Source organism: Saccoglossus kowalevskii, chromosome 11, assembly GCF_978046115.1.
Source record: "Saccoglossus kowalevskii chromosome 11, keSacKowa6.1, whole genome shotgun sequence".
In the NCBI taxonomy this organism is placed as follows: Eukaryota; Metazoa; Hemichordata; class Enteropneusta; family Harrimaniidae; genus Saccoglossus; species Saccoglossus kowalevskii.
Window position 1 is genome coordinate 25,990,720 of NC_140651.1, and position 288,358 is coordinate 26,279,077.

Below are 288,358 nucleotides of genomic sequence, written 5' to 3' on the forward strand. Positions count from 1 at the left end.
ATACTCACACAAGTGCAACTTTTGTTATGGAATACTGAATTATTTAACTGTCTTCATGTATTCATTATTCTCAACACATAATATTGATCGTATTACAGACATAATTGATCATATTATTTATATTACTACTCTAATACTCGTATGCAATACTATTTTATTTATAAATATGAGAAAGAGCAACATATTTCTATGATTTAACAGTCATTATATAGAATTAAGCTTTCCACTGATTGGCGGCACTGCTATGTATCTGGCATATTATACCGCCCAGGGAAACATTCCGACTCTCAATTTTAGCAAATCTTAATTTGTCTGATTCGAGATTATTAATCACGCTCATGAATATGTATTTAAAATGATTGTGAAGACTAAGATCTAAATGCTGCGCAACAAATTTATCCCAAACTTTACACACAAACAAACCGTGTCGTTATGGTGACGCGGTGCTATATTTTATGTAGCTTAGAATAATTTCATAATTTATTTGGCGATAGTTGTATCAGGTTCTAGAAACTGAATAGTCACCAGGATAAACGCGGCAGATCACGTGACACGCATATAACATTCTACAATCTTTGATTTCCATCTTCAAGTTTTCTTCATTTTTGCGCTTCTTTGGTCTTTTTCGACACGATAAGTGTAAGCCCTATCAACAAGATTACTCCAACCACTATGACTCCGGTATACGCACCGACCGCTTTGGCTTTGAATATTCCAGTTTTGTGGGTAGAATCTACAACGATGATTAAAGAATATATGCAAATTATTATACATCTTATCACCTGACCCTAATTATAATTACAAATAAGATTAACGTAAATTACGATACGTCATATCAGGCAAAGTCTATTCACCGGATGTGACGTAAAGCACGTAATGCAAAACCACCTAAAGTCCCACATCGTACATTACGGACTAACATATTGAAACATGAATAAATTAAACATGAATCGATAATGATTGTTGTAAACACAATAACGCATAGTCACATATATTAATTACATTTATTGACCACTTCTTTGTTGGAACATATGAATAGAGAACAAACTGATCATGATTGTATCTCATTACTTCGCGAAAACTGCATTACAACAACATATTGTACGATACTTATTAAACACAGATTTCAAGTTTTGTCCATGATTATTTCATGAAAAAAGACATTTGGTAAATTATAAAGATTTTGGAACGATAATGTATGACACTAATGATAACATGAGCATCTACCTTCATCAACATCATCGTCGAGTAATATCAAAGGTCCCTTAGACACGGAGATAGTTTTGACCATGCTGTCATCAGATCGACGACGCCGTAATTCAGGGGTTTCACAGTCGACATCGCATGCTGAATGGGTATCACTTCTGTTACATAGAATTATGTCACAGTGTATATAAACCTAAAACAGAAAGATAACGGATGTTTGACATTTATGATAACGCAAAAATTGTCGTTAAATCTACATCCCATAAAGCTAATAATATACCAATCGACGAACGTACGTTTAGCCTGATTGGAATGGTTTCCGCGGTAACCCATTTTATTCTTTTAGAATAAGTATGTACAGTGATGCATTCTAACTATGCTGTATTTTTTTGTTGAACGTATATACTGTAACACTATGTTAGTTGAACGACGTGTATCATCCATTCACCTCAACATACCCAGAACAAAATATTACTACTACGTAGACATACATACTGGCCAGTCATGTTACGTCCTTGTCTCTTTGCATGAAATTGACCTACGCAGTTGCTAATTAACTGAATCATTCACCTCATTTCCTAGGTCATAGTCTTTAAATCGAAACGATTGCATGGCAAATTTCTCCCCCAGTGGATTGTCGGATTGAATCTGCCTGAAGCTTGCATCAACTGGACATCTACAAATAAACGTACACAATTTTTTAGAAGAGTATCAGAGACAAATTATTGTTTGGCCACACACTCTATCTAGGTGATCACATTCACTCTATACCGATAGTGTCACAGTATTCAAATACTCACCCATTGTCAAATAGCGTGTACACTTCGTCATTTTTACCGGTAGGATGAAGAGATGAACTACCCCGACAAGTCTCAGTCTTCATCTTCCACTCGGCCATGGCCTGGCCGTTTCCACTCACGTCTATACCAAAGAATACATCTTCTCTGAGTCTGACGGTGACGGGGGTCTCCGTATCATACACGCCAGAAAAGTCGTTGTCATGGTAGAATGTTAGACTTGAGTGAAATTCACCCATCTCGGCGTCGCTGTCGATAAGCGTATTGCCATTGACTACCTCATATTTATGAACCAGATTATTGCTAATGCGCCGTGGATATTGACACTGAAACGGAATCAGTATATCAGGATATCTTTTGATTGGGGAATCGGATGGAACAGGTGGTGTCCGCAGCACATTAGAATACACGAAATACTCGTCTGTCTCCTGGCGATAAAACAAAGGTTAATGTTACACAGAGCAAGTTGTTGATGTTATCTGTCACACGATTACACTTATGACCCAGTTCAGCTAGTTCTGGTTTCAGGCAGTTTTTTTAACAGTTAACCGTTTATATTATCAAATGTATATGGGAACTTGGCATTGAGTACTGGTATTTCAAATTACATTGTCTACTGTAGTTTCAATTGCTTGTAATTTGCACATGAATTTATACGCGCTGTTACATGCGATGATTCAAGCTATTTAAAAATTCTGTGTTTCGATGCTAAGTCAACTGAAGAACAGTGATACATTTTCATACGCTCTGTTTTTGTTACAAAGATTTAGTCGTGAGATTAATCGTTGTTAAGATCATGAACGTTTAGCATATAATTAGCATATTATAAATTGCCATTGTTATCGCGAAATCCTGCAAAAATATATATTAATCGATCTGCCAAACACATTTGTAAATTTGAAAATAAAAAAATCGGATATTTAACTGTAAAAACACCGATTAAACTGAGATTAATTAATCTCACTCACAGTCTCTAATGCGAGGACACGATGTCATGGTAGTGTGGACATCCGATATTTTAGTTTTTATGGTTGTAGAGAAATATTTTAGAAACAATTGATCTTTGTGAATTGCATGATCATGATCGATCAAATTGATAACAATACATTTGGTGATGACACGAACGGCCATTGACGATTCCAGCTGCAGGGTTGTGCACAAGGAGATTTTACACTCGCTATCTTTTGGGTAATATCATTAGTAATATCTAAATCGTACTTTTGGACAAGTGTCCACTCTTATTAAGCATTTCTGACACATTTTAACCTATCGATATAGTATCTCATTCACATTCTCTCTAGGAGCAAGAAATATTTATTTTCAGTGTTTACAAATAAACATTCGTCTTTAGTTAATATTAATTAGCACAAACTACACTGCAATGTATGATCGTTTGTAGACTAACCTCAACACGTGTTCCGCACGATTTCAGAGGAATCATAAACTCAATATGGGTCTCAGAGTCTTTAGGTCGACAAGACGAGTCTTGCAAGGATAACAATGACGCATCTATATATTCGATGTATTCTTTAAGAACAATAACTTGGATATCTTCAGCGGAACATGTGACACTAAAACCTGAAAAAAATGATCCAGTAAAACAGTATGGTTAGAAATGGAAGACGACATTACGTTGTATGCACTGTAGTGACTGTTAGCTGGATGTCTTGTTTGTTTTTTCTGTGATACATGTGCAACCATTTAAACGTCATTTGATCACCAAAAGTATGCGAAACGAGTGCAGATAATGATCGAGCGTTAAATCAACATATAACTGTAACCAGGTTATTTCATGACCATGGTCATGGTCACAAACAGTTTTTTACATAATGTATCTACACTCTCCAAATTTATGATGAGTATTTAGCAGTCGGCAAAGATATTTTATTTAATAATTGGTTCCTAATTAGTGACATCAATGATTCAACGACCAAACACACAATCGACAAAACCTACAAATGTGCATCGTACTCGAATCATTATATCTTCAAGGCTTATGTAATGATTACCCCAACTGAGGAGGAGGGGAGGAGAGATTATATATTGAAAAGTAATTATTGTCTCACTTAACATTGATATATGATAAAGAAATAAATCATTCACCTGAACAGAATGGTAAATCATCCGACCACACTGAATTCTCGCACTTTATTTCACTGGAGCCTTTCAATAAGTACCCGTCGTTGCAGGCAAACCCGATAACATTACCATTCTCATAGTTCATACCTACCATTGGTGTAAGCTTATAACCGTGTTTTGGACTGCCGGGGTCGCTGCATGATCTAGCCTCTAAAGTAAATGTACAAAGATCGGATATTACATATTTGTAATGCATATCAGCTAAGCAACAATGCCATGTAATAATAATAAGAACTGCTCGCACATCGAATCAAATCATAATTTTGCGATATACGTTCTTTTAATCTTTCGAAAATAACTTGCTGCTTTGTAGTCCATACTTCGTGTGTAGTGGCCTGCTTCCAAGACAATGAACTCACTCCGGTTGATTGATACTAATTGAACAGTAACGATGGTAACTTACGTGAATCAAAACCGCTGCCACTATCAATATCAATATTGTTGTCCACTAGAGTATAATTAAACAAAAGGCTGATTAGCTCTCTGTGTATTCGTGCAGTATTACTTTACAAGATACAGTTGAACATTTTCTTATATGGTCATTGATGACGATGACGTCACAAATTGGTTGAGATAAAAAATGCGCGGAATCTAAATGCTTTACATTCACATATATGACGCCATCATTTATACATTTAGTAAATAAACGTGTATCCCGCTTGGGATAAAGTAAATCACAAAATGGCATATCTGTCACTATACAAGTTGAAAGATTTTATATTTTACTCAAATTTCAGCTTTCTACTATATTTAGTCATTGTCAATTGCCAACTCCACGAAACCCACAAGATGAGCCTTCGCCAGCCTACACGCTAATTCAGGGCAAATAATTTGAAATGCCATTTTTTAAGCCTTCTACAATCAATTAAATCAGGGAAATTTTCTAGAAAATGACTCCCAAAATCAAAGGGTTTTATACATATATAAATCGTGCAATGACACGTCTGATTGCTACCTATTTGGTATAGACATTAACTCACAATGGTTCATATCGTGAGCGTGGGCACATTTGGAGCAGAGTGTGCATTTTCATAATTATTTAAATTAATATCATTTGTCTGAATTTATGAAGATATATTGACTATGTTCTTCATTATTTGACCATGAATGGATTAATTCTTTGTTCGGTCACTTATAACTCATAAAAACCCGTTACAAACGAATGTAATACAGATTAAAATCTCATTTTTGCAGACTTCCGCACGCCGCTTTTTTGCAGACTTCCGTCCACCGCATTTTTGCAGACTTCCGCCCACCGCAGCAGAAAATGCTGACAAATATACATCCGACTTTTTACGGTGAACATGTTAATGAAAGACTTCAAGTGATATCTTACCACTTCACGTGTGCTCTGCTTAGCATATCTATGCTAGAATATAATTAAATTTAAATGTTAGAATATACGCTGTATGCTTTATCCTTTTATGGTTTTGAATGGATGGATTAAGGCATGTAATTAAATAATCACTTCAATATATATAGCTATGACATTGATTAAAACATATGGAAATAGTCCACACCAACGAATGTCAATTTATTTTTTTTTAAAATACCATCGCCATTATTGTACCTCAATCACGCGCATATCTTTTGTTATGCTTGCTTGAAGTTATTAAATCATGTCACGAATTGCCTAACAACATCACGAGTCCTTGCCGCAAGTCAAAATATTGCGTCATTATTACCGAGTGTGGCGGTGGTCCGTTCCTTTGATATAGTCTTTGTTTGCCAATTGCGATGTCGTACGATTGCGACAAAGAGAATAATACTTCTTAATGATGCTATTCGATTCGTTATTAATTTGTTTACGGTAGATTTATTACAATGCAAGATATTTCTTCACTGGTTATATTTCTGCTGCATATTACAGTATATAATACATTTTCATCACGGTAAAAGCGGCTTTGAAATCCATCCCACATTTTAGCTCACGGCATTGCTACCTCCCTGAGCAAATAATGCAATAACAATTAATGTTAATAGTGTGATAATATTATATATTCATTTCTACCTTAATTTTGGGATTTGTTGTTTTCGTAAACTTGTATTCTAGTATACATTTTGAGGTGTCAGAATTTACCCACCTTGTAGTGTGCGTTCTAGATTTTGTATTCAAAATTCGTGCGTTGAAACGCACAACATAGGCCTAGACGAGCGTGGCGTATGACAAAATCAACAGAAAATCTTTTACATTTCAACGAACTAGTGGTAATAGACACATATACACATACTCGCACACATAAAATAGCAAACACAATTTACAGACTACAGACCCGGTAAGTGCACATTTCTAATTCTTCCAGCATTTTTTGTTCAATATACTACTACCATAAAAGGTGACGAAGGGGAGTTTTATGGCAAATTACTCAATATATTAACATTTTGGCATTGTTAACTCATTGCAGTGCCTGTACCAGCTTCTCCCTGTTTTGATCCAGATATAAATATAATATTATATATTACTTAAAAACTTACTCACTGAAATATTATAATATAGAATGCTTTCCATTCTCTGTCGTATGAAACACGATAGAAAATGTTCCCACGACAGCACATACTTCCACAGTAATGTTAGTGCTGTAGTGGCTCATTCGGTATGCAGCTAAGTATTTCTGATCTATTTTGTTACCGAGATATTATACTTAAATAACAGCATATATTAGAATTATTTGACCAAAACATTGATTACAGTACAGTACTAAAATTTAAATTAGCAGCATAATAAAAAAATAAAACATGCTCACGGTAAAACTATTTCTTTTTTTACCTACTAGATATCTAATTAGAACTATTAACTCGGTACGTCGTGAAGCATCGAATACGAATACTGTTTTTCGTAACCACTCTGTGTAACATCATAGAAATTACACGAAAGACGAAACTCTGCTACAATAATTGTTTCCGCAATACGAGCTATAACTATTTCATATAAATATATTTAATATTGCCAATAATACAGAGTTTTTCATCTATGACGGAGTACTAATATCCGGCAGGTTATAGTATTCACACCACCAATACGAGTGTGCTTCCTGTTTTTACTGCGGAAGAATACAAACGATAGGCCTAATAGTTTTGTGTTTAGTATTTCCGAGGTTCGCGATCAGCTGAACAACAAACATCACCTTACATTACAACTGCCTTATTTCAATGCAAACGACTCAGATGAAGTTATTTAATGTCATGTCTATACAAATTTACATGCCTAAGTTTTATATGCTATACAAAGAAAGTTTTTTTTAGATCAAATTTATTCCACATTTCTGTTTCTGTGCACTATAGGCTATTATCAACGTTTACTGAAAAGACTTATTGCGGGAAAACAGTTACTCGTTATTTTTTTATTTGCCTCGTTTGCTAACTGAAAAGGCATGATTGGAGTGTAACAAAGTATTTTTTTAACGGTGAATTCAAGAAATATCAATACAGATTTTACAGCACAAAAGTTATTGTACAGATAATAATGATACTTAAATATACAATTTCTAAATGTTGTTCTAACTATTCCGCCACCAAATGGGGCGCTGGCAAATGCATAATGGAATGGCTATGAAGACATCTTATGCAGAAAATTGTACTGAAATTTGTATTGTCTGACTTCAGCAAATTACTCACCAGTTTGGCGATCGACAGCATATCAGAATCTATTATGTATCTAACCATGTACTATTACATTGCCATAAAATCCCAATTAGTAAACTAATAATAGACACACGTATAACACGATTTAACAGGGTCATGTTTCTCTGTCGTTGATGGGTGTGTGATAGTATGAATCTCAGCATAATTGTAATATTTAAATTTAAATCATACTGAAATGTAGTGCTGCAACAAGGTTTCATAATATACAAAAAAACAGTTTTGTATGTACTCCACGATACTTAATAACAAATTACTATTGCCGACTACATACAGCTTATTAATATATTAGAAAAACCTACACACGTCATCACCGTCAGCTGATATTCTGTGTCATTTGTAGAATAAACGTAGCGACGATTCTACATGGTGATATTAGCAATGCTTATGTAGTAACTGAAGTACACGTAAGCGATTTTATTGTGACTTGTTATTTTATTGTACGAGCTGTCTCGAATTTCAGCTACTATGTTGATTTCCATACACCTGTGTGTTTCTGAATGAGTACCTCAAACGAAATTATTGCTCACATGTTTGTTTATTGTTTAAGTATTAAAATATTTTAAAGTGAAAGTGCAAGTAAATTCAGATAAACGAATTCTATAAATGTAGAAGAATGCAATTCACAGGTTTTTTTTTTATATCACGTTTCATTCTCTAGATATTCAACTTTACATTAGTATTATATAGTCCACCATCCACTATTACTCACAGCAAAGGAATTATGGGTGAAGTATAGCATCATACCGACTGATAAAATGTTTTTTTCTATAACTTAAAAACTAGAATTCAAATTGCTTGGAAGTTTGGTACGTATCTGTACCAACTACACATAATGGTTGTCATGGTTTCACTGCAGTGGCTACAATAATCATTTAACACAAATTATTGAATTTATAAGATCAGGAGATTATACTATACTACGGGTCACATTTCTTGCCTGCATCGATCAGAAACATGCCATGACTAACTAAACAAGATGAACCCTCATACAGACAATACCGTCCATTTGCGTTACATTTGCGGAACATGAAAACATTAAATCAAACAATATTCAAAATGTTTTTCAAACTGAAAAAAGTTAAAGGATTATTAAAGACGACTTTTCAAATAAGAAGTATATTGTTTCTGTGTGATCTGAATTATTTTTGTTTTATCACGACTCACGTTAACAGCTTGACTACGATGTTGATCATTCATTTTCCGTTTTTACACGGCTCTCCGCGATCGACTGAGAACAACAACATTGTTTGCAAAAGGTCATAAGTTGAGCAAAGACACTTACCGCATCACATTTAGAAGGTCAGTTTATGACTCGAGAGCCCATCATTTTATTAATTGCATAGTTCAAAATTTTTCAAATTGCATGTTCGAACCACAATTGACTTATGGATTGAGTTATATTGTTTGGGGACATTTTCAGAATCATTAATGAAATAATTTTCAGTATTTGTTACGTTATAATCAATCCTGATATAAAACTGTACATTTCGTGATTGAAAAATGAGAATCACAGTTTTTCTCATCAATTATAGAGTATTGTATAAACTTACAACCAATAGGGTACGCGTCTGTGTCGTTCATAGTACATCTTCATTGCGCACAAAATAGTTAATCATATTTTGATCGTGAATGGAACAGGAAAACAAGTTTATACGCGACAATTACCATGACAACGCGTCTGTGTTTACTGATAATATTATTATTATGGATGACCTTCGTATGTGTTATATTAATCGCATGCATGAGACAAAATAGAAAACAGATTGAGTGCGTAATGATATATTATATAATAAATGTTTCACTGGGTCGTGTATACAGTCTCGATACTTGTTGGAATGTATTCAGTAAATAAAACTAACTGAATGCGTCATATAACATGTGAAACGATATCAAACAAATTACACCCATTTGGATAGAAAACGGTCAATTCCTTGAATAGTTTGTTTTGTATTACCTGGTATGCAGACTGGCATCACGTGACTCCAATTGGCATCATTACAGACAATTGATGTATGCCCTTCTATGGTATATTCTTCGTCACACGTGAATTCTATAGTCGCACCATTTTCATACACGCCGTCACTGAAGTCTGTGGCCGTCGAGTGGCCGTTTATTAATTCCCCTGGACTCACGCACGAAGCCGGGCCCCTCGGGATTACGTCTAAGAATGCTGGAATCAAAACAATTAAAATATGCTTGATTTGCATTGTGTTATGTGTCATTTATAAATGAATCTTCTAATTAAGACCATCGGTAATATGTCTGATGAATAAATAATATCCTATGCTGATATTTTGTACTAATATCAATTGGTAGATCATTTTATGGCTGAGTATTAATATCGGTTAATATTGTATCTGAAAATATTACAGCAGTGGACCCAATAGAGAGAATCGCTTATAATTGGCTTCATCGAATTTCCGCTCAACCCATGCGAGTAAAGAAGTATAGGAGTTTAAAAAAGAGAATTTTAGTCTCTGTTACTGTTGAGTTTTCTTATATGGTTATAAGGCTAATACAAGCTCTACATCTGTACATAACATGCGTATAATGCACACTAACTTTGAGTATACTTAAATAGTATTATCTGTATATGCCAATGTAAAAAAAAACATAACATATGATAATTAACTTCACCCCATGTCACCGACCATAAGATGTCATAAGATGAATTTTGCTAATTTGCCACAATTATTCGGAGATTTCTGGAAATATTGCTCGTGTTCATCCCAGTGTTTATTCGCCGTATGATGAAAATGCGTCTCAGGGAATTATGATATTTTTTGAAAACAAAACGCTATTGTTAATATTTCAAAGCTGCTAGCGTCGATGATGTAGTTGGTTAACACTGGTAGTACACGAAACACTGATTGCCACCTCTATCCGACTGCCCCCGTGAAAAACCGACCTTCAACTACTCCGGATACACAGCAATCTCGGGATTGCGATGCTGGAATATTGTCATTCAGGAAGCAGTTACGACCCGTATTCCATTCTCTCTTATCGTACGTCCAGGACAAACACCATGTTTTGCTATGACAAACTTCACAGCATTCTTCGGCACTTGACACTTGTTTTTGCTGACTTGGTCGCAGACTACTTAGAGAAACCATTCGTTTGGAATTATCAAACATGTTGCAACCGAGTGATTGACCTAGGGCGAATTAATAAATGTATTGTGGGCATTTCGTTAATCTGTATATTGTACGGAAATTTGACGGTGTGTGACGTGGTTATTGTTCAATTCTAAATAGTTTAAGTTAGTTTCTTAGTATAAGAAATAATACAATTTATTAATGTACAGTATGAAAATTAGTGTACACAATTATATCGATGGTATATTCCAGTGACACATAATTGCTATACTGGAAATTGGAATCGAACAAAGAGAAACAATGTGCTTGAAGGTTCAGTATAAATCAGCCCGATTGTAAAGCCAATTTGGCAGATTAGCGGCAGCCAACGACCTTTAGAAACACATGCATAACAGTAATCATTCAATTAGAACGTATATTTTTTTCTTTGACACTGAGATTACGGAGATCAAAAACATACAATGGAAAAAAGTGTCTCACCTATAACGTGTTGTACTAGTAGAAAACATGCCAGTAAACGGACGGAGCATGATATCTCGTACATGTTTGAACTTTGCTGTGTATAGTGATGAATCGATGTATACGAGTAAAATACTTATGTGGCTTGGCGTGGAACGTCCTGGTGGAAAATGGGAGTGGTGCGTATTTCTGACTGAATTTAATCCATTATGAACACAATATTTTGTGTTGTATAACACAAACTCGATGGGAATGTGATTCTTGTGTATGTTTGAATGGCTCAGGAAACAAATAAATATACCAGTAATAAAAACATGTATTGTAATAGTACACATAATATTTATTCTGCATGTCTCCGCTAAGAATGGTTGACATTCCTGCTTGATACGTTGAAAATCGTACAAGGTACACTTACTACGTCTGTCGGTTATTACGTATGTCATCGTAGACAAAGCGATCCGTGTCATTCTTCCGCATTTACGTAAATTACGTCAAGTCAGATTTTCAACATTCCAGACTGTGTGATGTATCAAATATAAATTCGTAAATAGAATACCCACATGCGTGTACTTGGGGAAAAATATATACATTTATTGGAATAGGACTTATTCAATAATGCTTGATGAATATTCGCATGTAAAAAATATTATTCTTAGAATAAATTTTATTGCATAAATATTATATAAGTTTTAAGTAGAACGTTTTTATTTTATACATGGAGTAGTATTAGTAAGGTCAATCTGCCCAGGGTATTGTACGTGTCTCAGAGATACTCAGCTCGGAGATACGTATGTAGTTAGTTCTTATTGTTGTCTAATAATGACGTTGTGTAGCCAGTTTCACTGTTCCTATAGATATTCGAAGAACATCGAGAAAATTATACAAACTCAGTCAATGATAAGGTATTTATCTTTCAGAACAAAATGTAATCGAAGCAAGTCACTCCCACGCTCGATTAACAAAGTAAGTTTAAATCAATTGTGATTTAACAAAGAACTGTTGTTATAATATAGTTACATATTTCTGAATATCCAGTATCATTTCGTCAACAAATCGAAGTATATATTACGAAAAGCGACACAGGTTAATGAACATGTCGCGGTTTAAACTGTTGATCACCACACTCGGATAGTATTGAACAAGTTTTTTTCTTATGATTTTTATAAATTTATTGGTTACATTCTTCATATCAATAACGCTGCTTTTGTTACTGTACTTTGACCAAATTGACTAATTGAACACACACTCGATGCACAATCTCATTCTTGATTTACATCTCAATTGATGGTTTATCGGCATTCTTCGTTTACATATAAAATATTCATTCAAGCGATTGTAATATAGCGGAAAAAAAGCTCATTAATTTTTATGTAAGACATTCGCTATAATTTAATACACATGGCATTTGATTATACGTGCATATTTTTAGGAAGCTGTTATGAATAGAATATATAAGACGTTTAGTCGTCTCTTCATTTTTTCAATATTTAAAATTATTAAATATGTATAAGATAAAGCCCTGATAGGAGTTATCTTCTGGGATATATAATTCAACCCAACATAAAATGTCGAAGTCGCAGGCCGAGACATTTTGTCGTTATATTCTGTCGCCCACAACATTAATAAATATACATTTTTAGAAGAAGTATCATACTTTAAAATCAACTATCAAGTCCTGTCAAGATGCGTGCATGAACAAGTGTGCGTGGGCGTTGACCTTTTGGAATTTGTTGACATTGTTTTCAAGTAATTTGCATATTCCAAATGTGGCCACTGGGCACTGTGTGCAAGTCTAGAGCTGCACAACGATTAACCAATGAATATTTATGATCTGACTCAAAACATCTGATAGCCCGAAAGCCAATCACCGTTATAATCAATCATTTTTGTGTGATTTCGAACTCAACATGGTAGTTTCTTTTAGTAAAGTAAAACTTGTTCGGGGTTTCTTTTTTGAAGCCATGTGATCTGTATTTTATAAGAACAAAACGATTTGTCATGGGTTTAGTCTTGGTCTTAAGGCAGCTACGCAAACAAGTCATTCTATGTACATCAAATTCGGCAATGCAGCAATCTGATTGGATAAAAACACAAGATAGAATCAAATTCATTGCTTCAGAATTGTTTGTGCATGACCAGAGCCGTTGACAGGTGATCAGATATTCTATATTCCGAGAAAGTTATTAGAAGTCTTAAAAATTGAAGAGCTCAAATAGTATGCCACTGACTTAAATTAGGTTAGAACGCTATGATGGGCCATAAATAGTCCGAAAATTAGTACTTAGTATATTACACAGGCGCCCGGGACGTTTCTTGGATAATAAAATGGACTTAAATTAAGATCGGCATAGTTAGTCAGTCGCCGGTACATTCCCTGACCATTCATATAATAACACAAAACTTTTTTACCATGATATCGAAATTGTCCGAAAATAACACAATTTTCGAAATTATATTTCATCCTGCTTCATACATGATATCGATAGAAACTATCGATCGACTTATATTACTTTTATTTGAAATAAAACAGGTGACATCCTATAAAAATCGAAACAGAGCAAAATTACACCACCATCTAATATAATTTCAAAAATCGTGATATTTTCAGGAAATTTCGATGTCATGGTGTCAACGCTTTTCTACCATGTGTTATTATATAAGTGGTAGGCGAATGTACCGGCGACTGACTAACTATGCCGACCCTAATTTAGGTCATTTGTATTATCCAAGAAACGTTCCGAGCGCCTGTGATTGCTACCTGAATCAAATGATTGTCATGAATGCAACTTACTAACAGCGTGGAGTTTCGGGAATTGTAATCATGTCCGTACTTGGGAAGCTTATACGAACAATGCTATCAGTGACAGTGCTTGGTTTATCTCACTTCACTACATAGTATACTATAGACTTTTGAATATGAATTAAAAACATGAATTATATATGAATATAAATTCAAATATACACATTGCACGCATTCAATTGTGTACATTTTAATGCGTACTATATATTTCGAGGTTTTTACAAAATACCGAAACTTACACCCTCGTAAATCGTACGCACCGACGTTATTATTGTATGCCTTTTGTGAACTAAGACGTTAACAACTGAAACAGAGAAGTCTGAAGTTGTGTTTGCACACTGTTGATTGTACGCCCCCGCACCGGCAGTCTGCTGCTTCAATCTCAGTCTGAGTTTCAATGTAAAGGGATACGATGGTCACGATTACCGACAATCCGACCTTTATCGTGATCATTTAGAACTTCTGTAACAAATCACTGATTTATACACGTGGAAATTTCAGCAGTGGTTATCATCGAGTTTCGTCAAAGGTGACAGTGTCACGACCGCTGATCTTTAAAGTTGAACGCATCTTCTGGTCGTTTTAAATGTCATAACACCTTCTGAAGATGTGATTGTATGTACAAGTGCAATTGCTGGACAATTTGCATAGTTTTTGTGAAAGCATAAGATAGGGATTACGATTTTTATGGTTCGGTTGAGTACAAAACTAACGCTCAGAATGTATAAAAACAGAAAACTTGGAGAAAAAATCACAGTGAATGAAACAGTTTAACAGTCTCTGGCCCCTGAATCTGCTAAATTGAAAACGTAATTTTTGAAATTCTTTATCACAAAAAATAAATAAATAAAAAAAAAAAAAATGGTTATAATCATTTAATTTGCGAGTGGATGAGTGATTGATGTGTGGCGTACGTGGAGTAGCATTGTAACGATAAACATGCACTATGCTGGTACGGGTACACTTAGTCCCCTTCAAATCGCCGCTGCGTAGCGAGGGTTCAGATCGAACATGGCTAGAAGTCCTGCGGGTGTAAACTATTCCGAATAAGAGACTTTTAATGCGACTATATGAATGAAACATACACCTGAGAACATATATCCATGGTACAGGGCCTAGACGCTAAATAATGGGATACAGTATTGCGAACAATCGGCTGCAATGACGTCATAATATTCACTTGTATTGATTATGCTGTAATGTAAGTAGCAAACATGCTAAGTATGGTAATTAAAAAGAAGCGCTGCTGGTGGTATGGACGTGAATATGAATTCTATTATAAATTAATGCTGATAATATCTTAGATATGGCTGCCTTATACTGCCTTTTATCTCGTAAACATATATTTTTATAAAACAAACATTTTAATGTTTCGAAGTGGAGGCTTTTTGAAAATAAATAAAGACAGATAAATAGATAAAATATTTCTATAACCTTGGTGAATATGCTACCTGTCTTTTCTGACAAGTGTGCAACAAAAATGGTACAACGCATTATTTTTAATTGAAATATTTGCCTGTCAACCTGTTAAAATATATCATACCTTAATTTGTGGATGGTCTGTTTCCTAATATATAACCGCTTTAAGCGCAGTGGATTGAACATTAGGCATAACGAAAAAACAAACATGTCTTGTGTGTGTGACTTAAACCGCGTCTCGCGTACGGCACTAAATCGTCTAGCTGCGTGTCACAGATAGTGTACTACGGCTTCCCCAAACCACGTCACACAGTGTATCCATCCAATTGAGTCAACGGATATTAACAGTGCAGCAAAATAAACCGTGTAATTATTGCAAACTTATAGTATCTGATATTAGACAGAAACTAAAGCATGTAAACATGACTGATTACACGGTAACGTAGATACTAAGTTAAAGAGAAGAAAGCGTGCCCTACGTGCGTGACTCAAACCGACGCTCGCGTACGGCACTAAATCGCATAGCTACACGTCACGGCGCCTCTTCTCTTCGGTTTTTGGCATTTGCTAACATGTAGCTTATTACGTGCTGAGATCGCTTAACCATTCCACGCTGATTCACGTCACACAGTGTAGCAAGACATTGGGCCTTGCCCTTAGATCTGGATGTACTGATAGTGAAACTAACGAAAATATATATTATTTTAGCTATCTGGATCTTTCTTCTGTGTTTATTTCATAACTTTCTTCAACTATACCGATAGCTATTAGATTTAATCGTCAACAGAAGACAACAAGGAATAGACATGTTTTGGTGGCACATAACTACTGCGACCCGCCGTCATTACTGTACACAATATTGAAAACTGGAAAGCAATCCCGAGAAACCAATTCATACAGCACTTTGGTGGATACGTTAGATTAACTGTTGTTTGCATCAAGCCGCCCACAGCAAACGACAGTGTATATCGTCTGTATAAGGGTAATACTAAAAGATAAGATCCAGTATCGATATGCATCGCTGCAGTGCTCCTGTTCAAATAATGTGTTCTTCGTAGTAAAAGCCCTGCAACTATCTTTAATAGACACGTCTTACGTTACAATATGTTGTAAACGCATCCAACCATCCACGCACATTCTCACCCTGTACGTTTCCTAAAGGTCAGATTCGATTTTTCACAACGAACTTTTATTAAGCGTTACCCATACTATATAACTGGTCGCATATGAATCATTCAACATGTCCAAACGTGACGTGGACTGTTCGTCGAACTTTTCATGGAAAATTTAACAAATAATAATAAAAAGTTAATCAACTCGTGAAAACGTTAACCAAACGTATTCAATGATATATCATTGAATTATTATTATTATTATTATTATTATTAGAGAACGCTCACGCGCGTAATCGCTCCATATTTGGAATTCGCATTTCCTATGGTAGATATGGTAGAATGAAGGGAATGGAAGTACCCAGTGCAATACCGTAAAATTGCGATACTCTATAACTTATATATACATATATATGGCCTTTATTTACAAATTCAAGGCCATCGGCCCATAAAAGTATTTACACGTGCAATAAAAAATAATAATACGTTACATATTATTTAAATCAAATTACATATCTCATTCCTAAGTTTCAATGGATGAAAGATGTATGCAGCCAGTGGTTGTAAAATGTCAGAATTTTGAGAAGTAACAAGATCTATAAATTTATCAAAAGACGGGGTATTATAACATGTATTGGATAAGTATGAGGTTCACAATTCATGGTAATATGGGCAAACAAGGAGAAAGTGAAACTCATTTCCAATTTCATCTATGTCACAAGAAGGGCAAATACGTTCGTATCTCTCAATTACAGCACGATCTCTTTCAATGCGAAGGCGGTGAGAAGAACATCGAAACCGTGCAAGAGCTAATAAACAGATTTTAAGTATTTTTCCGGCTGCAATGTAAACTTCAAATTACCGATATGTAACCAGTTTGTCTAGGGAATAAACATCAGTAAGCCACTCAAAATGTAGGAATTTCTTAAAACGACATGAAAATACGCTTACAAATTCCTGATTATTGCCAACTTTATGCAAATACCAAACATGTTCTAATATACACAAAAACAATAGTTTCCTTATGTTTGTCACCAAGGTAGGTTTTGCCCCCGATTTGTCTATGGTATATAACATGTTGTAGCATTTAAGTGGGTATCTGTTACTTGGCATATTGATGATTTTAGCCTAATATTTGATACATCGTTTTGAGGTGTAAAAGAAAATAGGGTATCTTCCACACTCGCCCAGTAGATGTATAATAACATATAGTATGCATTAATGTAATCAGCCTCAGATAGACATTATAGTATTAACATATTATTTCGCGTTTTTTATTCCAGCGCACGTATCGGTTCAATGGCAACTCTCACTTGATATCATTCCAAGGCCAAAATTGTCGACATCAATTTGAATCAAACTTAATACTCAGCTGAAGGGCAGTTGCGATACATGTTCGGGTTAGTCTTAGTTAGAAATAGTATGATAAAATGAAAACTTGCTCATCTGGCAGAAAACGTTGATTAAAACGAATAGTTGACCCAAAATTAACGAAGCAAATAACAAGTGATGATCAGTGCATTCAGACGAAACCAGCACACACGTATACATTTCATGGAGGAAATGTCAGCGTACTATATGATAAACTGGTTTTGAGATTTCTGTTTTGATTTTACGAGTAAAAAGTTTTAAGTGAAAAGGGTAACTGTTCCCATATTGATGCTCCGAGAATTCCGAAAGAAATGAACATTATATACACCTTTGCTAAAAGTCACGCCCTCTGGCGGTAAACGCATCTATGACATAAACGGCGGACAGAATGACTGTTCATATCGTTAAAACTGTTTCAGTCTGTAGTCGTCTGTCTACTAATATTGTTCTTTGGAGATTTCCCATTTTGTAAATGACAACACAACCAATCATAGTCGTCGATTTGAACGACAATGCCTGCAACAATTTACGTCATTTTGACGTCACACAAGAGCTTTGTAGCCGGAGAGCGACGTTTAGGAAATGTTTATTACATATTACATTTCACATATCACAAAATACGTGCCGAAAAACACGTATCAAGAATTCATTTTCTCGCCTATATATTGAATAAATTAATTCGTATAAATTACTTGTTTACAGTAACCGTAAAGAGGTAAATATATACGTCATTATTAGTAATCTATTTACAAATGCCTGTTTGATTGGCATCTTATTGTCGTGCTTGCTCTGTTTATCACAATGAAACTTGCAAGCAGATGACGTTTGAAGACGATAACCCGACCTTTGACACACTCAGATGCTTTTGTGATGATAATATACGGAACACTGCGATCGATATCAGATTGGTACTACGAGTGAGCGTGGGTTGACATCGTACTTCTTGACTCGCTGCTGCCTGGGATACATCATTTGCAGTTTATATCCAGTATTCCAAGGTAAGCGTTTAGATCGTGTTCTATTCGACATTATGCGATCACAGAAAAAAAGAATATTTTCAGTGGATGGTATTTACATCTGTTTTTTCGTTTTCTCTAAACCAATCCGCGGATACGAATCCTTCATTTCTTTTTGGAGACAACTGATTCTCACTACTTCAGTCTTGCAAAGGCTTATTTGTCGTCACATGCAAATACGGCAGGGGCAAACACTCCACACGGCGTCGTCGAACGTTTGTTTAGTCGCATAGCTATCGTAACGCAACATGGATTTAGGAAATTTCAATGTCTTGTGAGATAGTTACAATATCGAACCTTTTCAATCTGAAAGGATAATAATAGTCTTTTTTATATAAGGCCATACATTGATACAACTACTAGTAATTAATTAATTATTACGTATCAATTAAACAATCAGTTGACGACAAAAATACAATAGTTGAAATTAGATAATAATCCCTTTGCTTTCACTTCTCATTCAATCAAAGCAATGGATTGAAAATGCATTTAGAATATATCTCTCTATATACATGATGTGGCTTTAGGCTAAAACCACTTATTCGCTATTTTGCCTGAATGACAATGTTCACCAAGTCATTTCTGAGGGGAAATTGTGAAGAAAATTTATAACGCGGCGTTCGTAACACAATTACATATATTCCGCAGCGATACACCGCACCGTAATTGCAAATCAATATTTTTCCACGGCGGTGTTATTTGCAAATATATCTGACTATATGCGTGTATTGTCATTATATGGGCTACTAATGCAACTGTCCAATTTCCGCATGAAAAAACAGAGGCTATCAGTAATTTACAATTCTTTACAAATACCCCGTTAGAGGCATAAACAGTGTTATAGTAATTACACCGGCAATACAATTGCTAATCGGGTACATACAGCCACCCTTTGACGTGTATTCCGATGTAACATGTTTCCAGGAGAAGAGACAATTCATGCTCACTAAAACATGATTTTAGACAGTATTCAATTAGGGCATCCAATTAGGTAAACATATTATCACCATTTGTGTATATGAATTTACATGCCAGTGTTAACATTACTATCCCCCAAAGTGCTCCCTGCTACTTATTTTACAATGCAGGTTCCCTGGTGTGGAAGGAAACGGCTAAGGCGAGTCATCTCGCAGGGGAATGTCATTCATTTGAATGATGACATTTGACAAATCCTAACCTTTATCAATCTTTCCTGAGGTGACTTTTCCACTGGAAATATAGTATATAGTTTTATTCAATCCCAAAATTCAATCTTCGCAGTTGAATAAGATTGACCAGTTCAAAATATCTCACAAACCTAGTAAATACCAGATTTCTTAGACTCAGTATACAATGGAGTCGTAACTATATCCCTCGATGGGTAGATTGAAAGCCATATTCTGTTATGTATTAGTATGGTTATTCTACATTATTAATATCGATTTTGTTCACCAAATTATTTTCAGCAGAATGCCGCGGAGAAAACACAATTGACTGTGGCTGGTTTTGAATATGTTAGGGCTGTCTATATGCGATGAATGCACTGCGAATGTGTCAAAACAAACAACATACAACAGATACCATTTTCAGACTCGATGGAATTCCTTTTCGAAAATTCGTCTAACGAAAAGGATTAATAACGTTGTGTAACTAACTCATGCATATGCATAATATGCATATTGTTAGAATGCTATCAAAGCCACCGGGTATTGTGCGGTATAGTCAGACTTTGAATCTAACGAATTACGGTTGCGGACAATAGCAACGAATTCACTTTTATTTACTACATTCCCCTGTGTTATTCTATTTTTTTCATGACATGCAGTAAGCTTACGGCAAATATGATATTTTTTCTCATTAATTTTTCTGAGTTTAAAAACGATAAACTCTCAAGAAACGTAGAGGTTTGGGGTTACTGCTAATTACTTCCCGTCAACGATTGACAGTTTCTTTTCAATATACAGGTGAATGGAAAAGGTATCCAAACAATTTCCATATTTAATTGTCACAGTTTTGAGTGTATGTTAATGGCAATATATTGCATATTTTTTCGATATAAAGTATTGCAAATGCACGTCAGTTTTCTTTGAATTTATTAATGCCCCGAATTAGTAAATTAAAAACAAATTAGGTATATCTGATCCCTAATCCGTATTCATATTCTGGAAATCAATTGACATTTCGAAGAGCACAAACACAATCGGTTATTAGGCAATGTTTGCAACACACTATACAACTGTCCAAGTTAAATTCAGTGAGGATGCTATAATTATATGTTCATGAACCTGTATACCAAACTAATTAGGTATTCTACTATACATCAGGCAATTGATCGTAAATAAGGAAATTAATTATTGGCACATGTCAAAAAGACTTTGAACATGGAAGACGTTAAGCCAGGCATACTATTCGGAACATAAGCTTGTGATTTTTCTGGCTAGGATCGAAACGTTGTTTATATATATGAAACCCATGCTGAATCAACATCTGGCATACTGTTATCTTCAGTTATTTGATGCTTTGACATACCAGTAGATCACATCTTATTCAATCACAGACGTTAGATTGTGTATACTTTACTGTACTGTGTGTTTGTGTTTGTCGATACTGGGTTTTCTCTGTGTGTATCCCGAGCAAGGGCCGTAAACATGAATTTGAATCTTACAGATGACAAAATAAATGTATGTAATTTCTACAGTCCTGCTGTGTTTAGATTTAAATTTGTAAAAACACAATAAATCCTGAAATATATATATATATCATTATATTACTGTTACAATACGTTTTTAAAATACATGAGGTCGTCTACTGGTAAATACATCACGAAGTCACGTACAATGATACTTCATTGAATATTAGTTTTCAAAGCCATAAATAACAATTGTATGGACATTTCATTTAATGAGGATGTCACTTAACATAATTAACGTCCAGGAAATCGCTCTTGTGAATACATTTTAATTCAGTGGCTATGAGTCCCAGTCAGATGTTAAATTAAATTAACTGAGCTATATGAATACATAACTTCGTACCATAAACATGTCCTGAGCGGTGGGCAATTTAACAATTGATAAATTGGAAATACCATATCCAAACGCATTTCACGACTGACAAATATCCACAAGAACAAAACAACTGACAAGTACACTACATAATGTAGTCAAATCACTAAGACCATGATATATTGACCACATGGTTAAGTTAGCAATTAGTATTACATTAGTCCCAGAGCCTTGATTTATTTGTGCTTATTATGTTGATTCTTTCCAGTGCCTTCATCAGATTGGCAATTCAAGGCTTACTATTGTTTGCGTTTACAAGTGAAATATTCGAAATCAGATCGTTAATCTCTGTCTGAATATTTATCGAATACATCCGCTCATCAACTCGTTGCAGCCTAATATAGGCAGGTGTATGATTGTATTCTGATATACATCATTTTAGGCCTCGTTCTGATTTTAGTCTTTATACTTAATCTCGGTAGATAAATTTGACTGAAATTTAACGTTCGTATATATAAAAAAAATAGATTCATGTATTATCCCTTGCTAGTTCATTCGTTTCATAAGCTGTCAATTCCATAAATTCATATGAACAATATAACAAAAGTTACAAATGTATTGTTATATTGTTAAGATTATATATGATTATATTGTTAGGAAATAAATTAATGTATATGATTCAGTTCAACTTAAAATGATCGGCAAATTTGATATAAACTGTGTTCAGACAAGCACCTTGTCCGTGCCGAAACAACGCGTCAACGATTCGAAAATTACAATTTCCGAGAATCACGCCCTCACATTTTTGCCTGGACTGTGGTCGTATGTTTACGACGTGGCTGGTGGAAATCATGTCTACCAATTCCATACAAATGTAGCTGCTACAGTATTATTACTATCCATACATTTTGTAATTAATTTCAAGATTTTGACGCTGATACACAGTGGAAACAGCATGGAGTTATAAACACAGTGAGCCATTGAATACATGAGATATGTGGGTTGTCGAGTTACAAGCTGCATAAATTGAGGCATTGGAGTACAGGTTTATCTAAAACGAATGAGAATCAACCGGAAGCGGGAATCATTTATAGCTAACTCTAATTTGAACAATACAATGTTAAGTCGCCAAATCCTAAGCTATATTTTCGTATTGCTGGATGGAATACTAGTGAAAAGAGCAATATAACCGTGAATGTATCTCTTGAGAGCCGTATAAAATGAATTATAACATGCGCTAAAATTAGTTTTTTTAACAGCCATGACTTAATTAATTTAATTAATTAAGCATAGTTATTCTACTCTCATAACCATGGCAGAAACCACAAAACCGTAATTCGTTACCTTTTATTAAAGCTTTTATTCACTACAAAACAGGGATCACACAAAGTACTTCAATTTGTGAAATATACAATCTCTAAGAAGACATATTGTTATATATTTATACAAAGATGATTGACACCAACAATTGTTGACATAGTCGGTCAAATATAATATGCCATCGACTTTTTCTCTTACATTTAACGGATTTTTGTGTTTGTCAGGACCAGCAATACACACACGAGTGGTTTTATTATGAACGTAATTGTGTTATACGCAAGGTATGCCATCCACGCAATTGTAAGAACTTAACTACTTAGATAATTTTGTTATAGAAGATCACATTTCTGAGAAGATTTTCATTTTGGACATAGCTGCTACTATGCCATGATGAAAAAGACTAAAAGAATCTCACACAACAAGGACCTGAAATGATATTTATCACACAGGTTGGTTATGTTATGTCTAGTTGCATTGAATATGAAACAAACAAATCCCAAAAGAGTTTGAGAAATCTTATCCCAGGTCTTTGGTACGTGGGATTCTTTTTCATATATCGCCACAAAAACTTGTTTATAGTATATGCAAACCGGCTCAAATTCGTGAATATATTATTTTGCTGCGCTACACGTACTCCTTATCAGCCGCTGAGTGTACGTGCGTCAATCATATGGAAACCATATAACAATATATATATATTTTATATATTTTAACAATACATATAAACTGGTATGAACAAAAGCAAAATCACTGTAGCAAAATTAAAGCTGAAGACGCCACACGCATACACACGCACATCTTCTGCTGGCAAGTCAATTATTTAAAAAAAATGTATATACGATGTATAACTTCTGCAGTTTGTCGACATTGTCCTAAGGCATTCCCAGCGGTGAGGGTTTCGCTATTTCTGAATTACTGTTGCGTTTACTGCACCTGCTCACTTTGAAATTCTGGCTCGTATGTCATGCATCGTGCCATAGGCCGATCAAACCATTATCAGCCAATCGGAGGACGTTTTTCAAAACCACTATATGTACGCGCATGAAAGATTGGAATATTTGTATTCTTACATTTCCGGTGGCCAGGGATGTGAAGAATAATGTTTCCGTCTGAAATTCAATTGAATTATTCCACTAATGGAAAGTGTTTTCGCAGACAGAATAACCACACATCTGATGCACAGAAACACGCTATTTCTTTTTATTTTAGTCTACTTTCTGACGCCGGATTCGTAGAAATAATTCAACACATATTTTGAAGAATTAAAGTTGTCGATTCTAGTAAAACTCACATAATTATTTTCTTATATTAGTAGTACATGTTGTTATTTCGGTGTAAATGTACCAGTCAATGACATCGAAAGACATATAGGCTTAAAAATATCTCGGATTAACGCAAGCTACAAAATCCGGTTCATGGAGCAGTCATTCCATCTATGGAGTTGATAACCGACTCTCGTTGAAGCAATTAGACAGGCTCAAAACAGGAAAAGTAGTTAGACCATCTGACATTTCATTCACACACTGACCGTTATTAAGGCTTTAATAACTTGTTACAAGGACAGAATTGTAGCTAACGATGGGGAATTTGTTCCCCGGCATAAATAAATTAGTAAATACCTTTGCGTAAGTATGTGATCCTCTTATCGCATAATGAACTTTCCTCCTATCTCATCTCTCTTATCCTCTTATCGCAAAAAGAACTTTCTACGAAGTAATGACACGTGGTCTAATTGCCGACCGAAGTCTTGGTTTTGTGATACGATTAAATTGTGCATAAACTAATATGATTCGAGTAAATGTCAAAGCGTGGTTTCTTAGAAGTTCGATAGACATGATTGACATAATGTTTGTTTTTATAATGTATACTAAAAATGTGTTTAGGTGACTATTTGGAGTTTATTTTTTCTTTCATATATATATATATATATATATTGAATGCTCGACAGCTATATTAGATCGGAAGAATGCAGTCACTTTACGTTACGCACATTACAAAAAATCAGTGTAGCAAAGCACCAATCAAATTATTGGATCGCGTCCTACAGAGTTGAAAGAAAAGAAAAGTAATAGAGGTACAAGTCGCATATTTTAAAGCGAATGGATGAAATAATTGTGACAAATGTGTTCATTGCTCTAATTAATCACGTAGTAATGCTCGCTCTTTAGATTTTCGCCGGTTAGTGCTTACGTCATCGCAATTCGTCTAGCTTCGTTGCCAAATGACAATAATAGGGTTCTCGCAGGTATTACAGCATGTATGATATCCCGGTAAGCCACCGCTCGTGACGATCGTTCTTATCGTGTGTTTATTTTTACCCTGCTCCATACTTTTGTGTCACAGTCTGTAGGCTTAAATATTTCCCCGATAGTTGCCCAGTTTGATGCCATCATTAGCGATAAGTTTTAGAAAAAAATATCTCGACAGGAGAGTATCCGGGGTAAAAAATACCAAAGCTTCCATATTCCATAGAAACAGAAGAATCGATTGAGAAAAACAATATTGCGTGCAACCCACAAAACGTATATAAACGGTACCTGACAAGTATTCTAAAAGAATCATTCAACAAATAGCACTATATGTGTGGTGTTTATGTATATAACACATGTAGCCAATGCACTGAACGACAAACTAAGATTTCTGGCCAATCTATTCCGGGTACTGTCAGTCAGCTGTCGGGTATATAAAAGTCTATTTTCAATCTATTATTTACTTTTTATAAGTTTTCTAATAACCGTGACATGTCTATGCATTAAGGCGTTTGTAAGACTATAGGTTCACACACTCTACATTCCTAAACGGACTATTGATGTAAGCAAAATTGTGATCTTTTGGGAAAAGGTTGGTTATAAATGCGGTTATCTCGTCATTAGTTGAACGATATTTCCTCAGATCTCAAATTTATGACGAAGCGTCGCCATAAACCACACAGTATGTTGTGTTTCACTGCAATCACGCAGCCGACGGGAAAATCGGTCGTGAGCTTTCATATCCCAGTCTCTTGATTAATTGCTAAGCTAAAGCAAAGGCAGTTGAAAAAAAAATGGTTTAAAATGATTATTTCGTGTTTACTTATTAATATATGCAAAATAAATACGAAACAATACAAATACATGTTTTTATCTGGCTCAAATATTTAATAATTTGTTGAGTATTGTAGAGGAATTTAGTTAAATCGCAGTATATGTTAAAATAGTAAGAATATTTTGTTATTTGTTGCATGGAAATACCAATGTTACACACAGATTTTACAACGATGAGTCAGCATTGTTTGTCTTACGAGTGTATTATGCCATGCGTAAATTACAATGATGTGTGACTGATCCGCGCACATTATTACATAATTTTTTTCAGATCTATCTAAATTAGTATTTCTTGGTGAATCTTGGTTTTTTCCTTAAAAAATATTTATAGCAACCTCTGTTTTCTTCCTTTTTTCTATTGGGAGATAACAACAAAATTCATTTTCATTGCATTAAAAGCCATCAACTATATAGAGACAGATCAAATGTTACGCCAGATTACCAGCACTCAACGCGACTTAAATGATTATAAGAGTAATCGCGCGTATCTATTTTCTCAAACATCATTTTCGATGTAGCTTAAAGGTTACATAACAGACAACATCATAATGCATTTCTTCTGTTCAGGCACTCTATGATTTAAATTATTGGATACAATGATGACGAGTGTTGAGTATCGCACACTATATACTGTGATGCGAGACTACGTTGAAAGTCGTACATTGTTTATATATTTCCAATGGCCGTTATTAACACACAGAGCGAACATCAACCTAAAATGCGACTAAATATAACTGGTAATTCACTTTTAGTTCACATGAGTCATTTATGCACTGGACGATCGACAAAGGTAGTTTTGTTTCATTTTCAATAAAAAACGACATTGAATTGCATTTCACTCTATAATTCCGTTATTGTGCCTGACATTCGCATTCTACACGAGCGTTTTTTTAAAATTACTCCCACTGGGAGCATAATGAGTAATGTAGTAATAATTATTTGCTAATAACAAGGCATTAATTACGTGAAAAAAAATTATACTCTCATATGAATCATGTAATGCATACAAATGAAGGCAAATAGGCATATTACCCTTGGCATTAACGAGTGTGCTCTAAGCACGATAATTGAATTCATTGCAATAAGAAAAACAAACTATCAGAGACAGTATGAATGTAAATGTTGTATTCACCGGTGGCTATAATAACATGGTAAAGTAATATTGGAAAATGCCGATTCAAGTTGACCTTTGACACGTATATATTATTTATTTTCACATTTATAGAGATGAACGCATATAGTTCACAGAATCTCCGTCATTTTATGCTAAACATAACCACTAAACCGGCCACCTGTAATGTGGTAGTCTAACCTTGAACTCAAATTTGAATTTGAACGAATCCAGAAGAATGGTTTAAATTCACACTTATACATTCGTGATAACAGGTATATCGATAGACACATATTCACCGTGTATTTATTTATATTATTATACATCTGTCATCGTAGCGTCATAAGTTACAGCGTGCCGTAATGTTGCGGTATTTTACAGGGCATTTTCATCCTATCATTTTAGGAAATGCAAATTCCAAATATGGAACGATTACGCGCGTAAGCGTCCTCTAATAATGAAAACAGACATGGCCGCCATCGGAGTTTGGTCGTATGAAGGGGGTATTAGTGTAGATGCAATTATTTTTGCATGCCACCGAAACCTGTGAAGTTCCATGGTGTATGATAAATAAGAGGCACGAGTACTATAACACTATCACATTTAAAGTTTCCGATCACGCTTTAATCAAATAATTTCATCTAAATAAATTAGAAAGTATTTGTCAGTTCTTGCCTGCAGGTATTATTTTTCTCCCGAGAAATGTTTATAAATAATCGATTCGTGAACGAGTAATTCAATATCCACTCTATCTTCAGTTATAATTGCTAGTATGAACATCTAACTATCGCAGCAATGTATTTAATGCATTTATTTTGTATGTGCACATTTAATCACTCGCTCAATCTAATGCATATGGTTCCAATACTTTTGTAAATTTGTCAGTTTCTACATCGCAATGGGCAATTAATGTCTAAATACGTTTTTAAGATATTTGTTAAACCTAATGTATTTATCTCAACATTTCCTCTATTCCTTTGTGTCACGAACGAGAAGAACGTTAACTGTATCTCACCTGATTTTACTGCGTATTGAGTGTCGGCCAATCAGTAGTCAGGCTTGTATAAGCCAATCAGGTGACATGTTACAGTACGTGCACAACATGATATCTTCACATTGTCCAATCAATTCGCCTCATTAAGTTCTATGCATACAATTACTGAAGGTGATAAGCTTTGTTGGGGTGATTTTGAGATAAGATTTTTCGGCAAATTATGTAATATCAAAAAATAAAAATTGTCATTTTCGGTTTTCAAGTAACTTATAGAGGGTATTACGCAAATAACAAAACACATTGCATGGCATATATGAGTGATCTCGGTATATGGAACTACCAAGTTCAGTAGTAAATACGGGTCGATTTCACTTATTTTTCTTGAAATAACACAGTTATTATATATGTTTTATTCGATATGTTTATGCCATTGGGTGCCGGTGATTTTGGTTCATATTTATCGTTTACTTTTTCGCGAATTAAACTTGAAGCGTATCGCGAATGACATAAAACACGCGCGTCTCTGTGAATATATTCTTAGAACACCACATGACTGACAACAGTCAATGTGATTCTAATGAATAGCAATGCAATTACTTTACCATTCGCTGTTTAGATATACAAGCGATTAATTGTCGGCTGGATGAATGTGTATACAACGTTTTAGGCCTGACCTTGCAAATTTGGCATTTTTCCGCCTTAGACGTGTACTGTTAGATCAGAAGCCGCGCAAATACGACCGTACAAAGTATAATAGTCTGGTCTGAGATGTATAGGCACTATGAAATGGTAAATGTTTAACTCCCTAGCACACTTCTATCGATAACAATCACACCCGGTAGGGACACGTTCTTCTACCCCGGGGTCGATAGAAGTGATTTCTCATTTGGTGCACATGTTATCAGATGACGTACGTAACAATTATCAGACTAGTAGTCAGACACAAATACAATATTAAAGAAAATTTCAATGATGGCGATATCTGTAACATTTTTGTTTCGCGTATACGTGGAAGGCATTAACATTTATCAGAAAGTTACGTTTTCTAGAAAGTGTATGGTATATATTAGGTGGGTAGATATCATTTTCCTGGGGCAAACGTCGCAGCTAAAATAAAGTATAATGTGTGGGTTTTCTGTCTATATTTTTGTCTTCGGCATATGCTCCATTTAAAACAAAAATCATGGTCAATTCCGACACATTATGTAAATTTTATGCAAATTCAATCTAGGAGACTATCGTCAGTATTACTGTACTGCTTATTTACGATTCATCATTTATTGTTGTAAGGTAACTAATGGCGTTCTCATTCAAATGAGGCGGCCAAAGCACGCCTCCATGCCATGATACATAACTCCTTGTTTATTAGAAATGAACACGATGCTAAGTTTTAATTAATTATTCAAAGCATATAAGCCCTCATCTGGCGACATAGATTTTGTCCTGAGTGCAACAGAGTGCTTGCCCACGCAATACACAAAATAATGTGACCTAAAAAGTTAAATAAAGTGATTCATTGTTGAATGTGATTTGAGTGTATTACTCAAATTCGTCTAGAAATATATTTTTCGAGGAAATCACGTGTTGAATCTTACATTATGTTCTATTTGAGTGAGTCCCTTGACGATTGCTGCTCTTAAGAAATTGTTTTAGGTTTATTACTTTTCAAAGCTGCTTGGTAAAACTTTCTTTACAAAATTCTGACGCTATTATGGAATAAAAACATGCGAAAATATAAAAAAAAAGGACAGATCATTCACATTTAATTTGCTCAACAAACAGAATTTACATGTAACATTCGCCCTAATAGAATTAGTTCATGAAGTGAATATACGAGATAGCTGGAAACGTTAATGTCTAAATTAAGCTTTTGACAAATGCTCATGGGAATAACTATAGGTTCAGGGCTAATTTTTCTGATTCACGAAGCGTGAAAACCACGTTGTACATTAAACAATTGTCGCCCATGCTATTACGTCCTAATAGGGACATGCATCCGCAATTACACAATAATGGAAATATTTAAAAGACATGTCATATGATTTTAATAGGTCAGATAGCTATGTGAAGATAAAATGCGAACACGTTATCTATAAAGTTGGAATTGCTTCTATTTCTATTCGGTTACTAATAATTTATGCTTCTGTAAGTCTGTCCGTCCGTGCGTCCTTGCGTACGAGCGTTCGAAGCTTTTTCTTGGTGAAATATGGCTAACTAGCGGCCATTTTAATCCTGATAATTGCTAATTCTGATACTAAACCGTGTCCGGGACCACTTTCCGGAGATGACAGGGCGATTCATTCAAACGTTGTATCCTGATTATGCATATTGGGTTTCTGTGTACGTGTAATCCATTTTTAGATTCGAACAAAAAATAGGTGACTAGCGGCCATTCCGTGAATATGTGTTTGTGCGAGACAACCTTATCCTGGCCGCGTGTATTATTCGCACTGGTTATAAAATAAAAGATATTCTACAGTTGAGACAGACATCACGATATTCGAATTTATGAACAACGCAGAGCGCTTTGCTTTGCTATTCGCATAATTAGGTCAGTTAACACTCAGATACGAGATTTAGATTCCTAGATGCAAATGAGTCAATGAATGTGTTTACGAAACCAAAACAATGAAAATTCACATGTACTTAGTATTATATTATTATTTAAAAAAATAACCAATGTACACCTCCATTCTGTAATGCGATTCTTCGAGACTTGAGAGCATATCGAAAACCTCGCGTTTTAAGCCCAGGCTGGGCATGTAATTACATAAAGTAAAGTGGTAAAATACAAGATAAGTAGTTGAGTTATTGTTACTATTGCTGTCTCGTAACGTCGCCTTATCTGCCGTAAATACTGCCGTGGGTTGGCTTGTTCTACAAATCAATAACTAGTAATGTTTTTACAACGAATAAAGAGGACTTAATGATGAGATGCACCTTCTCGAAAGTATGTTAAATTCTACCATCAGTCGAATTAACTAAACAGAAGTATTTTTCCAATTATCGTAATGATTCTTATTATTTCTGAGTAGCCATATATTATGTTAATATAGCTGTAGCTAACATAGTATTATTATATACATATCACTCAAGCAAAATGCATGTAATCATGCAATTTTAAATTAGATATAGGGATATATTCACAATAAATGTACAGTTTTAAAAAATCAAAGTTATCTTAATCAAAGGACGCTTAAAATCCGAGCTTGCATCGCTCATTCTTGTGCTTCAAAGGATATGTTCGGGTAGCAACACGATTTTGTATTCAGTTGTCTAGAAAATGAAAGTTTGGTAAAAGGATGCTTATGAAATGACATATATTGTAAAAGTAGTAGATTTGTTACAGACTAGATATATCAATACCTGGCACCCAAGGGAATGATGTGAGCTTTAGTCACCGCACCGTACATAATTAAATTACTATGATATATCATATTGCAGTGTAGTTAGTGGTATTACAAGCTTAGCTATATCAAGTATCATATGAGGTTATTACGCGGATACTGCAAAGTATGCACGAATACAGAACGGCGACCGATGCGCAACGGAGGTCGATGCTACCGCGTACTGTCTGAGTGCATACTTTGCAGTATCCTAGTAAAAACTTTATTATTATTATACATCTTTTCTTCCCAGCGATACATATCATGGAAATGCCCAAATCCAAAACGTTTAGAACAGATTTAGCGAACTTCTATGTGTGGAGTTCAATCAAACTCTGGGGGCAGCCATATTTTGTTTTGTTTTAATATTAGAGGACGCTTACGCGCGTAATCATTCCATACTTGGAATTCGCGTTTTGTTTACATTGTTCCTTTCTTCTCCCATGCTTACATATGTTCTGTATAACCACTTAGAAACATTGTTATTTGTTCACTGAACATTCTTTGTTTATTTGTTTGTCAGAATAACTGTTATTTAGTATGGAAAAGAACGCAGTCATTTGTTTTGTATGCGGCTTCGTCTTCCTGGTTCTCCTGCAGATGACGTCACATGGAAATGCTGCATTAGCGGCGGATATTATGGACTTAGGAGATGAACTCGACAGCTATGACAAACGTGGTGTAAGTAGACGTTACGCATAATCGGTTTCAGTACGCATATTATCATAATTTTAAAATGTACCGTTATTTAGTGTAATGTATATAATGTTTTAATAATATTGAATATAATAATATTAATATCTCTGCAAACAAAGATAAAAAAATGCGCTAAATTAAGAATATTGTTTAATGCCACCCCCTACTTACCCGACGATTACTTAATTCAAGTTCTCATTTTTATTAGTGTGTACCAGCCTACTTCAGGTGTGACCCAAAAGCAGGCGCTAAGCAGTGCTGCAATTCAGGCATGGACTGCAGAGAATTAATCGGTGGACCGTGTAAAGTTTCAAAGCGAGGTACAAGTCGTTGTATTTGCCGGAATAGTCCACGATGGTAGGCCTGCACGGAAGAGTTGTTTATTGTATGTTTGTACATACAACTATTCGAAGAAGACACTAGTCTACAGTGTTCATATTGAATCATTAATACCGATTTATATTAACTAGTAAACGTGTAAAACCTCTGTATTTTCTGTTTTAGTATATTTGCAAATGTTTATACTTTTTCTTCAAATGTATAACGTTTTTATAACACTACAGATATGTAAATGACAAGCATTGCTTGAACCAAAGGCTATTTCCACTGCACAACATCCCAACTACACTGAAATAGATTATTTGAATGTATCGAAACATTTGTTTTGTTTTAAGCTATCGTTTTAGAATTACAATAAATATAGTTTTCTTCTTACAAGGAAATTGTAACTGAATAATAGTATTTCTTATTTTGGAAAGATAAGTTCATAAGATACACTGCACAATGTAGTGGGTGAGATGTTGAATTGTTCGAGTTACGGACATCGAGTTACGAAAACATCGAGTTACAAAATGACCACGCCCATATTTCAGAAACGGCGCCCAAATTGTAACTCGATGTTGGATTAATAGTTAGCAGAACTTCGAGTTACGGGCAACATATATTTTTGTTTTTGTTGAACGTCCACATTTAGTACTCGAACTTTATTTAACAGTTAACCGAACTTCGAGTTACAAAGCAATTTTTGTTTCAATAACAGCTAAACAAAATTTGATTTCGCGTGACCATTAATCGACACTCACTGTTCGCCCGATTGAGTTGTATTTGTATCACCTCTGTACTGCGAAAGGTAGTCAGTCACCTCGGCAACGTACTTGCATGTAACACAATTAGCTCAGTGTTTTTGAAATATGGCGTGTTCACTTAGTGTAGTGTAGTGCAGTGCAGTGCAGTGCAGTGCAGTGCAGTGCAGTGCAGTGCAGTACAGTGCAGTGTAGCGTATTTTGCTCGTGTTATGTCCTATTCCAGAGCCATATATTGACGTAAAAGTTGTTTTAGCAACTATATGTATAGCGCATTAAAGTTGGAGAATTGGGGAGGGGAGTGAGTGATTACGTGCTTTGGTCACAATATTGGATTTCTTCCGAACATGAAGTAGTTCTTCACTGATGTCTCTGTTATAACATTTCATCGACATTGCCATTTTGCATCTCTCAACTCATTCAGACAGTAAAACAATTATTAAATAATGATTTCGCCGCCATATTTAATTTTCGACAAAAGTACCTAAAAAATTGGGGCATTTGTTTCTTCTGAGTGCTTTATCTGATCAACTTAATATTTTGTATGTATGGCCGAAGGTTCTTACGAGGAAAACAAAATAAATTTGGTGGCCATCAGAGGCTTTTAATTGAAACATAACATAGGCCATTCTAGGATTTATTTTTGTTACTCGCCAACTAAGCCACTAGATGGCGCTATGAAACTAGCATCACATTCTTGATATTGCAAAAGTGCGCCATCTCTCGGTGTGTGATCAACTGATAGCCATTAATACATTCACTGTCGAAAGAGGAAAAACAAGATTGGAAAGACGGTCATGGTAGTTAACCCATATGTCACAATATATCTATTACCCTTATCTGTTACGGGATCAATAGGCCCGACCAAATCAACCGCAATCCGTTTGAAAGGTACGTCTATAAGAGGCGTTATCCTCAAGGGTACTTTACCAACCTTCCCTTTAGGAAACGTACGCTGACATACATCACAAGACTGACAATATCTTTGGATGTCGCCATGCATTGCAGGCCAATAGAATTGTGTTAAGATCTTGTCAACTGTTTTCTGGGTCCCAAGATGACCAGATAATAAACAATCATGCCCCAATCTCATTACTTCGTTGCGAAATTTTGTAGGCACTACAAGTTGTTTAACACGACTTCCCTGACCTAACTTAGGTGATTAATACAACCTGTAGATGAGACCTTTGCTCACCACAAATTTGGACTTGTTGCCTCTCCCTGAAATTTCGGACAGTTTAGGAAGTTTAGCACCCATCATATATGAATCCTGTGATTGGCCACCAGTTCCCTCTGCTCTCACGGTTATTTCTGTTTTTATTCTTTCTAATTCAAATTGCTTTTCCCTCTCTTTTTCTTCAAACTTTCTTTTTTCAGACCGTTCCTCTGCCTCTCTTTGTGTCTTTGCCTTTGCCTCTTCCCTCTCTGCTTTTCGTGCCTCCCTAGCATGTTGTTGATTCTCTTTAAATTCAATGATTAATCTACTTCTCTCTTCCTGAATAAATTTTGTTAGGGCAGGCCCCTCATAACCCAATACTTCCCCAGTTTGCTTTAACATTCCCACATCAATATCCATGTTATAAATTTAATCTAGTCGATTAATTGTAGCAAGGAATTGTTGATATGTCGCACTCAATCCAACAACAATTGATAGATTTGTTTCGATATAATTAATGGTTTTATAAATGTACTCAATGAATTCATAAATTTAACCAATTGATTTATAAACTTATGAATCCCTCCGCTGCCACCAAAATGTCACAGGGTGCTAGTTGGGTTGAGCTAAGGTTTCAAATTGTCCCAAACAAATGACACCCATAACACCCCTGTGAACTGGGTCCTTTAATAATTCGAAACTTAAGACAGTTGTATAATTTATATGCGACATAAACAACAAGTACACGCTACATGAGTAAGGTTTAAACAACGTACTTTATTCCACACACCTAAAAGATAGGCAGGAAATGCCTGACCCGTTACAAGGGGTAGTGGGGTACACGTTGTTTTGTTACACAAAAATATAACACTAGAAATATAATTCAGTAATAATATTGTAATATTTCCACACGGGAAAAGGGTAGACAAGAAATGCCAAACCCTCTATAAAGGGGTAGTGGATTACGTTATACTATTACGGGGAAATACCTAAATCGATAATGTAAATAATTGTCTAACATAGAATCTTGCATGCATGCATAAAACTAAGAGACAAACGTACATAACAAACAACGGACGCAAATAATCTACTGGCGATCGGACACAGCCCTACCTACATACAGTTTCTTCAAAGTAGATGAAAACGGGTCTTTGCGTGATAACGGTGCATTTTCCAGCGAGTCTCTGCTAACGGTGGCGACGACGGTAATTACAAAACGCAGTCAGAAGCACTGTAGTCGTAGAATACACGCTGCACACTCAGTCGAGCACGATACCAATCAATTACAGAGTTTATCTGTCCAATATTCGTAACTTGTAGAAGGAGAGTGGTCCGGGTGGATTCCCTTGCACCGCAGTACACCTCCGTAGCCAGTAACATAAATTAGAAGGCACATCCAGTTCAGAACCAAAATCGGGAATGTCATTCACTGGCGAGTTTCCCCACTCGTTAACTGCAGTAGGCCGGAATTGGCCAATAGAATTATCTTTATGATGCACATTCCGTAGATCACAATACATTAATTTGTATGACAATACACAGTAGTAGTTTAGGCGACACTATAGGTACGACCATGAGGGCGCTGTTCATGGGATGACGTCATTACGATGACGTCATATTGGGATAGGATGACGTCATCCCGTGATTTGACGTCATATTTGGATGGGATGACGTCATCCTATCCCAATATGACGTCATCGTAATGACGTCATCCCATGAACAGCGCCCTCATGGTCGTACCTATAGTGTCGCCAGGATGACGTCACAATGGGAATATGTGAATAAATTATGACCTATAGTGTCGCCGGATGTCGTCACAATGGGAATATGTGAATAAATTATGAGGGCGCTGTTTATGACGTCATATTTGGATGGGGCGTTGACGTCATATTGGGGTGAAGACGTCATAAAATGTGACGTCATCTTATGAGGGCGCTGTTCATGACGTCATATTTGGATGGGACGGTGACGTCATATTGGGGTGATGACGTCGTAAAATGTGGCGTCATCATCATGAATTTTTCAGAACGAACGACAGAGGGCGCTCACACACAAATAAATACACGTCATTTTAGAAACTAACGTTTATTACACAAAAGAAGAATATTAGCATTAAAAACATGACATTTTAAAATAGTTGAAATACATAGGGTATACATTTTTGACAAAAAACTAGTAAGATCAGTTACATGAAATATATTTTTTGTTTTTTTGTTTTTTGTGTTTTGTTGTTTTTTTGAAGTAATTAATCATAAATTTAAATGGTATACATTCTCAAACGCTGTTAAGTATTCACACTGATTAATATAAGAATGATATTATTAGATGACAAAAAACTAGTAAGATCAGTTACATTAAATATATATTTTGTTTTTTTGTTTTGTTGTTTTGAAGTAATTAATCGTAAATTGAAATAGAATACATTTTTCAAACACTGTTAAGTATTCACACTGAGTAATATAAGTATGATATTATTAGAAGTAATATAAGAATGAGTTTGAAATACATACAGTATACATTTTCAAACACAGTAAAGTATTCACACTGAGTAAATAAAAAATGGTTATACATGACATTTAAACAAATATTGCAAAACTAGGTTGAAATAAATGGAATAGGGTTAGGGTCAACAGAAAACTCCCAAGTTTCTACATTTCACTAAAAAATTGACATTTTTTTTTTTTTTAAAAGAAAGTTGAAATACATTTTCAAAACGCAGTAAAGTATTCACACTGAGTAAATAAAAATGGTTATACATGACATTTAAAAATAATAGCAAAACTAGGTTGAAATAAATGGAATAGGGTTAGGGTCAACAGAAAACTCCCAAGTTTCTACATTTCACTAAAAAATTGACATTTTTTTTTTAAAAAGAAAGTTGAAATACATTTTCAAAACGCAGTAAAGTATTCACACTGAGTAAATAAAAATGGTTATACATGACATTTAAAAATAATTGCAAAACTAGATTGAAATAAAATGGAATAGGGTTAGGGGTCAACAGAAAACTCCTCAAGTTTCCTACATTTCACTGTACTATAGAGAATAACTGCTAAAGTATGAATGACATGTTTTATTCTATATATGCTGCTGTATGATGTCAAAGAGTTGGGAATCCATTTCGCGTGTTGATAACATGATTTTACAAGACGGTATGCATAATTCAGGGCTCGATTTATAAAGTTGGAATAACACACGATTATACTGTCTCGAATATTTTCCGACCAGTTCTGGGTGAATGCGTTGAAAGGCATCGTAACAAGTGGCAATTTTACGGATATCAATATCGCGCAAAGCTTTGACGATGTATTGGTGAATTTGGCTAACCTGGCTGTCTTTATCACAGAATCCATAAGATAAACAAGCATGTCGTGTTTGTGAAGGATGGTCTATTTGACAACCTAGACAATTGGAGCGAACGATGTGTCTGACTTGTGAACAGATAAATTCAGCTACAATTTTTTTAAAATCAGTTTATCCAATAGTTTTCTGTTTCCTGTGAAAAAAAAATATCTCTATCAACAGTTTCAAACGTATTGTGATAGGTATATTTGATGGTTAAAATCACCCGAGACAGCATTAAATTTCGACTAGCTCGCCATCTGACCTTGTCATTAACCTTTTATCAGTAGATGTCATGGCAACCACTGTCAAAACTGACTGACCTCGTCATTTAACCCCTATCAGTAGATGCCATGGCAGCCACCGTTAGGCTGAAAATATAAATCATGACAGTATAGTGGGAAATCTGATTGCAATGTTACTAACGAATTGACTGACTACTTGTGTTTTTCATTCTGAACGTATCGATATAACAGCAATGGATGTGAGGTGTTCACGACAGCTTACAGAAATCATTGATTAATGTGTTATTTGTTTGTAAAATAAAAAAAAAAAAAAAAAAAAAAAAAAAAAAAACGTACCTGATAACACTGTTGATTTGGGGTAAAATTTCAATGAAATTGTTGTACTGTTCCATTGTTAATGCTACCCCACGCTTCGTAGGGTACCATTGTAATATTCCCGAATATGTACATAACGTTTCCCACGGAATGAATTAATCGTTACGTAAAGGCATTTGCTCGAACAAATCAGCTGGGTAAAGATGTTCTCACCTCGTGGGGCAATGGTGGAGGATTTAGCAGCCATTGCACTGACGTCAGGTGCTACCTTTTTAGAACATTCACCAGTTGATGAACGCATTGACTCAGATGTAGTAGTAGCTAGCGAATTAACGGTCGAATGCGATGAGCCGTCGGAAGCCAAATTAATAGCCCTGCGTTTCTTAGGACGACTCTTCATGTTGCCCTGTTCATAGATTGGAGATGAAGTCACAACGTCTTTCTTAGGACGACTCGTCATGTTGCCCTGTTCATAGATTGGAGATGAAGTCACAACGTCTTGTGCTAAAGACCCAGCGAACTCGTCTAAATACGTGTTTAGCGGATTCATCTTGAACCAAGGCTACTATCTGAAGAAATGACGTGATCCACTGACTACACGTGTTTCAAATTCTAATGTTAGCTCGCTGATTGGACAATGCATTATATTTTTAGATGTTGAGAATGAATCATCTTTTTTATTTTCCCACAGATACAACATTCCTTGAGACATTAATCTCGGTGATAATGTAGGTAGACATTCACTACTGGTAAGGGGGGCTGGTAACCTAATTTGTATTTCCCACACATTCCTCGGAAGCACTTGCTCTTGTGTTGAACGATGAATGCGTACAACTGGTGTCCTGATACAATTGTATCAAGCCAAAACAGACCTCAAAGACACCGTAAAATATCACAGCCGACTGCCAAAACAGACATCAAAGACACCGTAAAATATCACAGCCGACTATGATGTTGAAATATGAATGTCAAAAGAGTTGGTTAAACTTCCGTGTTATACGAAGACATTTACGCTCTACGACACCTAACTTCCAACACGATGTCCAAGCGGGCTCTAGAATTGGATCAAGCGGATTCCACTTTTAAAAGGTAATCGATTCATTTTTTATTTTTGTTTTCACGTTTTCAAACACTAGTCAATGTTTTGTTTTGAAAAACTATCAGTTTAAATCACTGGGAAAAAATATGCCACATAGACAGTGAGAAATGTCAAAACACATCTCAAATATGTAAGTCTAAGTAGTGAGAATGTATAATAATGGAGATTTGTTTACAGAAAAGGAATACTACAATGTTTTCAGTTGATGTCATATCTCTCATTCACAAAAAAAATCATTTTTTGAATCGAGTCATTGCTTGAACTCAATTACCGAGCGTACCCCTCAGCTTTAAACAATTATTATGTGTGGAGTTACATTTTTCTAAATTACTTAGGGTGTCTTTTCACTAGACATGACCTTAGTTTGTTATGTAGGTCGCTACACTAACTCAAGACCACGCCGATATTCCAACGCTCACTAGGCTATATCTTTTGTTTTTTTGTATGTGTGAGTACGTTTTTTTTTGAACTGGACTTAAGTTGGCGCTGTTTTCTGTTATGTAGGTCGCTACACTAACTCAAGACCACGCCTATATTCCAACGCTCACTAGGCTATATCTTTTGTTTTTTGTATGTGTGAGTACGTTTTTTTGAACTGGACTTAAGTTGGTGTTGTTTTCTGTTATGTAGGTCGCTACACTAACTCAAAACCACGCCGATATTCCCAATGCTCACTAGGTTATATCTTTTGTTTTTTGTATGTGTGAGTATGTTTTTGAACTGGACTTAAGTTGGTGCTGTTTTCATTTTTCAGACATATGGTAGAATATGACAATTCAGATGATGGGTAACTTATTTATTTATTTATTTATTTATTTATTTATTTATTTATTTATTTATTTATTTATTTATTTATTTATTTATTTATTTATTTATTTATTTATTTATTTATTTTTATTTTATTTATTTATTTATGAGCATTTTGAAAATTTTATGTGAGGGAAAAATAAAACATGTTTTTAACTTCATCTACAGGGAGAATTTTACACAATCTCAAACTTCGTCAGACCTAGAACATGAATGTATTATTATAAGCAGGTGTGTATTTGAATACTATACATAGAATTCGTTCGATATGCATGTGAAGATATAGTAAACAATATGAATATGAATATGAATAATAAAATAATATAACATTTATTTTTTCAGTGAAGACGACACAGTTGAGCAATCACCTACGAAAGATAATGTTTCGTAAGTTTTATTTATTTATTTATTTATTTATTTATTTATTTATTTATTTATTTATTTATTTATTCACAAAATACGATGTTGTATTTTTCAATAGTTCATGGTCTCCAGCCAGTAGTATAGCTACACCGGATTTCAATCAGAAGTTGAAATTTCTAATTAAATCTGGTTGCAGCTCACATGTAAGCTCTACAAGTACTGGGTTTGCAACACCCAAGTCCTGTAAGAAAAGCCTGTACTCTATATATGGAGAAATGAACACACCGAGTCCAATAGGATCTGTTACCAGACCATCTACCTCGAGTTATCAACGTGGAGGTGGTAAAAACCATGTAAGGTATGGAACGGATTGGGTTGTAAAAGTTTCGCATCCAAATGCTAATACGTTCGATGAAGTTCATAACGTATTACACGCTACCTTTCATCAACTGCTCGAACTGATCACCTCTGACCTTGACGGACGTGACCAAATTCGCATTTCCATAAACGTACCCAACTTGAACAACGAAATTTGGCTACCATTTATACCGGTTGAGGACATGAATGTCGACAAGGTGATGTCCAAAGTGGAGAGGATTCTACAATCTTACCAAGATATATCCCTCGAGGAAAACATCACCATCAGGACGGTATCTGTTGAAATGCCCCTTGGTGCCGGCAAAACACATGGGAGGAAGCGACAGTTTGATACGAAGATCGCAGACAGGTTGAAAAATTGCAAATCTGTCATTGAAATCGTTTCCGATGACCAGATGTGTTGCGCTAGAGCGATCGTGGTCGCCATGGCACACGCAACAAAAGACGAAAATCCACCATCGATGTGGAGTACCATGAAGAGGAAAAAAACGGCAAACTACTCTATGCAATCCGTTCAAGCTAGAGAACTTTTACGGAAAGCCAGAGTCGAACAGGAACCATGTGGTATCGAAGAGATTAAAAAATTCCAGAACGTGTTACCGAATTTCAGAATACACGTATTGTCGCACGATCATTTTGACTCCATCATCTTTGTGGGCGATGCCGCAGAAGGTTCAAAAGACATATATTTGTTTCTAAAAGATAAACACTACAACGTCATCACAAAAATGACAGGTTTTCTAGGAAAGAAGTACTATTGCACTAGGTGTGACAAGTCTTATTCTCACCGTTATGATCACATGTGTCCGACGGGGTGTTTGAGTTGTGGAAATCAAAGGGACTGTGTGGTTACACGATGGCAAAAATGCGGAAATTGTCACAGATTTTTCAAGAACGAAGAATGTTTCGAACGGCATCAAAAGTCGGTTAATGGGGTAAAAACTCTCTGCCAGTCAGTTCAACGTTGCGAAAAATGTCACAAACTCCTCAAATATCGTGATGGGTCTCACAAATGTAACGAAGTTTACTGCAAAACCTGCAAGTCTTTTCAGACGTACGACCACCTGTGTTACATTCAACCACTCACCGATAGAAAAAAGAACTAAGAATCTGACGAATCGATGGAAGAATTTGAGGAGGAGGATGACTCAGACAGCCATGGTAACTACGTCTTTTACGATTTTGAATGCACGACCGACGAACATTGCACTCATACTCCAGATCTGTGCGTAGCGAGAATTCCACCGAATACGGAGAAAGTGTTCAATGGTTCACGTACCTTGGAAGATTTCTGCGAGTGGGCATTAGAAAAAGAGCATAATGGAATGATTTTCATCGCACATAATTCAAAGGGATATGATGGAATTATGATTCTGAAATACTGTCATGATCACAATATACTACCCGAAGTCATCATGAATGGTTCAAAAGTCATGCAACTATACATCCGTCGTGCAGATATCAAATTCATTGATAGCTTGAATTTCCTGCCCATGGCTCTATCTAAACTTCCTAAGACCTTTGGCATAGACGAGTTACACAAAGGCTTTTTTCCCCACCTGTTTCCGAGAACCGCTGGAGACAGTTACAGAGGACCGATACCCGAGGATCGTTATTTTGACCCAGATGGTATGAAGGAGGAGGTTAGAAAGAAATTCTACACATGGTACAATGGAGAAGTAGAAAAGAACTCTGTTTATGATTTACGTAAAGAACTGCTCAAGTACTGTCGGAGTGACGTACGCATACTCAAAGAGTGTTGTTTGGCATTTAGATCAATGATGATGGATCTCACCGAAGTTGACCCTTTCAGCTGTTGCATCACGATCGCCTCCGTGTGCAACGTCATATTTCGTAAGAATTTCCTGACTCCTGATACAATCGGTGTTGTGCCTGAGAAAGGTTATCTCAGCGCCCAGAATCAATCCGCAGATGCTATAAGGTGGATGGAATACGAGGCACACGTCAATAATACGCGTATTCAACATGTTCGTAATTCCAGAAGAGAGATGAAAATCGGACCTTATCACAGAGACGGATATGATGCTTCTACCGAAACCTAGTATGAGTACTACGGTTGTTACTTCCACGGGTGCCCAAAGTGTTTTCCCAGAAGAAATGAAACAAATCGCAAGAATGAACTCAGTATGACATCCCTCTATGAAAGGCTACTGGCGAGGGAAGAGTGGTTGAAATCGAAAGGATACTCGCTAGTCACCATGTGGGAATGTGATTTCAAAAACCTGATGAAGAACAATCACAAAGTCGAGAGGTTTTTCGGAAACTTAGATATCTCAAATCCTATCAGAGGCAGAGAGGCTTTTCTCGGCGGTCGTACTAATGCTCTACGTCTGTATTACGAGATCAAGGAAGGCGAAAAGATAGAATATGTTGACTTTTGCAGCCTCTACCCATACATCAATAGGACCTCGCGATATCCAGTTGGCCACCCAACAGTCGTAACTAAAGACTTTATCGTCAAACCCACGGACTATTTCGGTATTATCAAGTGCGATGTTTTACCTCTGAGGAAATTGTATATACCAGTTCTACCTTTCAGGGTGAACAACAAACTGATGTTCCCACTCTGTTCCAAATGCGCGGAAACCATGAATCAAGACAAATGTCACCACAGTGTCAATGAACGTCAACTGACGGGTGTTTGGTGCACTCCGGAATTGAAAAAGGCTGAAGAAGTAGGGTATCACATCACCAAGGTATATGAAGTTTGGCATTACGATGAGTCGGCAACCTACAACCCCGAGACTGGAGAAGGAGGGTTGTTCACAGAGTACATCAACATGTTTCTGAAAATTAAACAAGAGTCTTCTGATTATCCCGAGTGGTGTCACACCGTTGAAGACCGAACCATGTACATCCAAAGATACCACGAAAGAGAAGGTATCGTCTTGGATAGAAGCAAGATAATCCCAAATCCAGGCCTCATAGCTCTTGCCAAGCTAAACCTCAACTCATTCTGGGGAAAGCTGGGACAGAGATCAAACTTTGGACAGAGCACATATGTAGAAACGTCCGCCAAACTGTTGGAAATGTTGATGGATAGTACAAAGAATGTCACAGATCTTTCTTTTGTCTCTGACGAAATGGTTCTTGTCCAGCACTGCGATAAAGAAGACTACATTACCGAAGCACCCAATACGAACGTTGTACTGGCTGCCATGACGACAAGCTATGCTCGACTTAAACTCTACAGTGTTCTGGAGAAATTAGGTAGTAGAGTCTTGTACTTTGACACAGATTCTATCATTTACATCCAGCGAGCTGGAGAATGGGATCCACCAACAGGTGATTATCTCGGAGATTTGACGAGAGAAATAACTCCAGTGGATAATTACATCACACATTTCGTATCGGGAGGACCGAAGAATTACGCATACCGATTACACAAACCGGACAAAAGTGGGAACCAAACAGTGTGTAAAGTGAGAGGGTTCACCCTCAATTACAGAAATCAACTGGAAATTAATTTTGACTACATGAATCGACTCGTTCGGAGAACAAGCGGCCCTCTACATGTCAAAGACCCCCGAAAAATAATGCGGAAGGGAGATAGAATATTCAATAGAGAAGAAGTTAAAACATACAGTTTAGTGTATGACAAACGGGTGATACAAGACGATTACTGTACCCTCCCATACGGTTTCTAAAAACAAAACAAAAAATATATAAATAAAAGCGAGATCATCGTTTACTCCATTCATCCATTTGAACTTTGAACAATCACATTGACATGGATTCTACCAAATCGGACATGGTTCTATCACTCATCTATTCTGGCTTATGCACACTACCTTATTTTGTTTTGAACTGGATGTTGAAAAAGTACATTGAAGAACGTAAAAAGAGACGCGATAACGAGCGAGGTTCTATTATATCGTCATGGATGCAAGATTGAAACACCCATTTACCTCTCTTGTGTGCGGTCCTACACAGTCTGGGAAGACGTTTTTAGTCAAACAGATATTAGAACAATGTGACAGCGTCATATCTTCACCACCAGACGTTATCTATTGGTGCTACGGCGAGTTTCAGCCAGCCTATTTGGAAATGATGAAGACAGTGCCTCAAATTCGCTTTATCGAAGGGATACCTCCAGATATTGGTAGAATAATTGAGCCGTCTAAAAGAAACTTGTTGGTGATAGATGATCTGATGACAGAAATGGGTAACGATAAACAAATAGCCCAGTTCTTCACGAAGGGATCTCACCATCGAAATTTATCCGTGATACTGATTTTGCAAAATCTCTTTCATCAGGGCAGACAATCGAGAACCATCAGTCTCAACACGCACTACATTTTCCTGTTTAAAAATCCAAGGGACGCATCACAAGTCAACGTTCTGGCTAGGCAAATGTACCCCGGAAACATTAAGTTTCTTCAGGAGGCATTCACCGATGCCACCCAAGAACCTCACGATTACCTCCTCGTGGATCTGATGCCAGACACCCCTGAGGAAATACGCATTCGAACGAACATACTTTCATCTCAAGTACCGATAGTGTACGTGAGAAAGGTATAAAAAAAAGACAGTCTTTCATCGTCAGTCATTTCACCATGTCATCCCACATGCGAAAGAACGCTGATTTTCTCTCTGTATTGCACAAGGCCAACTCGAAACAACAAAAGGGGATAATTGATGGAGCCTCTAGTGACTTGATACAGTGTCTGTGCGAATGCTCGCTCAATGTGTTGAAAGGGAACGTCCAGCTATCACCTAGTCAGAAACGAAAATTGGCGTTGTACGTGAAACATCTCCGAGCACTGTCCAATAAGAAAACTTCAGTCTAGAAAAAGAAAAAAATTGTGGTTCAGAAAAGGGGTTTCCTAACCGCCTTAATCGCTCCCTTAATTTCGAGCATACTCCCACCTTTACTCGGTCTTAAATAGATGGAATCTGTGAAGGCGATGGCTTTAGTCCCTGCTGAGCTATTATCTACCATTCAAAGCCAGAATGCTCAAATGACGAGACCTGTGGTGAAATCATTGACTTCGCTGGATAGAGACATGAATGACATAACGCAAATGGAAGAATTGCCTGAAGATGAAAAAGTCAAACTGTACCAACAAGTTCTGCGCAAGTACTTGTTGTTGCGGGAGAAGAAAAACGAACCGATTCCAATCTCCGTTACGCAGCAATTACCCAGTGCTGTCCCTGTAGCCGATCGGGAATATCAACCCGACAAAGACGGTGTACCAGATCAAATTACATCCAAAGTCTTACAAAGTGTTCCCAAGAGCATGCAGAGAAAAGCGAAGCTTCTACTACAGAAAGTTAAACTGAACCAACGGGTCGACTGGGGTGAAAATGGTGAATTAATCATTGATGGACAATCCGTGCCAGGCACGCACATCATCGATTTAGTCAATGATTTCTTGCGTAAAAGGAAGAATTTCACCCCCTCAGGTTGGAGAGAATTTGCCGAAGTTATGAAAATGTCAAATGTACCTCAAGACCTAGTTGGCAATACTGATCGGTGGTCTTACATGCATACCAACACACTCAAGGGGAGAGTTCCGAAGAGACGTGGACCCCATGTGGTTTCCACTCCCATTCATCCTCGACACACGTGGGTGACGTATTAAATAGAACCTCTTCGCAACCGCTAGATCTCACTTTGGTTCAGTTGGTCGTGATGGATCCACGCTGTCCTGCTTTGCTTTCGTTTATCGAACGTATCCACTGCCTCTGCGCGTGTGAAATAACCACACCCGTAAACAATGATGAAGAAGATGGACACCGTCCTAGACGAACTGTTTGAATTCCCTTTACGCTGCCGTAAAAAAAACAAAGAGAGGTAAAAAGATAACCAAGTCGGACGTGAAGAAGTGGTTGAGTAAACAGGATACATACACTCTGCACAAACCCTCCAGACGGTCCTTTAAAAGAAGGAGGGTAGTGGTTTTCCAAGTGGACGAGCAGTGGGAGGCCGATCTATGCGATCTCTCCTCGATATCCAGATACAACAGAGGATACAAGTTCTTATTGACGTGTATCGAAGTTTTTTCGAAATATGCTTTCGTCGTACCTCTGAAAGACAAGAGAGGGAGGAGTTTGGTCGAGGCATTTCGGAAAATACTTAAGAAGGGGCGTCGCCCCGACGTTTTGCACACGGACAGAGGAACTGAATTCACCAACAGACTTTTTCAGAACTACCTCAAGAGCGAAGACATTAAGTTCTTCACTACAGGCAATGAGACTAAAGCCAGCGTTGTGGAGAGATATAACAGAACCATCAAGGGAAAAATTTTCAGATATTTCACGAAGAACAACACGTTGACTTATCTGCCTGTATTAGACGACATGGTACGTTCTTACAACAATACTCATCACAGAAGTATAAATACCAATCCCTCACTTGTTACCTATGCAAACCAGAAAAAGGTCAGAGACATATTGTATGGTGATTTAAGCACAGAGAAAAAGGGGTGGAAGAAGATTTATAAACTCGGTGACAGAGTCAGAATCAGTAAAACTAAACACGTTTTCAAGAAAGGATACCTGCCCAATTGGACCGAAGAGGTATTCACGATTGTTGGACGCCTCAATACGCAACCACCTGTTTACAAAATTTCAGATTACAACGGTGAAATGTTGGAAGGTACTTTCTACGAAGAAGAACTTCAGAAAATAGTAAAGGACGATGATGCATTGTACATTGTGGAGAAAGTACTGCGCAAGAGAAAACGTAAAGGCCATGTGGAATATTTTGTTAAGTGGCGTGGGTATGACGATTCGTTTAATTCTTGGATCAGAGACTTGGAACGTTTATAAATACCTTTCACACGATGACCTGATTCATTTCAAAGATCATCATGTCGGGGCAGGATTTCCTTTTGACGCTCCCTAGTAATGCCTCGCTTGATGTGTTCCCGAACAACACGTTGACAAAATACACTGTCAAACTACCGAGAACGGTTTCGTTAGATGGCAATTGGGAAGTAGCGTTGGCCGACATCCACTACCCAAATTCATGGTACAATATTGTACATGGTGAAAATAGGATCTTTTACGATGCCTCACCCAGTCTGAGAGATCACGGAGAAGTGAAATTGAATCCGGGCTACTACAACTCGATCGAAATGATTTTAGACGCGATTCGAGAAAAAGGTCTGCCAGATGAAATACTGATGACATATAATTCGAGGTCTAGGAGAGTGACCATTGCGGTCGAAGAAGGAGCTCGTGTAATCTTGATGGGCGGATTGGCCGAACTGTTAGGATTTCCCTCAAATACAACAGTTACAAACGAAAGACGCACTAGGTCCTACCTTCCTGACTTTAGAAGTTTGTATTCCCTCTACGTGTATTGCAATATAGTCGAACACCAAATGGTCGGTGACGTTTCCGTACCTCTCTTGAGAATAGTCAACATTGAAGGAACCCACGGTGATAGCGTCAATCACACTTACAACAAACCATACTTTCTCCCAATTCAAACGTCAACATTCGAGACTGTGGAGATTGATATAAGGTCTGATACGGGGGAGAAGGTGCCATTTCAACGTGGGCGTGTGATCGTGACGCTGAGTTTTCGCAAAGCTCGTCCTTCGCTAGTGTGAAGAAAAGAAAATGAACAGACATCGACCTTACACTCCCCACGTGGGGGTTTATAGAAATTACTACATGAATCAGATTGGACGGGGATCTGTATTTTCTGGCGCAAGACTGCAACGCGGATATGGAATCGGAAGTATGTTTTCTGGATTGGCGAGATCGGCCGCACCTCTGTTAACACAGGGTCTGAAAGCAGTGGCAAAACCAGCGCTCGATGCCGGTTTGGGTATTCTAGGTGACGTTGTACAAGGGAAAAACTTTAAAAAAGCGGCTTCGAGTAGAGCAAAGACTGCAGGTCGTCAAATTACTTCTTCGGTATTGAGCAATTTATTTGGAAGACCCTCTCAAACAGGACGAGGACGCAGCATCAAAAGGAAGAAGACAACAACGAGACGTGTCATTTCTTCCAAGGCTAAGAAGAGGAGAAGATCTCAGGATATATTCGACTGAACATCATGGCTTTTGTACACGAACACTCCTGCGAATGTGCAAAGACGGAACTCGATCTCTTTACTATTCCTCCGACACAGACAAGTATTGAAAAAGGAAGTTATGAAGAGGTAAACCCACTCACGAATATAGCCGATGGTCCGATCGAATTCGTAATACCTTCGGCCGGAAGTGACTACATCGATATTGGTTCTACGCTTTTGCACATCAAGGCTAAAATCACGAATGCCAACGGAAGTAATTTGGCTGCGGACGCCACTGTAGGGCCTGCAAACTTGTGGTTGCATTCCCTCTTCAATCAAATCGATGTGTACCTGAATGGAAAGCAGATTTCGGACGCATCTCCTACTTATTCTTACAGAGCCATGATCGAAACGCTATTGAATTATGGAGGGGACTCCAAATCAACGCAGATTGGTGCTGCAATATTTGAGAAGGACACTGCTGGAAAAATGAATGTCGCAAACCCGAGAGCTGATGATGGTGATGCTAACATGGGACTCAAACGTCGATACGCATATCCATCGCTCAGTAAGACGGTCGACATGATCGGACGAATACACGGAAAACATATTTTTTCAACCAAAGTATTTACTCAATGGGGTGGAAGTTAGACTGAAATTACATCGAAGTAAAAATCAGTTCTGCTTGATCAGTTCAACCGAAAATCCAGCATTCAAAGTAGTCATCACCGATGCTACCCTCCTAGTGAGAAAAGTCAAGTTGAGCCCCAGCGTACAACTGGGACACGTTGAAGCGTTGAAACAGGGTACTGCAAAATACCCCATCGATCGATGCGTTATGAAAATCGCTTCCATCCCGGCTGGTACAATGTCATAAACAAAGATTTGATCTTCCTCGGTCAGCTGCCCAAAAGGATCATCCTGTGTCTGGTTTCTAATACGTCTTTCAATGGATCCTACGAAACCAATCCATTCAACTTCCAGAATTACGGTATCACATCACTGGTTCTCAATGTTAGAGGTGAGCAAGTTCCGGCAAAGCCATTGAAGACGGACTTCACGGCAGGTGGAGGTAGAAGTTGCATCATGGCTTATTACAGTCTATTTACCGGTACAAATAAAATGGATCAAGACCAAGGCAACGGCATCACTCGAGACGAATATCCCGAAGGGTACACAATCTTCGCATTTGACCTCACTCCCGACGAATCGGCCAGTGATTATCACCTCAATTTGATACAAGAAGGAAAGATTGGTCTTGAGATTCAGTTCAGACAAGCATTGACTGAGACTGTGTCTGTTTTGATTTATGCTGAATATGACAACGTTATCGAGATTGACAGAGACAGAAACGTATTGACCGATTTCTAGCTGCGATGGACACGAATCAACTGAATCGTATTCTGTCGACTAATCCATACACTAGAAATGTGTTCTTCGGCGTTTATGCTAGAGATCAACTGCCTAAGGCAAAAGTGTTGGAGTATCCTGCAGCGTTCGTATCAAACACCAATGACAGTAGCGGAGGTGGGACACATTGGGTGGCTTTTTATCTAAAGGATCCCTACCGCGGAGAATATTTTGACTCGTACGGATGTCAACCTTATTACGTGGAATTTAAGAGATTTCTCGATAAAAACGTTTGTACATGGATCTACAATCATCAAATACTACAAGCTCCGTTCTTTACAGTGTGTGGTCAATACGTTCTGTATTACTTGCTGCGCAGATGTCAAGGGGAACCTATGAAGTCCGTAGCCGACTCTTTTACGCATGATAGACATTTGAATGACATTTATGTGAACAGATATATCGAAAACGTAACCGGACTCAACCTCCCTATTTATGACAAATATTTTTTCCCACACAGTTTTACTAGATGACTTATACTTTTGAAATTCCACATGTATATATAACTTGTACCCTCTTTATGTAACTATCGATTTCATATTATTTCTCTTTTTTTCTTTTCATCACAGATGAGCGATTCTGATTCTGATTAGAAAAAGTGTGTATTGACTCTTCGATGTTACTCGTTTTTCTCGTTTTTTATTATAATCGAATACTTAACCGCATTTGAAAATGTATGTATTTCAATGTATGTATGTATCTATGTATTTTCAACCTTTTTTAAAAAAATGGCGTTTTTAAATCATATTATTACTCCTAAGAATATCATTCTTATATTACTCCTAATAATATCATTCTTATATTACTCAGTGTGAATACTTAACAGCGTTTGAGAATGTATACCATTTCAATTTATGATTAATTACTTCAAAAAAACAACAAAACACAAAAAACAAAAAAACAAAAAATATATTTCATGTAACTGATCTTACTAGTTTTTTGTCAAAAATGTATACCCTATGTATTTCAACTATTTTAAAATGTCATGTTTTTAATGCTAATATTCTTCTTTTGTGTAATAAACGTTAGTTTCTAAAATGACGTGTATTTATTTGTGTGTGAGCGCCCTCTGTCGTTCGTTCTGAAAAATTCATGATGATGACGCCACATTTTACGACGTCATCACCCCCAATATGACGTCACCGTCCCATCCAAATATGACGTCATGAACAGCGCCCTCATAAGATGACGTCATATTTTATGACGTCTTCACCCCAATATGACGTCACCGCCCCATCCAAATATGACGTCATAAACAGCGCCCTCATAATTTATTCACATATTCCCATTGTGACGTCATCCGGCGACACTATAGGTCATAATTTATTCACATATTCCCATTGTGACGTCATCCTGGCGACACTATAGGTACGACCATGAGGGCGCTGTTCATGGGATGACGTCATTATGATGACGTCATATTGGGATAGGATGACGTCATCCCATCCAAATATGACGTCAAATCACGGGATGACGTCATCCTATCCCAATATGACGTCATCGTAATGACGTCATCCCATGAACAGCGCCATCATGGTCGTACCTATAGTGTCGCCTAAACTACTCACAGTGTATTGTTCTAACGTTACTTGCAAACGCGTGATTAGTAGACACGTAAAAAATGGTATACTGCCAGCAACGGCGAAACGACGTCATCCAGAATAGATCACAAACTCCCATGATGCAATATTATTCAATGGCTTACTGTGGTACCTACAAGATCGGACATCCACATTTGATCACATGAACGTTCAGATCGGGTTCTATCAAAGTCCGCTTCCCTAGTGCTGACTAAAAGAAACATCTTGCCACTCTATATTTAACAAGTATCTATCGCCAAAAACAACATTGCCTATCTATCGCCGTAAGACAAACACAAAACGCCACCATCACGACATACAACATAAACATGATTTAATGTTTGACATTCGTGACACCATAGACGTTATAGCATTATATTACAGTACGTCTTCTTTCGCTCACTTAATCCATTTCTCACATCAACATAACTCGTATTCGTTGCCGTTGTTGAAGCTCTTTCTTAACAAGACAAATCAGTCAATACACTGTTAATTTAATTATTTCGATTTATTCCGCCCTCAACGCTACAGCGCACTACCAATAAACTACATAGTACGATGAAAAACGCTGAAACGAGAACATACTCGTCAGTATACAACCTAAATAACAAATTACGTGTTTTTACTACTTATATACTATATATCTTAAGCAGGTGGTATTTCGTTGATTTTACTGCAGGATTCAGAGAGCTAAAATAAAAAAAAAATGCATTTTTAAAATTCAATGGATATATATATATATAGGAAGGTAGTCGATTATTCCAGGTGAGAGTGCTCGATACTAAACGATGAGTTTGTAGAGCAGATTTAAAGTCTTAACTCCTGATGAGTGAGGTACTCCATGTACCTTACGAAACAGTACTGTAGAGTCAACTTTACTCATGTAGTCGTATCTGAATTTCTCTGTCCACGTATGTATATATATATCTTACATTGTGTTATTCACAACGAATACGAATAGAATTATACAACATATTGCCAACATTGAAAAATTTGTAATTAATAATATTATTTATATGTGTACTATCATCGTTATTTAACCTGATAATATAATAAATACGTTACCTGTCGTCACCAGTGGAGCACTGGTTCCCTGTATTGTTTCATCTGGTTGAAAGAAAATATGACAGTAAAAGAAATGTTGCAATGAGTAACACATATGCATATTATGTACATGGCTATACGTGACATGACGTGGGAAACTGAACGCTGCAGTCGCGTGATTGGCTATGTAAAGTAACAAGAAGTCAATATTCCGTTATACAAGGCAGTGGCGAATTGAACATCGCAATTGACGTTTTATTGCTGGCAAAATTCGTGTCCGAAGCCTTCGAAATATTTGGTAATATATGTACAACAGGTGTGGTATTATAATATCCGTCCTGCGAACGCCTAGCGCCACCAAGCCTGATAGCACCCTTTATACTCATATTACCATATTACCTCAAACCCTGAAAAATAGCGGTGTGCATGGGAAGAAACGGTGTGCATTGCCGTGTGATAACTGTCATAAAGGTGCAGAACAGGTCATACTTGTTTACAACTCTGGAAGGACAAGTGGAATCTACCAGGTGTGCTTGTTTTACATAGCAAAGGATCTTTACGATCTACTGAGTTGCCTAAGCGAGACAGCAGCTGGCAAGACTACATTCTGATTGGCTCATGTGTGTTATATTATTGGTAACACTGGAATTCAGGGTGCCCACATAGCTGAGGTGAAAGATAATGCTAATGAGTAGGCCTTTGTTTTAGCCAGTACAGTATAGTGCTGTTAGAAGCACACTTCGTTTTTGACTTTGAAGGAGCAACAAGTCAGGTTACCGTATAAATTATTGAAACTGCTGTATTTATAACCAGAACTGATATAATTATACGACCAAATGAATTCCTGTATGTTATTATAATATGTTACATTTATTAGTGTAGGGGGCTCAACTTGTGTGCATAAGTGTTATGATATTGATATTCTACTGATTGAATTGATTTATTTGTTAATTGGATACGCACTAAACTTTCTAAATTTCTCCCCATACTACGGATCTCTCCTCTGAGTCCGACAACGATTTGCTATTTGGTATTTAGGGTGGCTGATTTCTAGCACCCGACAATGTGGAAACCCAGGTGGTGTTCCTGAATTTATGCCTATGAATAGGCTAGACTGAGGACAGTCGGGGTCCATCATTTCAACTGAGTACTCTGAGTTTTGCTGCTGCGATATTATGAGACAAGTGATACAGGCTTCAATCATCCTTCTGTGAGACTTGTATGGACTGCTCTGATCTGATCAATGTACACTTCCCTAAGAAATCCCCTATTTTAGTGAATTTATTCATTGTATTTTTCTTGTAATTATTTTGAGAGCCATTAAAACCAGGAGCTTTAATTTGATATGTTGGTGTATGTGTATTTCATTTCCAGTACTAGCAGTGAAAAAAAAACGTGTCCAGTCCAGTGTTCTGTGGGTGCCCTTCTCAATTTTGGGTTTTGATACTGGGAAAACCTGCTTCAAAATCTTTCACATGCTGCTGTCTAAGGTAACACATACTCAAATGATTATTCAACATTCAAAAACAATAATTGTGATTCTTGTCAAATATCAATTCACATGCTGGGTATAAAACAGCGCGCATTCATTTCAGTCCATGGCAAGATCATTGTGATGTTTGTCTAGGCATTCGATCGAATTTAAATACCGTCCACATTTACAGAACCGTGGATACAAAGGAGAATATCACAAATAAAACAAAATGAAATACCTGCAACTGTTTGCGCATAAGCACTTGCAGAATACTCCGTCTGTGCGTTAGCATTTGTAGGAGATTCGGTCTGGTCAACAGCAGTTGTAGGAGGATCAGTCTGTGCGACAGTAGTTGCAGGAGGCTCGGTCTGTGCGATAGTAGTTGCAGGAGGCTCGGTCTGTGCGACAGTAGTTGCAGGAGGCTCGGTCTGTGCGTCAGCAGTTGTAGGAGGCTCGGTCTGTGCGATAGTTGCAGGAGGCTCGGTCTGTGCGACAGTAGTTGCAAGAGGCTCGGTCTGTGCGACAGTAGTTGCAGGAGGCTCGGTCTGTGCGTCAGCAGTTGTAGGAGGCTCGGTCTGTGCGACAGTAATTGCAGGAGGCTCGGTCTGTGCGACAGTAGTTGCAGGAGGCTCGGTCTGTGCGTCAGCAGTTGTAGGAGGCTCGGTCTGTGCGATAGTAGTTGCAGGAGGCTCGGTCTGTGCGACAGTAGTTGCAGGAGGCTCGGTCTGTGCGTCAGTAGTTGCAGGAGGCTCGGTCTGTGCTATAGATGCAGGAGACTCGGTCTGTGCGACATCAGTTGCAGGAGGCTCGGTCTGTGCGACATCAGTTGCAGGAGGATCGGTCTGTGAGTCTTCAATCGTACCAGGCGAATTTGTTTGTGTGTCCTCAGATATAACTGGGGAATCCGGGGTCGATGTTTCGATATGCACGTCTGTTTGAACAGAAATTATGGTTATCTGTATTTCAATAGATTTTATATTAATACTGATCATTATTCACAAGCAAGCATCAGACTAACTATAACATCGAATAAAGAAAATCACGCCCGATATATAATTTGTGATTCTCTAAACTTTATTTTGCAAACTATAAACGCAACGTTATATTTTTGTGTTTAAGAGTTAATATTACTATCATTCATATTATTGTGTATTTTAAAATGTATCAAGACAGCAGTTCGTATGGTTTAATAAAGTGTTTCAAGTCAAAGACATAATGTGCCACACACACGCATTTATTTTACTGTCACTTTTTATACACAATTACTTAGCATCATCCTGATAAGGGTGTATAATATAAATAATTTGTATAATCAATTTCGGCTTATTGGTTATGGTTATCATGGTAAATGTTCGTTCAAACATTCAGTAGTATTGTTGTCATCTATTTGATGTATACATCAATCATTCGATGAATCAGTCAAGTCTTTCAGTAGAGTTCTTTATGGTAAAAGCCTAATCACAAATGCAAATACCCAGAATTTATTTTACCATATATTGTACTCGAGGGCAAATAAGAATATTAACTTAAAAATACGTTCGGGGGTCACCGGCCTAATTTTGAAAAAAATGCTGATTCAATTTTAGTAGAGGCTATTCTGCTAGCATTATAACGCTTTTACCGTAGATTCATTTGGCAGAAATATTATGCCATATGTAAAAATGTAAGCTGGTGACATATATTGTAAATGATAGGAAATTAAAAAAAATATGTATAATAATAAATGCTATTTCATGATGCCAGGATACAATAGCTCCATGATTTTACATAATAAGCCAGTCAACATTGCTATGCGATTTATGAATAAGTCAAAAATTATGAGAAGGTATATCAACACCAGGTAATACACAATGCAGAACAGAGACACTGTTATATAGAATATATATATATATCTATATTCTGTCTGTGACACGAGGAATTGTATGAATAAATTTAGAATATATTTACACCGACTGGAAAGGCCTGATACTGATCTTGAATTGTAAGAAGGTGAAGGGGCGTCAGTCTGTAATTGGCAGACGTGAGGACTTCTGAAGTAGTTCCAAGATTTACACAGCACATCTGCGTCGCATAATTCGCAACATTGAACTAGGCCGTTGACCTCGTGAGCAGCATATACCTGCCCAACTCGCCTAGTTTTTCTCTCGTACTTAATTTTACGTCCTGTACAGAATTACAACAAAAAGTCAAAATGATATTTAGTGTAAAGTCAACTAATGTAATTTACTTTGTTTACCAAATTATTCTATAGTTATTATTATAATATACTAGAGAGAATTCTATAGCTAAAATTATAAATTAAAAAAAAGGTTTTATTTTACCAGCGGCACTGTAATCAATTAGAATAATCTGAAAGAGACAAAAGTAAATATTTAGTAGAAAAACTTTGTGACAACTGTGACAGAAAAGTAATAACAAATGTGTTATTGAAATGGATTCATTATTTTCCGGAGGGATTTCTTATTAATTCGAAATAGTATTATTTTTACTATTATTTCGGCGAAGTGAGTAAAGTTTGGAATGGCCAGGAAGTCTGTGAACATAATATCACTATAAATCCAAGCCAGGACAGTCATCTCTTAATAAATATGTTACTATTTGTGTTCTGTAATGCTGTGGCGATTAGCTGGTTATTGAAATAAGACTGCTGTGTTTTACGTGCATTTGGAATACAGTTTTTACGTCTCCTGGACTTGACGTTACATTCACAACAATAAATTCTACAAGTTTAGCAACTGGGTAGTATGTATTTTTTTCATTTCTGAGTGTACAGCCTACCATCACATTCAAACACGCAATCTCCCTGGTGCACGTTAAGTATCCTCGGGAGCGGACATCCGGGCATTTTCACCGCCTGGCAACCCGCGGCGGTGAAAACAAAGGCCAAAAACTCGCTGAAAACGGTACTTTGGGATGATTGTTGAGACTCCTCTGAACAGTGTAACAAGATTAGCCCTACGTGTGTAACATATATAAATTTGGTTGTTCGGGATTACTTCAAAGTTGAGTTTGTGTTGTTTTCTCGAATTTTCACCGGCTCGACCGGCGTTCCACAGCAGCGCGCACAGAGCCCATAGAAATGCATGTACAGTGGTGCGCGTCGTAGCAACGTGGAACGTCTGTGACGTAGCTCCGCCCCCGAGGATTGAGCAAGTATGTTAATGAATTAGGTAGCTTAGTATGGAAAGTTTTTTTTTATTAATTGTTATAACATGTAAGTAATATAAGTATTATTGCAGCTAAATATAATATATTTAATAATATAATTGTATATATTGCGGATACATAGGTGAAGTTTAATTAAATATAAGTTACTTGCACTCTCAAATCGCCAGAGAAGGCGAATCTATAGCCTGGCGTAAATGATACTTTCCAATATCTCTTTTGTGATAACGTAACCTAAACAATAAATAAAATATTCATATATTACTGTGATACAATCAATATATGTAATAAATATCAACATTGTAATGTTATAGTAGAAAAGTTCTAAACCCAAATCAGATTATTTTTCCATGCTCATTTTATATGACCTATTCCATTACGTGTTATTATTTAAAGGCAACACGTCGTCTTGATATTGTTCTCTCAAACAAAGTATCAAATGTATTACAATGATTATGCGATGGTTTGATACAGTGGATGAGTTCGTGTGATCTCGCATATTGCGTGAATCGCGCGGTCTGAACGTCTGTCGCAAATTGAATGCAATTTCTTTTGTTATAGCTCATGAAATGAAGATTTTTAATGTTGGAATACAGTCACTTTATCAAAACTGAACACCATCACTTGCGTATATCACATTAGTAAGCCTGGTAATCCCACTCAAAAACATTCGTGTTTGTCGAATCTCACGCGATGTCTGACACTACTACGACGCTACGACCTATGTCTGTCCTGTTCTACGTTCGATTTCATAACGCGACATCTCGCAGTGAACGGAAATATGTAAACATATTGTGAATGGGGTACAGGCGTTTGGTATGCCATATGCTTGAGTTACTAGCCGAATAACATAACTGACTCTAAACTTTTTGTTAGTGTAGATATTTGGTCAAAACTTGGAATTTTCTAAATTTTCATGCGTTTGCGATTTCAACGGAAACCGCACATTGCACCAGTGCCATTCTAAAATTAATTACATAACTATACCTAAAATACAAAAATAACATGATTTACATTTTATGGAGAAAGATAAAACAATCACATCATTATTATTGTTGTTTTTGTCCACTATTGCCGAATTATTAATTACAACATTTATAATTACTGCTATAATTACTTTTGTAAATATTGTCGTGTGAGTGGTCTGAATACATAGTAAACATTTGTCAATCACAACATTTTACCCTTGTAAGATACTTTCTTCCAGTGTGCATTTTTACTAAGATCATATTATTTGTTTTCTCGGCAAAGTGACGTGGTGTGACATCCTCACCTCGATACTATTATTGAGACTAGATGGAATATCTTTCATTAATAATTGTCACCATATGGCGTTTTAAAATGGCACATTATTGAACATTAGTGAAATACCTTGAATCTCGGATTAATAATAATAATAATAATAATAATAATAATAAAGTGTAACTGTTGTTATAATACATGCAATAATAGAAATACTGAAACGTTCATAGCTATAGTGATGTGATAGTAACTAGTTTTGCATAGTTGCTAGTTGAAAACATGATACCCACTCCAGCACTTCGTCACCATACGGTACATTTAAACCTTTTGTAATTTATTCTATAATAGTGAACGAAACACTCAATTTTACTTATAATAAATGTTTTAGTATAATTTACATACAAATATTTACCAAATAAAACCACATAAACTCTTTGTTGCGACAACAAAAATCGGAGACGTAAATTATGGATGTTTCGACGACACACATCAAGTATCAATTAATGGTGGGCACATGTTACTGTGCTACTGAAATCTGTACGTACTTCCAAAACAACTTCTACGTTTATATCATCAATGCGTTATTTCGTACATTGAAATAAAATATATTTTAAAATCATATCAACATAACAACTTACCTGATAATATCGATAATAGGAGCAGCTATGCTCAACGGTGACGTTGCTTCAACTAATCCATACTAAACAGAAATGGTAGTTAACTGCTATAGCTTGGGTGACGTAGTATTGTGCCAACCAATAGGCTTTGACCGTCGTATTGGCAACATTCATCACCTGCCAATCAAACAGGTAATTGCACATCACTCTGTGATTGTTGCTGTTTGTGATGGCACCATAAAAAAATGTCACATAATAAATGAATCAATCAAAGGAAAAGTAAACAGGAAATCTATACAATTGTTTGAACGTGATTTAGCATGTTTCGGATATAAATGAACAAAAGCGGTGGAATAAATAACAACTACATTCATGATATAATCTAAAATTGCGTTTGCAATATTTTATCAAACTTAACACGGAACATATTTTGGTGTATATTGCATAATTATTGAAATGTTTGACATTGGAGAACAAATTTACAAAAATATAGCCAACATAGAAATATCATATTTATAACTGTGTGTTTCCAAAAATTGTGGAAAATGAAGTCGTGAACATATATGAAATTCAGTTAAACTGACAAACGTCAGATATCACACTATCAATAACTATTTACTTTTGTGGCAATATTTACACGCATGATTCTTTGAATGACGCTTCACGTTTACGTCAAGTTGTATTTCCAGTTAAAATAGAAATATTTGGGTTATAGTTCATTTATTGAAGTGTGTGATAATTCCTATATGAATTGTGTTATATGTGTTAATGATATGCTTTCCATAAATATTATAGATTTTTTATATATTTACTGATAAATACTAGTCTGTATGACCGAGACAATTACAGTACAGTTCTACACTCTACGACCTCTTCTAAGCTCAAACATCCATTAGCTATGGTATACTTTACATATTCAGGAAGTGACGTTGTCTTTCCTCTGCCAAACTATTAACTTAAGTGAAAAGGACACCTTGCTATGGTAATAATATCATATTATATTATGTGGACATATATTAGGCACAGTTTATTTGTTCTTAGTGTGTCACTATTTTCCCTATCACAGACGGATTTATTTTCTCACAGGAGACAAGAATAATCTCACAGAAAACATAATAAATCTAATAACTCAAGACTTTATTATATAGAATAATAACCCATAGGCCAACGGTATCTGCTTGGTTTGGAATATTCCCATACACACAACGTTCAAAACGTTCAACGTGAATAAATAAAAGAATGAACAACTTTACACCACAATGAGGATATTCATAATTTTGATAATAATATATGGGTATATAAGAAACTGATTGACAGCAGATTGACATAGGATGTCATACAGAGTACAATGTACGTATGTCATGAATAGAATATAATGCCTCAATCTCTATTGTGGATTGACATCATAATTATGGTAATCAGGCGAGTAAAGAAAATAATCACTTGACGCCATAGTGCAGACAAAAGGCGTCACACGCTGGTCACTCATAACCTCACAAAACTATGTGATGAGCCCATGTTTTCGTTTCATATTTTATATAGTTGATGTGATTGCTGACTACCACTTTCTTTGCTCACCAATGTCTTTATCTCAACCTTTGCTAGGAAAAGAGTTTCAATCAATCGATTTTTTCACTTTTTTTTAAGTAAACTCACAAAGAATCACCAGGCCGTAGTTTGATTGAATTAAATGCTAAAATCTCCCAATTCTTGATTTATGACATGATAAAGCCAGTGATGGAATTTTAGGTGAACACAATATTTAGCGTAGACAATGAGAAAAAGGCACGACCGAAACGCCCGAGCTTAACCGTCCGTCCACTATTTAAGCAAACCAGTCTGTTGTATACAATTTTCCAGAGATTCCAACAAATAATTCAAACATGGATCATACGGTATACTTAGAGTGCTTTATGTGGTGACGTAAGCGTAAATCTTGGAATGTTGACGTTGAAGGTATTGGTTGATCTGAAAAGCACTATACTATGAATAAAAAACGAACTATGAATAAAATACATTTGATTCAAATGATTGTTTGTTTCTGATTTATTGTTTTGCTATGCGCATTACTACATTTGTAATGGTGTATTGAATTGGAAAGACCATAAACACGTCTTGAATAATTTATTCAAGTGTAGCAGATATTTTACTGATAAGCTTGACCAATGTCAAAGACAAGTGTAGTGGGGCAGATATGATGTATATCAGCGATATATCATTTGTATTGGACAGAGTATTCGCATGGACAGGTTAAAATAACTATTTTTACCTTTGTTTCTTTTAAGAAACTCCGTGAATCATCATTAACATGCAGTTATGTCTTAAAAATTGCTATACCCACATAGATAGATGTAATCGCCTTCATAACCTACTTATAGTTGTAATATTTTACAAATGGTAAGTGTTACCAGGTAGGGCGTTTCTAATACACTGCACTGTGATATACAAAACTTCGAAAACTGCATTCGATTTCATGTTATACTTTCAAAATTTGCGTTGTACATACAAACAAATCAGACCAATCGAGCGTGTACGGTGTAGTAAAACCCTTTTGAAATAGTATTAGAAGTATATACATACAATCAGTGTGTGCGAGCTCCTTGGGCTCTGTATGAGAGAATCTCTCGAGCAAAGACATTCCCATCATACAACTCAATTTATACTGACAAAAAGCAACCCGAAATAACTGTTTCTTTGTTCTCGTTTGATAGTAGTAGCTATGAATGTGACAAACTGATGTGCGGTTCACTGTTGTGTTGGAGTTATATATATACAGTTATTTATTTCACATTCTAATTTTTGATACATGTTTTAGCTTTCCATCTTGAAGCTTGGCTTTTGTACGCAACATTAACTGGACATGCCAAGGTGTCTTTTCCCGTAATTGCTGGTGTAAATAGTGGTATAATTTTTGTCTGGATTGTTCCATAATGTTATTCCTACATCGAATTTCAAGTGCATTCAACGTCATGGGAAAACTTGGAATCGCGATTCTACGATGTTGGAGTGGTGTTGTTATTATGATATCTTAAGTATCTCGTGCCTTGTTTTTAAAAGGTATTAAAGCTTGCGTTGAGTGATGACAATGTATTGTGACATTCTTGGGTTAGTGAATGATTTATTTGGACATGGGACACGCTTCCACGCATCAGAGCATTCAACCTGTCTCATTTTGCAACAATCAATATTAGCTTCAAACACTAATGGTGGACTGATTTTAATGCAAGAGCCCATGTGCAGCGACTAAATCTATATAATTACGTCAAAATAGCTGAATAATATTATTTCTACATCAAATTTCAAATTCATTAGCTGAGAGACCCAAGAATTCTACTAATTTGTCAAATATTGAATGGGAATAACACTGAATTCGTCGTGGTCGAATCCGTGGTAGAATCACATTTTTTTATTTCTGTGGTAGATCACGCCGGTTTCCTTTATCGTTCATGTTATTATTGTTTAAACAACAAACTTCAGGCAGTTATTAATCAGTCATTCAGCGAGTACAGTGCGTACTGACAACAGTTGCAAACGTTCCGATGTCTACAAAATACGACGTTTACCCATGGCAACAATTGGTTACATGCAATATACTGGACACGATGGGTGCCATATTACATTGTGGGAAAAAAAGAATAGAAACAAATAAAAAAAAAACCTACGGCTAAAGGTATCCATCTGACCTTCCATGAAAGTATTAACCGCATCCGACACAGCCTTACTTTGACAATAGGAAAAAACGGTGTATTGTATGTGGTATGGTGTGCATAGCAAAGTGAAGATTGTTTTTGTTTTGGCTCGCTTTGCAGGGTAATTTCAAGTATTGGTGTTCTAACCACTGTAATCTATTGTCATATACGTCTATTAATCTAAAAGCACAGTAATAGAGGTTATAGTAAAATCATGGATTTATTTTGTGTGTGACTTGTAAAACTATAAGATAAACGCCAAAAACACAGTTTATAACTAGCCATGGTTACATAATAGCAATAGGCTATGTGATAAAATTATGTGTGAAAGTATGGGGGTTAGAAAATGTCAAATATTTGTTCCATATTATTTTTTTTTCTTATGTGTGCATGTTCGACACATCGTGTTGAATTGCCATGTCATTGTCTCTGCCACGTAGTCCCAAAACATGATTTCTGAAGCGCAATGCATTAAATTCAGTTGCACTTACAATTTGTACATAAAGATAGTTACGGAGACAGTTATTATTACATTTACAGTTATTTCTACAAAGACAGTTTACTTTCACAGTTCTGGTTCTGGAAATAAATAATAGTAGATTTTGTCTTCTATTTTGGTTACAACAATAGCTGCTTCTTATTGCTGATGTATCGCCGTTGTATGTGAAGACATTGTATTCAATCTCAAAGAACGCATTGTGGGTAAACGTGATGACACGTTCGGATACACCTCCAGCCAATGTGAGCCGTAGCAATGTTTTGCTATGATGTTTGCTATATAAGTACAATGATTCATTAAATTACTAGTAACAAAATTATGAGCGGGGATCTAAATATATGTAATTTTATAATGCAAAATATGTAATGATCATCAATATATACAATACAGCCTGTAACTTGCGTTTTAAAACTATAAACCCAGCTTTATTATATAATTAGCTATTTTACTAGTCGACAAACATTGTGAATCACTACGTAAAATACCGTTGCAAGCGATATTTAAAAAAAAGCTATGTCTATATCGCAACACTAAAATAACTAACGTAGTTAATATCACGTTGATTATAATAGTGATTTAATGAGTCTTGTCACTTTATTCATTATCTTTGTTCTGCAACGTACAAACCATCACATGTCATGTTTCGATGGTCTTTGTCCACCACTCGATGCTGGCGTTGCATTTGCTTAAAACACTAACACGATAATTTCGAGAATCACCGACAGAGTTAAATTATTTCTATGGTTACAATCTCAAGTAAAATACGATCTTACTATACCAGGTTAAAACAACTCTCGCAAGTCTAATGAAACTTCATTACACCGATCTTAATACTGAATATATGAGTGTGTCGTTGACGACATTCTCTCGCTGTAAAACCTCCTTAATCTGTTTTCATGTTAAACATTGCCAACTGGTTTGCAAACATCTCTCGTGCTTTTTCGTATAATTTAATGTCATAGTACAGTACATTTTCCACTTCTTGGTCATGCACTAGACTGTCATACTTTGCAATATCACTCTTGTCTGTATTCATGTTGGCATGAATACTTTTATTTTGGTGTACACACATGTCATTGAAAGGTAGATGGTAAACTTCTTGTATTAATTTCATTGTAATTTCTATGTCCTCTATGAAACCAATAACTGTGAACCAGTTTTCTAAATTATCGAGGAAATACTGCAATAAATGATGTTTTTCTGTCGCGTTCAAATGATAATCCATATAATGATGCATAATAATATCACAGTGTTTTTTTGCATCATAAGGAACACTATCGATGTCAAATTCTGTATTTTGTTTTGCATATAAGTATTTCTTATAATCATCACTGACATATCGTGGCTTGTCACATATATCCTCATTAGTAAATAACTGTGTGAATAGCAGACTTCCCTTCATTTTAGCCCACTCGATGAACGTTAACATTGTATCATTCACGTTTGTTTTTCCTCCCAAAATCTTGTCGTTTTTCATTTTTGCAAACCTATAGTTAGATACTATGCGGTCGTGTGGTTCACGTAAAACCGTTAAGTATGAGCATGGTGTAACTATGTGGTCACATGCACCAAAAGCATGGCCTCCTGCATACATTTTATTGTGGACATTATATTTTTTTCTTTTCGGCATATTATTATTCTTATCTGCCATTATCACGATGTCGCGATCACTACTCTCATTGTTGATTTTTGTAAGGCAGCTCTTCATTGTCGTTCCACCTGCCTTATGATGATGAACGAATACAATTGAAACATTTCTTGGTACCGTTTGGGCTTTTGAATAGGGAATTACGTTCCTTTGTCGGAGCCAAGGGTATCGCACAAGAAGGTAATCATAGACGTGACGATCTTTCAGGTTTACTGAATAACTTGTGTTCACTTGCACTTCATTTTCCCCTTTATCCTTCTCTAAAGTCAATGGTGAAAAACTTGACGCGAATACGCGAATCGTCTGACCATTATTCAAAATGGAGTCGCGGTAAAATGTACAAACCACAATCACGAATAATAATGGTAACAGCGATAGCATGTTTCTCGGTTTGCAGTGGGACCAATACAAACGGGGTGTTGACGCAAATAGCATTTTCCTTTACGTTCTTGTAACTATAATACAAATTAAATAAAAAGTCAGTAATGAACGACGTAATTGTTTTTGTTTGGCTTAATCTCTCGATGAATACTGTATAAGGTCTGATGTGAGCCACAGTTATGGCCTGTGTTTATTATAGTTCCCTGTCGCTGGCGGATTTATCTTTTCACTAGAGACATGAATGCAATAAGATATCTACTTCTACCATACACTCACCAAATAATCAAACTATCTTTCATTTCACATTCTCTGATGTTTGTATTGTATTACCCCTATTTTTAAAATTAAATTATATAGTCAAATGATATCAAACTACGATATAAAGAATATGTTTTCTGCTTTTATGAGATGTGTGGTCCATTCAAGATGTGTAAGAAATGATTGCTCTCGTAACAAACTGGTGGTGGTAGGGGGGCGGCATTGTGACATCGAATAATAAACATAGGTTAACGTTATCCGCTGATAATGAAATATTCTCAGTCATAAAACATTAATATAAAACTATTGTGATTTCAGACTTTTTCATAAAAGTAAATTTGAATAAAGGATATACATGTTTATGTGTAGAGTGACTGCATCGTAACCTCGTGTACTGGATTGTGTCTGAAATTTGAACAAAAGACATTGATACCTAATAGGAGTATACACGTTTACGTGTGGAGTGACTACATCGTCACCTTGTGTACTTGGTTGTGTTTCAAAGTAATGGTCTAGTTCTCGGCTAATATATGTATATTTGTATACGTGGGCTAATATATAGTGTGATTTATTTATAAATCGAAGGATGATACAGACCTATTTAGAACAAGCCTCAAACCCCGTCTTTCGTTCTACGTTACTCACTGAGCAAATAAGTGACATCGGGTGATAACCTCATGGTGTAAACCATCTGCACTTAGTTCCAAACACCCAAATACAAATAATTACTGAAAAATCTAAGGACACTCGATAGGTTTGTTTCTCTTCTTGAACATTCTATTGAAATGCGTTTTTACTAATGTAGGAATGTTTGAAGCGGGAGGGTCGTCACCTGCGCACGCGTGGGAATTGAGTCCCAAGCGACGATAACAACACACGCTAAAAACGCAAAGGCACGTGCGTAGACGCTTATTTGCAAACAATGTCACGCTATGGCCATCTGACGCATGCCTACGTGACGACTTCCCAGCTTTAAGCTTCTCGGTTGTTTGTAAACTACCTGATTACATGCACATCTGTCAATCGTTATAACAACAAAGCAAAGAAAACAAATATACGAAATAATGCATTGACCTCTATCCTTCAGCAAATTTATGCTGTCGGTATTATTTAGTTTGAAACTGACATTAAATATATTGTTTGTATAATAATTCTAGAGGTTAAACAAATGTCCTTTACTGATAAATAATCTTACAATGTTTGTTCACGTTCGACATGTCAGTAGACACGTGTGATTACCGCCATAGTGGTGTAACAGTCAAGCCATATTTGAGGGTTATTGTTGCGTATACGGCAATTACAAATGTTTACTGGCATCAAAATAAAGGCAAATACTGCTTAATTGTGTATTTCTCACATGCCTATTTCTAGAATCTGGAAAAGGAAATGATGAACTGCTCAATGAGAAACTATTGCTGATATCCTCCATCTGTGAATGCGTTTACGGTTGGCCAAATTGCCGCCAAATGATTTTGGTCTTTTTATTTTAAATGTTTGTTATCACAATGAAAAATACTGGATATATTTCCTGATGTATACGTCATCCTAATTAATGCAAAGTATAAATAAAAGCATAAATGTGTATTTTAGTATGATCTGAAACTATTATATGGCCTCCTAAACTATTAAAGTATATTCATGTTCCATTTGTCATAAGCTTGTGTTTGGCAAAAAAATCAAAAGCAGTTCATATTGCATATTTACTTCGACTTCGTGGTTATGTTCATATCAGCTAGGAATAATGTAATATGAAATCACTAAAATTTCACTTGTCTAATATGGTATTCGTGATCTATATTGAAAATTAAAAGAATAATTTATACCGCTAATATACCAATAAAGCGTGTTGTTAAAGGTTTGTATTTTTACCGATTTGATGTTTCATTTGTTACTGTTGTTTGTCGTCAAACGTCATTCTTGTAATACAGTGGACAGGATTTGACAGAAATGAATCAGTGTAATGCACTACAGTTACTCTGTGAAAATAGCTTACCTTTTTACAGAATAGTGTTCGTCGTTTAAAAAAAATCATCCAGTATGTGTGCAGCGGCGATCAAACATGTGTGGCGTGGTCGTTTTTTTATCAATGGTGTTGAGATTGGACTTATAAAGGTCAAAACTGTTACAATGGCAGATGTTGCCATCGGTTATAGGGAGGCTTATCAATTATACGATTGAATATGCTTAATTCATTCGACCATTGTTCAGTGTTGCGACAGCTTTTATCTTCAACATAGTTGCATTTCACTTACATTCATAAACACGACAACACACGTATCTTCTAGAGAGTAATCAACGAGCTTCTGAGCGAACTACCTAAAATGATCATTGTAATGTTTAACTTAGTTGTTCGTTTAATGAGTACATACTACAATTATCAATTTAATATATTTTATGTTTACTATATATTTTTTATCATTTTGTTATTGTTTTTATTATTGTTACGTACATTTTTTTTCTATTACTTTAACTACCGCCACATACATCTGAACCGAAGGATATATAACGAGATTTCAACAAGATCCCCTCTGACTGGTTTAGTCATAGAACCCTTCTACAGCGCGCAGAATGACGTCACTGGTCAGACAAAAAACGCCACAAACTTTTAAATTGGCGACGTTAGCGAGGAAAACGTTAGGTAAGTTTATCGTTGTTAAGTGCAGCAAACATCAATTTATTTGATGGGCCTTTTGAAGTATGCGAATTAAAATAAAGGAAAGAGGGTGAATTAAAAGCTGTTCATAAGCTACCCTCCACCTGAACAAAAATTGTCTTCCCATCCTGCTGACCAAATTCATCTTTCCCCTGCCCTCATTAAAAAACACGTTTTTGCCTACTCCCCTCCCGCCAACTTGTCCTTTTGCTGACCTAATTCAGCTTTCCCCTCCCCTCATTAAAAAAACAAACACTTTTTTGCCTACTCCCCTCCCGCCGACTTGCTCTCATACTGACCAATTCATTTTTCCCTCCCCCTCATTAAAAAGCACTTTTTCCTCTGCTCTTCTCTTGTTGTGTTGATTTCCCCTGGGGAGGATGCTGGATCCTTTTCCCCACTGCCCTAAAATCATTCAATGAACACTTTCAGCACACTGTTTGAAAGATAATCCCAATTTAGTATAAACAGTATGCAAATTATCTCCAATAGTTATATGTCATGCAGATTACATCAATGTATATGCCTACCAAATTTGAATCTACATTGCTGTGCCGATTGGTGGCGTAATTCATCGAGTCATTTTATGGGCATCTTGAATATATTAACCACTCAGCAGCAATGCGTTTTTTGTTATTATACCCTGTCCTAAAGGCTGTTTTACCTACCCTGTGATATTTTTTTTTATGTAAGTACCCTCCCTACCCACTAAAAAAAGTTTCCCTGTCCTTGCATTTTTTTAAGAAATCTGCCCTTCCCACTGATATTTCCCGCCCCCTACACAAAATATAAAAAAATCTCCTTATCTCAACAAAAATCCCTTGGAACAGCTTTTCCGATGAGCAGCTCTATTGGCTGCACCTGTTATGCGTGGTTAACTCCGGGAATGACGATTTCTACCGATCAGTTCCACCAAACAAGGGTTACTTTTTGCGGTTGCTTGCACTAGTGACGGGTGATGTTTTGTTGACGGTCGGCAAACATCGTCTACGGCATTGAAGTTTCTGACCAGCTGTGTTGAGGCTAATTTCCCATGGTAGGTTTGTAGTATAGCGCCCTCTTTGATTGCTTGCGATTTTCCGTTCGTTTGACCGCCCTTGATTTTGAGAAGGAATAGGTCGCTTGTTATGCAGAACACGTTGTATAACCGAAGGCAATGGTCATATACGCCACTGGTATATGTACTTTTATTCTAAATCGATGCTTTTTATTGTGAATATTATTTGCTCATGCTTGAATATTTATTTTTATATTTTTCAATTATTTGTGCATAGCATAAAACAGTGCAGTGCAGTCACATGTATTTTTGGAAATGTATACAATGCTAAACCATTACATAATACTATGTTATTATTGAAACGCTATTATATATTTAAATGTCAAATTTGTGGGACATGTGTTTTTACTGACTCCACTACGTGACCGTTTTCAGCGCAATGGCGACTACTTGGACTTAGTTTTCACATCACATTTTATATGACATTATCCTGTATGGTAGAATGCTACTCACGAGTTTTTCTACATGTGCGCATATTTTAACATAAAGCAGTAGCAATATTTTGTATCCAAATCTGTCGACAATTATTATCTGTTGTTTTTAGATAAACGGTAATATATCATAGATTATGTATAAAATTTCATTTTAGCAGCTGTTTCCAAAAATGACAATGAAAATACATTTCGTCATTAAAAACATACTGATAGTCAATTTTTTAATCCTTGGACATAAAACTACCTTGTAAGAAATTTTATATTTTTTGCACCATATATCATCGTGCGCAATTTTGAGATTTTGAGATATATCCTTGTCATCGGAAACAAAGTTAAAATAACATAAACTAAACAAAACTTGCCATTTTCACTGTATTTTATTGACCGATCTTCTCTGAATACGGTGACCAATATTTCATTTTCTTAATGCTTGTAATATGATATATAAAAAATGTATGCCTAAGAAATTTACAATATTTTTACTTATGTGTAACATCCTTCTTTACTCAAGCCTCTCCTATATATAATAATACTACGTAATTAAAGCTGCAAGCGACGTCAGCGGGACCCAAGGTATCAGACATATTCTATAATTAATGTGGTCACTGGACTGCCATTAGGGTAGTTTGAATGATCTGTACCATAAGGACGAAACGCCGTATATGTATCTACCTGGTTTGGTTATTTAGATATGGTGTTAAGAATATATAATGAGTCATGTGCTCATGCATATTAATGAGGTTACATGACCATGTATGTTCATCTGTTATTTTGATCAAATCGCTTCTTTAATGTTGTCATAACAATACAGGTGTCATCTTCCTAACTGCAACAGTGAATGAGATATAACAGTTATGCATATTAATGGGGATAGAAGTCCCCACCCCATGGGTGCCCAGCTACAAGACCTAGCCGTGTGGGTGGAAGAATGTATCTCAAGAGTAGAATGCACGTACAAAATTTGAGCCCAATCGGACCAATACAACACATGTAATTTCACAATTTCCGTTTTCACAATATCCAAGATGGCGGCCGAACCACGTGACTGATGAAAATTATATAATGATGAAAATTTTCTCATATAAAGCTATGGCCAGACATTAAATATGAAAAACGTTCAGCCTATTAGTTGAAGTGCCTTTGAGAAACAAATGCCCAAACTTGTAGTCAATTTTGCCGAATATCAAAGATGGCGGCCAAACCGCGTGACTGATCTGCAATCAGTAGAGCCTAATTTGGTGTTTGTATTTATCAAGTTATGTATATTGATTATAAATTTGAAAAAAAATAAAAAAATGATTATCTTCAGAGTTATGATGATTTAAATATGATAAACCATAAACCTGCAAAGGACTTCCGTTTGCGTCACCTTGCCATAAAAAATGACCTCATGAGGTACAAACAGGAAGGTAACAAAGCATGATGACGAAATATTATCTGATTAAATATAAATAACTTAGGGAGCCATAGTTGGATGGACTGGCGAATTGACTTCTACGTAGTCTAGGTTATTTATGTTAATGTTATTTACAAGCGTATCAACATACAAACAATATGGAAGTGCGATTGATCGAGACAGGCATTTTTTTTGTCTAACTGTCTAATAAATGCTGTTTCCAATACTGCACTGTGCGTCAGTGGCGGATCCAGCAAAATGTATTGGGGGGGGGGGGGGTCCAAGCTACGCTTAAGATATACGGAGCGTAAATCGCAGAGCAGCTATGCGTAATCCAGATGATACGAATCGTCATGCGTTTGGGGGGCATCCCCCCTGCCCCCCCTGGATCCGCCACTGCTGTGTGTGCAAATTATTTCAAAGTCTGGATGCTGGAGTATGCAATCTTGAGTTTGTAGGGTGGTGGTGGAAACATTTTAGTCCATGTATTCACGGGGCTGCACTGGCAAATCATGGGACAATTGTCACAGGAACACCAAGCAGATTGTTCACAGACTTCCATGTAATTTGAAATAAAACTATCATCCGAACAAGGGGCATCGTCGACGATATACTCTCATCACTCATACTGGACTGAATCTTCACAGTATACCGTACTTCCCTGATCATAAGACTGGAGGCATGAACACGTAAGGGAAAGTAAGGGATGAGCTTATACTAGAGGACCATTTCAGAAAAAATGATTTTGTTTTGGAGTTAAACACATGACTGTAACCATCTTGCCAACAACGATTATCCAAAAAGATTATCCAAAAAAATATTCGTTCACCACGCCGGGCTCGGGAAAATAATACTTATTTTTGAAAAAAACTGCGTCATTGATTTCCACGACACTTACAATGAAAAAACAAACATGTTCATAAAACACACACATTTAATTACAATACAATTTAAATACCGTCTGAATTTACGGTGAAATAATGGGAAAACAGTTGAAGGCATTTATCATTATCTTTGTTTTGGTATATTTTCGATCGTACGCAAACTCTCGACGCAAAGCAATTTTTCACCATGAGGTTTTTCAGCACGATTTGACCTGAAACAACTTCCTTCGACCTAACAGGTCATGTCTTTCATTAACCAATCAAAATGACGTGTCGTAATGATGAATTTTACGATTATGAACGGACGATGATTTTTTAACGCAATGCGAAAGTGAATTGCCGCAATGTTAAAATGCGATCTGTAGCAATGATTGCAACGATGATTTTTCCCTAAAAACTGGCGTTTCGCAATTTCCGAAATGTAAACGACGGTTAATACTTAACGATCACATTTTTGGTTTTTCGAAAACTTCTACTTAAAGAAATATGGATTACTCCAGTATTGCAACATTGGGGTTCATCCTGAGTAAATGACAGAATAGAAACGATGCGAACCATGCTGTGTACGTTCGCCATGCACTCTGAAATTAATGGAGTTTTCTCATAAAAGCACGAACCAAACTACCATGCCAATCACGATTATTATGAAATGAAACACACTTTTTACACGCATATTTTAAAGAATATCGTCGACGCCCAGTAAAAACACTCTGGGCTTATAATCGTGAATGCCCTCAACTCGATAAATATCTAGTAAAAATAGAGGGATGGGCTTCATACTCGGGAAGTACTGTACTTTAACGCAATTGGGCTTCCACTCTCAGAATACAGTGATTCAAACGCATAATGCTCTAGCCCAAGTTCTAAAAAGCATATTGTGCATATAAAAGTTGAGTTTATACTAGTAGTACACAATGCTTGGCAGCATGAAATAAAGTTTCCCGCGGTTCGCCAGTATAGCGGGAAACTATTGTCTTCACATGATGATAACAGCCAATCGTTGGCTTTATGTTAATCACGTGATTTGTACGTATAAAAAGCAGAAGTCTGCGGTGAGCAATTATTCTATGCTGGACTAGCCACAGTTCAGTCGTGCATAAATATATTTTTTATCATGGCGTCCCAACAAACCGTGAATATTGCCGCGCTAATCCAGGACCAGGTTGCCAAGTCAGTTGGCGAAAGCAGTGCCAAGCTTTTGAAAGATATGGAAGCAATGATGTCCACCCGTTTGGATGACTTAACTACAAATATCACAGCAACCCAGCAAGTTTTCACTCAGGAGCAGCGGGCATCTTGGAAGGAGTTGAAATGTTCTCAATTTCCTACGTTTCAAAAGAAATCTTGCGAGGAACAATTCAAATTCAATGATAAAGTAGTTGACGAGTTAGCCGAAGCAGGGAAGGAGCTTGATAGCATTTCCAGTGACAACGTCCATCTGGTCGCTGCTAAGAAATGGATTGCTGAAGGTATGTCTCTACTTGCTCAAAGACAAAAGTTTGTCCGTTTGGCAGATCGTGAGGAATTGGGGTGGAAAGTTGTTGATGAGTACAAAGCGCATGATTTAGCTGAAGATTCCGATGACGAAAAGCGAATTTGGAAAGCGGTTTCGAGGGCCAGCCGTAAGCAAAAGGAGCAAGTGTCGAAAAAAAGGAAGAAAAGTTGGTACAGTCAACGGTTCAATCCAAACAACGCATGCGCATCAAACCAAGACGGACAGGCCTCTCAACACCATGGTATCCCATCCCGTACAAATACACCTAGTAATGGCAGTGCGCTGAAGCCGGGATCGTGTTTTGCATGCGGAAAATTGGGCCATTGGAGGAATGAGTGTACATAGATTCAGTCGCAAGGGAGTGGTCAGAGAATGACAGCAGGACACGCAAATAAGATAAGTGACATTCCATACTGTAATTATGCAGTGCAATCTGGTTCAGTGTTTTGTGGTGATGTTGGCCGTTTTTCAGGTCGGGGTTTTAGTGCACCGAGTTCGAATTTAGCTTCGTTTATTGATGGCGAGTACGTCACCGTATCCGATACGTCAGAATATGTATCGGATAATTTGGTCTCTCCGGTTGGTAGGCTCAAGGGGGCAATAACATTTTGGAGGCTAACAGGTGCTAATTCCTATGTTTTGGATGTTATTAGTAATGGGTACAGGTTCCCTTTATTACGACTCCGCCAACAGCGAATTTGCCCAACAATAAATCAGCAGTTAATAATTCTGAGTTTGTAGTGAATGAGATTCACAAGTTGCTCAGTAAGGGTTGTATAAGGGACGTTTCACTCCCTCCACATGTTATCAATCCTATAACAGTAGCATGTAATCGAGACGGTAAGCGCAGGCTGGTTTTGGACTGCAGGCACATACATTTGCATTTGTTCAAGTATAAATTCTGTTGTGAGGATATTTCAATAGCAAGGAGGTTATTTGTCTGTAACGATTATTTATTCACATTTGACTTGAAATCTGCGTACCATCATATCGAGATTTATCAGGGTCATCATGGGTATCTTGGATTTTCTTGGAAGTTTGGTAGTGTGAGTAAATATTTTGTATTTTCCGTGCTGGCTTTTGGTATTTCCACGGCGCCGTATCTATTCACTAAAATTGGTAAGGTTACGGTCGCCTGGTGGCGCTCCCAAGGCATCAAAGTTGTCATGTTTCTTGATGATGGCATAGGTGGCGCCCCTGGCCTCGGGAAGGCCTGTATTGTGAGTAAGCAGGTGCGTTTGGATCTGGTTAAATATGGATTTTTGTTAGCAACTGATAAGTGTAAATGGTCGCCTAGCTTAACAGTAGCTTGGTTAGGTCATCAATTAGATATGAAGGAGGGTACGATTTATGTATCCGCTGACAGAGTAACGAGGCTGAAATGTGTATTGTGTGAGATTATTAATGCATGTTTATCGGGGAAATGTACATGCAACGCAAAAGCACTGGCAGCAGTTATTGGCCATATTGTCTCTATGCATGCCGGTGTGGGCTCGACTGTGCGATTACGCACACGATTTGGGTTTGCTGGTTTAGCAAAACGTGCGAGTTGGAATTCTGTGGTTGAAATTGACAATTTGGCATTAAGGGAGCTGTGGTTTTGGTTGAACAATATAGAAATAGTTAATGGCACGTCGCTAGTTGACGTTAGACGACGTACTAGTATTATGTATACTGATGCATCTGCAAGTGGTTATGGTAGATATATTGTTGGCCTGGATGGACATGAAACCATTGGTAGATGGTCTGATGCTGAAAGCATCAAGAGCTCCACGTGGAGAGAACTCGAGGCAGTTCATCGCATGTTACTGGGTAACAGTGCAGGCCTTGTCGGGCTTAATGTGCGCTTAATGTAATGTGGTTAGAATACTGCAAGGCGGCAGTAAGATACCCGAGCTGCAAGAGGTAGCATTGAGTATTGCTGGCGTTTGCGAACAAATGGGGTCGCATGTAGTTCCGGAATGGGTGCCAAGGGGGCAGAATGTTAAAGCAGATAGGTTTAGTAAAACTATTGATAGTGATGATTGCAGTATCAATGTAAGTATATATAATGAACTGGATTCCATGTGGGGTCCTCATTCTATTGATAGATTTGCTTCCAACTTCAGTAAGAAATGTGTAAGGTTTAATTCTAAGTGGTGGTGTCCAGGCACTGAAGCTATTGATGCATTTTCGCAAACATGGAAAGGTGAAAATAACTGGCTGGTTCCCCCTCCAAAGCTTGTAACACAAGTAATAAAGAAAATGGAAAATGATACTGCTATTGGTACATTGCTGATACCGTGTTGGCACTCTGCTGCATTTTGGCCAATTATTTGTCCCAGTGGGGGCGATTTTCGCGTATTTTGTACGTGCCAGTAAGGTACTTCCACGTTTTAATGTGGTACATGGTTCGAAGCGCCATATGGGTATTTTTAGTGGCGGGACGCTACATTTTGATTTGGTAGCTCTACGTATACACTTTGAGTAATCAATGTAAACCATGATGCAATGGTATGAGTTGAGACTCATTTGACTGTGTTTTTTTGCAGGTTTAAATGTATCCACATCTGTAACACGGGAAATTGGTTCAAGCTCGTCAACAATGCATTCGGAGCTGACCCGGTTATCTTCAGTTACCCAGTTATCTTTTGATGTCCCGCAGTGACAATACAACGAAGAAGTATTTTTTCTACTTTCAAAAGTGGCGGACTTTTATCGAGGATAAGGATGAGTTGGCATTGCCAGCGAACGCTGTTCATGTTTCTTTATTCATCACATACCTTTTAGAAAGTAATGCCTCTGCCGGGGTTATTTTGAGTTGTATTTATGCAATTAAGTGGGCCCATGTTACAGGTGGGCATGCTGATCCTACGATTCATCCTTTTGTAGTCAGCCTTATTGAAACAACTACGCGTAACCAACGTATGGATAGGGTGAGAAAGGATCCGGTGTCTGCGGACTTATTACGTAAGCATTGTATTAAGTGGGTAGGGTGTTCAGATATGCTAATATTACGTGATTTAACTATGATTTTATTATGCTTTTCTGCCTTTCTCAGGTTTGACGAAGTAAGTTCGTTGCGTTGTTGCGATGTCACAGTTTTTGACAGCCACATTGCTATAAATATTACTCGCAGTAAAACTGACCAGTATCGTGAGGGCAATTCTGTAGTTGTTGCAACAATTGATTCGGTAGCATGCCCAGTGTCGATGTTACGGAGATACGTAAAAGCAGCATCGATTGATTTGAGTAATTCATTGTTTTTGTTTAGGTTAGGTCAGGAGTTAAATGTGCATTTGTTAAACACAATAAAAAGCTTAGTTACACCAGGGCTAGAGAAACTATAGCGTGTCGTCTTAAAGGGGTTGGAGGGGCGAATTTGTTCTTCGGGTTGCACTCCTTGCGATCGGGAGGTGCTACAGCTGCCGCCAATGCGGGGGTTGGTGATAGGTGCTGGAAGCGCCATGGCCGTTGGAGGTCCGAGTCAGCTAAGGATGGGTATGTGATGGACTCGCTAACCAGCCGTTTGGCAGTGTCGAAGAATTTAGGATTGCAAATCTGTTACAAGCTCCCCTTTTCCCGTTCTTTTATTATTCTATGTGGCTAAATCCCGCAACCTTACCTTATTGATACCGTGTATTGCGTATTATTGAGTGGATGTGCAGTCTAGTGAAGACCTGCTGTGTACAATGGCGTATACGAATGCGATCAGATAGTAAAACGTCATAGCTTTGAAAAGTACTCGGATGTTTAATATGTTCGTTCGTTATTTATTTCCCTCCATGAATGGCCTCTATGGTGTTTAATTGCAAGCATTTCAAATGCCCTATCCAAGCTACAGTTATAATTAAAACAAAATTAAACCACTGCGATATTATTTCGAATACAGTTTGGAATATACACAACTATAAATTAAGGCCGCATTTAGGTTCGCTTTAACTTTCTGAAACAGTTTCATATAGAGATAGGATGCAGCAAACGAGAAGATAATCACGGAATTGTGGCATAAGTAAAAAAACTACTTCCTGTTTAGAAGGAAACCAAAATGGCGGCCAAACCATGTGAACAATCATGAAAATTTTTTCAAACTCAAATGAGCATCATATATAGATGATAAAATACCATGTTTGAGAGCATTTTGCCAAGTGGTTCGAAAGAAGAAGATTAAAAGTGTTTTTACTGTTTTTTGGAGAAAAAAACATTGCGGGAAAAGTCACGTGATCGCTAAAATGTGTATTGCTGATATCTATTACAAATGAGTTGTTCTATATGCCATAACAAATTTGATCGTCTCGACCCTCAGAATGTTCCGGTTTAATTTCAATCCAATATGGCTGCCGAACCAATTAACCAATCACATTCTTAAAGTCAGGTGCACCAGTTCACATTAGAGACTATCAGTATGGTGAGTTTCAGACCATTCTGTTCAACGTTTTTTTTTCCAGACGGCTTGACGAAATAAGTTACGGAAGCAAGAAAGAAGAAAAAAGAAAGAAAAAAACGGATGATAATAATAGTGGTAGTAGAAATTATCCAATATAACCAGACGTTTCGGACAAAGTGTTTTTACTCGGTGATAGATATGAAACAGAGTGAGAAACCTTTGTAAAATAGTGCATCAAATGGTAATTATCAGAAATGAAGTAAACTATTTATTCATTCCATTAGGTTTCATAATTCTAAGTCTGAACATAACTTGTTTTTTTAATCTTCTAACTTGACTGTGTTGCTGAAAACACCTGAAATAGCCTAAGAGTACATGTCCCCTAAAACTAAAGTGTAACGACACCGTTTACAAACAGTGACTTATTATGCCTATGATAGACATTCAAAAGACTAAACACTCTTTTCTTCTAGTGAGCTTGGACTGTACAATCAAAAACGTGAATCCTTGCAATATGTTTTTCATGGCATCCGTATTAGTTGACGATGAACTTTCACCCTTTCAATAGCATGGCATGCCGTGATCATTCAATCGGACGATGCTTTCTTCGACTTTCGTCGCCCCCCCTCCAATCAAGCTTAAACCTTTTGTGTCAGCAAAATTTTCCCCTCAAGATGCAGGAAATGACATTTCAGAAGGTCTAGATTTCAGATCTCGCCCCTCATGCAAAATACCATGCCGCCTCCTCTGTTTTCCACGTGCATGTGGTTACGTTTATATCGTGAGTAAATCGATTGAAGTTCACGTTTTGTTGAAATCGGAACTGGTACGATCATGTAATCACCTGAAAACTACATGCCGAAACGACGGTAAACGTAATAGTATTAAAACTATATATATATATATATATATATATATATATATATATATATATATATATATATATATATATATATATATATATATATATATATATATATATATATATATATATATTAATTTCGCAATGCATAACAAGTTAGAAAGGATACATTTTAAAATCTTACATTTAAATTAGTTTTGTAAAATGTTGTGTGCAAACACTGGAAAGTTTCACGGTAGTAATTATTATAGATATGCATTAGGCTGTAACAGCACATTATTCGTGATGGCACAACTACAGAAAGCCGATCATCAACTTTTAAGACACTAAAGCAAACAGCTATTGAAGAATATCTTAGGGCTGGCGTTCGGATGGATTTCTATTGGCATGGCATGTCAAAGTGCTCTTAACGTTAAACAAACTTTCGAATTCTCACATTTCTCTCAGTTATTGACTATATTTAATAACAGGCACCGTATATCGAGGTTATCTTCTGTGTTATAATAATCCCGCCCCTGCACTCGTCCACAGACCTCGTGAATTTTCAACAATTTCACTTTTTAAAGCTACTGTGGTCAACATCTGTAGTGCTGCTCTTTACTTTGGTGGATTGTGGGACAATTCAGAAAGGATGGGAACCCTTTCTGAATAAAACACACTACATATTGGTTGGACGCCCGGTAAACAGCGCATGCTTCAAACAACTAACACATTTAATACATTGTATTAGTTTTCGGAGAGGAAACTAAAAGATTCGGTAAAGAATCTCGAAAGAACAATGCTGTCAGGGAGTTGGATGACCAATTACCACAACATTATTGAACGATAGTCGCCTTTACACGACACTGCCCATTATCAAATGACAAGATCTTACTGGCGGGAAAAAAAAGTTCTTTTTTTCGGAGATACTGATAACCATCATTAGAACATCGGATAAAACACAATGTTTCGAGATAAAATATGATTATATATGCGTGATTTATTTCTTACATTCCTCTAAAGTTCCCGTCATCGTATTTTTTTAACCGGTGCCGGTGTACATTTACGTCATGCTTGGAGCGCTTTATAGTGTCCGGCACAAATCTTAGAGCAGTGACGTAAGTTGATACCATTGCTTGATTTGAAATGCACTTTATGAATAAAATACATTTACTACAAGGAATTGTTTGTCTCTGACTATCGGTTTTAGATGTAAATTACTGCATCGTCTCACTGTTCTGTCCTCTATTTCACTGATAAGCATGGACAAATCGGACACAGGGTGTGAATGGATAGTTTTGTCAGATGTACTGTGTAGTGAGGCGGGCGTGGGATAGAACATTCTCACCCAGCGGACGGGGTCCGGAGTTATATAAACAATAACAACGGAGACAAAAGGTGTCACCCAATATGCAGAGACGCTAACAGTGGCATGTATAGTGGAAAATGTTCTCACGGTCCTTCGCATTATCATTTAAATATCTTCTTCGCCCTCGTTTATTGACACTCCGTAAAACGTCATTAACATGTCATTGTGAATAGAACTGGTACATTCATATACACCGATGTAATCACCGACGTAACAAGACCTTGTTGCAAACAGTATTATGATGGAATAGATCTAAAAGGCGTTCTAGATATACTAGACTGAGGGGGAGGAATATTACTGGAAAAGTTCCCGCCAAAAAATGCACTCATTTGCTCTCATATACAATTTCCCATTTGTAGTGCGCATTAAAAAAAGAGTTATTTTAATCTGATTTGTGTGAAACAAGTAGACCTACCTATAGTCGCTTGTTTATTTGTTGCTGTTTTTGTTCAATAAAATACTATATGGAAGTGTGTAAATGGCGAAAGTCTGGTCACCGCGAAATAACTTGAACTCGACTTTTGCCATTTACATATTCCACGTGATATTTTATTTTATTGAAAAAAATACCGAAAAATAAACAAGAGACTGAGTGCAAGTGCAGACACAAACTAAAATTCTTGTTATTATACGAGAAGCATATACCTAACCATTTTGTGTGCAATCACCCGAGATCTATTGGCGCTGTACGGAGGAATGTCATTACTATTTTGACTTCTTCTTTAGGGGCGGGGCATTGAAAGCAATAATGTAGAATGTAATTTCGGCCAGCATTTCCGGCCCGGACTTTTCGGTCACGCATTGTAAAAAGCACGTACCTGTCGACCATGTAAACGTTGTAGAACTTATCAATCGCATTCATACGACAAACACGAAATACTTTGTTTTCATCTATTATATACTATTATTAATATATCTGTCGTCGTAACGCCATAACTTACAGCGTGCCATAATTTTGCGGCATTTTACGGGGTATTTTTATCCTACCATATAAGGAAATGCGAATTCCAAATATGAAATGATTATGTGCGGAAGCGTCCTCTAATAATAAAAACAAACATAGCTGCCACCAGGGTTTGACCAGACTCCACACAAATAAGTTCGCCGATTCTGTTCTAAAATTTTATGATTTCGGCATTCCCATTATGTATTCTTGGAAGGAAAGATGTATAATAATAAAGTTATTACGAGCATACCTCAAAGTATGCACTCAGGCAGTACGTCGTCGCATCGATCTAGGCTGCGCGTTGGTCGATACTGCTGTACTGACTTCGTGCATAATTTGAGGTATCCTCGTAATAACCTCATAGTACTGTATGTACTGTTTATATTGCTGGAATATGTTGTTTTTCATTTACGCAATAATTTGTAATTCGAATTATCAAGCAACCTGACAAGATTATATAACTTGTAATCGCTTTTTATATGTGTTGTAAATGTTACCGTACTCACGCAAGCTAGGATATTACTGTTTTCATGTGCGGTTTATTATATATCGGGTCAGCAGCCAGTGGGTAGATTAAAGTAGATAATTGAAAACCACAGACCGTACTAATATGTACATAAGATACCAGTAACTGCTGGAACGAGTTATCAGTACACGAAGATAAATATACAGTTCTTGTTGTAACGCACGAGTAATTATTAAAGGGGACAATTTTATAGTATTTATACTATTTTAGTCTGATTTTAGTCAACAAATTGAGGCAAAATGTATGTATTAGTGTGTTATAAAACCGTCGAAATCCGTTTGATATTTTGACATAGTTTTAAATGATTTGTAATTAGGAGCTTTGAACTTGGGTAATGTGTGGGTAATGAAAATACGCATCCTGAAAGCACTCTTCACTGATCAGTATATGGTTATAGCTCATTAATATTTTAACTTTTGTATAACATTGAAAACAAATGTACAGCATTTAGTGTTTGGCAGCTACGTGTAGACAAGTCCCGGAACTGCCGTGTTCGACTAATCCGTCGCCGCAGCGGAAGAAATCTTACATGGAATTAGTCAAAACACCTAAATCAAGTTTTCATGAGAATCGTTCGAGCAACATTAATCAATTCACATTAATAAACTATTCAGGACGACTCGGAATTGCCAATTGTGTCTTTGTCCTCATCTGATTACAGAAGCCCCGAGTATCACAAATGAAAGTGCCTGGCACTTTCACAATTGGCACCCTGCTGCTTTGTTATTCCAAATTCCAATTCAGGCTCAGGATATTTCCCGGATTACTGTCTGACGTACAATTGGCTTTAAGTTTGCCTTTCTATACTATTCAGGGGCAAGAGAACCCACCGGGAATGGCTAATTATGTATATAATTAATCTCACAAATCTACAAGCGTAGTGGAACACAACAAACTATGTATAATACTATTGTAAACATTATTATAAAAACACGACCTACCTACATCAAAACCCTGGACAACTACGATAATTATTAAAATTATACAGTTTTTAATTTTTTACCATACGATTTGTCGTTATTCAAAAATACGAATCGTATTAATCTACCATGCCCTAGACGCTCGTTGACAAATTTATACATGTAGCATTTTCCCACAATGCTTTAGTTGAATGAAAACTTTAACACCAAAATAGGTGCGTGGACCCCGGGACTCCGAAACTGGTGTATATATAAACCCCATGTAATCACAAGTACATTCAGGCACCAAAGTCAGACAGGCAAACCGAGCAAAACTGCGACATACAAATATGCGGCTTATCATCGTCTTCGTATTCATGGCTGTGTGCTCGGCGACGTATGTGCCGAGGAAGACAAGTTTTGAACCGGTAAGTAACACCTGGTCACTTGTCACATGTATGGCGAAGAGCAATTCCCAACACCGTGACCAAACTCTTTCCATTCCATTTCGTGGTTTATTTCATTCAACATGCGACTGTCCGCTAACATGTTTAAACTGTGGGGCTAGATAAAACAAGTATCAGGGGTAAATTCTTCTCTTCGGGGTTCTCCACACGTGTCAGGGGGGAAACTCGTCTCGTCTCTATATCTCGTCCCCTTCAGGTGCGGGATCGGGGAAGCCTCTTAAGCTTTACAGTCAAATAAGACACACACAACGAAATACGTTTCAACTCTCGTCTTAGTCGATCAGTCGAGCACTCTATAAGATACAGCGCCCTGGGGAAAAAATCTCCAAGACTATCGCAAGGCTGACCCAAGACTAGCCCAAGACTATGTCAAGATTCGCCCCACGACTTTCCAGGACTGCGTCTGTTCTACTGTACTCTCCAAGACCAACTCAAACTCTCTTTTATTCATTTTCAAAACTCTAACCAATTACAAAACAGTAAAAAGACTCTAGGGCGTAACCTTCAACCATAAAGCCAATCACACTAAGTACTGAATACGTCATATCTTATTATTAATCGTTCACTACATTAATAACTACGGATACTAACTGTCAGAAATCGTAGTCAGAATAGCGACGGTTATCTCGTAATTAGTTCCAAATCACTGAGCCATGTTCCGTCCAAAACTTCAAATAGGCCTAAACGATGACAGACATAACACAGCAATTCGCTAATAATCAGCTAATTAAGTCGGTCAACAAATACGCAAAAACAAATTCATGACACAAGCATAAATTTCATCATTCTGATATCATCTGGTCGGCCATTACTTCGCGTGTTATTTTCATGGCAACATATATTCGATGTACGTAAAAAATAGCAAATACATAAGTTTGTTGGATAAATGGCGATAAATACTTTAAACATATTAGCCTCACCACATATCTCACAGTCGGACACATTGCTACCGTTTTTACAAGTACAATCTACTGTAAAACATGTCTTTTTAGCTAGCATGTTATTTTAGCTAATTTAGCTAATCTGTAATTTCGCTAATTCAAGATGTCGCTAATATAAAATAAAGTACATTTTCACAATGAGATTGTTGGCACTTTAGCTAAATTTAGATTCAGTTAATCCATGCATGGATTCAAATTCGCTAAAATGTCATGTCGCTATTTAAACATGTTTTACAGTATTTCATTAGCAGAAATCCTAGAATGCATACCAGTATTGCAGAGTTATATGGATAACATTACGTATTTCATATTTCGTGAAATTTGCAAAAACTTAGACGCATGCAACTTTCAGTACAAAAATGGTAGTAAACTAGTGTAGTAATATCTGCTATATATAATTCAAGCAAAAGCACTTAAAATAGTTATAAAGCTTCAACGTCTCCTGTCGCTCTGCCTACACGTGCGTCCGTTCTCATTAATCTGGGCTTGGAACGCAACTGTTCGTGAAAATTATAAGTTATGAACGTGACACTATAAGCTGTCAATCGAGAAATACATTTCACGACCGATGATAATAATTAGTATGATAATAGACAACACCATTTGATTGGACCATTGCGATTTACCTGGAGACGAGTGTAAAATGATTGAACGTTGGAGGATTCTGAAACGTGTCACACTGACGTGAATAAATGTAGATTTATACGACACTAGTGTTATATTCTGTAACTAACTCGTGCACATTGTTTGGGATCAATTCTACTGAGTTCCGGGATAAGCTACAGAATACGGCCCGGTTGACGCTCTTACTCGCTGGACAATAATGTGCCCATGCTATCTCCCATCGCATCATTCGGAGAATACATCACGGGTAATGCGATGTACACGCGCATAATACGACTAAGTAAGTTCAGCAAATTCGTTCATGGCTATTACTATCGCAGTTCTGACTGGATGGTCTGTCATTCAATTACAATGTTGTTTCAGTTCCAGTAATATTGGGCGGGGTTGCATAGGGGAAAGTTCAACACAGTCTTTCCATAGATGGACTTCGTAGTTGAAATGAATTCGTACCACGCATCATGTAAACATATTTTGTTGTTTTTGGCCGTTAAATGCATTCAAAGTCAAGTTTCTTTGTTAAAATTCATTCTGTAATCAATAACATCAGCCAACTTGAACAGTACTATTTGACTAGTTTTTGTTTTTTTACTTTCACTCCCAAAATGCAAACACATGGTCAGTTCAATGTCGGCTGGGTTAAGTCTAATAGACCCACTTTGTTGACCTTTTATTTGGCATTAAAGTCAAGGGCACCCCGAGACAAACACGAATTAATGCATGCGGTGTCGATTTGCGTTTGCCAACCACAGCGTAAATATCAACACATAGTAGAATAAACACAATATGAACGATGTTCGTTAAACATAGTCCCACGAACTTGGTTTAAAGCTACTCAGTGAACACGTCACCAAGCCTGATGGTGGTAGCCAAGATTTCATTTCATCTAAAATTATATTTCCTTAAAGAATTAAACATTTGCACTATTATCATCGATTTCTACTTGAATTGCTAGAATTTGCATCCGATAGACCGTACCGCTAAGTGTCGCCCTCTAAAGTGTAGAAGCATTTCTGTGACGTAATGGCTCGATAGGCGACATTGACTAGTACGTGAGATAACGCCTATATCCACAGGACATCCGAACTGAAAATATACTTTTATATATTGTATTATGTGTATCATAATGACATTTAACAAGAATTGCCGCTGTTTGTATTTTTACAGACTCGTAATCGCTTGCCCAGTGAATATTTTGCAAGAAAGAACATGTTCCTAGAGGCACTGGAATTGAAGCATGGTTTAAAGTCAACAGGTATGTGCTCAGTACAAGTATTCAGTAAACTCGTTACGAAAAAGATCTGTTCTCGTCATAGACCAAAAATGTTCTTGTCTAATTGATGTTTTCAATCACAAGCAATCAAAATCAATATAAAAAAATTTTTTAATCATGTTATAGTGAAAAGAGGAAAATCGGCTGAGTACAGTAGCATGTGTGCGCAATTCTTTCCTCAAAGCACGTATATATGCGCTGACGGAACTTATTGCATCTCCGAATTCAACTTGTGTGACGGTCATAAACTATGCGGAGACGGAAGTGACGAAATAGACTGTGGTAGTAGTGGTGGAGATAATGGCGGTAACAACGGTAAGGAAGTTATCCTCGTTTTAGTATTTGTTTGTAATGATTCTTACGAAACAATAGACCATTTTATGTTCATTACGAGATCCCGCAATATGCTTGAAAGCGAACGTAAAACATGGACGAACAAACGCAAACAAATATTTTGTGTGGCATTTTCACGGCCAATAATGTGATATAAACATTTGATGTTAGTCAATTTCCGGCATTCCGACATGATTTTTGCGGCAAACGTTTGTTCTGTGCTTTTCACGCGATATGCGAGATCTCGTAGTGAACGCTAACCTATTATTCCCCCAGTCAAAATCCAGTGAGATTTTAATTTTTGAGAAAGCAACAATTGTTTACTCATTTAGTATTCATCATTTGTGCGTTGATGATTACGAAGATAAATATGTATTTAATAATCCTCATATTTCATATCTCTAGGCAATACCGTAGGGGCTGCTTCGTACGACAACAACTGTGCTAGTTGGTTTCCAGACAGCACGTATAGATGTAGTGACGGAAGTTTTTGCATTCCGGAGCGTAATGTGTGCGACGGACACACACTCTGTGGTGACGGTAGCGATGAGATTGGATGCAATGGCGAAAGCAATAACGGTGGTAACAATGGAGGCAATAACGGTGGAAACAGTGGTGGAAACAGTGGTGGCAATAACGGTGGAAACGGTGGTGGTAGCAGTAATTCAGGTAAAAGAACGACGTTGAAAATATGCTAAGAGATGAACGCTTCGAGTTGAGAAAAAACAAATAATTATTAAAGAAAAAAAATGAAATTAGCTAATCAATTGTTCCAATTGAAGAGGAAATAAAAAGCAAATTAACTTTATTTTCCCAAGTTGAACATCACTTCAATGTCTCAAAATAAACAGCTTAAAATAACGCAACAAAACATCGACACCATCACACTGATATGTACAAGGCAGTAAGTTGTTCAGCTCGTATTTCGCCAGAGTTTTGTATACGCCAGCTATAAAATCATATCTCCACACTTCACTTGTAGAACCGGAAGCTTATGAAGACAAAAACGGTTGCGGCAAATGGTATCCGAATAGCCCATATACATGTGCAGATAAAAGTTTGTGTCTAAAAGAAAATCAACTTTGCGATGGTCTCATCTACTGTCTGGATTACAGTGACGAAGTTGGATGTGGTAAGTCTTCGTTCACGTTACAGGTGTTGCAAAAATAGTTATTTGTATTACTGAGTATATTCTGTACAGTGATAGCAATATAACCATGTGCACTCATGTGCTCGAGAACCCGTATGTGATATTACGCTATTATGTTTTACCCGCTATGGGAAGAGCGTTTCTTCTACTACAATCTACACCCCAAGAATAAAACAGTATTGAAACTTTGAATCCAATTACAAATAATATGGCGGTTGTTATGCATGCATAACTGGATGGGAAATTCCAGATCTTTAGTTCGGTATACGTAGTCGCACTACATGTAGCATTTTATATTCAGTAAGCATGAATGATATCTGACATACTAACTAAAACTTAATTATTCACAGGATACGGTGAAACTGACAGCAATGGTTGTACGGTACCAAAGCAAATGGGTAACAGTGGAACCAGAGATTTCGAAGACCAACTGCTCGAAGCGCACAACTATTTCCGTTGCTTGCACGGAGTGGAGCCGCTCACCTGGGACAGCTCACTGGCACAGACGGGTCAACTCGTGGCACAGGACAACGCAGACAGAGGAATGCTTAAACACAGCAGTTACGGATATGGTGAAAATCTCGCTATGTCTGGACTGGAAAATATGAGTTACGCAACAGGTGGGAACGTCGGCTTATTTATGACGTGAACTTACAAGATTTAGTAGATCCATGTTTAGTAACAATTTTATGCTTACTATTATTTGCTCTCAAACACATTATACACATTATATTTTTTGGATAGTACAGTCACGAGTAGCTCTCTGTAGTGACGTGGTAGAGTGACGACATACATCGTGGTAGTAATTTTAGTGAGAATAACTTAGTAAACAAAGTAAAAATCGACATCCGGTTACATATTTACTGAAAATAATGTAACTCCAATGTCAATGAAGTTTTTGGTAATGCGTGCGTGGAATCCGCCGTTTGCCCAAATTTCTATATGAATTATATATTTCTTTATTTTGTTCAGGTTATGGATTCGTCAAGATGTGGTACGACGAAATAGAATTTTACAATTACGGTAATCCCGGATTCTCTTCCGCTACCGGTAAGTTATTCAAGTTAACACTCTGGGACTAAAAGTCAAATCTACAATAGTAAAGTAGCGTCGCAATTGATATCATTGCATTTTTATTTTGCCGTGATAATTAAAATTGGAAAACAAAGATTATGATGACAATGTTTGGGGCAAACAAACACGTTGATATTTTCTGAATTCAAAAGTATTTCAAAATTATTTTCATGGACCGAATGTAGGCAGTTGTTCATATTTAGTGTCCCATGCCTTCCTGGTTAAACTATAAACAGCTAAAGCAAAAAAAATCGAGCTTGACAAGTGTCCAAACTCATCCTCATTCTCACTCGTTCTTTCCCGTAGGTCACTTCACCCAGGTTGTGTGGGCAGATAGCAAGACGCTTGGCTGTGGCGCTGTCGACGATGGCGACAGAGTTTGGCTCGCCTGTGAATATAGCCCACCTGGCAATTACAACAACCAGTTCTCTTCAAACGTGCCTCAACCATTATAAAGATTACGCTTAGAACACATAGAACAGAACTAAATCTCCCGCCGACATATTGCGTAATTATTTTGCGTTTTCTATTCTTCGAATCATGCACATGAAAAATGTTCATTTTATAAAACACATTTTTTCATGAAATTCTTACAATTGCTGGAAATTGCTGGAAAGATTTATTTCGTGTTTTGTATTTTTTTTATAAAAGAAAATAGTTTAAATAAACTGTTGAAATCTCATATGTTTCGTCTTATGCATATTATATCATAATCATCAATCATATTGTAATCATATATCTTATCTAATCAAATCAATATAATCAAATTCTGAGATGTTCAAAAATTGTGCGATGAGTGCATTTTTCTCTTTTGGGTTGCTTTTCTTTAATTTTCGCAATATTATACTGAACAGTTTGTTTGCCAAAACTGAAATGAATAGTACAATTTTCTTCACTGGAATAAGAAGTGTGTATTTCTTCAGTTGAATCGCGATCAGTGTTAGTTGAATGTTGCTGGCATGCAAACTTTATCTGACCCAACCCTTACCTCTTCGTTATAAACCTAACAAACGGGAAATGTTAACACAGACAAAGTGGTAGCTAAACCATACATTTCCATACATAATTATTCATTTTTTGTGGCGACAGCAGAACGGCAAAGCAATTCAATGGTGTTTTATGTAGAATTCCATATTTATTTCGTCCTGTGACGCATTCGCGAAAAAACATCGACAAATGCATTAAATGCTTTCTTTTAAATACATTTTTTTGTACAATTTTTGTTGTCGAGAGTTTTTTGCTGTTGGATGGACTTGACGTACACGCTTTTGTTTTCAGTACAGTACAGTACAATGACAGCTTTATGCGTTTTAGTGCACTTATATTTATGCAAAATTAAAGAGCGCCACCACGTGGCCTCTAATTGATACAGCCTATAGACACCATTGAGGGCAGTGCACATATGGAAGGTAGTCCATGACACGAGTAACACCGGGTTTTTGTATGATACAATTGGCAGAAAAAAAAATCGTATTTACAGTAAAACTGTGCCAAAATGCTTTCCGATGCCAACATGGCTATAAATTGACTGACTCTATTAGTGCGGGTTGTTGCTTCGACGATGATGGCCTACAGACGACCGACAGGGCCCAACCTACAGCGTCAATTGCCCCCCCCCCCTGAGTAACACATCAGACTCTTATCTAATGGAACACACAATTTTGTAAACGAGAAGTGGATGGTATATGAAAACGTGACCGTTGCAGTTTCAATCTGAATGGTGCCCATTTTATAATGGTCAATTTTGATGAAGTAAGGGTATCTTAAGGTAGAAGCCTATTCATAATTGCAAATATCCAGAATTCATTTAGTTTGCAGCAAGTTGTACTCCCGGGGTCACCAGCCGAATTTTCTAGAAAATGATGGCTGAATTTTAGTGTATAGTGACCATTTTGCGAGTATTATAACACTTATACCCTAATAGGTTCCTATGGGAGAGATATTATGCCATATCTCAAATTGTAGGCTGGAAACATGGGCTGAAAAAATATATATTGTGAATGATGGGGTATTTTTTGTTATTATTTCAAAAAAGTGTGTTTAAAAAAGTGTCAAAAAGCATTTTTCTATAACATTGTGTTCTATAGAATTGTTCTAAAAATAGCGATTTTTGAAAACAATATTAGGACAAGTTTCTCAAAATACGTCACTGTAACACACTAAATAATGCTATTTCATGCGATAATATATTCATGATTTTAGTTATTAAACCAATGAACATTGTCATGAGATTTATTACCAATTCTCTAAACAAATATGAGTAGGCTTCTACCCTAACGCAATATTCTCCTCTCAAAGATCGACATTTCGACATAGAGCTATAAAAAATTAATTCAAGTTCAACTGTCCGTAGTCTTATAACGTGATCACGTTTCAGAAAAAAAAATTGTCTTAATGTATGCATTCATCAAATAAATATGTTACTGAATACAATGTAATCGGCTAAAACATAGCGCCTCGGGTTTATCTAAATAAACTAAATACAGTTTATGGTTTTCAAGCATAATTGCAAGCCGAAGTATTGTCGAACGATATATTTTATGTAAATGTTGATAAACTTGTGAGTAAATATAAAGCAGATGCTTCTACACAATATAACGTGTTCAGTAGCATACAAACCGAGCATTTCAGCCACAAACAAGTCGGAACTTGATATCTGACTTTGTGCATTGTTTGAAAAAATGCTGGCAATTAGATGCTTTGGGGCATAAAGAAAATATCTACACAGGGATTATTACATGGAAATTACTGGGAAATGCCCCACTCGTCTGATTGAAAGAATAAAAAAATGTACAGCAACATAATTGTGCATGGAAATAATCTTATCGAGCACTTATACCGGTATTTCCTACCAATAGTTATGTGAATGTGACTTTCATGGGCAGAACTACGGACACGTACATTTTAATTATTGTCACGTGCGCATGCGCAATTAGTTTGTTGCCTGTAAATGTATGATTGGAGGGATGTGTTTATTACTTAACAACTTGAACAAAGATAGGGGGCTTCATAACTCTACGCACCTCATCAATTATAGAAATATACATTACTATACCAAATTGTTAGCACTTAGGACAGTGAGGCTCAGCATTGCTATAGACACAGCATAATGTTTAGCCTGACAAGTTGGCGTAGGTGGCGCCCTGTACTGCTGCGAACCCATCTGCGCCACCTACGTCAACTTGTCAGGCTACATAATGTGTTACGCTTCATAACATTAGAAATTAATTATAGCAGATTTTATCATCTGAACTATCGTTATATATTTATTTGTCATAACCATCGTTTACTTGTTTTCTTACATCGAGTGGTTTGTCTGAATTAAATCTATGTCTCTGAAAACATCTGTTCTCTCTCTCCATGCAAACCAACTGATTACTAGTTCACAAACAAACATACACTGTACTATTGAAAACATTGCCCACAGGGATAATAAAATATCTTTCGTAGAGATCGGGCGGGAAATTTAGTGTGTCAGGGTCTTCAAATACAGACTTTGGTCATCTGTTAACACATAGCTCAACTGTGTGAATCCGACAACAAACTTCATTTCTTACAGCACAGTCTTCACCCAGTCACGTAAAATATCAAGTTATACTCTGTCGTTTGGTTCATTGTCTGGCATATTCTTCAACTGAGCCTGATAGGGTCATAGTTGAAGAAACAGGCAGTGCAGGAGTCACAAGTAGTTGGATTTTAAGACAGAGAGGAAGCAGACTGGTTATTACAATATTTGCAAAAATGACAGGTGCATAAAGTGACGATGACAGAACTGCCTTGAAAAGTCTGCATGCTGAAATATCGGCAGTCTGTAATTTGGAATTTCGGATTACATAATCTGTGAAGTGTTTCGAGTGTAAAGAAAAAAGTGAAGCATGTGTGGTAAAGACCAATTTTAAGGACTCTTTCATATAGTGCTACAGAGTATTAAATCGGGTAGAATATGTAGAGTTTCTATGGTTACAGTCGTCAAAAATTACGAAGCGTACTGATCCACCTGGCCCTAAATGCCCGTTGACAAATTTACAACATTTACCCACAATGCAGACCCCGGGGACACCTAGATTGGTATATATACCGCTAAGTCCATTCAGACACCACATTCAGCACAGGAGCCTGAAGGAAACTGCTATCCATCAAAATGCGCCTTGTCATCGTCTTTACAGTCATAGTTGTGTGCTCGGCGACGTATGTGCCGAGGAAATCAAGTTTTAAACCGGTAAGTAACGATGAGTTGTATGGCTGGGAGAGATTGCCATAGCTACATCTCTCGGTTCCAATTCGTGGTTTAATTTGCTCAACGCGCGGCCCGATCGACACTCAAAATTAATAACCACCACCACAGAAATGTTGCTAACCAAAACTAGTGTCCTATTTTTATATAATTACGCACCGACCGGCTGGTTCTGCTCAGGCTGGTCGTGAATCAGAATTTGTCGCACGATGCGGAAGCGGCATTTAAACAATACATTAAGTTGGTTAAATATTAAACCGTACCGATAAAATACACAACATTATTCATGAAAAAAACTAAATACATACATGACATTTTCGTTGTCCCAATGTGCCTTTTCATATATATTTATACGAGGTTTGGGTAAAGAAGACTCAGACGCTCCTCAAAATAATTTCCATGGACTCGGAATCAGATACAGTCAAAAGGCGACACATATTTTTGCCATTTGGGATATCCTGGCAAAGTTGTGTTTCCCATAAGATTTTTTGGCTATGGATGGTAATTCCAATGTCAGTGTATGTGAAAACACCATCCAGTAAAATGGCTCAGTCTCTTATGGAAACATACAAGGCAGAGTGAAAAAATCCAGGTCTGAATGTCACAGCGAAAATTTGTTTCTTGTCGCTATCTTTACGTGAACAAAGGATAAATTTACATGCAAAACCCACAGTGTGATTTTTGTTTAATTTCGAACAAAATTTGATATAGAGTCTGGGTAAAAATATTGAAAATTCTATTAATAAATATTTTTGATATAAGAACTAACAAAACAGTAACCAACACAATCATAATACACTTCATCATTATAATCGACGGTATGGGCGGGACTCGTGGGGGCATGTTCTGTTGTTACGGCTTGGGTTAAACACAGAGTGTGGACGGCTTTTTCTATATAGGTCTGGCTAGTGTAGCCATGGCGACAGTTAACCGTTGCTGTTAGGTACCTAAGCTTAAGGACAGAATAAAACCTTGGTGGTGAAAATACGAGCCCTCGACATTATCGTTAAAATGAAGAGAAGTGAATTACTAATGACTGTTTCGAGTTTTCTCTGTGGATTACATGTTAGGTAAATCGGGTGTCCAAGGTGTCTTCTAATTCGTAGTTGACTGAAACGGAGTAATTGATGTTTCAATGACTGAGAGTCGGCAAAAGTTGCAAGTCTGGCCCATGTAAGGTACAATCACATAGTACGTCAACCAATCATAGTGCAAAATTAGAAAAAGCGTTGGTCTCCTTCTGGCGACGGTTGATCGACCAGTTACGCTGGCTCTGCGGGAGAATCCGATTATTGTCAAGGTAATACGCATATGACTTGGGTTCAAACATGAGCAATTGTTGTTTCTGGCGAAAATTGTTCAAAGCATCGCTATTATCTCTGGAAATGGCGTATGGGAATTGTAATTTGTCAACGTTTTGAGTTTTTGTATTTTGACAAATGTAAAATTTGACAGAGGTGACACTTTACAAACGACCTTGAGTATTGTTATTATATGCGACATTTCCCATAATCAGTGTCAATGGTACGCCTATATTCACACAAAAAATCTTGCATTGTACATTGAAAGAGAGTCCTCGTTTAAACATCCAATCAATTCATCTAATTCAAATCACGTGATTTATTATGATTTGTCAACGTGTTGCTTTTTTGTATTTTGAAATATGTGGTAGCTGACAGAAGTAATTTTCCTTTCAATTTAAAAAACGCCGCTTTGTGGTTCGATATGGTTCAGGGACGAACTATAAAAGGTAGAATAACAATGTCATAATGGGCTTTTACAAAAGAACTGTCGCCCGTATTGTTGTTATGAACGACTTTTCCCATAACCATCGTATATGTTTTAGTAGTAACACTTCAACCCAAAACAGTCAAGCCGTGATACCACAATTGTGACGCCCTCGTTTAAACCGGCATCAAATCAATTCATTTAATTCAAGTCACGTGGCTTTCTAAGAGATTTGCCCATATAATTATAGTACATTTTCAAAATGAAAGAATCTTCCTTTACTGTGTCTTTTTGTCAAAAGCTTCATCTTACCCACAAAAAGATGCAGTTGATACGTGTTCTGCCTAAGTGTTTTAAAGGGCGGTAGTCGTCGCGCCACGCATGCGCGAGATATATGGGTCTCATATAAAGATGGCGACTTTTACTATTGCGCAGATCAACGAGTACAAACTAAGACGTTTCCAAGCTTTAATTAGGTAATTTTTAGGTGATTGGAAGGTATCGAAGGAGTCACCGGCGGTATTCAGTGCAAGTCGTGCCCAGGTCAACCCTAGTACTTGTGATTTCCATTTGAAGAGCGCATTGGATTATGGGAAAATCAATGTTTATCAACACAAATGTCGCACATGCGCAGCGCGACAACCACCGCACTTTAACTAAAGATACAATGAGGTACCTCTACAAGCCACGCGATTTTCCATATGCGTATGTACACAATAAGTGACCACGTAATACTCAATAATATTTTGTTACGCCGTGTTGTAATAATTTAGGCTGAGATGTATTAAATGTAAATAAATAAAAAAGACAAAATAAAAGGCAAGATTGGCGGATTCTTTACATGTAAAATAAAGAGAATAGTTTCCAGGGAATCTTGTAGAAAAATCATTAAATTTTGCCGGAGTGTTAAGGTGTCGTTCACAATCTTAGGCTGGAACAGATGGTTGTGAGGAAACCATTCAAACGTATTCCAACCCAGAAAATGGTTAAGATTTGCGTAATTTGGTCGTGGTTGTGGTTTAAATGTGTCGACAATATAAGTTATTCAGTTTGTGTGCGCCTTTTTCAAAGTTAAGCTGTGTATCACTGCCTAAAATTAAGATAATATGTAGCTGTGACGTCATCGCGGCTAAGGAGTGTCCTTCCTTATCGCACTTCGCGCTCGCACTAGGGAATCAGTTGACAAGCCCCAGATTCCAAATTAACCACAATTTCTACTCACTGGCATGCAAAGGTATTTTGTTGGTTTTGGCCCTCAAATGCATTTAAAGTCAAGTTTCTTTGTCTAAATTTATTCTGTCGTGAATAATATCAATCAATTTGAACAGTCAATTAACTGTTTTTCCCTGTTACTCCCAAAGTGACACTGACTAGACAAGATGCCGACTTTGAACAATCTAACAGACTAGTGAATCGGTCTGCAGGAATTTGGGCGAGTCTTACACACGGGTGCTTCTGCGCATGCGAGTTCTCATAGTGATACACTGACGTCATGGAGACAGCCAATCAGTGATGACACAGAAATCTGTGCCGTCTACGTATTTACGTACGTAGCGACGCGCCTAACCAATCTTGAGTGCACTGGGAAGGGCACCTTGAACGGTTGGATCCCAGGCTACCAACGTGCAAACACACGGTCAATTCATTGTTAGCAGTGTTAAGGGAAACACAATAAATCCATTTTATTACCTTTTATTGGATATTGAAGTTAAAGACACCCTCGGGACAAACACGAATGCATTGGGAGAAGGCGTTGTCGAATTCTGATTGCTGAATAAAATGTTACATTGTTTATTGTTTGTAGAAAAAACACGGTAAGCACGTATGCACATTTGTTACTCCAGTGTTATGTAGTCACTGTTGTTATTGCCAACAGCAAGCATGTTTAGGTGGACATTATGCCGCATTATAATAATATATTTTATATATATATCGTAAATACATATTTTATGTTTATAAATGTATCGTCTGCAATAGGTATCGCGAGAGTGCAAAGCCCTTCCATGAGTCTTGAGACCTTGCAATCACGTGGTCATGTCAGTGGCACGTAATCATGTCAGTGGGCTTTAAACATTGGTTGACGACGTCCCCATAATAATTGTATTTTTAGTAAAATGTGAAGGATGTAATTAAGATTGCAACCCGACCTAAAACGGAGGGTTGGTGAGTAATAAAACCGATCTAGTTGTGTTCGGAAATTGAGGAAACTCTCTTGCGTGCATTCTTCAGCAACAATTACAAGACGGAGTATAGAGACAGCCACCCCGCATAACAAGGGGCACGCGCCTCCCTGCGTTAACTGTTGCCTGGGATTGAAGGTAGAGAATGGGAGGCAGTGTACAGTTCGATTCACGTACGATTCGCGTACTATTCACGAATGACTGACTTACCATCCATATACCCAATTGAAATACCTGTAAATTTTGTTATATCGTAATTTGTGCCAATAAAACAATATTTTTATTTATAACCTCGAATTCTCAAATAATAAGTTTATTTCCACATATAAACATATGTATGTATGAAATACATAGTATATGTACGTCATTAGGTGTATGAATCATACGAAAATAGTATACGGGAATCGAACCGTACGCTGTTTTCACACTAGTAAAAATTATATAAAATGTCAACATAAAGTCGAATAAACACGATATAAACAATATTGAGTAAACGTAATCTCTTCTATAAATGGTTTTAAAAATACTCCTTGAACACGTCACTATTTATATGGTGATAGCGAAGTGTTCGCCTAAAAAGTCATACATCTTGAGAAAACTGTACATTTCACTATTATTACGAAGAAGTATTTGAATTCATTTAATATTGGTGCTACGTAATTGCCAAGACTCGCGTCTGATACACCGTACCGCGAAGTCGCGCCTTCTGGCGTCAAGGCATTTAATTATGTGACGTAGGCGACATACAATACCACGTAATATAATGTTCATGTCCCGACTAGAAGACATATTAATTTAAAATAATGATATTAATAACCATATAATAATGCATCATTTAATACAATTTGTCACTGTGTGTATTATTACAGATTCGTTCTGGTTTGGCCGGTGAAAATGTTTCACGAAAGAACATGATCATGAAAGCACTGGGGTTGATACATCATGGTTTAAAGTCAACAGGTATGTACTCAGTGCATATTCAGTCAAAACACATTACGCAAAAACTACGTCCTCGTTATAGAAACAAAAAATGTATTCGAATAAACAAAATCAGTGAACAGTGGTACGCAATACTGTCATCAAAACACAACTACGGGACAATGTCAAATCGTAGAATGTTCAGTGTACATTTAGAATGCTGGACGATGATACCAGTAATCGTTTGGAAACACTTGCCGGAACGCTCTGGTCGAAATAAATTTACAAATTAAAGAAGTTACGACGTTCTTTGAGATTTCACGTATAGGTTGATAAGTTGTTAGTGATGGGGGTGATGACGAGAAGGTATGTGTATAATAATCCCTGTATTTCATGTCACTAGGAAATACTGTAGAAGCTGCTTCGTACGACGCCAATTGTGCAAGTTGGTATTCAGACTACACGTATAAATGTAGTGACGGCAGTTTTTGCATAGGAGAGTCGAGTCTGTGTGACGGACACACACTTTGTAGTGACGGCAGTGATGAGGTTGGTTGCAATAGCGGAAGCAATGGCGGAAACGGTGGTAGCATCAGTGATCTGGGTAAGGGAACAACGCTGAAAATACGGTCTGAATGGAGAGAAAACAAATAAATAAATAAATAAATAAATACAGGACAAAAACAGAAGGAAGACAAAAAAGGCAAAATCTCTTCTATGCTGGCATATTCACAATCTAGCAAAATTAATTTACAAATAGACAAAAAGAAAGTTGACCGCACTTCATCTTCCACAGTTGCGTCCCTAACACGATTCAAAGTATTTCACCAACAAACCAGAAAGCACCTAGAAATTGTAGACCTCCGTCTAGCAGCTCATTTCTCTATATATAACACCTAAAATGAATGCCCCTAAATTCGTTTTATCTACATTGTTGGATTCCTTTACCATGAAAACATACAACCAGCATTTTAAATTATACTTATATCATATTTACTTCAAATGCATCATTTATGTTTGTTACCAATAAAATATTTCCGGAAATTCTTTTTTTTCATGGCAACCAAATCTGAATCTTGACCCAAATTGATTGGTTCGTGTTGAGAGCAAGTCCTTTTGACATTTTTATGAGAATTCTCCCATAACCTTTTGAGTTATATATATATTTATTCAGTACCATTGGCCATAGGCCATAATGTACACACTTAAATGTAACACAAAAAAAAAGATCGTTTGACAAGAATAATCACTGCTACTGCTTGTCTGAATATTACAAATTTATACTTCACCTATGATTACCAAATAAAATTTATATTTCAGTTAAATTTCCCTCCAACAAACTATGACGTTTTTGTAAAGAGTAGAATACGTATTTTGCAAGATTTTGTATTGTATGTGTATTTTCAGATTGCAGTAGCAAAATAAATTTCCATTCAAGCGCTGGGCAATAGTAAAACTTGTGTATAAAACGAGTTCTAATTTCCTCAAATTTGGGGCATTGTAATAGAAAGTGGAACTCGTTTTCAATGAGATTACAACCAAGAGGACACAATCTTTGGTCAAGTGGTATTCCCAATGCCCTACCCTTTTCAATCATGAGCTCATGAGCAGATATTCTAAAACAAGCGAGAGATTTTCTAAAAACACTTATAGTAATAGAATGCAGATATTTTCCCCCGGCTAATAATTTTTTAAATTTAGAATAAGTGCATAATTTTGAACTATTACCAATCTGATCATGCCACTGTTGCTGGGAAATATCTAGACACCGTTGGTTAACATATGTTGCCCAACAATTAAATCCCCTTTGTACCCTGTCATATTGATAGCCATAACATTCTTTTACTAAAACAGAGGAATCACCACCTATACATTTTAACCAATACCGAATTATTTCTTTGTTCACATGTGTTCTAATTAGATGTCTTCCCAACTCCCCCCTCACAGCAGAGTTTGTGGCCTTTGGGTGTACCCCTAAAACAAATTTACAAAATTTATGATGAACTGTTTCTATATCGTAAGATTTATGTGTTCCCCATATTGCACTGCCATAAAGCAGGATTGGGAGAATTTTGCAGTCAAAAACACGAAACGCAATAGCTGGTTTGAACCCATCACATTTATAAAGAATACTTTTAATACTGTGCATGGCTTTCGTTGTTCAGCAATGTGTTTTTGGGCCTGATACCAAATACCTGAACTAGAAAAAAGAACCCCCAAATAGTTATATTTTGAGACTATTTCAATTTCATTCCCGTTCCAAAACCACTTTTCAGATTTCTTTAGTCTACCCGATTTGCGAAAAACAACAATTTTTGATTTATTCAAATTTACTGTTAACCTCCATCTTTTACAGTAATTTGCTAATCTATTTAGAAGACGCTGTAGACCAATGGGAGATTTACTAAATAATGCGAGGTCATCAGCATATAATAAATACATTAATTTTAAAGTGTTTACATAGATTACAGTTTCAACACCTTGTGTAAGAGCTTTTTCTATATCATTTATATAAAAACAAAAAAGTAATGGGGAAATAACTGAGCCTTGTTGCAGGCCTGTTCCAATTTTAAACAGATCAGTCACACCATGTGGGGTTTTAACTACTGCCTTAACATGTGTATACATTGAGAACAAAGTTGTTAATAGTCTGCCTCTCATTCCTGCCTTTGTTAATTTATAAAATAGTGAAATATGGTGGACCCTATCGAATGCTTTTTCATAATCTATAAAAGCACAATATAATCGACTATTGAGATGAAATACATATTTATCAATAATTGTGCTCAGAATAAACATATTATCTAATGTGCTTCGTTTATTTCTAAAACCACTCTGATTTTCAACAATTCTACTATATTTATCAAACCATACTGTCAATCTTTCTGTCAGGATATTCATATATATTTTACTAATAACATTTAAAAGCATAATGCTCCGATAATTTTCAGGGTTATCCTTATGCCCTTTTTTATACACTGGTGTTATTAATCCAATTGCCCACTTTTCAGGAAAATAACCTTGTTCAAGTAATACATTAAATAAAATAAATAACATTTCAACAATTTTCTGTGGTGCATCTTTCCAAAATTCCGAAGAAATTCCATCTTGCCCAGGGGCTTTATTATTTTTTAGTTTCTTTATGCTCTTTTTAATTTCCTCTTGTGTGATAGGGCAGTCAAGGTCAGTATTATCAACCTCTGTGTTCTCAATGTCATCAAAATTTAACCTTGTTACATAATCATTTACTGAATCAAAAAAATCCGCCATATCCTCATCCCCTATAAAATTGTTATTAAACAGATGTTTAAAATAATCATGCCACTCTTTCTGGGTAATAATTTTAGACACATTTTCGTTTCGTTGCCGAAATTTCTGCCAAAATTGCCGTGAGTTTGAATAAGCAGCTAAGTTTACAAGTTCATTTTGTCTCATTTCCAAATAATTTAACTTTTTCTCTTTAATCAATTTTCTATATTTCTTTTTTAATTTTAAGTAATATTCCAAACTTTTCCCATTTTGAGAATTTCTAAACTGATTTAGTGCACGTAATACTTCTTTTTTAGTTGCCGAACACTCTTTATCGAACCATAAATTTTCTCTCTTTTTAATATTATTTTTGGTCTCAGTTTTCATGTCAATGGCACACAAAGAGACAATGTTCACCAAATCCGCTGCTGCTTCCTCGAAGTTTCCCATAATAATACTATCGTTAAAAGTAAGAGTTAATTGTTCAATTGGTTCAGTTTGAAAGTTATCAAGATACTGCTGTTTTTTCTGTTGCTCCCATCTTAACCTAGATGTGTCATTTTTGTTAACAATACAATTGTCCGAACTATCCTTAGTTGGATTTACCCCCGCCTCATTTTGGTAAGTTAAAACAAATTCTAAAGGCATGTGGTCAGATTCAACTCTATTGCCCACTGTAAAATCAGTAAATTTAACTAGAACCTCCTCTGTTGTTAACACATAGTCAATTACACTCGTACCAAGTTCTGATATAAAAGTGAAATTGCCACTCCCTCTTTCCTGAAATAATCTCCCATTCACAATTTTTAATCCAGTCACTGAACAAAATTCAAGTAATTCCATCCCATAATTATTTACTACCACATCTTTTGAAATTCTTTTATCAGCCCCTTGTCCCATATTTTCAAACCCCTCCATTGGCAAGTATGTGCAATCCAGATCAATATCATCAGATTTGCAACCTGTTCTACCATTAAAATCTCCTGCAATTATAATATTACACTCGTATTTACTGGTATAAATTAACATTTCAGATTCTAAAGTATCGAAAAAATCTTTGTCAGCAAATTGTGAGCTTTCCGGTGCTCTATATACATTACCAAGTAACAAAATCGGGTGGTTTCTCTGTGTTATCAAAGCCCAATTTATATTTTGTGAGTTACTAGAAATAAACTTTATATCAAAATTATCTTCATTATTTTCTCGAAATAAAATTGAAATCCCACCTGATGCTCTACCATAGTTCCGTTCCCTCCTACCAAGCATATGAAAATTTTTAAATCCCTCAAAATGCATATCAAAAGGCTTATAAAGCCATGTTTCAGTGAGACAGGCAAAATCAAAAGATTTTAAGTAATCACAAAAATCTACATTTTCTATTTTTCCCAATAAACCGTTCACATTCCATACAAGGAATCTCAAACTCTTATCTGTTTTAGAACATCTTGTGTCCAAGCATTCAAAACTTTGCCCATGGCCCAGGCCAATGTCTCATCAGGTATTGTTTTGTTGTACTTCACGGCTCTCACTCAGCGGTCGTATATCTTGGAGTTGGTCATCATACACATACAATATACCATCGATTTTGATTTTATTGTACATAAATTTTACATGTTTGCCCGCAGCTCTTGCCTCATCTGCAAACTTTCCCAGTTTCTTTCGGGTTTCTCTGACTTTCCAGGTATAGTCTTCTCCAATCCGATAGTCAGTACCTTTCAGTTTATTTGCTGCGCGGAGAACTTGCATACGTTGCTTGTACCTCAAAAGATTAGCTATAATTGGTTGTGGGTGACTATGAGCACCAGTCAGACGATGAACTCGCTGAAATTCCAGTTCACCAGCGTTTATATCCAAGTTGTCAGTAATAAAATCTCTCACAATTTTCTCGGTTGTATCCCACGTTTCCATACCAAGCTGTTCAATACCATAAAATATCAGATTATTACGTTTCAACTGTGCATTCGTTTTATCCAATTCTACTTCCATCCTATTTGAACGTTCACGTAATTGTTTATTTTCTTCAACTAGTTTTGCCATTTCGCCTCGGTTTTCATCCACACTACTTTTCAGGACTTTTACCTCCTCTGCTAAAACCCTCACTCTATTATCCACCACTTCGATACGATCCATAATATCTTTGCGCAAAGCCCGCATTTCCATCATGACATCAGCCAACGTAAACTCATCAACACGTTCGACACCAGTCTCTTGTAATCCAATATGGCGACCCTCTTTGTCTACCCCGTCTTCTATTTGCGTTAACTGGGTTTTTGTTAATGGCGAAACATGCTGACCACTGCTACTACGCAAAGTCATCGACTCAGATATTGTTCGCTGACCATCAGGCATCTTGCGAGGTGGCCCAGGGTTTACTTCAATATCACCCGATAAAAGTAGCAAGATCCCGAAGATGAATAAACTCACGTGTATTCGGCCATGTTGATCGCACATGTGCTTTCGCTGAACCGTAACTTCGGGAATATTCTCGTGTTGAGAAAACATTTTCGAGCAATACGATAGCGCAATAAACACCTGATGATAAGATATTTCTTCACTGAGCAGTCTATGTCACTTTTAAATGTAATTTCGGGTAAAATTCGTATAACTTTACAGAATTTATGAAGAGCACTGAAAACACCCTGTTGCTTGGACAAACGCCCTCTATCTATCTAACCTTTTGAGTTATAAGGAAAAAGTCATTACCAAAATTGCTGTTTTCATTAACATTACGCATATCTCTATCAACATTTAATTGGTTCGTGATGTATCAAGGGCAACTTCTCCTAGGAATTTTATGAGAATCGATCCATAACGTTTTTGTTATCATGCTGAAAAGCGAAAAAAACAACAACAACAACAACAAGCCAGTTCTACCAAAAACATAACGATTCAAAACATCAACACAGGCACGTTACTATAGACAAGGCATTATATTGTCTACCTCGTTTTACGCCGGAGTTTGTTTACATACCGTTTATAATTTCACAATCCCACACTTCACTTGTAGAACCAGAGGCTTATTACGACCCAAACGGTTGCGGCAAATGGTACCCGAACAATCAATATATATGTGCAGATAAAAGTATGTGTTTGAAAGAAAGTCAACTTTGCGATGGTCTCATCTACTGTCTGGATTACAGTGACGAAGTTGGATGTGGTAAGTCTTCGTTCACGTTACAGGTATTTGTACTGCTGGTCATATTCTGTGCAGTGACCACAGTAAGCGACTCGTGTCACGCTATTATTGTAATAAAACACCGAGCTATTGGGAAGGGTCTCCTGCTTATACAATCTACTTCACAGACAATATTGCCCTAATTTTGGCGGTTAAGTGTAAACATTGAATACCATGCATAACTGCTTTCAAATTGGTCGATCACTATATGTGGTCCCAAAGAACGTGGCATCTTCTGAGTGATGTCTGACATTCTAACTATAACCCCAATTACTTTCACAGGATACGGTGAAACTGACAGCAATGGTTGTACGGTACCAAAGCAAATGGGTAACAGTGGAACCAGAGATTTCGAAGACCAACTGCTCGAAGCGCACAACTATTTCCGTTGCTTGCACGGAGTGGAGCCGCTCACCTGGGACAGCTCACTGGCACAGACGGGTCAACTCGTGGCACAGGACAACGCAGACAGGGGAATGCTTAAACACAGCAGTTACGGATATGGTGAAAATCTCGCTATGTCTGGGCTGGAAGATATGAGTTACGCAACAGGTAGGAATGTCGGCTTATTTATGACATTAACTTACCAGATTTAGTAGATCTATGTTTAGTAACAATGTTATGCTTACTATTATTTGTTCAATTTTTCAGTCAATTTTTACAATCAATTATTTGCTTTAAAACACACTATGCGCGACTTTTGGATAGTTCAATCGCGAGTAGTTCTCTCAAGTGACGTGATCGACCGACGACATATCCCAAATCGTTTCCTGGTGTTCATCGTCCGCTTAATCTAGATCGACCCCAAGCCTGGGTTGTTTCTCTATACAAAGTAACTTCAATTTCAATGAAGCTTCAAAATTTGCAAATGTGCGTATAAAATCCGTAGATTGTTCTAATTGTATCATGAACTATATATATTGCTTTATTTTACAATTATAGACCAATTTATTTTGTTCAGGTTATGGATTCGTCAAGATGTGGTACGACGAAATAGACTTTTACAATTACAATAATCCCGGCTTCTTTTCATCTACCGGTAAGTTATTATCACTCTGCTGCTAGTAGTCAAATCTACAAGCAATGCATGATGTTGTTACAAACAATGTTTGGAGCGAACTGATTAAAAAACAACGGTAGCGGGCAGTATTTCATTTCATAGCGATAAAAATAATAGAAACTAAACTGTCGTTTTCTCTCGTAGGTCACTTCACCCAGGTTGTGTGGGCAGATAGCAAGACGCTTGGCTGTGGCGCTGTCGACGATGGCACAAGAGTTTGGCTCGCCTGTGAATATAGCCCACCTGGCAATTACAACAACAAGTTCTCTTCAAACGTACCTCAACCATTATAAAGATTATGTTAGTGGACACTCGAATTAAATCTTTCATCGACGTATCGCGTTAGCTATTGCGTTTTCTTTCTTCGAATCATCAATAAATTCTTATAATTATTATAAACATATAATCTACCTCTATGTTTTGTAAGCGTTTGTAAAAAATAGTTTCAATAAACTGTCGACAATTTTTTAATCATATATGTATATTTTGTTTTATTGCATACATGTTATATCATAATTATGAATCATTTTAAAGTATAGTATTTAATATATTCTAAATAACAAACGATCACACCACTGAAGATACCAGTCGTTTTGAAGGACACAATGCATACTCTCATTTCGTCATTCTGACATCAGACGCACACCGTCGCTAGCGGGCGTCATATACAAGAATGTGTTATTGAATGGACGCTGCATGAACGAAAGTAAGAAATATTCAGCGGTTGTGTTCTTTATTTCACGATCAGAATATAGAACAAATTAGCAATGCTTGCTGTTGTTGGTGTGAGTTGGGGATTGCTGGTAGTTTATTGACTCACGTTTACCCTAATGCACTCGCATTTACCTACTTTGTGGATTTTCGTAATATCATTCTAGAGCGAAACGCGAGACGCGAGCATATTTTATATATTTTTGTTTCTGTTGAACGTCCACATTTAGTAACTCCAACTTTCATTACCAATTAATCGAGCATACATTTGTTGTTTTGTTCAACGTTTTGTGTTTCCCGGAACTCAAAGTTCGGTTAACAGTTAAAATAAAATTCGAGTTACTAAATTTGAAAGTTTTTAACCGAATTCGATTTCCATGGAATCCACTTTTCCATGGACTTCGAGTATAAAATGTCTGCGTACGTAGACTGGTTACCGTATCGCAGGTCTTTCAATACTCGTCATTATAGTTTGGAAGTGCCGCTTAAAGCGGGGGAGTCGTCACCTGCGCATGCGTCAGATTTCCATAGCATGTAATTGTTTACAAACAAGCGTCTACCCATGAGCCTTTGCGTTTTTAACGTGCGTTGTTATCGTCGCTTGAGACTCAAATCCCGTGTGTGTGCAGGTGACGACCCTTCCGCTTTAAATTTGGCTAATTAACCACGTGAATTAATTACAAACACACGAAGAATTGTGCGGTCGCACCTTCGTCCCTGTGGTAACTGTCTGTTGATACTAACAGCATGTGTGGGAAACATTTTCTCCTGACAGCTATAACTTGGTTCTAATCCGAATCGGGACCATATAAGATATAGCTTTCAGAAAAGGAAGCATAATACAGGATCCACATCACTTGCTGAATAATGAATTACCGCCAAACGTGATATTGACTCGAACACGTGAGTGTTGAAAATTGACGATGTGCGACATTTCATCGAAAGACCAATCCGTCCAAAAATTCCTTTACTCGAAAGTTGAATATATCATTATCCAAGTATCCAAACACAAACAAATGTGATACGAATTAAAGGAAACATTGCGTGTAATATTGCCGGTTTCGTAAAAGAATTTGTTTTTGAAGTTCTAAAGGCGTAAAAAGTCAGCTTTTCACCGGGTCACGACCATACTTATTAAACACTTAATTACGTCGAAAATGTGAGTGCTGAAAAGTTGGGGGTGATCTTACCAATCTCCGTACCTCATATTATAGTAGGAATTAAAGAGGTGTTGCTATTTATATTATTAATTAAAATAAAAAAAAATCTGTAACTTACAATTAGTAGTTTCTTGTTTTAAGGAGAAAACCGTTTTTCTAGAGTCATTTCACTCGTCCATAGTTCCATTAATTAACAAACAAATCAATCCAATTTGACGCACATTCTTCCAGACTCTCATTGGAGAATGGTTGTAAGTATTGGCCCGCCCCTCCTGCATGCGATACACTTGTTCAAAACTTGTTCAAATTCAAACCTTCGAATTCATTTTAACTAATAAAATCGATATATATATATAGTGATATATATATAGTGTAACAATAATATGAATTTACACTATTATATGGGGAAGAGTAAGATATGTTTACAAACACCAGCCAAACATGTTTTCTACGTATTTTATAGGGAATCAGATATTGTCAATGACCTGCTATAAAGCTGCGATTCTTTAAATGAGATTATCGACAATCATTTCTTCTACATCAGAGGCAGTTTTGAGCAATCGTTGAAATTTATTAATGTGTAGCACACTGCGTGATAGTTGGACAATTAAATAACCATACCATGGCCATTCGATGAAATGTTCTTCGGCGAAATGCCGTAGACTAAACAACGGTTATATATGTTTTTGTATTTTCAGGTATAGTATATTAGGGCAATAATAATATTGAAAGAAGTCCAAATGTGATAAACTTGTTGGTTGTGTGTCTTTGTATTCGTTTCATTTACGCTATTTTATTATAAATGCTTTCACGGACAAAGAAACAACTAACCATACTACTTGATGTTTTGCATTTTTTGAGATTATAGAGAACGTATTCGAGAATAAATAAAACAAAATAAACAACGCAGCGTGAAGCTGCGACCAGACAAAAGTTCCAGGCGACGGACAACGACCCAGAAAACACGCTAAATAAAAATGAACGTTCCAAATCGTAATTACTAGAACAATTCTGGAAATGATATATAGTGTGCAGTACGCCCGTTGTAGTCATTATCATACTAATTTAAAATGTATAACATTTGCTCCGACGTCTCATACAAAGTTATCAGTAAAATAAAAGCAACATCCGTCACGTGTTTAGTAGCATATACTCGTATACCGAATAGTTAAGTTTGTGTGTTGCACCCGTATAAAACGAAATATCTGCATACTCTGCACACATACAAAATTGAAAATCAAATGAAAACAAAACAATTACACGGAAACTACCAGAAAAAAACCCACTGCACTGAGAATCAAAAGAAAAATATACAGCAATGTCAATTTGCATGTAAACGTTTGTAGCTTGGATGAAGGACAAAGAATAAAATGCATTATGATGGATAGTTCCAATGTTCAAACGCTTACATATATCCCAGGCCCCAGGCTTTAGATTTCTTTCAAACAACTAGTGTGTTTGACATTGCATCATTCCTCAAATCCCGAACAATAACAACTTCAGGGGTTGTATTTTCAGATTTTGCCCAAAATGAGGGGTGTTTTTGCCCTGCAATCAGTGTGGAATTCTAGTGGGTCCGCTGGAAATGTTGTGCACCGCTGTAATTTTTATTTTGTTTAATTGACAAGGTACCTTCTTTCCATCAATTCCACACGTGGCGCGTACGCTTTGTAATTATTCCGTATCTCAGTGGATTTATATTGCGTTCTGTTAAGGCATCGCAGTGGTTAATATTTAACTCGTTTATGAATCTCTCCGTCAATAACTTAACCAGTTTGATTCGTCAAAAGAACTTAACTTTAAAATTATTCACTGTTAATTGATATTTAAAATATATATGCACATTATTCAACATACTTGTTGACCATCGCGGATTTTCTATAGTCGGATGCCATCAAACATTTAGCTAAGCAAAATAAAAATAGCGTGCAGAATAAACGTAAGTGACTAGTAAGTTGGCTCTTTGTTGCATGGTGTTGATTGGCTTCATTTTAATGTAAATCTCACGACAAAACCACAAAACGTGATAACGAGAACATTTATTTTATTGTACTCATTCATTAATACTGAATACAATGTAATCGTCTAAAACACACTGCCTTGGGTTTATCGTGGTACAAATAAATACACTGAATGCTATGGATTTCAAGCATAATTGCATGGAGGATATGTAATTGGATATCTGCTGTGTGAGCGACTCTAAATAAATAGGCATATCCATACAAGTATTATAACGTATTTAAGCAGACACGAGTTGATTCATTGTAAATACCGTGAAATAAATTCACCAAAAATGATAGTACGGAAAAAAAACGGGGTTTGCGGTGCTTCTCCAACTTCTCGGTTTCTTTTATTTGTGCACATTATACCGCATTGAATATGAACTTAATTAGATTTATTGTCTTTGAGCAGAGCGTATTATTCGACAGCGTTTTATTGTTTAACATTATATTCTACGTTTCCATTGCCTACTATACATCGTCGTCTCCCTGGGTCCGCTGAATTTGCGATTATATAAAGCACACACCACCACTCCACATACACCACTCTTCCAACAGAACGAAACACATACAGAAAGATGCGTCTGCTATCTGTCTGTGTTCTTAGCACATTGCTCTGCAAGTATCGAGCAGGTAGGTAACCACTGATTATGTAGACGGCTTTCGCGATAAATATCAGTTGTCAACTATATTTTAAAGTATGAACTCGTTCGGCTGAAAATATTTTTCTAACAAAAATCCGGCAATGGCATAATTATAAATGAGGTTACGCCAGAGATTTCATACTTAACTGTGTAGAAACGTCGCTATGCTACAGTTATAAAGTGCGTCGATATTTATAAAATAAGCCCTGTAACAACCATAACGGTGCGCATTTTTTCATAAGAGAGGCAGCTGAAATTAAACTCTTCGTATTCGTATTAGACGCATACTAGTATATGGTGTTAAATAAACAAGCGAAATATACTCACTTGCCGGTTGAGAGATTAATTCTCGCACTGTCAGTGATTCAGAACACTTACGTCACAAATAACAAGAACGTGTTATGTGCCGCGCTCATCTATCGGTACTTTCCTCGGACACCATTTTAATGACGGTAGTTTGACGGTACATTGGTTTAACCATTTTCCTTTTTTTGTGTTTATCGAGTTACAGTGGGGGAAGACAGTGCTGCTTACAACGCTGTGTGTGCGTATTTCTTTCCCGGTGAATACACGTACCAATGCGCTGATGGTACGTACTGCATTTCTGAAGACATGATGTGTGACGATTACGAAGTTTGCCCGGACGGCAGTGACGAAATCGGTTGCGGTGGAGACGAAACCGATGACGAAAATGCTGTTAGTGGTAAGGATTCAATAGATTCAATGACATTCCTGCCATGTGGTAATTGTAAATGGGAACAGATACAAAATTGCGTCGAATGCGGGATGGCTCAGATGTATAAGTTCTTTGCATAATTCCTATAAATCATCTTGCCCTCTAGTGACGGAATGGTTCTGTGACGTCAAAATGACGTATTGGGTGTTGACAATGTCATTCAAATCGACAACATTGTAGTCGTTCGTATCTATTACTCATAGGTATAATTTTAGTTGATGGACAACTACAGATACACGTCACCCTTTACCTCAACCCTAAAGCTCATTATTGCGTCACGTCGCTAGAGGGCGCAAATTGCAGGCAAGTTGCATTATTATAAGTTCCTGATTCGGACCGAGAGCGAGGATATCTTCAAGTCGGCTTAGTAAAAAAAATACGCCTCTGGCCATGGCGGGAATGTCTGCTGCTAACCATAATCTTTTTATGGCGTTGAACAGCTTTCTAGATCCCGACAACCACGTACCATCTGCATATTCCATAAATACCTTGAATTAAACCACTTTTTTTTGCGAATACCAAAAGTATTCGTACTAGGGAGGCGGTCAAAATAAAACCAGCGGTTTCCGGCCCGGTATCTGCAGAGCTCCGCGGACAATTCAGTGCGGCGCCTCGTTTTCGCAAGCGGACTGAAACAAATTGAAAACACATTGTTTAGCTTCAGTTGTTGTATAAAATAAGATAATTTAAAAGTAAATAATAAAAAAAAAAATGAATGCTCGTTTGTACATTTTTAAGGACATCGTAGTATAAAGATGTCTGCTGACCTATTTCTTAATGTCCGTAAATAGTGTGTTTGCTTATTTATCAAAGTGTCGATTTCACAAAATTGCTGGCCGTAAATATTTGGTGTGTCACGTTGCTTTACCGCCGTAAACACCGGACGACTTGCGTTATATCTAGCTCTGTTTTTATTGAAAACAATTATTTCCCGATAATAAAAAAAGAATTATAGTGAATTTCACTGAAATAAATGAAACACGTACTTTGCCGACAAAATGAAACTATGTTTCCCTGTAAAATCTGGGTCAGAAGTCACAATTCGTGTCAGCGACTTTCTCTATTAAATTCACGTAATAACACTGTCTCCTTGAACGCATTTACGTAGATTCCACAAAATTGCGGGTCGTAAATATTTGGTGTATCACGTTGCATTGTTTACATAAAGCATCGGATGACTTGTGTTATAATATTTTGCTCTGGTTTGACTAAAACTATTATTTCCAAATAAAAACGAACTTTAGTCGATCGCACTTAAGTATGAAGTTCACACTTTAGTGACAAAACGGAACTATGCGTCCCTGCTAAATCTAGGTCAGAAGTTCAAATACCCGTCAGCGATTTTTCTCCAAGTCACTTTATATTAAGTGGTTCCATGAGCACAAATTGTCGATTTTAAAACGTTACGGAATGTACAATTTCGTTATACCAACACGTATAAAAGAACGAAGAATATTTTATTATATCGGCGGTATCCAGTTTTCAAAGTAAAATACCATCATGATGATTACGATTCATTTTTCTCGAGATCGTGGGTCATCTACCCGTCAAACCTTCGAGGTCAAACTGCATGAATATAATTCGTGCTATTTCGTTGACTGACATGCACTACTGGCAGTAAAAACAAATTAGAAATCTCTAACAAGAGAGGAATCTCGGATTCCTGTACTTCGAATCAATTTCTATCAAGACACAGACGTTTGACAGTTACTTTTTCTAGGTGAACCTGTTCGTATACGGACAGAAAATATGCCGTTTCCGAGTGACCTCATTACAAGCTAATTAGTGAAATCGGCGGAGCTCCCCGGTGCTACGCGGAGCTCCTCGGAGGATATAGAAGCTCCGCTGGGCTTCACGGATAAAGTGTCGAAAACCGCTGGTTTGATTTTTATCATCTCCCTCAACATGATCTAAATAATACCCTATATGAAACTTCACAAGTTAAAGTTAAAAAATAGTGTGCCATTCTCACGAAAAACCATATTGCAATATACGTTGAAATTCAGGGACTAAAAACGTAAGAGACATGTCAAATATATGTAAATGGGCGAATAGGAAATGTGCAAACAAATTAACACAGTCATAGCGGATTATGTTATCGAGTCAGCTGCGGCTGTAATGTACGTATCAGACAAAAGTGAGTGGACGACGGCCAAGTATACATTTCAATGCATTAGTAACAATACAGAAAGTTTACATTTTTTTCAGACGAGATCGCACCGGGTGCTTACTACAATACAAATGGATGTGCGATGTGGTTTCCAAATTTTCCGTATAAATGCGCCGACGGCAGCAACTGCTTTCCGGAGCGTAACCTGTGCGATGGACACAAACTCTGTGCCGATGGCAGTGACAAGATTGGTTGCGATGACGCTGACACTGTACTGAAGATAGCAGTACTGATGTCGCCGATGAAGGAAATAATGACACTGGCAATGAGGCTGATAGTGATGGCGATGTGAATGGCGGCAACAATGACGATACTCGAGATGAAGATAATACGAGTAAGTATTAATCATCCCCAGAAATTCACTAATCCAATATAATACGGGAAACAACTTACTGACGTTTTGAAGAGGATGGATTGGGAGCCTAGAGCCTCCTCTGTTTGTTTCTTTATAAATCGCTTTTTTAGGGATTATCGAAATAGTCAGTTCTTTCTTTTCAACGGTGCGGCAGTGAATCTATATTGTTTTTATAATAGAATGTTCACTTAACGAATAATATAAATTATGATATTTCGTACATTAACATGAAAACTTACCTTGATACCCTCCTTCCACACTAACGAACTGTTATTAATATTAAAACGGGCGTAGAGATTATATTACAAGGGGGAGGTTTATTTCTTTATAGAAACAAAAGCCTACAACGACACGAGCGGTTGTGGTAAACAGTATCTAGAGAGTCCATTTGTATGTGTGGATCGTAGCTGGTGTATAAAAGAAGAAGAACAACTCTGTGACGGTCTCGTCAACTGCAATGATCACAGTGATGAAATCGAGTGTGGTAAGTCATCGGTTTAAAATTGAAATATCCGCTGGATTTGATAACACATTGCTTCAATGAAATGCTCCTACTAGCAATATTGAAAGTGCGCCAGCAGGCGACGAGTTAAGGCATGAAGGAAAGCGGGAACTAGCGCAGGGTGTTCGATTGGTGAAGGGACACATTTATAATGTCGTCAGAGCCGAATTGCGTCGTGGGATACACGAAACTACTGTAGTTTTAGGGCCAAATGCGACCCATGAAATTCCCCACTGAGAGGTAGCTTGGAAGCTTCACTGACAGCATATTAAGCCTTAACAAATTATGTTTCCGATTAGCGTTCACCACCAAAATAGTTTTTCACTTATTTCACGACTGCACATACAGCGCCGACTGATGAAATCAGCAATATTAGCGCTCCTTCGAATATTTAAGCTTAGAAAAAAATATATATAAGGAAAAAAAATACCACCTCACTGCCTTGTGTTTGTAAACAAAAATATTAAGCTCCTTTATGTATTTACACCATCTACCAGGGTACGGCGAAACTGACAGCAATAACTGCACGGTGCCAACGCACTTAGGTAATGACGGACCCAGCGATTTCGAAGACCAGCTGCTTGAACTATTTCCGCTGCCTTCACGGCGTGGGCGCTCTTAGCTGGAACACAACGCTCGCACTGGAGGGTCAACGCGTGGCACAGAAAGTGGAAAACTCGAACACACTTCCCTCTACGACTATGGGGAAAATCTGGCTGTGACGAGAATGGAAGATATGAGTTACGCAACAGGTATGGAATACTTACTAAAATATGCTAGTTAGATACATATTTTATTTTCATGGAGATGGAATTTAAATAAATTACAATCGCAGTTACTACACTACCTAGGGTGTGTACATATTTCAATACACACAAATATATACGAAATAAATAAATAATCATATCTTCCGTTTCAAAACCTGAAAAATGTTTCATACAGGCGCAATCAAATATCTATATAATCAAAACTTGTTCTGCTTTATGATATTCGTTCTTCGAAATGATTTCACTTTTCGTGTTGGTAGTCTTAACAACCTTCCCGCGTTCAAACCGACCATTCCGGGATTAAGTGGTGCTCACAGTGGAGTCAAGTGTGTACATAATGTACGAATTCACACCCAGACACCACGCACTGTTCAGCCAATCATATTTCGCAATAATCGAGCGGATCAGGGCTTTATGAGAACAGTTTCCTGATAGGTTGACTAATACTTGTTATTGTTCGTCTGATGTGTTATTGACAGGTTATGGTTTTGTTAAGTTATAGTACGATGAGATAAAACATTACGATTACAGCAAACCCGGATATGCACTTGAAACTGGTAAGTTAATACATACAGCTTGAATTAGGGGAAAAGATACCCGTTGACGCCTGGCATAGATGATTTTCCGTTCACTGCGATGTCTCGCATTTTGCGTGAAATGCACGGCCCGAATCTTTCAGAGTGAAATATATTGTTGAGATACCCTCACCTCATCAAACTAACTATAATCCAATGTTTATAGCACATTATTAAAATAGCAAAGAAATAGCTTCGAGTTTGTTGAATCACAGTGTTTTGAACGGAGTTGGTTTATTGCAGACAGTAACGATTTACCATGTCCAAATATATGTTCAGAAATAATTCCGACTGTCATAACCCGTATACTACCGATAAGTTATTAACATAATGTGACTAGTACTCACGTCTAACAATACTGTTACTTTGGCATTGATGTTCAACGACAATTAGAGTTGAAATAAAATATGATGACAATGTTTGCAACAAACGAACACGTTGATATTACCCGAATAAACAACCACAACCAACAGTGGTGAAGAGAAACGATGAAAATAGTTAAAACTAAACATTCTGTATTTTATTTACTTGTAATTCCCTGAGTTTTAACATTCCCACTCTCGTTTTTCCTATAGGACACTTCACCCAGGTTGTGTGGGCAGATAGCAAGACGCTTGGCTGTGACGCTGTCGACGATGGCAACAGAGATTGGCTCGCCTGTGAATATAGCCCACCTGGCAATTACAACAACAAGTTCTCTTCAAACGTACCTCAACCATTATAATGATTATACTATTGCACACTTAAAACGTCTGAATTAAATCTGTTATCGATCTGTATTGCGTATTGTTTTTGAGTTTCTATTCTTGGAACCACGTATATGAAACAATCTGTTATTTTTAAAACCCAATATTTCAAGGAATTCTTAATATTAAAGTAAAAATGAATTCCAAGTCTTTGTTTTTTAATCTTCTGAAAAAATAAACTATTGAAACCCCAAGAAACGTCTATGTATATTTTGTTTTATCTTATCAGTAATATATCATAGTTCATAGCATAATATTATATCTAAAATATTCAACAAATCATTTGTTTGTGAGGCGAGTGCCTTGCAATTTTTGCAGCTTGTTAACAACATTTTTAATCAGACACTTTTTAACGATCACTGACTAGAACCAATCATTTTTTTGTTTTTAAATACATAGTGTGTTTGAGCCCAAAGCGCCCTCAATGTCATTTCATGTGGCTGTGGAAATAGCACTTGCACCCAAACTCCTGGTGACTCAATCCTGAGCATTGCATCGTAATCTCATTGAATAAATTCACTCATCATTAGCTAAATCATGTAAAACAAAATGGCTGCCAGTCGATGGTTTTGACTTAATTAATATTCACAGTTATACCTATTTATAGGTAGCCGTGTTACATGGAATATTAGTTTGATCAGATAAGGAAATGAGCGCACCACTAAGTGCAGTCATTTGTGGGAGTATATTTAAAGTGCTACCTGGTTGTCGTTACTTGAAACAACATAATACTTTTGTTGCAGCTGTTACCTGAATATGTGAAATTCAGAGTCGAGTACAGCAAACCCGTAACACGTTGTACTTTCAGATTTTGACGAAACAAAGCGTTTTTAAATATGATGGTAGAAACAGCAAACACAGTTACAAAAATAACAAATCGGTAAAATAGAACCAATGCAAAACTACTTACAAGCTTGTGCCTGATTGGTTACTCATTCCGAAAACCTAACTGTCAGACCAATCAGACAGCAGTTTGTTTGTTTACAGATTCTTTAGACGTATCAAATTTTGCATTGTATATATGCTTTGACTCAACTGGCAAAATAAAAATCGATCAGTATCCAAAGACAAGTTCTCATCCACAATTGAATAGAACTAGCATATATTGATTATAGATACATCAAGCGGTAACGCAAATTTTCACCCGCATTTCGTAAAATAATATTTCTTTCCGGAAGCATGGTTATAAATTATCAGTAGAATGAAACATTTATTCTTTTATAGGGACGAACATAACGTTGGCTACATGCAGACTTGAAGTGTACGCCACCAACCGGTGTATCTAAATAATTAAATACGCGTGTCTGGAAACAATTCGTTATCTCTTTCATGCTGCAGCTGAATGTGCCTTATCAGTGATGAACATTTTGCGTGCTTGTTTTAACAACAACGTTTAGTCGCATGACAATAATTTTCGTGTTTCGCACATAAGCACGGAACGGTAGTTCCCATGGACACACTGCACATGGCATTCTGTTGTTATGCCAAACTAAATAACATAATATGAGCTTATTATGAGGATACCTCAAAGTATGCACGAAGACAATACAGCGCGTCGATCAATGTGAAGGCATACTTTGAGGTATCCTCGTAATAACCTTATCATTATACATATTTTCTTCCAAGGATACACCATGGGAATGTTGAAATCTAAAAAAAGTGTGGAACAGAATCAGCAAATTTTTTTGTGTGGAGTCCGGTCAAAGCCTGGTTGCAGCCATGTTTGTTTTTATTGTTAGAGAACGCTTACGCGCGTAAACATTCCATATTTAGAATTCGTATTTCCTAATATGCTAGGATGAAAAATCCACGTAAAATACCGCAAAAATTACGGCACGCTGTAACTTATGGCGTTACGGTGACAGATGTATAATAATATTAATTAATCATATACTATTTTGTATATTTTTTTAAAAAAAACACATATTTTTTAAAATTAATCAAACCACATAAATTTCAATACATCACCATATGTATTCGTTTACTCTATAATAATATTTCATTCAAAGAAAACAATAAAATAGTTTATGACCATCAACTCGACCATATCGCGTAGAGTACTTAGTCACAGTTAAATTGGCAAGAAACAAATTACTCCTTTGAGTGAGCTTATTCGAAGGGGATAATGTTTCGAAAGGTAATAAAGTATTCATCACAATACATGGTTGCTATGGTTTCAATGTATGCTTGGATAAACCTGTGCCATCAACGGTTACACCAATAAAAACAGGTTGACACAACGTCATAAACCGAAGTTTAGTGCGGATACTCTTCCTCCTTAAATTTAAATGTTCACTGTTTACAAATTCGACGGCGTGAGGGGAGGGGGGTTAATGACAATGCATACACACAATCATAGACCAGTGGCCACACTGAATTATCCGAACATTAAATAAAATATTGAATTTAAGAAAATACAGTGCACGATTGCACAATACATTGCTGCATCGAACCTCCCATTGTATGTAATTGAAAACTATTGAAACACAGAAATACTACTAGAATTAAAGCTAAGTTTGAATGTTTTTGTAATATTAGGATTCATATAAATAATAATATACGACTTTTCCATTCTATGCCATCAAAGAAATTATCGAGATATGAAGAAATAAGGTCATCATTGGCACCATCGCGAAAATGTAACTTCTTTATTAAGTTTCTGACTTTCGGTTCACGAAATAATTTCCAATAATTAAATTTTGTTAACACTAAAACACGAAAAAGAATATATCTTATCTTGAACTTATCCTCCTTAAATATATCGTGGGATAATGTGCACATTGCTATCATTAAATAGGTATTGTCCTGAACTCTTCTTCTTCTGTATAATACTGTTCTGGTAGTACAGTCTATGGGTTAAGAGGTTTTTGTCCGCCCCATCTGATGTAGTAAATGCTGCTAAAGATTTGCTGTGTATGCCACAAATATGTATGATAGAAAGGTCAAAGCTTTTGATCAAAATATCTAATTTTGGTAATCTGAAGTCAAAATAATCACAATTATGCGTAAACATTAGGCTAGAGGGAAATATGGATCGAAAATATATTTAAAACACACACACATGGGTTTAATTATAGCGTGTTTTCTTCTTTGAAAAACATCACAATCACGAGTAATAAATACACGAGTTGATTGATAGTTTATTACATAATAACATATTTACAAATTGTATGTTATATTATCACATGTGTCAGGCATTATTCAAATAATGATTACTCTTGATTAGGTCGCTACTCATTGTGATTGTCGCGACCCGACACCCTTGAGTAAGGCCGCTGCCACCCTACGTATCTCATTATTTAACGGACAATATGTGTTAAGGTGTCTTTTTAACGGCCACTCAGTGCAACGAAAAGTTAGTTTCCTTTACTTTAAAACTGTGATGCAATCGTCCAAGTGCTCTCAGCAAAATTGTATATGCTGTCCCAGTGATCAAATATGTTTAGGAAAATGACCACAAAGATTCATAATTTCGTAACATAATTATCATTTGAGAGTGAGTAAGCGCAAAATAACACTTCATTGGATTTTCAGAGCCGGCCTTTGAAAAACAAGAAACCGCAAAACGAGGCCGAATGAATCCCTACAACGTGACACATTAGTATTACAAACCCTGGAAGAAGAAACTCCTGAAAACATTCATTACCATAGGACTGCATGAAAGAGAACTTGATATACTTATATTGGTCGTAGTTCAGATGTTGGTAATAACGAAATGGTACAAAAATGAACGACTAGCCTCAACAGACAATAAGTTTCTTGAATTATATATGAATGGACATGTGGGCAAATAGAGCCGCTAGCACTCTCACACATCAATGTTATTTGTCTTGTATATAACACAGTATCCATTCGACTATGATGCCCGTGTTGGGCAGGATGTATTCACTCTTTTCAAAATATAGACAATTAACAGCGACTTTCCTAATATAATAATTTGGAGTATTTTCACCATATAAAACAATAATTTCAACTTGTCCCTGTTCAATTATTCAATGCATATTAATCACATTTTTATGGGTGCTGCACAAAGAAAGCATCCAATCATCACGAATGAATAGTTAGTTAATCGTTTTATACGATGAGTAATTGACGTTAATTTGTTATCCATACACACGAGTTGCAACATGCCATTCCCAACATTAGTGTTGATGTTGTTCTTCATTTTTCAAAATTGTACATTTGCAATGTCTTCTTATGTTTACACTGGAACCCAAATTAGTTTTAACAATGACGTTGCACAAAGGGGAATAAGGGAAAAAGTATTTCTCAGCTACAGCTCTATTATGTGTTTCCATGATTGTATGAAGTTAGGGGCCGCGTGTGAGGCTATTAGTTACCATCCACTATACCGTACATGCCACATACATAAGGAAATCAGGAAAAGCCAGTTATCCTCACGACCTGGATGGATGTTTGCATCAAAAGATAAATTCCAGATTCTATCTACAGAAGAGAACAATGAAGTAAGTGGAACTCAGAATTGCGCAACTCGGAATGGCACCAGTGCGTCACTGGAAGTGTGTTTTCTTAATTTGTTTAATGGCATGCACACCAGTTACCTTATGTACAAATATTACATGATACAATATTTATATACACACACATTATGTTATATTATTATACATCTGTCATCGTAACGCCATAAGTTACAGCGTGCCGTACGGAGTATTTTCAGCCTATCATATTAGGAAATGCGAATTCCAAATTTGAAATGATTACGCGAGGAAGCGTCCTCTAATAATAAAAACAAACATGGCTGCCACCAGAGTTTGACCGGACTCCACACAAAGCAGTTCGTTGATTCTGTTCTAAACATTTTGAATTTCGACATTCCCATGGTGTATCCTTGGAAGTAAAAGATTTGAAATAGTAAGGTTATTACGAGAATACCTCAAAGTATGCACTCAGACAGTACGCCGCTGCGCGTCGGTCAATACTCCCGCTGTACTGTCTTCGTGCATACTTTGAGGTATTCTATTGCTTACGTATTGGTAATCTTGGTAGAGTGATTTGTATGCTGAATTCTAATCAGCATATTATTTTTATACACAAGAAATCGCAGTTCAAATATGAAATGTGCATGACATTTATACACACCATATATTTCTATTGCTAAAACACATTAATACGTTGTATTTGAAAACATATCTGACCAAACGAAATTCAAGGTAGAGTAATATGTGACTATGGTGTCTGCAGGTGTTGCTACCGGTATCGTTATGTTCAACAAACCAATGCAAAATGAACTCTTGGTGTGTATCGGATGGAGAAAATTTTCAGTGCAATTGTCGTGCAGAAGAACATTATGTTGGTGAATTATGCGATGTGCCCTGTAAGTGAAAAACATTTCCTAATAATATTTTAAATTTTATACCACTTTTGAACACGTGATTCGATTTCTGGTCATATGTTCAATACATTAAATCCGCACATATTCTTTTATACTGAATGTAACATGCTAAAGTTGTATTCATATGCAGATTTCTAATAACATAATAATACAAGTATACATATAGCAACACATAGCAACAAGTTCAAAACATAATATTTTCAAAATTTCTTTCGCAACAAAACTTACTTCTATTCTGGATCTCCAATCCCGGCATTTACAGACTTTACTTTAAAAACTCTGAAGTACTTGCTTTGTCAATGACATAACTTGAACACTCATTTCGAATACTTGCTCAAATTGCTCTCACATAATTAGCTGACTTTTAATTTGCCACATGTTTAAAATCAAGGAACATAGTATACAATTCGGCAATTGTATGAACGGTGCATGCAGGAAATCATACAACTTACTTCCCGTAGTAAGTAAAGCAATTTTAATCCCTTCAGGCGTTGTGACAAATGCAATATTTGTTGCTCTAATACCTGTTTTTCGCACTGGTTCTGCACTGCTTTTGCTAATTTAACAATAATAAACTTATAAGATTCTGAAAAAAAAGGGAAACTTAGACTATAATATAAAAACGACAAACATTGTTGAAATATGTTAAAATTAATATTTTTAAGAGAATCCAACTGATCAAAACTAGCGAAGTAAAAAAATAACGTTGTTTCTTCATGGGAAAGTTTGAATGAAATGAATATTACAAACCAACTAAAAGGCAACATTTTAATAAATATTTTGTGATTCAAGTGAAAGGTATTTTGCACCGAAAATGTAGTAGTTGATAAAAATAAATTTGTAGTCACATAACACAAACAATCTTAAACTTATATACAGTGTTTTAAATTAGCTGGACAATTAAAATGCATTGTGTGGAGAAGCAAAAAATGGGATTCTAAACTCTCATGACACGCTCCTAAAACATTACAAATATAAATTAATTACGTATCTTTATAATTTATTGATTGGATTCAATTGATGAAGCATAAACAAACAACATCAGCCTTTGTCCCAACCTAAGAAGAGACACCCGATATACGGCTATGTAGGTTATTGAAGTTAGATGAGTTCAAACACAATAAAAAAAATATTGTTATACACCTGTCACCGTAACGCCATAAGGTACAGCGTGCCGTAATATTGCGGTATTGCACAGGGTATTTTCATCCACCATATTAAGAAATGAAAATTTCAAATATAGAGCGGTTGCGCGCCAAATGTACGCGGTCGCATCGACCTCCGCTGCGCGTCGGTCGATACTCTCGCCGTACTGTCTTTGTGCATATTTTGCAGTATCCTCGTAATAACCCCATATTATTTCTGTATTACTGTTAGATACAGATTACGTGAATGTCCGAAAGCATAAACCATAACACATTTGAATCTTGCAAAGTATATTTATTCACTAATATAACAATCATCACTTAAAGATAACTGGATGTTACTCATGAGCATCGTCGCCCAAGACACTCAAACGTAACTGTTATGGAAACCCTCTCAAACTGAAAAAAATCTATACAAAGTATAATTATGCTTTCAACACAATCTGAAGAAAATCAAAATATACCATGGCCTATAAACATTATAGACCTGGATGTTAATTTGTTTACCGATAGGATTATATATTTTTCCATAGAATGCTGTTCAATAGCCATAAGTTTGACATGTCTTCTTTATACCAAACTAATTGTTTTATCGCACTTATGTTGACAGTCACTAAAACTGGACGTGAACTTCTCATTTGTTACAGTGCATATAAGCCCCAATTGCAGTATCCAAACACAATTGGAAACTAACTTACCAATTCATATTGGTGTGACATTTGAAGCGACACTGATCTCGACTCACACCAGTTGTCAAATCATTAAGTCTATTATTCCTCTCTTTGCACCTAGAAGACATTGTGTCATGTAGTCAACAAAATGAAACCCAACAGCATTAGATAACAAATACATGATTACTTTCTAAGACTCGAGTGAAATTGTTTGCGACGTATAATTAGTATCACAATATGTCATAGCACAATTAATGGCGTTGCTCTCTATGGTACACTTTATTTTGCAAGCATAGAAGTTACATTGAATACATTATTACCAATTGCAAGTTCAGCAGAAGCCCTTAGTATTACTATTACCCTATGTTGAAACGCGTGTATAACTTATTTATTCCACTTTTAACAGTTCTGCCACAGTCACTACCGATGTGGGAAATATGGGGTACCTGGTCCGACTGTACAGTGTCATGTGGAACTGGATATCAACAACGACTAAGGTCATGTGACAATGATATTGACGTGCCTGATAGTGTGTACTGTGAAGGTCACAATTTTGATTACAGACGTTGTAATCAAATGCCTTGCCCAAGTACGTGTAATTACATAATACAGCAAGTTGACATAGTAATCATTTTTTGTTTGTTTATAAAATGTAACAAACAATTAAACTGAATACTTTTTAATTACTAATACAATGCGTTAAAAGTCAATTTTGAACAATTATAAAAAAAGTATAAAATATCACATGACCTGAATGCCAATCTTGTGAATATACACACTTACTTAAATTCCCAGTCTAAAAGATTCAACCCTAGCAATGCACGGTCTGCTATGCACATAGATTCTATATTTGTGTTCCAAATACATTGAATTTAACACAATTATTAATGTCGAGTATTCTTTGCAGTTTGGTCAATGTGGAGTGAATTTTCATGGCCTCCATCGTCTGATGGCACTGTGTATCGCAGTAGAGAATGCTTGAATGCAGGTTTGGTGAATATTGATAGTGGCTGTTTTGGTGATACAATAGAATCAAAGAGTGACCACTTACACCCAAGTAGGTAAACCAGAAGTTATCAAATAAACTCATAATATATATACAATGAATAACTCAATTGATTTCCACTCCTTAAACAACAACAACAACAACAACAACAAAGCAGATGATGTGAAGTGAAAACTAGTACATTATTCAGTGGTCTTATTGAGAACTGACTTAAGACTATGTCTGGCATTTCGAAATCAAAAAATATCCGCCAAACTGAAGCCTACAAACATGTGTCTTGTTTTTTTGTGTCACAATTCAAATCAAACAGTTTAAAATCACAACATAGACGGAATCGCATTCATTGGTTCATAATAATGCCACAATTCCAATGAAAAACGCCTTTCTGTTGCCATTGTTGCATTCTAACACATATTATCGAATTAGCATCCATAACATACACAAATTTTAATAATTGATTTGTAGGGAAAGAATATTCTATTAATTAACATTCTTAAGCATGAAGAAAATAAAACCACGAATATATACAATAATTTTTTTCTGAAGAAAGTAGTGCATATATATATTTTTTATAAACATACTTTAGTTTTAATATGCCCTATCATAACATTACTCATATGAAACAGGCATGGGATTGGCCATAATGTCAACTAAATTATTCAGGGCTTAATATACGAATGATAACGAGAACGTCTTATCAAATTAGATCTGAAATACAGATATTTAATAAAATAGCTTGCTTGTGTGTATACATTTTTGAAAATGTAATACATATATCTGATTTGAAGATGCTCTTGCACTATTATCCAGAATTACTTTTATAGACCTCGTGAGTAAAATGTCTTTATCAGTAGTGAAATTGAGTGTGACAAGTATATGTATTTATCATAGACATGGTTCTAAGACTGATTTCCGGTGAACTTAGTTCAGGACGTGTCGAAATTTTCATTCCCAAACTTGGCCAGTGGGCAAATATACAAAGCGACAAAAGCTGGAGCATGGACAACGCCAATGTCGTATGCAAACAACTTGGATTTCCAATTGCAACAGGTAATCTTAGTTATTAATTATGCATTGAATTATTTTAGCGAATTGATTGTTTGGTTGGTAAGTAGGATATTGGATGGATGGGTTTGGATTGGTTGGCTCATTTATATTTTGGTGGATATGCTGGTTGTTTGGGTATTGGTTGGTTATTGGACTGGTTCATATTGGTAGGGTATTGATGTAAGTGACAGGGTTAGTTTCTTTTTTTGGTTTGTTAGATGCTATAAATCATGTCCACACAAATACTGTTTTTCGCTTTATTTCTAGATGTGGTAAAGTACAGTACATCTTATCCCAGTACGATGCCAGCTGTGATAAGTGACATAAGTTGTGTTGGCAATGAACATTCTATATCAATGTGTCCGCGACAAGAGCTTCGATTTGTGTTCCGCTCGTCATATGAGAACGGTGTAAATGTAACATGCGGAGAAGGTGTGTATCATTGATAATATAATAAACGAGACAACAAACATTAGGAGATGGACCCATCTGTATTTTATGACCCAGTGACATTCCCCTTTAACCTTAAAATCAAATCATGAACTCTAGTTATATTCCAACATGCACATTTGTACTGCAAACTTGACCTTTAACATCCAAACATTGGGATCATATGAGGCTTAAGGTAGCTATTTTCAGTTGTAATTGTGTTGTATTATGTGACATTGACCTTTGGCCTAGCAACTAAGTATTATAGATTCACATGATGAACATGCAAGCCAAATTTGAAGGCGTTGGATTTTTTTCGTTGTAGTTATATCGCGAAATCACATAAACGCACAATAGGAAGTTGATATTTGATCCGAAAATTTACCCTTGGTCAGTTAACGAGTACACTTGTTCATGTTTCGTTTGCATTCATAATACTTTTTTTATAGTTACTGCATTAATAGCATATTTCAATATAAATATTCAAAAACATTTATTCAAAATGTAGCTACTTCTTTGGGCGAATGGAATAGTTGGAGTCCCTGTTCTGTGACTTGTGGTTGGGGATTGGAAATGAGAACGCGGCCATGTAGCGCTACAAATGCTGCATCAAATGATTGCTCACAACGCAACTTACAGGAACATAGAGAATGTGTATACGTTAGACCATGTGGTGAGTATCAAACTTTGTTCATTGGTATTTTCGTATCATGTTATTCTTCATATTCAAAAGTAGTTAACTCACAATTTTAATAATAGTAGTATTAGAGAAATATCATTGTTTTTAAAATGCTCAAGACGTTGAGATTCTTTGGAGATTCGCGTTGAGCGGACGTGCAGTCGCATTGATAACGTTTTACAATGCATATATTTCGTCATCGTCCGCCTGTACTGGTGATGTTCCGTTCGGACATTCCTTCCGCTCCAACCAGGGGCGGATACAGGATTTAAAATCGCCTGACTAAGTTAATGATTTTTTTATATTATACAAAAACAAATTGAATACAGTTTTCAACGGGTTGGGGGACCCTGAAAGAACCCACCCTCTAGATTCGCCACTGCGGAACCTGTGCGGTAACTCTATTCATAACCGTATGTATGTCACGTATTCGCGTGATAGATAGTTCACCGAACAATAGAAAGCTTTGTTATATATGAGTGCCAACAAGGGCTTGAAGTTTCGCATTTCTCATGTCTTCATCTTCGGCTTCATTTCTTCCGATATATGTTGCAGTGACATGAGCTAAGAGATATAACACCTGTTCCTCCATAATACAGTGGTGACAACACTACTACCACGCTCGCTGGTCGCAAAGCCGGTAAAGCATAACAATATATTGATTTAACAACGACTAACAACGAACGCTTCGGACTCGGAACTGTCAAAGACAACACAGCTTCCTCTGTGCGCAGCGATATTGATAGATTGGCCAAGCGCGTTGATGAAAGAAGCAATCTAATTGGCTGTTGATAAACTGATTCCAAACTGTCCGGGCAGTACACATATTCCTATTGAAATACTTCTTGCTGATGATAAAGTCTTTTGCCAGAACTTCAGATGATAACAGTCCGGAGCAAAAATCTGGAACAGTATCCCCCTTCACATACGATCAATACCAAATGTATCGAAATTTAGAAAAAACTTTTAAAATTACATTTATTGCATGAAAATAATTGAAGTTATTTATCCATTATTTATTTAATTATTTATTTTATTCATTCACTCCTTCATTCATTTATTCACTTACTACCTGAAGCCCATTTCATCCATTTTCTGTGTGTATAGAATTGTATCTTAACAAATATTGTATTTCATACTTCAGAATGAATAAACATATTATTATTATTATTATTATTATTATTATTATTATTATTATTATTATTATTATTATTATTATTATTATTATTATATTTCATTGTTCCGCAGTGATTTTTAGTACTGTTCTCAGGTGTGATCTACACCAAAGACGCACCTAATAGCGAAAATAAAAGGAATACAATGCAAGTCTCTTAAATAGTTATACTTGTTGATTGAAGCTCAGAGATGTGTGCTTAAATTTTTTCAGAATGTTTAGCATCGAACATACCCGAAGAGATTTTGGAGAATGACACCAGCGTATTTGAACATTATGAAGATGTACATGTTTTGTGCAGCCCTGGATATGGTATTCTTGGACATGCTTCAGCAGAAATGAATATCATTACGTGTATCAACGGGATATGGGCTCCTTCAGCTGAATGTGTAGGTAAGACTAAATTTCAGAATCCACACTATTTCTTTACAATACGACTGGGGAATGGGTGCGTTGATACCGTAGGCGTACCTATTTTTCTATATATATATATATATATATGAGATATGTAACGAATTGGATAGAGATGAAAGGGAATTATTTATCAGCAATACATTTCGTGCATTACCTTGAGTTTTCTTTGTAATAGGATGTGTTAATGTAATATACATTTACGCGATTTCAAATTCAATGCCAAATTTACAAAGTGTTATTTCTTTCTATTTCCAAAGTTACTAGGTGAAAAATAATCGCATCGAATAAGTAAATAAATAGGCCATCCATAGTTTCTGACCAACAGTAATGAATCATGGGTATTGGTTTGTTTCTGCAAGTGCTTTGCAACATAATGTTCTTTTTCTGCTCTAATCACACTCCGATTGTAGTCATTTACAAATACTCTTCGATCATTGGGTGTTCTCGTCATCCGGGGTGGTTATATTTAAATGTTTTTTTAAAAACTATGTTTGTAGACATTAACGAGTGTTTGACTGATAATGGTGGATGTGGCGGATATCGGTGCTCTAATACTGTTGGCAGTTACAAATGTTTCTGTTCCAGTGGTTATATTGAAGGCCCAGATGTATGTTATTGTAAGTACCAAAAGTTAACTTACATTTACTCCGCGATATACACCAAATTACTGAATGATTTTATTATCATTACATTATAAAATTGGCCATATTCCACAATAATGAAACAAAATATATAGGCAATATATTAACACCAGAACATTACTCTATAAGCCCACGCAACCCATATGTCAGTAAAAAGACATCATAGATTACTCCAGTTCAATAACAAAACATGAAATATTTATCAGTTCTTTTAATTTAAATTATGGCATTTTTTTGGTCAGAGCGCCCTCTAGTATTTGGAATGTTCATTTGGAATGCTCTGATTAGATGGAAGTTTTAGCCTAGCAAGGTGTGGTAAAGTTTTTTTTATATTTTCCTATCAAATGCATTTATTGGTTCACTGAAAAATCGAAATAATGTTTCCCTGTAACTTAGACTCTTATTGATCAAGGCATTTCTAAATTCATGGGTGTTAACTCCCTTCAAGTTATGACCCGTTGACCCCCATAAAATAATGGTTGCATCTGATATTAAAATAAAGATGGCGGACTATAACGTTGATTCATCTCGTTCTATTCTGGATTACTTGGATCAAATAAGGATCCTAGAACGTTAGTATTTATATGCCTGTTTTTTTACTGTCTTTGATTTTCCCGATATATTTGTTGCTATTGACAACAATTCAGTCTTTTACAATGCTTCAGCCAATGTTTTTCTTCACTACCTACCCAGCTTCTCGTCGGACGCTATGTGGCTGGTGTGGTATATTTGGCACAGGCAGTAGGGCAATTGTCACATTTAGTGCTCCAAGAAAATATTCTCTGTCCATGTGTATTTATATAAATAGATGCAATTTCTTTGGCTTGAAAAAAAATCACTGGATTCATACATATATACAGGTATACTGGTTTACCTGTTTCTAGTTGAAATTTAGCGATTCATATTACCCAAGACAGTTGGACATTTGCCACATGTTACAACGCTCATTCCCAAGTGCCACACCTTAGAAAAAGTAGTCAAATTTGATATTGGCTGGAGCTTTTGTTTATATAAAAATTGCCATGGTGAATGGCAAACTCGATGGTCAGAAAGTAATAGAAATAAGCACAGGCTTACTCTGCCCACCCCACTATGAATTAAAAGACCGTATATCATGTTTTTTTATGGAAAACTAAAAATCACAGCTCAAGAACGTTCACTTCATACTGACTGAGTTCTTTACAGGATCATCCTCCATTAGTTTATCTGTGTTTTAATTTTTGTAAGTTATTACTTGTCAAGAAAGAATTAGGCAATAGTAAATCATCAGCCTGGGATTCAACATATTGTTACATAACGTATTGTATTCGTGCCTTTTAACTTCATCTATATCCAAACTTTACGACATCGTTGACATTGTTTCCCGAAAGATGTTTTCTCTTTTTCTAGTCACTGCGATAGCTCATTAGTATCACCATTAATTTAACATGAACGATAACAAATGGTAAATTTAAAACTAGTTAACACGTCCCTATAATTCTGTTTATTTATACCGATCTTAAAGTTACACTTTGAAGTTTAAAGCTCTGTTTATAACAATATTCATAAAACTCTATTTCTAAATACACTGGTATACATTTTAGGGGAATTGCGATGACAATTGTGTAATGTTTCTCGTATTCATGGATAGGGATGTGGTCAGTGGCTAGTATTATGTACGAACCAAGAGTGGCTAGATGATATAGCCAATTACGCCATGAGTATTGTTTTCGAAATCTGCAGAAATATTTTCGTCGTGGTGATATGCTTTTAAAAAAATTGTTAGTTCTGTAGGTTTTGTAAGTTATTCTCATCAACCAATTTTAAATAATAATATCGCAGCGATGAAAATGCTACCATCGCGTTTTAGCGTACACGTAACGTCACGTGTAGTGGCAAATATCATCTAATGATAATTCTGATGTGACAAAACGCAATATGAATATGGTTCTGAAAAAAATGTTTAGTACATGTGACATTGATGAAAACCACTTTCTCCCCATTTTGTCCGGAATACAATATGTTTCCTTTTTTTTTGCGATTACAATTTGAATGTTTGTCTATATACAATTCCACATAAAAAATATACTAAATGAGTCACACTCAATGTTTCAAACATTACATTTAAACCAGTTATTACAAACTCGAGATAATCGTATAAGTTACCACGATACTACCAGTATCTGTGAAATGTTACATTATACTTTATTATTGCCCATCTTCATGTATATTGTGTATTTCCAGTACTTGTATTAATCTCCTGTCAGAAAATAACGAAATATTGCCATGCTTACAGATGTGGGACCTACTGTGGGATGCTCAAAATATATTTTGATAAATACGCTATTGACATACTCAGAGGCAAAGGCAAAGTGCGTGGAATTAAATGGAAGTCTGGCAGTCCTTGGCACGCCAGAAATTTACGCAGAAGTGGAAACGTTTGTCACAGAGCGCGGAATTTCGGATTATCTATTTGTTGAAAATCCCAATGACGGCAATAGTTGTGCATGCAGAAGGTAAGGTTGATATTATTGATTTCATTCACTTAGAAAATAGTACACCAGTGTTACTAATTGTACTCAAAATATGTGTTTGGTACGGCAGTTCCCGTGTCCACATCATGGATCGAGCAATATTGGTATTTAATGTCGGCAACTTTCCCCAGTTTCGTTTTCAAAACTAATATATTAAGACGCATTATAAGTAGTCTTTGTGAGAACGTTCCCCATAACACATTATACATATTATTATATCTGTCATCGTAACGAGTTACAGTATGTAGTAATTTTGAGGTATTGCACTGGCTATTTTCATATTAGGAAATGCAAATTCCGAATATGGTATGATTACGAACGTACGTGTTCTCTAATAATAATAAAAAAACAATGACTGCCCCGGGGTTTGACCGGGCACCTCACAAAAACGTTCGCTAAATCTGTTCTAAACGTTTTGGATTCCGGCATTTCCATGATGTATCGTTGGAAGGAAAGGATGTATAAAAATATAATCTGTCGATATTCCCGCTGTACTGTCTTCGTGCATACTTTGCAGAATTCTCGTAATAACCTCATATTATAAATCGAAACTATCTCAATAAATTCACGAATTGTTATATACTAATAAACCCCTTCTAATATCTTTCTATTCTAGTAAGGATCCTATCATTGTGTATGAAGACCACAGCTGTATTCATCAACATGGTGCGATTTGCCAAGAAAATGGTGATTATTACATATATGCATATATCAATATACGTCATAGAAAACATTCGAAAGTTTTGTCATGGCAACAATCTAAAATGGATCTTGTGACTCATCGCAAATAATCGTTCGAATCGCACGACTCCCCCAAAAAACGTATTTCGTTGGCATTTGTAGTTGTTATAATAAAAACAAATTGTCTAGCAGCAAAGATCAAAATGAAAATAATAGGTCTGAAATGGTTTTTTAAAATGTGAATCACGTGGAATTGACAACGGAAATAGTATCAAAACTTTATAGACTTTATAAATCACAAAATCAGAAAAAATGAATTTAAATAAAACAAGACAAAATGAAAGTTGAATACAATTAAACTTACAAATTATGAGTGACCGTTGTTGCCGTTAAAGCGGGGGGATCGTCACCTGCGCACGCGCGGGAATTGAGTCCCAAGCGACGATAACAACACACACCAAAACGCAAAGGCTCATGGGTAGACGCTTGTTTGTAAACAGCTACACGCTATGGCCATCTGACGTCTGCGCAGGTGACGACTCCCCCGCTTTAAACAACGTTTTTCTTTAGAGTAATGTTTAGCCAAACCGAAATGTTTTCAACATGTATGGATTAATGCAATGGGCAAGCAATCGCCATTCCTTTTTCACACGTGATGTGTTCTCTAATTTAGACCATTGTTATTTTATCTTGAACAGTATGTTAAGTAGATGTCAAGCATAGAGAAGCTTTCTTTGGTACATGATGACTTGGAATTATGGTAAAAGAGTTGAATATGTGAAACGAAAGATGGCATTCAGTGTTTCAAGAAATTCAACAGTATGACTACCATTACATCATAACGCGCTAACTAGAAATGATTTAATAAATGTCACTGTAGTGTTGATGAACGTCTGATACGTTATGTGTGAATCCATCAAGGTAAAAATGCAGGTTTATATACCCTCGCATCTATAAACAATTGATTTTTTGAATTTGTTTATATTTAGACCGTCTTGACTTTACAAGTTAATATTTCAAAGCCTTGCCACAGGTAATAAAAAAAATACTTGATGATATTTAAATGCGCTGCAAAATTTGCAAAGTTATATAATTTTTTTAGTACTGAAATCGCCATGTAATGAGTTTTTTTCAATAAAATTTACACTGTGGGAATGATTATGGAAATTAATTATTCTTCCAACTTTAGAATTATTTTTTATCATATTTGTTACCTGTATACTTAGGTCTACTCAAGTGCCCCTTTACACTCTGACAACGAATTATAAACAACATCTTGATGCTCGTTTCTATAGAAATACATCACTCATTTTGTTGAACAATTTCAAATCAATGAATTTAAGTTTCAAAATCGCTAATCAGCCATTTCCATTTTAATTCAGTCGATCCTGCGTATTGGAGTTTTTTAGATTGTTTGAATCATTTGTAAATGTTACTTTTTATTGAATATACATATATATATATATATATATAAAGGCAAACACATAATATTATAGCGTTGCGTGCTCACTATGACTGTAATTATAACCTCAGTAGGAATCATAAACATTTCCATATAACGTAATAGTATTGATAATATGAGGTTATTACGAGAATACCTCTAAGTATGCAGCTGGAGTATCGACCGACGCGCAGTTTAGAACAGAATCAGCAAACTCTTTTGTGTGGAGTTTTTATTAGTAGAGGACGGTTACGCCCGTAACCAATCCATATTTAGAATTCGCATTTCTCAATATGGTAGGATGAAAATACCCCGTAAAATACCGCAAAATCACGGCGTGCTGTACCTTATGGCGTTACGGTGACAGATATATAATATTAATAGCGTTGTGTGTTTTTAGTAATAATTGTGTGTTTAAAATTATATATTAACATTCCCTTGGTTCACGTTTCATGACATTATATAAAAATTACGACATATTGTATATATTCAAATAAGGTAAATATCAACTAACTAATTATTTAAACGCGTAAAGTGAAAACAATGCACGTTTGTTATCAATCGCCCTCTTCGATGACAAAGCGCTACTGGGACGTCAAAATAACGTATGTGGTTAAACTTTATATCCAAATTAAATATCTAGCGTACATAGAAACATAGATGCCAATGAAATTAGATATACGAATACATGACCTGTTCGTCACGTATTAATGAATAGCTAGTATAATTAATATGTGAACACTTTGATCTCATTATAAAAAATGTAGAATCTTTATCAACATCAGTTTTTTCACGGTACAAGCAGCGTGGCATTTTATCGGGGACTGATGATTCAGACCATGCAATTACATTATATTCTGTTTTAATTGTATAGATATTTCTTACTTTGGCAGATTATTGTTAATGGATCATATTAATCAATTGAAATCGCTTGTTAAATTCAATTTAAAATATCTATTCTATTCACATTTCCACAAGAATCAGAGTCTCCATAGATCTGGTAAATTAAATGAGTATTATATGGTGAATAATCGATGAGAGCCATATTCGTCACATATTCATTTTTGGAGCGATTCAACATCTTTGTGTGTAAATATAAATACAAGAAACATAAGGAATATTGTCATTATTTTGAATATGTATGTTGTAATGATCTGCAGGGTAATGTTAAGCTTATTTGTGTAGACAGTAGAAATTTAAATATACAGTAAATTCACACAGTAAACAATTGACTCCATTTCACTGTTTCTGAAGCGTATTGTTATCGAGAATAATTTGATTATGGGAGAAAACCCCTAAATGTCATTTTTGAATAAAATCTGATCTGAATTTACAATATTCAGAACAAAAAATAAGTAATCGTTCAATTTTATTGAGATACAATAAATTCAAACCGGGGTTTTCGAAACATGGGTGTGATCATTATTATGTGTGCTGTCAGTTTCGACCAGTTAATCTACCAGATCCAGGTAATTCAATGTATCTCTGTTGGTCACGACTTTTCCATCCGTCAGAAGGTAAATACATAACATGTATTCAGTTATTTATTCAGGTCATTTAAGTGTTGCTTATTATATTAAATGTCAATCATTGTTACACGATTCCTTTGTAATGAAACATTAGTAATAAATCTAAGTTATTTAATACTTCCATCTTAACCGTGCTTAAGAAGGTGAGAATGTGATTTTCCCATGTATCATGTTTGTTCTATATGACACACACCATTGAATATTATTTTATTGTTACGTCATTTCCAAAGATCGCAAAACATGGTTTATTTGTCAACTTGGCAATGCATTCGATTAAAGAACTTCTTGATATGAAGAAAATATTCTTTCCAATTTCCTCCAACCTCAACTTCGCATGGCACTAAATTCGTATCCACCAATAGGATTACGATATATCTATGACGACAAAAAGAGGATAAATAGAATGAACTTCATTTATAACAGTAATAGTACATGTGATCAAACTCGTTGTTTTAACGAGGCATTCTAGGAGCTAGTGCTGGGCATTACTTAGATAATTTCTCTAGAGAGTGTCCAACTGTCATCTAGATACAAAGTCAACACTTGTGTCAAGTTACAGGGACTATGATTGTCTGTGACTTCCATATATTTATTGACTATTTTTACCAAATTTTGAAGTTCTAGACGCCCCCCCGTCGGGTTTAAAGTGGCAATTCCGAACTCAAAGGTCAACATTGTGTCCTTTGATCTAGCAGGAATCCGACATCAGTGATCGGTTTACGAACCGCATCCTGTTCAACATGTAGTCATAAATAAATATTCATGAGTTGAATATGCAGTGAAACGTTGTCCACCTACGATATATATAATATATGAACAATGGAAACAAATGCCGGAACACGTGTGTACATTTTATACCCAGACAAGCTGCAGATGAATGTGCTTGGCCAGTACAAATGCATGCGCAGGTGTGATTGTGTAATGTGAGTCACATAATGTATTGTGTTGACATTTGAAAGAATGCACGACATAAGTTCATTCATCGTTACTTAGTTATATGAATTGTGTTAATTCATTGTACAATGTCACAAAGCTGTATATGATTTAAACGTTCTCTGGTCGATTGCCTTAGTACGGGGAATTATGCACGCAAATGTTTATTTAGATAATACCCGCCCGTCATACACAATCAACATTTGTGTCAATGTTAAACACTGACTGTTTGTCAACAACAAATATAGCCCATTGTCTCATTTTAATAAATTTATATCAGTGGTCAGGTTTCGAACCTTGTAAAGTGCAAAATGTAGTAAATTTAGTTGCCTTTGCAGTATAGTGCAGCCCACCTGCAATATCGTTTATATGCAAATGTTGTGGACTTTAGAATGACAATCCGAAGTTGAACTTGATTGCCTAGTGCAAACTCAATGTATGGTTGATGTATTCCCTGTGGCCCCTGTGTGGTTTAACATTTAAACAGGTGCACCCTACCCGTGTATTGTCCTTTACGAAACAGTATTCGCGCATAAACATTGACATGTTATTAATTATAGTGTTCACGCAACAGTTCACTAATAATCAATAGAGCATATTTTACGGCCCCTGGAACGCAGTACTATGACATAAACATGTTTTTAGTTATTTAGGAATTATCTCTAACGTGTCAATAAAAGGAAAAAAACTAATATCAGTCTAATTGCAGGGTTTATTGCATGAAGCATGCGTACGGTGAGAGTGGTAAGTTTCAAAATAAAAAAAATCAATACAATACTACTTCGTGACAAAAATATTCTGTGATCAAATAATTTAAAATTTATTTATTGTGTCATCGGTAGGTTATTATTCTGTTAATAACGGGTTTTCGGTGCAATTGAATATAATACACCTTTGGGGTTCGTTTATTGATATGATACATGGTTCTGTTTGATATTCATATTTGTTCGAATGAAGTAGCCAGAATACACATGGATAACACCAAATACATGATATTTAATCAATGTGAATTTTCATATCCATGGTCACGTACTATGAACTTATTATCGCTGTGCATATGTTTACAGAAAACCTGAAATAACAAAATGCACCAGTTCATGCAATTATTGGCATTATTGATAACGTAATGATAGCGCCCCCAACGTTCTGTTTGATACTCATATTTGTTCGAATGAAGTAGCCAGAATACACATGGATAACACCAAATACATGATATTTAATCAATGTGAATTTTCATATCCATGGTCACGTACTATGAACTTATTATCGCTGTGCATATGTTTACAGAAAACCTGAAATAACAAAATGCACCAATTCATGCAATTATTGGCATTATTGATAACGTAATGATAGCGCCCCCAACGTGTGTTGTACAAAATCGAACTGTACATATGACGAACATTGTTTCCATGATCGTATATTTACAGCGCCCTCGGACGTACGTAATTGAAGTTAAACATAATTAACCAACACTTTTTCATGCAAATAAATGCGAATAGTGCCCTCAAACCTTGACTATTCTACGTCCTTTTGTTTGATTTCTCTATTCTACAGAAACGTATTTTATACTACTAAACATAAATTATTGAAAATTTGCAATAAAAACATGACAGTAGGCCATGGAGTTTCTAAAACGAACACAGACTACAATTAATAGTCGTCGATGGCAGCATGTACGTATTTTGTTGGTGACTGATGTATGAATGCGCCGTGTTATGGAGTTTCTTGGGTGTCGCCACTGCTGAGAATAGTGTCGGCGGAATTTTCGTCAAACTCTGTTTGGCAACAATTTATCAATTCTTTTTGACATAATCGCTAACGAAGACTCTGCTTTGCTGAGCTTACATTCAATAATTCTTAACTAAATCATCGCCCCTAGTACTAATTAGTAACATTATCAAGTACATGTGAATGTACGTTTTGGTGGCAGAAAGTAAACAATCATACATGGACCTGTTCAACGAGTATTGTTACGTATTCTGTGACTTCGCAACCTGAACGAACACAACAATGTTGAAATTACTTTCCGAATACGGTATATTAATTTATTCAGTAGTATGCCATGAGTGAAGACCGAAGTCTAATGCGATTTACTATCACAGTCAGGAATCAAGCTGAAGTCGTTTGTGAACGATAGCAATAAAACTGTGGTGAATGGTTTAGTGATAATGTATATGTGATCGAATTGTTACTGAACCTATGTGTTTCCAATGCTGTCATCTAAAACAGTTTTCTGAGTACGACTCAAGACAGATCGTTTTTATAAAACATCAAATTTACTTCAACCCTAAAACTGTTGAGTCGAACTATATATACAAGGTTTTTCACTGATTAGTAACGTGAACTTTATGTATAGTCAATCAGGCACAATTTTGAAAGTAGCTTTGCACTGAATCTTGTGAAAGCTCCCGCGATCCCCTCTAGCCTTTAATGTATGTATTACAGACTAGGCGCCCACCCGATTGTTTTGTTGACTCTATTCAGTGATGTCCCCAGTAGAGCGTCCGCTTACTATATCAGAAAATTATAAATAAACATACCAGATACAATACACCAACAATATTAAAATAATTATCCGGACATTTATAAACAAATCTTACTGGGCATCATTCATTACATATAGTATTAACATGCATTAATGTGTAAAAACCAGCAATGGGTTTTCTTCTTACAACGCCAAACAAAACACACAAATATTTCAGCTATACTCCTAGTTAAGTCAAGTTTAGTCTGAACTACTTTGAGAGCCTTATCACATGCAGCACTGATCCAGTTAATCTGACTATTTGTGTTGACATGGCAGAGTAGTAGCTCAGAAACAGACTGTTTAGTTGCATTTGAGCCAGGAGCGACGAATCTACCTATTGACAAAGAGGTGATAAGTACAATGAGAATAATGAGACGCCAGACACCCTCGGAGTATTAGTAGCAACAGAAAGGTGCAGGTAGTCTATCCAGTAGTAGCAAAATAGAAATGACATTCCAGACTATTCTGAGTTGTTTTATGGGCTTATTGAAACAGAGATGGGATGAACAGATCGGTGAATGACTGATGTGGTGTTCAAAAATACAGCAGGACCACAATAATAATTTGCATTCAGTTATCACAGATTGTGGTAACGTTGACAGTTAAGTAAGCTGATTTACTAAATTAAATAGCCCACCTACATGCAACAACATGGCCTTTATTATGAAGTGTTCTGAGCGTCATTAACATTCAATGCGACAGTTTCTTGTTAGCTGCCATTTCAGTTGAATATGCCACTGTGTAAGAAGATGCACTGCATATAAACGTTCTAGAAGAAAAATGTTGAGTAGCTTCGTTAGACGTGAGTTATAATTTGAGGTGAAAATTACATTTCAAATTCTCCCAAATAAATTGCTTTTATAAGCCTGTATTGGATTAGATGAGGATTACATAGCCATATGTCATATGTATTGAAAAGTGGTCTTAGATTTGATTAAATGTACACAATGAGTGATTGACATAGTCATAATTGGTAAAAAACTAAAATACCTGTTAATTATAAACAGCATTTAAATTTATCAATATTCCAACATAAAATGTACTGTTTATATTATGTGACACTTCGCGAACATTTAGTTTTGCTGTTGAACACGGTGAAAAGTCCATATTCCATTTCTTATTTTGATATATTGAAAATGCCAATAATTTTTTAATTTTTTTTAAAGAAAACGTAATTTAATGGTGAACTTAATAAAATACATTAAAATACTAATTAAAATACCTGTCAGGTAAACTGCATCTCCACCTTAACGAGAAATCGAAATAAACATTTAGTTTATGTTAAGGGTTAGTATAAATCAGCTTAACTTTATTCCAGCCTACCATGCTACAATAGAACCGCTGGAGTTGCTTGTATAATGTATAACGAAGAATGTAAAATAAACAAAGAATGTACCAGTTCATCAAAAAAAATATTTTGAAAACATAGCTATTTGCCATCCAAACCAATTCAGTTTATCAAAAGAAGGTAACACATACTGATAGATTTTAAAGATTGTTCTAACTGATGCACACTTAAGATACTTATTTAAATCTAATAAGAATATGTAACTCATTCTTTATTAATTACCCATAAGTAGCATAACTACTGCAACCCCTCACAAAAAACAACATATTGTTAAGGATAGATCTCACAACGTCTTTCATCTGTAAAAAACAAACAAACAAGACTTCATGATGTTTGTCAGAATTTGAACTGGTAGAACAATTATATACGTTATGTAGTATGAAACAGTAACACAACGGGTCAATGAGATACTTCTTTTTTGGATATCTACATGGTACTTACAACAAGGACAGAATATTGCTTTAGCACTGGGACCGCTGCATCCACATGTTCCTGAGCATGTACGTGTTTGAATTATGGTACCATATACATCATCTGAACATAACGGACTCCAAGTACTCCAGCCTAATAGAATGAAGTACGTTTCTAAGTTGTATAATTCTAAGCTAACCTATAATAAAAGACATGGTTGTTTAATTTAATCGAGTAGTTTGGAAAAAAGTGTCCACAGTGTATTCAAATTAATTTTGTAATATTTGTCTCTATATGTTGGTGAATCAGATGACCAGGTATGCAAAACTGCATGCATGACAATAATTTTATAAAGCACATTTTGTGACTTTAGATAATAATGTTCATGCAAATTGTAATTTTCCTACAACATTTCTACAATACCTGGATATGAACTTGGTCGTAAGCATGTCTGTGTTTCAGCGACAGATCCTGAACATTCACCACCACATAAACTATCACAGGCACGTTGTCGTTGCTGAACTCCATCCCCAGGACAAGACACACTACATGCAGACCATGATCCCTCGTCGTTCCAACCTTAAAAAATAGTTACTATAATAACGTGTCAAATATGGTGCATAATCGATATAAATTATATATCATTACCTGTGTAAATATGGCGTGGGTTGCAAGTAAATTTGCTATCATTCATTTATGTTATTCAACTTATCGCAACTATTAAATTGTCTTACTGATTGTTCGTTAGCAATCTGTAAAATGTACATGCAGATGAACAACACTGAGTACTACAATCTGTAGATGACTCTTCTCCTGCTACATTAGGACATACACTGCAAGTTCGCTCTCTTGTTTTTATTCCACCACCACATGTATGGGAACAAAATGTCCAGGCATTCCATGCCGACCACACTAAAAGATTAAATATGCTTTATTTGCAACTTGTTTTAAAATTAAAATTAATCTTAGATAAGAATAATGACATACATCACATCGCATTAATATATATATACTTTTTCGTCCACATTTCGTGTTTTTTTATACTATCCCTTGCTACAATACCTGGACATACACTTGGACCTGAGCATATCTGTACATCTGTAGAAGATCCTAAACATTCACCACCACATACACTATCACAGGTACGTTGTCGTTGCTGAACTCCATCACCAGGACAAGATACACTACATGCTGACCATGATCCCCAGTCGTTCCAACCTGTATATGATATCAGTATATAATATCTTTATATTGTAGTAATCAAGGGCATAAGGCAAAAGTGTTGAATCAGTGTTACATTTTGTTCTGAAAAAAATGTGGAATATTGTAAATGTAATGTAATATACTAGTTAAACGCCCTTGGTTCCACGGGTAACTAGCTATTAGTAAAATATTAATTAATGATACTAAACGTAAATAAATATACACACAAACTTAATACTTTGCCGTTATATCTTTATTTAATTTCGTCGCCGATTTGACATGTATGGGATGATCCGTAAGTTATCAATATGTAACAGCTTCGACATCGACGAAGAAATATTTATTGCCTAGTATTCTAAAACTCGGAGTCTAGGCAATACAAATGAAAACAGGTCAGCACAGCAATGCATGTAGTGATGTTTTGTTTTTATTTCTGACTGTAATGTTACTAATAATTTAGTTTAGCCAAAAAGGAAATTATTTCTAGTATTGTACTAATTCAAGCACAGCTCTTCTATCAATAAAACCAAAACAACATAATCCATATCATGATGTTGATACTCTTCATTAGGTACTGTGGTCATTATAATGACTTAAACTCAAAAACGACAAAAAATCGTACCTGGCCACTAGAGGGCAATATTCACATCACAACTACATTTATATCATCCTATTCCATCACATTTACATATTGTACAAAACTGGGTTCTTTGTTAGTTTCTGTCATTTTCTATGATTTTTAATTCACAATATGATCTAACTTCACAATGTAATTGGTTGTGTTGTGTTTTACAATGGCGGCAAATATATACGCCCATCACGTTTGACACGTTGGCAGCTAAAGCAAACAATTACCTGCCGATGGACAACAATGAGTGTTACAATCTACAGGCGAATCTTCCACTGTTACATCAGGACACGAACTGCAAGTTCGCTCTCTTGTTTTTATTCCACCACCACATGTGACTGAGCAAGATGACTACTATCCCATGCTGACCACACTAGAATAAAAAATATTGTTTTACTTTCAAGAAAAATGTCTCTCTATTATCAGCATTTCTATCAGTGAGAAGAAATTACTGTCTGAATAAGAAACAAAACATTAGAGGAAGTAAAATAAAGTTAAAGACCGAATTCAGAGACGATTAACACGAAGCACGGTATTTGAATTACAGACACCAAGAAAACACTGACCACTCATAGAGGAGCGAACCTAAGTACATCAATCCTGACTGTCTTAAACAGACAGCTCGAAATTGCGCGTAATATCATGAAGAACTAAACATGTCATGGTCAAAACGACCTGCCGAATTAGAAAAGAAATCAATGACAAGCACATTACTGAGATATTATCAATTTAACGACCACGAAAAAGCGCTCTCCACGTCAAACCGACCCTTAAAAGGCAGCTCAAAATAACGATTAATGAATATGCAATATTAATAGTGCAGAATACATATTGTCCTATACACAGTCAGCTGGCGCACACGTGATAATAAAATAAATACGATATTAACTATATGGGGGCCGCCATCTTGAATGACGCATAAAACTAAATAAGAGCCAAGTTGTGAAACGCATTTTTCATATTCCTACAAATCAGGACAAAAATACCAATCTTTCACAAAAATACGGTCCGTTGGGGGTATATTAAGCCAACCGATAACAAAATTCGGCAAGACAAATCCGTTGACATTTTGCGAATCCGCTGGTGACTAGCATGTAAGCAACGGTTTACATTTAGTGTTCTAAGCAGGGAACTAGTCAAATTGGTTACCGGTTAAACTATGATATTTCATACCAGATAGCTAAACAAATAAATATGAGTTCGACAAGCTAAGGGTCCAAACTCATTCCCACTCTCGTTTTTCCTATAGGAAACTTCACCCAGGTTGTGTGGGCAGATAGAAAGACGCTTGGCTGTGACGCTGTCGACGATGGCAACAGAGTTTGGCTTGCCTGTGAATATAGCCACCCTGGCAATTACAACAACCAGTTCTCTTCAAACGTACCTCAACCATTATAATAATTATACTATTGCACACTTAAAGTGTCTGAATTAAATCTTTTATCGATTTGTATTGCGTATTGTTTTGCGCTTTCCATTCTTGGAATCACGTATCTATGTTTTTTAAAACCCATTATTTCAAGGAATTCTTAATATTGAAGTAAACATGAAGTCTTTGTTTTTTAACCTTCTGAAAAAATAAACTATTGAAACCTCAAGAAACGTCTATGTCTACTTTGTTTTATCTTATCCATGTTATATCACAGTTAATATCATATTATTATATCTTATCTATCAAACAAATTATTTGTTTGTGTGGCGAGTGCCTTGCAACATTTCAGCATTTTAAGAAAATGTATGATCAGACACTTTTGAACGATCAATGACTAGAACCAATCATTTGGTGTGCTTGCTTAAACTACATAGTGTGTTTCAGTCAAAAGCGCCCTCAATATCATTTCGGGTCAAGTTTTCATGTGGTTGTGGAAATAGCACTTGCACTTAAGTTTCTGGTGACTCAATCATAAGCATTTCATCGTAATCTCACTGAATAAATTCACTCATCATTAGCTAAATCATGTAAAACAAAATGGCGGCCAGTCGGTGGTTTTGACTTAATTAACAATCACAGGTGTACCTATTTATAGGTAGCCATGTTACATGGAAAATTAGTTTGATCTGATACGGTCGATGTGAAGGCATACTTTGAGGTATCCTCGTAATAACCTTATCATTATACATTTTTTCTTCCAAGGATACATTATGGGAATGTCGAAATCTAAAAAAGTTTGGAACAGAATCAGCAAAATTTTGTGTGTGGAGTCCGGTCAAAGCCTGGTTGCAGCCATGTTTGTTTTTACTATTAGAGCACGCTTACGCGCGTAAACATTCTATATTTAGAATTCGTATTTCTTAACATGGTAGGATGAAAAATCCCCGTAAAATACCGCAAAATTACGACACCTGTAACTTATGGCGTTACGATGACAGATGTATAATAATATTAATTAATCATATACTATTTTGTATAATTTTTTTTAAAAACCACAAATTTTTAAAATTAATCAAACCTTATAAATTTCAATATATCACCATGTTTATTCTTTTACTCTATAATAATATTCCATTCAAAGAAACCAATAAAAAAGTTTATGACCATCAACTCGACCATATCGCGTATAGTACTTAGTCACAGTTATATAATTACTCGTTTGAATGATACATGGCGGTGTTGTTTCATATCATCGTGCGTATAAAATAGGAATGATGTTTCGAAAGGTATTAAAGTATTCATCACAATACATAGTTGCTATGGTTACAATTTATGCTTGGATAAACCTGTGCCATCAACGGTCACACCAATAAAAACAGGTTGACACAACGTCATAAACCGAAGTTTGGTGCGGATACTCTTCCTCCCTAAATTGAAATGTTCACTGTCTGACTGTTTACAAATTCGACGGCGTGAGAGGGGGTGGGTTAATGACAATGCATACACACAATATTAGACCAGTGGCCACACTGAATTATCCGAACATTAAATAAAATATTTAATTTAAGAAAAGACAGTGCACGATTCCACAATACATTGCTGCAGCGAACCTTCTATTGTATGTAACTGATAACTATTGAAACACATAAATACTATTAGGATTAAAGCCAAGTTTGAATGTTTTTGTAATATTAGGATTCATATAAATAATAATATACGACTTTTCCATTCTATGCCATCAAAGAAATTATAGAGATATGAAGAAATAAGGTCATCATTGGCACCATCGCGAAAATGCAACTTCTTTATTAAGTTTCTGACTTTCGGTACTCGAAATAATTTCCAATAATTAAATTGTGTTAACACTAAAACTAAAAGAATATATCTTATCTTGAACTTATCCTCCTTAAATATATCGTGGGATAATGTGCGCATTGATATCATTAAATAGGTATTGTCCTGAACTTTTCTGCTTCTGTATGATACTGTTCTGACAGTATAGTCTATGGGTTAAGAGGTTTTTGTCCGCCCCATCTGATGTAGTAAATGCTGCTAAAGATTTGCCTCAAATATGTATGATAGAAAGGTCAAAGCTTTTGATCAAAAAGTCTAATTTTGGTAATTTGAGGTCAAAATAATCACAATTATGCGTAAACATTAGGCTAGAGGGAAACATGGATCGAAAATATATTTAAAAAACTTATACACACACATGGGTTTAATTATAGCATGTTTTCTTCTTTGAAAAACATCACGATCATGATTAATAAATACACAAGTTGATTGAAAGTTTATTACATAATAACATATTTACAAATTGTATGTTATATCAGCACATGTGTCAAGCATTATTCAAATAATGATTAGTCTTGATTAGGTCGCTTCTCATTGTGATTGTCGCGACCCGACACCCTCGAGTAAGGCCGCTGCCACCCTACGTATCTCATTATTTAACGGACAGTATGTGTTAAGGTGTCTTTTTAACGGCTACACAGTGCAACGAAACGTTAGTTTCCTTTACTTTAAAACTGTGATGCAATCGTCCAAGTGCTCTCAGCAAAATTGTATATGCTGTCTCAGTTCTCAAATATGTTTAGAAAAATGACCACAAAGATTCATAATTTCGTAACATAATTATTATTTTGAGAGTGAGTAAAGACTCAGTCACACCATGAAATTCTGGCTAGCGTTCTCTGGCGTTTGAGGAAACGTTGGTAGTAGCCCAAAAGTCGCTAGTGAACGTCGGTAATCGTTGCTGATCGTCGGGAATCGGCGGAAAACGCTGATCCCAAAAGATGTTTTGAACATGCACAAAAGTTCTCATTTGAAACCAGCGTTCTTCAACGTTTGTTTTTAAACACTGTTAAACGTTAAATAACGTTCTTCGGTCGTTTTGCTAACGACGCATTCGACAATCGTTAGTCAGTCGTTGTTCTAACGTTACTTAGTTGTTACCAATCGCTCGCTTTGCAGTGAACAAATCACTAGCGACATGTCAACGACCGCTGAACGTACCCCTAGCGCACTAAAGCGCACTAACGTCAAATTAACGACCTAACGTTAGATACACGCTCAACACGCTCACTTAACGTTTAAATGTCGTTCGTCGCGCGCTAGTGACACGTTAGCACACGTAAATAATTTCCAGGGGTATCTTACTTGGTCGCTCATTACACGCTCTTCGTGCGTTAGGAACACGCTAGTCATACGTTTAGGCACTCGTTAATCGAACGCTGGATGTGTCTACCTCGTTCCAGAACGCTCGGAAATTGGACGATTGGAACGTTCAGAGAACGCTGACCAAAACGTTACACACGTTAGTATTACACAACCTTGGAAGAAGAAACTCCTGAAAACATTCATTACCTTAGGACTGCATGAAAGAGAACTTGATATACTTATATTGGTCGTAATTCAGATGTTGGTGATAACCAAATGGTACAGAAATAATAAAAAAAAGTACTGCTGTTCTTATTCCAGGGCCTGCTACTGTAGATTGTGTTTCTAGACACAAAAGACAGATTTGCATTCGGCCATTCCGATCTGAAAATAACTGTGGTCTTTTTACTAAAAAATGGACACTAGCTGAACGATGTATAATCTTGTACGCTTGGTTTGAGAATGTCGTTTTATTCAGCCATTTTGATTTGAGTCATCAATCAAAAGCTATGATGTATCTATAAATTCGAACATTATCGGTCAAGACATGTCAAGGATGTGGCCACCAGTCGGCCATTTTAAATATGTTCTTTAAAATAAAATGACATACACCGAGGTACTATACTGTCCACTTTCATACACGACTGAGACCAAAATGGTATCGATTTTGAATCAGATGGTCAAGCAAATACATGTTTATATGTGTAACAAGATGATACGATGCTCTTCGAAAGGAATTAAGTGGACCAAGGTTAAAAGAAGCTTAACATATCAGCTGGAGTTACAATCTTGTATCATCTTGAACTCCATTGTTAAATATGCCAGACTGAGAAACAACCAGAGAAGGCTATGCTTGCCATTATGTCAGGCTGGTGTTGTCGTATCAAAAAACTTTAAAAAGTCCGTATTTGACCTTAAAGTGTCTATCCGATCTCAGTGATAGATATGTTTTATCCACACACACATAGCTTCCAGCAATATAGTGTTTTTTGTAAAACATAATAGTATGTGTTCTTTATGAAAAGAGTGCCCTGATAATATAATCGCAGATTATAAATAACGTTTTCAAAAATACTAATGACAAGTGTGATGTTATCATTTCTAGAAGTGGAATAATTCAAATGTGAGCTTTAGGGGAATATTGAACTTAGGACCACTTTCAGGTGTTACGCAATTTGATAGTTACCATTACCTTCATTACACCACACTATAAAACATACACTTTACTATTTCACTCATTATTCCAGGCTCATGGTGCATATTTTTAATTAACATTGAAAAGGCAAACCCACGAACATCTTACGATGATGGTGGTTTTGTCTGGTGTTTGTTTGTGTGTTGGCCTGTGCGACAAAGTCGCCATCTTTGTTCATAGCTCGCATACAGGTGGCGTGATGACCACCGCCCTTCAACTGAAGAAAATCAAAACAACCATGGCCTATAAACATCATGGTCCTGGATGTTAATTTGTTTACCGAAAGGATTATATATTTTTCTATAGAATGCTGTTCAATAGCCATAAGTCTGACATGTCTTCTTTATACCAAACTAATTGTTTTATCGCACTTATGTTGACAGTCACTAAAAACTGGACGTGAACTTCTCATCTGTTACAGTGCATATAAGCCCCAATTGCATTACCAATTCAGATTGGTGTGACATTTGAAGCGACACTGATCTCGACTCACACCAGTTGTCAAATCATTAAGTCTATTATTCCTCTCTCTGCACCTAGAAGACATTGTGTCATGTAGTCAACAAAATGAAACCCAACAGCATTAGATAACAAATACATGATTACTTTCTAAGACTCGAGTGAAATTGTTTGCGACGTATAATCAGTATCACAATATGTCATAGCACAATTAATGGCGTTGCTCTCTATGGTACACTTTCTTTTGCAAGCATAGAAGTCACAAGTTACATTGAATACATTATTACCAATTGCAAGTTCAGCATTACTATTACCCTATGTTGAAACGCGTGTATAACTTATTTATTCCACTTTTAACAGTTCTGCCACAGTCACTACCGATGTGGGAAATATGGGGTACCTGGTCCGACTGTACAGTGTCATGTGGAACTGGATATCAACAACGACTAAGGTCATGTGACAATGATATTGACGTGCCTGATAGTGTGTACTGTGAAGGTCACAATTTTGATTACAGACGTTGTAATCAAATGCCTTGCCCAAGTACGTGTAATTACATAATACAGCAATTTGACATAGTAATCATTTTTTGTTTGTTTATAATATGTAACAAACAATTAAACTGAATACTCCTTAATTACTAAAACAATGCGTTTAAAGTCAATTTTGAACAATTGTCTAACTATAAAATATCACATGACCTGTATGGCAATCTTTTGAAGATACACACTTACTTAAATTCCCAGTCTAAAAGATTCAACCCTAGCAATGCACGGTCTGCTATGCACATAGATTCTATATTTGTGTTCCAAATACATTGAATTTAACACAATTATTAATGTCGAGTATTCTTTGCAGTTTGGTCAATGTGGAGTGAATTTTCATGGCCTCCATCGTCTGACGGCACTGTGTATCGCAGTAGAGAATGCTTGAATGCAGGTTTGGTGAATATTGATAGTGGCTGTTTTGGTGATACAATAGAATCAAAGAGTGACCACTTACACCCAAGTAGGTAAACCAGAAGTTATTAAAACAAACTCATAATATATATACAATGTTCAAATCAATTGATTTCCACTTCTCAAACAACAACAACAACAACAACAACAACAACAAAAACAACAACAACGCAGATGATGTGAAGTGAAAACTAGTACATTATTCCGTGGTCTTATTGAGAAATGACTTAAGACTATGTCTGGCATTTCGAAATCAAAACATATCCGCCAAACTGAAGCCTACAAACATATGTCTTGTTTTTTTGTGTCACAATTCAAATCAAACAGTTTAAAATCACAACATATAGACGGAATCATATTCATTGGTTCATAATGTCGCCACAATTCAAATGAAACACGCCTTCCTTTTGACATTCTTGGAAGATTGCACCTACAAGATTTTCAATTCTAACACATATTATCGAATTAGCATTCATAGCATACAAAAATTTTAATAATTGATTTGTAGGGAAAGAATATTCTATTAATTAACATTCTTAAGCATGAAGAAAATAAAACCACAAATATATACAATTATTTTTTCTGAAGAAAGTAGTACATATATATATATATATATATTTTTGAAAATGCAATACATGAATACGATTTGAAGATGCTCTTGCACTTTTATCCAGAATTACTTTTATAGACCTTGTGAGTAAAATGTCTTTATAAGTAGTGCAATTGAGTATTATGACAAGTATATGTATTTATCATAGACATGGTTCCAAGACTGATTTCCGGTGAACTTAGTTCAGGACGTGTCGACATTTTCATTCCCAAACTTGGCCAGTGGGCAAATATACAAAGCGACAAAAGCTGGAGCATGGACAACGCCAATGTCGTATGCAAACAACTTGGATTTCCAAATGCAACAGGTAATCTTAGTTATTAATTGAATTATGCATTGAATTGTTTTAGCGAATTGATTGCTTGGTTGGTTGGTTGGTAAGTAGGAGATTGGGTGGATGGGTTTGGATTGGTTGGCTCATTTATATTTTGGGGGATATGCTGGTTGTTTGGGTATTGGTTGGTTATTGGACTGGTTCAAATTGGTAGGTTATTGATGTAAGTGAGTGACTGGGTTAGTTTCTTTTTTTGGTTTGTTAGATGCTATAAATCATGCTCACACAATTACTATAGTGTTCAATATATTTGATATTTTTTCACTTATTTCCAGATGTGGGAAAGTACAATACATCTTATCCCAGTATGATGCCAGCTGTGATAAGTGACATAAGTTGTGTTGGCAATGAACAATCTATATCAATGTGTCCGCGACAAGAGCTTCGACTTGTGTTACGCTCGTCATATGAGAACGGTGTAAATGTAACATGCGGAGAAGGTGTGTATCATTGATAATATAATAAACGAGACAACACAAATTAGGAGCTGGACCCATGCTGCAGCCCGCATGCACAGTTAGGGTGTTTTATGACCCAGTGACATTTGACCCTTTGATCTTAAAATCTAATCATGACTTCTAGTTATATTCCGACATACACATTTGTACTGCAAACTTGACCTTTAACATCCAAATATTGGGATCATATGAGGCTTAAGGTAGCTATGTTCAATTGTAACTGTGTTGTATTATGTGACATTGACCTTTGACCTAGCAACTAGTTATTATAGATCCACATGATGAACATGCAAGCCAAATTTGAAGGCGTTGGAATTTTTTCGTTGTAGTTATATCGCGAAATCACATAAACGCACACTATGATGTTGATATTTGATCCGAAAATTTACCCTTGGTCAGTTAACGAGTACATTTGCATTCATAATACTTTTTTATTCATTTTATGATTTTATAGTTACTGTATTAATAACATATTTCAATATAAATATTCAAAAACATTTATTCAAAATGTAGCTACTTCTTTGGGCGAATGGAATAGCTGGAGTCCCTGTTTTGTGACTTGTGGTTGGGGATTGGAAATTAGAACGCGGCCTTGTAGCGCTACAAATGCTGCATCAAATGATTGCTCACAACGCGACTTACAGGAACATAGAGAATGTGTACACGTTAGACCATGCGGTGAGTATCAAATTTTATTCATTGGTATTTCCGTATCATGTTATTCCTCATATTCAAAAGTAGTTAACTCACAATTTTAATAATAATTGTAATAATCATTGTTTTTAAAATGCTCAAGACGTTGAGATTCTTTGGAGATTCGCGTTGAGCGGACGTGCAGTCGCATTGATAACGTCTTACAATGCATATATATTTTGTCATCGTCCACCTGTACTGTGTTGTTCCGTTCGGACATTCCTTCCACCCCAACCAGGGGCGGATACAGGATTTAAAATCGCCTGACTAAGTTAATGATTTTTTTATATTATACAAAAAGAAATTGAATAAATTTGTCAACGGGGGGGTCCGGACCCGAAAGAACCCACCCCCTAGATCCGCCACTGCCAACCTGTGCGGTAACTCCATTCATAACCGTATGTATGTCACGTATTCGCGTGATAGATAGTTCACCGAACAATAGAAAGCTTTGTTATATATGAGTGCCAACAAGCGCTTGAAGTTTCGCATTTCTCATGTCTTCATCTTCGGCTTCATTTCTTCCGATATATGTTGCAGTGACATGAGCTAAGAGATATAACACCTGTTCCTCCATAATACAGTGGTGACAACACTACTACCACGCTCGCTGGTCGCAAAGCCGGTAAAGCATAACAATATATTCATTTAACAACGACTAACAACGAACGCTTCAGACTCGGAACTGTCAAAGCCAACACAGCTTCCTCTGTGCGCAGCGATATTGATAGATTGGCCAAGCGCGTTGATGAAAGAAGCAATCTAATTGGCTGTTGATAAACTGATTTCAAACTGTCTGGGCAGTACACATAGTCCTAATGAAATACTTCATGCTGATAGTAAAGTCTTTTGCCGGAGCTTCAGATGATAACAGTCCGGAGCAAAAATCTGGAACAGTATCCCCCTTCACATACGATCAATACCAAATGTATCGAAATTTAGAAAAACTTTTAAAATTACATTTATTGCATGAAAATAATTGAAGTTATTTATCCATTAGTTATTTAATTATTTATTTTATTCATTCACTCCTTCATTCATTTATTCACTTACTACCTACATACTCCAAGTCCCTCACATACTTAGTTTTGTTTACAAAGGCTGGGCTCAGACTAGACTAGCTATAGCTATTTTCTGAAGCCCATTTCATCCATTTTCTGTGTGTATAGAATTGTGTCTTAACAAATATTGTATTTCATACTTCAGAATGAATAAACGTATTATTATTATTATTATTATTTATTATTATATTTCGTTGTTCCGCAGTGATTTTTAGTATTGTTCACAGGTGTGATCTCCACCAAAGACGCACATAATAGCGAAAATAGAAAGGATACAATGCAAGTCTCTTAAATAGTTACACTTGTCGATTGAAGCTCAGAGATGTGTGCTTAATTTTTTTCAGAATGTTTAGCACCGAACATATCCGAAGAGATTTTGGAGAATGACACCAGCGTATTTGAACATTATGAAGATGCACATGTTTTGTGTAGCCCTGGATATGGTATTCTTGGACATGCTTCAGCAGAAATGAATATCATTACATGTATCAATGGAATATGGGCTCCATTAGCTGAATGTGTAGGTAAGACTAAATTTCAGAATCCACACTATTTCTTTACAATACGACTGGGGAGTGGGTGCGTTGATACCGTAGGCGTACCTATTTTTCTATATATATATATATATATATATATATATATATATATATATATATATATATATATATATATATATATATATATATATATATATATATATATGAGATATGTAACGAATTGGATAGAGATGAAAGGGAATTATTTATCAGTAATACATTTCGTGTATTACCTTGAGTTTTCTTTGTAATAGGATGTGTTAATGTAATATACATTTACGCGATTTCAAATTCAATGCCAAATTTACGAAGTGTTATTTCTTTCTATTTCCAAAGTGACTAGGTGAAAAATAATCGCATCGAATAAGTAAATAAATAGGCCATCCATAGTTTCTGACCAACAGTAATGAATCATGGGTCATGGGTTGTTTTTGCAAGTGCTTTGCAACATAATGTTCTTTTTCTGCTCTAATCACACTCCGATTGTAGTCATTTACAAATACTCTTCGATCATTGGGTGTTCTCGTCATCCGGGGTGGTTTTATTTAAATGTTTTTTTTAAAAACTATATTTGTAGACATTAACGAGTGTTTGACTGATAATGGTGGATGTGGCGGATATCGGTGCTCTAATACTGTTGGCAGTTACAAATGTTTCTGTTCCAGTGGTTATATTGAAGGCCCAGATGTATGTTATTGTAAGTACCAAAAGTTAACTTACATTTACTCCGCGATATACACCAAATTACTGAATGATTTTATTATCATTACATTATAAAATTGGCCATATTCCACAATAATGAAACAAAATATATAGGCAATATATTAACACCAGAACATTACTCTATAAGCCCACGCAACCCATATGTCAGTAAAATGACATCATAGATGACTCCAGTTCAATAACAAAACATGAAATATTTATCAGTTCTTTTAATTTAAAATATGACATTTTTTTGGTCAGAGCGCCCTCTAGTATTTGGAATGTTCATTTGGAATGCTCTGATTAGATGGAAGTTTTAGCCTAGCAAGGTGTGGTAAAGTTTTTTTTTATATTTTCCTATCAAATGCATTTATTGGTTCACTGAAAATTCGAAATAATGTTTCCCTGTAACTTAGACTCTTATTGATCAAGGCATTTCTAAATTCATGGGTGTTAACTCCCTTCAAGTTATGACCCGTTGACCCCCATAAAATAATGGTTGCATCTAATATTAAAATAAAGATGGCGGACTATAACGTTGATTCATCTCGTTCTATTCTGGATTACTTGGATCAAATAAGGATCCTAGAACGTTAGTATTTATATGCCTGTTTTTTTACTGTCTTTGATTTTCCCGATATATTTGTTGCTATTGACAACAATTCAGTCTTTTACAATGCTTCAGCCAATGTTTTTCTTCACTACCTATCCAGCTTCTCGTCGGACGCTATGTGGCTGGTGTGGTATATTTGGCACAGGCAGTAGGGCAATTGTCACATTTAGTGCTCCAAGAAAATATTCTCTGTCCATGTGTATTTATATAAATAGATGCAATTTCTTTGGCTTGAAAAAAAATCACTGGATTCATACATATATACAGGTATACTGGTTTACCTGTTTCTAGTTGAAATTTAGCGATTCATATTACCCAAGACAGTTGGACATTTGCCACATGTTACAACGCTCATTCCCAAGTGCCACACCTTAGAAAAAGTAGTCAAATTTGATATTGGCTGGAGCTTTTGTTTATATCAAAATTGCCATGGTGAATGGCAAACTCGATGGTCAGAAAGTAATAGAAATAAGCACAGGCTTACTCTGCCCACCCCACTATGAATTAAAAGACCGTATATCATGTTTTTTATGGAAAACTAATAATCACAGCTCAAGAACGTTCACTTCATACTGACTGAGTTCTTTACAGGATCATCCTCCATTAGTTTATCTGTGTTTTAATTTTTGTAAGATATTACTTGTCAAGAAAGAATTAGGCAATAGTAAATCATCAGCCTGGGATTCAACATATTGTTACATAACGTATTGTATTCGTGCCTTAACTTCATCTATATCCAAACTTTACGACATCGTTGACATTGTTTCCCGAAAGATGTTTTCTCTTTTTCTAATCACTGCGATAGCTCATTAGTATCACCATTAATTTAACATGAACGATAACAAATGGTAAATTTAAAACTAGTTAACACGTCCCTATAATTCTGTTTATTTATACCGATCTTAAAGTTACACTTTGAAGTTTAAAGCTCTGTTCATAACAATATTCATAAAACTCTATTTCTAAATACACTGGTATACATTTTAGGGGATGACAATTGTGTAATGTTTCTCGTATTCATGGATAGGGATGTGGTCAGTGGCTAGTATTATGTACGAACCAAGAGTGGCTAGATGATTTAGCCAATTACGCCATGAGTATTGTTTTCGAAATCTGCAGAAATATATTCGTCGTGGTGATATGCTTTTAAAATAAATTGTTAGTTCTGTAGGTTTTGTAAGTTATTCTCATCAACCAATTTTATATAATAATATCGCAGCGATGAAAATGCTACCATCGCGTTTTAGCGTACACGTAACGTAACGTCACGTGTAGTGGCAAATATCATCTAATGATAATTCTGATGTGACAAAACGCAATATGAATATGGTTCTGAAAAAAATGTTTAGTACATGTGACATTGATGAAAACCACTTTCTCCCCATTTTGTCCGGAATACAATATGTTTCCTTTTTTTTGCGATTACAATTTGAATGTTTGTCTACATACAATTCCACATAAAAATATACTAAATGAGTCACACTCAATGTTTCAAACATTACATTTAAACCAGTTATTACAAACTCGAGATAATCGTACAAGTTACCACGATACTACCAGTATCTGTGAAATGTTACATTATACTTTCTTATTGCCCATCTTCATGTATATTGTGTATTTCCAGTACTAGTATTAATCTCCTGTCAGAAAATAACGAAATATTGCCATGCTTACAGATGTGGGACCTACTGTGGGATGCTCAAAATATATTTTGATAAATACGCTATTGACATACTCAAAGGCAAAGGCAAAGAGCGTGGAATTAAATGGAAGTCTGGCAGTCCTTGGCACGCCAGAAATTTACGCAGAAGTGGAAACGTTTGTCACAGAGCGCGGAATTTCGGATTATCTATTTGTTGAAAATCCCAATGACGGCAATAGTTGTGCATGCAGAAGGTAAGGTTGATATTATTGATTTCATTCACTGAGCAAATAGTACACCAGTGTTACTAATTGTACTCAAAATATGTGTTTGGTACGGCAGTTCCCGTGTCCACATCATGGATCGAGCAATATTGGTATTTAATGTCGGCAACTTTCCCCAGTTTCGTTCTCAAAACTAATATATTAAGACGCATTATAAGTAGTCTTTGTGAGAACGTTCCCCATGACACATTATACATATTAATATCTGTCACCGTACCGAGTTACAGTATGTAGTAATTTTGAGGTATTGCACTGGCTATTTTCATATTAGGAAATGCAAATTCCGAATATGGTATGATTACGAACGTACGTGTTCTCTAATAATAATAAAAAAAACAATGACTGCCCCAGGGTTTGACCGGGCACCTCACAAAAACGTTCGCTAAATCTGTTCTAAACGTTTTGGATTCCGGCATTTCCATGATGTATCGTTGGAAGGAAAGGATGTATAAAAATATAATCTGTCGATATTCCCGCTGTACTGTCTTCGTGCATACTTTGCAGAATTCTCGTAATAACCTCATATTATAAATCGAAACTATCTCAATAAATTCACGAATTGTTATATACTAATAAACCCCTTCTAATATCTTTCTATTCTAGTAAGGATCCTATCATTGTGTATGAAGACCACAGCTGTATTCATCAACATGGTGCGATTTGCCAAGAAAATGGTGATTATTACATATATGCATATATCAATATACGTCATAGAAAACATTCGAAAGTTTTGTCATGGCAACAATCTAAAATGGATCTTGTGACTCATCGCAAATAATCGTTCGAATCGCACGACTCCCCCAAAAAACGTATTTCGTTGGCATTTGTAGTTGTTATAATAAAAACAAATTGTCTAGCAGCAAAGATCAAAATGAAAATAATAGGTCTGAAATGGTTTTTTAAAATGTGAATCACGTGGAATTGACAACGGAAATAATATCAAAACTTTATAGACTTTATAAATCACAAAATCAGAAAAAATGAATTTAAATAAAACAAGACAAAATGAAAGTTGAATACAATTAAACTTACAAATTATGAGTGACCGTTGTTGCCGTTAAAGCGGGGGGATCGTCACCTGCGCACGCGCGGGAATTGAGTCCCAAGCGACGATAAAAACACACACCAAAACGCAAAGGCTCATGGGTAGACGCTTGTTTGTAAACAGCTACACGCTATGGCCATCTGACGTCTGCGCAGGTGACGACTCCCCTGCTTTAAACAACGTTTTTCTTTAGAGTAATGTTTAGCCAAACCGAAATGTTTTCAACATGTATGGATTAATGCAATGGGCAAGCAATCGCCATTCCTTTTTCACACGTGATGTGTTCTCTAATTTAGAACATTGTTATTTTATCTTGAACAGTATGTTAAGCAGATGTCAAGCATAGAGAAGCTTTCTTTGGTACATGATGACTTGGAATTATGGTAAAAGAGTTGAATATGTGAAACGAAAGATGGCATTCAGTGTTTCAAGAAATTCAACAGTATGACTACCATTACATCATAACGCGCTAACTAGAAATGATTTAATAAATGTCACTGTAATGTTGATGAACTTTTAATACGTTATGTGTGAATCCATCAAGGTAAAAATGCAGGTTTATATACCCTCGCATCTATAAACAAATGATTTTTTGAATTTGTTTATATTTAGACCGTCTTGACTTTACAAGTTAAAATTTCAAAGCCTTGCCACAGGTAATAAAAAAAATACTTGATGATATTTAAATGCGCTGCAAAATTTGCAAAGTTATATAACATTTTTAGTACTGAAATCGCCATGTAATGAGTTTTTTTCAATAAAATTTACACTGTGGGAATGATTATGGAAATTAATTATTTTTCCAACTTTAGAATTATGTTTTATCATATTTGTTACCTGTATACTTAGGTCTACTCAAGTGCCCCTTTACACTCTGACAACGAATTATAAACAACATCTTGATGCTCGTTTCTATAGAAATACATCACTCATTTTGTTGAACAATTTCAAATCAATGAATTTAAGTTTCAAAATCGCTAATCAGCCATTTCAATTTTAAGTCAGTCGATCATGCGTATTGGAGTTTTTTAGATTGTTTGAATCATTTGTAAATGTTACTTTTTATTGAATATATATATATATACATAGAAAAAGGCAAATACATAATATTATAGCTTTGCGTGCTCACTATGACTGTAATTATAACTTAAGTAGGAATCATAAACATTTCCATATAACGTAATAGTATTGATAATATGAGGTTATTACGAGAATACCTCTAAGTATGCAGCTGGAGTATCGACCGACGCGCAGTTTAGAACAGAATCAGCAAACTCTTTTGTGTGGAGTTTTTATTAGTAGAGGACGCTTACGCCCGTAACCATTCCATATTTAGAATTCGCATTTCTCAATATGGTAGGATGAAAATAGCCCGTAAAATACCGCAAAATCACGGCGTCCTGTACCTTATGGCGTTACGGTGACAGATTTATAATATTAATAGCGTTGTGTGTTTTTAGTAATAATTGTGTGTTTAAAATTATATATTAACATTCCCTTGGTTCACGTTTCATGACATTATATAAAAATTACGACATATTGTATATATTCAAATAAGGTAAATATCAACTAACTATTTATTTAAACGCGTTAAGTGAAAACAATGCACGTTTGTTATCAATCGCCCTCTTCGATGACAAAGCGCTACTGGGACGTCAAAATAACGTATGTGGTTAAACTTTATATCCAAATTAAATATCTAGCGTCATAGAAACATAGATGCCAATGAAATTAGATATACGAATACATGACCTGTTCGTCACGTATTAATGAATAGCTAGTATAAATAATATGTGAACACTTTGATCTCATTATAAAAGATGTAGAATCTTTATCAACATCAGTTTTTCACGGTACAAGCAGCGTGGCATTTTATCGGGGACTGATGATTCAGACCATGCAATTACATTATATTCTGTTTTAATTGTATAGATATTTCTTACTTTGGCAAATTATTGTTAATGGATCATATTAATCAATTGAAATCGTTTGTTAAATTCAATTTAAAATATCTATTCTATTTACATTTCCACAAGAATCAGTCTCCATAGATCTGGTAAATTAAATGAGTATTATATGGTGAATAATCGATGAGAGCCACATTCGTCACATATTCATTTTTGGAGCGATTCAACATCTTTGTGTGTAAATATAAATACAAGAAACATAAGGAATATTGTCATTATTTTGAATATGTATGTTGTAATGATCTGCAGGGTAATGTTAAGCTTATTAGTGTAGACAGTAGAAATTTAAATATACAGTAAATTCACACAGTAAACAATTGACTCCATTTCACTGTTTCTGAAGCGTATTGTTGTCGAGAATAATTTGATTATGGGAGAAAACCCCTAAATGTCATTTTTGAATAAAAACTGATCTGAATTTACAATATTCAGAACAAAAAATAAGTAATCGTACAATTTTATTGAGATACAATAAATTCAAACCGGGGTTTTCGAAACATGGGTGTGATCATTATTATGTGTGCTGTCAGTTTCGACCAGTTAATCTACCAGATGCAGGTAATTCAATGTATCTCTGTTGGTCACGAATTTTCCATCCGTCAGAAGGTAAATACATAACATGTATTCAGTTATTTATTCAGGTCATTTAAGTGTTGCTTATTATATTAAATGTCAATCATTGTTACACGATTCCTTTGTAATGAAACATTAGTAATAAATCTAAGTTATTTAATACTTCCATCTTAACCGTGCTTAAGAAGGTGAGAATGTGATTTTCCCATGTATCATGTTTGTTCTATATGACACACACCATTGAATATTATTTTATTGTTACGTCATTTCCAAAGATCGCAAAACATGGTTTATTTGTCAACTTGGCAATGCATTCGATTAAAGAACTTCTTGATATGAAGAAAATATTCTTTCCAATTTCCTCCAACCTCAACTTCGCATAGCACTAAAATCGTATCCACCAATACGATTACGATATATCTATGACGACAAAAAGAGGATAAATAGAATGAACTTCATTTACAACAGTAATAGTACATGTGATCAACCTCGTTGTTTTAACGAGGCATTCTAGGACCTAGTGCTGGGCATTACTTAGATTTCTCTAGAGAGTGTCCAACTGTCATCTAGATACAAAGTCAACACTTGTGTCAAGTTACAGGGACTATGATTGTCTGTGACTTCCATATATTTATTGACTATTTTTACCAAATTTTGAAGTACTAGACCCCCCCCCGTCGGGTTTAAAGTGGCAATTCCGAACTCAAAGGTCAACATTGTGTCCTTTGATCTAGCAGGAATCCGACATCAGTGATCGGTTTACGAACCGCATCCTGTTCAAAATGTAGTCATAAATAAATATTCATGAGTTGAATATGCAGTGTAACGTTGTCCACCTACGATATATATAATATATGAACAATGGAAACAAATGCCGGAACACGTGTGTACATTTTATACCCAGACAAGCTGCAGATGAATGTGCTTGGCCAGTACAAACGCATGCGCAGGTGTGATTGTGTAATGTGAGTCACATAATGTATTGTGTTGACATTTGAAAGAATGCACGACATAAGTTCATTCATCGTTACTTAGTTATATGAATTGTGTTAATTCATTGTACAATGTCACAAAGCTGTATATGATTTAAACGTTCTCCGGTCGATTGCCTTAGTACGGGGAATTATGCACGCAAATGTTTATTTAGATAATACCCGCCCGTCATACACAATCAACACTTGTGTCAATGTTAAACACTGACTGTTTGTGAACAACAAATATAGCCCATTGTCTTATTTTAATAAATTTATATCAGTGGTCAGGTTTCGAACCTTGTAATGTGCAAAATGTAGTAAATTTAGTTGCCTTTGCAGTATAGTGCAGCCCACCTGCAATATCGTTTATATGCAAATGTTGTGGACTTTAGAATGACAAGCCGAAGTTGAACTTGATTGCCTAGTGCAAACTCAATGTATGGTTGATGTATTCCCTGTGGCCCCTGCGTGGTTTAACATTTAAACAGGTGCACCCTACCCGTGTATTGTCCTTTACGAAACAGTATTCGCGCATAAACATTGACATGTTATTAATTATAGTGTTCACGCAACAGTTCACTAATAATCAATAGAGCATATTTTACGACCCCTGGAACGCAGTACTATGAAATAAACATGTTTTTAGTTATTTAGGAATTATCTCTAACGTGTCAATAAAAGGAAAAAAACTAATATCAGTCTAATTGCAGGGTTTATTGCATGAAGCATGCGTACGGTGAGAGTGGTAAGTTTCAAAATAAAAAAAAATCAATACAATACTACTTCGTGACAAAAATATTCTGTGATCAAATAATTTAAAATTTATTTATTGTGTCATCGGTAGGTTATTATTCTGTTAATAACGGGTTTTCGGTGCAATTGAATATAATACACCTTTGGGGTTCGTTTATAGATATGATACATGGTTCTGTTTGATATTCATATTTGTTCGAATGAAGTAGCCAGAATACACATGGATAACACCAAATACATGATATTTAATCAATGTGAATTTTCATATCCATGGTCACGTACTATGAACTTATTATCGCTGTGCATATGTTTACAGAAAACCTGAAATAACAAAATGCACCAATTCATGCAATTATTGGCATTATTGATAACGTAATGATAGCGCCCCCAACGTTCTGTTTGATATTCATATTTGTTCGAATGAAGTAGCCAGAATACACATGGATAACACCAAATACATGATATTTAATCAATGTGAATTTTCATATCCATGGTCACGTACTATGAACTTATTATCGCTGTGCATATGTTTACAGAAAACCTGAAATAACAAAATGCACCAATTCATGCAATTGTTGGCATTATTGATAACGTAATGATAGCGCCCCCAACGTGTGTTGTACAAAATCGAACTGTACATATGACGAACATTGTTTCCATGATCGTATATTTACAGCGCCCTCGGACGTACGTAATTGAAGTTAAACATAATTAACCAACACTTTTTCATGCAAATAAATGCGAATAGTGCCCTCAAACCTTGACTATTCTACGTCCTTTTGTTTGATTTCTCTATTCTACAGAAACGTATTTTATACTACTAAACATAAATTATTGAAAATTTGCAATAAAAACATGACAGTAGGCCATGGAGTTTCTAAAACGAACACAGACTACAATTAATAGTCGTCGATGGCAGCATGTATGTATTTTGTTGGTGACTGATGTATGAATGCGCCGTGTTATGGAGTTTCTTGGGTGTCGCCACTGCTGAGAATAGTGTCGGCGGAATTTTCGTCAAACTCTGTTTGGCAACAATTTATCAATTCTTTTTGACATAATCGCTAACGAAGACTCTGCTTTGCTGAGCTTACATTCAATAATTCTTAACTAAATCATCGCCCCTAGTACTAATTAGTAACATTGTCAAGTACATGTGAATGTACGTTTTGGTGGCAGAAAGTAAACAATCATACATGGACCTGTTCAACGAGTATTGTTACGTATTCTGTGACTTCGCAACCTGAACGAACACAACAACGTTGAAATTACTTTCCGAATACGGTATATTAATTTATTCAGTAGTATGCCATGAGTGAAGACCGAAGTCTAATGCGATTTACTATCACAGTCAGGAATCAAGCTGAAGTCGTATGTGAACGATAGCAATAAAACTGTGGTGAATGGTCTAGTGATAATGTATATGTGATCGAATTGTTACTGAACCTATGTGTTTCCAATGCTGTCATCTAAAACAGTTTTCTGAGTACGACTCAAGACAGATCGTTTTTATAAAACATCAAATTTACTTCAACCCTAAAACTGTTGAGTCGAACTATATATACAAGGTTTTTCACTGATTAGTAACGTGAACTTTATGTATAGTCAATCAGGCACAATTTTGAAAGTAGCTTTGCACTGAATCTTGTGAAAGCTCCCGCGATCCCCTCTAGCCTTTAATGTATGTATTACAGACTAGGCGCCCACCCGATTGTTTTGTTGACTCTATTCTGTGATGTCCCCAGTAGAGCGTCCGCTTACTATATCAGAAAATTATAAATAAACATACCAGATACAATACACCAACAATATTAAAATAATTATCCGGACATTTATAAACAAATCTTACTGGGCATCATTCATTACATATAGTATTAACATGCATTAATGTGTAAAAACCAGCAATGGGTTTTCTTCTTACAACGCCAAACAAAACACACAAATATTTCAGCTATACTCCTAGTTAAGTCAAGTTTAGTCTGAACTACTTTGAGAGCCTTATCACATGCAGCACTGATCCAGTTAATCTGACTATTTGTGTTGACATGGCAGAGTAGTAGCTCAGAAACAGACTGTTTAGTTGCATTTGAGCCAGGAGCGACGAATCTACCCATTGACAAAGAGGAGATAAGTACAATGAGAATAATGAGACGCCAGACACCCTCGGAGTATTAGTAGCAACAGAAAGGTGCAGGTAGTCTATCCAGTAGTAGCAAAATAGAAATGACATTCCAGACTATTCTGAGTTGTTTTATGGGCTTATTGAAACAGAGATGGGATGAACAGATCGGTGAATGACTGATGTGGTGTTCAAAAATACAGCAGGACCACAATAATAATTTGCATTCAGTTATCACAGATTGTGGTAAGGTTGACAGTTAAGTAAGCTGATTTACTAAATTAAATAGCCCACCTACATGCAACAACATGGCCTTTATTATGAAGTGTTCTCGGCGTCATTAACATTCAATGCGACAGTTTCTTGTTAGCTGCCATTTCAGTTGAATATGCCACTGTGTAAGAAGATGCACTGCATATAAACGTTCTAGAAGAAAAATGTTGAGTAGCTTCGTTAGACGTGAGTTATAATTTGAGGTGAAAATTACATTTCAAATTCTCCCAAATAAATTGCTTTTATAAGCCTGTATTGGATTAGATGAGGATTACATAGCCATATGTCATATGTATTGAAAAGTGGTCTTATATTTGATTAAATGTACACAATGAGTGATTGACATAGTCATAATTGGTAAAAAACTAAAATACCTGTTAATTATAAACAGCATTTACATTTATCAACATTCCAACATAAAATGTACTGTTTATATTATGTGACACTTCGCGAACATTTAGTTTTGCTGTTGAACATGGTGAAAAGTCCATATTCCATTTCTTATTTTGATATATTGAAAATGCCAATAATTTTTTTAATTTTTTTAAAGAAAACGTAATATAATGGTGAACTTAATAAAATACATTAAAATATTAATTAAAATACCTGTCAGGTAAACTGCATCTCTACCTTAACGAGAAATCGAAATAAACATTTAGTTTATGATAAGGGTTAGTATAAATCAGCTTAACTTTATTCCAGCCTACCATGCTACAATAGAATCGCTGGAGTTGCTTGGATAATGTATAACGAAGAATGTAAAATAAACAACGAATGTACCAGTTCATCAAAAAAAATATTTTGAAAACATAGCTATTTGCATTCCAAACCAATTCAGTTTATCAAAAGAAGATGACACATACTGATAGATTTCAAAGATTGTTCTTATTGATGCACACTTAAGATAAATATTTAAATCTAACAAGAATATGTCACTCATTCTTTATTAATTACCCATAAGTAGCATAACTACTGCAGCCCCTCACAAAAACAACATATTGTTAAGGATAGATCTCACAACGTCTTTCATCTGTAAAAAAAAAAAAAGACTTCATGATGTTTGTCAGAATTTGAACTGGTAGAACAATTGTATACGTTATGCAGTATGAAACAATAACACAACGGGACAATGAGATACTTCTTTTTTGGATATCTACATAATACTTACAACAAAGACAGGATATTGATTTAGCACTGGAACCACTGCACCCACATGTTCCTGAGCATGACCAAACTGGTCAAACTTAAAAGATTAATTATGTATTATTTGATTTTTTTATAATTATATGTGAAACTAATCATGCATGACAATAATTTTATAAAGCACATCTTGTGACTTTAGATAATAATGTTCATCCAAATTTAAATGTTCCTACAACATTGCTACAATACCTGGACATGAACTTGGTCCTGAGCATGTCCGTGATTCAGAGACAACAACAAAATATCGTTAAACTATTAGATTGTCTTACTGGTTGTTAGTTCGCAATCAGTAAAGCGAAATAGTTACCTGCAGATGGACAACACTGAGTACTACAATCGGTAGATGACTCCTCTCCTGCTACATTAGGACATACACTGCAAGTTCGCTGTCTTGTTTTTATTCCACCACCACATGTGACTGAACAAGATGACCAGGTATTCCATGCTGACCACACTAAAAAAATCATATTATGCGTTAATTGTAATTTATTTTCATTATGTGGAACTAAGAATACATGAGAATAATTTTATAAAGCACATCGTGTAATTATAGATAATAATGTTCATCCAAATTTTACTTTTCCTACAAAAATGCCACAATACCTGGACATGAACTTGGTCCTGAGCATGTCCGTGATTCAGAGACAGGTCCTGAACATTCACCACCACATACACTATCACAGGTACGTTGTCGTTGCTGAACTCCATCACCAGGACAAGATACACTACATGCTGACCATGATCCCCAGTCGTTCCAACCTGTATATGATATCAGTATATAATATCTTTATATTGTAGTAATCAAGGGCAATAGGCAAAGGTGTTGAATCAGTGATACATTTTGTTCTGAAAAAATTGTGGAATATTGTAAATGTAATGTAAGTATACTAGTTAAACGCCCTTGGTTCCACGGGTAACTAGCTATTAGTAAAATAGTAATTAATGATACTGAACGTAAATAAATATACACACAAACTTAATACTTTGCCGTTATATCTTTATTTAATTTCGTCGCCGATTTAACATGTATTGGATGAGCCGTAAGTTATGAATATTTAACAGCTTCGACATCGACGAAGAACTATTTATTCCCTATTATTCTAAAACTCGAAGTCTAGGCAACACGAATGAAAACAGGTTAGAACAACAATGCATGTAGTGATGTTTTTTATATTTCTGACTGTAATGTTACTAATAATTTAGTTTAGCCAAAAAGGAAATTATTTCTAGTATTGTACTAATTCAAGCACAGCTCTTCTATCAATAAAACCAAAACAACATAATCCATATCATGATGTTGACACTCTTCCTTAGGTCATGTGGTCATTATAATGACTTAAACTCAAAAACGACAAAAAATCGTACCTGGCCACTAGAGGGCAATATTCACATTACAACTACATTTATATCATCCTATTCCATCGCATGTACATATTGTACAAAACTGGGTTCAGATATTAGTTTCTGTCATTTTCTATGATTTTTAATTCACAATATGATCTAACTTGACAATGTAATTGGTTGTTTTGTGTTTTACAATGGCGGCAAATATATGCGTGAGATTCAAAATTTCTACACGCCCATCACGCTTGACATGTTGGCAGCTAAAGCAAACAATTACCTGCCGATGGACAACAATGAGTGTTACAATCTACAGGCGAATCTTCCACTGTTACATCAGGACACGAACTGCAAGTTCGCTCTCTTGTTTTTCTTCTACCATCACATGTGACTGAGCAAGATGATCAGCTATCCCATGGTGACCACACTAAAATAAAAAAATATTGTTTTACTTTCAAGAAAGATGTCTCTCTATGATCAGCATTTCTATCAGTGAGAAGAAAAAAACATTAGAGGAAGTAAAACAAGTTAAAGACCCAATTCAGAGACGATTAACACGGAAGCATTGTATTTGAATTACAGACACTAAAAAAACACTGACCACTCATAGAGGAGCGAACCTAAGTACATCAATCCCGACTGTCTTAAACAGACAGCTCGAAATTGCGCGTAATATCATGAAGAACTAAACATGTTATGGTCAAAACGACCTGCCGGATTAGAAAAGAAATCAATGACAAGCACATTACTGATATATTATCGATATAACGACCACGAAAAAGCACCCTCCACGTCAAACCGACCCTTAAAAGGCAGCACAAAATAACGATTAATGAATATGTAATTTTAATTGATGAAGCTGTCTGTTATTCAGTGCACTACAGTTATTATTTTTGTTTAAAAAGGTAAATATCAAGTGATAATGCAGAATACATATTGTCCTATACACAGTCAGCTGGCGCACACGTGATAATAAAAAAATAGGATATTTACTATATGGGGGCCGGCATCTTGAATGACGCATAAAACTAAATAAGAGACAAGTTGTGAAACGCGTTTTTGAGATTCCTACAAATCAGGACAAAAATACCAATCTTTCACAAAAATACGGTCCGTTGGGGTTATATTAAGCCAACCGATAACAAAATTTGGCAAGACAAATCCGTTGACATTTTGCGAATTTAAGCAACGGTTTATATTTAGTGTTCTAAGCAGGAAACTAGTCAAATTGGTTACCGGTTAAACTATCAGATTTCATACCTGATAGCTAAACAAATAATTATGAGCTCGACAAGCTAAGGGTCCAAACTCATTCCCACTCTCGTTTTTCCTATAGGACACTTCACCCATGTTATATGGGCAGATAGCAAGACGCTTGGCTATGGTGCTGTCGACGATGGCGACAGATTTTGGCTTGCCTGTGAATATAGCCCACCTGGCAATTACAACAACCAGTTCTCTTCAAACGTACCTCAACCATTATAATAATTATACTATTGCACACTTAAAGTGTCTGAATTAAATCTTTTATCGATCTGTATTGCGTATTGTTTTGCGCTTTCCATTCTTGGAATCACGTATCTATGTTTTTTAAAACCCATTATTTCAAGGAATTCTTAATATTGAAGTAAACATGAAGTCTTTGTTTTTTAACCTTCTGAAAAAATAAACTATTGAAACCTCAAGAAACGTCTATGTCTACTTTGTTTTATCTTATCCATGTTATATCACAGTTAATATCATAGTATTATATCTTATCTATCAAACAAATTATTTGTTTGTGTGGCGAGTGCCTTGCAACATTTCAGCATTTTAAGAAAATGTATGATCAGACACTTTTGAACGATCAATAACTAGAACCAATCATTTGGTGTGCTTGATTAAACTACATAGTGTGTTTCAGTCAAAAGCGCCCTCAATATCATTTCGGGTCAAGTTTTCATGTGGTTGTGGAAATAGCACTTGCACTCACATTTCTGGTGACTCAATCATAAGCATTTCATCGTAATCTCACTGAATAAATTCACTCATCATTAGCTAAATCATGTAAAACAAAATGGCTGCCAGTCGGTGGTTTTGACTTAATTAACAATCACAGGTGTACCTATTTATAGGTAGCCATGTTACATGGAAAATTAGTTTGATCTGATACGGTCGATGTGAAGGCTTACTTTGAGGTATCCTCGTAATAACCTTATCATTATACATTTTTTCTTCCAAGGATACATTATGGGAATGTCGAAATCTAAAAAAGTTTGGAACAGAATCAGCAAAATTTTTTGTGTGGAGTCCGGTCAAAACCTCGTTGCAGCCATGTTTGTTTTTATTATTAGAGGACGCTTACGCGCGTAAACATTCTATATTTAGAATTCGTATTTCTTAATATGGTAGGATGACAAATCACCGTAAAATACCGCAAAATTACGACACCTGTAACTTATGGCGTTACGATGACAGATGTATAATGTTATTAATTAATCTTATACTATTTTGTATAATTTTTTTTTAAAAACCACAATTTTTTAAAATTAATCAAACCTTATAAATTTCAATATATCACCATGTTTATTCTTTTACTCTATAATAATATTTCATTCAAAGAAACCAATAAAAAAGTTTATGACCATCAACTCGACCATATCGCGTATAGTTCTTAGTCACAGTTATATAATTACTCGTTTGAATGATACATGGCGGTGTTGTTTCATATCAGCGTGCGTATAAAAATATAATACTTAGTCACAATTAAATTGGCAAGAAACCAATTACTCCTTTGAGTGAGCTTATTCGAAAGGAATGATGTTTCGAAAGGTATTAAAGTATTCATCACAATACATAGTTGCTATGGTTACAATTTATGTTTGGATAAACCTGTGCCATCAACGGTCACACCAATAAAAACAGGTTGACACAACGTCATAAACCGAAGTTTGGTGCGGATACTCTTCCTCCCTAAATTGAAATGTTCACTGTCTGACTGTTTACAAATTCGAAGGCGTGAGAGGGGATGGGTTAATGACAATGCAAACACACAATATTAAACCAGTGGCCACACTGAATTATCCGAACATTAAATAAAATATTGAATTTAAGAAAAGACAGTGCACGATTCCACAATACATTGCTGCAGCGAACCTTCCATTGTATATAACTGATAACTATTGAAACACATAAATACTATTAGAATTAAAGCAAAGTTTGAATGTTTTTGTAATATTAGGATTCATATAAATAATAATATACGACTTTTCTATTCTATGCCATCAAAGAAATTATAGAGATATGAAGAAATAAGGTCATCATTGGCACCATCGCGAAAATGCAACTTCTTTATTAAGTTTCTGACTTTCGGTACTCGAAATAATTTCCAATAATTAAATTTTGTTAACACTAAAACTCGAAGAAGAATATATCTTATCTTGAACTTATCCTCCTTAAATATATCGTGGGGTAATGAGCGCATTGATATCATTAAATAGGTATTGTCCTGAACTTTTCTGCTTCTGTATGATACTGTTCTGACAGTATAGTCTATGGGTTAAGAGGTTTTTGTCCGCCCCATCTGATGTAGTAATTAAATGCTGCCAAGGATTTGCCTCAAATATGTATGATAGAAAGGTCAAAGCTTTTGATCAAAAAGTCTAATTTTGGTAATTTGAGGTCAAAATAATCACAATTATGCGTAAACATTAGGCTAGAGGGAAACATGGATCGAAAATATATTTAAAAAACATATACACACACATGGGTTTAATTATAGCATGTTTTCTTCTTTGAAAAACATCACGATCATGATTAATAAGTACACAAGTTGATTGAAAGTTTATTACATAATAACATATTTACAAATTGTATGTTATATCAGCACATGTGTCAAGCATTATTCAAATAATGATTAGTCTTGATTAGGTCGCTACTCATTGTGATTGTCGCGACCCGACACCCTCGAGTAAGGCCGCTGCCACCCTACGTATCTCATTATTTAACGGACAGTATGTGTTAAGGTGTCTTTTTAACGGCTACACAGTGCAAAGAAACGTTAGTTTCCTTTACTTTAAAACTGTGATGCAATCGTCCAAGTGCTCTCAGCAAAATTGTATATGCTGTCTCAGTTCTCAAATATGTTTAGAAAAATGACCACAAAGATTCATAATTTCGTAACATAATTATTATTTTGAGAGCGAGTAAAGACTCAGTCACACCATGACATTCTGGCTAGCGTTCTCTGGCGTTTGAGGAAACGTTGGTAGTAGCCCAAAAGTCGCTGGGACAGCGCCAGAAGAGCGCCATGAGAACGCTAGTGAACGTCAGTAATCGTTGCTGATCGTTGGGAATCGGCGGAAAACGCTGATCCCAAAAAATGTTTTGAACATGCACAAAAGTTCTCATTTGAAACCAGCGTTCTTCAACGTATGTTTTTAAACACTGTTAAACGTTAAATAACGTTCTTCGGTCGTTTTGCTAACGACGCATTCGACAATCGTTAGTCAGTCGTTGCTCTAACGTTACTTAGTTGTTACCAATCGCTCGTTTTGCAGTGAACAAATCACTAGCGACCTGTCAACGACCGCTGAACGTACCCCTAGCGCACTAAAGCACACTAACGTCAAATTAACGATCTAACAGTAGATACACGCTCAACACGCTCACTTAACTTTTAAATGTCGTTCGTCGCGCGCCAGTGACACGTTAGCACACGTAAATAATTTCCAGGGGTATCTTACTTGGTCGCTCATTACACGCTCCTCGTGCGTTAGGAACACGCTAGTCATACGTTTAGGCACTCGTTAATCGAACGCTCGATGTGTCTACCTCGTTCCAGAACGCTCGGAAATTTGGACGATTGGAACGTTCAGAGAACGCTGACCAAAACATTACACACGTTAGTATTACACAACCTTGGAAGAAGAAACTCCTGAAAACATTCATTACCTTAGGACTGCATGAAAGAGAACTTGATATACTTATATTGGTCGTAGTTCAGATGTTGGTGATAACGAAATGGTACAGAAATAATAAAAAAGTACTGCTGTTCTTATTCCAGGGCCTGCTACTGTAGATTGTGTTTCTAGACACAAAAGACAGATTTGCATTCGGCCATTCCGATCTGAAAATAACTGTGGTCTTTTTACTAAATAATGGACACTAGCTGAACGATGTATAATCTTGTACGCTTGGTTTGAAAATGTCGTTTTATTCAGCCATTTTGATTTGAGTCATCAATCAAAAGCTATGATGTATCTATAAATTCGAACATTGTCGGTCAAGACATGTCAAGGATGTGGCCACCAGTCGGCCATTTTAAATATGTTCTTTAAAATAAAATGACATACACCGAGGTACTATACTGTCCACTTTCGTACGCGACGGAGACCAAAATGGTATCGATTTTGAATCAGATGGTCAAGCAAATACATGTTTATATGTGTAACAAGATGATACGATGCTCTTCGAAAGAAATTAAGTGGACCAAGGTTAAAAGAAGCTTAACATATCAGCTGGAGTTACAATCTTGTATCATCTTGAACTCCATTGTTAAATATGCCAGACTGAGAAACAACCAGAGAAGGCGATGTTTGCCATTATGTCAGGCTGGTGTTGTCGTATCAACAAACTTTAAAAAGTCCGTATTTGACCTTAAAGTGTCTATCCGATCTCAGTGATAGATATGTTTTTATCCACACAGACATAGCTTCCAACAATATAGTGTTTTTTTGTAAAACATAATAGTATGTGTTCTTTATGAAAAGAGTGCCCTGATAATATAATCGCAGATTATAAATAACGTTTTCAAAAATACTAATGACAAGTGTGATGTTATCATTTCTAGAAGTGGAATAATTCAAATGTGAGCTTTAGGGGAATATTGAACTTAGGACCACTTTCAGGTGTTACGCAATTTGATAGTTACCATTACCTTCATTACACCACACTATAAAACATACACTTTACTATTTCACTCATTATTCCAGGCTCACAGTGCATATTTTTAAATTACCATTGTATCTTTCATCAAAATCATGAACCACATGAACGACTAGCCTTAACAGACAATAAGTTTCTTGAATTATATATGAATGGACATGTGGGCAAATAGAGCCGCTAGCACTCTCACACATCAATGTTATTTGTCTTGTATATAACACAGTAACCATTCGACTATGATGCCCATGTTGGGCAGGATGTATTCACTCTTTTCAAAATATAGACAATTAACAGCGACTTTCCTAATATAATAATTTGGAGTATTTTCACCATATAAAACAAAAATTTCAACTTGTCCCTGTTCAATTATTCAATGCATATTAATCACATTTTTATGGGTGCTGCACAAAGAAAGCATCCAATCATCACGAATGAATAGTTAGTTAATCGTTTTATACGATGAGTAATTGACGTTAATTTCTTATTTGTTATCCATACACACGAGTTGCAACATGCCATTCCCAACATTAGTGTTGATGTTGTTCTTCATTTTTCAAAATTGTACATTTGCAATGTCTTCTTATGTTTACACTGGAACACAAATTAGTTTTAACAATGACGTTGCACAAAGGGGAATAAGGGAAAAAGTATTTCTCAGCTACAGCTCTATTATGTGTTTCCATGATTGTAAGAAGTTAGGGGCCGCGTGTGAGGCTATTAGTTACCATCCATCATACGGTACATGCTACATACATAAGGAAATCAGGAAAAGCCAGTTATCCTCACGACCTGGATGGATGTTTGCATCAAAAGATAAATTCCAGATTCTATCTACAGAAGAGAACAATGAAGTAAGTGGAACTGAGAATGGCGCAACTCGCAATGGCACCAGTGCGTCACTGGAAGTGTGTTTTCTTAATTTGTTTAATGGCATGCACACCAGTTACCTTATGTACAAATATTACATGATACAATATTTATATACACACACATTATGTTATATTATTATACATCTGTCATCGTAACGCCATAAGTTACAGCGTGCCGTACGGAGTATTTTCATCCTATCATATTAGGAAATGCGAATTCCAAATTTGAAATGATTACGCGAGCAAGCGTCCTCTAATAATAAAAACAAACATGGCTGCCACCAGAGTTTGACCGGACTCCACACAAAGCAGTTCGTTGATTCTGTTCTAAACATTTTGAATTTCGACATTCCCATGGTGTATCCTTGGAAGTAAAAGATTTGAAATAGTAAGGTTATTACGAGAATACCTCAAAGTATGCACTCAGACAGTACGCCGCTGCGCGTCGGTCAATACTCCCGCTGTACTGTCTTCGTGCATACTTTGAGGTATTCTATTGCTTACGTATTGGTAATCTTGGTAGAGTGATTTGTATGCTGAATTCTAATCAGCTTATTATTTTTATACACAAGAAATCGCAGTTCAAATATGAAATGTGCATGACATTTATACACACCATATATTTCTATTTCTAAAACACATTAATACGTTGTATTTGCAAACATATCTGACCAAACGAAATTCAAGGTAGAGTAATATGTGACTATGGTGTCTGCAGGTGTTGCTACCGGTATCGTTATGTTCAACAAACCAATTCAAAATGAACTCTTGGTGTGTATCGGATGGAGAAAATTTTCAGTGCAATTGTCGTGCAGAAGAACATTATGTTGGTGAATTATGCGATGTGCCCTGTAAGTGAAAAACATTTCCTAATAATATTTTAAATTTTATACCACTTTTGAACACGTGATTTGATTTCTGGTCATATGTTCAATACATTAAATCCGCACATATTCTTTTATACTGAATGTAACATGCTAAAGTTGTATTCATATGCAGATTTCTAATAACATAATAATACAAGTATACATATACTGCAACACATAGCAGCAAGTTCAAAACATAATATTTTCAAAATTTCTTTCGCAATAAAACTTACTTCTATTCTGGATCTCCAATCCCGGCATTTACAGACTTTACTTTAAAAACTCTGAAGTACTTGTTTTGTCAATGACATAACTTGAACACTCATTTCGAATACTTGCTCAAATTGCTCTCACATAATTAGCTGACTTGTAATTTCCCACATGTTTAAAATCAAGGAACATAGTATACAATTCGACGCTTGTATGAACGGTGCATGCAGGAAATCTGATCAAAACTAGAGAAGTAAAAAAAATAATGTTGTTTCTTCATGGGAAAGTTTGAATGAAATGAATATTACAAACCAACTAAAAGGCAAAATTGTAATGAATAATTTGTGATTCAAGTGAAAGTTACTTTGCACCGAAAATGTAGCAGTTGATAAAAATAAATTTGTAGTTACATAACACAACAATCTAAAACTTATATATAGTGTTTTAAATTAGCTGGACAATTAAAAGCATTGTGTAGCGTAGCAAAAAATGGGATTCTAAACTCTCATGTTTATTGTTGATACGCTCCTAAAACATTACACATATACATTAATTACGTATCTTTATAACTTATTGATTGGATTCAATTGATGAAGCATAAACAAACAGCGTCAGCCTTTGTCCCAACCTAAGAAGAGACACCCGATATACGGCTATGTAGGTTATTAAAGTTAGATGAGTTTAAGCACAATAAAAGAATAAATATTATCATACACCTGTCACCGTAACGCCATAAGTTACAGCGAGCCGTAATATTGCGGTATTGCACAGGGTATTTTCATCCTACCATATTACGAAATGCAAATTTCAAATATAGAGCGGTTGCGCGCCTAAAGTAAGCGGTCGCATCGACCTCCGCTGCGCGTCGGTCAAAACTCTCGCCGTACTGTCTTTGTGCATATTTTGCAGTATCCTCGTAATAACTCCATATTATTTCTGTATTACTGTTAAATACAGATTACGTGAATGCCCGAAAGCATAAACCATAACACATTTGAATCTTGCAAGGTATATTTATTCACCACTATAACAATCCTCACTTAAAGATAGCTGGATGTTACCCAAGTCACTCAAACGTAACTACTATAGAAACCCACTCAAACTGAAAGAATTCCATACAAAGTATAATTATGCTTTCAACACAATCTGAAGATAGTAATTTGAAAATGCAAACCTACGAACATCTTACGATGATGGTTGTTTTGTCTGGTGTGTGTTGGCCTGTGCGACAAAGTCGCCATCTTTTTAAATAGCTCGCATACAGGTGGCGTGATGACCACCGCCCTTCAACTGAAGAAAATCAAAATATACCATGGCCTATAAACATCATAGACCTGGATGTTAATTTGTTTACCGATAGGATTATATATTTTTCCATAGAATGCTGTTCATAGCCATAAGTTTGACATGTCTTCTTTATACCAAACTAATTGTTTTATCGCACTTATGTTGACAGTCACTAAAAACTGGACGTGAACTTCTCATTTGTTACAGTGCATATAGGCCCCAATTGCAGTCTCCAAAAAACAATTGGAAACTAACTTACCAATTTAGATCTCGACTCACATCAGTTGTCAAATCATTAAGTCTATTATTCCTCTCTCTGCACCTAGAAGACATTGTGTCATGTATTCAACAAAATTAAACTCAACAGCATTAAATAACAAATACATGATTACTTTCTAAGACTCGAGTGAAATTGTTTGCGACGTATAATTAGTATCACAATATGTCATAGCACAATTAATGGCGTTGCTCTCTATGGTACACTTTCTTTTGCAAACATACAAGTCACAAGTTACATTGAATACATTATTACGAATTGCAAGTTCAGCAGAAGCCCTTATTATTACTATTACCCTGTGTTGAAACGGGTGTATAACTTATTAATTTTACTTTTAACAGTTCTGCCACAGTCACTACCGATGTGGGAAATATGGGGTACCTGGTCCGACTGTACAGTGTCATGTGGAACTGGATATCAACAACGACTAAGGTCATGTGACAGCGATATTGACGTGCCTGATAGTGTGTACTGTGAAGGTCACAATTTTGATTACAGACGTTGTAATCAAATGCCTTGCCCAAGTACGTGTAATTACATAATACAGCAAGTTGACATAGTAATCATTTTTTGTTTGTTTATAATATGTAACAAACAATTAAACTGAATACTCCTTAATTACTAAAACAATGCGTTTAAAGTCAATTTTGAACAATTGTCTAACTATAAAATATCACATGACCTGAATGGCAATCTTGTGAAGATACACACTTACTTAAATTCCCAGTCTAAAAGATTCAACCCTAGCAATGCACGGTCTGCTATGCACATAGATTCTATATTTGTGTTCCAAATACATTGAATTTAACACAATTATTAATGTCGAGTATTCTTTGCAGTTTGGTCAATGTGGAGTGAATTTTCATGGCCTCCATCGTCTGATGGCACTGTGTATCGCAGTAGAGAATGTTTGAATGCAGGTTTGGTGAATATTGATAGTGGCTGTTTTGGTGATACAATAGAATCAAAGAGTGACCACTTACACCCAGGTAGGTAAACCACAAGTTATTAAAACAAACTCATAATATATATACAATGTTCAACTCAATTGATTTCCACTTCTCAAACAACAACAACAACAACAACAACAACAACAAAGCAGATGATGTGAAGTGAAAACTAGTACATTATTCCGTGGTCTTATTGAGAAATGACTTAAGCCTATGTCTGGCATTTCGAAATCAAAAAATATCCGCCAAACTGAAGCCTACAAACATATGTTTTGTTTTTTTTTGTCACAATTCAAATCAAACAGTTTAAAATCACAACATAGACGAAATCGCATTCATTGGTTCATATTAATGCCACAATTCCAATGAAAAACGCCTTCCTCTTGCCATTCTTGCATTCTAACACATATTATCGAATTAGCATCCATAACATACACAAATTTTAATAATTGATTTGTAGGGAAAGAATATTCTATTAATTAACATTCTTAAGCATGAAGAAAATAAAACCACGAATATATATAATATTTTTTTTCTGAAGAAAGTAGTGCATATATATATTTTTTATAAACATACTTTAGTTTTAATATGCCCGATCATAACATTACTCATATGAAACAGGCATGGGATTGGCCATAATGTCAACTAAATTATTCAGGGCTTAATATACGAATGATAACGAGAACGTCTTATCAAATTAGATCTGAAATACAGATATTTATAAAATAGCTTGCTTGTGTGTATACATTTTTGAAAATGTAATACATATATCTGATTTGAAGATGCTCTTGCACTATTATCCAGAATTACTTTTATAGACCTCGTGAGTAAAATGTCTTTATCAGTAGTGAAATTGAGTGTGACAAGTATATGTATTTATCATAGACATGGTTCTAAGACTGATTTCCGGTGAACTTAGTTCAGGACGTGTCGAAATTTTCATTCCCAGACTGGGCCAGTGGGCAAATATACAAAGCGACAAAAGCTGGAGCATGGACAACGCCAATGTCGTATGCAAACAACTTGGATTTCCAATTGCAACAGGTAATCTTAGTTATTAATTATGCATTGAATTATTTTAGCGAATTGATTGTTTGGTTGGTAAGTAGCATATTGGATGGATGGGTTTGTATTGGTTGGCTCATTTATATTTTGGTGGATATGCTGTTTGTTTGGGTATTGGTTGGTTATTGGACTGGTTCATATTGGTAGGGTATTGATGTAAGTGACAGGGTTAGTTTCTTTTTGTGGTTTGTTAGATGCTATAAATCATGACCACACAAATACTGTTTTTCGCTTTATTTCTAGATGTGGTAAAGTACAGTACATCTTATCCCAGTACGATGCCAGCTGTGATAAGTGACATAAGTTGTGTTGGCAATGAACAATCTATATCAATGTGTCCGCGACAAGAGCTTCGATTTGTGTTCCGCTCGTCATATGAGAACGGTGTAAATGTAACATGCGGAGAAGGTGTGTATCATTGATAATATAATAAACGAGACAACAAACATTAGGAGATGGACCCATCTGTATTTTATGACCCAGTGAAATTCCCCTTTAACCTTAAAATCAAATCATGAACTCTAGTTATATTCCAACATGCACATTTGTACTGCAAACTTGACCTTTAACATCCAAACATTGGGATCATATGAGGCTTAAGGTAGCTATTTTCAGTTGTAACTGTGTTGTATTATGTGACATTGACCTTTGGCCTAGCAACTAAGTATTATAGATTCACATGATGAACATGCAAGCCAAATTTGAAGGCGTTGGATTTTTTTCGTTGTAGTTAAATCACATAAACGCACAATATGAAGTTGATATTTGATCCGAAAATTTACCCTTGGTCAGTTAACGAGTACACTTGTTCATGTTTCGTTTGCATTCATAATACTTTTTTTATAGTTACTGCATTAATAGCATATTTCAATATAAATATTCAAAAACATTTATTCAAAATGTAGCTACTTCTTTGGGCGAATGGAATAGTTGGAGTCCCTGTTCTGTGACTTGTGGTTGGGGATTGGAAATGAGAACGCGGCCATGTAGCGCTACAAATGCTGCATCAAATGATTGCTCACAACGCAACTTACAGGAACATAGAGAATGTGTATACGTTAGACCATGCGGTGAGTATCAAATTTTGTTCATTGGTATTTTCGTATCATGTTATTCTTCATATTCGAAAGTAGTTAACTCACAATTTTAATAATAGTAGTATTAGAGAAATATCATTGTTTTTAAAATGCTCAAGACGTTGAGATTCTTTGGAGATTCGCGTTGAGCGGACGTGCAGTCGCATTGATAACGTTTTACAATGCATATATTTCGTCATCGTCCGCCTGTACTGGTGATGTTCCGTTCGGACATTCCTTCCGCTCCAACCAGGGGCGGATACAGGATTTAAAATCGCCTGACTAAGTTAATGATATTTTTATATTATACAAAAACAAATTGAATACAGTTTTCAACGGGTTGGGGGACCCTGAAAGAACCCACCCTCTAGATTCGCCACTGCGGAACCTGTGCGGTAACTCTATTCATAACCGTATGTATGTCACGTATTCGCGTGATAGATAGTTCACCGAACAATAGAAAGCTTTGTTATATATGAGTGCCAACAAGCGCTTGAAGTTTCGCATTTCTCATGTCTTCATCTTCGGCTTCATTTCTTCCGATATATGTTGCAGTGACATGAGCTAAGAGATATAACACCTGCTCCTCCATAATACAGTGGTGACAACACTACTACCACGCTCGCTGGTCGCAAAGCCGGTAAAGCATAACAATATATTGATTTAACAACGACTAACAACGAACGCTTCGGACTCGGAACTGTCAAAGCCAACACAGCTTCCTCTGTGCGCAGCGATATTGACAGATTGGCCAAGCGCGTTGATGAAATAAGCAATCTAATTGGCTGTTGATGAACTGATTCCAAACTGTTCGGGCAGTACACATATTCCTATTGAAATACTTCTTGCTGATGATAAAGTCTTTTGCCAGAACTTCAGATGATAACAGTCCGGAGCAAAAATCTGGAACAGTATCCCCCTTCACATACGATCAATACCAAATGTATCGAAATTTAGAAAAAACTTTTAAAATTACATTTATTGCATGAAAATAATTGAAGTTATTTATCCATTATTTATTTAATTATTTATTTTATTCATTCACTCCTTCATTCATTTATTCACTTACTACCTGAAGCCCATTTCATCCATTTTCTGTGTGTATAGAATTGTATCTTAACAAATATTGTATTTCATACTTCAGAATGAATAAACATATTATTATTATTATTATTATTATTATTATTATTATTATTATTATTATTATTATTATTATTATTTTTATATTTCATTGTTCCGCAGTGATTTTTAGTACTGTTCTCAGGTGTGATCTACACCAAAGACGCACCTAATAGCGAAAATAAAAGGAATACAATGCAAGTCTCTTAAATAGTTATACTTGTTGATTGAAGCTCAGAGATGTGTGCTTAAATTTTTTCAGAATGTTTAGCATCGAACATACCCGAAGAGATTTTGGAGAATGACACCAGCGTATTTGAACATTATGAAGATGTACATGTTTTGTGCAGCCCTGGATATGGTATTCTTGGACATGCTTCAGCAGAAATGAATATCATTACATGTATCAACGGGATATGGGCTCCTTCAGCTGAATGTGTAGGTAAGACTAAATTTCAGAATCCACACTATTTCTTTACAATACGACTGGGGAATGGGTGCGTTGATACCGTAGGCGTACCTATTTTTCTATATATATATATATATATATGTATATATGAGATATGTAACGAATTGGATAGAGATGAAAGGGAATTATTTATCAGCAATACATTTCGTGTATTACCTTGAGTTTTCTTTGTAATAGGATGTGTTAATGTAATATACATTTACGCGATTTCAAATTCAATGCCAAATTTACGAAGTGTTATTTCTTTCTATTTCCAAAGTGACTAGGTGAAAAATAATCGCATCGAATAAGTAAATAAATAGGCCATCCATAGTTTCTGACCAACAGTAATGAATCATGGGTCATGGGTTGTTTTTGCAAGTGCTTTGCAACATAATGTTCTTTTTCTGCTCTAATCACACTCCGATTGTAGTCATTTACAAATACTCTTCGATCATTGGGTGTTCTCGTCATCCGGGTGGTTTTATTTAAATGTTTTTTTAAAAACTATATTTGTAGACATTAACGAGTGTTTGACTGATAATGGTGTATGTGGCGGATATCGGTGCTCTAATACTGTTGGCAGTTACAAATGTTTCTGTTCCAGTGGTTATATTGAAGGCCCAGATGTATGTTATTGTAAGTACCAAAAGTTAACTTACATTTACTCCGCGATATACACCAAATTACTGAATGATTTTATTATCATTACATTATAAAATTGGCCATATTCCACAATAATGAAACAAAATATATAGGCAATATATTAACACCAGAACATTACTCTATAAGCCCACGCAACCCATATGTCAGTAAAAAGACATCATAGATTACTCCAGTTCAATAACAAAACATGAAATATTTATCAGTTCTTTTAATTTAAATTATGGCATTTTTTTGGTCAGAGCGCCCTCTAGTATTTGGAATGTTCATTTGGAATGCTCTGATTAGATGGAAGTTTTAGCCTAGCAAGGTGTGGTAAAGTTTTTTTTATATTTTCCTATCAAATGCATTTATTGGTTCACTGAAAAATCGAAATAATGTTTCCCTGTAACTTAGACTCTTATTGATCAAGGCATTTCTAAATTCATGGGTGTTAACTCCCTTCAAGTTATGACCCGTTGACCCCCATAAAATAATGGTTGCATCTAATATTAAAATAAAGATGGCGGACTATAACGTTGATTCATCTCGTTCTATTCTGGATTACTTGGATCAAATAAGAATCCTAGAACGTTAGTATTTATATGCCTGTTTTTTTACTGTCTTTGATTTTCCCGATATATTTGTTGCTATTGACAACAATTCAGTCTTTTACAATGCTTCAGCCAATGTTTTTCTTCACTACCTACCCAGCTTCTCGTCGGACGCTATGTGGCTGGTGTGGTATATTTGGCACAGACAGTAGGGCAATTGTCACATTTAGTGCTCCAAGAAAATATTCTCTGTCCATGTGTATTTATATAAATAGATCTAATTTCTTTGGCTTGAAAAAAAATCACTGGATTCATACATATATACAGGTATACTGGTTTACCTGTTTCTAGTTGAAATTTAGCGATTCTTATTACCCAAGACAGTTGGACATTTGCCACATGTCACAACGCTCATTCCCAAGTGCCACACCTTAGAAAAAGTAGTCAAATTTGATATTGGCTGGAGCTTTTGTTTATATCAAAATTGCCATGGTGAATGGCAAACTCGATGGTCAGAAAGTAATAGAAATAAGCACAGGCTTACTCTGCCCACCCCACTATGAATTAAAAGACCGTATATCATGTTTTTTATGGAAAACTAAAAATCACAGCTCAAGAACGTTCACTTCATACTGACTGAGTTCTTTACAGGATCATCCTCCATTAGTTTATCTGTGTTTTAATTTTTGTAAGTTATTACTTGTCAAGAAAGAATTAGGCAATAGTAAATCATCAGCCTGGGATTCAACATATTGTTACATAACGTATTGTATTCGTGCCTTAACTTCATCTATATCCAAACTTTACGACATCGTTGACATTGTTTCCCGAAAGATGTTTTCTCTTTTTCTAGTCACTGCGATAGCTCATTAGTATCACCATTAATTTAACATGAACGATAACAAATGGTAAATTTAAAACTAATTAACACGTCCCTATAATTCTGTTTATTTATACCGATCTTAAAGTTACACTTTGAAGTTTAAAGCTCTGTTCATAACAATATTCATAAAACTCTATTTCTAAATACACTGGTATACATTTTAGGGGATGACAATTGTGTAATGTTTCTCGTATTCATGGATAGGGATGTGGTCAGTGGCTAGTATTATGTACGAACCAAGAGTGGCTAGATGATTTAGCCAATTACGCCATGAGTATTGTTTTCGAAATCTGCAGAAATATATTCGTCGTGGTGATATGCTTTTCAAATAAATTGTTAGTTCTGTAGGTTTTGTAAGTTATTCTCATCAACCAATTTTATATAATAATATCGCAGCGATGAAAATGCTACCATCGCGTTTTAGCGTACACGTAACGTCACGTGTAGTGGCAAATATCATCTAATGATAATTCTGATGTGACAAAACGCAATATGAATATGGTTCTGAAAAAAATGTTTAGTACATGTGACATTGATGAAAACCACTTTCTCCCCATTTTGTCCGGAATACAATATGTTTCCTTTTTTTGCGATTACAATTTGAATGTTTGTCTATATACAATTCCACATAAAAATATACTAAATGAGTCACACTCAATGTTTCAAACATTACATTTAAACCAGTTATTACAAACTCGAGATAATCGTATAAGTTACCACGATACTACCAGTATCTGTGAAATGTTACATTATACTTTAGTATTGCCCATCTTCATGTATATTGTGTATTTCCAGTATTAATCTCCTGTCAGAAAATAACGAAATATTGCCATGCTTACAGATGTGGGACCTACTGTGGGATGCTCAAAATATATTTTGATAAATACGCCATTGACATACTCAAAGGCAAAGGCAAAGTGCGTGGAATTAAATGGAAGTCTGGCAGTCCTTGGCACGCCAGAAATTTACGCAGAAGTGGAAACGTTTGTCACAGAGCGCGGAATTTCGGATTATCTATTTGTTGAAAATCCCAATGACGGCAATAGTTGTGCATGCAGAAGGTAAGGTTGATATTATTGATTTCATTCACTGAGAAAATAGTACACCAGTGTTACTAATTGTACTCAAAATATGTGTTTGGTACGGCAGTTCCCGTGTCCACATCATGGATCGAGCAATATTGGTATTTAATGTCAGCAACTTTCCGCAGTTTCGTTTTCAAAACTAATATATTAAGATGCATTATAAGTAGTCTTTGTGAGAACGTTCCCCATAACACATTATACATATTATTATATCTGTCACCGTAACGAGTTACAGTATGTAGTAATTTTGATGTATTGCACTGGCTATTTTCATATTAGGAAATGCAAATTCCGAATATGGTTTGATTACGAACGTACGTGTTCTCTAATAATAATAAAAAAACAATGACTGCCCCCAGGGTTTGACCGGGCACCTCACAAAAACGTTCGCTAAATCTGTTCTAAACGTTTTGGATTCCGGCATTTCCATGATGTATCCCTGGAAGGAAAGGATGTATAAAAATATAATCTATCGATATTCCCGCTGTACTGTCTTCGTGCATACTTTGCAGAATTCTCGTAATATCCTCATATTATAAATTGAAACTATCTCAATAAATTCACGAATTGTTATATACTAATAAACCCCTTCTAATATCTTTCTATTCTAGTAAGGATCCTATCATTGTGTATGAAGACCACAGCTGTATTCATCAACATGGTGCGATTTGCCAAGAAAATGGTGATTATTACATATATGCATATATCAATATACGTCATAGAAAACATTCGAAAGTTTTGTCATGGCAACAATCTAAAATGGATCTTGTGACTCATCGCAAATAATCGTTCGAATCGCACGACTCCCCCAAAAAACGTATTTCGTTGGCATTTGTAGTTGTTATAATAAAAACAAATTGTCTAGCAGCAAAGATCAAAATGAAAATAATAGGTCTGAAATGGTTTTTAAAATGTGAATCACGTGGAATTGACAACGGAAATAGTATCAAAACTTTATAGACTTTATAAATCACAAAATCAGAAAAAATGAATTTAAATAAAACAAGACAAAATGAAAGTTGAATACAATTAAACTTACAAATTATGAGTGACCGTTGTTGCCGTTAAAGCGGGGGGATCGTCACCTGCGCACGCGCGGGAATTGAGTCCCAAGCGACGATAACAACACACACCAAAACGCAAAGGCTCATGGGTAGACGCTTGTTTGTAAACAGCTACACGCTATGGCCATCTGACGTCTGCGCAGGTGACGACTCCCCCGCTTTAAACAACGTTTTTCTTTAGAGTAATGTTTAGCCAAACCGAAATGTTTTCAACATGTATGGATTAATGCAATGGGCAAGCAATCGCCATTCCTTTTTCACACGTGATGTGTTCTCTAATTTAGACCATTGTTATTTTATCTTGAACAGTATGTTAAGCAGATGTCAAGCATAGAGAAGCTTTCTTTGGTACATGATGACTTGGAATTATGGTAAAAGAGTTGAATATGTGAAACGAAAGATGGCATTCAGTGTTTCAAGAAATTCAACAGTATGACTACCATTACATCATAACGCGCTAACTAGAAACGATTTAATAAATGTCACTGTAGTGTTGTAGTGTTGTAGTGAATCCATCAAGGTAAAAATGCAGGTTTATATACCCTCGCATCTATAAACAAATGATTTTTTTGAAATTGTTTATATTTAGACTGTCTTGACTTTACAAGTTAAAATTTCAAAGCCTTGCCACAGATAATAAAAAAAATACTTGATGATATTTAAATGCGCTGCAAAATTTGCAAAGTTATATAACATTTTTAGTCCTGAAATCGCCATGTAATGAGTTTTTTTCAATAAAATTTACACTGTGGGAATGATTATGGAAATTAATTATTCTTCCAACTTTAGAATTATGTTTTATCATATTTGTTACCTGTATACTTAGGTCTACTCAAGTGCCCCTTTACACTCTGACAACGAATTATAAACAACATCTTGATGCTCGTTTCTATAGAAATACATCACTCATTTTGTTGAACAATTTCAAATCAATGAATTTAAGTTTCAAAATCTATACTAGTATATATATATATATATATACATAGAAAAAGGCAAATACATAATATTATAGCTTTGCGTGCTCACTATGACTGTAATTATAACCTAAGTAGGAATCATAAACATTTCCATATAACGTAATAGTATTGATAATATGAGGTTATTACGAGAATACCTCTAAGTATGCAGCTGGAGTATCGACCGACGCGCAGTTTAGAACAGAATCAGCAAACTCTTTTGTGTGGAGTTTTTATTAGTAGAGGACGCTTACGCCCGTAAGCATTCCATATTTAGAATTCGCATTTCTCAATATGGTAGGATGAAAATACCCCGTAAAATACCGCAAAATCACGGCGTGCTGTACCTTATGGCGTTACGGTGACAGATTTATAATATTAATAGCGTTGTGTGTTTTTAGTAATAATTGTGTGTTTAAAATTATATATTAACATTCCCTTGGTTCACGTTTCATGACATTATATAAAAATTACGACATATTGTATATATTCAAATAAGGTAAATATCAACTAACTAATTATTTAAACGCGTTAAGTGAAAACAATGCACGTTTGTTATCAATCGCCCTCTTCGATGACAAAGCGCTACTGGGACGTCAAAATAACGTATGTGGTTAAACTTTATATCCAAATTAAATATCTAGCGTACATAGAAACATAGATGCCAATGAAATTAGATATACGAACACATGACCTGTTCGTCACGTATTAATGAATAGCTAGTATAATTAATATGTGAACACTTTGATCTCATTATAAAAGATGTAGAATCTGTATCAACATCAGTTTTTTCACGGTACAAGCAGCGTGGCATTTTATCGGGGACTGATGATTCAGACCATGCAATTACATTATATTCTGTTTTAATTGTATAGATATTTCTTACTTTGGCAGATTATTGTTAATGGATCATATTAATCAATTGAAATCGCTTGTTAAATTCAATTTAAAATATCTATTCTATTCACATTTCCACAAGAATCAGAGTCTCCATAGATCTGGTAAATTAAATGAGTATTATATGGTGAATAATCGATGAGAGCCATATTCGTCACATATTCATTTTTGGAGCGATTCAACATCTTTGTGTGTAAATATAAATACAAGAAACATAAGAAATATTGTCATTATTTTGAATATGTATGTTGTAATGATCTGCAGGGTAATGTTAAGCTTATTTGTGTAGACAGTAGAAATTTAAATATACTGTAAATTCACACAGTAAACAATTGACTCCATTTCACTGTTTCTGAAGCGTATTGTTATCGAGAATAATTTGATTATGGGAGAAAACCCCTAAATGTCATTTTTGAATAAAAACTGATCTGAATTTACAATATTCAGAACAAAAAATAAGTAATCGTTCAATTTTATTGAGATACAATAAATTCAAATCGGGGTTTTCGAAACATGGGTGTGATCATTATTATGTGTGCTGTCAGTTTCGACCAGTTAATCTACCAGATCCAGGTAATTCAATGTATCTCTGTTGGTCACGACTTTTCCATCCGTCAGAAGGTAAATACATAACATGTATTCAGTTATTTATTCAGGTCATTTAAGTGTTGCTTATTATATTAAATGTCAATCATTGTTACACGATTCCTTTGTAATGAAACATTAGTAATAAATCTGAGTTATTTAATACTTCCATCTTAACCGTGCTTAAGAAGGTGAGAATGTGATTTTCCCATGTATCATGTTTGTTCTATATGACACACACCATTGAATATTATTTTATTGTTACGTCATTTCCAAAGATCGCAAAACATGGTTTATTTGTCAACTTGGCAATGCATTCGATTAAAGAACTTCTTGATATGAAGAAAATATTCTTTCCAATTTCCTCCAACCTCAACTTCGCATGGCACTAAATTCGTATCCACCAATAGGATTACGATATATCTATGACGACAAAAAGAGGATAAATAGAATGAACTTCATTTATAACAGTAATAGTACATGTGATCAAACTCGTTGTTTTAACGAGGCATTCTAGGAGCTAGTGCTGGGCATTACTTAGATAATTTCTCTAGAGAGTGTCCAACTGTCATCAAGATACAAAGTCAACACTTGTGTCAAGTTACAGGGACTATGATTGTCTGTGACTTCCATATATTTATTGACTATTTTTACCAAATTTTGAAGTACTAGACGCCCCCCCCCCGTCGGGTTTAAAGTGGCAATTCCGAACTCAAAGGTCAACATTGTGTCCTTTGATCTAGCAGGAATCCGACATCAGTGATCGGTTTACGAACCGCATCCTGTTCAAAATGTAGTCATAAATAAATATTCATGAGTTGAATATGCAGTGTAACGTTGTCCACCTACGATATATATAATATATGAACAATGGAAACAAATGCCGGAACACGTGTGTACATTTTATACCCAGACAAGCTGCAGATGAATGTGCTTGGCCAGTACAAACGCATGCGCAGGTGTGATTGTGTAATGTGAGTCACATAATGTATTGTGTTGACATTTGAAAGAATGCACGACATAAGTTCATTCATCGTTACTTAGTTATATGAATTGTGTTAATTCATTGTACAATGTCACAAAGCTGTATATGATTTAAACGTTCTCCGGTCGATTGCCTTAGTACGGGGAATTATGCACGCAAATGTTTATTTAGATAATACCCGCCCGTCATACACAATCAACACTTGTGTCAATGTTAAACACTGACTGTTTGTGAACAACAAATATAGCCCGTTGTCTCATTTTAATAAATTTATATCAGTGGTCAGGTTTCGAACCTTGTAATGTGCAAAATATAGTAAATTTAGTTGCCTTTGCAGTATAGTGCAGCCCACCTGCAATATCGTTTATATGCAAATGTTGTGGACTTTAGAATGACAATCCGAAGTTGAACTTGATTGCCTAGTGCAAACTCAATGTATGGTTGATGTATTCCCTGTGGCCCCTGCGTGGTTTAACATTTAAACAGGTGCACCCTACCCGTGTATTGTCCTTTACGAAACAGTATTCGCGCATAAACATTGACATGTTATTAATTATAGTGTTCACGCAACAGTTCACTAATAATCAATAGAGCATATTTTACGGCCCCTGGAACGCAGTACTATGAAATAAACATGTTTTTAGTTATTTAGGAATTATCTCTAACGTGTCAATAAAAGGAAAAAAACTAATATCAGTCTAATTGCAGGGTTTATTGCATGAAGCATGCGTACGGTGAGAGTGGTAAGTTTCAAAATAAAAAAATCAATACAATACTACTTCGTGACAAAAATAGTCTGTGATCAAATAATTTAAAATTTATTTATTGTGTCATCGGTAGGTTATTATTCTGTTAATAACGGGTTTTCGGTGCAATTGAATATAATACACCTTTGGGGTTCGTTTATTGATATGATACATGGTTCTGTTTGATATTCATATTTGTTCGAATGAAGTAGCCAGAATACACATGGATAACACCAAATACATGATATTTAATCAATGTGAATTTTCATATCCATGGTCACGTACTATGAACTTATTATCGCTGTGCATATGTTTACAGAAAAGCTGAAATAACAATATGCACCAATTCATGCAATTATTGGCATTATTGATAACGTAATGATAGCGCCCCCAACGTGTGTTGTACAAAATCGAACTGTACATATGACGAACATTGTTTCCATGATCGTATATTTACAGCGCCCTCGGACGTACGTAATTGAAGTTAAACATAATTAACCAACACTTTTTCATGCAAATAAATGCGAATAGTGTCCTCAAACCTTGACTATTCTACGTCCTTTTGTTTGATTTCTCTATTCTACAGAATTATTGAAAATTTGCAATAAAAACATGACAGTAGGCCATGGAGTTTCTAAAACGAACACAGACTACAATTAATAGTCGTCGATGGCAGCATGTACGTATTTTGTTGGTGACTGATGTATGAATGCGCCATGTTATGGACTTTCTTGGGTGTCGCCACTGCTGAGAATAGTGTCGGCGGAATTTTCGTCAAACTCTGTTTGGCAACAATTTATCAATTCTTTTTGACATAATCGCTAACGAAGACTCTGCTTTGCTGAGCTTACATTCAATAATTCTTAACTAAATCATCGCCCCTAGTACTAATTAGTAACATTGCCAAGTACATGTGAATGTACGTTTTGGTGGCAGAAAGTAAACAATCATACATGGACCTGTTCAACGAGTATTGTTACGTATTCTGTGACTTCGCAACCTGAACGAACACAACAACGTTGAAATTACTTTCCGAATACGGTATATTAATTTATTCAGTAGTATGCCATGAGTGAAGACCGAAGTCTAAAGCGATTTACTATCACAGTCAGGAATCAAGCTGAAGTCTTATGTGAACGATAGCAATAAAACTGTGGCGAATGGTCTAGTGATAATGTATATGTGATCGAATTGTTACTGAACCTATGTGTTTCCAATGCTGTCATCTAAAACAGTTTTCTGAGTACGACTCAAGACAGATTGTTTTTATAAAACATCAAATTTACTTCAACCCTAAAACTGTTGAGTCGAACTATATATACAAGGTTTTTCACTGATTAGTAACGTGAACTTTATGTATAGTCAATCAGGCACAATTTTGAAAGTAGCTTTGCACTGAATCTTGTGAAAGCTCCCGCGATCCCCTCTAGCCTTTAATGTATGTATTACAGACTAGGCGCCCACCCGATTGTTTTGTTGACTCTATTCTGTGATGTCCCCAGTAGAGCGTCCGCTTACTATATCAGAAAATTATAAATAAACATACCAGATACAATACACCAACAATATTAAAATAATTATCCAGACATTTATAAACAAATCTTACTGGGCATCATTCATTACATATAGTATTAACATGCATTAATGTGTAAAAACCAGCAATGGGTTTTCTTCTTACAACGCCAAACAAAACACACAAATAGTTCAGCTATACTCCTAGTTAAGTCAAGTTTAGTCTGAACTACTTTGAGAGCATTATCACATGCAGCACTGATCCAGTTAATCTGACTATTTGTGTTGACATGGCAGAGTAGTAGCTCAGAAACAGACTGTTTAGTTGCATTTGAGCCAGGGGCGACGAATCTACCTATTGACAAAGAGGTGATAAGTACAATGAGAATAATGAGACGCCAGACACCCTCGGAGTATTAGTAGCAACAGAGAGGTGCAGGTAGTCTATCCAGTAGTAGCAAAATAGAAATGACATTCCAGACTATTCTGAGTTGTTTTATTGGCTTATTGAAACAGAGATGGGATGAACAGATCAGTGAATGACTGATGTGGTGTTCAAAAATACAGCAGGACCACAATAATAATTTGCATTCAGTTATCACAGATTGTGGTAAGGTTGACAGTTAAGTAAGCTGATTTACTAAATTAAATAGCCCACCTACATGCAACAATATGGCCTTTATTATGAAGTGTTCTGAGCGTCATTAACATTCAATGCGACAGTTTCTTGTTAGCTGCCATTTCAGTTGAATATGCCACTGTGTAAGAAGATGCACTGCATATAAATGTTCTAGAAGAAAAATGTTGAGTAGCTTCGTTAGACGTGAGTTATAATTTGAGGTGAAAATTACATTTCAAATTCTCCCAAATAAATTGCTTTTATAAGCCTGTATTGGATTAGATGAGGATTACATAGCCATATGTCATATGTATTGAAAAGTGATCTTATATTTGATTAAATGTACACAATGAGTGATTGACGTAGTCATAATTGGTAAAAAACTAAAATACCTGTTAATTATAAACAGCATTTAAATTTATCAACATTCCAACATAAAATGTACTGTTTATATTATGTGACACTTCGCGAACATTTAGTTTTGCTGTTGAACACGGTGAAAAGTCCATATTCCATTTCTTATTTTGATATATTGAAAATGTCAATAATTTTTTTAATTTTTTAAAGAAAACGTAATATAATGGTGAACTTAATAAAAATACATTAAAATACTAATTAAAATACCTTTCAGGTAAACTGCATCTCTACCTTAACGAGAAATCGAAATAAACATTTAGTTTATGTTAAGGGTTAGTATAAATCAGCTTAACTTTATTCCAGCCTACCATGCTACAATAGAACCGCTGGAGTTGTTTGTATAATGTATAACGAAGAATGTAAAATAAACAACGAATGTACCAGTTCATCAAAAAAAATATTTTGAAAACATAGCTATTTGCCATCCAAACCAATTCAGTTTATCAAAAGAAGGTGACACATACTGATAGATTTCAAAGATTGTTCTTATTGATGCACCTTAAAGATAAATATTTAAATCTAACAAGAATACGTAACTCATTCTTTATTAATTACCCATAAGTAGCATAACTACTGCGGCCCCTCACAAAAACAACATATTGTTAAGGATAGATCTCACAACGTCTTTCATCTGTAAAAAACAAACATAACGATTAATGAATATGTAATTTTAATAGTGCAGAATACATATTGTCCTATACACAGTCAGCTGGCGCACACGTGATAATAAACTAAATACGATATTAACTATATGGGGGCCGCCATCTTGAATGACGCATAAAACTAAATAAGAGCCAAGTTGTGAAACGCGTTGTTCATATTCCTACAAATCAGGACAAAAATACCAATCTTTCACAAAAATACGGTCCGTTGGGGTTATATTAAGCCAACCGATAACAAAATTCGGCAAGACAAATCCGTTGACATTTTGCGAATCCATTGGTGACTAGCATGTAAGCAACGGTTTATATTTAGTGTTCTAAGCAGGGAACTAGTCAAATTGGTTACCGGTTAAACTATCATATTTCATACCAGATAGCTAAACAAATAAATATGAGTTCGACAAGCTAAGGGTCCAAACTCATTCCCACTCTCGTTTTTCCTATAGGAAACTTCACCCAGGTTGTGTGGGTAGATAGAAAGACGCTTGGCTGTGGCGCTGTCGACGATGGCAACAGAGTTTGGCTTGCCTGTGAATATAGCCACCCTGGCAATTACAACAACCAGTTCTCTTCAAACGTACCTCAACCATTATAATGATTATACTATTGCACACTTAAAGCGTCTGAATTAAATCTTTTATCGATCTGTATTGCGTATTGTTTTGCGCTTTCCATTCTTGGAATCACGTATCTATGTTTTTTAAAACCCATTATTTCAAGGAATTCTTAATATTGAAGTAAACATGAATTCCAAGTCTTTGTTTTTTAACCTTCTGAAAAAATAAACTTTTGAAACCTCAAGAAACGTCTATGTCTACTTTGTTTTATCTTATCCATGTTATATCACAGTTAATATCATATTATTATATCTTATCTATCAAACAAATTATTTGTTTGTGTGGCGAGTGCCTTGCAACATTTCAGCATTTTAAGAAAATGTATGATCAGACACTTTTGAACGATCAATGACTAGAACCAATCATTTGGTGTGCTTGATTAAACTACATAGTGTGTTTCTGTCAAAAGCGCCCTCAATGTCATTTCGGGTCAAGTTTTCATGTGGCTGTGGAAATAGCACTTGCACTCAAATTTCTGGTGACTCAATCATAAGCATTTCATCGTAATCTCACTGAATAAATTCACTCATCATTAGCTAAATCATGTAAAACAAAATGGCTGCCAGTCGGTGGTTTTGACTTTATTAACAATCACAGGTGTACCTATTTATAGGTAGCCATGTTACATGGAAAATTAGTTTGATCTGATACGTTCGATGTGAAGGCATACTTTGAGGTATCCTCGTAATAACCTTATCATTATACATTTTTTCTTCCAAGGATACATTATGGGAATGTCGAAATCTAAAAAAGTTTGGAACAGAATCAGCAAAATTTTTTGTGTGGAGTCCGGTCAAAACCTGGTTGCAGCCATGTTTGTTTTTATTATTAGAGGACGCTTACGCGCGTAAACATTCTATATTTAGAATTCGTATTTCTTAATATGGTAGGATGAAAAATCCCCGTAAAATACCGCAAAATTACGACACCTGTAACTTATGGCGTTACGATGACAGATGTATAATAATATTAATTAATCATATACTATTTTGTATAATTTTTTTTAAAAACCACAAATTTTTAAAATTAATCAAACCTTATAAATTTCAATATATCACCATGTTTATTCTTTTACTCTATAATAATATTCCATTCAAAGAAACCAATAAAAAAGTTTATGACCATCAACTCGACCATATCGCGTATAGTACTTAGTCACAGTTATATAATTACTCGTTTGAATGATACATGGCGGTGTTGTTTCATATCATCGTGCGTATACAAATATAATACTTAGTCACAATTAAATTGGCAAGAAACCAATTACTCCTTTGAGTGAGCTTATTCGAAAGGAATGATGTTTCGAAAGGTATTAAAGTATTCATCACAATACATAGTTGCTATGGTTACAATTTATGCTTGGATAAACCTGTGCCATCAACGGTCACACCAATAAAAACAGGTTGACACAACGTCATAAACCGAAGTTTGGTGCGGATACTCTTCCTCTCTAAATTGAAATGTTCACTGTCTGACTGTTTACAAATTCGACGGCGTGAGAGGGGATGGGTTAATGACAATGCATACACACAATATTAGACCAGTGGCCACACTGATTTATCCGAACATTAAATAAAATATTGAATTTAAGAAAAGACAGTGCACGATTCCACAATACATTGCTGCAGCGAACCTTCCATTGTATGTAACTATTGAAACACATAAATACTATTAGAATTAAAGCTAAGTTTGAATGTTTTTGTAATATTAGGATTCATATAAATAATAATATACGACTTTTCCATTCTATGCCACCAAAGAAATTATAGAGATATGAAGAAATAAGGTCATCATTGGCACCATCGCGAAAATGCAACTTCTTTATTAAGTTTCTCACTTTCGGTACTCGAAATAATTTCCAATAATTAAATTTTGTTAACACTAAAACTCGAAGAAGAATATATCTTATCTTGAACTTATCCTCCTTAAATATATCGTGGGATAATGAGCGCATTGATATCATTAAATAGGTATTGTCCTGAACTTTTCTGCTTCTGTATGATACTGTTCTGACAGTATAGTCTATGGGTTAAGAGGTTTTTGTCCGCCAGATCTGATGTAGTAAATGCTGCTAAAGATTTGCCTCAAATATGTATGATAGAAAGGTTAAAGCTTTTGATCAAAAAGTCTAATTTTGGTAATTTGAGGTCAAAATAATCACAATTATGCGTAAACATTAGGCTAGAGGGAAACATGGATCGAAAATATATTTAAAAAACATATACACACACATGGGTTTAATTATAGCATGTTTTCTTCTTTGAAAAACATCACCATCATGATTAATAAATACACAAGTTGATTGAAAGTTTATTACATAATAACATATTTACAAATTGTATGTTATATCAGCACATGTGTCAAGCATTATTCAAATAATGATTAGTCTTGATTAGGTCGCTACTCATTGTGATTGTCGCGACCCGACACCCTCGAGTAAGGCCGCTGCCACCCTACGTATCTCATTATTTAACGGACAGTATGTGTTAAGGTGTCTTTTTAACGGCTACACAGTGCAACGAAACGTTAGTTTCCTTTACTTTAAAACTGTGATGCAATCGTCCAAGTGCTCTCAGCAAAATTGTATATGCTGTCTCAGTTCTCAAATATGTTTAGAAAAATGACAACAAAGATTCATAATTTCGTAACATAATTATTATTCGGAGAGTGAGTAAAGACTCAGTCACACCATGACATTCTGGCTAGCGTTCTCTGGCGTTTGAGGAAACGTTGGTAGTAGCCCAAAAGTCGCTGGGACAGCGCCAGAAGAGCGCCATGAGAACGCTAGTGAACGTCGGTAATCGTTGCTGATCGTCGGGAATCGGCGGAAAACGCTGATCCCAAAAAATGTTTTGAACATGCACAAAAGTTCTCATTTGAAACCAGCGTTCTTCAACGTTTGTTTTTAAACACTGTTAAACGTTAAATAACGTTCTTCGATCGTTTTGCTAACGACGCATTCGACAATCGTTAGTCAGTCGTTGCTCTAACGTTACTTAGTTGTTACCAATCGCTCGCTTTGCAGTGAACAAATCACTAGCGACCTGTCAACGACCGCTGAACGTACCCCTAGCGCACTAAAGCGCACTAACGTCAAATTAACGACCTAACGTTAGATACACGCTCAACACGCTCACTTAACGTTTAAATGTCGTTCGTCGCGCGCTAGTGACACGTTAGCATACCTAAATAATTTCCAGGGGTATCCTTGGTATCTTACTTGGTCGCTCATTACACGCTCCTCGTGCGTGAGGAACACGCTAGTCATACGTTTAGGCACTCGTTAATCGAACGCTGGATGTGTCTACCTCGTTCCAGAACGCTCGGAAATTGGACGATTGGAACGTTCAGAGAACGCTGACCAAAACGTTACACACGTTAGTATTACACAACCTTGGAAGAAGAAACTCCTGAAAACATTCATTACCTTAGGACTGCATGAAAGAGAACTTGATATACTTATATTGGTCGTAGTTCAGATGTTGGTGATAACGAAATGGTACGGAAATAATAAAAAAGTACTACTGTTCTTATTCCAGGGCCTGCTACTGTAGATTGTGTTTCTAGACACAAAAGACAGATTTGCATTCGGCCATTCCGATCTGAAAATAATTGTGGTCTTTTTACTAAAAGATGGACACTAGCTGAACGATGTATAAACTTGTACGCTTGGTTTGAAAATTTCGTTTTATTCAGCCATTTTGATTTGAGTCATCAATAATCAAAAGCTATGATGTATCTATAAATTCGAACATTATCGGTCAAGACATGTCAAGGATGTGTTCACCAGTCGGCCATTTTAAATATGTTCTTTAAAATAAAATGACATACATCGAGGTACTATACTGTCCACTTTCATACACGACTGAGACCATAACATCAAAATGGTCTCGATTTTGAATCAGATGGTCAAGCAAAGACATGTTTATATGTGTAACAAGATGATACGATGCTCTTCGAAAGAAATTAAGTGGACCAAGGTTAAAAGAAGCTTAACATATCAGCTGGAGTTACAATCTTGTATCATCTTGAACTCCATTGTTAAATATGCCAGACTGAGAAACAACCAGAGAAGGCGATGCTTGCCATTATGTCAGGCTGGTGTTGTCGTATCAAAAAACTTTAAAAAGTCCGTATTTGACCTTAAAGTGTCTATCCGATCTCAGTGATAGATATGTTTTTATCCACACAGACATAGCTTCCAACAATATAGTGTTTTTTTGTAAAACATAATAGTATGTGTTCTTTATGAAAAGAGTGCCCTGATAATATAATCGCAGATTATAAATAACGTTTTCAAAAATACTAATGACAAGTGTGATGTTATCATTTCTAGAAGTGGAATAATTCAAATGTGAGCTTTAGGGGAATATTGAACTTAGGACCACTTTCAGGTGTTACGCAATTTGATAGTTACCATTACCTTCATTACACCACACTATAAAACATACACTTTACTATTTCACTCATTATTCCAGGCTCATGGTGCATATTTTTTTAATTAACATTGTATCTTTCATCAAAATCATGAACCAAATGAACGACTAGCCTTAACAGACAATAAGTTTCTTGAATTATATATGAATGGACATGTGGGCAAATAGAGCCGCGAGCACTCTCACACATCAATGTTATTTGTCTTGTATATAACACAGTAACCATTCGACTATGATGCCCATGTTGGGCAGGATGTATTCACTCTTTTCAAAATATAGACAATTATCAGCGACTTTCCTAATATACTAATTTGTTGTATTTTCACCATATGTAAAAATAATTTCAACTTATTCCTGTTCAATTATTCAATGCATATTATTCAAATTTTTATGGGTGCTGCACAAAGAAAGCATCCAATCATCACGAATGAATAGTTAGTTAATCGTTTTATACGATGAGTAATTGGCGTTAATTTCTTATTTGTTATCCATACACACAAGTTGCAACATGTCATTCCCAACATTAGTGTTGATGTCGTTCTTCATTTTTCAAAATTGTACATTTGCAATGTCTTCTTATGTTTACACTGGAACACAAATTAGTTTTAACAATGACGTTGCACAAAATGGAATAAGGGAAAAAGTATTTCTCAGCTACAGCTCTATTATGTGTTTCCATGATTGTATGAAGTTAGGGGCCGCGTGTGAGGCTATTAGTTACCATCCACCATACCGTACATGCTACATACATAAGGAAATCAGGAAAAGCCAGTTATCCTCACGACCTGGATGGATGTTTGCATCAAAAGATAAATTCCAGATTCTATCTACAGAAGAGAACAATGAAGTAAGTGGAACTGAGAATGGCGCAACTCGCAATGGCACCAGTGTTGAATGGCATGCACATCAGTTACCTTATGTACAAATATTACATGATACAATATTTATATACACACAAAATATGTTATATTATTATACATCTGTCATCGTAACGCCATAAGTTACAGCGTGTCGTATGGAGTATTTTCATTCTATCATATTAGGAAATGCGAATTCCAAATTTGAAATGATTACGCGAGGAAGCGTTCTCTAATAATAAAAACAAACATAGCTGCCACCAGAGTTTGACCGGACTCCACACAAAGCAGTTCGTTGATTCTGTTCTAAACATTTTGAATTTCGACATTCCCATGCTGTATCCTTGGAAGTAAAAAAATGTATAATAATAAGGTTATTACGAGAATACCTCAAAGTATGCACTCAGACAGTACGCCTCTGCGCGTCGGTCAATACTCCAGCTGTACTGTCTTCGGGCATACTTTGAAGTATTCTCGTATTAACCTTATACTATAACATATTGCTTACGTATTGGTAATCTTGGTAGAGTGATTTGTATGCTGAATTCTAATCAGCTTATTATTTTTATACACAAGAAATCGCAGTTCAAATATGAAATGTGCATGGCATTTATACACACCATATATTTCTATTTCTAAAACACATTAATACGTTGTATTTGAAAACATATCTGACCAAACGAAATTCAAGGTAGAGTAATATGTGACTATGGTGTCTGCAGGTGTTGCTACCGGTATCGTTATGTTCAACAAACCAATGCAAAATGAACTCTTGGTGTGTATCTGATGGAGACAATTTTCAGTGCAATTGTCGTGCAGAAGAACATTATGTTGGTGAAATATGCTATGTGCCCTGTAAGTGAAAAACATTTCCTAATAATATTTTAAATTTTATACCACTTTTGAACACGTGATTCGATTTCTGGTCATATGTTCAATACATTAAATCCGCACATATTCTTTTATACTGAATGTAACATGCTAAAGTTGTATTCATATGCAGATTTCTAATAACTTAATAATACAAGTATACATATAGCAACACATAGCAACAAGTTCAAAACATAATATTTTCAAAATTTCTTTCGCAACAAAACTTACTTCTATTCTGGATCTCCAATCTCGGCATTTACAGACTTTACTTTAGAAACTCTGAAGTACTTGCTTTGTCAATGACATAACTTGAACACTCATTTCGAATACTTGCTCAAATTGCTCTCACATAATTAGCTGACTTGTAATTTGCCACATGTTTAAAATCAAGGAACATAGTATACAATTCGGCAATTGTATGAACGGTGCATGCAGGAAATCATACAACTTACTTCCCGCAGTAAGTAAAGCAATTTTAATCCCTTCAGGCGTTGTGACAAATGCAATATTTGTTGCTCTAATACCTGTTTTTCGCACTGGTTCTGCACTGCTTTTGCTAATTTAACAATAATAAACTTATAAGTTTCTGAAAAAAGGGAAACTTAGACTATAATATAAAAACGACAAACATTGTTGAAATATGTTAAAATTAATATTTTTAAGAGAATCCAACTGATCAAAACTAGCGAAGTAAAAAAATAACGTTGTTTCTTCATGGGAAAGTTTGAATGAAATGAATATTACAAACCAACTAAAAGGCAACATTTTAATAAATATTTTGTGATTCAAGTTAAAGTTATTTTGCACCGAAAATGTAGTAGTTGATAAAAATAAATTTGTAGTTACATAACACAAACAATCTTAAACTTATATACAGTGTTTTAAATTAGCTGGACAATTAAAATGCAATGTGTGGAGAAGCAAAAAATGGGATTCTAAACTCTCATGACACGCTCCTAAAACATTACAAATATAAATTAATTACGTATCTTTATAATTTATTGATTGGATTCAATCGATGAAGCATAAACAAACCGCATCAGCCTTTGTCCAAACCTAAGAAGAGACACCCGATATACGGCTATGTAGGTTATTGAAGTTAGATGAGTTCAAACACAATAAAAAAAATATTATTATACACCTGTCACCGTAACGCCATAAGTTACAGCGTGCCGTAATATTGCGGTATTGCACAGGGTATTTTCATCCTACCATATTAAGAAATGAAAATTTCAAATATAGAGCGGTTGCGCGCCAAATGTACGCGGTCGCATCGACCTCCGCTGCGCGTCGGTCGATACTCTCGCCGTACTGTCTTTGTGCATATTTTGCAGTATCCTCGTAATAACCCCATATTATTTCTGTATTACTGTTAGATACAGATTACGTGAATGTCCGAAAGCATAAACCATAACACATTTGAATCTTGCAAAGTATATTTATTCACCAATATAACAATCCTCACTTAAAGATAGCTGGATGTTACTCATGAGTATCGTCGCCCAAGTCACTCAAACGTAACTGTTATGGAAACCCTCTCAAACTGAAAAAATTCTATACAAAGTATAATTATGCTTTCAACACAATCTGAAGATAGTAATTTGAAAAGACAAACCCACGAACATCTTACGATGATGGTGGTTTTGTCTGGTGTTTGTTTGTGTGTTGGCCTGTGCGACAAAGTCGCCATCTTTGTTCATAGCTCGCATACAGGTGGCGTGATGACCACCGCCCTTCAACTGAAGAAAATCAAAATATACCATGGCCTATAAACATCATGGTCCAAGATGTTAATTTGTTTACCGATAGGATTATATATTTTTCTATAGAATGCTGTTCAATAGCCATAAGTCTGACATGTCTTCTTTATACCAAACTAATTGTTTTATCGCACTTATGTTGACAGTCACTAAAAACTGGACGTGAACTTCTCATCTGTTACAGTGCATATAACCCCCAATTGCATTACCAATTCAGATTGGTGTGACATTTGAAGCGACACTGATCTCGACTCACACCAGTTGTCAAATCATTAAGTCTATTATTCCTCTCTCTGCACCTAGAAGACATTGTGTCATGTAGTCAACAAAATGAAACCCAACAGCATTAAATAACAAATACATGATTACTTTCTAAGACTCGAGTGAAATTGTTTACGACGTATAATCAGTATCACAATATGTCATAGCACAATTAATGGCGTTGCTCTCTATGGTACACTTTCTTTTGCAAGCATAGAAGTCACAAGTTACATTGAATACATTATTACCAATTGCAAGTTCAGCAGAAGCCCTTAGTATTACTATTACCCTATGTTGAAACGCGTGTATAACTTATTAATTTTACTTTTAACAGTTCTGCCACAGTCACTACCGATGTGGGAAATATGGGGTACCTGGTCCGACTGTACAGTGTCATGTGGAACTGGATATCAACAACGACTAAGGTCATGTGACAATGATATTGACGTGCCTGATAGTGTGTACTGTGAAGGTCATAATTTTGATTACAGACGTTGTAATCAAATGCCTTGCCCAAGTACGTGTAATTACATAATACAGCAATTTGACATAGTAATCATTTTTTGTTTGTTTATAATATGTAACAAACAATTAAACTGAATACTCCTTAATTACTAAAACAATGCGTTTGAAGTCAATTTTGAACAATTGTCTAACTATAAAATATCACATGACCTGTATGGCAATCTTTTGAAGATACACACTTACTTAAATTCCCAGTCTAAAAGATTCAACCCTAGCAATGCACGGTCTGCTATGCACATAGATTCTATATTTGTGTTCCAAATACATTGAATTTAACACAATTATTAATGTCGAGTATTCTTTGCAGTTTGGTCAATGTGGAGTGAATTTTCATGGCCTCCATCGTCTGACGGCACTGTGTATCGCAGTAGAGAATGCTTGAATGCAGGTTTGGTGAATATTGATAGTGGCTGTTTTGGTGATACAATAGAATCAAAGAGTGACCACTTACACCCAAGTAGGTAAACCAGAAGTTATTAAAACAAACTCATAATATATATACAATGTTCAAATCAATTGATTTCCACTTCTCAAACAACAACAACAACAACAACAACAACAACGCAGATGATGTGAAGTGAAAACTAGTACATTATTCCGTGGTCTTATTGAGAAATGACTTAAGACTATGTCTGGCATTTCGAAATCAAAACATATCCGCCAAACTGAAGCCTACAAACATATGTCTTGTTTTTTTGTGTCACAATTCAAATCAAACAGTTTAAAATCACAACATATAGACGGAATCATATTCATTGGTTCATAATGTCGCCACAATTCAAATGAAACACGCCTTCCTTTTGACATTCTTGCAAGATTGCACCTACAAGATTTTCAATTCTAACACATATTATCGAATTAGCATCCATAACATACAAAAATTTTAATAATTGATTTGTAGGGAAAGAATATTCTATTAATTAACATTCTTAAGCATGAAGAAAATAAAACCACAAATATATACAATTATTTTTTCTGAAGAAAGTAGTACATATATATATATATATATATATATATATATATATATATATATATATATATATATATATATATATATATATATATAATTTTTGAAAATGCAATACATGAATACGATTTGAAGATGCTCTTGCACTTTTATCCAGAAATACTTTTATAGACCTTGTGAGTAAAATGTCTTTATAAGTAGTGCAATTGAGTATTATGACAAGTATATGTATTTATCATAGACATGGTTCCAAGACTGATTTCCGGTGAACTTAATTCAGGACGTGTCGACATTTTCATTCCCAAACTTGGCCAGTGGGCAAATATACAAAGCGACAAAAGCTGGAGCATGGACAACGCCAATGTCGTATGCAAACAACTTGGATTTCCAAATGCAACAGGTAATCTTAGTTATTAATTGAATTATGCATTGAATTGTTTTAGCGAATTGATTGCTTGGTTGGTTGGTTGGTAAGTAGGAGATTGGGTGGATGGGTTTGGATTGGTTGGCTCATTTATATTTTGGGGGATATGCTGGTTGTTTGGGGATTGGTTGGTTATTGGACTGGTTCAAATTGGTAGGTTATTGATGTAAGTGAGTGACTGGGTTAGTTTCTTTTTTTGGTTTGTTAGATGCTATAAATCATGCTCACACAATTACTATAGTGTTCAATATATTTGATATTTTTTCACTTATTTCCAGATGTGGGAAAGTACAATACATCTTATCCCAGTACGATGCCAGCTGTGATAAGTGACATAAGTTGTGTTGGCAATGAACAATCTATATCAATGTGTCCGCGACAAGAGCTTCGACTTGTGTTACGCTCGTCATATGAGAACGGTGTAAATGTAACATGCGGAGAAGGTGTGTATCATTGATAATATAATAAACGAGACAACACAAATTAGGAGCTGGACCCATGCTGCAGCCCGCATGCACAGTTAGGGTGTTTTATGACCCAGTGACATTTGACCCTTTGATCTTAAAATCTAATCATGACTTCTAGTTATATTCCGACATACACATTTGTACTGCAAACTTGACCTTTAACATCCAAATATTGGGATCATATGAGGCTTAAGGTAGCTATGTTCAATTGTAACTGTGTTGTATTATGTGACATTGACCTTTGACCTAGCAACTAGTTATTATAGATCCACATGATGAACATGCAAGCCAAATTTGAAGGCGTTGGAATTTTTTCGTTGTAGTTATATCGCGAAATCACATAAACGCACACTATGATGTTGATATTTGATCCGAAAATTTACCCTTGGTCAGTTAACGAGTACATTTGCATTCATAATACTTTTTTATTCATTTTATGATTTTATAGTTACTGTATTAATAACATATTTCAATATAAATATTCAAAAACATTTATTCAAAATGTAGCTACTTCTTTGGGCGAATGGAATAGCTGGAGTCCCTGTTTTGTGACTTGTGGTTGGGGATTGGAAATTAGAACGCGGCCTTGTAGCGCTACAAATGCTGCATCAAATGATTGCTCACAACGCGACTTACAGGAACATAGAGAATGTGTACACGTTAGACCATGCGGTGAGTATCAAATTTTGTTCATTGGTATTTTCGTATCATGTTATTCTTCATATTCAAAAGTAGTTAACTCACAATTTTAATAATAGTAGTATTATAGAAATATCATTGTTTTTAAAATGCTCAAGACGTTGAGATTCTTTGGAGATTCGCGTTGAGCGGACGTGCAGTCGCATTGATAACGTTTTACAATGCATATATTTCGTCATCGTCCGCCTGTACTGGTGATGTTCCGTTCGGACATTCCTTCCGCTCCAACCAGGGGCGGATACAGGATTTAAAATCGCCTGACTAAGTTAATGATATTTTTATATTATACAAAAACAAATTGAATACAGTTTTCAACGGGTTGGGGGACCCTGAAAGAACCCACCCTCTAGATTCGCCACTGCGGAACCTGTGCGGTAACTCTATTCATAACCGTATGTATGTCACGTATTCGCGTGATAGATAGTTCACCGAACAATAGAAAGCTTTGTTATATATGAGTGCCAACAAGCGCTTGAAGTTTCGCATTTCTCATGTCTTCATCTTCGGCTTCATTTCTTCCGATATATGTTGCAGTGACATGAGCTAAGAGATATAACACCTGTTCCTCCATAATACAGTGGTGACAACACTACTACCACGCTCGCTGGTCGCAAAGCCGGTAAAGCATAACAATATATTCATTTAACAACGACTAACAACGAACGCTTCGGACTCGGAACTGTCAAAGCCAACACAGCTTCCTCTGTGCGCAGCGATATTGATAGATTGGCCAAGCGCGTTGATGAAAGAAGCAATCTAATTGGCTGTTGATAAACTGATTCCAAACTGTCTGGGCAGTACACATATTCCTATTGAAATACTTCATGCTGATAATAAAGTCTTTTGCCAGAACTTCAGATGATAACAGTCCGGAGAAAAAATCTGGAGCAGTTCCCCCTTCACATACGATCAATACCAAATGTATCGAAATTTAGAAAAACCTTTAAAAATACATTTATTTCATGAGAATAATTTGAAGTTATTTATCCATTATTTATTTAATTATTTATTTTATTCATTCACTCCTTCATTCATTTATTCACTTACTACCTGAAGCCATTTCATCCATTTTCTGTGTGTATAGAGTTGTATCTTAACAAATATTGTTTTCATACTTCAGAATGAATAAACATATTATTATTATTATTATTATTATTTTATATTTTGTTATTCCGCAGTGATTTTTAGTATTGTTCACAGGTGTGATCTCCACCAAAGACGCACCTAATAGCGAAAATAGAAGGAATACAATGCAAATCTCTTAAATAGTTATACTTTTTGATTGAAGCTCAGAGATGTGTGCTTAATTTTTTTTCAGAATGTTTAGCATCGAACATACCCGAAGAGATTTTGGAGAATGACACCAGCGTATTTGAACATTATGAAGATGTACATGTTTTGTGTAGCCCTGGATATGGTATTCTTGGATATGCTTCAGCAGAAATGAATATCATTACATGTATCGATGGAATATGGGCTCCATCAGCTGAATGTGTAGGTAAGACTAAATTTCAGAATCCACACTATTTCTTTACAATACGACTGGGGAATGGGTGCGTCGATACCATAGGCGTACCCATTTTTCTATATATATATATATATATATATATGAGATATGTAACGAATTGGATAGAGATGTAAGAGAATTATTTATCAGCAATACATTTCGTGTATTACCTTGAGTTTTCTTTGTAATAGGATGTGTTAATGTAATATACATTTACGCGATTTCAAATTCAATGCCAAATTTACGAAGTGTTATTTCTTTCTATTTCCAAAGTGACTAGGTGAAAAATAATCGCATCGAATAAGTAAATAAATAGGACATTCATAGTTTCTTACCAACAATAATGAATCATGGGTCATGGGTTGTTTTTGCAAGTGCTTTGCAACATAATGTTCTTTTTCTGCTCTAATCACACTCCGATTGTAGTCATTTACAAGTACTCTTCGATCATTGGGTGTTCTCGTCATTCGGGATGGTTTTATTTAAATGTTTTTTAAAAACTATATTTGTAGACATTAACGAGTGTTTGACTGGTTATGGTGGGTGTGGCGGTTATGTTTGCTATAATACTGTTGGCAGTTACACATGTAGCTGTCCCAGTGGTTCAATTGAAGATCCAGATGTATGTTATTGTAAGTACCAGCAGTTAACTTACCTATACGCCGCGATATACACCAAATTACTGAATGATTTTATTATCATTACATTATAAAATTGGATTTCATTTAGCCATATTCCACAAAAATGAAACGAAATATATAGCCAGTATATTAACACCAGAACATTACTCTACAAGCCCATGCAACCCATATGTCAGTAAAAAGACATCATAGATTACTCTAGGTCAATAACAAAACATGGAATATTTATCCGTTCTTTATTTAAATTATGGCATTTTTTTGGTCAGAGCGCCCTCTAGTATTTGTGGGGAGTCATGTTTATTTGGAATGCTCTGATTAGATGGAAGTTTGAGCCTAGCAAGGTGTGATAAAATTGGCCTGTTATGTTCACATTCAAATAAGCATGAACCATTAATTTGACAGGGAAGTGATACTTATAATGCAGCAAGGTATTTTAATTGCTGTTGTGGTAGAGTATTTATATTTCCCTGTCAAATGCATTTATTGGTCCACTGAAAAATCAAAATAATGTTTCCCTGTAACTTAGACTCTTATTGATCAAGGCATTTCTAAAATCATGGGTTGCATCCAATATTAAAATAAAGACTATAACGGACTATAACGTTGGTTCAACTCGTTCTACTCTGGATTACTTGGAGCAAATAAAGATCCTAGAAAGTTAGTATTTATATGCCTGTGTTTTTTTTTACTGTCTTTGATTTTCCCAATATGTTTGTTGCTATTGACAACAATTCAGTCCTTTGCAATGCTTCAGCCAATGTTTTTGTTCACTACCTACCCAGCTTCTCGTCGGTCGCTATGTGGCACAGACAGTAGGGCAATTGTCACATTTAGTGCTCCAAGAATATATTCTCTGTCCATGTGTATTTATATAAATAGATGCAGTTTCTCTGGCTTGAAAACAAATTCACTGGCTTCATGCATGCAACAGGTATACTGGTTTAGCTGTTTCTAGTTGAAATTTAGTGAATCTTATTACCCAAGACAGTTGGACATTTGCCACATGTCACAACGCTCATTTCCAAGTGCCACACCTTAGAACAAGTAGTCGTATCTGATATTGGCTGGAGCTTTTGCTTATATGTAAATTGTCATGGTAAATGGCAAACACGATGGTCAGAAAGTAATAGAAATAAGCACATGTTTACTCTGCCCACCCAACTATGAATTAAAAGAATGTTTATAAGGCCATTTATGATCATGTTTTTTATGAGAAAACAATTTCAATTGTAAATTCTATGCTCTTGTACCCAACCGTGGGGATCCATCATACTAAACAACAGGTGTCACTATTAAAAAGAAAAATGTACTTACTTTATATTAAAATTACTGTTATGTATATATATATATATATATATAATCTGTTCTATTTTTATAGAAGAACCTTCCCAAATAAAAGAAACAATAAGAGATAGTCACTAAGCCATGTACTTTCACACTCAAGCAAAAGAATAGACATGTTGGTGAACTAGCCTTGCACTGCGAGTGTTTTATTGTTTACACTCTGTAAAATACCAGTTTTTTCGCAAATAAAAAAATTAAAAAAAAAGAACTGCAGACCTCATTTCTTTATTTTTTTGAGTGGGCCAGCCATGTTTCCACATACAAAAATACACATAATATTTCCATTTACTTTATTTTATTTAAAAAAATAACATAACAATACAACGACTAGATTTAGTGTCACACTTTGCTCCCAATTCATACTGGAATATTGTAAGCAATAATTAATAAAGCTTGTTCAGAAAACCATTTATTCCCGACATCATATTCAATGGCTAGTTCTCAGGATCTACAACAGTAAAAAAAATAAACAGAAATCATATTGATGGCATGTTTTTAGACGACACTGCCATATCGCACAGATATTCAACACCGCCATATCGAATTTGGATTTGAACCATACCATTTCAAGATGCAGGGTGTCTAAACAATGACTCAACAAACAATAAACAAATCTTCCACCCACCTCACAAATTTTAGCCACAATTGAACAACCAAAAAAGCAACAAATATCAGGCTGCATCTTGAAAACAACGAGTTACCGCATTACAACCAGTCATTACAAACATGAAATCCTCCACCCTCCCAGTACACCCTACACCATTAATGGTTTCTATACTCATTTGCATCTATGTACAACAAGCTTAGCCAATAGATGCTCCTGACTCATCAAACCTTTCACCAACCTCTCATTCTAAATATTGTTGAGTGGGGGCGCTATTTACTAATGAGAGGAATCTTTTAAACACATTAAACAGATCTAATATTACAAGCAGTGAGTATCTAGTTATGCTTTAATTAATGAAGGTATACAATTCACTCACCTGAAAACATACTATGGCATGACTTTTAACTTGTTCCTATAGATTTTGTAGCCTAGGCGCAGTGAATACATGTACGATATATGTCTCAGGTAGTGATTTTGCTTTAGTTCTGAAATTAAAATAAAATATTAAAATTAATTTATTACATAATATTACAAGCAGTGAATATCTAGTTATGCTTTAATTAATGAAGGTATACAATTCACTCACCTGAAAACATACTATGGCATGACTTTTAACTTGTTCCTATAGATTTTGTAGCCTAGGCGCAGTGAATACATGTACGATATATGTCTCAGGTAGTGATTTTGCTTTAGTTCTGAAATTAAAATAAAATATTAAAATTAATTTATTACATAATATTACAAGCAGTGAATATCTAGTTATGCTTTAATTAATGAAGGTATACAATTCACTCACCTGAAAACATACTATGGCATGACTTTTAACTTGTTCCTATAGATTTTGTAGCCTAGGCGCAGTGAATACATGTACGATATGTCTCAGGTAGTGATTTTGCTTTAGTTCTGAAATTAAAATAAAATATTAAAATTAATTCATTACATAATATTACAAGCAGTGAGTATCTAGTTATGCTTTAATTAATGAAGGTATACAATTCACTCACCTGAAAACATACTATGGCATGACTTTTAACTTGTTCCTATAGATTTTGTAGCCTAGGCGCAGTGAATACATGTACGATATATGTCTCAGGTAGTGATTTTGCTTTAGTTCTGAAATTAAAATAAAATATTAAAATTAATTCATTACATCTGTTCTATTTTTTATAGAAGAACCTTCCCAAATAAAAGAAATTCTAAAACTTAAAAACATAAGATGTAGTCACTAAGCCATGTACTTTCACACTCAAGCAAGAGAAAAGATATGTTGGTGAACTAGCCTTGCACTGTGAGTGTTTTATTGTTTACACTCCGTAAAATACAAGTTTTTTTCACAAATAAAAAAATTGAAAAAAAAGAATGCAGACCTCACTTCTTTATATTTTTGAGTGGGCCAGCCATGTTTCCACATACAAAAATACACATAATATTTCTATTTAATTTATTTTATTTAAAAAAAAATATTTTAAAAGCATAACAATACAACGACTAGATTTGGTGTCACACTTTGCTCCCACTTCATACTGGAATATTGTAAGCAATAATTAATAAATCTTGTTCAGAAAACCATTTATTCCCGACATCATATTCAATGGCTAGTTCTCAGGATCTACAACAGTAATTAAATAAACAGAAATCATTTTGATGACATGTTTTTAGACGACACTGCCATATCGCACAGATATTCAACACCGCCATACCGAATTTGGATTTGGACCATACCATTTCAAGCTGCAGGGTGTCTAAACAATGACTCAACAAAAAATAAACACATCTTCCACCCACCACACAAATTTTAGCCACAATGAGTTATCAGTTATATCAGTCATGGTGACTGTATTTACAGCATCGTGTGACTCAACGCTGCTCAGTTGAACTTGTATCTTGGAAGCTGACATTGAATTAAATCTCAATAGGAAAGCACTTTATAGTTCAAACTAAAAATCACAGCTCAAGAACGTTCACTTCATACTGACTGAGTTCCTTACAGGATCAGCCTCCATTAGTTTTATCTGTGTTTTGATTTTTGTAAGTTATTACTTGTCAAGAAAGAATTAGGCAATATTAAATTATCAGCCGGGGATTCAACATATTGTTACATAATGTATTGTATTCGTTCTTTTTAACTTCATCTATATCCAAACTTTGCGACATCGTTAACATTGTTTCCCGAAAGATGTTTTCTCTTTTTCTAGTCACTGCGATAGCTCATTAGCATCACCATTAATTTAACATGAACGATAACAAATAGTAAATTTAAAACTAGTTAATACGTCCCTATAATTCAGTTTATTTACACCGATCATAAAGTTACACTTTGAAGTTTAAATCTCTGTTCATAACAATATTCACAAAAGTTCTAAATACACTGGTATACATACAGTTTAGGGGAATTGCGATGACAATTGTGTAATGTTTCTCGTATTATGGATAGGGGTGTGGTCAGTGACTAGTATTATGTACAAACTAAGAGTGGCTAGATGATATAGCCAATTACGCCATGAGTATTATTTTCGAAATCTGCAGAAATATATTCGTCGTGGTGATATGCTTTTAAAATAAATTGTTAGTTCTGTAGGTTTTGTAATTTATTCTCATCAACCAATTTTAAATAATAATATCGCAGCGATGAAAATGCTACCATCGCGTTTTAGCGTACATGTGACGTCACGTGTAATGGCAAATATCATCTAGGGATAATTCTGATGTGACAAAACGCAATATAAATATGGTTGTGAAAAAATGGTTTTGTACATGTGACATTGATGATATCCACTGTATTCCCATTTTGTCCGGAAAACAATATGTTTCCTTTTTGGCCATTACAATTTGAATGTTTGTCTATATACAATTTCACATAACAATATATACTAAATGAGTTAAACCCAATGTTTCAAACATTACATTTAAACCAGTTATTACAAACTCGAGATAATCGTATAAGTTACCACGATACTACCAGTATCTGTGAAATGTTACATTATACTTTAGTATTGCCCATCTTCATGTATATTGTGTATTTCCAGTATTAATCTCCTGTCAGAAAATAACGAAATATTGCCATGCTTACAGATGTGGGACCTACTATGGGATGCTCAAAATATATTTTGATAAAAACGCTATTGACATACTCAAAGGCAAAGGCGAAGTGCGTGGAATTAAAAGGATGTCTGGCAGTCCTTGGCACGCCAGAAATTTATGCAGAAGTGAAAACGTTTGTCACATATCGCGTAAGTTGGGATGATATATTTGTTGCAAATCCCAATGACGGCAATAGTTCTGCATGCATAAGGTAAGGTTGATATTATTGATTTCATTTACTTAGAAAATAGTACACCAGTGTTACTTATTGTACTCAAAATAAGTGTTTGGTACGGCAGTTCCCGTGTCCACATCATGGATCGAGCAATATTGATATTTAATGTTCACAACTTCCTCTCTTTTCATTTTTAAAACTAATATATTAAGACGCATTATAGGTAGTCCTTGTGAGAACGTTTCCTATAACACATTATACATATTATTATATCTGTCACCGTAACGAGTTACAGTATGTAGTAATTTTGCGGTATTGCACTGGCTATTTTCATATTAGGAAATGCAAATGCCGAATATGGTATGATTACGAACGTACGTGTTCTTTAATAATAATAAAAAGCAATGACTGCCCCCAGGGTTTGACCGGACCCCTCACAAAAACGTTCCGATCGCTAAATCTGTTCTAAACGTTTTGGATTCCGCCATTTCCATGATGTATCCCTGGGAGCAAAGGATGTATAATAATATAATCTGTCGATACTCCCGCTGTACTGTCTTCGTGCATACTTTGCAGAATTCTCGTAATAACCTCATATTATCAATCGAAACTATCTCCATTAAAAAGTATGAGATGTTACAGAACAATAAATTCACGAATTATTATATACTAATAAACTCCTTCTAATTTCTTTCTATTCTAGTAAGGATCCCACCATTGTGTATGAAGACCACAGCTCTATTCATCGACATGGTGCGATTTGCCAAGAAAATGGTGATTATTACATATATGCATATATCAATATACGTCATAGAAAACATTCGAAAATTTGTCATGGCAACAATGTAAAATAGATCTCGTGACTCATCGCAAATAATCGTTCGAATCGCACGAATCCCCCTAAATTATTACTACAAAGAAGATATGACCACATATATAGTCCGGCAGTCAATAATGAGAAAATAAATCAGAAAAAAAATCAGAAAAAATGAATTTAAATAAAACAATACAAAATGAAAGTTGAATACAATTAAACTTACAAACTATGAGTGACCATTGTTGCCGTTAAAGCGGGAGGGTCGTCATCTGCGCACGCGCGGGAATGGAGTCCCAAGTGACGATAACAACGCACACCAAAACGCAAAGACTCATAGGTAGACGCTTGTTTGTAAACATCTACACGCTATGGAAATCTGACGTCTGCGCAGGTGACGACTCCCCCGCTTTAAACAACGTTTTTCTTTAGAGTAATGTTTAGCCAAACCGAAATGTTTTCAACATGTATGAATTAATGAAATGGGCAAGCAATCGCCATTCCTTTTTCATACGTGGTGTGTACTCTAATTTAGATCATTGTTATTTTATCTTGAACAGTATGTTAAGTAGATGTCAAGCAGAGAGAAGGTTTCTTTGGTACATGATGACTTGGAATTATGGTAAAAGAGTTGAATATGTGAAACGAAAGATGGCATTCGGTGTTTCAAGAAATTTAACAGTATGACTATAATTACATCATAACGCGCTAATTAGAAATGATTTAACAAATGTCACTGTAATGTTGATGAACGTCTGATACGTTATGTGTGAATCTATCAATGTAAAAATGCAGGTTTATATACCCTCGCATCTATAAACAAATGACTTTTAGAATTTGTTTATATTTAGACCGTCTTGACTTTATAAGTTAAAATTTCAAAGCCTTACCACAGGTAATAAAAAATACCTGATGATATTTAAATGCTCTGCAAAATTTGCAAAGTTATATAACTTTTTTCAGTACTGGAATGTGGAAATGATTATGGAAATTAATTATTCTCCCAACTTTAGAATTATTTTTTATCATATTTGTTACCTGTATACTTAGGTCTACTCAAGTGCCCCTTTACACTCTGACAACGAATTATAAACAACATCTTGATGCTCGTTTCTATAGAAATACATCACTCATTTTGTTGAACAATTTCAAATCAAAGAATTTAAGTTTCAAAATCGCTAATCAGCCATTTCCATTTTAATTCAGTCGATCATGCGTATTGGAGTTTTTTAGATTGTTTGAATCATTTTTAAATGTTACTTTTTATTGAATATATATATATATATATATATTCAATAAAAAGTAACATTTATATATATATAAAGGCAAACACATAATATTATAGCTTTGCGTGCTCACTATGGCTGTAATTATATCCTAAGTAGGAATCATAAACATTTTCATATAACGTAATAGTATTAATAATATGAGGTTATTACGAGAACACCTCAAAGTATGCAGCTGGAGTATCGACCGACGCGCAGTTTAGAACAGAATCAGCAAACTCTTTTGTGTGGAGTTTTTATTAGTAGAGGACGCTTACGCGCGTAACCATTCCATATTTAGAAGTCGCTTTTCTTAATATTGTAGGATGATAATACCCCGTAAAATACCGCAAAATCACGGCGTGCTGTAACTTATGGCGTTACGGTGACGGATTTATAATAATAAATATTAATAGTGTTGTGTGTTCTTTTAGTAATAATTGTGTGTTTAAAATTGTATATTAACATTCGCTTGGTTCACGTTTCATGACATTATATAAAAATTACGACATATTGTATATATTCAAATAAGGTAAATATCAACTAACTAATTATTTAAACGCGTAAAGTGAAAACAATGCATGTTTGTTATCAATCACCCTCTTCGATGACAAAACTGGGACGTCAAAATAACATATGTTGTTAAACTTTATATCCAAATTAAATATCTAGCGTACATAGAAACACAGATGCCAATGAAATTAGATATACGAATACATGACCTGTTCGTCACGTGTTAATGAATAGCTAGTAAAATTAATATGTGAACACTTTAATCTCATTATAAAAGATGTAGAATATTTATCAACATCAGTTTTTCACGGTACAAGCAGCGTGGCATTTCATCGGGGACTGATGATTCACACCCTGCAATTACATTATATTCTGTTTTAATTGTATAGATATTTTTTACTTTAGCAATTATTGTTAATGGATCATATTGATCAATTGAATTCGCTTGCTAAATTCAATTTAAAATATCTATTCTATTCACATTTCCTTCAATCAGAGACTCCATGGATCTGGTAAATTAAATGAGTATTATGTGGTGAATAATCGATGAGACCCACATTCGTCACATACTCGTTTTTGGAACGATTCAAAATCTGTGTGTGTAAATGTAAATACAAGAACCAAAAAATATATTGTCATTATTTTGAATATGTACGTTGTAATGATCTGCAGGATAATGTTAAACTTTTTAGTGTAGAGAGTAATAATATACAGTAAATTCACCCAGTGAACAGTTGACTCCATTTCACTGTTTCTGAAGCGTATTGTTATTGAGAATAATTATTGGAAAAAAAACCTAAATGTCATTTTTGAATAAAAACTGATCTGAATTTACAATATTCAGAAAAAAATAATAAGTAACCGTTCAATTTTATTGAGATACAATAAATATAAACCGGGGGTTTTCCAAACATGGGTATGATCATTATTATGTGGCCTGTCAGTTTTGACCAGTTAATCTACCAGATGCATGTAATTCAATGTATCTCTGTTGGTCACGACTTTTCCATCGGTCAGAAGGTAAATACATAACATGTATTTTTTATTTATTCAGGTCATTTAAGTTTGGCTTATTATATTAAATGTCAATCATTGTTAAATGATTCCTTTGTAATGAAACATTAGTAATAAATGTAAGTTATTCAATAAGTTATTCCATCTGTTTATGTCACCACTTACTTTTTCATGTGCATGGTTTGTTTGTTAACACATTATGGGCTGATGGAATTTATAGTTATATACATTTACCAGGGGCATTTTATTTCTCTCATTAACCGTGCTTAAGAAGGTGAGAATCGCTACCGCTCGTGCATATACGTCGTGAATTCTGCAATATCTCGTGGTATACCCGCCCCCGGCGGTGGTTTATTGCTTAATTTACAGCGCCCTCGGACGGACGTAGTCGAAGTTAAAAATAATTAACCAACAATGTTCATGCAAATAAATGCGAATAGTGCCCTCAAGCCTTGACTATTCGATGTCCGTTTGTTTGATTTCACTATAGTACAGAAACCTAGTTTATGCTACTAAACATAAAATAATGAAAATTTGCAATAAAAACATGATAGTAGGCTATTCACACACCATTTTTGTTTTGATTTCCAACGGCTTACTGGATCAAATCAGAGAATTTCTAAGACGATTATTATAAGTTATCGTTCCTACTTTCCTTGTCTTTTATGAATATACACACGACTTCAACTGTCTACAAACTCTAAAACGAACACAGACTACAATTAATAGTCGTCGATGGCAGCATGTACGTATTTTGTTGGTGTACTGATGTATGAATGCGCCGTGTTATGGAGTTTATTGGGTGTCGCCACTGCTGAGAATATTGTCGGCGCAATTTTCGTCAAACTCTGTTTTGCAACAATTTATCAATTCTTTTTGACATAATCGCTAACGAAGACTCTGCTTTTCTGAGGTTACATTCAATATTTCTTAATTCAATCATCGACCCTAGTACTAATTAGTAACATTGCCAAGTACATGTGAATGTAAGCTTTCGTGACAAAAAGGTAAACAAGAAAAAAATCACATATTGACCTGTTCAACGAGTATTGTTGCGTTTTCCGTGACTTCGCAAACTGAAAGAACACAACAACGTTGAAATTACTTTCCGAATACGGTATATTAATTCATTCAGTAGTATGCCATGAGTGAAGACCGAAGTCTAATGCGATTTGCTATCACAGTCAGGAATCAAGCTGAAGTATCATGTGAACGATAGCAATAAAACTGTGACGAATGGTCTAGTGATAATGTATATGTGATCGAATTGTTACTGAACCTATGTGTTTTCAATGTTATGAATGCTGTCAACAACAACACATTTTCCTTAGACAGATCGTTTTTATGTAACACAAAATGTACTTCATTCTTAAAACTGTTGAGTCGAACTATATATACAAGGTTTTTCACTGATTAGTAACGTGCGTATAGTAAATAAGGCACAATTTTGAAAGTAGCTTTGCACTGATTCCTCTAAAAGTCCCCGCGATCCCCTCTAGCCTTTAAAGTATGTATTGCATACTAGGCGCCCATCCGATTGGGCTGTTGACTTGCTTCTGTAATGTCCCCAGTAGAGCGTTCGCTTGTGGACACATATTTCAGCAACAAAACAGTATGTCTTCGCATATTGTATACACTGAAAAAAATAACCTATGCTAAATACAAGTCGCAAGATAAATCACTCCCGCATGCAGATGTAAACACAAAGTCTGTTGACTCATATGACTGGTATCAATTTCGATGAGAAACACTCTACTCTGCGTACTTTAATAGTGTATGGATTGGACTACAGTCTTCAGACAATTATGTTTATCTAGGGCTTGGGGGTACTACAGATGTTCTTATTGGGAAAGGGTGTATCAATCGAGCCTGGTCAATCAAGATACTGCTGCGCACACAAACTAATCATCAATGAAAGCTATTCTATGAATAAGTGATATTAGATGATAACGTAATATCACATGATTAACCTCGAATGTCAAAACGAGAAATTGTTTAACATAACTTGAATTGAGCACACATAGACTGATGACGTTTAGAGTGTAAATTGCAACGTAAACAATAAATGATATGCACTGTGATCATACCATACTATTTACATTACAGGTTTAAAAGGGCATGATTTATAAACCGGAGAACTGATCCAAATTTCCACATAATTGAGGCACATATACAATTCATGTGTTAACAGTGCCATACACCATGGAATCGTAGTTTTTGGTGTGAATACAAAGAATCATTAAACAAATGTTGGTAATAACAATGATCGTTACATGCGTACAGATGAATAAATGTGCTTATTTTAATTCTATTTCTTGATGACGTCAACAATGTAATATTCTTACCTTTTCAGCGTTTCGGTGTCATGAATACTTTAATGTGATTGAAGGAGGCCCTATTTCTAAATAAGGCCCGCAATATACCCCCGACATGTATCGAAAAACGTTCACGCTACTAGTTCAGTAAATACTAGACCAATGGATACGAATGTGCTCTTGCCAGTTGTATTATATATAATGGGTCTAAAATGTTGCTCTATAGTTTTAGGACACTTTGCTAAATTACAATACGAGCTCTTGGCTTCAAAACCAAGTTTGCACATTTATGTTTTGCCAGTCACCTATTTGTAGATGTTGCGTCTAGATGTCTAATGTTCAACACGTATGTATGTGCCACACTTGCTTCAAACACATATATACCACCCCTTCCTATTCGACATGTGACGACTAACACAGGTGTACAAACTTTTCATTAAATCCATTATTTTATTACTTTGTTTTGGCTACAATGCTGTTGTGATTGCACTTAATTGTTACGTAGCTGTTCTGCTTTATTTTAGTATTACACACGATGGTTGTGTTCAAACATTGGGAAACTGTGGTTTACAAAGCGTACGTTCTTTAAAATCGCACGTTTTTCATATGCATATATGAATTCGATATTCTATCGCTGGCGTGATTCAGCCTTTGAGTTAAGAATTACTTTACTAGGTCATATCTATACAAAAATGTGTGAATTCATAAAATTTGAAAGATAATTTAAATTTTTGTAAAAAAGTATTTATATAACACTTTCACCTTACACGGCAACAAGTAGTTAATGTAATGCTAGATATGAATAAATTAAGCAATACATTACATTAAAACTACACACAGTCCGTGTGCGTGTGTTTGTATAAAAGTAGAGCTGGAGCCAGTGGTCCGCATACACACCAACAAACTGGAGCTTTTTGTACAAGTGGAGCCTCCAACATGGTGAGTCACAATGTTTCATAATTTATATTAATATTTAATCGAATTTAGCACAATTTTGCGAAGCTTACGTTTAGCAAAAGGTGAAGGTGTGGTTCAATTTATATTAGTATTAATTGTACCATACCTTCCACCGTTACTAAACCTAAGCTTCGCTAATATTTCTTTGTTCAGTCACGGGATATTCAACTTTTATTTAATTAAACTTAATTAAAACGCAACTCTACGTTGTATTGCATTGTTATTGGCCCTATATAGGAACGCGTTTTAATCGAGTTCATATCGCAACTATATTAAAAGTTAATCCAATGTGTGGCGTTACATCTGTATGTGTACGTGCGTCTGGACATGTATCTTAGAAATGCCTAGTTCAATCACAATCAAACTTTACACATACATCATACATAATATTATACATTTGTGTCACGTTCTGATTCAAAATGGCCAAATGGCGGCCATTTTTGAGCTAAAAAATTATCAAATATCAATATACGATATATAAAAAGGTTAAAAGTGAATTCGCGTGACATTTCTCATTGTATGCCTATTAAAAGTATGCTCATTATGAGCAAATAATATAATAATAATACTTTATTCATTACTATATCAGAGAATTATAAATATACCAGATACAATACACCAACAATACTATAACAATTAACCAGACAATTATAAACAAATCATACTGGGTATCATAACATATAGTGTTTACATGCATTACTATGTTTCAATATCTTTCAAGTAAAAACCAGCAATGGGTTTTCTTCTTAAAACGCCAAACAAAACACACAAATATTTCAGCTATACGATACATTCAGTCAAGTCAAGTTTAATCTGAAGTACTATGAAAGCCTTAATCATATGCAACACTGATCCAGTTGGCAGAGTAGTAGCTCTGAAACAGACTGTTTAGTTACATTTGAGCCATGAACGACAAATCTACCCATTGACGTATAATTTGACAAAGAGGTGTACAATGAGAGTAATAGAAGGCACCTTTGGAGTACACCATGACGAAGGTTTCATCTGGTTAAACAATGGTTATTAGTTGCAACAGACAGATGCAGGTAGCCATTCTAGATTATCAGTAAACTGTTTCAGTACTACAGAATATTTTAACAAATGACAAGTTCGTTGATTCTGGTGGATATGTTACTTTTTATTGAAATTGAAGTGTAGTTTTTGGGCTATTTGTATCAAGTGGGGGTTTCCTGAGAAATGATATCATAGTAACAGATTTAGGAGAGTGTGGAGCATTTTTCATGTTTAATAGAAATAATGAAGATATTGATAACAATGTATGTATGCTTCGCAAAAACGTTTTTAAAAAAATGTTTGAATATGATTAATGAATGAAGCTTGATGAAGTGATTGCTGAGTTGTTTTATACGCAAAGATACAACTAGACCACAATCATAATTTTGCATTCAGTTATCACAGATTTTGGTAAGATTGATAGTTAAGTAAGCTGATTTACTAAATAAAATAGCCTACCTACATGCAACAACATGGCTTTTATTATGAACTGTTCTGAACGTCATTAACATCCAAGAGACTGCGGCAGTCTCATGTTAGCTGCCATTTCAGTTGAATATGCCTCTGTGTAACAGGTTGCACTGCATATAGACGTTCTTGAAAAAATGTGAAGTGAATTATAATTTGGTGTGAAAATTACAATTCAAAGTCTCCCAAATAAATTGCTTTTATTGGATTAGATGAAGTTTACATTGGAAAGTGGTCTTATATTTGATAAAATGTATACAATGTTGAATGACTGACATAGTCATAATTGGTAAAGGTTATACAAACAAATTGTGAAATATTAATTTTGAACTAAAATATCTTGACCCCACCAATATCTGTTAATTATAAACAGCATGTATATAGCCTGTGTATTGTATTCAATTTATTAATATTCCAACATAAAAATGTACTGTTTATATTCTGTGACATTTCGCGAACATTTAGCTGTTGCTGTTGATATGTTGAAAATAAAAAAATGTTATTTTGAGGGAATAATAATATAAAAATGGTTAACTATAAGTATTACAACAATTTTATCACTTGGCATGCAGCTGTAATGTAAAATAAACAACGAATGTACAAGTTCAAAAACATATTTTGATATATAGATGTTTTGAAAACACAATAGCTATTTGCTATCGAAACCAAATTCAGTTTACCAAAAAAAGGTGACACATACAGATAGATTCCAAAGATTGTTCTAATTGATGCACACTCATTCTTTGTTAATTTACCATAAGTGGCATAACTACTGCAAACAACATATTGTCAAGGATGGATCAGACAATTTATTTCATCTGTAAAAAAACAAAAACAAGACTTTATGATTTTGTCAGAATTTGACTGATCGAACAATTGTATACTTTATGAAGTATGAAACAGTTATACAACTGGACAATGAGATACTTCTTTTTTGAATATCTTCATAATACTTACAACAAGGACAGAGTATTTCTTGAGAACTGGGACCGCTGCATCCACATGTTCCTGAGCATGTACGTGTTTGAATTATAGTACCATATGAATCATCTGAACATAACGGACTCCAAGTACTCCAGCCTAATAGAATGAAGTAGGTTTCTAAGTTGTTTAATTATATATAATATATTGTATGTGTGGTCGTAAGCACAAGAATGTCTTTTGCAATTCTAGCCAAGCTGCAATGAAGAGAATGTATGTATCATTAAATGGGAATGAATACTAACTTCCAGGTATACAACATTTACGAACATAACAATATGTTGGCTCTGTCTGTTCTTCTGGGCATTCAGCACATACACGGGTTCTAGTCTTGGTACCGGCTCCACAAGTTCTTGAACAAGATGACCATGAGCCCCATGCGAGCCAACCTATAATCAATGACATGGTTGTTTACTTAAATCAAGTAGTTTGGAAAAATTAGTGTCCACATTTTATTCAATTTGTTTTTGTTAAATTCCCCTCTATATGTGGGTGAACCAGGTATGCAATACTGACCAAACTTAAAAAAATAGTTATGTATTATTTGAATTTTTTATAATTAAATGCGAAATTAAGCATGCATGTGGATAATTCTATAAAGCACATCGTGTAATTATAGATAATACTGTTGATCCAAATTTTACTTTCCCTACAAAATTGCTACAATACCTGGACATGAAATTGGTCCTGAGCATGTCCGTGTTTCAGAGACAGATCCTGAACATTCACCACCACATACACTATCACAGGAACGTTGTCGTTGCTGAACTCCATCACCAGGACAAGATACACTGCATTCCGACCATGATCCCCAGTCGTTCCAATCTTAAAAATAGTTATATAATAACGAGTCAAATAATCGATATAAATTATATATCATTACATGTGTAAATATGACGTGGGTTGCAAGTAAATTTGTTATCATTTCAGATTAAACAATTAAAATTATATTGTTCAACTTATCGCAACTATTAAATTGTCTTACTGATTTTTAGTTAGCAATCTGTAAAGTGAAATAATTACCTGCGGATGGACAACACTGAGTATTACAATCTGTAGATGACTCTTCTCCTGCTACATTAAAACATATACTGCAAGTTCGCTGTCTTGTTTTAATTCCACCACCACATGTATGGGAACAAGATGTCCAGCTATTCCATGCCGACCACACTAAACGATTAAATATGCTTTGTTTGCAACTTGTTTTAAATTTAAAATTAATCTTAGATAAGAATAATGACATAAATCACATCGCATTAATATATACTTTTTCGTCCACATTTCGTGTTTGTTTATGCTATCCCTTGCTACAATACCTGGACATACACTAGGACCTGAGCATATCTGTACATATGTAGAAGATCCTGAACATTCACCACCACATACACTATCACAGGTACGTTGTCGTTGCTGAACTCCATCACCAGGACAGGATACACTACACGCTGACCATGATTCCCAGTCGTTCCAATCTTAACAATATTTTGATTATAATAACAAGATAAAACTGTTATATCATTTGTATATTATTTGTCAATATATGTGCAAATATGGCGTACATTGTACGACACTTGGTTATCATTCATGATAATAAAGTATAATTATTTATTCTTCAATTTATTGAAACTATTGAGTATTTTTAATGATTATCAACAAACAGTATATTGAAATAATTACCTGCAGATGGACAACACTGAGTACTACAATCTGTAGATGACTCTTCTCCTGCTACATTAAAACATATACTGCAAGTTCGCTGTCTTGTTTTAATTCCACCACCACATGTATGGGAACAAGATGTCCAGCTATTCCATGCCGACCACACTAAACGATTATATATGCTTTGTTTGCAACTTGTTTTAAATTTAAAATTAATCTTAGATAAGAATAATGACATAAATCATATCGCATTAATATATACTTTTTCGTCCACGTTTCGTGTTTGTTTATGCTATCCCTTGCTACAATACCTGGACATACACTAGGACCTGAGCATATCTGTACATCTGTAGAAGATTCTGAACATTCTCCACCACATACACTATCACAGGTACGTTGTCGTTGCTGAACTCCATCACCAGGACAAGATACACTACATGCTGACCATGATCCCCAGTCGTTCCAACCTGTATATGATATCAGTATATACTATCTTTATATTGTAGTAATCAAGGGCAATAGGCAAAAGTGTTGAATCAGTGATACATTTTGTTCTGAAAAAATTGTGGAATATTGTAAATGTAAGTATACTAGTTAAACGTCCTTGATTCCACGGGTAACTAGCTATTAGTAAAATAATAACTAATGATACTATACGTAAATAACAGTAATGTTAATAATAATTTAGTTTAGCCAAAAAAGAAATTATTTCTAGTATTGTACTAATTCAATCACAGACCTTGTACCAATAAAACCAAAATAACAGAATCCATATCATGATGTTGACATTCTTCATTAGGTCTTGTGGTCATTATAATGACTTAAACTCAAAAACGACAAAAAAATCGTACCTGGCCACTAGAGGGCAATATTCACATAACAACTACATTTATATCATCCTATTCCATCGCATGTACATATTGTACAAAGCTGGGTTCTTATGTTAGTTTCTGTCATTATCTATGATTTTTAATTCACAATATGATCTAACTTCACAATTGGTTGCTTTGCGTTTTACAATGGCGGCAAATATATGCGTGTGATTCAAATGTTCTACACGCCCATCACGTTTGACACGTTGGCAGCTAAAGCAAACAATTACCTGCCGATGGACAACAATGAGTGTTACAATCTACAGGCGAATCTTCCACTGTTACATCAGGACACGAACTGCAAGTTCGCTCTCTTGTTTTTATTCCACCACCACATGTGACTGAGCAAGATGACCAGCTATCCCATGCTGACCACACTAAAATTAAAAATATTGTTTTACTTTCAAAAAATATGTCTCTCTATTATCAGCATTTCTATCAGTGAGAAGAAATTACTGTCTAAATAAGGAACAAAACATTAGAGGAAGTAAAATAAGTTAAAGACCGAATCCAGAGACGATTAACACGAAGCACGGTATTTGCATTACAGACACCAAAAAAGCACTGACCACTCATAGAGGAGCGAACCTAAGTACACCAATCCTGACTGTCTTAAACAGACAGCTTGAAATTGCGCGTAATATCATAAAGAACTAAACATGTCATGGTCAAAACGACCTGCCGGATTAGAAAAGAAATCAATGACAAACACAATCCTGAGATATTATCGATTGAACGACCACGAAAAAGCGCCCTCCACGTCAAACCGACCCTTAAAAATAACGATTAATGAATATGTAATTTTAATTGATGAAGCTGGCTGTTACTCAGTGCACTACAGTTATTATTTTTGTTTAAAAAGGTAAATATCCAGTAATAGTGCAGAATACATATTGTCCTATATACGTTTGAATTAGCAAGGTTGGTTAGCATTTTAATGCCACTGGGCAGTTGTCACCTCATCAATCTACCGTGGTTGACTACTCTAGTTCAGTAGAAAGAGGCATAACGATTGGAAAACCTTTGGCACAGTATGTATGAAGTTGGCTGGCATTCAAACAACGCACTGTTTATGTAGTGATTTATAGCGTGTCTCCTACTCCTAATATAACATCATGCTTCATTGCTCATATTACCTTCTGAAGGGCAAACTGGTTCCTTGAGACAACTAATAACTTCATTGTCTTCACCAGTACAAATACCATCACAAAATGATCCACAAGTACGACGTCTGTGTTTGATAGAGAGATGGCCGCACGTAGAGTTACATAAAGACCATGGACCCCAGTGGTTCCATTCTGGAATGGAAATCGAGGTAGTGAAAAAAATCCCATGCTTCTCGAACAAACATGATATGATACTACAAGACTCCATATGGTCTAGATGTGATGTTTTTATTCTAAAAAAAATCCTAAATCTAGAACACATGATATCACAGATAAAATTGTGTTAGTGATAATAAGATACTGCAAAGATCTAGCATTGGGCGTTTGGTTCATATAATATTTCGAGTTAGATCATGAATACTTATTAAATGATCGTTAGAAAGGTCTGTAGCATCGAAATGCAAATTTTATGTGAATAAGAACTAAATAGATAACGCCCACGCACTCTTATTTCCCTGCCATCAGATAAAATTGCCCGGCCTGTACATGTGGTCTCGATATTTTATCTAGATTTGAAAATCATATCTTAGAATAGTTCAATACAAATGTGGTACCCTTTATGATTTAAGTAAAAAAATCACATCATAACAAAATGAAAATATTAGAGATAAAGTAAAAACTCTTACCTGCAAGTGGGCAACAATTCGTATTACAGTGTGTTGTCTCATTCCGGTACTGTTCATCACAAGTGTTCACGCAGACTCGTGATCTAGTTTTATTACCTCCGCCACAACTCTTGGTACATTGTGACCATCCCGTCCATGGCTCCCAATCTTAAATAGTAAATATTATTATTAATAAAGCATTGGTGGTTATTAATTATAATAATATGACAAGATGGTGTAAGTCGTTGACTGTATATTTCGGTTTTACTATCATATTGTTTTCCCATTTCCATACATTCACACATGCACATCTGTACATAAATAAAGAGGTGTTACAGGCTATGGGGACTGTCGAAGTGATTTGCATAAACTGAATGGGATCGGCGTTCTCGTATACGAGAGGGGACAATGTTATTTATACCACTTTGAACATGAGACCTGTTGTTCTGTTATTTTAGTCATATTGAAATTTGAAATATATACATAAAATTTGGACAATACTGTAGTTGCAAAATTCAACATACCGTCAGATGGTGCTTCACCATTGGCCTTCAGAAACACAACTGTAACACCCACGGCAGCTAAAACTACTACGATGAACATTGCGACCAGTACAACTTTACAACATGCAGACAGTTTATATTTCGTTGTGTGCTCGTTCGCTCGGGTAGCAAAGTCAAGAGTTTGGTAATCGTCGTCTTTTATGGTAGCTAAAGTAATAGTTTGATATTCTGGGACATCTTGTTCGACTGTAGCGATAGATGATGTAGATATGTTGTATAATTCCTGTTCATTTGCCTTGTATTTTGTCATTATTTAGCTTGTAAATTCACTTTAGACCGGTGCACAAAATGTCGGGTTCACGCACAACGCGTATTTAAGTACCTGTAATGTTGTGTTGCATACGTCGAGACGCAATGCATTATGGGAAGTTGCTCTGCCTTGTTATATGTGTAGAAAAAGCCTCAAATAAAGCATTCCGATTACCCTGACCTACGTTAGGTTCTTTTTTTGACTATGATAATTAGACTGGAGACGGAATTTCTATTGAATCACTCACAATGCATTGCTTACGCCCATAGTTCACCACACCTAGTTGCATTTTATTATTCGCCTTACTTCATGCATGTAGTTTGTAGGCCTATTATATATTTCTAGACAGGCATCTCGTTCGATGTCCTATTTAAAAACGTGGAATGTGCCTTTTCACTATCGATAAATTATGTATCCTATGTATGTGTTCACTATTGCTTTGTGAGGACGCAATCATGATCTCACGTGTTGAACGTATATGACTTTATCATGGCTTTCAACATTTTACCATGTGTATTACATGGAATGATAACTGATGGTTGTATTATTAATGATTTCGAATTTGTGTATCTGCACGTCAATTGACATGATCAATTTAGACCAATATCATCGGTGGCGGCAGAGCGTTAGGTATAGTTTTCTGCAGTGAAGTACTAGTTCGATTGTATGTGTACAGCGCTGGCCCAGTGTGTTGATTTATAAGTTGTTCATACAGCGTACTAAACTTAGCAGATTGACCAGTTTGGTGCAAGTTTAGTACGTGTTATGCCTTTATCTCACACATCATACGGGAAATATTGACGAACGGTACTATCTCAATATTTTGCTTTGAAATGTTAAGGTCCGATTTTGGCAGACACATTGGAGAAGTTAAATAATCTGGATGGGTTAGTCTCGGTATTATGTCAGTAGTTTTATGATAATATAAAGTTATTACGAAAAGACAGTACAGCGGATGTCGATGCGAGGGCGTACTGTCTGAGTGCAAACTTTGAGGTATATTCGTAGTAACCTTATTATTATACATCTTTTCCTTCCAAGGATACATCATGGGAATAAAGAAATCCAAAAAGTTAGAACAGAATCAGCGAACTTATTTGTGTGGAGTCCGGTCAAACCCCGGTTGCAGCCATGTTTGTTTTTCATATTAGAGGGCGCTTACGCGCGTAATTATTCCATATTTGGAATTCGCATTCCCTTATATGTTTGCTATTTTAACAAATTGAAATGAAATCGGTTACATGTTTATTCCTGCGATATTAACACGAACACGTGATTCAATTTATTGACCACGACAAAGCGAATTGGTCAAATTGTTGAGCATTTGTTTGCATGTACTATGCTCTGCCATTTTTTTATGCGCAAAAAATAATTTAAATTTGATCAGAACCACGTTTTTTCTGTCATCTAGGTTTTTAGGAAAACAAATTGTCGAAATGTAAGGCAGTGCACATCATCTTTTGTAGCTGTCCAGCGCCATGTTTATGTGGAAAAATCTGGCATGATATCATGGATCTTCGGTTGGATGGAAACACCAAGTTGAGAATGTCTGTTCAGTAGCGCTTACGATGTGTAATCCAAGATACTGGATAAATAAATAAATAAATAAATAAATAAATAAATAAATAAATAAATAAATAAATAAATAAATAAATAAATAAATAAATAAATAAATAAATAAATAAATAAATAAATAAATAAATAAATAAATAAATAAATAAATAAATAAATAAATAAATAAATAAATAAATAAATAAATAAATAAATAAATAAATAAATAAATAAATAAATAAATAAATAAATAAATAAATAAATAAATAAATAAATAAATAAATAAATAAATAAATAAATAAATAAAAATAATGTACAACACGTAATTTATTTCATATATATACAATCAAGGCACCTGGTGACAGTGATGGTAATGGAAATTATATTTTTTTTTAAAAAGTTAAATAATAATATCAAATCCAAATAAAAACAATACTTCACAACAATTATGGCCATTATTACTGTCATTTATATACTCAAATAACAACCTCTAAAATTTGGACTAACATATTCACATACGAAAATCCGGCTTTGTAATTTGCACTAGCAAACAATTTTGAAATAGTTATAGCCTTGTACGACCAATGCCTTAAGTACTATAAAGGAAGAATTTACAAAAATTCACAATCACTTTTGGTTTGTACTTTTAAACTGCACAAAAGACGATTGCTCCTATATATTTTATTTGTTGATTTTATAAGTGAATATTGTTAACTTACACATTTTCAAAAACGCGTAATTTTTGGTATAATATTTGTTAACTTTACAGATTGCGCTTGTGTGGGGTGTGTTTCTCAGTGCCAGTGAATAATACTCCAATCTAACATCCCTGACTTTTCAGGTACTTGTCAAAATGGTTGACTCAGTTGGAGCATTATCCCCATTCTCAGAAACATAGTATGTGTTGTGTACATGCCTTACAATCGGGTAAACCAAAACAAAAATCTCGTTAGCTGGCTATTTTCTGTAATCACTTCTTTACGGAATGTTAAGTTAGTAGAGTACTGTGACTATTCAGGGCAAAAACCATGTATAAAACAAATATACACGTTTACAGTGTAAACAACAGGCTCATTACATGAGACAAGTGCATTTTTTTCTACACAAACAACTTATTCCTGAAAAAAGCTAAACCATTTTACGTGTTCCGTTCTAAAAGTGAATTAAAAAATTATTGGTCACTTAGATTTTGTAAAATCTGGATCTGCCCAATTCCGTAATGTTCTGATGTATACACCCTGGAATCCGCAAATTACTATGAATCTTTGTAGTCGGCACATGATTCAGTGTCATCACTGATTGGCTGTCACCATGATTCAGTGTCATCACTGATTGGCTGTCACCATGATTCAGTGTCATCACTGATTGGCTGTCAGCATGATTCAGTGTCATCACTGATTGGCTGTCACCATGATTCAGTGTCATCACTGATTGGCTGTCACCATGATTCAGTGTCATCACTGATTGGCTGTCAGCATGAGTTACAATGGGAACACGCATGCACTGTTCCGCATGTTTAAACACTTCAGACCAATTCACTAGTCTATTACTCGTAGATTTTTGCAACATCTTACGAACATAGAGATCTAGTCTAGGCAAGATTTTTAATGATTTTAATATCATTATAATTCCATCACTGTGACTCGGCGGTGATTTTAATTGTACACTTAAAGCCACACGTGAACGATATAGTCGCATTTAGCCAGACATATTTAGTATTCTTAGTATTAGAATTGTCTTAATCAAACGCTACATGTATATAACGGAAGCATTAAGCCTTGTGTCTGGAATGCAAGCGATAGAGCGCCATCAACGGTGCTGATGTGCGTAGTGTGATGTCACTCGTCGTTGCGCAAGGTGTGGCGTCACTTCTCTTCAGGGCAGACACCACAGAAATGTAAGTGGTTTTTCGTAGTGTGGTAAATTGTTGAAATAATATTCATTTTTTGTTGATCTCCGCTTCACCTGGTATATTTCTTAACCCCAATACATCCAGAATTTGGATGACGGTTATTGTGTGTGGTATATCATTTGAATTTTATTCCTAGAAGCGATTTGAATTTGTAGTCTGACGCGGGTTCATTTGTTTAATTCGACCGCCATTCTATTACGTGTAAAGTGAAGGATGTGCACGGCAAAAAAAACCAACGGTTCTTATTTTAGGACACTCTTTTGTAAAGCGACTCAAACCATGCATGAGCACCGCCATCAATATAATGTGTCACCAACTTTCAATTTCAGTCAAACGGATATTTATTTACATGGTATTGGCGAACGAACGGTATCGTCATTGGTAACATTTTACCTTGGTGTGGTGATCCGGGTTTTGCCGGATATTCACTTGAACAAATTCGGTAATAATATATATTATTGAAGTGTTCATGGGGCACTCTTGTAGGCATGGACGTTTTCAAAGTCGGCAAATGTTTAACTTGTGGGTAGATAGTTACTAAATGCAGACTGTTACATGAATTCAGAGTTTCTGCTTTTATTTTAAATTTCGAAAACTGTTGATCCTATCTCAATTATATGAGTGCGAAGTTTCTGCTTTATTTTAATCTCTGTGTAATGTTGATTTTATCTCTGTTACATAAGGGTGGAATTTCTGCTTTTATTTTTATTTTGCAGACTGTTGATCCTATCTCCATTACATGAGTGTGGAGTTTCTGATTTTATTTTAAATTTTGCAGACTTTTACATTTTTTTTAAAATACACGGATACGTTTGATTAGTATATATGCGTCAAATGATCCTCTTTTGTTTGATACCAAACACTGAGAGGTAGATTTAGGCGTAATACACCAATTTTGCAATAGTAACAGGTCATTTACTCCTCAAAATCAACCGTTTACTACAATGTGTCATATTTTTTACTTTTTTTTTTACTCCAACACTTATCTCATCCTATTTAAAGTTATGTACATTGTATGCAATATTGATGTTCACGGTACAATTCCCTGAATTCCATGGAAGCAATCCATTTAGACTTTGTAAAACATACATAATATCGACAATCCAGTGTTTGAAATGATATGTGTTGTGTAATGTGGTAACGTTGAGAGGTGTATAACCATTCAGATCCATGGTTACACCGCTACACTAAATATAATCAAACAAACAAATATTAAGTAAGCTAGGGAATCCCCAATTGGTATTTGTTTCCACTCCCCTAATTTTATAGTTGTCTACCCGTAAAATATTCGAACACTACTAAGTTTGCATAACTAATTCATGCTTGCATTTGTTAGTGTCATTGCGTCTTCCTGCGAAATACAAAAAATAATTGTTATCATACACGCTATCGTCTTTTCGAGCCTTAAAACATTGTGGGATTTCTGCCTGCATTTGTCTAGCGGTATGTTGTTCTTTTTAGCTCTTCCTGTGAAATACCCAAAATAAATGTTATTATAAACGCTATCATTTTTCGAGTCCTGGAAAATTGTGGGGATTCTGCCTGCATTTGCCCAGCGACGTGTTAGTGTCATTGGCTCTCCCTGTGAAATTCTATGAGAGTTTTATGTTCATGTCTACAAAAAATAGATGCAATCCTACACGCTATTGTGTGCCTAGCCCTGGCTAATTGTAGGATTTCTTGCTAAAAAATAAATACAACTAACGCTTTTTTGAGTAAATTGCTATTTATGTGTCATAGCTTCGCCTAATATACAGAACCATACCGGACGACGCTGAAAGTACCGAGACTATCGATAATTCCTAGCACGTAATTGAAATCATCTGCGTGTCTAATACCCCCACATTGCGTGTTCGTCAACATTACACTAATAGCACAGCGTTTTGTAATAAAATAAGTCAGGATAGTAACATTTAGACAGTACCGCGCACGGCTCTGAATATAACACCACGTTCTTTGCATATTGTGTATGTGATGTCTTAACTGTCACTTGTGTGAGTGCCGTAGGCGATATCAGGTTGTATTCATTTTAGCGTTTATCAAGACATGTGAGCATATGCGTATTAGTAGCAAAACAATCTGTCAAAACGCAAAAGACTCAGTTAAGTTTTACAGGGTGGAATGTACTACACAATTATTGGGGGCAGATTAAATTGTAACATAGTCCATAAACATCGACGTTGAACAATAAATATAACGCAATTTGTTACCATAAAAGTGAACAATTTTACAAAGCTTTTGCAAGCTCGCAAACAGTTTTTTTCAACAACTCAGATACCAATAGATTACCGTGAATGGTAAGCATAATTCCCATGCACAAAGAGAGGGACATAGAACACATAGAGAGGCAATGCGAACTACCGCAATACGTAGGACTTACATGTATAGAAGAACATTACCAAGGTGTACATTTCTATGTTTCAATTGGTCAATTGTATACTACAATGTGTAATATTTTATTTTACTTAAGAAAATGTATCTCACCCGACCTCTTGCATTTATTTCAAAGTCACGTACATTTTATGCAATATTGGTGTTCACGGTATAATTCCCTGCATTCCTTAGAAACAATGTATTTAGACTTTGTAAAACATACATATGATTTTGACACCCACATGTTGAGAAAGATATATGTTGTGTAATGTGGTTACGTTGAAAGGTGTATAACCATTTAGATTCAGTTTACGCCGCTGCACTAAATACAATCAAACAAACAAATATAAAATAAGGTATGAGTTCCCCACTCGGTAATAGTTGTCTACCCGCAATTTTTTTATACTTACTGGTTTGAATAACTTCGTGCCTGCATTTTTATAGCGATATATTATTGTCATTGGCTCGCCCTGAACAATTTGATGACAGATTTATGTTCTTGTCTACAAAAAATAGAAGCAATCCTACACGCTATTGTGTTCCTAGCCCTGGATAATTGTAGGATTTCTTGTTTAAAAAAAATACAACTAACGCTTGTCTGACGTAGATTACTATTTATGTGTCCTAACGTCAACAAATATGCAGAACCGAGACTATCGATAATTCCTAGCACGTAATTGAAATCATCTGCGTGTCTAATACCCCCACATTGCGTGTTCGTCAACATTACCATACTAGCACACCGTTTTGTTATAAAATAAGTCAGGATAGTAACGTTTAGACAGTACCGTGCACGGCTCTGCATAGAACACCATGAACTTTGTATATTGTGTATGTGTTGTTCTGACTGTCACTTTTGTTATTGCGGTAGGTGATATAAAATTGTTTTTCATTGTAGCGTTTATAAAGACATATCAATGTGAGCATATGTGTATTTTAATTTAGTAGCAAACAAGACCAATATGTATAAATAAAGAAGGTTTCTGTTTAAACCGCTCAAGAACTATAAGAAAATTAAGAAATGTATCTCACTCATATTTAAGAAATATGTGCATTGTATGATTTACTGTTGTTCAAAGTAAAATACAAGTATTTTTCTGTTCTAGAGTTGTAGTATACAAGCTGGTATAGAAGGTGGTAAGGTTTTTTTATGTTTTGAATCATTGTTCTTTTTTTGTTTTTTTCTCTAACTATGTGTGACAAAATAACTGAATTGTGTGTGTTTATATGCTTACACTGTTTTATGTTCTCAAACCAGTAAATTTAATTTGTCACTAAGGTTAGAACTATTCAAATTAATTGTTGTATTGCTTTGTATTATTCTTTTTTATGTATTCATAATAATGTTCGCGTGAAGATAAAGTGTTATAGTATATTGTATCCGTTTATAGAGTGTGGCATATCCTGTACAACTAGAGTGTCTGGATTATCTGGCACTAAAGATGATGACCAAACTGAGGTACAGTGTGAATCTGGTGAAGTAATGACAGGATGCAGTAGCTACTCACCGGGGACGGGGCATGGTTTACGAGATGGCGATTTTTTTCAAAACCGATGGCAATGTAGTGTGTGTTGCCCAAAATGGTAACAAAGGAGCGGGTGAGTTTTATTTATTTAAAATTTATTTCTTTTCAACTGACAATATAAATTCATATTGTATTTACCGATTTTGCTCAGCTCCAAAATAAGAAAAAGTACTACCTTTCCTTATAGTACTAGAAAACGTAAGACATTTTTGAATGCCTTGAGTGAGATGCCTCAAAGTTAATAAATCCCAATAGTGGTATGATAATTCGGACTAGCATACGAATTCTATAAAAAATAATGACCTTTTCACCAAATCCCTGCACACCAATATTACGTCTCCAACATCATAGATACACAAATATTCCTCCAATGCCCATTTAATATACTAAGTTACACCAAAGACTGTATCGATGTTTGCTTGGACATGAGCTGACTAATGCTAGACGTATATATTTATGTTGTGGTTGACAGTTATAGATTTTTAAATTATCTATGGCTGTAGAAAAAAAATATTGGCCTTAAAATATTATACAATTAATACATATATTCTTGGTCGGCTTCGGTTCGGTTGTCACAAACTATATATTCAACGGACAATGTGGTATTGTTTTCTGGTGAAGAGCTAAGAGTAATTGTCAATTGCGATTGGACAAAATTGTGGGAGTCTTGAAACTCAAAACAGAAATAACTATTGTTCACACTTTTAGTTGACAATTTCTTGTCGTCAAAAAATCCTTATTACATAATCGTGGGCGTATTCTACACCTATCTTAAAATACATAGAACGCAATATGTCAACATGTAGTTGATTGAAAAGTCGACTATGTTCTTTTGACAACTGCCCTATCAAAGGCTCTCATAGAAAATTTATCATATATATTCATTCGTCAGTGTCTATCAACAATTAATCGCCTAATCAGATTATATCAGACATGTTTTGCTTTTTTTGACACAATAAAAACTTTAGTGAGAGGACAGGAGTGACACAGAGCTCGGTTTTTTTATCATCACTGATATATTATTATTAAGGTAGCGTGAAGGGAAATTTTCACTTTTTTCTTGATTTTTCAAAAATTGATAAAACGGTTACTTCAGACCTTGATACATTATCCCAGGTTTACAAAAGATCGAAATTGCAAAATAACGTTGCTTAAATTAGTGTTGTAAAACGCTAGAAGAAAAGACTACAATTGCCGTTTCATGCATATTTGCATAATGTTTATCTTTGGAAGGGTTTAAATGATAACATCTTATCTATATACTCTGTTGTTGTCGATTCTGATATAACGAGTGATAAGCTTTCCATCGCAAACAATGCGTGTTTATCTAACGTCCATTGCCAGCATTATTGTCAGCCGAGACTTCGTCGGAGAAACATGGTCATACAGTCCGGGCATACAGTACTCATTTCGCCCAACCTTCCGCTTTTACATCGACCGCTTATCGCTTACTTTCCGACCATGCGGTCTTGTCCGACCGGAAACCGACCGCATTTTAATCGCGTTTTTTTTTCGCTAGCTCGCTCATTGAAACACCGACCGCTTACCCAAACACGGATCACTGGCACATGAGTGGTCGAAATGGTGGTTTTGATAGTAAAGTGTGAACATACAACTAGTATTAACTATTATTAAATTCTAAACGACACCTCAAATCTAATAGTTGTATGACACTTGTATTGTGAAAGCAACTGAACTGTGACCTCTTGTTACATGTTTTGTGTGCTTGTTCTAGATGTACTATTTTTTTATTATTTTAATGACAGTTACGTGAAAAAAGCATAGGTAACTCATTTTGACAGAGTAGAGAAACGAGGAAATGTTAATGATTAATTCCCAAAATAATTATACCGAATCCACGTCGGTCCATGTCTGGTAAAATTTGACATTCAATTTTCAAAAATAAGTCACGATCATTGAATGAGTTCAGTCTATACCGTACCGTTAAAGTGTTCCCACAACAAATATTTACGACTAAAAACGGCCACATGCCCTGAAAAAATCGAACAGAGCTTGACATGTACGAATAATTTATTGGGTTTAAAAAACGTGTCAAATTTAGTTATAGTCATAAATATTTGGTGGCCAGTCGACGAACAATTCGTAACTCAGGATTCACACGGAAGTTCTTCAAGGCTGAAAATCATCGACCCTACTCTGGTTTATTTTATATCACAACTTGCAGAGAAAACTGATTCGCCGTGGACTCTAATGTATCTAAGCCTAGTATTTTCTTTTTGAACTGAGGTCAAATTCCATCCGTTTGTCAAAATATACCGATATTTCTCAGCGAATGTTGAAGCCGGTCACAGCACAAAAACACTATGTGAATCGACGCCGGAAATTGGATGGTACGACGACCTTTCAATTAGCGTCAAATATGCTTTGTTACAACATCATTGATTGGTTGAAAGTCATATGATCGGAGCACAACCTGGGTCACAGAACCATATTTGTCCGTATTATCAACAGGACCTCGCAAAAGAACCACACCCACATTTTCAATCTTTTTTAGAGCGGAAGTTGCCAACAAATGACAAAAAACTCGTGAATTTCGTGGATTCGAATAAAATGAAGCAAGCGATTGATAAGAATGATTATTAATATTTTCCCCGATGCTCTTCGAATTTTTAGGGTTTTTTTTCATTTCAAGGTAAGAAATGGCTAGTTGAAGTTGCATCGACTTCAATGCGGTTGTTTCACCGCGAACAACTCCTGCTCTGTTGTAGTTTTGCGATGTAATTAAAATATATATTATAATAATAATAGTACTTGTTAAATTATTTGGGGTCTCAGCCCACACATTACGGACATGATCCCCATGAATTACGGTAAATGTTTGTCCCGTTTCGGCTGATTGTGTTGATCGACGCCCTTCCTAAACTAGGTATGGAGAAACCAACTGGGATCGACATTCCAAACAATTTATTGGGACACGGTAAACAGACATTCCAAACAATCGAAATTATCAACGAAAACGAGATTTTTCTAGATATTTACAGACATACTGTCATTAAAAACATATGTAAAATTAACAAATACACAAAGAGGTGTAATATAAGGTTTTATTTTTGGCTTAGAAATATTTCCTTTCACTCAGCCCTTGCATGAAACTGCCATTTAGCTTCATGGTCCTTCAGCTTGTCTTTGCCTCGGGAAAAACAACAATAATTATACAAACACATTGCGAAGACTCAACAATCAGGAAAGAAAACCCAGACAACATATCGTACTTGTGTTGAAATACATTTTGTATTTCACGTCAGAATATTGTTCAAAATAAAATATTCAGTCCAAGCCAAATCGAGGTCAAAGGGTCAGATTGCGTGCATATAATTATAGATAGTTAAAACAAAAAGTATTTGAACTTTTGTCAGCTGTTGAACATTCATAAAAACCAGAAAGACAATTATAAGACAATGTGAACCTCGGAAATTTTTCTATTAATCCTAATTTCAAATGCGCGCGAGCGAGCGGGCGGTGATATTTCGGGGTTTGCGCGGTCAAAAATAAAGCGGAAATTGTCCGGTCAAATTCAACAAGTGGTCGCAAAAGCGAGTGAAAAAGATGATTGGAAAGCGGAAGCTGGTGGGAGGTTGTGCGAAATAAGTACTGTAACTTTGCGCAACTTTCTTTTAAACCGTTTTATTTTCCATGTCAATTATCTATTTTACTGATACCATGTTTTATAACGCAATGGCAAAGATAAGAAAGCGTTGACAGACGAGGCAAAGAAAAATCTGCCACTCAGTGTCGCAGTCTGAAACAGCAATTTTTTTCAAACATCGGCCATTTTGTTTCACCATGAAAACCGTTTTATTAGATCTCTTATCAGAGACACTTGAAGGATTAGCCTGTTTGTAAACTGTCAGCGTGTACAGTGGGACAGTAATGTTTGTCAGAGGGTTATCCCTCGTTGTGGGTTTGCATAACAATGGAACCCGAACGAACGACATTATTCATTATCTGACACTCTTTATGAGTTCTATGATATCAGAGGTTAATATTTTTGGGCATTCTTAGTGTATATTTATAATAATGCAGCAAATCTACAGTGTTTCACTAACCAAAACTGTTTTTCGCATTTTTCACGGGTTGAGGTTTTGACTGAGTACGACTCATTCTGACCGCCGCCAAATGAAGTGCGTTCGGACTAGGACATTCAAACTCGCAGTTATCGTTCAAAAGATAATGATGGTGCGAAATATGTCTGGGTTTTTAAAGAAAATGCTTTGTCACAGAATAATAGTCTGTTAAAGGTGACAAGTATGAAATAATTTGGGGACAAAATAACAAACCTGCATAGAAATCGGAATAATAGGTCTTTTGATTACCGGGGACACATTTCAATGGATTTGATTACGGACAATGCATGACGAAAATTTCACCAGGAAATTCCGCAGTGTGCTCTCGCAATCGCGGACTGAGTCATTTTTGCAAGGTTCGCCATTTTTGATGTCACGTGATAATTATGTAAACAATGACTGTCCAGTTTGTGCGAACTTGTACCTGTATACTTAGTCTTTTGAAATATATAAGCTAAATTACTGTTCTGAACGAGACAACAGACAGAGAATGTTTTATTCGAAAACGTCACAAAACCCTTCTCGCTACCCTAAGCCATGCATATGTTTTTCATTTCAAGGGGTGTATGCATATAATCGATGTTGTAAGTGGCCCCTTATGACGTGTCAATATGTGAAAGGTGACCAATCCGGGGAGGGTGATGGTGATATCAGTATAGCACAATGCCCGGATGAAATCAACTGTTTGAGTGCTTCCGTAACAGGTATTTCCCATTTAACTAATTTTGTCGAAATTTACGTTGCTCTCTAAATAGAATAGTGCATCGAAAAAAGTGTCCCTAACTAACGATGTATTTTACCTCTTTTTAGGATGTTCAGTACACACTAATTGGAAACATCTTGATGGTACCCAGCCTAATGTTGCTTCTGAATCAACGGAATTAATCGACATCATTGATAACTCTTGTTACGGAACAAATGGTTTTCAGGGTGCAGGTATGTACATAGAGTTAGTCATTTATACCGTAATGTACCGTTCATGTCAAGCATTGAGATGGCCAGAATGGGTTGTTTAAAGTAATCTGACTCAGATTTTATATGTAGTTTTTTTTTTAATACAATGTTTTAGAATGTGTTTAATCAAATGCCTTGGTGTTGTCACATAATGCGCCAGTCAATGTTACCACTAGAGTGAGTGCTAGTCAGTTATGCTGGTAACTGCAAAAAAGCCCCCATATTTTTCCAGTCCGTTGGAAGATTGACAGCGTTCGGTAATCTTAGCTCAACGATGTAATTTCCTTTTTTGTTACGAATAACAAATAATCATGCTAATTTATTGGCATTATTAGGTATAGGTTGAGAATTTAAAATGCCAAATTCCTATTCTATGTTCCCAAGCCCCCCCGTTCAAATACATAACTAAGTTTAATTATTTTATATTATAATGAAAGGTGTATGGGGATATGCTGCATGTTGTGGTGCACCTGGTCTTAAATGTAAGGCAAAGTTTAGCGAGATGGTAACAAATGCCGAAGCGAAGGTAAACTGTGACGAGGGGTGGATTCTGACTGGATGCTCGATTACTACCCAATGGAAGGAAACCGACGGAGCCTATATCGATGGTGGGTAATAGTTTTGTTTTGTGTTACTTATTTGTGCTCGGATCACTGCACAATCAGTGTACATGAACAAAACAAAATATTGCATATATTTCTTAGAGTAGTTTTTTTATTTCACTTTTACACTTTTGGCAGGAACTAAAACAAATCAAACTGACGCGAGCTTCGACCAGAATTTATTAAACAAACTAGTTTGAAATGGTTTTAATATAAGAAAGAGCTTTGTCGGTAAGACTGACACATTTGTTTTTCTCATTTCAGACGATGATAATTGCATTGCCGTTGGGACAGACAAATTCTGGGCTGCAGCCGTATGTTGTAAAACTGAGTAAACACATACACACAACCAAATGTATACGTTAATAAAACAAGTTAAATGTAAATGTTGTAATGGTGATGGCATCTAAAATATAGTATTAAAATATTAGGTATCACTTCATTCTGTTTATTTTTATAATTACACATTATTATTCAATTTTTTGGTTGAGATGAGAACAAAACTAACCGGATGGCGCAAACCCCCACCACAACAATGTAAGTTATATTAATATAACACAGAGACCATGCAGACGGAAAATAGCATTTTATAGAAGGAGGATGGATGAAATCGGGTTAACGTGTTCAAACAAAGCAGTCTTAGCCCCGAGTCTCAACTCGCCATATTTTTATATAAGTGGTTCAATATTACTGATCCCTTTATTTTATATATATTATACGAATTTCATTTCACCAAGTGCTTTCGCTATATCAGCGTGAAAATATTCCGTCCAAAGACAAGTGAGTCGATAGTCCACGTTTCATACAAATGCTGAAAATAATAATAAATAATAACAAAAAGCCATATTTGCATTGTAAATATTTATTTGGCATGGCTTAAATGCACCAATTGACTGATATTGGCGGCGCAACAGTATTTCGAAATACCGTGTTCACACGTGTTCCACAGAGCATGCATGAATATTGGTTGCTTTTATTTGGTCTTTTGATCTTCAGTTGTAAACACAGTAACTGTTACTTTATGAGTAGCCTCATGTACATGATACATAATTGCATCATGCAACGTCGCATAGCAACTAGTTTTCCGTCGCCAAAGTCAGTTGCCTCGTGTACACAGTCCGTCTCGTTGCCGACTGCAATCGTTGATTTTTACACATTCTTCGACCTTTGCACACGAAACAACGTTCTCTTGGTGGGAAATATTTCAACGTTAATTTCGTTTAGTACAGCTAAACTATTTATTCAAGCAGAAACTTTAATATTATGTGTACACAATTGACACTCACTCAATGACGATTTTGTTTAGCAAAGATTTCAGCCATTCAGAGTTCACAATTATTCTTACATCTTTCAAAATCTTGCCATCATAACGGCATTAAATTTAATACCTCACATGGTAGAGAATGGTTCTTGAAGTATGCAATGATTGCACGTATAAAAAGTGGTTTTATCAATTTAAACATGTCATTTTTAAATATGAATTTAACTTCTTTCACATAAATGAACAATAACCTTCCATGGGGAATTGTTAATCTATGTGAATCATTTTGAATTGCATATTTGTGTTATGAGTCGCTAATTAAGTTGGTTCTCCTGTGTTTACAATGTGTAAGTTCACAATTCTAAACCTCATGATGGAATGGCTAGGTTATGTCTTGTTCTGGAGTATTTGGTGTCATCCCGTTTTAAGCCTCTTTTTATTTCAATGACCTTTTTAGGCATTATATGTGCTAAGTAGTTAATCCCACACTGTAGGAACGCTTGAATAATTATGACGTTACAATATGAATAAATAGCATTAATTATCATAAATTTAAAAAAAAATTAAACTCGTGCATATAATGTCAGCGTTGTGAATAAATTAACAAAAATTAGCATAAAATATCATAAATTAAATATATTTTTTTTAAACTGTTCCAGTGACGACGGATTCGTGAATAAATTAGCTTGAATTGTCATAATATTTTAAATGACGACGTTGCCAATTAATTATTACGTCGAACCTGGCTTTAATTTTATAATTGAACGGTATAGGTCACACACACACGCGTACATACATTACAATCGCGGACGTTAAGAAAATAGTTATAGCGCCTTTTGGCATTTGTGATTTTAGCCCTGATGTGCAAAAGCGTGGAACCAATATCGATGTAGTCACTTCCGGCCAAAGGTATTACAAATTCAATCGGACCATTGGCTATATTCTTGAGTAGGTTTACCTGTTCATAACTTCCTTTTACGATACGTGTCTGTGTTAGAGGCATAGTACAAGGATCAAGTTGGCGCATTTGCAGGAATGTTCGTATACAAAAGCCATGATGTTCAGTTGAATATATGCGGAGATCACGTGTGGCGTGTCTCATCATTGTCTTCTTCATTTTAATGGCGTGTCTATGTCGCATTTGAGAGGGTCTTCGGAATATTAAATTGCCTAATGACAAAGAAGTAATTTGACGACCGGCAGTATTTGCTCTACTCGAAACGACTTTTTTGACATTTTTCCTTTGCTCAACATCACCTAGAATACCCAAACTGGCATCCAGCGCTGGTTACACGGCGGCATTCACGCCCAGTGTTAATAAGAGATGTGGCCAATCTTGCCAATCCAGAAAACATACTTCCGATTCCATATCCGCATTGCAGTCGCGCATCAGAAAATACAGGTCCTCGTCCAATCTGATTCATATAGTAATTTCTAGCATGCGATGTGTAAGGTTGATGTCAGTTCACGTTGTTTCTTCATACTAGCGAAGAATAAGCTTTCAGAAACTTAGCGTCACGATCATCCGTCTGAGTTGAAATGGCACCTTCTCTCCTATATCCAACCTTTTATTAACATCCACTGATTCGAAAATCGACATTCAATTCAGAGAAAGCTTGTTGTAAATTTAATCACTTTGGGTTTCTTCAATGTTGACTATTTTCAAGAGTGGTACGGAGACGACATCGACCATTTGGTGTTTGACTATGTCGCAATACAGAGGGAAACAAAACTTCTAAGGTAGGGACTAATGCGTCTTTCATTCTTAATCGTTGTATTTGTAGGAAATCAAAACAGTTCGGCAAGTTCAACCATCAAAATTACAAGCACTTGGACCACGGTCACTCACTCTCTTCGACATCAAATTATTTGTCATCAGCATCTCATCTGGCATACCTTTGTCCCGGATCAAATTCAATTTCAGTTCTTCATGATCTCTCAGATCGTAACAAGTGGGGGTTTGGTACTTATGCTTCTGTGATAGGTATTGTTTTGAAAACGTATAATATCATCTAATACTGGCAGATAGGTCAACATGTTGTTCTTCATTTTTCCCTTGATAATTCTGTTTTATCTTCCCACAACGCTGGCTTTAGTCTCGGTAGTAAATAACTTAATGTTTTCGCTCTCAAGCTAACTTTGGAAGAGTCTGTGAATTACATTCCTCTCTATATATTTGCAAAACATTGGAACGACGCCCCATCTCAAGTATTCTCATAAATGGCTCGACCAAAGCCGACGAATCCATATTTCAAAAGAACATCAATTCACGTCAACAAGTACTTGTATCCACTTGGAAGACAACCACCCCCGTTCGTTTGAAGGAGTGTCTGGTGGATTTGCGCAGGGTTCGACTTGGATTTTTTTCCCTTTTTGATTTGTTTATGGCAGCATAAATGGCATTCAAACCCCTGTAACTTCAGGGGCTTTGGACATTGTTAAACATTTCGTCTACGACAGTGCCCGTTTTTTCTTCATCTTTATTTACGACCATGGTGGTTTCACAGAGACAGTGGATACAATTTATAAATGGGAGCAAAATGGGACAACATGGATCCATCACGACCGACTGTACTGAAGTATGATTTAGGTGGCATGACGAGGTTCTATTTAATACATCACCCAAGTGTGTTGATGATGAATGGGCGGCGAAACCACATCTGGCCCCGATCTGCATTGCCGACAAGGTCTTAAGGAAATTCTCCAATTTATGGGAGGAGTTCACCATGGTATTCATCGTTTGAGCATTCTGGACTTGAATGGTGGGTAATAGCTAAGCAGGGACTAAAGCCATCTTCTTTACGGATTCCATTTATTTAATTCCGAGTAGGGGTGGCAGTTTACTCGAAATTAAGGGTCAATTAAGAAGGGAAAGCCCAGATTATATTCTTTTTTTGACTGGAGGTCTCATGTCAGGCAGTGTTCATAACTGTTCTAAGTACAGTGATTATTTTCTTCATTGACTAGGTGCTAGCGGCATTTCCCCTTTCAACACGTTGGGAGACCATTCACACAGACACTGTATCAAGACACTAGTGGCTCCCTCGCTTATCCCATTTTGTTGCTTTGAGTTGGCTGGAGAGGAAATCGGCGTTCTTTCGCATGTGAGTTGACATGTTGAAATGATCTTTGTCACATACACTATCGATTACTTGAGATGAAAGAATGTTTGTTCGAATATGTACTGGAGTGCCTGACATCAGATTCACAATGAGGTATCCGTAAGGCTCTCGGTGGCGTCTGTGAATGTATCCTGAAGGAACTTATCATTTCTGAAGATAGCCATGAATGTAGCCGGAACGTTGACAAGATCTTTTAGCAGGTTTGATCATTCTGCCCATATCTTGAAGTATGCCTTTGAGAAAATGAATTTAGTGGACTGCCTTTATCATTCCCACCTAGCCCGGCTGAAACTCATTTTAGCACCAATAGATAACATCCGTCTGTTGAATTATGACGCTGTCACATTGTTCTAATATCTGTCTTCCCTAACTGCGTGGGTGCACAGCAGAAATACGTGTTTCAATCTTGCTTCCATGTTGATATGATAAGACCTCGCTCGTTGTTGCACATCTTTTTACATTTTTCAATGTACTTTCTCAGCATCTAGTTCATTAAAATATTATGCATTAGCTGGAATAGACAAGTTATATAACCACACAGCTATTTTAGCCGGGTCCATGTCAATGTGATTGTCGAAGTTCAAATAGATTAATGAAGGGTAACCGATGACCCTGCATCTATTTATATTTTTAGAAGTATGGGAGGACATAAGAATCATTTTGTATCACCTGTTTATTGTACACTAAATTGTACGTTTTAACTTATTCTTCCTTTCACATTATCCTTTGCTGTTATTTGACGTGTAGAGGGTTTCTTGTCGCATGAATGTGTCGATTCATGCAGTCTAAATTAATTTCCAGTTGATTTCTGTAATTACGAATTATGTAATGTAATTATCCGCCAGATAATCACCTTTCAGCGGGTCCCATTTTGGATGCTGGATCCATTGCTGGATGTAAATGTCGGAATCTGTGTCAAAGTACAAGACTCTGCTACCCAATTTCTCCAGAATGCTGTAGAGTTTGAGTCGGGCATAGCACGTCTTTATGTCAGCCAGTAGCTAGGATGTTCATTTTCGGTGATTTGGTAATGTAGACTTCTCCATTGCAGTGCTAGACATAAACTATCTTGTCAGGCACAAAGGATAAATGTGTGACGTCCTTTGTAGTATCCATCGACAATTTCATCAGTTCAACAGAATGAATTGAGATTTAGCTTGGCGAGTGCTCTGGGGCATTGTTTAATAGTTATCTTGCTTCTGTTCCATCCTCTTTCGTGTTGATGTGATGCCCCACTTCTTCACGTACATTTCGATGATGCAACTTTTTGAAAAATTGATGAGCTCCACCAATACATAGATATATATTGAGAAAATTGGGACCTTTTATTGGGATTGGGGTTTTCAATTATTTGATACCATACAGTAACATATACAATAAACAATTACAATTTTGTATCGAGTTTTTACTTACTCATATTGTATTTTTTGTGGCGTTAAAAAATACTTGACTCACACTATAAATGTATACTCTATGTCACTATTTCATCAATTTTACCTCTTTTATGTAATAAACTCCGTTAGTATGCAAAAACGCCGTGTATTGATTAACTTACACAGTGCGAATATATGTGCGCGTGTGTGTGCGCCCTCTATCATTCAATTATACGATTCATAATGATAAAAAGCGTGTGACGTAATAATTGATTCGCGACGTTACTACATCCATTGGTGTTGAATAGCATGGCCATGTCAGTAAATTTAACTATTAATAGTGTCGTGGCATTTACAGTATGTTTAACATGTTGACAGAGATCAATCAAATATAAATGTTTGTTTTTTTTCAATAATGCTGTACTCATAGTCACAGGTGAACAATTTGACTAAAGTTTAAAAAAGTCAGTAATTATCGATTGCAATCAATTTCCGGCACTAACATAAACATATTTTAGCTTTCTCAGAAAAATAGCAATATATATATATATTGAGAATTCCATGTTTTCAGCTAACACTGTTGGTGAAAGTACAAGAGACATTGATTTTGATTCTGTCTTACTGTTTGATGTATCACATTCAACATTTGATGAGTTTACAGTGTTTATACTAGTATATAGTTATTAAATTTGTTGGGCTAATCCTGAGTCCACTCCTTTCTAATTAACATTGTTTGAATGTTATACATATTAATCGGATTCTATTACCGTATATGGTCATCGAATATGCTGTTCATTTCTTCTTTCCATACCTTCAATATAGCAATGATTACACGTATGTATCTTCAATAGTGATCGAAATATTATAGACGTTAATATTTAATGAGTCTCATGAACCATTATATTTGTTTGGTTAATCTATCGTCCAGCATATTTACAAATAACATTGTTGTCAAATGGTTGATTGCAATATTTCTTTAGATATTAGATTGATTCATAGACAATGCTATTACCACAACAAATTAAATTCGGAACCCTCAGTTTCTTTAGAAAAGTGCACAATCTGACACTAACATTTTTTCTCAAACTGGCTGCCAAACTACCCTGCCGTCTATGGATATACAATAGTTAACAAAGCAGTTTTAAACTTTGACATGTTTTGAGCAATTTCTTCCAAATGCTTTTAATAATAAATAAATAAATAATGAAATGCAATCTCCTATCACACACTTGAGGAATTTATAAATGAATATCCAAATTATTCAAATGCATACTGTCTTGTTCTTTATTTTTCATTAAATTATTGTACTTGATGTATATAATTTATATCCTATCTATCATATGAGCTCAGTGTAATACAGAAGTGAAAGAATTTTCTATATCCTCATACTAAGTAATAATAATAATAATAATAATAATAATAATAATAATAATTAATAATAATAATAGTAATAATAATAATAATAATAATAATAATAATAATAATAATAATAATAATAATAATAATAATAATAATAATCACATGAATCACGCAAGCTGATTTAATGTTCAACATCATGAGTATCACAAGATACGCCAATATATTATGATGTTGGTGGTTTTACGGCTTCATTTACTGGAATTTATAATGTATTTTGCTGTGTTGAACCGACTTACATCGACCAACTAAATAACTGGAATGATTATTTTAAATTACAAGAGCATCGAACTGTCACAGTTGAAACAGGACACGCGAACTTATAATGAACTTACGTGTATATTCAGTCATGCAAGCCCCGTACCAGTTTAAGATTACGCCTTACTTTACTACCACACTTTGAACCAATCTATATTTTTACCGCTATGTATACAATTAATATTAGTAAGTAACACAGAGTGTAATATTTTATACTAGCAATTACCTAAATCTTTCGTTTCATGGCGGTTAATTAATTTATACTTGTAATGATATGATATGAAGAATTAGGGTTTAGCAGTATAACAAAATACGAGGTTTTAGTACAAATATTATAACGCATACAGGTCGTAAAGTTAAAGTGTACTTACTGCAAATATGTTGTATCTCCCTTTATTTATAGATTAGATGTACGGTTCACAGTCAATCGTCATCCAAAACAGCAGCCAATCAGCGAAGGCCTTACATTAGGATGCCGAATTCGATTTCAAACTCCCAGGGAAAGTGTTCTTGCTTTTCGTATAATGCGATATTCGTATGTAAAGGATTTTCCACGCAAAAAACGACGAATATGTCGAATTTTATTAGCGATTGGCTTAAAGTTACCCTAACGCAACGTTCGACTGTGAAAGTGCACATTTGCCAGATTTAACAGCTGATATAGGGGATTGTTAATATGATTGCCCATATATTACCATGAACAACAGAACTTTATTGTAAACAGTATACACAACAATTGCTTGTGATAGCACTGTCTCATCAATTATTCCCTCTCTCGTTGGTCATTTAATATTAGGGATACATACGATACTTACTCGAAGAAAGATAATATCATATAGACCCAAGTCTTTCAACATGTTATAGTTCTGACCAGTAGTTATGTTTTGTTTTGTTTGTACACACTGTTTGCTTCTATTTTTAGGTATTCTGTGACACATACATTTTAAATTACAGAGAATATATTATCGTTTCATTTTCTAAAATATACATTATCTTCTAGAGACTGAGTCATTTGGTTTTCACTTTTGACATTTAATAATATAATACTTACTCCGTGTGTGGGTGACTACGAAATACTACCTTCAATGCTGAGCAGCATGGCGATAAACAAAGTTCTTGGACAAACATCATGCAAACACAATGCAAACTAGTGATTTTTATTTTGATCAGACTTTTTATTCTATATCGCTATGCTTAGACTGAAACAACTGTGCATGCACGTAGAAATCAAATACAAACGACAACCGCAATCCTGGATTTTATTTTACTCCGGGGTCAAAAGTTGATATCCACGTTGATATGTTGTTGATATTTATGTTGATTAACACACAAATAACCACTTCCTCCTTACATTGCACGTCACGTGAACCGCTTAGGGCGATTACACTAATGTTTATCCGTGAGGTTTTCAGCAAAACATAAACTTGGGGTCATTCGGAGTATATTCTGGGTACAAAGGTCAAAATTACATAAATGTAAGCGTCGTTTATATATGTACATGTGTTTTATTTAGATATTATTAATACATGGTTACTATTATACACTATTATTATAGATATCATGAACACGTTATTCTCATCAGACAGAACTATGTATATATTAGGACGCGGCCATTTTAAGACAGTAAGCATAATAGTGGATTAGAGTGACTGCATAATGTTATGTGACGTAGCTGTTTTCAGTTTGATATTCAATTTCAAGATGGTTCCCGAATAAAATTGGGTTTTATTTTTTACACATTCCTCTTGTCATGAATTGCAAATATCAACAGTATATTCATGTATTTTAAGATTGTCACATTTTGTTTGAACTACCATGTATTAAATACATAAGCTCGTACTAAGGATTAATTCTATAATCCACATCACATCATGTTCGTATTTTGTATCGGCACACCGTTTGTTACTGCAGTTTTGTAAGTTGTTGTCTTCAACATTTCAAGTATTCACAAGTAATTACATTTTATCACATTTCATTAATATTCTTAGTCCGGATCTAGTCAGTACTACGATGACAGTGAAATTGGTGTATTAATATATTCTATGTTGACGTATTTGCTTAGATAAATTAATAAGCAGCTTAAGTAGTATGGACCATTAATAAAAACGGAAACAAACAAAAACGAATAATTAAAATATAATTTTAAAATATAAATTAAAATAATATATGCATGAATAAACTATATTCAGTTAATCAATAAATAAGTATAATATCTAGCTTGGAAGACGTGTGAGAGGACAAATTTCGTGACGATACAAGCATGCCCGTAGAATGTACTGAAGGTATTTACGTCATCAATAAGATGCTACAACTGATATTTACTATTATAATATGTTAAGCATAGTTTAGCTCACAGGAGGCGTGGTTTATAAACTAAATATTTCTATTAATACTTACATTAGATGCGAATTCGCCACATTCAGTCTGGCTCGTCCAAACAGGAAGACGATATCATCATTCTTGAACACACTAGGGTAAGTTATTAACATTTTCACCACCAGACTTCTCGCCCATTTTTTTCCGCAGGTTTTTCTCTTGTATTCTTCAACTGGAAATGAACTCTAATTTTGGTTCCAACAGACAAAATTTGCAGGTTATAACAGGGCTATTTTGTGAATTTGTGATTAAAAGAGGGAACTGGTGGTGAAATAGTTAAAGATTGATTCCGACTTTGGTATGGTTTTACGTACAATTGCGGGAAAATTTCATTGCAGATAATATACGGATATTCATTCTACGCTGAATGTTGATAGAAGCATTTGATTTCTTGCAGCATTTCGAAATAACATATTCTGACTAACTAACAACAGGATGAAGATAAAGTACATGAAGTCGGTCGCTTTGGTAAGTCTATAACATATTCAGTCGAATTTATTCACTGATTTTTGTTTAAATTTGTGCTTAATGTTTAAATATGTGATTCCACGAGATATGGTAACCACACGTTTTTACCTCAGAATAACTTGAATCATCCAATTAAACTGTTAATGTTATTGGGCGAATATATAGACGCTTTTCAATATACACCAAAAGTCATTCGAACATTGTAATTATTTAAATATTAATCACTGAAAATTACGAAAATATATTTTATGTAATTTGTTTTTTTGATTTTCCTTTCTTTTATCATTACTTTTTACAAAAATACGTCTATCCACGGTTACAAAGTCTCGACCTCTGGTTAACGCTCAACATGGACTTTGTGTTATTTGCGCAAATATGTGCATAGTCTATTTGAGCCAGTGTATGTATGTTTGCAACGAGCTCGATATTGCACTCGTATGAACATACCATCATCAACTTCAGTCTCTGGTTGATGTTTAAGTTCGTTCGTGTGTTGGTAAATTGTACTCCCAAAGATAGTCGTACGGATATTAATGGCCGTCAAATAGCTCATTATTCAATACGAATATCACAACTTTTTTACGTTATATTCTTTTTTGTATATGCCCAGGTCTTATTGTGTGCTGTTATTCGACGTGACTCGGCTGGTAAGTATTTACGATATGGTACACATGTAAGACGACACATAAGTTAGTTTACTGTGAACATATCCCTGGTTCGTTCATATTGCCGGAGACAGTAAATAGAAGATCCCTTTATTTTAATGACAAACTGTATTGATAATGTTGAAAAGTTCAATACAATTAAGTAAATTAGTCTATATGGACTAGGGAGGCCCGTAATTGTATTTATGGCTTTTCAAGTATGTGAACATGCAGCTTCAGTAACCAGTATACTCGAAGGTTGTTATTTTTTTTTTTTTTAATATCTGCTAAAACTTTAGAATTTAGAATAAAATACGGACCATGACCTTGTTTCATAATATCTACAATCATAAGTGCATTCACATTGATTCTCAGTCAACAATTTACATTTAACCCTACACAAATAATATTTGGTAATATGTGTGTGTTTTAAAGCAAGCGATCCCGCCTATCTCGACGAGGTATGTTCCCAGACGTTCCCCGATTCTCCGTACAGGTGTGCAGACGGCAGTGTGTGCATCCCTGAGGCGAGTCTTTGTGACCACAGCGAAATATGCGGGGATGGCAGTGATGAGATTGGCTGTGCCGGTGAGTCTTTCAATATCGACTATTATTATTATTATTATTATTATTATTATTATTATTATTATTATTATTATTATTATTATTATTATTAATATTATTATTATTATTATTGTACAAGTGTAATCATAGCGCTCTGCTTTCAGCTTATTACGACGCCGATGGTTGTGCAACATGGTATACCAGCTCCCCGTATAGATGTGCTGACAGTAGTTACTGTATCTCTGAGAGTTACCTATGTGATGGAACCCCACTTTGTGATGATGCCAGCGATGAATATGACTGTGCTTCACCCGGTTAGTAAAAGTTGCTGCTTAGTAGAATCAATTGAATGAGGTTATTACGTGGATGCGAGAATACAGAAAAGTATGCACGAAGGCAGTTACTGTACAGTCATTTTATAGATCGAAGCATATTACATGAGTGCTTACTTTGAGGTATATTCGTTATAAGCTTTTTATTATACATCTTTTTTCTACTTGTGGTAATAATTTAATGAGAGATAACATCCCGAGATGGCCACTAAGAATGCATCTTCGCCAACCAAGGTTTTTTCATTAGGCCATCGCCTCACCACTCCACCTTAGCAGAGCGGTATAGAGCACCCTTTTTGGGAAATGTTCACAGATACACTTTAAACCAATGATTCTCGTATTTTGCACGGACCGATCCATACTTGAGGCGGAGGCTCCGTGACGGCTCCGTGTTGTACGTCGAAGGAACGGACGCATGTAATCGACTATGGTGCCTGTGTCAAATACGTTTGTAACCAGATAGTAAACACAAATAGTTCGACCAACAATTACTGTAGTTTTTGTACAGTACTAGGCCACATACCGAAGACAATCCTGGCAAGTAGGAAGTGTGAAAAGAAGACATTCGAACACGTCCCAAATACTTTCGTACGGCATTTTACGGATGAATGTATTTTATTGATGTCAGATCTAAACATATTTGTATTATGGGTTAAAATCGGAATGATGTTATGCGGTGACGTTCAGCCAAATGTTCCATATTGAACATAATTATTAGGTGCTTGACAACTAATATTCACTAAAGTGTACATTGTTTCATCGCAGATAAATTAATTATTATAAATATAACATCACCTGTACCACCAGCTATTTCAACCGTGGCAGATATTATACTAATATATGTGTGTTTTACAGAGGGCGGTCCCGCCTACCTGAGAGAGACCTAGCTCGAGCCATTCCATTAGAGCGCGTCCGTTCCATTAGAGAGCATTCCATTAGAGAGCGGTCACGTGGCGTGTGATCACCTGACAAATGCTGGATACACGCTCTAACGGCAAATACCGTTAGGTTTAGCGAATTTACGAACCGTTACGAAAGAGTTTGCTCGTTCGAAGGCCGTTTTTGTAAAAGCGACAGCCTTGATCGATACACTGTTCATTTACACGATCTTTCCTGGCACCATACGCACTCACACTGTTAGCGGCGGAGTGAAACGCGCCCATGTCATGCCATTAACCGATTACTGACGTCTATGTATTTCATGTCTTTGGCATGAAAGCTATAAAATATATGAAATACAAGGCCTTGCTATCGTTTGAACATTTCAAATATTTAATTAGTCTAGCGTTTTTTTTTCGCTCTTCATTCCATTGGGAGCTATTAAATATATTTAATACAATATATTCAAACAGTTTTGAACATTTCAATTATTTAATTGGCCAAGCGATCGTGTCATTCCATTACAGACGAGTCGCTCTTCATTCCATTACAGGACGGTATGACCCAAACCACCCTCTAACGTCGGTCTATTTACTTGAATTGATCTGGGAGCTATTAAATATATTTAATACAATATATTCAAACAGTTTTGAACATTTCAATTATTTAATTGGCCAAGCGATCGTGTCATTCCATTACAGACGAGTCTCTCTTCATTCCATTACAGGACGGTTTGACCAAAACCACCCTCTAACGTCGCTCTATTTACTTGATTTGATATGGGAGCTATTAAATATAATTAATAAAATATATTCAAACAGTTTTGAACATTTAAATTATTTAATTTGCCAAGCGATCGTGTCATTCCATTACAGACGAGTCGCTCTTCATTCCATTACAGGACGGTATGACCAAAACCACCCTCTAACGTCGCTCTATTTACTTGATTTGATATGGGAGCGATTAAATATATTTAATACAATATATTCAAACAGTTTTGAACATTTCAATTATTTAATTAGCCAAGCGATCGTGTCATTCCATTACAGACGAGTCGCTCTTCATTCCATTACAGGACGGTATGACCCAAACCACCCTCTAACGTCGCTCTATTTACTTGATTTGATATGGGAGCTATTAAATATAATTAATATAATATATTCAAACAGTTTTGAACATTTCAATTATTTAATTAGCCAAGCGATAGTGTCATTCCATTACAGACGAGTCGCTCTTCATTCCATTACAGGACGGTATGACCCAAACCACCCTCTAACGTCGCTCTATTTACTTGATTTGATATGGGAGCGATTAAATATAATTAATACAATATATTCAAACAGTTTTGAACATTTCAATTATTAATTAGCCAAGCGATCTTGTCATTCCATTACAGACGAGTCGCTCTTCATTCCATTACAGGACGGTATGACGCAAACCACCCTCTAACGTCGCTCTATTTACTTGATTTGATATGGGAGCTTTGAATATAATTAATACAATATATTCAAACAGTTTTGAACATTTCAATTATTTAATTAGCCAAGCGATCGTGTCATTCCATTACAGACGAGTCGCTCTTCATTCCATTACAGGACGGTATGACCCAAACCACCCTCTAACCTCGCTCTATTTACTCGATTTGATATGGGAGCAATTACATATATTTAATACAATATATTCAAACAGTTTTGAACATTTCAATTATTTAATTGGCCAAGCGATCGTGTCATTCCATTACAGACGAGTCGCTCTTCATTCCATTACAGGACGGTATGACCCAAACCACCCTCTAACGTCGGTCTATTTACTTGAATTGATCTGGGAGCTATTAAATATATTTAATACAATATATTCTAACAGTTTTCAACATTTCAATTATTTATTTGGCCAAGCGATCGTGTCATTCCATTACAGACGAGTCTCTCTTCATTCCATTACAGGACGGTTTGACCAAAACCACCCTCTAACCTCGCTCTATTTACTCGATTTGATATGGGAGCAATTACATATATTTAATACAATATATTCAAACAGTTTTGAACATTTCAATTATTTAATTGGCCAAGCGATCGTGTCATTCCATTACAGACGAGTCGCTCTTCATTCCATTACAGGACGGTATGACCTAAACCACCCTCTAACGTCGGTCTATTTACTTGAATTGATCTGGGAGCTATTAAATATATTTAATACAATATATTCAAACAGTTTTGAACATTTCAATTATTTAATTGGCCAAGCGATCGTGTCATTCCATTACAGACGAGTCTCTCTTCATTCCATTACAGGAAGGTTTGACCAAAACCACCCTCTAACGTCGCTCTATTTACTTGATTTGATGTGGGAGCTATTAAATATAATTAATAAAATATATTCAAACAGTTTTGAACATTTAAATTATTTAATTTGCCAAGCGATCGTGTCATTCCATTACAGACGAGTCGCTCTTCATTCCATTACAGGACGGTATGACCAAAACCACCCTCTAACGTCGCTCTATTTACTTGATTTGATATGGGAGCGATTAAATATATTTAATACAATATATTCAAACAGTTTTGAACATTTCAATTATTTAATTAGCCAAGCGATCGTGTCATTCCATTACAGACGAGTCGCTCTTCATTCCATTACAGGACGGTATGACCCAAACCACCCTCTAACGTCGCTCTATTTACTTGATTTGATATGGGAGCTATTAAATATAATTAATATAATATATTCAAACAGTTTTGAACATTTCAATTATTTAATTAGCCAAGCGATAGTGTCATTCCATTACAGACGAGTCGCTCTTCATTCCATTACAGGACGGTATGACCCAAACCACCCTCTAACGTCGCTCTATTTACTTGATTTGATATGGGAGCGATTAAATATAATTAATACAATATATTCAAACAGTTTTGAACATTTCAATTATTAATTAGCCAAGCGATCTTGTCATTCCATTACAGACGAGTCGCTCTTCATTCCATTACAGGACGGTATGACCCAAACCACCCTCTAACGTCGCTCTATTTACTTGATTTGATATGGGAGCTTTGAATATAATTAATACAATATATTCAAACAGTTTTGAACATTTCAATTATTTAATTAGCCAAGCGATCGTGTCATTCCATTACAGACGAGTCGCTCTTCATTCCATTACAGGACGGTATGACCCAAACCACCCTCTAACCTCGCTATATTTACTTGAATTGATATGGAAGCTATTAAATATATTTAATACAATATATTCAAACAGTTTTGAGCATTTTAATTATTTAATTTGCCAAGTGATCGTGTCATTCCATTACAGACGAGTCGCTCTTCATTCCATTACAGGACGGTATGACCCAAACCACCCTCTAACGTCGCTCTATTTACTTGAATTGATCTGGGAGCTATTAAATATATTTAATACAATATATTCAAACAGTTTTGAACATTTCAATTATTTAATTGGCCAAGCGATCGTGTCATTCCATTACAGACGAGTCGCTCTTCATTCCATTACAGGACGGTATGACCCAAACCACCCTCTAACGTCGCTCTATTTACATGATTTGATATGGGAGCTATTAAATATAATTAATAAAATATATTCAAACAGTTTTGAACATTTCAATTATTTAATTAGCCAAGCGATCGTGTCATTCCATTACAGACGAGTCGCTCTTCATTCCATTACAGGACGGTATGACTCAAACCACTCTCTAACGTCGCTCTATTTACTTGAATTGATATGGGAGCTATTAAATATATTTAATACAATATATTCAAACAGTTTTGAACATTTCAATTATTTAATTGGCCAAGCGATCGTGTCATTCCATTACAGACGAGTCGCTCTTCATTCCATTACAGGACGGTTTGACCAAAACCACCCTCTAACGTCGCTATATTTACTTGAATTGATATGGAAGCTATTAAATATATTTAATACAATATATTCAAACAGTTTTGAACATTTTAATTATTTAATTTGCCAAGTGATCGTGTCATTCCATTACAGACGAGTCGCTCTTCATTCCATTACAGGACGGTATGACGCAAACCACCCTCTAACGTCGCTCTATTTACTTGATTTGATATGGGAGCTTTGAATATAATTAATACAATATATTCAAACAGTTTTGAACATTTCAATTATTTAATTAGCCAAGCGATCGTGTCATTCCATTACAGACGAGTCGCTCTTCATTCCATTACAGGACGGTATGACCCAAACCACCCTCTAACCTCGCTATATTTACTTGAATTGATATGGAAGCTATTAAATATATTTAATACAATATATTCAAACAGTTTTGAGCATTTTAATTATTTAATTTGCCAAGTGATCGTGTCATTCCATTACAGACGAGTCGCTCTTCATTCCATTACAGGACGGTATGACCCAAACCACCCTCTAACGTCGCTCTATTTACTTGAATTGATCTGGGAGCTATTAAATATATTTAATACAATATATTCAAACAGTTTTGAACATTTCAATTATTTAATTGGCCAAGCGATCGTGTCATTCCATTACAGACGAGTCGCTCTTCATTCCATTACAGGACGGTATGACCCAAACCACCCTCTAACGTCGCTCTATTTACATGATTTGATATGGGAGCTATTAAATATAATTAATAAAATATATTCAAACAGTTTTGAACATTTCAATTATTTAATTAGCCAAGCGATCGTGTCATTCCATTACAGACGAGTCGCTCTTCATTCCATTACAGGACGGTATGACTCAAACCACTCTCTAACGTCGCTCTATTTACTTGAATTGATATGGGAGCTATTAAATATATTTAATACAATATATTCAAACAGTTTTGAACATTTCAATTATTTAATTGGCCAAGCGATCGTGTCATTCCATTACAGACGAGTCGCTCTTCATTCCATTACAGGACGGTTTGACCAAAACCACCCTCTAACGTCGCTATATTTACTTGAATTGATATGGAAGCTATTAAATATATTTAATACAATATATTCAAACAGTTTTGAACATTTTAATTATTTAATTTGCCAAGTGATCGTGTCATTCCATTACAGACGAGTCGCTCTTCATTCCATTACAGGACGGTATGACCCAAACCACCCTCTAACGTCGCTCTATTTACTTGATTTGATATGGGAGCTTTGAATATAATTAATACAATATATTCAAACAGTTTTGAACATTTCAATTATTTAATTAGCCAAGCGATCGTGTCATTCCATTACAGACGAGTCGCTCTTCATTCCATTACAGGACGGTATGACCCAAACCACCCTCTAACGTCGCTCTATTTACTTGAATTGATATGGAAGCTATTAAATATATTTAATACAATATATTCAAACAGTTTTGAACATTTCAATTATTTAATTGGCCAAGCGATCGTGTCATTCCATTACAGACGAGTCGCTCTTCATTCCATTACAGGACGGTATGACCCAAACCACCCTCTAACGTCGCTATATTTACTTGAATTGATATGGAAGCTATTAAATATATTTAATACAATATATTCAAACAGTTTTGAACATTTTAATTATTTAATTTGCCAAGTGATCGTGTCATTCCATTATAGACGAGTCGCTCTTCATTCCATTACAGGACGGTATGACCCAAACCACCCTCTAACGTCGCTCTATTTACTTGAATTGATCTGGGAGCTATTAAATATATTTAATACAATATATTCAAACAGTTTTGAACATTTCAATTATTTAATTGGCCAAGCGATCGTGTCATTCCATTACAGACGAGTCGCTCTTCATTCCATTACAGGACGGTATGACCCAAACCACCCTCTAACGTCGCTCTATTTACATGATTTGATATGGGAGCTATTAAATATAATTAATAAAATATATTCAAACAGTTTTGAACATTTCAATTATTTAATTGGCCAAGCGATCGTGTCATTCCATTACAGACGAGTCGCTCTTCATTCCATTACAGGACGGTATGACTCAAACCACTCTCTAACGTCGCTCTATTTACTTGAATTGATATGGGAGCTATTAAATATATTTAATACAATATATTCAAACAGTTTTGAACATTTCAATTATTTAATTGGCCAAGCGATCGTGTCATTCCATTACAGACGAGTCGCTCTTCATTCTATTACAGGACGGTATGACCCAAACCACTCTCTAACGTCGCTCTATTTACTTGAATTGATATGGGAGCTATTAAATATAATTAATAAAATATATTCAAACAGTTTTGAACATTTCAATTATTTAATTAGCCAAGCGATCGTGTCATTCCATTACAGACGAGTCGCTCTTCATTTTCTTATTTATTGAATCATTACATGGCGATTGAACATTCGCGTATTATGTGTCCATTTCGTTTAACTTGTTTATTCTTCTAACCACCTGATAAAATAAATTAATTTTATATATATCCTACGAAAACACTTATGTAATTCTTCGTAATACGTGTCGATTTTATTCCTTACAGTTTCTCCTCATTTCATTAGAACCAGTTTGTTTACAAACCACTGATTATGTTATTAAGTTAAATAATAGTTAACATATACCACTACTACTGCCTGTGCACAGAATTGCGCTGCTTGGTTCAAGTTAATTGTGGTGGTGGTTAGGTTATGAATTACAGCTATTAATTTGCTATTAATATGCTGAATAATTTGAATAGTTCATTGTTGGGACCTATATATACCCTCCCTAGTTTGGGGTACTTACTCGTAAGACAAGTGCGCATGGAACTACAGTGTTGCAAGATGGCTATCAAATTAACTACCTAAATAACAAACTAGCTTATTGAACGAACGGCTTTGGTGTGCACGCAATTTGAACCGTATCATTATCCGAGAGGGAGGATGAGAACACGCGTACAAAATGCAAAATGTGACCTATTAACGTACGCAACCAACGTAGTTCACATAATAATCCATTTATTTGTTTATTTTATTTGAATTTGTATGCCAAATTGTTGTTGAAATACATAATAGCCAATTTTCATGAACCTGAGGAAATGGGATAAGTACAAGAACAACATTATAAATATAAGAATTATCTTTGTTTGCACATATTACAAAAGTAATTACTATTGTCGATTTAGCCGAGATTTTTCTACATTTTTTAACTTTTGTTTGATAAATATAAACTTGATAGCGATATTTTCGGCGAGCCCAATGCGGAATGAACTCCTACAAAAAAATGACACGTTCTAATTCTTTAAATTAACATCTCAATTGGTCTTTTAAGAAGCAAATTTTATAGCTATCTTGCAATGCGAGTTTACATTACTTTGACATGTATATCATGTTATTGGTGTTGTGACATTTATGATGCTAGAGTTTGATTCATCGTCATTACTTGTATATATAATCTAAATATAGTTAAAATATTGATGATGCTAGAATGAAACATGTTTATTATACAAAAGTGTATTTAATAAAGTAATGAAACGCAACGCAGTAGTAACAATTATATAACTCGTTTTAATAAGTATAAATTAAACTAACAACTTCGACTTTGTACACTATAATGTAGTGAGAGACGTACACCATGAAATATGCATATGCGACTGTAGTACACACATAACAATGAATATTTCAAATTTCAGTTTTCAGCTTGTCAGTTTGTCTGCACAAATCATCTGCCTCCTTTAAAGAAATGTTCAGTTTAACCTTGAGTAAATATGCGATACATTCTTTCACTAATACGTCATCCACAAATCTAGTTGCAAAACTGGAAAGAAAAATAAGAAATATTCCTTTTAATCAATTTGATTCATACTGTCAATATTGGGGAATTGCATTGTTTCCTTCACAAAAATATTAAAAAGCGTTTTTGTTTATTTAATTCTTTCATATTGAAAAGGAAAGTTATATCTGGTATCCAAATTGTCCACTGAGCAAAAACACAATTGATATTGTAAGCCGTATATATTATACATATGCAAATGTCTACTCATGTCCGACACAACTGGTCTAGCTAGATAATTACATTTCCATTTCATTCATTTAGAAACATTTCCCAGTTTCTTTAGGAGAACCGTTCATGTCGACTTTCGTATGTATTGTCTTAAATCATAAAAAGTCGTGTAAATGACAATCTCCCATGATCGCGAAATTATGATTTGTTTGAATAAAGCAAAGTTAACTTACAACATAGGAGAATTCAATGCTTCTCTCTTCATATACACTTTTTTGCTTGTTGTACATAGCATATTCGTACTTGTTTCAAATATACTACAATTAAAAGACAATTAATTTAAGAAATACCATATAGAAACACTGTTACGACCACTTCATATTTAAATTCGTATTGAAATGTATAAGAGTGAACGAATCTATTCAAGTCTAAACAATCAACACATATACACTACGATAAATGATACAAGCATACAGTGAAAACAAATTTACATGAGCATTCAACTGTCAACTGTCAGCATTCAACTGTCAACAACTGTCAAATTTCAATCATAGTACTAGCAAAATTTAGTTAAGTTTTTAATTAAATTGCGAGTTCGGATCTTGTGTTCGTTTACCTGTAATTATGTGAACGGCATATATATGACCACTTACATATTATATACACTGGGAAACATTGACGCCACAGATTGAAGAGACAACAATTTCACTCCATTCAATAAGTGTGTTTGCAAAATAACAATTTTGTAATAAGTGTTAACCTTTTGGACATTTTTTTCTTCACCAGGTGTTCTTTCATCATTCGTTCTTTGATTTGTTCATGGACCTATGAAATGTATGAGGATGATTATAGGACAGTTAGTGGTGTGGGAAGTGGTTATACAAATAAATATACAATGTGAGATGTGAAAACAACAAATTTAACTTTATCGTGATCTCTTTATTATAAAGGAATATTGAATTTCCACAAGACAATTTAATGATACCCATAAATAATCAAATAAACTCACCTTATCTGACACGTATTCATTGCCATACCCATGTCTCACATGGGTAGTTCTTCCACAATAATTTTTGTTGTAGTCTGCCACAAACATGACGTGTCGATTTAAATGGCCAATACAATCTCCACTACACGTTATTATACCATCTGTGAGGTGTAACATTTCTTGGTACTATATTGTAAACAAATGCAAAGTATCGAACATTAGATCATTGTCAGAAGGTTGATTTGAATATTTATATTAGTTATGCAAATTACAAATGAAAACCCCCAACCCAAATAACGCTCTGTTGCTGGGTTCTTACATAGATATAAAAGAAGAACTTACAAGACTTTACACGTTACAAAAACATAAATAATTTTAGTCATACACAAAGACTTTACGTAGTATTATTTTGTGTGTTTTACCTGATTTTCTGTAATTTCTCCAGTTATTTTGTCATTATCAAGATTTTCCATCTCTATTGATGAACTACAATCTGCAAACAAACGCAACAAACCATTAATATATCATTACATTTCAGTTATATAACCGAACTAGCATACGTTTCATGGCTTATTAGCCAGGTATTATATTAAATAATGTTGACCTAAAACGGCAGACGCATTTTTAACACATGACAATTAACAAAGAACCAAAATGTAATTTTTCAATATGAAAGATTTGAAAATGTTGATATTAACCTGAATCTTCAACTTCCATAACTTCCAGTACTTGTTTCCTGTCAATAAATTATTTATTATTATATATTATGATATATCACCATAGGAAGTGATAAAATCAGTTTGAATTCTAAGCCTGATCTTGGCAGAAACAATGTCACTGATAAGATATATACAAAACCCTAAACCTATGATATGCATCTAAGGGTCATAGAGATATATTCTATTGATCATACAAAATGGGATAACATATCATTTACGATAAATTCAAGTGAAAAGAATGTTAGAAAAAGTTCCGGTTAGGATTAAGTATTGAAAGCAAGACTGGATAGATAGTAGTTAATTGTGGTTGAATGTTTAAATACATTATTGCAAAATATATGGAGTTTAAACTGCGGCACCACAATCCCGAGACTGCACAACTTTAACATGGGACACTAATGTTCATGTTATTTACACTGTTTAACGGTTCGTTTCTGGTAATTTCAATACTTGTTATGTTTATATCAACTCAAACGCTGTATCATTATGTTTTCAAATTATCTTTTGAGACCAGCAATGTTTTGACATTATTGACACGAAAAATGAAAGTTAATAATCGTTCAAAATCCAAAATATTGTAGTCTTGCAATATACATACCATTGCAACAAGTCTGTTTTCACCTCTTCTCTTAAAAGCGTTGATTCGACCTACAAAAAATATTGTTTTTATTCAAATTCTAGAATGTTAATCATCTCCATGTCTCGGAAAATTTGCAACAATGATAAAAGAATATATGGTGTTATGTTAATAAAAATACAAGAAGGTAACCTGGAAAATGCTACAAAATACTCCGATTTACTCACCTTAAACATGATATCCTCACCAAGGAGACAACATTTCAGGTACTACATAACCAAAACACACATAGATATTGTAATAAGGTACAATATAATGTAAATACAATGTTCAATTAACAAACATTGAAAGTATTATATATTCTAAAGGAGGAACAGTTCAATATGTGGTACTTTTTAAGTATAATATCAACTGATAATCAAATAAAAATTAGAGCAATCATCCTTGGATGTGGATGATTAATTGCCGTGTTTCGTTTAATTACATGAGCTCTAGTGGGGACTTAAGGCTAGAATCGTATACAGAGATGTGATATTGAAACACACACATTTATGTTTAGCCTGTTGGAGATTGCAATCACCATATTTTGTCCTTTTGAGACATTTGCAAATAAACCATTTTCTTTTTTTAATAGAAAACCATATTACGCTTTTCTGGAAGTATGTCGGAATTGCAGTGTAGTGGGCACATTATAATATTCACAATTTACACAATTAAATGATATTTACATGTGTATACACGTTTGGCAGAATGTAAGTAAGTATGATTGGTACTATATTATAATTGATTGATTTGACATAGTGTATGCGCCAGTGCACGTTATTACAACTTACCTTCAAAACAAACACGCCACAATCTTTATTATTGACCTGGCAGGGTAATCCCTAATAAATAAAATGTGATTAGGAAAAGGCAATTACAACAATGCAAGTTTATATTTGTACTACAATTACATTTAACCAATACACTGAATACAAATCATAATCAAAGAAAGCTTAGAAAGAACGTGTTGTGAGATTATCAAAATTAATTCAAAATTTAAAATTTGCTTTTCAAACAAGTAGCTTGGCAAATAATTTGAGTCTGCTATTTGAGATTCATGAAACATGAAACAAATGTGATTCATACTATCAAAATTTATAATACATACAGAAAATACATTTTATTTATCATCCATTGTTTTTAGTCTAATTAGTTTCTAAGCACCTCTGTGATGAATTAAATTTAAATCTGATTTTTTTAGATATCAGAAATGGGCTAATAATAGATAATCAATATGCATGTTTATCAACATTAAACTAATCACGTCCGTGGATTACCTCAATGAACCAAATGAATTATTATACAAATTAAGCAATTATCATACATAGATTTAGGTCTGTATATCTTTTCTGGGTGTACATGTACAAAGTTTCATTATAATGTGATGATTATTCATAACTAAAATAGCGGTAAGCGAAAACGTAAATTATTATGCAAATTAGGTAATTATTATAGATGTATATAAACCTAAAACTAATTTGATCATCACCTTGTGTTAGAGTACATATGTACCAAGACTCACTGAATTATGTCACAGACCATCTTTATACGAAGTTTCATTGAAATGTGATTAGAACCAAAAATGATGATTTATTATGCAAATTAACTCAAAACTGAGCGGGTCTGTGTATTGTGTATTGTTTTAAGTATTAGTACTTAACATATCAAAATCTGAATATTGATTAATTGTGCAAATTAGGTAATTAATATTTCACACATCCGTTTGTGCATCGTCCTATGTATCTATGCAAGTTTCATTGAAATGTGATTAGTACCTGAGATATCATTGGAAAAGCCAAAAATTGACTAATCAGTATGCAAATCAGGTTAATTATGTGCACAGCATCTATGTGCCAAGTTTCATCAATATCTAATGAATGGCTCTTTAGATATTAGTGGAACAGTCAAGGGACAGCTAAAAATTAGCTAATTATCATGCAAATCAGGTAATTAATATGTATGAATTTCAACCAAAACCTTATCAAATCTGCGCATTAGTCCAGAGCATCTATGCACCAAGTTTCATTAAAAACCAACATACGGTTCTTGAGATACCATTGGAACAGACAGACACACACACACACATACATGGAAACTGCAAAGACTCCCACGGGAGTCAAAAATGTTATTACCGTAATATAAGTAAATTTCCATTTGCTTTTTTCTCGAGTCATTATTTTAGTTTTTGATTCTTCCGATATGAATTTCCTGCAAAAATATAGATTAGATGATTAAAAACTAAGAAAGTGTTGCCGAGACGTTATAACGAGATAAAATCTTCCTCGGCTGCAGTAAATTAAAGGAAAGTAGAAATCGACATACTCCCCTTGATTATAATTTCAACAAATACTGGTTTCAAACTATACATTATATTACATGCAAAGATTATCACTGACTTAAATCATGATTAAACAGACAAATTCTTATAACTTGTTTCTACCTTACCTGAGGGAATTTTCTATATAAGCATATTCTTTGCAAGGAAGCGAGTCATATATGAATACGTTATGCTGCTGAACATCAATCCGCTGCAAAAATGTTAAAAAACAATCAGCCGTTTAGTGGTTTGACTGCTGAAAATGTACTAACTATCATAAATTATTGCTTTCTGATATGGCAGTTCTTGTGAATATATTATTTAACTAAAAACATAAATAATATTGTCCTACTGATTGAGTGAAATGTTACCAATTAAAACACGTCACAGAAAAAAAATATTGTGTCATATAATACTTTTTAAAAGAGGATCACATTTGTTTTTCATAGCTATCACGTTGTCGCCGGCAACGCTTATATACAATCATTTTGTAGGTGCATTAAGCAATAATTGCATAATTGCAGCCAATGTTCAGGAAGTTTGAACACTGACAACAAACATTCAAAATGTATTCATACTTACAACCAATATCCAATGACCTGCAGTTGGGATATGCATAGGTATATACAGCAATTTAAGGTGCCATAGAGATGATTTCTGAATTGAACAGACGAGAACACCTTTTTCATATTGTCATTAATGTGTAAGTTATTTGTTTATATTTTACATGTATTTTATCGTCTCTACGTTCCTTTTTGAATATAATATTAGTAATTAGGTGTTCCGAGTGGTATGGAGGGGGGTATGGGTTGTACTTTCTTGTAATGAATCACCCCCTCAGTGAGAGTAGCTACAATGCTATGCTTTGTAGCAGTTAATGCTTCAAATGTTTCATGTTTCCTGGTAAGACAGATATATATAAAACGAATATAAGCTATATATACTGCCACGACAACACAATATTTATGAAAGAAATAATGATCGGCAACTATAGTTGACAAACATTAACAATTGGGTAGCTCCGGAATATGGGCCATAATGTATTACCTTTGTAATGAATGGCCTGTAGTTTCCTCCCTTTTCGACAGCTGGTATCATGAATGTAGATGCAATACCCAGATCGCTGCTACGGTTCTGTAAATAAAAGACACTAGGGTATTCAATGATAATAAACTAGTGGTGATACATGTGAAGGAGACTGTAATAACTATTTTTCGCACATGACTAACCTTGCGACAAATATTGTAATGGTATTTATTTCAATCAATATTTATATCAGTGATAGTAAGAATACCAATTCAGAAATATAGCAAGATTAATGATTTATAAAACTAAATTACTGAAGCACTTATGTTTTAATTAATACTGAATTCAATGTAATAATCACATGATCCCTCCAAGTTGTATTTGTATATAAGACTTATTAGAAAACGCTGTTCACATAGAACTTCACAATCATCTGGTACATGTGTCAGTTTTTAGAGGTAAATAGCTTATCATTGTATAAATTAATCTCACCTCCATTGACAACGATTTAAACAGAAGCTGGCAATACATGTTTATTATCTGTAACAAAACAATTTAAAATAGGAATTACATTTACAGTGCTATGTTCTAATGTTCCATTACACTATTATCACACTTAGACAATTTTAATATTGATAAACTGGACAAGATAATGATAAAATAAATTATTATCAATCGAATTATGAGATTACCCCGTTGAATAATTATTTGGCAACAAAATGCGCCAACAAATGAACGACTCCATCGTAAAATAGTTATCAAATAGCATTCAAATCATCTGAGCAATTAGGGAAGTAGTCAAAGACTTGCCATATACTCACATCAGAAGTTAACAGTCCATTGTCAATAATTTCACACATCTCGGCATTAAGATTAATATCTTCTGTAGATAGTAAAAATAACAGTTAAGAACTTAATAAATATTGACCTTCACTATCAAACAAAATCAAGGAACTTTTAACAGAATTCCCGCGTTCTGGTGGTATTGGAGACATGTACTTAATATAGAATTGAAAATACAATATCAAAAGGCTGCCTGGTCTACTACATGCAATTATATGACACCTAAATATACACAAAGCCAATCATTGACCCACCCACCCGATCACCCAATCTATTCACCAAACCAAAAACAACCACCCTGCTTTTACAAGTTCTTACTCCTAGTAAGTGAACAAAAACCATTAACTTGTCCACATCGATCAATCCTACAAACACCCAAATACCTGCCTCCTAAAACATGTGACATACCTGTGGGTGACTCATTCGTAGTAATATACTGGTTATGTCCCTCCGTTTCAACAAGAACTTTGGTACTAGACAAATGTAAACAATTAAAATAGTCAGTCAAGCTATATAGTTGACAATAATAGTTCACGATAATGAATGTTACGATAGTACTATATACTAGATATATGTTTCACAAACCAACAATTGCAACTATATATATAAATATTAAACTACAAACTAATAATTGTTTTAATTTTACATAGATTGGCGCATGATTTTAATCATTGTTTGAGCGAATTGTTAAAATCGAAAATTTTGAAAGGTAAATTCATGTAAAACACCCAGTCAAGTCCTACCTATCGGTCTCCAAATAATCGTTCTTATGTTGCACATTCTAAGCATAGAAAAAACAAGAGATATTCAATAAGTAACAGTGTTTTCAATTCATGATGAGAAAACAAAAGACACAATTTTAGTAACTATTGATTACCTGACTATAGTCTTGTCTGAGGTTATATTTAAGATTTCCTTCTTGGTCAACGACTTTAAAATCGTCTGTAGGTACATCTGTCAATACATAATCAACAATAGAAGTTATTTTTACCACATATTATTAAATCAAAGAAAGCTTAGAAAGAACTCCCATGTGCTGAGAGTATTGGAGACACATTAAATATAATTTGAAATTACTTAGCTGAAAACTAATTATGCAAATCAGAAAATTAACATGAACAGATTTGAATGTAAAGATCATTGAAATATGATGATTAGTACTTTAGATATCAGTAGAAAAGCTGAAAATTAATTATGCAAATTAGGTAATTAATATGCACAATTATTTACCCTGAAACTAATCAGGTCTCTGCATAGTCCTAAAGGATCTATGTACCAAGTTTCATTGAAATGCGATGATTAGTACTTGAGATACCCGTGGAAAAGCTGAAAATTAACTAATTATGCAAATTAGGTGATTAATATACACAAATATTTATCCGAAACATTCAATTTCTGCATAGTCCTTGAGTATGTAAGTACCAAGTTTCATTGAAATGTGATGCTCACTACTTATATCAAAAGCTGAAAATTAATTAATTATGCAAATTAGGTAATTATATGTACTGATATTACCATAAAAACTATCAGGTCTGTGCAGTGTCATATGACATCTATGTACCAAGTTTCATTGAAATGTGATTAGTACTTGAGATATCAGTGGAAAAACCGAAAATTGACTAATCATTATGCAAATTAGGTAATTAGTATCCACGGATTATTACCAAAAACTAATCAAAACCTAGCATTAGTTCAGAGCATCTATGTACCAAGTTTCATCAAAATCCAATGAGTGGTTGTTTAGATATCAGTGGAACAGTCATGGAACCACTAAAAAATAGCTAATTATCATGCAAATTAGGTAATTAATATGCACGGATTTTTACCAAAAACTAATCAAATCTGCGCATATGTTCAGAGCATCTATGTACCAAGTTTCATCAAAATCCAATGAGTGGTTCTTTAGATATCAGTAGAACAGTCATAGAACAGCTAAAAATTAACTAATTATCATGCAAATTAGGTAATTAACAAGCATGGATTTTTACCAAAACCTAATCAAATCTGCGCATTGGCCCAGAGCATCTATGCACCAAGTTTCATCAAAAACCGATGTATGGTTCTTGAGATAGCAGTGGAACAGTCGGACACACATACACACATACACACACACACACACACACACACACACACAGAGACAGACACACTAACTGCAAAGACTCCCATTTTGTGCTTCGCACATGGGAGTCAAAAATGTGAAATTCTTACGAAGTGGAGAAAACACATAACGATTTGCATACCGAGATTTCACAGCGTTTTGTATGAGATGCTGAATTTTCGAATTATTAATATCGAGTTACGAAAACATCGAGTTACAAAATTGACCATGCCTATATTTTAGAAAACACGCTCATTTTTGCGAGTTCTCATCTAATTTGTAACGTCAGCATATAGTAACTGGAATGTTAATTAACAGTTTTATACTTGCCTGCAACAGGATTAACAGACAAAAAATGTAAATGAGGTATATACCCTAAATACATAGTGTCAGTACCCGATTCAGGTGGACGGATCACTCTTGTAAAAGTCGGTGAAACTAGCTTAATTACAGTGTTTGTCATTATTGCAACAACTGTAAGTACAATTTGATCACCCCATACACCTGGTTTTCTCATATTCTCAATATATTCGTCCCAGCTCAATTTCATGTCCAGGAGATCTGCACTCACAAGATCCTATTAAAATAATTAATACAGAAGCGGATTCATTCGTTCATTCATACATTATTCATTTACTGTTTCAATTATTTATATTAACATAAAAAAACATCTTACATTCGATTATTAAAAAAAAATATACAGTTAGAAAGAAGAAGAATATTTATATGATATAATGTAACATGCATATGTAATTAATTCCAACCTCAAGATTTTCTTTAGAATTTATCATGTAATCAATTACTATCTGTCGTAACATCAGATGATCCAGAACGTCTTGGGGGATATTTAGTTTCCCACTCATCTGGTCACTTAGAGCGTGAAACAAGCAATTGCCGTCCCCAGGGGTCGGTGGATTTTTTATCTGTAAGCCTTCTTTCCGTAGGGCGGCATTCAGCTCATCAGTATATTTAGCAACATGTTCTGATTCCATCCGTGACTGTTTCAACACATTTAGTAAATCCAAAAACTCTTTGATATACACTGTATTATAGGAAAAACATAAGGACTGTCACAGGTCACGTTTATGCCTTACTTGTAAGACTTACATATACGACAGCATTCCATAATGTTGGTACATTTGTTTATAAATGAGCTGGGTATACATACTACATACTACTATCTTCCTGCTTACCTGACATATCTTTGTTTCCAAGTGAACCAAGTATTCCTTTGACATATTCTATGTCTGATGTTTGTGATATCGTGCTATCCCCATTGTTTCCATCTAAACAAAAACAGTGTTCCAATTTTAAACAGTTTTATAAATTTTAACCTGACATTAATCCTATATTTGTGGTACCAGGTGACATGTAAATGCTATTAGATTGAACTACATCAATGTATTTCATTAAGCATTTAGTTAATGTGATTCAATACTAAATTTCATGATATATAATTAAGATATAAATATAATTATGAAATATTGTAACATAACATAAAATCCTCACCGGCAGCATTTTTGCTATGGATTACTTCATTCCGACTACATGTAGCTGAATTTGGTGTACTGACTGGCACAGCAGAGTTATTGGCTAAAAGCAATAGCAAAATACATACATGTGAGCACAATATGCAATGAAACGTGATTATAACGAGCGTGAATTTGAATTAGGTTAGTTTGTTTTAAAAAGTAGTTGTATGCTTTAGCATGACACATGCAAATGTCTAACAAACTAAAATAATGTAAACTACCTACCAATAACGATCCGTCCAAAAGTGTCAGTTGCTAACGAAGTCTTGAATACATCTGTCATTCTGGATACCATATTCTTATTCTTCTTCTCATTATTCAAGTTGACAATATTCATAAGCATAAAGACATGAGTAGATGCATTCATCGTATTGAGAAAGTGCAAGTCATGCTTATGTGATCTATGTAGTTGTTCTGCAACTTGACTATTTATAAGTCCATGAAGCTCTGGGATATTTGATACCCTTCTTAGAACCTCCTCTTCTTTGGAGGTATTACTTTGATGAAATACATCGTATAAGCACAGATGTACGTCATCTCCAAGTAACGAATGGTCTTCTGGTAATGGCTGAGGCTTCGTATTCAACCACGGTAAGTGCACTTTTAATAGACCATCGTTTGATAGCTTGATATTTTCAGGCGTGACAGCAGCTACCCTACCTTCATTTGGATGAAACAAATCTGCCTTTCTACTATTGCCATGTCTCGCAACCATATGTGCCATGTCCACAATGAGAACAGACGGTTGCTTATGAAACGACATAAGAAGATCTACATGGTCACGTGGACTTTCTGCGCGAATTAGAAACTTCAATGCATACACGACTTTGTGGGGGCAACTTGCTGACAACCATCCACCTGTTTAAATGAAAGAAAGATTATATGTGTTAGTATATGATATTATTTATTGTTTTAATAAATAGCATTACAAATTTGATGTAGATTTTTTCTGATACAATTATTTCATGAATAATATAACCGAGTTACAAAATTATTCAAACACTATAAATAAATGACTTACCCGAAGCACCCCATACTTTCTGGAAGACCTTATTCATTAATGCATCATTTTTAAATAATGATTTGCGTATTCGCATGACCATGTCTAATTTTGATCCCTTGGCTGACACTTTACATGTTGCACAAATATCTTTAACTTTTGCAACCTGTTAAAGACATGCAATTACCAAAGAAAAAACAGGAATATTATTCATACATTTTCTTTGCACTATTAAGTGCTCGCATTCATATATGATTCAAAATATATGAACGCATATTAAGAAATTTGAGGTTATTAAAAAACATAGCATTTCTGTTTAAACACAAATAAAACAACAAAAGCAAACTAATACAGAATCCATTGTTCAAAACCGTGTTGACTGCGTAACTTTGGCCAGTGACGACCGCTCCATATGGTGTAACCCCTCGATTATATATCTACAATTTTCTTTATGGCACTCACACGACATCATAATGTACATCAACCATATTACATGCGCTCTCTCTATCTAAATTATTGATAAATACCAGCCAGGTTTGTTCACAAGTTAAACTACATTAGGTTAATTTATGATTACACTGTGATTTGTCATTAAATGTATATTTATAACCTACCGTAATGTTTGGCGAGTACAAGATTTCGAGGAGACGCTCTTCGGACATTTCTCGGCATTCACTCTCAAGATTATTAGTATCTCTTAGCACTTTCCTGTGCTCCGTATTGAAAACAGATGGTCCGCGTGTCGAATGTCCAATATATGGAGCCCATCCGGAATACGATGGTTTCACTTTGAATGCATTTTCTTCGCCGTCTAAAAATAATTTGAACAACCCTGTTTTAAAAGTAGAACTGATAATTTGATACAAAACCAATTATGTATAAACACAGAGTAACACGTAATAAAAATAAAGCAGTACTGAAACTTACCTCTTACTAAAGGGTTGAGCAACTTCTCCTTTTGTAAATTTGTCCAAAATTTAACCACATCAACTTTGTCAGATTCGTCACACAAAGCAGGCAATTGCAGACTCGACACTATGAAATAAAATAAAATAATGAAATTTGTATTTAGAAATATAAGTTTTGTATGTATGTTAGCTGCAATTTGATCAGATCTATATTTGTTTACAGAAGAAGACAAATATACTCACCGTCTATTTGAAAGCATGCCTTTTTCTGTAAATCGGTGATAATCACCGGCGGATTACTGCCACAAATTACACAAGTAAAATCGTAGGTATGGTCAGTTAGCGCCTCAAAGTGCTGATACGCTTTACACACAACATCATGAGGAATATGTTCCTTGTTTGCGTCTTCCCAGGCCGACACAAAACTACCAATTGCAACGTGGTTCTGTATTAAGAGTATGGAAACAGATATGTTAATAAATTTAAAATAAAATTTAAAATATAAAGAAAGTTCGCAGAAATCATAGTATTTTTTATGAATTAAAGACATTTACTGTGGGTGTTGTTGCATTTCACTTCTTTGGAACATTATAATTGTCTTAAAGAAAAATAAGTATATTGCTCAATATGTGCAGTCAAATGTAAATATTACTGAGATATAAATGGATAGACACTTATTTAATGTTTTTTTTTCAAAACACACCATATTTAAACACGCCTTATATGGCATAGTCCATGTTAGTTATCAAATTTAAGATATGTAGTTATGTTTATGGTAATATAGTTTGAACATAAACATATCAGTAATATGGACCCCGAAACTGATGCTTGATTTTAATGATGTTTTAACATTAAAATGACTAATATTCAGTCATCTTGTATATGATCGTCCAATGATTAATTGAAAGATACCCGATCTACAAACAATTGACGTACATAATGTAAATAAGGTTCCATAATGTCTAATGCATTGTCCATCTGTTAACAGATCATCTTGAATCAGATCATGAAAACAAGCAGTCTCGGCTGAGATAGCTCTGATGTTAGCAATACACATTTCAATTAAAGAACAGAAGATATCATTAGAAAATAAACAATATGCTCAGTATCAATGCAATGGGACTTGCTGTTTTTAACAAGAATTCAAAAATATCATTTTTCACCATAAATGATTGTGATTTTTAACAAGAAGTTGAAAATATCACTTTTTACCAAAAATGACAAAAATTATCACCAAAATTTGAGAATTGAAGATATGATCATGAAATGAACAAATCTGAGAGAGGTCTACCCAAGGTACATATACACCAAGTATCAAAGCATTCAGGCTTGTAGTTTTCAAGAAGAAGTCGAAAAAGTAAAACATTGACACGGACGACGACGGACAATCACTCATATGATAAGCTCCGCTCGACAAAGTCAACAGCGGAGCTAAAAAATTGATGTGTATGTGTATAATATCAGGTATGATGTATGTGTGAAATTTGAATGTAATCGCACTAGCCATGTCTAAGATGTAGATTCGGGCACACGGACGCACGCATAGTGGTTAATCCATAATTGAAATACTCACCGTTATTGATGATCTAAGGAAGACTAAAAATTGTAGAGAAAATATCCATCGATCATCATAATTATGTAACCCATCACAGTATTCCTGATATCTGTACCATAAGCCACATACACTGCATTTCCTGCAATACGTTTCCACGTCTGTAATAACAATAACGTGAAAACTTAAAGCGGTGAGTATTTGCCAGTAACTACACACTTTAAAAGGAATGAACATAGTGAGATACAATATTATATAAGTCTACTGATTAATTTCATTAATGTTGGTAAAATATGTTTTGAATAATAATATTATATATTCTATGTGTCGGACACATCAAAGATTTATAATGCCAAAAAATACATACATGAGAAGTTATTCCCTTCCCGGGAAACTTGGTTTATCGTTCATTGTATACAGTTTCAAACCTATATAAATTGATTAACCCCATTCAATACATACATTTAACTAAACCGCTCATGGTCACGATTTTCGCATTCGTTGTAATAAGCATTGGAGCTTCCAGCATGGGGTGGGATTCACATACTTTACAACTTTGTTCAGTTGGTATTAGGCGATTGGTGTTGGAACAATCTTGCAATCCAGACTCTAATATAAGATGTGGAATTTGCTTGCAGTCCATCCAGTATTCTACCATCTTAATGGACGTTTGCGATGGTGGAGGATATGAATTAGACATTGCTATGTTGTTGGAATGTATGATCTCATCCTGGTAGTCTGCTTCATCAACATTATCATCGTCTTCTAATATGCCAAACTGCATTTTATCAGGAAAAGCTTGGTAACAAAACCATCTGGCAATAGTCTTGTGGTTACATCCTCGTTTTTTGCAGCATTTACACCGCCATGTATGTTTTTTTGTGTCATATGACACTATAACTCTACAGAGTCGACTGTAAAAGTGAGTTTCCCCTGTATAAACAGAGAAGTATAGTTGTCGGTCTGAACATGCATTATCGAATAGTGGATAAACTGGTGTTGATCCATTACTTTCAGCTTTCGTCTTCAGAGATAATGCATCCTCTTTACGAGCTACTGAAAATACATGATATTTGTTGACAAGTTCATCCAATGACTCCAAATCTAAGGAAGGTTGTTTGGAGAAAGGTTGTGCTGAATGTACTGACAATAAATGCTGACACTCAAAACTTGGTAAACTGCTGTGAATTGCCACTGTTGTTGCTTGTATACACGTGTCATTTTCACAAAACATTCTTGGAGAGGGAAGAAGTATACGCTTCTCGACGTGCACTGGTAAAGCACAAGGCTGGCCACTCCGAACTGCAAACAAGGTGTTATCTTCATCTACTGTATATGATTTTAGGGATGGTACTGTATGCGATGTAGTGCCATGTATTTCTTGTTCATGGCGTTTTATATTCTTTTTCAACATTTTCATACTGCACTGAGAGCATGCTGCTTTTTCGTGATCGGATTTGAATAGCTTTACTCGCTTTCGTTTTGGTCCAATAGCTTCTGTAGCTTCTGCAGTGGGTGCACCAGATATTGATGTCGGTCCGCTTTCAATTGTATTTTCACATTGTTCAATAGAACAATCTTTATCAACTTGATCTGGTATGAATTGTATACTCGCCAAACATTTCGTGTCACGTTTACCAGTTACACGTGCTGTCTCTTTGGTTGATCCTGCAACATTCAAATAAATACAAGAAAAACCAAGTTATTATAGTATTAACAAGTATTTGTTTAGATTAATATAATGTAGCTCAATTTATAATATAATCAAACAAGTCATTGAAAATGACACAGTCCCCGTTAATTTTTTGAAAGTTCTCTTTGTGCTCGTCATATTAAAGCGGAGGGGTTGTCGCGAGTGTGTCCTTGAAACTTGGGTTCCAAGTGGCGTATACAACATATTGTTTATTTACATCAAAACACGCGTCCGGTCTAGTAGTAATATGGCCAAAAATAAAAACAGCCGTTATTCGGCCATCTTTGATCTGATTATGTAACACACTGATATGTATGATGTATGTGCCAAATACGAATGAAATGGTACATAAATTGTGGAAATATAGTAGTAAAGCCAAAAAGTCAGATGGCAGTCAATCGGCCATCCTTGACCAGATTTTGAAACAAATTGTCATGGACATGCATCCTAACATGTAAAAAGTACATGTATGTGCCAAATTTGAATGAAAACTGACAGAGCACGTTCAAAATACAACATTTTCAAAAAACAAGATCACTGCCAGTCGGCCATTTTGAATCAAATCGCTAAACCATTGCATGTGCATATGTCCCACATAAAGTACTAGGCACATGCAAAGAATGAACGGAATCGGCCCAAATGGATTCTGAGATATGACTCCGGACAGACGCACGGATGCACAGACGCACGGACAGGGACTTCGTCCGAACGGGGACTAACAAGCCATGCATGACACAGTTCCCATTAGTTATCAAATTTAAGATGTATAGTTTTGTTTATAGTAATATAGTTGGAACATAAACATGTCAGAGGTATGAATCCAGAAGTTGATGCTTGATTATGATGATTTTTTAACATTAAAATGATTGACATCTTGTATCTGATCGTCAAACGAGTACTTAACCATTTTCAAAAATATTGCTTTGGAACAACATTAATTAAAACAAAATGGCCACCAGTCAGCCATTCTGAATAAATCTATATATCTATAACATAATGTAAAACGAATGTATATAAAATTTGAACATAATCAGTTAAAGCATGGCAGAGATATGCCACTAGAACTGCATTCATTAAAAATATAGTTGAACTCTGGTGACCTTGCCCTTTGTTATATAATATAATTCCCTTTATCATCGTTTGTTTCAATATAAATATGCATTGTCATAATTAATTTTGAATACAAACAAGTTTTGGGGTTGAACCAACAGTGGGGAATCAGTCTACCGAATTTCCTTAAAAGATGTAAATATCTTACAAAAACATTGGTGCCTTATTTGTTTAATTATTTTAAGGGAAATAATTTCCAGCTTTCTTCAAAGTAATTCAGATATTTTAGTATAAAAACAAATGTCTCATTGAAAAAAAAAGTGCTGCATTTAGATGTGAATAGATTCATAAAACATGCAAGATAACAGAACATTTTAGCTGGCTTTAGTCTAAGTATTTTGTACAGGTGTCTGTCAAAAAATAATGATTCACTAAGACAAATATGAACTGCCTCATTGTGTGACTACTGTATTATATGAAAAGAAAAAAAAACACCCTTTATGAATAGCTATCATGTTGCAAGCTCTGCTTTGTATGCAAATCAACTTAAATAGTTAGTTGGTGTCCAGTGGAGGGAGAAGTCAACAGTACTGTTGTCTCCTGAGAATCTACATCTTCAAACACTGCAATCTTTGAAGTGCGTTTTTTAAACTAGTATTATAAAAACTCTATCATTCTGTTCTAATAGCTGAAACATATTTCTGTGAGTTTTCATTTGTCAAATGAACTGTTTGTCAAATACAGAATACATATATTTTAGAATAATTTTCTTTTTAAAATGTGGATGAAATGTTTTGCTTTTAATGTATTTTTTATGTATTGTTTTTGATTTGATAACTTTGAACTAAACAGATTTTCTATTAGCTTCAGATCTTGATCAAAGTTAGGCACCCAGTTCATAGGAGTGCTTATATTGATTTTCTGACATCTTGTTTTCTGTAAAGATTTTATTGGTAGGTTTGCAAATGTGTATCAGACTGTGCAATCTCTCTATGAGTTGGTATTGAAACCCAGTATGGGATTCTGAGATACATTACCAAGGATATTATTACAAGATAAATCATTTGCTTCATTGAACACATACAACAATGCATATTTCCACTGAGATCAGTGACCTTTGATGTGTCAAGTAGAAACAGTCAAAATATTTTATCAGATTTTCTCAATTTTTGCATGTTATTTTCATACAGGACATCTGTTGTTCAAACTCAGGGAAGACTTTATACTGATGAATAAGGTGACCAAGTTTGATAAAGTTTGGAATAGAATTAGTAAAGTTATTATGCACACAATAACAATTATTAACAACGACGACGATGACAACGCCGGACAAAATTTTCCCCTTAATATACCTTTCCCTTCCATCTTTGATGGTACAGGCAAGGTAACAAAATATTAAATCGGATCTGAAAAATAAAATGACGTGCATCAAGGTCCCATAATGTCCAACGTATGTACCAAGTTTAAACAAAACCCATCCATGAATGCTTGATTTTGATTATTTTTTAGCACAAAATGGCCACCATTAGGCAATTTTAAATCAGATCGTGAAAGAAAAGTTTATATGTATAATATTATGTATGATGTGTGAAGTTTGAATGAGATTGGTCCAGGTATGTCTAATGCTTAAATTTGGCTAATTATTATGCAAAATGTATATAAAGCCAAAACATTAAATTATAAATACTTGGGATATCAATGGAAAAGCTGAAAACTGAATATTATGCAAATCAGGTAAATAATAATCACAGATTTTATTGTAAAACAAATAAGGTCAATGCGTTGTCCCATGCCATCTATGCGCCAAATTTCATTGTAATGTGATAGCAGTCGAGAAACCGAAAATTTACTAATCATTATGCAAATTAGGTAATTATTATTCATCCATTTTTACCCAAAACTTATCAGGTTTGTGCATTGCCCCTGAGCATCTATATACCAAGTTTCATCAAAATTCAATGATTAGGAATCAGTGGATCAGTCATGAAACAGTTAAAAAATTCAAATTAGGTAAATAATTTGCATGGATTTGAACCAAAACCTAATCAAATATGAACATTACACCCAGAGCATTTATGCATCACCAAAAATATTGTTCTTAAGATTTCACAAGTTTCATGGGCAACAGGCGGGCACACACGTAAAGTCAAAAATAGCACTTTTGTTCTAGTGAAATACCTTCATTCTTCGTCTGCCTTGAGCGTGACACAGTAACATCTTGACAATCAATATCACCAGTGCAGGTTTTCAAATGATTCACAAGTACATCTGCTTTGCTCCATGCTGAGAAGCAGGATGTGCAGTGCCAATGTCTTTCAGTTTTCAAGGTGTGGCTGCTACACTTGCACATCATACTGTGCACTCCTGTTTAGGAAATAAATCGATTAACATTCTGCATGGCACAATTTGTTTTTGCCAAAGAATAGGAATTGATATCTCTGCATGGGGCATAATTTTGTGTTCCTCCTATACATGCAAAACAATGAAAAGCTTCAAATACATATACTCCGTAATAAATACAGTATTAATTTGCAAGTCCCTTGTACCTGAACGGAAAATAATAAGGTAAACAGTAATTACATAAATGAATGCTTTGAAAACAGTCCCATGTGCTGATGAAATGAAATAGAACTAGAGGGAGGGCCCTGCTTACAATACATACTGAATTGACACCGTTTTAACATAGAACCAACGCTAAATTTAAGGCATTGGACAAGAGAAAGAGCTAGCGTGTTCGATGACCATATATGCCATACATTGTCATTAAATATGCATATATCTCTCTTATCTTTAGCACTATTGTAGATAACATGGCACCAATTGCATATTGAAGGCATTAGATGTAGAATTGACCAACACATTAGATGACCATATATGGTTGTAGAACTCATTACATAAGCATGTATCTAATATCTCAAGCACTATCACATATACAAACATGGAACCAACATTTATTTTGAGGGCTATTGCAAATAACTTTACATGGTCATGTATTGCATGTGACTTGCCTATGTGTCATGATCTTGCACACTGTTCATTGCTGCTATGCAGCTATATTTAGGTTTTCAAGACACATGTCTTGGAAACCTTTTGTAATTGTTATGTTTTTAGGTTTTCAAGACACATGTCTTGGAAACCTATTGTAATTGTTATGTTTTTTATTAGGTTTTCAAGACACATGTCTTGGAAACCTTTTGTAATTGTTATGTTTTTAGGTTTTCAAGACACATGTCTTGGAAACCTATTGTAATTGTTATGTTTTTTATTATTATTATTATTAGGGTTTTGAGCCCATTTGATCGAAACCCTTTTGTTATTGGTAGGGTTTCGAGCCCATTTGGTCGTAACCTTGTTTCGAGCCCAGATGGGTCGAAACCCTATTGTAATTGTTCTATTTATTATTATTATGTTCCCACCATTTTTTCAACAAGCTTTTTGTCAACGCTGTTGGACTGATCAGCTCCATACTTGCCACAATGGTAAAGCTGGATGAGGTCTGGTGCATATCCAAAGTTCAGACACATAGGTCACATGACCGGGCCGCCATCTTGGATTAAAGGCGAAATATTCAATGCTGAATTGCGCACCTTTCTGAGTGTTCCAATGCAGTCCAGCAATGGGACAAGAGCTACAACTTTAGTGGTCACGTGACTTTTTTTTCCCTATAATTTTTAAAAATTTTAGAATGTTTTTTCATATTTTTTTTTCTCTTACATGGTCATGTGACCTCATTAAATATGTATAACCGTAATATCTCAAGCACTGTTGCAGATAGGGTCATGCAACTCGTGCAAAATTGAAGCCATTGAACAAGCGATACGCATAACATATCAGATGATCATGTATGGTCATTTGATCTCATTAAATATGCATAAGTGTAATATCTCAAGCACTGTTACAGATAGTAACATACAACTGGTGCAATATTGAAGCTATGGGACATGAGATGAGATAACCATATATGGTCATGTGACCGCATTAAATATGTATAACTGTAATATCTCAAGTACTGTTACAGATACGGACATGCAACCAGTGCAATATTGAAGCCATGGAACAAGAGATTTGGCTCGCATATGAGATTACCATATATGGTCATGTGATCTCATTAATTACGCATAACCGTGTTATCTCAAGCACTATTACAGATAGGGACATGCAACCTGTGCAATATCCAAGCTATTACGCAAGAGATGTGACTAATATATAAATTGACCATCTATGGTCATACAACCTCATTAATATGCCTAACATTAATATCTCTATTATTGTTACAGATACGGACGTGCAGTCAATGCACTTATGATTTTGTCTGACCTGAGAAATTACTCAATTTTTTTTTTTGCCATATATGGTCATATGTTCTCATTAATAGGTATATCTGTATTACCGATAGGAACATGTAACAAGTTCAGTAATGAAGGCCGTGCAATTCCATTGATATATTCTTGTCACTGATGCTAACTTCGAAATGCTGCTAATAAGTCAAGTGGGCTCGAAACCAAACATTGCTGCAACGCAGCTATATTTATTATTAGGTTTTCAAGACACATGTCTTGGAACTATTGTAATCGTTTAGTTTTTTATTAGGGTTTCGAGCCCTATGGGGCAAAACCCTATTGTAATTGCTATGTTTATTATTATTTTTCCGTTGTTTTTTAAAAGCGCTGTAACTTGAAAAATGACACAGTCCCCGTTAAGTTCTCTTTGTGCTCGTCATATTAAAGCAGAGGGGTTGTCGCGAGCGTGTCCTTGAAACTTGAGTTCCAAGTGGCGTATACAACAGATTGTTTATTTACATCAAAACACGTGTTTCGTGTCATAGTAATATGGCCAAAATAAAAACAGCCGTTATTCAGCCATCTTTGATCTGATTATGAAACACACTGATATGTATGATGTATGTGTCAAATACAAATGAAAATGGTACACAAATTGTGGAAATATAGTAGTAAGACCAAAAAGTCAGATGGCTGTCAATCGGCCATTCTTGACCAGATTTTGAAACAAATTGTCATGGACATGCATCCTAACATGTATAAAGTACAGGTATGTGCCAAATTTGAATGAAAACTGACAGAGCACGTTCAAGATACCGCATAAAAAAACAAAAACAAGATGCCTTCCAGTCGTCCATCTTTGATCCAGTTGCAAAATAAATCGTCATGGACATGTATCCTAACATGTATAATCTATGTACCAAGTTTGAATGACAACTGACAAAGCATGTCCAAAACACAACATTTTAAAAAAACAAGATGGCTGCCAGTCGGCCATTTTGAATCGAAACGCTAAACCACTGCATGTGCATATGTTCCACATACGGTACTAGGCACATGCAAAGGATGAACGGAATCGGTCCACAGGATTCTGAAATATGACGTTGGATAGACTGACGCATGGACAGACGGACGGACAGACTCAGGAACTCACGTACGGTCAGAGACATGTATCCTAACATATATGATCTATGTACTAAATTTGAATGAAAACTGACAAAGCATGTCCAAAATACAACATTTTCAAAAAACAAGATGGCTGCCAGTCGGCCATCTTTGATCCAATTGTGAAATAAATCATCATGGACATGTATCCTAACATGTATAATCTATGTACCAAGTTTGAATGAAAACTGACAAAGCATGTCCAACATACAACATTTTCAAAAAACAAGATGGCTGCCAGTCGGCCATTTTGAATCAAATCGCTAAACCACTACATGTGCATATGTCCCACATAAATAACTAGGCACATGCAAAGAATGAACGGAACCTGTCCAAGGGATTCTGAGATATGACTCCGGACGGACGGACGGACGGACGGATGGACGCACGCACGGACACACAGACGCACAGAGACCGAATTATAAGTCCCCATTTTTGGACTTCGTCTGAACGGGGACTAATAATGCTGCGATTGATTTGGCAATTTGCATGCTGATAAAGGGCCATGAGTTGTGGTGCATACACCAAAACCAGCCATGTAGGTCACACAACCTGGCCGCCATCTTAAGTAGAACACAACCCGGAAGTGCTCAATTGCACCACTTTCTGAGGGTCTAGGAACTTTGTTTTTTTTTATGTGGCATCATTGGCTCATGTCTAGCAAATATCATCAATAAAATCTTTAGCGGTCATGTGACCTTGGCCGCCAAATTGATTTACTGAAAATGGCAAAAAACTTTAAAAATCTTCTTCTTAAAAATGGCTCATTCATGTGATTAGAAATTTGCTTTGCTGCACCTATGGCCATAGCTCTAAAAAGTTACTGAAGCAGATTTTTGAAAAATGGCTTCCTTTGGCAGCCATCTTGGATTTAGTAAAAAGTGAGATTACGTTATAACTCATGAACCATTTGCCAGATTGAAACCAAAGTTGGCATACAACATCCCTTCAATAAGATGGTTATGTGTTCATGGAAATATTTCTAATGATTCAAGTGGTTTTGGCAGCCATCTTGAATTTATCAAAAAAATGCAAAATACCTCAAAAAATTATCTTCTTAAAAACTGCTTGCTTGTTTGACAATCAATTCAGCATATAGTATCTCTGTTGATAGCTCTACAAAGTTACTGAAACATATTTTTGAAAAATGGCTTTCTTTGGCAGCCATCTTAGATTTAGTAAAAGAGAACAAGCAGCCTATCGGCTGAGATAGCTCCGCTGTTAGCAATGCACATTTCAATTAAAGAACTGAAGACATCATTAGAAAAAGAACAATATGTATAGTATCAAAGCAATCGGACTCACAGTTTTTAACAAGAAGTCGAAAATATCACTTTCTACCAAAAAATGGCAAAAATATTCACCACAATTAGAAAATTAAAGATATCATCACGAAATGAACAAATCTGAGAAAGGTCTACATGTAGTATCTATATATGTAATATCAAAGCAATTGAACTATTGGTTTTTAACAAGAAGTCGAAAATATCACTTTTTACCAAAAATTACAAAAATATTCACCAAAATTAGAGAATTGAAGATATCATCACGAAATGAACAAATCTGAGAGAGGTTCACATGTAGTACCTATATACGTAATATCAAAGCAATTGGACTTGCGGTTTTTAACAAAGAAGTTGAAAATATCACTTTTTACCCAAAATGACAAAAATATTCACCAAAATTAGAGAATTGAAGATATCATCACGAAATGAACAAATCTGAGAGAGGTCCACATGTAGTACCTATCTATGTAGTATCAAAGCAACTGGACTTGCGGTTTTTAACAAGAAGTTGAAAATATCACTTTTTACCAAAAATGACAAAATTATTCACCAAAATTAGAGAATTAAAGATATCATTATAAAATGAACAAATCTGAGAGAGGTCCACATGTAGTACCTATATATGTAATATCAAAGCAATTGCACTTGCGGTTTTTAACAAGAAGTCGAAAATATCACTTTTTACCAAAAATGACAAAAATATTCACCAAAATTAGAGAATTAAAGATATCAACATGAAATGAACAAACCTAAGAGAGGTCTACCCAAGGTACATATACACCCAGTGTCAAATCATTCAGGCTTGTAGTTTTCAAGAAGAAGTCGAAAAAGTAAAACATTGACACGGACGACGACGGACAATCACTCATATGATAAGCTCCGCTCGACAAAGTCGACAGCGGAGCTAAAAAGTTCTATAACTCATGAACTATTTGCCAGACTGATACAAATTTCGGTATGTGGAATCCACATTAAGTTTATCATATTCCTATGAAATCAAATCCATATATTGTGTGGTTTGTCTGCCATCTTGAATTTAGTTAAAACAACAAAGCTTCCTAAAACTATTGTTACGACATACAGCATACGGCCCCCATGTAGTGAGTTGATTATGTTCGTGAAATTAATGTTAAATACGCTACAGCATATGAATGAAACAAATTTTTGCATATTTTATCCTTATATATTTATAGCATCTCGAATGTACTTTTATTTATGATTATATAAAAATAACGTAAAATAATTATTTTTATTAACCAAAAGTATCGAGAATAAGGAGTGTCATTCCTAGTGACATATAGATATATTTGCATGTTAGTCAACAGTATATTATATCGCTGAGAGCTCCATTGCAATCAACATTTCAAAATTTATTTATTTATGTGGTTCAGACTTCTACTGTTTACCTGTGTAGTATAACATTGTATTACATTGTATCTTGTTTATCATTTAATGTTGCAATGTTAAGTGTTGATCTTGCCGCCTCTTTATATAACCCTTGACATCGTAACTAAGACTAATTACTTGTTGCTATGATAGTGGAATCTTCCACTTTGAATTGAACCAATCATAGTTATGTATTCTATTTTGACAACATTATGCAAATACTCCAAGCTACCAGATTTTTGGAGGGAGTAGTTCTGGTTTTGACTTCAATGTAGTCTGACGTGATCTAATAAAGCGAATCTCACAGAACTCTGACTTTGTCTCATGGAAGTCTATTTCTCTACACAACGCAACCCTATCTCATCCACCACATATTATTCATTAAGTATGCCCGAACCTAATGTTATGAAAACTATTGTAGATAGAGAAGGGAGATTAACAAATTATGGCACACTATGTGAGAAACCAATTAGATGGATATAGTTATGTGGTTCATCAACAGTTTGCAATATAAAGCAATATAAAAATGCTGGACCATGCAAAGTTTTATATGCATGTCAATCTGGTCATGTTTGTCATCTGCAGTAAGTCCATGAGCCTTAAGCTGTAGGGCTTGAAACCCATCATTGCTGCTTTGCAGCTATATTTAGGTTTTCAAGACACATGTCTTGAAAACCTTTTGAAATTGTTATGTTTTTTATTAGGTTTTCAAGACACATGTCTTGGAAACCTATTGTAATCATTATGTTTTTTATTAGGTTTTAGGTTTTCAAGACGCACGTCTTGGAAACCTATTGTAATCGTTATGTTTTTTTATTATTATTCCGCCAGATTTTTCGCTAAGTGCTATTCGAACACCATTACACATATCTTGAAATTTTTTCATATGTTTGTAAAGTTTGATGAGATCTAGTGCATATCCTAAGATGACGCATATTGGTCACGTGGTACGGCGGCCATTTTGAATTTAAGGCGGAAAATGACATGCTCATTTAAACACCTTTCCGAGGGTCTAGGAGTCTCAAACTTTCGCTTAAAAGCAGCATTGGCCATAGAGCTATGTATTTCATGAAAAAGAAGTTGAACGGTCATGTGACCTTTTTTCTAGAATTTTTCGAACTATTGTTTTGCATCTCATTTGCATAACTTTTATCGTATAAAAATTGCACGCTGTAATTTTGAAGAGCTTAATACATACTACCGATTTATCAAAGAATCATGAATGTGCGACCAGCAGTTTTGGAGGAATTGATTTATGAATATTTTTCACATTGCATATAAAATAGTCAGCAATGATGGATTATGGGAAAGGGGGAGGGCCCTAAATACGATACACATTGAATTGACATATATTGAGAACTATTGCATATACAAGCATGGAACCAACGCTATATTGAAGACATTGGACAAAAGAATTGATCAACATAGTTGATGACCATATATGGTCATATAACTCATTAAATATGCATGTCTCTAATATCTCAGGCACTATTGCAAGTACAAACATGGAACCAATGCTATATTGAAGACATTGGACAAAAAGATTGACCAATACATTCGATGACCATATATGGTCATAGAACTCATTAAATATGCATATCCATAATATCTCGAGCACTTTTAAAGATAGAGACATGTACCGAAACCTATACTGAAGGCATTTGACAAAAGAATTGACCAACATTTTAAATGACCATATATGGTCATAGAACTCATTAAATATGCAAATCTCTAATATCTTAGGCACTATTGCAAGTAGGAACATTGAACCAATGCTATATTGAAGACATTGGACAAGAGAATTGACAAACATACCCGATGACTATATATGGTCATGGAACTCATTAAATATGCATGGCTATAATATCTCGGACACTATCACATATACAAACATGAAACCAACGTTAATTTTCAGGGCTATTGCAAACAGTCATTCATGGCCATGCATTGCATGTGACTTGGCCATGTGCCATGGTCTTGAAAACCGGTCATTGCTGCTATGCAGCTATATTTATGACTTATTTTTGGTTGGTGGGCTTGAGACAAACTTACAGCATAGGCACATGTAGCAACTATTGTATCTGTTATTACATAAATAAGTTGTGGTTAGGCTGAGAAAAAAAATATCCCTGTTTCTCGTTTCCACATGCATCATCTTGAACTATGCACCTTGAACGTTTTTTTTCCTTCTGAAAATCCCAAAATGCGCTTGTACTCGCACTTGTCTCAAATTTCCCCCATTTTAGCTCAGGGAATAATTGATACAACTGGTTAAGTTGAGACCATAAATTGGCTAAATTCTAGAAATAGTGAAATTTTATAACATAATTTTCATTTCTTACTACCAAATATCACTCTAAGCTATAGATTTGGGAGAGGGATGTTGATTTTGTAAAATACTCATTAAGGAAATTTGAATATGTTATAGGAAGTTGTAAAACAGTGAAGTTCAAGTCTAACATTCGTATATGCACAGTGTTTTTATTTATGTTTTATTATAGATACCCATAAATATACTTTGTAAAGTATGTACTGGCATATTATTACTGTTTACGTCATATTGTTCTAATATATCAAATATAATAACAAGAAACTCATGGGCATCATATTCCACAAGAGGATTAAATAATTCTGAACTATTAATGTATTTCTGTATCTATGCTGCACTATTAAAACTGTTGTCACTCAAATACATCTGGATTATAAATGATTCCCATTCACATAACAAACAGGATGGTTTTTTATTTTTTCTGCATTGATGGGTTTTGGATTTGGTAAGAATGTAGCTTGCAAATGCTGGAGTATGTATTTAATACTTGTATAATAACATTTTGATAACATGCAAGTCCAAGGTTTTGTATATCAGCACCAGGGAGTCCATTTATAACATTTATCCAATCAGTACTCACAATATTCTTTTGAAACAGGTGAAACTGTTTTATCAATTGCATTAAATTTGAAAATATTTCACTTTGATTTGTTAGTCTGTTAATTTTGTTCATTAATTTATCCATAAGATTATCAACCTCATGGGTAACAACATCTAATTCTACATGATTGTCTGACTGAGGAAATACACTATTTACTTCAAGGTTTTGTTGTTTACTGTACTGTTGAGCCTGTGACTCGCATGCTCTTTTTTCCTGCATGTATTTACGTTTTTGTTCGCGTTTTAGTCTAAAACTCTTTTTTTTTTAGGTCGAGGCATTCTAAATAATGATAATATTGGAATGACACTTATATAAATGAGCAATGTTAACTCAATAGTCTGGATATATGCCAACTTATAGTATAATTATTTTATGTGACTTAATAGGACATAACTGATTGTACAGTAATAACTTTAGAAAACTTATTGCACTGAAGAATACTCAATATGCATTATAGCAACTTATAGTATAATTATTTTATGTGAATTCTGGGATATAACTTATTGTACATGTACTGTAGCAACTTTACAAAACTTATTCCACATAGTTTGTAACTCACTGAACAATGATGACTAGCGCTGTGTACAACTGCTTACAGTAAAATACTATCTTATAATAATGTTTAACCACAGTGGTCTTGAATATTGACCTTGATCAGATCTAATTACCATACAATGACTTCTCACAAAGATCACATGTTAACTAATGTATAAATAGAAGGCATTTTCTAATAATGAATTCCAGATGGCCCCGATTATAATACAATGGAAAAACATACTCAAGTCACACAATGGAAATGAAATGACACACATAGTTGTACAAAATTAACCCCATGCGGCTATTTGAGAAGATTACTGCTCAAAGTATAAACTCACATAAGTGTTTAAAAATAAATTGTCAACAGATCTAATTACCATACAGTGACTTCACACAAAGGTCAAATATTAACTAGAGTAAAAACAAAGGCATTTTTCTATAATGAACTTAAGATGGCACTGGTACCAATAAGATGAAAATGTATACATAATCACACAACAATGGAAAATTCCAAAGGAATTCAAAACAAATGTTACACCATAGATTTTTAAATCCTGATACAGATTAGGAGGATTTAATTTCAAAACATTAAAATTACTTTTCTTTAACTACACTAAGCTTTCACAACAATTACGTTTTAACTGAAAAAATAATTACTACATATCTCATTAATTATGCATGTGAAGTGCACCAATATTGAACTTGGTTATCCTTACACCTTTGTTTATAAGATATATAACTTTGAAATTGATCATGTAAAAATTACTCGAGTTATTGCGCCCACAAGCGAAAACCAATCAGTAGCCATCTCTCATCAATTATGCAAGCAAAATGCAACAATATCGAACTTGGCCATCTTTGCATGTTTGTTTATAACATATATAAATTTGAAACCAATGGTGTAAAAATTACTCGAGTTATCACACCCACAAGTCACGCCAACAACAACGACGACGCCAAAATCTTCCCCTTACTATGCCTTCCCTTCGTTTACACTACACTACGGGCAAGGCAAAAATCGCCTCGCCGCCTCATTCTAAAATTTCCATGAATCGAGACACAGAGATTTTTTTTTTCATGGCCTTAGTGATAGGGTTTTGATCATATACTCACCACTAACACTGACTCTAGATTTCCAGTGTACAGAATATATGTGTTTTTGGACAGCATGCTTTTGGCCTTTCGTGGGACACATGGCACAGTGATATTTTTTGCATGAACAGTCATCATCGGTACATTCGTGTATACGCGTTAACAGTTCCTCTTCACTGGAAACAACACTTGGAGTGTCAACATCTATCGA

At 35.3% G+C, this 288,358-nt stretch overlaps 9 protein-coding genes and 2 long non-coding RNA genes across 12 annotated transcripts; 7 read left to right on the top strand and 4 right to left on the bottom strand.

Moving 5' to 3' along the window:
• Positions 1 to 137: 137 nt before the first annotated feature.
• LOC102800529 (ZP domain-containing protein-like) lies at positions 138 to 9,991 on the bottom strand. Its single transcript, XM_006824058.3, has 8 exons — positions 9,739 to 9,991; positions 4,546 to 4,590; positions 4,107 to 4,292; positions 3,409 to 3,581; positions 2,007 to 2,431; positions 1,777 to 1,882; positions 1,228 to 1,399; positions 138 to 733 (listed from the first exon to the last, which is right to left on the bottom strand). Exons 1-8 carry the CDS (start codon positions 9,989 to 9,991, stop codon positions 600 to 602), a joined length of 1,494 nt encoding a protein of 497 aa, XP_006824121.2. The 3' UTR covers positions 138 to 599.
• Positions 9,992 to 18,921: 8,930 nt separating this feature from the next.
• On the top strand, positions 18,922 to 33,124 carry LOC144364532 (uncharacterized). The gene is made up of 3 exons (XR_013422860.2): positions 18,922 to 19,038; positions 32,455 to 32,612; positions 32,836 to 33,124. It is a non-coding gene; the product is annotated as an uncharacterized LOC144364532 (long non-coding RNA).
• Positions 33,125 to 52,884: 19,760 nt separating this feature from the next.
• Positions 52,885 to 53,504, bottom strand: LOC100366632 (uncharacterized). The gene is made up of 2 exons (XR_013422861.1): positions 53,461 to 53,504; positions 52,885 to 53,085 (listed from the first exon to the last, which is right to left on the bottom strand). It is a non-coding gene; the product is annotated as an uncharacterized LOC100366632 (long non-coding RNA).
• A 30,071-nt stretch (positions 53,505 to 83,575) lies between these two features.
• LOC100366782 (uncharacterized) lies at positions 83,576 to 89,592 on the top strand. The gene is made up of 8 exons (XM_002740776.4): positions 83,576 to 83,706; positions 86,475 to 86,562; positions 86,707 to 86,895; positions 87,319 to 87,582; positions 87,896 to 88,045; positions 88,414 to 88,683; positions 89,036 to 89,113; positions 89,444 to 89,592. The coding sequence occupies exons 1-8, from the start codon at positions 83,629 to 83,631 to the stop codon at positions 89,590 to 89,592; spliced, it is 1,266 nt and encodes a 421-aa protein (XP_002740822.2). The 5' UTR covers positions 83,576 to 83,628.
• A 14,923-nt stretch (positions 89,593 to 104,515) lies between these two features.
• Positions 104,516 to 106,124, top strand: LOC100366939 (Golgi-associated plant pathogenesis-related protein 1-like). Its single transcript, XM_078014452.2, has 4 exons — positions 104,516 to 104,603; positions 104,904 to 105,173; positions 105,583 to 105,660; positions 105,826 to 106,124. The coding sequence occupies exons 1-4, from the start codon at positions 104,531 to 104,533 to the stop codon at positions 105,972 to 105,974; spliced, it is 570 nt and encodes a 189-aa protein (XP_077870578.2). The 5' UTR covers positions 104,516 to 104,530; the 3' UTR covers positions 105,975 to 106,124.
• Positions 106,125 to 110,130: 4,006 nt separating this feature from the next.
• Positions 110,131 to 113,394, top strand: LOC102802879 (CD320 antigen-like). The gene is made up of 3 exons (XM_085505314.1): positions 110,131 to 110,185; positions 110,708 to 110,899; positions 113,141 to 113,394. The coding sequence occupies exons 1-3, from the start codon at positions 110,131 to 110,133 to the stop codon at positions 113,392 to 113,394; spliced, it is 501 nt and encodes a 166-aa protein (XP_085361440.1).
• A 34,991-nt stretch (positions 113,395 to 148,385) lies between these two features.
• On the top strand, positions 148,386 to 212,586 carry LOC146736574 (scavenger receptor cysteine-rich domain-containing protein DMBT1-like). The gene is made up of 20 exons (XM_085505315.1): positions 148,386 to 148,548; positions 148,864 to 149,013; positions 149,723 to 149,881; positions 150,184 to 150,348; positions 152,465 to 152,644; positions 153,234 to 153,353; positions 175,921 to 176,103; positions 176,419 to 176,568; positions 177,415 to 177,573; positions 177,838 to 178,002; positions 180,052 to 180,231; positions 180,757 to 180,876; positions 200,983 to 201,165; positions 201,481 to 201,630; positions 202,382 to 202,540; positions 202,843 to 203,007; positions 205,049 to 205,228; positions 205,750 to 205,869; positions 210,902 to 211,121; positions 212,460 to 212,586. Exons 1-20 carry the CDS (start codon positions 148,386 to 148,388, stop codon positions 212,584 to 212,586), a joined length of 3,198 nt encoding a protein of 1,065 aa, XP_085361441.1.
• A 5,929-nt stretch (positions 212,587 to 218,515) lies between these two features.
• Positions 218,516 to 225,642, bottom strand: LOC146736575 (properdin-like). 2 transcript variants are annotated; one of them, XM_085505506.1, is made up of 12 exons: positions 225,253 to 225,642; positions 224,750 to 224,896; positions 224,094 to 224,255; positions 223,188 to 223,334; positions 222,397 to 222,552; positions 222,104 to 222,250; positions 221,743 to 221,898; positions 221,450 to 221,596; positions 221,096 to 221,251; positions 220,672 to 220,815; positions 220,403 to 220,525; positions 218,516 to 220,263 (listed from the first exon to the last, which is right to left on the bottom strand). In XM_085505506.1, the coding sequence occupies exons 1-12, from the start codon at positions 225,539 to 225,541 to the stop codon at positions 220,235 to 220,237; spliced, it is 1,803 nt and encodes a 600-aa protein (XP_085361632.1). In that variant the 5' UTR covers positions 225,542 to 225,642; the 3' UTR covers positions 218,516 to 220,234. The 2 variants fall into 2 exon arrangements, with proteins under 2 accessions (XP_085361632.1, XP_085361633.1); XM_085505507.1 differs by lacking the exon at positions 223,188 to 223,334.
• Positions 225,643 to 237,553: 11,911 nt separating this feature from the next.
• On the top strand, positions 237,554 to 238,986 carry LOC144364536 (proprotein convertase subtilisin/kexin type 9-like). The gene is made up of 4 exons (XM_085505508.1): positions 237,554 to 237,692; positions 237,799 to 237,924; positions 238,380 to 238,550; positions 238,809 to 238,986. The coding sequence occupies exons 1-4, from the start codon at positions 237,587 to 237,589 to the stop codon at positions 238,877 to 238,879; spliced, it is 474 nt and encodes a 157-aa protein (XP_085361634.1). The 5' UTR covers positions 237,554 to 237,586; the 3' UTR covers positions 238,880 to 238,986.
• Positions 238,987 to 248,382: 9,396 nt separating this feature from the next.
• Positions 248,383 to 251,245, top strand: LOC146736576 (uncharacterized). The gene is made up of 6 exons (XM_085505316.1): positions 248,383 to 248,448; positions 248,748 to 248,818; positions 249,429 to 249,465; positions 249,898 to 250,050; positions 250,191 to 250,340; positions 251,214 to 251,245. Exons 2-6 carry the CDS (start codon positions 248,786 to 248,788, stop codon positions 251,243 to 251,245), a joined length of 405 nt encoding a protein of 134 aa, XP_085361442.1. The 5' UTR covers positions 248,383 to 248,448; positions 248,748 to 248,785.
• A 7,426-nt stretch (positions 251,246 to 258,671) lies between these two features.
• On the bottom strand, positions 258,672 to 265,677 carry LOC144353387 (uncharacterized). Its single transcript, XM_085505072.1, has 15 exons — positions 265,618 to 265,677; positions 265,289 to 265,336; positions 264,818 to 264,904; positions 264,353 to 264,427; positions 263,899 to 263,981; positions 263,586 to 263,661; positions 262,245 to 262,295; positions 261,639 to 261,680; positions 261,433 to 261,482; positions 260,814 to 260,851; positions 260,538 to 260,608; positions 260,137 to 260,301; positions 259,888 to 259,952; positions 259,361 to 259,444; positions 258,672 to 258,941 (listed from the first exon to the last, which is right to left on the bottom strand). The coding sequence occupies exons 1-15, from the start codon at positions 265,654 to 265,656 to the stop codon at positions 258,806 to 258,808; spliced, it is 1,110 nt and encodes a 369-aa protein (XP_085361198.1). The 5' UTR covers positions 265,657 to 265,677; the 3' UTR covers positions 258,672 to 258,805.
• Between the last annotated feature and the right edge of the window lie 22,681 nt (positions 265,678 to 288,358).

Coding starts and splice junctions, on each gene's coding strand:
- LOC102800529 (XM_006824058.3), bottom strand. CDS start 9,991: ATGCAAATCAAGCATATTTTAATTGTTTTGATTCCAGCATTCTTAGAC. Junction 1,883..2,006: donor TACACGCTATTTGACAATGG/GTGAGTATTTGA, acceptor GTTTATTTGTAG/ATGTCCAGTTGATGCAAGCT. Junction 734..1,227: donor CGACGATGATGTTGATGAAG/GTAGATGCTCAT, acceptor TCATCGTTGTAG/ATTCTACCCACAAAACTGGA.
- LOC100366782 (XM_002740776.4), top strand. CDS start 83,629: ATGCGGCTTATCATCGTCTTCGTATTCATGGCTGTGTGCTCGGCGACG. Junction 88,046..88,413: donor CAGTGACGAAGTTGGATGTG/GTAAGTCTTCGT, acceptor AATTATTCACAG/GATACGGTGAAACTGACAGC. Junction 88,684..89,035: donor AAATATGAGTTACGCAACAG/GTGGGAACGTCG, acceptor TATTTTGTTCAG/GTTATGGATTCGTCAAGATG.
- LOC100366939 (XM_078014452.2), top strand. CDS start 104,531: ATGTGTTTGAAAGAAAGTCAACTTTGCGATGGTCTCATCTACTGTCTG. Junction 104,604..104,903: donor CAGTGACGAAGTTGGATGTG/GTAAGTCTTCGT, acceptor TTACTTTCACAG/GATACGGTGAAACTGACAGC. Junction 105,661..105,825: donor CGGCTTCTTTTCATCTACCG/GTAAGTTATTAT, acceptor TTTCTCTCGTAG/GTCACTTCACCCAGGTTGTG.
- LOC102802879 (XM_085505314.1), top strand. CDS start 110,131: ATGCGTCTGCTATCTGTCTGTGTTCTTAGCACATTGCTCTGCAAGTAT. Junction 110,186..110,707: donor GCTCTGCAAGTATCGAGCAG/GTAGGTAACCAC, acceptor ATCGAGTTACAG/TGGGGGAAGACAGTGCTGCT. Junction 110,900..113,140: donor TGACGAAAATGCTGTTAGTG/GTAAGGATTCAA, acceptor CATTTTTTTCAG/ACGAGATCGCACCGGGTGCT.
- LOC146736574 (XM_085505315.1), top strand. CDS start 148,386: ATGTGGGAAATATGGGGTACCTGGTCCGACTGTACAGTGTCATGTGGA. Junction 205,870..210,901: donor AGATCCAGATGTATGTTATT/GTAAGTACCAGC, acceptor CCATGCTTACAG/ATGTGGGACCTACTATGGGA. Junction 211,122..212,459: donor AATAGTTCTGCATGCATAAG/GTAAGGTTGATA, acceptor TATCTTGAACAG/TATGTTAAGTAGATGTCAAG.
- LOC146736575 (XM_085505506.1), bottom strand. CDS start 225,541: ATGACAAAATACAAGGCAAATGAACAGGAATTATACAACATATCTACA. Junction 224,256..224,749: donor GAATTGTTGCCCACTTGCAG/GTAAGAGTTTTT, acceptor TTTCCATTCCAG/AATGGAACCACTGGGGTCCA. Junction 223,335..224,093: donor ACCAGTTTGCCCTTCAGAAG/GTAATATGAGCA, acceptor TTTTAATTTTAG/TGTGGTCAGCATGGGATAGC.
- LOC144364536 (XM_085505508.1), top strand. CDS start 237,587: ATGACGTGTCAATATGTGAAAGGTGACCAATCCGGGGAGGGTGATGGT. Junction 237,693..237,798: donor TTTGAGTGCTTCCGTAACAG/GTATTTCCCATT, acceptor ACCTCTTTTTAG/GATGTTCAGTACACACTAAT. Junction 238,551..238,808: donor CGACGGAGCCTATATCGATG/GTGGGTAATAGT, acceptor TTCTCATTTCAG/ACGATGATAATTGCATTGCC.
- LOC146736576 (XM_085505316.1), top strand. CDS start 248,786: ATGAAGATAAAGTACATGAAGTCGGTCGCTTTG. Junction 248,819..249,428: donor ACATGAAGTCGGTCGCTTTG/GTAAGTCTATAA, acceptor GTATATGCCCAG/GTCTTATTGTGTGCTGTTAT. Junction 250,341..251,213: donor ATATGACTGTGCTTCACCCG/GTTAGTAAAAGT, acceptor TGTGTTTTACAG/AGGGCGGTCCCGCCTACCTG.
- LOC144353387 (XM_085505072.1), bottom strand. CDS start 265,656: ATGTGTGAAATTATTGACAATGGACTGTTAACTTCTGAT. Junction 265,337..265,617: donor ATGGACTGTTAACTTCTGAT/GTGAGTATATGG, acceptor GTTTTGTTACAG/ATAATAAACATGTATTGCCA. Junction 264,905..265,288: donor TTAAATCGTTGTCAATGGAG/GTGAGATTAATT, acceptor TTTTATTTACAG/AACCGTAGCAGCGATCTGGG.